At 34.1% G+C, this 288,358-nt stretch overlaps 2 protein-coding genes across 2 annotated transcripts in view; both read right to left on the bottom strand.

Annotated features, from left to right (window-relative positions):
- The window catches only part of LOC145296650 (periostin-like), an 89,874-nt gene extending 72,529 nt beyond the window's left edge, over positions 1–17,345 (bottom strand). The window contains exons 1-2 of the mRNA XM_080142583.1: positions 16,341–17,345; positions 5,591–5,750 (exon numbers count right to left, since the gene is read on the bottom strand). Coding sequence (XP_079998709.1) covers positions 5,591–5,750; positions 16,341–16,661 — 481 coding nt within the window. The 5' untranslated portion in view covers positions 16,662–17,345. The remainder of the gene's footprint in view (positions 1–5,590; positions 5,751–16,340) is intronic.
- Positions 17,346–49,753: 32,408 nt separating this feature from the next.
- Positions 49,754–278,966, bottom strand: LOC145296649 (intraflagellar transport protein 74 homolog). Its single transcript, XM_080142582.1, has 23 exons — positions 278,762–278,966; positions 260,709–260,764; positions 255,746–255,792; positions 212,175–212,220; positions 206,899–206,976; positions 193,041–193,089; positions 187,130–187,228; positions 183,676–183,736; positions 167,233–167,292; positions 155,264–155,325; positions 144,742–144,820; positions 142,571–142,693; positions 136,191–136,224; positions 117,445–117,595; positions 106,796–106,875; positions 101,190–101,243; positions 87,526–87,566; positions 84,520–84,576; positions 72,360–72,480; positions 68,518–68,681; positions 61,874–61,999; positions 56,809–56,869; positions 49,754–50,238 (listed from the first exon to the last, which is right to left on the bottom strand). Coding segments are annotated over exons 1-23 (1,770 nt in total). The 5' UTR covers positions 278,764–278,966; the 3' UTR covers positions 49,754–50,119.
- Between the last annotated feature and the right edge of the window lie 9,392 nt (positions 278,967–288,358).

The following is a 288,358-nucleotide window of genomic DNA, read 5'->3' as shown; positions in this document are numbered from 1 at the left end:
ATGCATTTGTGTATGTATGCATATATATGTGTGTATATGTGTGTATGAGTGCATATTTACGCACATGTATGTATATGTAGGTAAGTGTGTGTGTGTATATATGTATGTGCGTATGTGTATGTATGGATGTATGTATGTATGTATATGTGTGTATGTATTTGTAGGTGTGTATGTATGTATGTATATCTGTATGTATGAGTGCATATTTACATACGTGTACATATATGTAGGTAAGTGTGTGTGTATATGTATGTGCGTATGTGTACGCATGGATGTATCTATGTGTATGTATGTATATCTGTATGTATGCATGTGTGTCTGTATACGTATGTATGTGTATTCATGGTGTATGTACATACATGTGTATGACAAGACGTTGCAATCATCATCATATATAGGTGTATATATATATGTATATATGCATATATATATATGTGTGTATATATATATATAGCTCTATATATATATATATGTGTATATATAACTATATATATAGGACTATCCATTTATCTAGTGTTTCCTTTTCAGATTAAATATGTTTTTAACTCATTTCAAAGTGTTTTTTAACATATTTTATTAATTGTTTGCTCATATGTGTATATATATGTGTATACATGGGTGCATATATATATGTGTATATATGTGTATATATACATATATATATATATGCATATATGTATATATATATATATATATACATACATATACATATATATATATATATATATATATATATATATATAACTACTTCACCTGGTTTAAAAATATAGGAAACAAAGATAAATGTACGTTCATACAGTTTGACATCATAGACTTTTATCCCTTGATATCCAAAGAACTTTTTAACATTGCCCTAGAATTTGCCGAGGCATACACTGATATATCCTCGGAAGAAATCAACATCATTAAAAAATGTAGAAAATCAGTTCTAATAAATAACAATAACCAATGGATAAAAACTAAAATGACAAATATGTATATGTGTATTTGGCGATGGGTTCCAGGGATTCTGCAGAGGCATCAGATCTTGTGGGATTATTCATTCTATATACCCTCACAAGCATATTTGATACTACGGATATCGGCCTATATAGAGATGACGGACTAGCTATAATAAAAAAGCCAACAAATTCAAGGGAGATAACTTTAAGAAAATCATACACAAGGAAATGAAAAAATTAGGCCTAAAAGCAGACGTATCAGCTAACATGAAAATAGCAAACTTCCTGGACGTCACGTTAAACTTAGATAAAAACACATATGAACCATGCTTAAAAGATAACGCTTCTTCAATATATGTAAATCCTAAGTCCAATCACCCACCATCAATTATAAAACAGATTGCAAACTCGATCGTAAGTAGACCCAGTAATAACTCAAGCGATGAAAATGCATTTAACTGCTCAACCAATATCTATGAAACATCCCTAAAAATAGTGGATACAAAAATATCGATTTCAAATATAAGCAACAAAACACCAATAACAATAATAAAATTAAAAATAGAAGAAAAAGAACTATAATTTGGTATATGGCCCCATACAATCAAATGTTAAAAACAAAACTTGGCAAGAAATTTCTAGATCTTATTGAAAAACACTTTCCCGCAACCAACTCCTTACACAAAATTTTCAATAAAAATACCTAAAAGTTATCCTACAGCTGTTGCGAAATTTTAGAGATGATAATTAAAGCACATAATAACAAAATATTAAATAAAAACAATGTAAACAACAACAAAATAAACAATTAAAAAAGTAGACACCATGACAAAAATAAAACTAACACTAGCAGAAATAATAATAATAATAATAATAATAATAATAATAATAAACCAACCCCGGACAAGAACAACCATACTAGATATAAAAATACTAATAACGAACAAGATAAATGCAACTGTAGACACCGCACACTTTGCCCACTTCAAAATAAATGTCTAATCAAAAGCGTAGTTTACCAGGCCGCAATATTTGCGAAAGAAAACCCGAATAACAAGAAATATTACGTAGGTATGACTTCCTTAGATTTCAAAACTCGATATTATGACCACAAAAGTACATTCAACAATAAAAAACACTGTATGAAAACAACGCTAATAAATAAATACTGGGAACTCAAGGAAAGCGGACATTCGCCGGTAGTCGAATGGAAAATAATAAGACAAACTACCATGTGTAGAGACCTAGACGACCCATGTAGATTATGCCTTCATGAAAAATTTGCTATCCTGTACTTTAAAGAACCCCAACATCTATTAAACTGTAGAAGAGAAATAGCGAACAACTGTGTTCATAAGATAAAATTTACTCTAGGATAGCGACTCAAAATAGTTTTAAAACTAACAAAAACAACAGAAAATAAACAAATAAATCAAGTTATTAAGTTAGATCCATGTCCAAGGAAGCTGTATCTAAAATTTCAATTGTTTATACCCAAAATTGGTGGAGGAGTTTGATAGAGTTCTCAAAGGTCAAATCGTTGAACTTTGCCCCCTTAACAGCCAAATTTCTGGCCAAAGACTGTCAATTTTCAGTCTACATTGTGTAGGGAAATGTACACAGACAGACAGACAGACAGACAGACAGACACTTTAACTAAAGCGACATAGTCTGCTTGGTTTATTTCTTGTCCTCTCAATTTTTTGCCCTTTTTATTTACTTTTTATTTTTGTGTTCTCAAATTTGATTGGTTGAAAAAGGAGAAAGAAAGACAAAGAAAAGAGGGGAGTTTCTCTCTGATTAAACCATGATAAAATATTTTTATATTCTTGTCATAGTAGTGGTGGCGGTGGTAGTACTTATACTAACCCGCCACACACACACACACACACACACAAATATATATACACATATACACACAAACACACGCGCATGCATATATACACACATATCTATGCACGCATACACATATATATAATGAGAGGAAGAGAGAGTAAAATGAATGCGAATATAAAACAAATACATTACTTAAAGAAATCTAAGTGCAATACTAATACAATTCACTAATTTTATTTAAAACTAATTCTAAAAAGTGCGGCAAAAATGCGAAATATTTGACTATCAATAAGAGTTGAATCTTTCCTTTGTCATTGTGTTTATTAAAGTCATTTGCATGTGTTACAATCAATCGCGTCAGAATGAGACGTGAAGATTAAGCACGTCTAGTCCAAGGGAAGTAACTCTCGTTGACAAAAAAGGAATAAATACAAAAATACAGAAACAAAAATGCACTTTATTTTTGCAGTCACGGGTTTTCGTCGAATATAATCGACGACGATGATGATGACCCACCACCATTCGAAAATGTTTTGACAGAACCCCCACCCATAAAAAGAGGTACTTGCTAATAAGATAGTCGATAAACCGATATTTTTTTTTAAATATGTGGTTTTAAGCAAAAGCGACAGATATTACTTGCTATGTCGAATATAGTAATATATCCAAAAATTACAAAAATTTATAGTAGAAAATTATTTATAGCTAAAATTAATTGTTTATGGAAAATGGGGTAGGGGGTTGCATTTTCTTAACTGTAAACATCTTGAAGATTACAAATATAGGGGATATTCTTATCCCCGTTTTCGCTACTTTAATGGCTGACGTTTTGTTTTAGACAATAACGCTAGACTTTTTTTTTCCTTTTTTTAGCAGTTTGTTTTACTCGATGATTTTTCGTAAATTTGGAATATATTACTATTTTCGACATGACAATTAAGTACTGTTGTTTTTGCTTAAAACCACATATAAAAAAAAAAAAAAAAAATCAATTTGTCAATTATCCTAAAAAGCCCCCAAAAAGATTCTACCTGTTTAAGGCGAGTATGTGTGAAAAAAAAAAGTTAGTGGACAGAAAAGAAAAAAATAAAGAAAAGTTATTATTACGATTACCGTTTTAACTTCACTTCCGGTTGACCCTCTTTCATGTTAAGAATATTATTTTTTTTTATTCTTTTCCTAAATAATAATGTGATTATTTAGAAAAGCTCTTAATATGGGAAGACGGAGTGGGGGGTCCGTTCCCTATTCTGTCGAATGAAGGTGAAACAGTAATCGTAAATATCCCCCCCACCCACCCCCACCCAAATAACTATATTTTTACAATTTACAATCGAGTATCAGTTTCACATAAATCCGACACTTCTGGACCATTTTTACGTTTTACGACCAAAATCAAAAATTTACTTTGGAAGATAAATCATATGTGTGATGGGGATGAGGGTCAATTTTTCAGACGATGAGGTGCGGTTTTATAACCTTATCACTCTACCTTTGTTGCAGGGGAGGCTGATAGGTGAGGAGTCAATCAACGATAAAACTAAGAAAGTAGGCACAAGGCAAAGGCGTAACAGCAAAAGCAAAGAGAGATGACAAACACAGATGATAAATCGTAATGCAATGGAAATCGTGTATCATGATCGTTGCGGAGTGAGGACAGTTGAAGTATGATGACATGTCGCAGGTTGGAATGAGCCATACAAGATCTGATACTGGAACAGGGAGCTGGACGTTGACAGGCACTGCACCATGGAAACTGTATGTCGATGGGCACTGGAACAAGAAGGCAGACGTTGATGGGCACTGGAATAGGTAGTCAGACATTTACAGATACTGGAGGAAGGAGTCAAATGGCGACAGGCACTGGAGTTGATAGCTGGACGTTGACGGACACTGGAGCTGATAGCTGGAGGTTGACGGACACTAGAGCTGATAGCTGGACGTCAACGGGCACTAGAATAGGTAGTCAGACATTGACGGGCATTGGAGGAAGGAGGCAGACATCAACTGACACTGAGTTGGACATCGGAACAGAAACTGGAGTGGCTGACTGAGAGGAGAGGCTCAGAGGTCAAACAGCAGCAGAGAGTGAAAGTTGTATCGCATTCAAGTAGTTTGTGATTTGTCCTTAAAAGGATGGTCCAGATACTGCTGCTGGTTCTCTTGACTATTGGACAAGACAACTTGACAAGAGAGAATCTAAATCGAGATTGAGAGTTAGGAACTCAGCCAAGATATCAGCTTTTTATGAAAAGGCAAGCACATTATTGGTGCAGGTTAATTAAGCATACAAATTACTACAATTAATTCCTGGCTAGATTTCTTACAGTCAAAAATGTCTGGAATATTTATTAAAAGGCAATTTGTATCTTTGGTATCGAATAAGCAAGAGTCGTCATCATTTTTTTTAGAAGTGTGTCTTTCATGTGTGTCTCTAATGACAGGTATGTTTGTGATGTTGGTAAATAAATGGTGCACACCGCAACAACTACTTAAACTTCCATCTTAAATTTTAAACATTTTCTTGAATCAGAATTATATAATGGATTTTGAGCAAAATTAGAATAAGGATTCTAGATGTAAGATTTAGTAAGGATCGATAAAATTAATTCCACAAATGAAAGAATTTTGTACCACTTTTATGTCCCTTATGAAGATTAACATCATGATATAACAATACAAAACCTTATGTCTAGAATACTCGTTGGTACATAGCAATATACAAACATCTATAATGTTATAGAGATAGTGTCAGCCTGATCTCATTGGCAAAACTTAGCAATTACTTTGAAACTTGGTGACATCACACTTACCGATGTGGAAACGAATGATCATCATCATACTTGTCAAGTTGGAACACAAGTTTGGAGAAACGGCCATCATGGCTTTATTGGTCGGAGCAAAAACTGTAACATTGGAATTTGGATTCTTGAGAATACTGTCAAGATGAACTATTGATGCAAGTCTCAGAAACTGCAAATAAAAGAAAAAATAGAAATCACAAATAATGGAGATTTGATATCTGTTTATATGGATTCATAGCTATACTATTCTAGACTATTATACGAAAATAGTATAGGAGTGACGTAGTGTAGTATAGCCTGAAATAGTATTGGAATGAGGTAGTATAGTATAGTTTGAAATAGTATAGGGATGAGGTAGTGCAGTATCTGTTCTGCTATCATGAAACCATCCACCTAAGCATTACCTCCTTTTTTTTCAAGAGGATCTTCCCAGATATTACTTCTTGCTTGGAGGATAGTATAGCATCTATTTTTTATTGTTGTGAGATTATTTTTCTAGGCATTACCTCCTCTTTTTGATAGAGTAGGTGGAGAATGTAGTATATGTTCATTCACCATGATACTAAACTCCCAAGCATTCCCTACTTTTTGAGGGAGGGAAGGAATCTTCTCAGACATTACATCCTCCTTTGAAAGGGGGTTGGTATATGTTTGTCATAGCATCCTCCCAGACATTACTTCCTAGACGAATGTTCTGTTGTCATAAGATGATGGACTTGGCAGAGATTTTGCATTCCGTCTAGAACTGAACCACATCTTCATTTTTCATCAGCGAGAGGATTCTTCTTTAGGTGAGAGGAGGTCACCAAAGCCAGACTTGTATTACCTGTTAGGCACCAGATTGATGCACGTTGTTTTTCTTTGACTACAAGTCTCTCTATCCACATAACCAATGAGGAAGTCAAAAATAGAATAAGGCAAACCATTGGTCCTTATGAGGACCTTATCACAATCAGGAGGTGCAAACTAAAATGGTTCGGTCATGTAACAAGAGGTGAGAGGCTTGCCAAGACAGTGCTCCAGGGAACAGTCAGAGGAAGAAGAAAGAGAAGAAAGAAGAAGGGATGGGAAGACAACATGAATGGACAGGATCGAAGCTGAGCGAAGCAGTCAAATGTGTGGAGAACAGGGAAGGATGGAGAGAACTGCTTGACGGGTCATCTGGAGCGTCGTAACAGCACCCGTCACAGGGCATGTGAAGAAATGAAATCCTTTTAGTTTTGTGTGGATATTTTATTTTCCTTTTCTTTGGAGGTGCATATCGTCAATGGTTCGGCAAAGATGAGTTGGGGAGTCATCGTCATCAAACAGCAATTAAGCAAGATTTCTTGAATTTCAGTTTGTTCTTAAAACCCCTTAAGCTTAAGCCTTAAATCTTGGATATTTTCTAGAATCAAAATCCTTTAATTAGAATAAGGATTCTAGACATAAGTTTCAGTATCATTTTGATTTTAATTTTCGTATTGGGACATAAAAGTGGTGCAAAACTAAATTAATTTTAGTACTTCTGCAGTTTAGGGGCTGTGCTGAAATGACGTTTGATTTAGAAACTCATTCTTAACATGGGGAGGGGAGTGCTTTGTTAACTATTCTGTACTTTCACCTAATCTATATATCTATAAAAGTGAGAATTCCTGTGTGTGAGGAAACTTCTCAAACTAATATACTTAACAAATTTTTTATCTACAGACTTGAAATTTGGTATATAGGGTAATCAGACATGTGGAAAAATATTTAATCAGTTTTTATCCAGAAAAAAAATGGCTGCCAAAAGTTCAAAATTGAAAAATTGGTACTCATGGGTTATCAGATTTTTATCTGTTTATCAACTGTTTCACGACTGTGCATACGTGAATCGGTCACATTCTGTTAAGACTAAGTAGGTTTGAAAACAATTTTACAGAACGTATCAAGCTGGCCTAATGGCTATCGTACTTGACTCACTGTCTTTAGGTTTTGATCCGATTTCAGCTCGAGTATTTTTTTTTTTACTTACAAGAAGTGAACTGTTTAGAAAAAACATAATATTCACATGCACATGTCTCGGTTTCTTTCTGTTTTTTTTAAAATTATTTTTGTTACTTCATTTTTTTAAAGGAATTTACCGTTCCATTTAATACCCATGATTTTCCTGTTTATAACAAATAAGAAATCTGCCTTACGCCTGCCAGTAATTTAATAATAAACTAGCGAGACCCGTGGAAAACCCACAGGGAACTGATTCATGTGTAATATAACAATGTTGGCATTCTGTAGATGGAGATGCTCTGACATTATTGTAGCTTTTTTGTTAAAACTGCAAAAGTATTTACCTAAGCTAGTATGAACGCCCGTCAAATCCCGGTCGTAAAGTACGCTTAAATATATTTTAATTCTTGCAGATTTCGTATGTATTATTATAGAGTTAATGTTCTATCGATTTTAAAATATTATAAAGTTGCGATTTCAAACATAAAACAAATATATCCATATGACTTGAATGCATTAGCTTGAATCGAAACCGAAATAAAACCTGGGGGGGGGGAGAAATATCTATATATATAAAAATGTAATTTTTGGTTCGTTCAAAGTCTATAGAACCATATTTCTACATTACCAATTTAATTGAAATTTTCAGAAAATCTACTTTTAAAGTCAAAGAATGTTTAAATGTTATTAAAATAATTTAACATTGCGAATTATAAAAATATTAAATTATAAATGAAAATATTTTTCGTAACTGCGAGATTGTCCCCATTTCATTTCCGGTAGAAATGAGCCTTTCACTTATTGAGATAAGCATTATTTGTATTAATTTTTATGATACTCATGCAGAGAGTGATCCGTGCTGAAATGATAACGTTATTATTTAAAAAGCCATTCTTAACATGGGGAGGGGAGGGTGTTTTGTACCTATTCTGTACTTTAACCTTACAATTGAATAAAAAAAACATCTAGAAGTGTAAGCCATGTTGAGTTTCAGAACAGTTTCAGATGGTTCGCTGTTACACACAAGTCCTGGGAGGTGACTTGTTTGTAGTAGACAGTTCCACAGAACAAAATATTCTTACCGTGTCGAAACCTGGGAAAAGAACATGTGAAATTGCTCCAGAAAAGGTTTAATATTTATGAAGCAATTCTGGTTTCTGATTGGTTGGTAGCAGAACGTGAATTAATTTGATTCGTCAGTTCTTAGCAGCATCGTTTATAAATAGAATCGTCCGACTGTGTGGGATCATACCCCATTATAAGTCCAAAATATTGCAACATCCTCCCTATTTTTATAATGGGGAAGTCCCTTGTGTTTGTTCTGCTCAAAAATAAATATATATTTTTATATTCACTTAGACATAACAACAATTAGAAATCATTTGGATCTTAGAATTTTAGCATTTAAAAAGACGCCATTTTTAATTGTGTATAAATGTCAAAAAGGAAAATTACAAAGATTTTTTTTTCTTAAGCAAAAGTATTAGTTACGCATTAGTAGGTTAAAGTGTTAATACAAATAAAATGGATACAGTTTAACGTCTTGTTCAGGACTATTTTTTTTTTTTTTTTTTTTTAAAGCATTTTTTACGTCCATTTGGATGTTTAGGTCATATTGTGAAGCAACTTGCAGTAAAATTCTGATTGTCGTTAGGTTTGTGGTTGGTGAAAACGTAGAAAAGTATTCTTTACCGTAAATCTGAGAGCACTCCTTAGCAACAAATCTTACTTTGTACTGTTCTACGCCTGATGCACTCTTTTTTGTAAAGACCCATCTGGTAGAAATAACATGTTTATCTCTTGGGAGAGGCACTACCGTATAGGTATCATTTTCGGTTAAGGCATCTATTTCTTTTTTCATGGCAATTTTCCATTCATCACAATGTTCTGAATTAATTGCTTCGTTGAAGCTTTTTGGCGCATTTTCCATTGAATAGCAATAGTCGATTTGATAATCTTTTATATTGTCGACCACAAAAAAATTGGGTCGTCTTCTATTTCTTTTGGGATATCTTTCGACTCATCATCATCATCATGGACACTCTCGTCTCCGTCATTTTTATTGTTTTCGTTTGTTCTAATTATTTGAGGTAATATAATTTCATCCTCTTCATATGACGGGTTTTCGTCTATAAAATTAAACGTGTCTGTGAATTTTACACACCGAATTCTTTTTATTTTATTTTTTTCGGGGAAAAATATTAAATTGGCTGGACTGTTTTTATTGTATCCAAGAAATATACCTCTGTCGGCTTTAACATTCAATTTACTCTTTTTCTCTATATATGCGAAGCAAGTTGAACCAAATATATGCATTCTGCTTAAATTTGGTTTTTTACTGCAGAAAGATTCATATGGAGTTTCAGAGAGTGTTTTGTTAAAGCACCTGTTGCGTATATAAGCTGCCGCCATAAGTGCATACGTCCAGAGGTTTTTAGGGAGTTTTGATTCAATAAGTAGGCATCTTGCCATTTCAAAAAGTGTCCGCCACGCACGTTCAGCAGTCCCGTTTTGGTGTGGCGATCTAGGAACTGATGTTTCATGCCTGATATGATGGTTAATTAGTAAAAGTTCAAAGTCTTTATTGTTGAATTCCGTACCGTTGTCAGAGCGAATACACTTGATTTCACCGTAGGGGGCCATGTTGGCTAGATATTTCTTAGTTGCTAGCGAGGTATCAGATTTGTTCTTTAAAAAGTAAACCATTATTAAACCTGAATGGTCATCTACGAAATTCATCACATATCTATAATGTTCTCTGGCCATCGGTTCTACGGGACCGTTCAAGTCACAATGCACCATTGATAGGATTTTTTTGGCCTTTTTGTCTGGTATCTTGTTTTGATAGTTTGTCATTTTCCCTTGCGTACAGACGTCGCAGTTGAAGGTTTTTGATGTTTGTATTTGCATTCCATCAACTACAGTCGGCAACTTTTTGATATCAGGAATATTGCAGTGTCCAAGAATTTTATGCCATGTCTGTAGATCATGGCAGGCGGTTTTTGATGGGACTACGCTATTTAAATAATATAGTCTTCCATTTTCTTTAATGTCGAATACAGTTCCATTCGGGTATACCAGTTTTGATTCATTGGGGCTAAAGTTTATATTTGCACCTTGTTTTGTGGCAGCTTGTACAGAAAATATATTTTGTTTAAATTTTGGAATTAGAAGAGCGTTTTCTAGAATACAGAAACACCTTTATTGTTCTTTAGCGAGATTTTCGCATTGTCTCTTTTCAAAACGATATCATTGACTCAACTCCCGTCAGCTAGTTCTACAAAATGATTTTGTGGCTTAAAGTTGGGATCAAAATTGATAAAATCAGATTCCTTTGTAATCACATGTGCCGTGGCCCCACAATCGACAAGAAAATTATTATTGTTTGTTAAAGCATCAAATGTACATGAAAATAAAAATGTATGTTCGCTAACAGAGCTCTCTACATTTTTAATGTAGTCGCCATTTTGAGTCCTGTATCTACATTGGAAACTCTTGTGATTAGGTCGTCCACAATTATAGCAAATAATTTTTGTACTTTTCTTAGGAAAAAACTTGCTTTTGAAAAGTTGCGTTTTTTATTCCTGGCATGGGTATAATTCGATTTTGGTGTTTTTATGTGTGTATTTTTAAATTTCATGATATTTGTGGATTCGTTTTTTTCTGTGATCATTTTTTCAGTTTCTTCGTAACTTCTGAGTGCTACCTTGAATTGGCTAAAAGTCATGGGTTTTTCTTTCTGGATTATCACGGTGGTAAATGGCTTGAAATCACTCGGTAATCCCTTAAGGACCATGGAAATTAAAAGACTGTCACTTATAACTTCACCAGACATTTTAAAAGAATTTGCAGTTGTCTCGGCTCTTATAATATAATCAGTAATAGTTTCGGCTTCCATTCGTTTTAGAGAGGTCAGTTCAGTGTATAAAGAAATAATTTTGGGTTTTCCTTTCGATAAATAATGCTCTCTCAATATGTTTAATGCTTTGCAGCCGTCGTCCAGGGCTTCTCTCATTACCAGTGATAGACTTCGGTCATCTAAACACTGTATTAATTCCGCAAAGACAGTTGCGTTCTTTTCAATGAAGTCGGGGTCGTTTCTGTTTTCAGGTTGTGTTTGTAGTACTTTGTGTAGCTTTTGGATTCGTAGATAACCCAGAAATTTAACTTGCCACAATTCGAATTTTGATTCGGATCCATTGAAATAAAGATGCACACTGGGCACATAACCTCTAGAAGTGTAAGCCATTTTGAGTTTCAGATGGTTCGCTGTTACACACAAGTCCTGGGAGGTGACTTGTTTGTAGTAGACAGTTCCACAGAACAAAATATTCTTACCGTGTCGAAACCTGGGAAAAGAACATGTGAAATTGCTCCAGAAAAGGTTTAATATTTATGAAGCAATTCTGGTTTCTGATTGGTTGGTAGCAGAACGTGAATTAATTTGATTCGTCAGTTCTTAGCAGCATCGTTTATAAATAGAATCGTCCGACTGTGTGGGATCATACCCCATTATAAGCCTCTTATGATGGGATGTGTCTCCTCGCGGCTTCGGCTGCAGGGAGACAGGGTAGTACATGTCAAGTATTCGTCACTTGACACTCAGCCCAACAGGGGAGGGGCCGGGAACCGGCCAAGCACCTGTTGGACTGAGGTACACCGCCTGGGTAATACCTATGAGGTCCACCCTCCCAGGCCTTGCCACCGGGCTTTCCGGTGGTGCAAGTTTATTGCTTGCTGCCTGAGGCACCCCGACCGGGGAATGCCGACGGGGTTACTCAGGCAATTTTTAAAATGGCAGGAGTGCCCCTCCTTTAGGGGAGTCTGCGGGGTTCCCACTTTCCAGGCCTTGTGCCAAATATTGCCGATGTGGGCGGCAATTAAATAACTACCCCATTATAAGTCCAAAATATTGCAACAAAACATATCGTAAAACTTTAATTAACCGTGGAAATACGATTTAAAAAATAGCGCGGATCACTTTCTGGATTTTTTCCTTTTATTATTCTTAAAGAGTAAAACTTCTTATTCATGAAAAGAGTTAAGCCTACATAAATAAATAAATGTTTGTATACGTGACAAATTATCAATAAATGGTTTAGTTACTTTTTTTAAAAATTATTCATGAAAAGAGTTAACGTAAATAATCTTTGTAAAAGTAAGTGCGAAAGTTCCGTAGTTGTACTCCCATGCGTAATTTCTATACTTATAGGTTTTTGGAAATTTTTTTCACTGGATTATTATTGATTTGACACTAATTAAATAGATTATTAAAAAAAAAAAAAATTTAAAAAAGAAATCATTATTTCGACATTTGAAAGTGGTGCTCACTTTTTAGTTACAACGTTCTGATAAATCAGTCACCCATTTTGTAACCAATAAAAACGCGGTATATCAAAACCATAGAAAGTAAAAATAATATAAGTCTCTACCGCATTTGTAAGTCAGAAATATATTTGTTTCTCAAAGAAAAAAAAAATAGATTGAACATGACTTTTTTATTGTTTTTATGAAAATAAAGTTTCGAGTTTTAATTTTTTTTTTTTTTTTTACTTATTTAGTTAAAAGTCAGTTTGTGGGTGTTTTTTCGTTTTTTTTTTTAAATAATTTGTTTTTATGAAAGGTGAGGGTTTTTTGTTTTTTTTCAAAACTTTTTTTTTTTTTTTTTTAATTTTTTAAGTATTATAAATTTCACTAACATGCTGGAGAAATGTTGGTGCTAATGCAGAGAGTGATCCGCGCTATTTTTTAAATCGTATTTCCACGTTTAATTAAAGTTTTATATGTTTATTTTATTCAATTGTAAGGTTAAAGTACAGAATAGGTACAAAACATCCTCCCATCCCCATGTTAAGAATGGCTTTTAAAATAATGACATTATTATTTCAGCACGGATCACTCTCTGCATGAGTATCGAAATGTTTAATAATTTGGTATTTTTTGAGATTAGGTCCCCCTCCACAATTTTCCTTTAAATGACGACATTTATAGGTTTTTGAGTATGCTGAATACGGAAATTGCATTGAAATTTTTCGGAAATCAGTAGTTATCAAGATATAAAAAGTTATATTATGCATTGTATTCTTTGGCGGCCATCTTTTTACGTGCGCACACGCCATAAACAAATGCACGCGTGTAAAAAGACGCCTGCCAAAGATTACAAAGCATAATACAACTTTTTATATCTTGATAACAACTTATTTCTGCAAAATTTCAATGCGATTTTCGTATTCAGCATAGTCGAAAACCATTACAAGTCGTCATTTAAAAGAAAATTGAGGAGGTGGACCTAATCTAAAAATTTACCAATAATTTTCCATCCCGTACGCCTCCCGATACATTGCTTCGTCAACATGCGAGCATTTTATATCTCCCGAAGACACTTCCGTATTTAGAAAAAAAAAAAAAATGGGTGACCGATTTACCAGAATGTGGTAACTAAAAAGTGAGTACCCCTTTCAAATGTTGAAATAATTTTTTTTTTTTTTTCAATTTTTTTTCATAATCTGGTAAGTGTTCAATAAATAATAATCCAGCGAAAAAATTTCCAAAAACCTATCAGTATAGAAATTCGCATGGGGGTGATGGTTGTATAACTTCGCCATGTAAGTAAATAAATAAAAAATGTTACGTGCACATGCGTTAGCCTTGACTGGGGGGGGGGGTAAGGGAACGACTATTAAATAATTCTGCGGGTCGCCATGGAAATCAACGCCCAATGAGTACCAAAATAGTTTTCATGATATGAAGAAATTTTTTTCGAAAAGTGGGTGATCACTTTTCCATGTAAATTTAACTTAAAATGAGCACCCACTTTCTGGCCACCCGGGGAAGGGGCATTTATTTTCGTGTTTATTGGCTTAAAGGTTTTTTGACAAGGCAGTTTGGTACGCGAGTGCATATTTACCAGTTTTCGTTTATGCTCACGCGTAGCATAAACAAAGGCTACGTCTGTGAAATGGAAAATAGTCCCAGAGTTCAGGGGTTATTACCATGCAAAAGAAATCAAACAAAAAACTTTTTAGCCAAGAAACACACAGAAAAATAAAAAAAAACATAGTATCCATTTTTTTTCTAACTCACATTTTTGTATACCGAAAAAAAAAAAAAAAACATTTAGCGTTTCAACATTTTTGCTACGTTCGGCTTCATCCACTGATTGTTGGTGGAGTCCAAACCATGAATGATTGACAGAAACTCCTGAGGATCCAGATCAAATTTTGCGAGAGTACCATTTTTTTCATTTTTGCCTTCTTTTTCACTTTTTGGAGTGGATTGCTGTACTAAGAATATAAGAAACATGCATTTTTCTCTTTTTATTCAATTTTTACATTACACCAAATTGAGCCACTGCAACGCGTGGCAGGGTACAGCTAGTGTGTATATATATATATATATATAACTTGAGTTCCTACAGCCATAATCAAAACCAAAACTTATGAAGAATTCTTGATAAAATTATTTATAAAAAAAAAACAAGATTACTGGAGTGCCATCAGTTATAACCGAAACCAAAACTTATGAAGAATTCTTGGTAAAATTATTTATGACAAATGGAAGTATATAACAATTAAACGACCCGGATATAAGTGTGACACAGAAAAGAACACGCACGCTATCGTATTAATATATAGATATAATTATATAAAAAAAACTTAATTTGAAAATCTTACTTTAAAAAATAACACTGTCAGTAAACTGCAGAAGCACCTTAATTTTACTCGTCCTAGGACGGATATTTTAATTTTTATAGAAATCAATCAAAACTATATTTCATTATTTTGTCTAACATTAGCGACATGTTAAGTGTTTTTTTGTTTTGTTTCGTAGTGCAGGGATTTTTAAGATGGAGATTGATAATTTGTGTGAATTGGATTATTTCAAACTACTGTCCTCATCTCGGATGATGTAAAAATAAATAAATATACAATAAATAAATGTTACCAAAGGCAAAATAAATTACTTTCCTACCTACTTGAATAAATTATTTTTTGTTTTTAACTTATTTTAAAGCGTGTATTTACTTCGAAACAAAAGCAGTGTGGTGGACTCTGGACTGGTGGAGCTGGTTGAGTTGGAGCGAAAAAGATGGCGGTTTCTTTAAAACCATTTAGACCCTCGATAATCGCTCAAAAATCGAAATTTAAACAAAATATTAGTAAAGCATTACATTTTCGCATGATTGGTGACATTTAATATTTTGTTTTATTTTTTATTTTTGAGCGATTATCGAGAGTTCAAATGGCTTTGGAAGAAACTGCCATTTATTTTTTTTCATTCTTACTCAACAGACTGGACCAGGACCACTACTTGTATTTCGATGTGAATAAACGCTTTAAAATAGGTTAAAACAACAAACTTATCAATGTGTATAACTTAACAGCTCGAAAAACATACAGTATTTACCGATGTATTGGACAATTAAAAATGGCGCCGTACTCTCTGTTGAACACGGTAAGTTTTGGAAAATGAGTTAAAAATAAAAACGTATACAACATACTGTTAGAAACTCGCTCAATATATGTTACCATGACGTGACATATATTCGATGGGTTTTTAATAAACACACTAAAATTTATCCAGTTAAGTAGAAAAGTAACTTATCTTACCTTCGATAACATTTATTTGTTATATATTTGTTTTTGACATCTTTTTCGAATCTATGTGTCTAGTAATACAAACCCACTTATACTGCCTTTGGTAACAGTTATTTGTCGTGTATTTATTTGTTCACTCACTCCACTTTTTTCTTCTTTTTTGATTATTGTAAAGAATGGTAAACGAAACTTACCTCGGTCGCTCCAAGTTCTTTAATGACATCGTAGGCTGTGCGTTTCTTCTCTCGTGACCGGTACTCGATGATCGGCCGAAAACGGTGCCAAATGTTGTTTGGATGCGTTTGTAAACGAAATGGATGATTTTGTAAGAACCTGTTTTCGTAAACTGTCACAACTGGTTTTTGATGATTTGTGATAAGAGTTGAATTATCGAAAAGATCGTTATGATGAATATTCTTGTTAGGGGTCGAATGTCCGGCTACCCAGGACCCTTTATAAAATAATAACAATTGGAGGCTGACGATGACGATACATCGCAAAATTCTTGCCATCATTTACAATATATTTATGTAGTTGATAGTTTTTCAAATGTTAAGGGACAAGCGTTTGTTTCTTGTTCGGAGGAAAAAATAAAACGTAAATGTTAATTCAAAGAATAAATCCGAGTTCGTTTCGATATTTACTTTAAAGTTCTTCGACGTCTAAAAAAAAAAAAAGAAGGAAAAAAAAGGAGGAAAAAAAAAGCAAGAAAGTGTTATCTCATTTATCAACGAAATGAATTTGTGAAATAAAAACAGATAAGTTATTTACTTTCAGTTTTGACAAATTGCTATGGATGGCCAAAAGGGACATGAATTTTGGCTGCGATAACCTGCTGACAGTGATATCTGTAAAATCCAAATTTTTAAAAAGTTTTTTTTTGTTTGTTTTAAATCTAGAATTCAACCTAAAAACAAAAAGAAAAGCTGTATGATGTAAGCACCTGTCACGAAACGAAAAATTAATCTTCCAAAAAATCACATAAAATTGATCAAGTAGTTTGTTTTTTGTATATCGTAATTTTTTTAATTTATTTAATTTTTTTTTTTTTTTTACGATTTTAAACGATTAATATAATAGTATTTAAAATCCTGGTAGTTTAAATTGAGTTGTAACGGACCAAGACACACTGTTCTCGCTTTCTCATAAAATTTAATTTTCTTAGTAAAAAAAAAAAAAATTAAAAAAAAAATAAAAAAAAAACATACATAATTAATTTACGTAATTTTTGGAATATGATATTTCCGTTCCGTGACAGGTACACACACCAAAAAGATTTTTCTGAACTTTTGTTTTTTTAATTAAGTTGAATTCTGGATTTGTACCCCCACCCCTAATTTGTTTACTTTAAAGTTCTTCGCCGTCTTCAAAAAAAAAAAAAAAAAAAAAAAAAATATGTAGTAGAAATAATAAAAAAACAAAAGGTTATCTTATTTTTCGATGAACACCATATTTAATAAATGCAAGGAGACAACTCAATTTGAACTACTGAGATTTTAAAATCAGTTTCATTTGATTACTATAGATTAAGCTGTAAATTCCTATTTAGTCACCTAAACTTTTTCGTGTAACATGGGTTTAACTAGGTTCAATGACGTGCAGACTGCAAAGGTCTTGTAAAGCGCGCGGCGCCCAACTCTTTCATTGTATGCCTCAAAGACTCGAGTATTAGTCCTAGTGCTGAGAAATGTTATGAGAAAAGGAGAGTCGAATATGATTGGATACTTTCCCTAGTAGGATGAACCACTGATCTTTCAACCCCCCCCCTCTGCACGTCATGAATCTGACATGGCTATAAAAGTGGGTCAGTTAGTCGAAAACAATTTGGGTTCGGCCATCAAAATAGTTGATTATAATTTTTTTTCAACTTTTGTTTTTAGACTTGGTATTAATTACTTGTAAATATTATCGACTTTTTACACTGAAATACAATTTTATTTGATAATTATATTTACCTAACTTATAAAGTTATGTTGTCGAATTTTTAAAGTTAGACCTAAACGGCAATTAAGTTGGCAAATCAAATTGTACTTCTGACGAGCTACTTTTCATTTTGTATTGTGTTATTCAATGGCATGAAGAGATCTGATCCAACTCTTTGATTGTCGCAAAGACTCCAGTATGAGTCGGACTGTTTAGCCCATTTCAACCTGTCTGTTGACATGACTCATCACACATTGACAGACAACGAAACGAAGATTTCGGTGAGAGGAACTACCTCGAAAGTTTTAACCACCGGAATCAGCACTGACTGCCCTACCCAAAGATTTACACGTCCGCCGGTTACTCCAAAAATCGATAAGGTAGAAAATTATTTACCGTATTTCCAATATTGTTTAAAAAAAAAAAAAAATATGTCAATAGTGTCTCTGCTGATATATAACAACTAAAACTGAAAAATAACACCAGCCAGCACTATGTAAAAATAATTTAAAAAAAAAAAAATAGAGTAAATAAAATAACAAAAAATAAATGAAAAATTTATCAAAACGGCAGTCTAAAGTCTTAACAGACTTTTTGGTGCTTCTACAGAATTAGGACAAGATTTTGTTATCAGTAAATGGAGTTTTCAGATAAAAAAAAAAAACAATGGTTTCAACTGATTTATTTTGTCAATTCTAATAAGTTACAATGGCAGCTTCCAAATTATGTAGTTGAAATTACCTGAATATTATGAATTATTAAAGAAAACAACTGTAATCGTATTAGGTGAAAAATTGCCACCATTTTGTTTAAACCAAAACGGAAAATTATCTCCTTTTTTAACTCTGTGTCTTTCAATCGTTTTCATCAAATTCTATTTTTATTTTTTAAATAATTTTCTACCTTATCGATTTTTGTAATTTGGGATACAATCATCTTAAAAATACAAGGAATATGCAGATACCATTGTTTTCATGTGAAATTCAGTTTTACGATTTTTTAAATTTCATCCCAATAGTGTAGAAGAACCAACTTTTTGTTTTTTTTTTATGAAAAGCAAATATGATCTAGAAGCATATACTGCTCAACTGCTGTTCTCAAACAAATTCTGAGTTAAAAAAAAAATAATCTGAATTAGCTTAATTTCTCTGGAGTGTCCTGGTAATATTGTTATATATAAATCATGTTAAAAATGTAGAATGAACATTTTCTTCTTTTTTTTTAAGTGTGTAAGTATTAATAAAATAAATATGTTAGCATCCTGGGATTCCTTATTTTGATTGAAAATGTATAGTATGTAACAAAGAAAATCAAAAGGGTTGCATGAAAATGAAACAGTGTTCATGACATCATGGTATCACAATTTGTTTGGTGATATTTAGGGAGAGTGAAAACGCCTGAAATTTTGGAAATCTCAGTTGGAAGAAACAGCTTTCTTTAAAAAAAAAAAAAAATGTAAGAAATTTTAAAAGGAAAACAAAATGAATGCACATTTTCTGGAAACATCCATGAAAACTTGGCCTAAGTGGCTGACGAAACAGACTAGCATATGAAGCTTTTAGTTTTAAACCTATAATATCCGATTAAAAATCAACTTTATTATCAACTTTGTTCTCATCAGATCACCGACGTTAAGCAACGTTGAGCCTGTCCAGTACCAGATGGGTGACCATTTGGGAAGGCTAGGCGCTGTATGTACCTTTTGGGAATCACCCTCACCCTGTTAAAAAGAACTCCTCGCTACAAAAACATCTACAAAAGTTGTAGATGGCCTATGCCCCTCCAAGGGCTCAAGGGCTATGGATGGATGTTATGTGTGAAACAACACAGTATAAAACAACAAATGAAAAGTTTCATTTGTAAAATTAAATGCTATTTAGGTCTAACTTTGAAAATACGACAAAATTGCTAGTTTATAGTATTCCAGAACTAGCAAGAATATCCAATGTTATTTTGTTACACTTGTTAAGTTGTAACGTCCGTGGGGGGGGGGGGTCTCCCCTCCCCTCCTCTCAGCTGAATTTTGATTATTTTTCTTACTCCAGGAGCAATGCAGAGTATCTTTTCTTTTCACTATTCCACTTAACACTATAATAAAACAAATACTTATATATGGGCAACAGTTTTTTGTCTTCTCTCTATTCCTCTGAATAATATGAAACCGATATGTTTTAATGTGCATGGTTGCGGCACTCACCTTGGATTGGTTGGGCCAGCTCTTTCCAACAAGTTCACTGCGTCCCAAATACTTTCCAACAAGTTCACCGCGTCCCAAATACTTTCCAACAAGTTCACCGCGTCCCAAATACTTTCCAACAAGTTCACTGCGTCCCAAATACTTTCCAACAAGTTCACCGCGTCCCAAATACTTTCCAACAAGTTCACCGCGTCCCAAATACTTTCCAACAAGTTCACCGCGTCCCAAATACTTTCCAACAAGTTCACTGCGTCCCAAATACTGGCTGCCCAAGTACAGCAATCCAAAGTTGTTTCCATTATGAGTGCAAGCTATTTGTGTTTCCAGTGATGGACTCCATAATAATGTACTCCTGAGCTACAGTTACTGCTTTTCCATCTCTCATCTCCCATTCTAAGGAAATAGGTGTCTGATTATATCTATTCCCTGATAAGTTTCTTGTGAATGCTAAATAAATAGAAATTATTCCTACACGTACCTGCTTTATCAAGAGTATTGAGTACTTTTTGATTAAGTATATACCACTTAGCAAATGTAACTATATATTTACCTTTCTTCCCCTTTCAATGTAGAATTTCTTGTATAGTATATAACACTATAATGAAATACATTGGACCCGGGCAAATTCCGGTTACCTGTCTCTCTTGTTCCCATCTCTCACAATAATCTGATTTAGTGATGAGGACAATAGTCTGGAGAGAACTTTGTACTAACACCGAGAGAATTAGCATTTCTCAAATTCTTGAGGAATGATTTGGAAATTTCTTTCCAAATGTAATTTAAAAGTTATTCGAAATTGAGAACTTCTACTCCAGTTAATCCCGAAAGAATCGCTTTTTTTTCTTCTTTTTTAAAATTTTTTTTTATTAAATAGACAACACCAAAAAAAATATACCAGCTTTGTACATGTCTTGTGTAATTTTAAAATTCTCTTTCATATTATATTAGCATGGCTACACAGCATTGCTCGGGTGGAGAGAAGTGGTATACTAAAGCTATTGAAACCCCTCAGAAAAAAAAAAAATCAAAACCACTTTTATTTCAAAATGAGTACCCGTGCGAGCGCAAAAAAAAAAAAAAAAAAATAGCCAGGCTCAAACCTGTAATGTAAAAAAGGAAAAGGAGGTGAAAAAAGCTAACAGGTTAGCCATCTCGCACACGGCGATTTTGACGTCACGGGCCTTCGAATTAACATCTTTTAAACTGAGCATGAATGGCAAAAATGTTGACGCAAAAACTGACCCCGTTTTGCAAAAATGACTCGGTTGACAAAGAATTAATGGTTTTAGCCAGTTTTTGGATATTTGTCGTCTGAAAGAGACCAATTTTGTCGGTATTTGTTGTGTGTGTTGAAAGTTTTTGGCAAACACACACATTTTGCCCTTTATATAATAGACTAGCGGGGGAGGGGGTACCCAAAGTTGCCTGGGTGTGTCGAGATGGTGTAGTAAGGAACCCTGGAAAAAAAAAAATTGGTAGTAGCTTGGGGGTGGGGGTAAAAAACAACTGTAGGCAGCCTGGGTGGAGTGTTAAAAAAAAAAATTGGTAGTAGCTTGGGGGTGGGGGTAAAAAACAATTGTAGGCAGCCTGGGTGGAGTGTTAAAAAAGAAAGTGGTAGTAGGTAGGCAGGCTCGAACCCGTAGCGCGAAGGAGAAAAAAAAGTTTAAAAAAAAAAACATAACGTTTTAGCCGATGCGTCCATGACAAAACCGGAAGTCGCAAGCATTGGAATTAAGGCTAGTCAATCAAACGAAGACGATAACTTGCGAAAACGTCAACAAAAAATTCGCCCCCTCCTTGTAGAAAACTGGGTGAAGGAATTAATGCTTTTTCAATATTTGTTGTCAGATATGCTGAGCTTCAAAACGATACTGATCTCGTCGGGATCTGTCGTCTGTCGAAAGTTTTTGGTAGACACACACACACACACATATTTTGTCTTTTTTATATAATACTAGCGGGAATGCCTGGCGTTGCCCGGGTGTGTGTTGAGCAAAAAAAGAAAAAAGTGGTAGTAGGCAGGCAGGCTCGAACCCGTGACGCGAAGGTGGAAAAGAAGAAAGTAAAAGAACAGCTGAGATCTTACCGCTACGCTAAGACACGAGAGGAAGTGAAAAGCATTCAAATTTATACATGTCAATCTAAAAGTTGACTTGAAGTGAATAAGTTAAGAATCACGCAGATGCAGAAATGAAGGTTGGCTGCAGGCCAGTTTCTGCTGTATTTTGCTTCCCCACGATGTTGGGGAAAACCAAAATGAATGGTAATTGTTTGATGTAAAGGGTTTCCCCAACATTGATCAAAGCTAATTGCATTTCTAATTGCATTTCAACGTGTTAATTGGAAAATGCTTTTTTTATTCAAATTTTTTTTTTTTTTGCACTTTAAAAAAAAAATGAAATCGTATTTTATTGATTTTTCTTTTAAGCACAAAAGACACGATTGCATCAGATGTTGCCAACATTTTGCTTTTTTTTCTAACTTGTATAACATTTCAAAACTCCATAAATTAAAAACTTTTAACGTTGCATGCAAAGAATGAAAAGAAAAAAAGAAAAATTTTAAATAAAAATTTGGTGCTTCTGTATTATACAAACCAAAAAACTTATACAATTTCAAATACAATAAATGGTAACTATGTAATTGTCATGTAATTTTTCTTTAACCCTTATCCTTGAGTGGCCTCTTGGCCTTGATAAGTTGTGATGCCTATGTAAAAAAAAAAAAAAAAAAAAACCCAGACGCTTGAAACCGGATAAATACAAATTGGCAAAATCCGAATTTCAAAACCTACTCCACATGGGAATAATACGGCCCTCGAAAAGTGCTTGGTCATCACCACTCCACATGGTACAGAAAGCTGACAACACCACATGGCGCCCGTACGGAGATTTTAGACGCTTAAGCGCAAAAACAGTTTCAGATAGATATCCTATTCTCCATATCCATGACTTCGCCAATGGACTACAGAGCGCCACAATTTTCTCCAAACTGAACCTCGTAAAGGCATATTTTCAAATTCCAGTCGCAGAAGAAGACATTCATAAAACTGCACTGACCACACCATTTGGCCTTTACGAGTTTTTAAGGATGCCTCTCGGGCTGAGAAACGCCTATCAAACTTTCCAGCGTTTGAGTGACAAAGTTTTCAGAGGTCGGCCGTTCATATTCGCATATGTGGACAACATTTTAATCGCCAGAAGAAACCTCGAAGAACACCGGCTACACCTGGAACAAACTTTCGAAAGACTGTCACATTTCGGTCTTAAACTAAACACCAATAAATGTGTTTTTGGCTACCAGGAAGTTCAATTTCTCGGTCATTTAATTGACAAGAATGGAATCTCCCCTTTGCCTGCAAAAGTAAGTGCCATTTCAAATTTCCCTCTACCGACATCTGTCAGACAAGTATGCCGTTTTGTAGGCATAATTAACTATTACCGACGCTTTTTGCCTAAATGTTCCACGTTACTCGCACCTTTAACGGACTTGTTAAAAAACCGAACCAAAAACCAACAGTTAGTTTTAGAAGGACCTGCACTACAGGCCTTCGAACAATCGAAAACTGCTTTGGCAAACTTCACCAAACTTACGTATATCCAAGATAGCGATACAATGGAACTTACACTTACGACGGACGCAGCGGAAATAGCAGTAGGAGCTGTTAGTCATCAAATTTCTGACAAAAAAATGACCCTTATTTCATTTTTCTCTGCCAAGTTAAACAAATCGCAGACTAAATATAGCACTTTCTCGAGAGAGTTACTTGCAATTTACCTTGCAATTAAGCACTTTAAACATCTCCTCGAGGGCAGAAAATTTTCCATTTATACGGATCATAAACCCCTAACATTTGCTCTACACACACATGTCGACAAATATGGTCCACGAGAAATTCAACATCTGGACTATATAGCTCAATATTCTACCGATATATGGTACGTAAAAGGACAATAAAACGTTGTAGCCGACGCTTTATCTCGCGCAACAATTGCTTCTTTAAATTCCACTCCACTAAGTATGGAATTAATAGCACAAGAGCAATTAACCGATACCACGCTCCCAGCTATAATGGACAAAACTTCACTGAAGCTGAAAGAAATGCCGGTTTTGCTGAGGCCAACACTTCCTTTCTATTTCCCTTTCTACATGTGGATGGCTATTTCTCGTCCTCAACTTCATTTCTCTCTTTTCCACGCATGTAGTCGTCAACGCCTGAATGAACACGTTTTATACCTAAACCATTTAATTTTGACAGAAAATAAACGACATGTTTATTTTATCCAGCAATTGAGTTTTTGTTTCCTTCATTCCATTCATTTCATTATTTTCTTTTGTAGCGAGTTAGGATATTTATATCCTGGTCCGCAACAAGTCCTGGGAAATATAAGAAATGGAGATAATCTGGATACGATAGGATGCCCCCACCTCCCTCCCATTTTGATGCCTATCTTCTCTGCATGCCACTGGGTAAGATTTCGACATTAATCTGAAACAACTTAAAACTGTATTTTAGCAAAAATAATTTGAAAAGAAATAATTAAAAAAATTTTTTTTAGATAGTTTAGAAACAGTAATTTATAGATAGACATTATAAATTATGTTTTGTTTGTAGAAAAAAGTTCCAAAAACAGGAAATGGCATTTACTTATCTCCGTTCTTGACACTTCCCCAATTCCTAGCGCTTTTGTTTTTTTGGAGGAGAGTATTAAAAACAATTTAAAACATACTATTTAGAAAATATAATTACGAGATTAAATCCACTCTAATGCATTTTGAATTCTTTGTAAAAATTTTAGTTATTTTTTAATCTTTTGTTTATAATTGTCAAAAAAAAAAAAAATTCCTGTTTCTGAATTTTTGAGATGGGGATGGAAGATCATTTTATTTGGACTACTGTTCTCATCTTGAATGTCATTTTCATAACGTTTCAGTCGAGGTAACCTTCAACCTTCTTCAGGTGTATCTTGTTGAACTCTGGAATCTTTTTGGCGGACTCTGAAAATCTGCATTAAATAAAGGTTTCCATTCCAAATTCTAAAAAGATTTCTTAGTTCAACAAGTTAGATCTGAAGAAGGTTGAAGGTTACATCAACCAAAACAAATGCCCGTTTGAAATTTTAAAGGAATTTAGAAGTATTTAAACTGTCACATCACTTAACATGTATTGGGTCAAACTAATAAAATAACTTTTAGGCAAAATTCGACTTTATTCATCAGCATAGTCCTCTTCTTAGGTGATGCAACGATTCCAACACATTTTTTAAAAAAATCTTGTATCTTTTTCGTAGAAGTTGTATTTGACCTCAAAATACTCCTCAGTTTTTAATGTCACTTCATCATTGTGTTGGACAAAGGAAATTAAAGATCGTGCACACACAAATTCCAGGTTAGCAGAGAACAAAGAAAATACCATGTCGAACTTTGACACACATATTGACCTCTGATGGAACAAAGAAAGAATTTATCAATAAAAGCAAAAGGTTCATCGAAGAGTGAGAGACGGAGAGAGCCGATCATTATGTCATTATCTCGTCAACCCCAACATCACCTTCCACCCTTGCTTGATACGTCCAACAACCACTGTAGACAATAAAATAAAAAACAGTTTTGTTATGAAACTGTCTGTGTTTAATTGCCAAATGGCTGGAACAAACCAGTGTATATATTTATTTAGCAGCACGCACATCTTTGTAAAAGTGCAACAAAAATGCAACATACATACATGCACAACAAACAAATTGTTAGAGACAGATTATACAACAATTGGAGCCTAGTCTTTTTACCTGGAGCATTCTTATGAGATCTGCAAACAGTAATCACTAGCGTCAAGATCTGGAGAAGAAAGTACAGATGCAATACGAAGTGAAATTCATGTAGTTTTTCTATCATTTGTGTTAAACTTTTGACACAGCATCTTTGATGAAACAGCAGTTTTTTCTTCATCATTTGTAGTTATTTTTTTGGTGTTTTTTTCCTTTAAACTCACCAATAATCTATATATCTATAAAAGTAAGAATGTGTGTGTATGAAGATATTCTCAACCTATATACTCAACAAATTTTTTAATCTACAGACTTGAAATTTGGTATATAGGATATAGGATGTGTGGAAAACTTTAATTGGTTTTCATCTGGAAAAAAAGGATTCTAAGGGGTGAAAACTAGCAAATTGATATGTGGGGGTCATCAGAATTTTATCTGTTTGTCAACTGTTACACGACTGTGCATGCATGATTGAGAAACATAACAGCTTCTTTATGTTTAGAATAAGATTTTTTGAAAATACTTTGTGTCTCAAGCTGGTGTGATGGTTATCGTACTTGACTGAATGTGTTTAGGTTTTAATTTCAATCTCAGTTCGAGTATATTTTTTTTTTTTTACATAAAGGAAGTGAACTGTTCAGAAAAAAAAACAACCCATAATACTTGCATGCATACACGCCTTAGTTTCTGTAGTAAATAAGATATATTTATGCGTCTTATATTTTATTTACTACAGAAACTAATATTTATGCATCTTAGTTTCTGTAGTAAATAAAATATAATATAAATGTCGAACCCCTTGACTAAATCTGTCCCTATTAACCCCTAAAAGAATGAATATTATAAAAAAAATGTGCCTATATTTTGATTGCGACATTGATGAAAAAGAATATATCAATTATAATGGGTGTGTCTTGTGTAGTGTTTGACTTTTAGCTGGTCACACACAGACAACCTTCCTTTATATAATAGATTAGCAGGGCTATCCAGCATTGCCTGGAGTAAAATTTAAATATAACCTTTTTTTGCCTTTTTACTCCTCCCCTTCCTACTCTTCTTTTTTCTTTCATGCAACTTGTTCCTTTCTTTGGGCATACACACACAGGTAACATCAGTCGGTGTAAGGGAAATAACTTTGTGAAAAATAAAATCAGTTACTTCGTTTTACATAACATTAAATGATATTTTACATAATAACATTAAATGATATTATACATGGCTATTTGAATTCTCCCCACTAAATTAATGTTTTTTTCTAAATCTTAGATATTTTTCTAGGATTACACAAATTTAACATATATCAACTTTATAGGGGTTTGTTGAGTATTTTTTAAGTTTTAACGAAATATTCATACAGACAGACAGATGTTTCCCTTTTATATAATAGATAACAGATGGGAGATTTATTACAATATCTCACAATTTCAGATAAGTGTCTGATTGCTGCAAAATCTTTCTTGCCGCCAATGTCCTTGTGATAACATATTTGCAATAATCTGGCTTTGAGGGTTTCAATCTTTATTGATTTTCTTCTGCGATTGTTCTGAAATGCTGTTCTCGTTTTGGTGATGCAGACTTGCAAAATTTGAGCAAATTTCAACCGTTTTAAGATTTTGTTATGTTGACTCATCCACAGAATTAAAATATTTCAAAGTTCCTGCTTACACGAGGGCAGAGTTTGATGCAAAATTGGTTTTTAAGATGGGAGGACGGAGGAATGCAACTCATCAAAAATGAACATTCTGGATTCAAACAAAAATTTAAAAATTGACTCAGTCTAGGAAGACCTCTCCTAGACTGATGTGAGGAGAGAACAGATACTACATTTAGAAAGATTTTGTAGAAATATAAAAATAGTTACATTTACAATAAAGTAGGCACAAGACCATCCCAAAGGAGAAATGGATGTCGTTGGTCATCTGTGGTCATAAATAATACAAAAAAAAATGTCTACCCTACTCTTAACTAGAATCATCTCGTTTACCACATTTACATTAGAGGCTGTCCTACTTAAGATATCCCCAAATTTGTTGCAAATTTTATGCTCACACACACACACATATATATATATATATATATATATATATATAGAGAGAGAGAGAGAGAGAGAGAGAGAGAGAAATGAAAAAGGAACAAACCAAAAGTTGTTGGAAATTTAAAAAAATTATAGCGCTGTGAAGAGAGTAGGATTGTTTTTTTAACGTCATATAACCGTTAATATATTTAAAAAGATATATTCTTTTTAGGATAAATATGGCCGTTATAATTATTTGCACCATATAGTGTTGTATCGATTGGTTTCCTAGATGTAAATCCGATGAAACCTGTGTGATTATTAAAGAGTGCTCAATGTAGGACAGAGCTGGTATATAATTATTAACTAATATTTTATACATATTGTTTTTATTATCAATACACAGAGTTACTTTCGAGCCAAAAGAACATACATTTCAGTACCTGCTCTGATGTTATCCTCGGTCTGTGTATGAGAATTCCTTTGGGACTGAGACAATTTTCTTTCAGGACCGAGACTATTTCTATTCTCATTTAATTATTAACTTCCAAGGATGGAATACTGTTGCCATATCTGGGCAGGAGCTGCTAAAAACAGCCTATCCTGCCTTGACAGAGTACAAAATAGACTTCGTGGCTTAGTGGGGGATACCCTTTTCTCTACCCTGCAACCTCTCTCCCACAGAAGAGACGTTGCGAGCCTGTCCTTGTTTTATCGTTATTTCCATGGCAGATGCTCGTCTGAACTCCAATCTCTGGTCCCCCCCTCGCCAATCTTTCACGAAAAACACCCGTCTAGCTGAATCCACTGTGAAAAATTTCCCCCACTCTATATCTGTGCCTAAATCAAAACGCAGATTCCATGAACAAAGCTTCTTTCTTAGAACTGCACGCCTGTGGAACTCTGTTCCGTCTGCCTGCTTCCCTCCGGACTACAACTTGGATGTCTTCAAGTCCAATGTTAACAAATTCCTAATGAACCGCCCCCTTAAGTAAACATTTCAGCAAATCTCCTCACTAACGTAATGTACTTGCAATAACCCTTACCCCTGAGTGGCTTCCGGGCCTTGATAAGTGGTGATCACTGTGTAAAAAAAAAAAAAAAAAAACTAATATTAATTTTATTGATTTTTTATTATTATTATTATTCATTTATTTATCTATGTTCTGCCCATCTTTATTGAGAGAGAGACGGAATTTACTCACCATTAAAAAAGCTGACATTGTTTCTAACTCTGCCTTCTTCAGTAGTTTTATTAATATTATTATTCACTAGCAGGGGTACCCGGCGTTGCTCGAGTGTTTGTTTCCGGGACGGGGTGGGGGGAGTTTTAAAAAATGTTATGGTAGGTAAGTAGGAAGGATCAAACCCGGAGTCATGAGTAAAAGTAGGAAAATAAAGTGTGAAAAAAAAACAAAACAAAAAAAAACATCTGCAACGTTAACAGTTCGGCGACCAAGAAAAGTCCATTCCAGTTGTTTAGGAAAAAAAAAAAAAAAAAAAAAAAAAAAAACGACTACGGTAGGTCGGCGCGAACGTGAAAATATAATGTGAATTGTCCAGCACGCTAACCACTACGCCACAGAGCACTGCAGCTTAGTTTAGTGATTTTAAATAACTTCACATGAAAGAACTACGAAGCCAAACCGGTGTTCTCTTCTCAACTGTTCCTTGTGAACGATCCCCAAACGGTGTTAAGTGGTGGCAGGAGGAGGAGGAATTTATTAGAGAGAAAATATTTTACCACTTCCATTGATCTTAACCGATTTTGGCCGTGACTTCTCAGCAGAAAAAGTATAGAAATCTAAGATTATCGAGGAATTTGAGAAATAATAAGCCTATAACACACCTCAGATATTGTTCTGCCGTTTGTGCATATTATATTTGCATGAAATATCTTGATTTTTAATCCTATTAAGGTCAAAATCCGACAGGAAAAAATGAGTTCATTTTATTTATATAGAGAAGAGAAGAGAAGAGGAGAAGAGATAACTAATAACTACATTATTTTTACCGTTTTACAATTTCATTTCTATTCCATTATACATATTGAAATCAATTGCGTCTCATTTTTGCCGTTTGAATTAGACGCTTTTACGTTGCAACATTAAAAAATATTAAAAAACACAATCTTCTTCCACAAACGGCTAAAATAATTCACGTGAACTTTTTCGAACATGATTGCTAGGAATGAACACTGTCCATACTACAAATTTCCAGTTCTTTCCACGATTTTCTTTTTCTTTTTCATTTCGATACTTTTTTTTGTGACCAAGAGCGGAGGTCCGCTTGAAATATTAAAAATAACAATAAAAATATTAAATACAAAATGTAACATCGTTTTTCATGCATCAAAAAACCCTCATAATTTTTAAATCACTATCCTAGAAGCATATGTGGACTTTTAACATTATATATATATATATATAATGTTAAAAGTATGTATGTGTATATATATTATATATATATATATACACACACACACACACACAAGGATTTCATTGGAATGAAATGGAAAGTAGGAAAAAACAAAACAATTGATTAAGACCCTATCAACCCTTTCCTGATTTGTTCAGAATCAAAAACAAGTCAATCTCTAAGTAGGAATGGAATCCCAGTGGGATAAAAAGAAAACGAAGACTGGAGTTTGGAGAGTGGGTGGGGTTCTTTCAAGATTTGAAAGAAACTGAAGACAACGTAGCTAAGAACTAGAATTTGTAATAAACGATGTAGTTTAATAAAATATCCATTTTTCTCAAACACCAAATGAATCGCATACTCTTTACAGAGAGCTTCATCATATGATTGAGAACAGATTTCTGTCTGGGGATGGGTTTATGTTCCACGGTCCTCCTACAAACAACGGTTGATATTCGCAAATGGTTACTCATGTGGTACAGGCTGAGTTCCACAATGTTTAACTTGGTGATCCAATGAGAATCAGTATGTCAATGTAGTTATATTGTATTTACATACGAGTAAAAAAATATGGTAAAGGGCTGCCAGTTTCCAGCAATGAGAAATGGCAAACATTTAACAAATCCTTGGATTAATAATATAGCCATGGAAAATCCTGTACAAAACTCTGCATAGTTTAAAAAGTCCACCAAGATCAACTGAAATGATTTCGTTGACGACATATCAACCATCTACGAATGCTTTAATGCCAAATTACATTGTGAAATATAATTCTATATATAGATTACTATGTTTCTCTGTCTGTTTCATTTTCTTCTTTGAAACTATTGGGCAAATCTCGCTGAACTTTTCCTCTACATCCTGCCTCAGATTTATTACTAAAATCTATTCCGTTTACAAATTAAGGTTATTGTGACATGTACTATATGTGACCCTGGTCGAAATTCACACTAGCTAACTAAATTGGGTCATGTAACATTAAAAATGGCATTCTAAACAATAACATTATTTCAGCACAGTCTGTATTTTGCATAAGCCCGCATTACAGAAGAATTAAGATTCAAAAATTGTATTCATATCTTGGCCGCTTGTCATTCCTCTTGTACGCGTCCCCTTCATCATTCTCCCTAACAGAGGAAATAGTCATCCTGTAATTAAAACTTAACTTTTTTTTTTTTTAAAACTTTATTTTAATTCAATGCTCACCCCAAACAAGGCACGGTGCCACTTTGAAGTAGAGGCTACTATCAGGGAGATAATTTGCAAGGATATTATGAAGGGAGATGAGCAGCAAGATATCTGTTCACATTACACTTGAACTTCTGCATGTCAGTACAGTTGGGAAAGCAGAATCCCGGAAGGGAGTTCCAAAGTCTAGCAATTCTGAAGAAGAAACTATTGGAGTAGAAGGCTTTCTTACACAGAGGGATCTCTACTGTGCAGGAGTGGGTTTTAGTTGTTTGCCGGGGGTATTTACGTTGAGGGGGTACAAGTGCTTGTAGTTCGTCAGAACATTCACCATTAAAGTATTTGTAGAACAGGCAGAGAGATGCTACATTTCGTTGATGGAACAGAGGTTGAAATTTACATGACAGTTCCAAACCTATCAGGTTGGCAACTCTTTTTTGAACCCTGTCAAAGAGTGAGAGACTAGTAGCAGATGCACCAGCCCAAATGTGGCAACAGTACTCCATACATGGGCGAATGGTGGCCTTATAGAGGTATAGGATACTTTCAGGTGTAAATAGCTTTCTAGCACAGTAGAGAGAGCCCACTTCCTTCTCAGCCGCCTTGGCAATACTCTCAATGTATCTGTGCCAGCTCATATTCCCTGTGAATGTTAGGCCGAGAAGTTTAAAAGAAGTATTTTTAGGTAATGTGTTTTTGGCAATTGCTATTGGTGGCAGAGAAGGTTTCTTGTAATTATTGAAGGAAACCAGTTTAGTCTTGGCAGCATTGAATGTGACCATCCATTTTTGTCCCCATTCCACTACAGATTGAAGGTTTGTTCTAGCGTTTCTGCCATTTCCTTAGATATGTGTTCATTTGTTTTTCCCTCATATCTGTTATAGAACGTGGTGTCATCAGCAAATATACCCATCTCAGAGACAATTTTATCAGAAACGTCATTTATGAATATTAGGAATAATAAAGATTCAAGGATAGACCCCTGAGGTACTCCCGTATTTATATCATATTGTTTAGATGTATGACCATCGAGGACAACTTGGATTTTTCTCCTTAAGAAGGATTTAATTACATTATGTATAGTGTTGGGACGATTCGTAAGTTTTTTCCGATTTCAGGAGATTCCTGTGGAATTGTTGTTTTGAAATATACCATTATATAATCGAAAGTTTTTGTGTAGCAAAAAAAATTGGTACAGCGAAAAAGTGGAAATACAATTAAGGGAATTTCGAAAACGATTTGATTTTTTTCGTAAAATTTCTTTCATCGAAGATAAAAGTCAAAACAAATATTTTAACCATGAATTAAACATGCCCCATGAAATTAATAACAATCAATTTCAGGAGTTATTTTATATATTAAAAAATATAAAGAAAAAGGGCGGATGTATACGAATGCTACCCCTGTAGCGAAATACGCATCGGCTTCGATGTTGTATGTTGTTTGACTAAGGGAGAAGTTATTATTTTTATAAGGAAAGAATTTTTACGTTTGTGATCTAGTTTTTTTATTATTTATTTTGGCTTGAAATTTGCCCATGATTTTTGTTATGATTTTATCTGCTTTTTTTTTTTTTTTTTTTTTTTTTAGATATCTTTCTTTTTGCCAGAGTTTATATAATTATTAACAGGAAAATTGGTGAAAGTCAAAATGGAATCCACGCTATTTTTAAATATTATTTTCAAGTTTAATTAGTTTTGCAAAACCTGCGTTATTTTTTTTTAAAAATCCGCTTACTGGTGTTTGCACCAACAATATCGAAGTCTACTGGTCTTGTATTAAAAGAAGACTGAAATACATATCAGGATCAGTAGGAGAAATGAAATGGTCTCATGTCGATGAGGCCATGTATAGAGAGACTTATAACATGAAAAGTGAAAAAATATTAGATAATTTTGAAACATTTTTAGACCATGTTCATGAAAAATATGGTAATTAAAAAAAAAAATCCCAATAAACTTTAGGGGAAAAAACATGTTTTGAACAATTTTAATTTTTATTTTTGAATAAAAAATAATTATTAAAACAAAAACAGTTGTGTTCTCGTCGAGTAGTTTTTATTTTATTCAAGAAAAATAAAAAGGTACTCATGCACTTATTGAGCCGTGCTGAAATAATGACATTATTTAGAAAGCCATTCTTAACATGGGGACGGGAGGGTGTTGTGTACCTATTCTGTACTTTCACCTAACAATTTAATAAAAACAGGTATCATAAAACTTTAATTAAACTTGAAAGTACTATTTAATATTTGCACTAGCACCAAATAACATTTCACTGTGTTTCGATCTACGACATTCCATGAGAGGTACAACGAGGTGCATACTCGCTAAAGATTTTTGTTTATCTTTGTTTATCGCCACAAGTGCTAATTTGGACTTTCCCCAATTTTCCTTTAAAAAACAATTAGAAAGTCTTCAAACATTGGGAAGGCACTTAAACCATTAAAAAAATAACGGTAACATAAGTGCATAAGCACCAAATTTTTTTTTGTTTTGTTTTGCTTTCATTTTATTTGTTTGTTAAATTAAAAAAATAAATAAAAATAACAAAAGAATACAAAAACAAAAGAAAAGGGTATCGTAAAACTTTAATTAAACTTGAAAATAATATTTAAAAATAGCGCGGATTCCACTTTGACTTTCACCAATTTTCCTGTTAATAATTACATAAACTCCGGCAAAAAAAAATATCCATTCCCCCAAAACAAAAAACAAACAAAAAAACAAATAAAATCATAATAACAAACATCGGTGATGCTTAAATAAGTAGATCCCGCAGACGGCTCGTTCTGACATTCGGAAAATTTAGGTTAACAACTGGTGAGACTACCGAAAAGTAACCGTTTTGAATGAAGATGAATATAAACAATATTTTTAAAATTAATTTTTTAATTTTACTTCAAAATAAAATGTAAACATATATAAACAATATATTTTAGAAAATAATTTCTTAATTTTAAATAAAAATTGATTGTAAAGAATTAAAAAAAAAATTATTGAAAAATATTGCAAAGTGTTTACATAGCTGGTTCTTTGGGATAATAGGGGCGCCTAAAACCCCCCTCCGAAAACGAAAAAAGCTTTAGTGTTTTTACTATTTTAAAGCGCTTTTTTTTTTTTTTTTTTTTTTAAAGTTTGAAACACAAGTAATGGCTAGTTAACTTAGAACAACACGTGCACATTGTAAGAATTCTTCAGGGGTTAAATGTATTGTAATGCTTTCATGGTGGTCAAAAAACGTTTTCAGCTACCATATGACTTCCTATTTACTTGCCTCCCCACGAGGGCAGAGTTAGACACAAGGTTGGTTTTTAATGTAGAGAAGCATTTATTACTAAAAAACGAAATGGCGAAATATAAAAGCAAGTTAAACTAACAGTAAACAAAAAAAATTTTTTTTCATTAAAGAAAGAAAAAAATTCAAAGAAATTTCGAAACTCATAAAGATAAATAAAGATTACCTTTAAAGTAGTTAATAAAATTCTTGTACATCATATTAAATATGTTATGAAAAGTTTTATGACGTTTTTATCAAAAATATTTGATAGCATTAATCTCACTTCAAACAAACAGTTCAACTTTAAAATATAAGAGAATCGTAATGAAAGAATGGTAAATCTAAGGTATTTTTTAACAATGTGATTCCGATACCCCCCAAAATACACGATTCTTACAATTAACGATTCCGATTAATCGTCCCACAAAATTATTTTGTTTTTAGCTATGTATTCTCCCAATGATACCATATGATCTGATTTTCCTGAGAAAACTATTGTGCTATACCTTGTCAAAAGCCTTAGATATATCTAGGGCTACCGCTTTACCCTCCCCTGCTTTGTCCAGTGAATGGTATATACGTTCAGAAATTACAGTTAGAATATCTGTTGTAGAACAGGCTTGCCTAAATCCATATTGTTGGTCATTCAGAAGTTTAGCAGCTGTCAGGTGATGGACTAGAGCTTGATTAATTATGGCGAAAAGTGGAAGGAGGCTACTGGGGCGATAATTTAATGGGTCAGTTCTTTGGCCAGAATTCTTGAAAACTGATACCACACAAGCAGATTGGGTCTACATGCTTTCTAGGTGTCTAGGTTTTTTATGATAGCATGCACCTGAGAAGGGGTGATTTTCAGATCTTCTAGTGTGGTGTCTGTCCACAAAATCAGGGAGGAAGTGGTTTGCCAGGTCCAATGTGGAGTTTGAGGCAAACCTACTGGCAAGCATGTTAGCCTCCTTGGTTGTTGTGCAAACAACCTCATGATTGTTTGATAGTGGGGGAATTGTTGATTGCCCATTATTTACTACACTGTTGTAGATTTTCCAAAAGTTACGGGTTCCTAATTTCTGTGCTCGGATGCGTTTACTGGTGTCTTCAGTATATTCTCTTAGCTGTTGCTATTTCTTTCTTACAATTACTTCTAGCTTCTATAAACTTCTGTTTGAACTTGACTTATATTGGTTAAATCTGCGGTATGCATATTGCCTTTAAGCAATGGCAGCTGCACAAAAAAGATTATCTCATGAAAAAACTGATGAAAGGCGTTTATTCAATGTGATCTTTGTTCCAAATTACTAACTAGTTTTTGACAAGAGAGATTGAATTATATGTTGTCAGTCCATGTCTAAACACATTGTTTCCTTTTCAATAGACTTATTTTCCTACCACCCACTCATTTTGAGCCATGGGCAGTCAATCCAGGGAGCAGTGGTGAACACTGTAGAAGTGTGAACCAAAACTAGGAGGTGAGCTGAAGACGTGCTGACACACCAAAGTTGACATGAAACCCAACTTCAATCCACAACTCTACTGTGTTTGCTGCTGATCCCGGGACTGGCTGTCCATCATTATCTTGACCACTGTTGATCGTTGTGTGGGGTCTGTGTCCATCTGGGATGCTGTGTGTTTTATGCGACGAGCTGGTTTAACCCATTCTAGGTGAATGTTACCTCAAATCAAGTGAAGATTCATTTCTAGTATATTATCACTGCTTAAGCAATATTCAACTCAGGATCATCAGATTGACCTCTTAGGAGTTATCTATTTCCTGTTATTTTCAACAAACTAAATTAAATACTAGTGGATCTACTCATTCAATATTTAAAAGTAGGAGACAATATTGTTTTCCAATTCATTAATGAAAGTGTAGGTGCCATAAATCACCAAAAAAATCTCAAAAAAATTCTTTACTTCACATGAACGAATGACGATTCCTTCTTTAGCTTTTCTGATTTGATCACATAAAACTAATTGTATCAAAGCAGATGTCGATGGTTTCAGCAATAAACAAGTGTTTCATCGTTGTATTCAATTTCCTTCTCATACAAATAGCATTCACTAAAAGCATTCAAGCAATTCTATACAAGGTTTTGTTTGTCAGTATCTTATTTCTCTTTATTGTACTCTTTTTTTTTTCACCCCAAACGAGATGTATTGCTACTTGAATGTAAGAGGCTATTATTTGTGATTATGTCTACAAGGATTATGAGGAGCAGGGAGATGTTTGTTCACATTACATTTAAACTTCAGCATGTAAATACATTCAAAGAAGCAAGAAACAGAGAGAGAATTCCGTAGTCTAACAGTCCAAGGGAAGAAACTGTTAGAGTAGAAGGCCTTTTGGCATCTAAGGACCTCAATATTAAAGGCGTGGAATTTTGCTGCTTGTTGGGTTAGTTGAGTGTGTGTACATCAAGGGGCACAAGTGTTATGAGTTCATCAGAACATCCATTAAAATACTTGTAAAACAGGAACAGAGATGCAAAATTTCTGTGATGGGACAGAGGTTGAGGTTTTAATGATAGTGTGTAACTTATTAAATGTGAGACTCTTTTTATGGGGGAGGGGGAACTTTGTCTAAGGTGAGAAATTAATAGTAGATGCACCAGCTGTGGCAACAATTCTAAAGCAATGGTGGCTTTGTAGAGATATAGGATACTATCAGGTGTGAGTAACATTTTAGCACAATAAAGAAAGCACACCTTCTTTGCAGCAGCTTTGGCAATATCCTCAATTTATTTTTTTTCAATTAATGTTAATCTAAGGATTTTTAAAGATGAGCTCTCAGATAGGGTTATTAGTCACGACAACGAAAAGTTTTCTTATAATTGTTAAAGGAAAGCGGTTTAGTCTTAGTAGCATTAAATGTTATTTACATTCCCTAACGTTGCTTTGCATATGTGCGCATTCGTTTTCTAACGTTGCTTTGCATATGTGCGCATTCGTTTTCTAACGTTGCTTTGCATATGTGCGCATTCATTTCTAACGTTGCTTTGCATATGTGCGCATTCGTTTTCTAACGTTGCTTTGCATATGTGCGCATTCGTTTTCTAACGTTGCTTTGCATATGTGCACATTCGTTTTCTAACGTTGCTTTGCATATGTGCGCATTCGTTTTCTAACGTTGCTTTGCATATGTGCACATTCGATTTCTAACGTTGCTTTGCATATGTGCGCATTCGTTTTCTAACGTTGCTTTGCATATGTGCGCATTCTTTTTCTTACGTTGCTTCGCATATGTGCGCATTCGTTTTCTAACGTTGCTTCGCATATGTGCGCATTCGTTTTCTAACGTTGCTTCACATATGTGCGCATTCGTTTTCTAACGTTGCTTTGCATATGTGCGCATTCGTTTTCTAACGTTGCTTTGCATATGTGCGCATAGGTTTTCTAACGTTGCTTTGCATATGTGCGCATTCGTTTTCTAACGTTGCTTTGCATATGTGCGCATTCGTTTTCTAACGTTGCTTTGCATATGTGCGCATTCGTTTTCTAACGTTGCTTTGCATATGTGCACATTAATTTTCTAACGTTGCTTTGCATATGTGCGCATTCGTTTTCTAACGTTGCTTTGCATATGTGCGCATTCGTTTTCTAACGTTGCTTTGCATATGTGCGCATAGGTTTTCTAACGTTGCTTTGCATATGTGCACATTCGTTTTCTAACGTTGCTTTGCATATGTGCGCATTCGTTTTCTAACGTTGCTTTGCATATGTGCGCATAGGTTTTCTAACGTTGCTTTGCATATGTGCGCATTCGTTTTCTAACGTTGCTTTGCATATGTGCGCATTCGTTTTCTAACGTTGCTTTGCATATGTGCGCATTCGTTTTCTAACGTTGCTTTGCATATGTGCGCATTCGTTTTCTAACGTTGCTTTGCATATGTGCGCATTCGTTTTCTAACGTTGCTTTGCATATGTGCGCATTCGTTTTCTAACGTTGCTTTGCATATGTGCGCATTCGTTTTCTAACGTTGCTTTGCATATGTGCGCATTCGTTTTCTAACGTTGCTTTGCATATGTGCACATTCGTTTTCTAACGTTGCTTTGCATATGTGCGCATTCTTTTTCTAACGTTGCTTTGCATATGTGCGCATTCGTTTTCTAACGTTGCTTTGCATATGTGCACATTCGTTTTCTAACGTTGCTTTGCATATGTGCGCATTCGTTTTCTAACGTTGCTTTGCATATGTGCGCATTCGTTTTCTAACGTTGCTTTGCATATGTGCGCATTCGTTTTCTAACGTTGCTTTGCATATGTGCGCATTCGTTTTCTAACGTTGCTTTGCATATGTGCACATTCGTTTTCTAACATTGCTTTGCATATGTGCGCATAGGTTTTCTAACGTTGCTTTGCATATGTGCGCATTCGTTTTCTAACGTTGCTTTGCATATGTGCACATTCGTTTTCTAACGTTGCTTTGCATATGTGCGCATTCGTTTTCTAACGTTGCTTTGCATATGTGCACATTCGTTTTCTAACGTTGCTTTGCATATGTGCGCATTCGTTTTCTAACGTTGCTTTGCATATGTGCGCATTCGTTTTCTAACGTTGCTTTGCATATGTGCGCATTCGTTTTCTAACATTGCTTTGCATATGTGCGCATTCGTTTTCTAACATTGCTTTGCATATGTGCGCATTCGTTTTCTAACGTTGCTTTGCATATGTGCGCATTGGTTTTCTAACGTTGCTTTGCATATGTGCGCATTCGTTTTCTAACGTTGCTTTGCATATGTGCGCATTCGTTTTCTAACGTTGCTTTGCATATGTGCGCATTCGTTTTCTAACGTTGCTTTGCATATGTGCGCATTCGTTTTCTAACGTTGCTTTGCATATGTGCACATTCGTTTTCTAACGTTGCTTTGCATATGTGCGCATTCGTTTTCTAACGTTGCTTTGCATATGTGCGCATTCGTTTTCTAACATTGCTTTGCATATGTGCACATTCGTTTTCTAACGTTGCTTTGCATATGTGCGCATTCGTTTTCTAACGTTGCTTTGCATATGTGCGCATTCGTTTTCTAACGTTGCTTTGCATATGTGCGCATTCGTTTTCTAACGTTGCTTTGCATATGTGCGCATTCGTTTTCTAACGTTGCTTTGCATATGTGCGCATTCGTTTTCTAACGTTGCTTTGCATATGTGCGCATTCGTTTTCTAACGTTGCTTTGCATATGTGCGCATTCGTTTTCTAACATTGCTTTGCATATGTGCACATTCGTTTTCTAACATTGCTTTGCATATGTGCGCATTCGTTTTCTAACGTTGCTTTGCATATGTGCGCATTCGTTTTCTAACGTTGCTTTGCATATGTGCGCATTCGTTTTCTAACGTTGCTTTGCATATGTGCGCATTCGTTTTCTAACGTTGCTTTGCATATGTGCACATTCGTTTTCTAACGTTGCTTTGCATATGTGCACATTCGTTTTCTAACGTTGCTTTGCATATGTGCGCATTCGTTTTCTAACATTGCTTTGCATATGTGCACATTCGTTTTCTAACGTTGCTTTGCATATGTGCGCATTCGTTTTCTAACGTTGCTTTGCATATGTGCGCATTCGTTTTCTAACGTTGCTTTGCATATGTGCGCATTCGTTTTCTAACGTTGCTTTGCATATGTGCGCATTCGTTTTCTAACGTTGCTTTGCATATGTGCGCATTCGTTTTCTAACGTTGCTTTGCATATGTGCACATTCGTTTTCTAACATTGCTTTGCATATGTGCGCATTCGTTTTCTAACGTTGCTTTGCATATGTGCGCATTCGTTTTCTAACATTGCTTTGCATATGTGCACATTCGTTTTCTAACGTTGCTTTGCATATGTGCGCATTCGTTTTCTAACGTTGCTTTGCATATGTGCGCATTCGTTTTCTAACGTTGCTTTGCATATGTGCGCATTCGTTTTCTAACGTTGCTTTGCATATGTGCGCATTCGTTTTCTAACGTTGCTTTGCATATGTGCACATTCGTTTTCTAACATTGCTTTGGATATGTGCGCATAGGTTTTCTAACGTTGCTTTGCATATGTGCGCATTCGTTTTCTAACGTTGCTTTGCATATGTGCGCATTCATTTTCTAACGTTGCTTTGCATATGTGCACATTCATTTTCTAACGTTGCTTTGCATATGTGCGCATTCGTTTTCTAACGTTGCTTTGCATATGTGCGCATAGGTTTTCTAACGTTGCTTTGCATATGTGCGCATTCGTTTTCTAACGTTGCTTTGCATATGTGCGCATTCGTTTTCTAACGTTGCTTTGCATATGTGCGCATTCGTTTTCTAACGTTGCTTTGCATATGTGCACATTCGTTTTCTAACGTTGCTTTGCATATGTGCGCATTCGTTTTCTAACGTTGCTTTGCATATGTGCGCATTCGTTTTCTAACGTTGCTTTGCATATGTGCGCATAGGTTTTCTAACGTTGCTTTGCATATGTGCACATTCGTTTTCTAACGTTGCTTTGCATATGTGCGCATTCGTTTTCTAACGTTGCTTTGCATATGTGCGCATAGGTTTTCTAACGTTGCTTTGCATATGTGCGCATTCGTTTTCTAACGTTGCTTTGCATATGTGCGCATTCGTTTTCTAACGTTGCTTTGCATATGTGCGCATTCGTTTTCTAACGTTGCTTTGCATATGTGCGCATTCGTTTTCTAACGTTGCTTTGCATATGTGCGCATTCGTTTTCTAACGTTGCTTTGCATATGTGCGCATTCGTTTTCTAACGTTGCTTTGCATATGTGCGCATTCGTTTTCTAACGTTGCTTTGCATATGTGCGCATTCGTTTTCTAACGTTGCTTTGCATATGTGCGCATTCGTTTTCTAACGTTGCTTTGCATATGTGCACATTCGTTTTCTAACGTTGCTTTGCATATGTGCGCATTCGTTTTCTAACGTTGCTTTGCATATGTGCGCATTGGTTTTCTAACGTTGCTTTGCATATGTGCGCATTCGTTTTCTAACATTGCTTTGCATATGTGCGCATTCGTTTTCTAACATTGCTTTGCATATGTGCGCATTCGTTTTCTAACGTTGCTTTGCATATGTGCGCATTCGTTTTCTAACGTTGCTTTGCATATGTGCGCATTCGTTTTCTAACGTTGCTTTGCATATGTGCGCATTCGTTTTCTAACGTTGCTTTGCATATGTGCGCATTCGTTTTCTAACGTTGCTTTGCATATGTGCGCATTCGTTTTCTAACGTTGCTTTGCATATGTGCACATTCGTTTTCTAACGTTGCTTTGCATATGTGCGCATTCGTTTTCTAACATTGCTTTGCATATGTGCACATTCGTTTTCTAACGTTGCTTTGCATATGTGCGCATTCGTTTTCTAACGTTGCTTTGCATATGTGCGCATTCGTTTTCTAACGTTGCTTTGCATATGTGCACATTCGTTTTCTAACGTTGCTTTGCATATGTGCGCATTCGTTTTCTAACGTTGCTTTGCATATGTGCGCATTCGTTTTCTAACGTTGCTTTGCATATGTGCGCATTCGTTTTCTAACGTTGCTTTGCATATGTGCGCATTCGTTTTCTAACATTGCTTTGCATATGTGCACATTCGTTTTCTTGCATTGCTTTGCATATGTGCGCATTCGTTTTCTAACGTTGCTTTGCATATGTGCGCATTCGTTTTCTAACGTTGCTTTGCATATGTGCGCATTCGTTTTCTAACGTTGCTTTGCATATGTGCGCATTCGTTTTCTAACGTTGCTTTGCATATGTGCGCATTCGTTTTCTAACGTTGCTTTGCATATGTGCGCATTCGTTTTCTAACGTTGCTTTGCATATGTGCACATTCGTTTTCTAACGTTGCTTTGCATATGTGCGCATTCGTTTTCTAACGTTGCTTTGCATATGTGCGCATTCGTTTTCTAACGTTGCTTTGCATATGTGCGCATTCGTTTTCTAACGTTGCTTTGCATATGTGCGCATTCGTTTTCTAACGTTGCTTTGCATATGTGCACATTCGTTTTCTAACATTGCTTTGCATATGTGCGCATTCGTTTTCTAACGTTGCTTTGCATATGTGCGCATTCGTTTTCTAACATTTCTTTGCATATGTGCGCATTCGTTTTCTAACATTGCTTTGCATATGTGCGCATTCGTTTTCTAACGTTGCTTTGCATATGTGCGCATTCGTTTTCTAACGTTGCTTCACATATGTGCGCATTCGTTTTCTAACATTGCTTCGCATATGTGCGCATTCGTTTTCTAACGTTGCTTTGCATATGTGCGCATTCGTTTTCTAACGTTGCTTTGCATATGTGCGCATTCGTTTTCTAACGTTGCTTTGCATATGTGCGCATTCGTTTTCTAACGTTGCTTTGCATATGTGCACATTCGTTTTCTAACGTTGCTTTGCATATGTGCGCATTCATTTCTAACGTTGCTTTGCATATGTGCGCATTCGTTTCTAACGTTGCTTTGCATATGTGCGCATTCGTTTCTAACGTTGCTTTGCATATGTGCGCATTCGTTTCTAACGTTGCTTTGCATATGTGCACATTCGTTTTCTAACGTTGCTTTGCATATGTGCGCATTCGTTTTCTAACGTTGCTTTGCATATGTGCGCATTCGTTTTCTAACGTTGCTTTGCATATGTGCGCATTCGTTTTCTAACGCTGCTTTGCATATGTGCGCATTCGTTTTCTAACGCTGCTTTGCATATGTGCGCATTCGTTTTCTAACGCTGCTTTGCATATGTGCGCATTCGTTTTCTAACGTTGCTTTGCATATGTGCGCATTCGTTTTCTAACGTTGCTTTGCATATGTGCGCATTCGTTTTCTAACGTTGCTTTGCATATGTGCGCATTCGTTTTCTAACGTTGCTTTGCATATGTGCGCATTCGTTTTCTAACGTTGCTTTGCATATGTGCGCATTCGTTTTCTAACGTTGCTTTGCATATGTGCGCATTCGTTTTCTAACGTTGCTTTGCATATGTGCGCATTCGTTTTCTAACGTTGCTTTGCATATGTGCGCATTCGTTTTCTAACGTTGCTTTGCATATGTGCGCATTCGTTTTCTAACGTTGCTTTGCATATGTGCGCATTCGTTTTCTAACGTTGCTTTGCATATGTGCGCATTCGTTTTCTAACGTTGCTTTGCATATGTGCGCATTCGTTTTCTAACGTTGCTTTGCATATGTGCGCATTCGTTTTCTAACGTTGCTTTGCATATGTGCGCATTCGTTTTCTAACGTTGCTTTGCATATGTGCACATTTGTTTTCTAACGTTGCTTTGCATATGTGCACATTCGTTTTCTAACGTTGCTTTGCATATGTGCGCATTCGTTTTCTAACGTTGCTTTGCATATGTGCGCATTCGTTTTCTAACGTTGCTTTGCATATGTGCGCATTCGTTTTCTAACGTTGCTTTGCATATGTGCGCATTCGTTTTCTAACGTTGCTTTGCATATGTGCGCATTCGTTTTCTAACGTTGCTTTGCATATGTGCGCATTCGTTTTCTAACGTTGCTTTGCATATGTGCGCATTCGTTTTCTAACGTTGCTTTGCATATGTGCGCATTCGTTTTCTAACGTTGCTTTGCATATGTGCGCATTCGTTTCTAACGTTGCTTTGCATATGTGCGCATTCGTTTCTAACGTTGCTTTGCATATGTGCACATTCGTTTTCTAACGTTGCTTTGCATATGTGCGCATTCGTTTTCTAACGTTGCTTTGCATATGTGCACATTCGTTTTCTAACGTTGCTTTGCATATGTGCACATTCGTTTTCTAACGTTGCTTTGCATATGTGCACATTCGTTTTCTAACGTTGCTTTGCATATGTGCACATTCGTTTCTAACGTTGCTTTGCATATGTGCGCATTCGTTTTCTAACGTTGCTTTGCATATGTGCACATTCGTTTCTAACGTTGCTTTGCATATGTGCACATTCGTTTCTAACGTTGCTTTGCATATGTGCACATTCGTTTTCTAACGTTGCTTTGCATATGTGCGCATTCGTTTCTTACGTTGCTTTGCATATGTGCGCATTCGTTTCTAACGTTGCTTTGCATATGTGCACATTCGATTTCAAACGTTGCTTTGTATATGTGCGCATTCGTTTTCTAACGTTGCTTTGCATATGTGCACATTCGTTTCTAACGTTGCTTTGCATATGTGCACATTCGTTTCTAACGTTGCTTTGCATATGTGCGCATTCGTTTTCTAACGTTGCTTTGCATATGTGCGCATTCGTTGTCTAACGTTGCTTTGCATATGTGCGCATTCGTTTTCTAACGTTGCTTTGCATATGTGCGCATTCGTTTTCTAACGTTGCTTTGCATATGTGCGCATTCGTTTCTAACGTTGCTTTGCATATGTGCACATTCGATTTCTAACGTTGCTTTGTATATGTGCGCATTCGTTTCTAACGTTGCTTTGCATATGTGCACATTCGATTTCTAACGTTGCTTTGTATATGTGCGCATTCGTTTTCTAACGTTGCTTTGTATATGTGCGCATTCGTTTTCCTCTCATGTCTGTTATAGAGCATAGTGTCAGCGAATATGCTCATCAACGAGGCTGTTCAGGAATAATAAAAGGTTTAAGGATCAACCCGTGAGCTACGCCTGCATTAATTTCATATTGTTTCGATGTTTAAGTTTGAAATAGCATTGTTATCTGTGTCAGGCTTAAATTTGAAATGTCCATGCACCTCTATAAGCGGCTCTCTTTTTATCTGCTGGTCTGTTATTGCTAAATATGCAAACCGAACGGAGATCTATTTTCATTAAATGAACCAAACTTAATTATTTCTTTTGGAACCGAATCTTTATTTGTCTGTCAAAAACTTGTTTTATATTCATTTTTATTAGTTTCACTTGTCTAAGATTTTGTTTGGTTTTAGATATTCTAAGAATTAAAAAAAAAAAAATATTGGTGGTGGTGGGAGTGTCACTGCATATCAAGGCCTTAAGACAACTCAAGGGTTAATGAGTATTAGATAGATGATGAGACAATAGTGATGATCGGTAATGGTGGAACTTGGATAGGATTTGATTATTTAAGAGGAGGCTCAACAGGAACTTGTTCACATTAGACTTGAAAATGACCATGTTATAACCAGGTGGGAAGCAGCTCCACAGTATTGTGCTCTATAGATGGACAGTTCTATGAAAGAAACTTGACTCATGGAATTTCTTTATTTTTAGGCACAGATAGATAATAAGGAAAATAATTGACGGTTGTTGTAACTGAACAAGTGTTTGGTGTTAATATTCTACACAGTGGGGAAACCATAGATGAAGTTCAATGGAACACCTTCCATTAAAATAATGATAGAACAGAGACAGACTTGTTATGCCTCTTCTGTGAGAAAAAGGAAGTGTGGAGACAAGGGATTCACCCACTAGATTTCAAAGCCACTTTTGTACCTTGTCAAGACAGGAAAAAGTACTTTTAAAAACTCCTACTCAGATGTGGCAACAATACTCCATCTTAAAACATATTTGGCTCTTAACTAGGTAGAAAATTACATCTGGATTAAAATTCTTTTTGAAGCAGTAGAATGATCCAACAATTTTACCAGTGATATTAGAATCTGTTTTCATATTTTCATATCGTTATTTCCATGTAAGGTACTCGACTGAGCTCCAATCTTTAGTTGCTCCTTTTAACACATTCATAGCAAGAACTTGTCTTATCATCACCTCAAAATGACTTTCCTTTTCCCCTAGCATCAGGGTAAATTTGCAAGAGCTTCCCACGTTGAACACATACTTATCAGATTAGTCAGAGGTATTTACGTTGAGGAGGCATAAGTGCTACGAGTTCATCAGAGCATATTCCATTAGAGCACTTGTAAAACAGGGATGCAGCACTGCAGTGATGAGACAGGGGTTCGAGTTTGATTGATAGTGAGTAATCTATTAGCTTAGAGACTCTTTTTTGGACTCTATCCAAGAGGGAGAGATGAGCAGTAGATGCACCAGCCCAGATGTGGCAACAATACGCTATGCATGGCCAAATGGTAGTTTTGAAGAGATACAGGATACTGTCAGGTGTGAGTAGTTTTCTAGCATGGTAGAGGGAGCCCACCTTCTTTACATGAGTTTTGGTGATGTTTTCAATGCATTTCTAATGAAAGATAAACATCTAAATATGCAATGAAATTTAGTCCAAAAAACAAACAAAACAACAACAAATCGGTACAACAACACATCAATTAATCAAGTTCAAAATGAAACATTTCTATTAATCGGAATAACTGTAACAATTGATGCGTTTGGTTATCTCGCCCTCCCATGAAAAATGTGACAACGTTGGGAAAGTGGAATTTAAAAAGCCAACGCCCTAATAGAAGAGCACTCTGGACTGCAAAAATTTCTAGACAACTCCTTCAGCATTCCCTGATATGGGCGCTTCAGGCGATTAGCAATAAGATAACCCCTTCTCAAAGGGTAAAAAGGTAAATAGACACCCTAGAAGTACACAGAGCTATAGAGGCCATAAACCTCAGCCAAGAGCAACAATAGCATTGGAATTCCCTTCCTGCTACCTGCTTCCCTGACTGTACTGATACACAGAAGTTTAAATGTAATGTAAACAAACATCTTGTTAATCTTTCTTAGGCATAATACCAAATAGTAATCCCTTACGTTCAAGTGGCGATGGGCCTTGTTTGGGGTGAACGCGAGTAAAAACAAAAACCCTAGTGGCGGTGTACATTACAGGATATTTCATGAAATAATGTAGACATCCTGCATTTGATCCATGGATCATTCTTCCAAAAATGTTAAACAATTCACCAAATCCTTTTAGTTAGGATCAAAGGGTAGTATCCATTCTGAACTTACACATAACGTCTCCTGTCTTCAGTCAGTGAAAAAGAAATCCTAGGCTGAAACAAGTTTTATCTCAATCAAACGTGTCCCTACTTAAGTAGCTGATTCTTATTTCTACCTTAAGACCCCACTTTTTATGAAACAAACTCTTATGGGAAGGCAAATAAATAGAAATACAGAATTTCTACCTCATTTAGTAAAATGCTGCCCAACCACGCTATATACATGCAGGAAAATAGCAACACACGCTAATTAGCATTCGGTTGCAATTTGTGTTACATTCCAATCTTAACAATCAGTCCGTCAGAAACCATGCCATTTCAATGGCCTTTTAGCTATTGGGCTGAGGCATCCATTCTAGGTAAACCTATGTGGTGGCTTAGTGGGGGATGCCCTTTTCTCTACCCTGCAACCTCTCTCCCACAGAAGAGACGTTGCGAGCCTATCCTTGTTTTATCGTTATTTCCATGGCAGGTGCTCGTCTGAACTCCAATCTCTGGTCCCCGCTCGCCAATCTTTTACGAAAAACACCCGTCTAGCTGAATCCACTGTGAAAAATTTCCCCCACTCTTTATCTGTGCCTAAATCAAAATGTGGATTCCATGAATAAAGCTTCTTTCTTAGAACTGCACGCCTGTGGAACTGTTCCATCTGTCTGCTTCCCACCTGACTACAACTTGGATGTCTTCAAGTCCAACGTTAACAAATTCCTAATGAACCGTCCCCTTAAGTAAACACTTCATCAAATCTCCACACTAACGTACTGTACTTGCAATAACCCTTATCCCTGAGTGGCTTCCGGGCCTTGATAAGTGGTGACCACTGTGTAAAAAAAAAAAATCCTCCCAGGCCTTGACAACCGGATTTCAGGTGGAGCACGTTTATCACTTATTGTTTGAGGCACCCTTACTGGGAAAAATGTCAACAGAACTATTCAAGCATTTTTTTACATAGCCAGAGTGCTATTTCTTCAGGGGTGCTGGCTCAATTCTATCCACTTTCTGACCTTGTGTCACATCCTCCTGAAGTGGGAGGGAGATAAATTCTCAGGTGTTTGAAGATATAGTAAAAACCTTCATTAGAGAAGGAAAACTCTGTCGTGACTGTGGCTTCCAATAATGTAGACTTACTTTTGCTTCTACAGCGTTTTGTCGCTTAAAGTTTCGCAAACGAGTATTTTGGATTATTTGGATTATTGTTGTCTTGAATGTTATTTTCACAACATTTGATTGATTTAACCTCCGATCTTCTCCATGTGTATTTTGTCAAACTTGTGGATCTTTCTGTAAAACTCTGGAATCTACATGGAATTTCAAATAGAACCTTTTATTTAATCCATAAGGGCAAGATGCTTTCGTCAGCCATGACTGAGTAGAAATCCTAAGTAATTCACAATTGTGTCATCCTCATCAAAAATTGAAAAACAAGTTCAAGACTTACAAATTCATTCTAAAAGTCTCCGCAAGGACCTGTGGCATAGTAAATGAAATACTAGGCAAAATTCAGTTGTAAGTTTACACTCTTCGGGAGGTTAAAGGTTCAATCCTCATTGCAGGCGACAATACAAGATACACTTAAAGAAGGTCGGAAGATACATTGACCAAAATGTTGTGCAAAAAACAATTAAGATGAGAACAAGTCGGAAGAATCCAGAATAAAATGAATTATCAAAATCCCCATCTTAAGGAAAGTAGAAAGTGGATCTTGGGTTTACTTTTCGGCAATTGCATATCCTTCCTTATTTTGTCTTTTAATCGTCACATTCCATGAGCAATGTTTCAGACAAAGAGGAAATTGTTGTTTCTGAGCCGAAATCTCTGTGAGCGATGTTTCTGATAAAGGGGAGAGAATTGCTGTTTTTTTTTTTATTGGAATCTATCCATCCCAAACATTGGCTAGTTTTTGGCTTTGAAGTAATATTTTTTTTCTTTTTTAAGCTTCTTACATCAAGTGGCTTCATGTCTTGTCGAGAGCGGTTTTCTTTAATAAAAACAAAATATCTCAAAAATTCAGTAGCACAAACATGTATTTCTTGCAAACTTTTATTAGTTAAGCAACGTTAATTAGTGTTCATATGTTGTGGTTGCAGATGAATATATATTTATCATTTATGTGTGTGTTAGTATGGTACAGGTGAGGCCTCGTACATCCAAGTCAGTTGGGGTATTGATTTATATTCTATCTTCCTTTCTCATAATATTTCTAAGTACTAGGACTCACACACTTGAGTCTTTGGAGTATACAACTAAAGAGTTAGCCTCTGACAGCACTAAACTTATGCACGCTACCGGCGTGTGTATTTATGTGAATGTGCGATGAATGCATGTTCATAAGGAGTTGGATGATAATCTTCTTTTCTGATTACTTTGCAGGGTCTTGTCGTCATTGTGCAGCTTACAATGCAGATTGTGCAGCAAGTTTCAGTTGCAGTTGCAGGTTGTATGTGTCCACATGTTCAAACGCTTCTTTCTGCACGGATTTGTAGTCGCACTTGGCATTGTTTGAGCTGATAACTGATGAAACGATAAGGAAAATGAAAGTCAGATTTAAACTCATAAACAGTTAAAGAAATGAACATTCACTGATATTTATAGAATGATACACAAAACTATTTCGTGTTCGTACGTTATCGCCTTTCACACATTAAAAAATGTTCATATGCTCGTTTGATTCATTGGTCATTCTTTCAAATATCTAACCTCTCTCTCTCTCTCTCTATATATATATATATATAAAAATGGGTTTAGAGAATGTGGATAGATTATTTATATAAATGATTTATCAGTATATAAAAAAGCTCAACATATGGGGGTGGAGCATCACAAAAATACCAAAGTATAAAGAGTATTTATAAACACTCTTCCTATTGATGTTTTTCGTTATTGAACCAACAAATAAATTCATATATGCCTATATTTATTTTATCATGAATTTCATTTATATATATATATATATATATATATATATATATATATATAGTCATCCACATACATACTGTTTCGCTATATCACAGCTCTCAGTGCAGTTAGACGAGCACCTAGCTTGAACCAGTGATCAAATCTACAACCATCTAGTTGGTAGTCGGCAGTTCCACCTTCTGGCTCATAGAATCGTTGCCTGCAAATGATATCAATGTCTATTTATATGAACATTTGCTTGCTTCTTTTACAGTGCTCGATTTGTTTATATATATATATATATATATATATGGTTTTAAATAAAATGGTAGGCGGCAGTTTCTCGAGAGCTCTTTCGGCTATCATCTCTTCAGGAGCAAATCGATAGCAATCTAAATAATATTGTGGCGAAAATAAAGAGTTCTATAGGGGAACTTATTTAATGTGTCAACGTACGGGGGCATTAATTAAATTTATTTACATTTAAAAAACGATTAAAAATGTTGGCACAACGAGGGAGAAAAGAAAAAAAAAAAAAAAAAAAAAAAGCGGGAGAAAAAATTTCAAAGTTGCCCAAAGAGAAACAATGCGTTAGATGTTTCTTTTTGCCGGCACAAAGAAGGTTGACGCACCGCAATAGAGACAGCCTCCAAAATCTTTAAATGGTTTTTGGAGTCCGCTCTATGTAGCACCTCGAACCAATCTATTTTATATCTATCGGCACAGCACGGGTTGTCAACCAAATGCTGGCCAATAGCAGAGTCCAAGGCTGCAGAAGGAGGGAGACCTCCGAACCCCATCCTCCCTTGTCTGATCTTCGATGGAACATGCTGGTTTATACGAGTCAAAAGGTGCAAGGATGTTCGCCCAACATAACCAGCATATATATATATATATATATATATAAGCAAAAGCAAAATAGAAAAGATCATTTTAATTCCCACATGCTTAAACAAGGTCACCAACTAATCTGCTGAACTAAAAAAAAAAATGAGATGCTTCAAAACAATTTCAAACAAAAGAAAAAGATGCCGAACAAAGGAATTCGGCCAATGAAAATGGTTTATTAGCTAAAGTAAACATTACCTAGATATAAATGTAATTGCTAACAAAAATCTATGCACTTAACCTAATGATTCTTCTTCAATAATTCATTTAATGGTGCTCTTAGTTCGTGCATATTTGGGATATAAGAATTATAGTAGTTTGCTAGACCCAAGAATGACTGTAGTTTCACTACATTGTCTGGTCTAGGCATGTCTCTAATTGCTTCTGTCCTATTTGCATTAGGTCTTCTACCTTTCCAATCAATTATTTGTCCCAAATATTCAATCTCGTCCATACCAAAATTACATTTTTCGAGAGACACTTTAAATCCGTAGTCTTATATTTTCTTGAATACCTTCTGAATATGGTTTTTATCTTCAACATTTTTGCTTCTTATCAAAATGTCATCTAAATAAGCCATTGCAAAATCCAAGCCTGCTAGCATGGCATCCATAATTTGTTGGAATAAATTTGGTGTTACTTTCAACCCAAACGGCAATTGTTTTCGGGAAAATAATCCTTTATGAGTATTCATTGTCAGGTATTTAGAACAATCTTCGCGGACTTTGACCTGCAAATATGCTTCTGACAAGTCAATTTTTGTGAAAAATTTTCCTCCATTTAACTTAGAAAATATTTCCTAAGGGGTAGGGAGTGGATAGTTGTGATCCTTTAAGGAATCATTCAGTCCCGTCGAAAAATCTCCACATACCCTGATATTTTATTTTTATTTTTTACATAAAATGTGGGTGATGCCCATTCAGAGTAGTCCACTTTTTTTTATTAATCCGATTTCTTTGAGTCAATTCTTTCTCGATTGTTTCTAATGCTGAATATGGAACCTTCCTTTTGGGTTTAAACACCGGTTTTGCTTCATCTTTCAGTTCAAATTTCACTTCCGTTTTAGTGCAGCAACCCAGACCTTCAGAAAATATATTTTTAAAATCCTTCTTCAAATCCCCAACAAATCTTCCTGGCAGTTTGGGACTTTCAGATCCTGTCACATTTACTCTTTTGCAAAATGAGTTTATTGGTTTCTCCCATAAATTGAAAAGTATCATCAAATCTATACCAAATAGATTAGAATTTTTTCCAGGTATCATGTACATTTTAGTTTTTAACATCTTTTCATTCAGGGTCACATTAGTATAAAATTCACCCCAAAATTTTAATCTATTTCCAGACATTCCTCTGGCAATTTTCTTTGTGCTTTGCAGCTTTGGAGAACCAATTTTCTTCCATGTTGTTTCATCAATTAAGGATATGTCACTTCCAGTATCCAAAAGACAGTTTACTTTCCAGCCATTAATTCTAACTTCAATATATTTCCTTTTTTTACCATACATGGACTCTTTTTTAGAATCAATGGTCTTTATTTCAGGCTTACAGTATTTCTTCTTTTTGCATAATGTTGACTTGTGTCCTTTACGCCCGCACTTATAGCATATTTTGCTTTTGAAGTAGCACTCTTTTGTGAAGTGATTCTTTTCTCCACACATCTTACAGTATTTTTTTACATAGTGGTCACCTTGCTTTACCCTTTCTATTTTGTCAATATTTTTCTCTTCGATACTAGTATTATCCTGTTTTAAGTTTAACAGTTTCTGGCATTCCTCAGTAACTTTCTATAAGGTTATTTCTATGTCTTGTTTCATAATGGATAATATCCTAGAACGAATCTCTTTATCCTTCGAGGATGTTAACCCTTGCACAAATATCAAGCATTTAAACATGTCCTCTTTAAGGTCTTTCAACTTAAATAACTCGCATTGGGCATTTACTCTCACAGCATAGGCGATAAAGTCTTCATCTTGTTTCAAAATATTTAAACACCTATAATGAGTATAAAATAAGCTATTCCGTTCCCTGAAAATGTTCGATAAAATTTCTATAGTCTCTTTAAAAGAAATATCTTTGGATTTCCTTGGGAGTATAAAATTTGTATACTTGGTATTTTCATGGGAACCCAGTTTTTGCAACATTAAAATAATTTTTTTCTTCATCTTACCAGGCCTGACATCGTTTGGAAAAAATATGTTCGTATCTACGATAATATGCTAGAAACGTTAAGCCATTAGTTGGTTCATATAAAAATTCTGTCAGCGAATTTGCAATGCCTTTCGGAGTGAACCGACAATCCTTTTTTCTTCTTGTTTCATTAATATTGTTTTTAATACTTCATTTTGTTTTAACTGTTCTTTTTGTAAAAATTCCATCTGGCTTTGTTGAGCCGCCAGTGCTAATTGTATTGTTTTTGTAAACTCGGCTAATTGTTTCATGTTGAAGAATTTTTTTTTTTAAACACAGTAATAAAGCAAAAGGTTAACAGTACCTGCACAAAGCATTAAATAAATTCACTGAATAGTTTTTTTTTTTAACCAAAAAAAAATCCATTCTTTTGTAGACAAGGTTTTTGCAACACACATGAAATTGACACTGAACCAACAGCAAGCAAGCATTCTTTTCCGCCATATTTTTTTTTCTTATGAAACAAAAGAAATTTGAAATGGACAACTTTCAAAAATTGTTCTCTTCAATGCTTCGTAAAATGTCAATTTCTCTCTTTTTTTTTCAGTAGGACCGTAACAGACTGAATTAAAAAAATATATATATATATATAACTTACTTTTTGTGTGTGTCTTAGCTTTTTTTTTTTCAGTAGTTGAATTTTTCCGTGCAGTATTTTTTCTCTTCGTTTTCCAATATGTTTTTGGCTTAAAGTTTCCTTTTTGTGAATTTGAATCCTGTCGCCATTTGTTATATCCTTACTTTAAATAAGAATACAGCAATAAACACGGGGTTATGGGTGAAAGACAAAGAGGTTTATTTACAAGGGAATACAGGTGACATAAGAGTTACTCGACATCTTATTCTCTTCCTGTCTTTTTTCCTTCTCTGTCAGTCACGTGAGAGGGTCAATATATCTATAGTTCATTTCATATATGAAGGGATGTTAGGTTATTCCATTACATCACTTGCTTAATTGTGAATAAAGTTCTGTGCAGTTTTAGGAGGTCCACCCTACCAGGCTTTACTTTCTCTCTTTGAGAAGGAGTTACTTTGGTTAAGTTCACCTTCCGCATCCCTGTGTTTACAAAGCCATTTGATGGAAGTGATGTCAGACAAATTTTTAGCTACGGATGATCCAAACTGTATAGAATGTACCTTTTTTCGTTTTAGATGCAAATATAAAAATAGAAGTTTTATTCAGTCTTTATTTGAACTCAATGGACTGGGTCTTTTTTATCTTTTTATGAACTGTTTTTTCCTGAATAATATGTTTATGAACTGTTTTTTTTATCAAACAAAAATAGAACTTTTATAATGAAATATATATTATGAACTGTTTTCCAAACATCAGGTGTTCGTAATTTTCATAAATAATAAAGTATAAAAATACAACTTTTATAATAAAAATTAGGTAAACGTTGATATCAAAATTTTTTAATTAAAATTAGTTTTATTTAAAAAAACAAAAAACAAAAATGAGGTGTTTTTTTTTCAATTACATTACAAACTTTATCTGAACTTTTTAAGAAACTTTTACATACATAAAAAATAGACTGTATAGATCTTTTTTTTAAATAAAACTAACTTTAATTTAAAAATTTCGATATTGACGTTTACCTTACTTTTATCATAAAAGTTGTATTTTTATACTTTATTATTTATAAAAATTACCAACACCCCGATGTTTGGAAAACAGTCCATAATATATATTTCATTATAAAAGTTCTATTTTTGTTTGATAAAAAAAAAAAAACAATTCATAAACATATTATTCAGGAAAAAACAGTTCATAAATATTAAAAAAAAACAGTCTATTCAGTTCAAATAAAAACTGTTTGAATAAAACTTCTATTTTTATATTTGCATCTGAAAAAAAAAAACACAATTTTTATATTTGCATCTGAAAAAAAAAACAATTTTTATATTTGCATCTGAAAAAAAAAACAATTTTTATATTTACATCTGAAAAAAAAAAACAATTTTTATATTTGCATCTAAAGAAAAAAAACAATTTTTATATTTGCATCTGAAAAAAAAAACAATTTTTATATTTGCATCTGAAAAAAACAAACAATTTTTATATTTGCATCTGAAAAAAAAAAAACAATTTTTATATTTGCATCTGAAAAAAAAACAAACAATTTTTATATTTGCTTCTGAAAAAAAAAAAAAAAGTACATTCTATACAGTTGTGGTCATCAGTAGCTAAAAATTTGTCGGACGTCACTTCCGCCAAATGGCTTTGTAAACACAGGAATGTGGAAGGTGTACTTAACTGTTAGTTTATTGCTAATCACCTGGGGTGCCTTCATTGGGGAATGCTGACAGGCACTTTTTTGCGGATCAGAAAAGGAGGTGAAAAAAAAACTTTGATTTAAAAAAAAAACAAAAAACAAAGTTGACCTGACTCCCACTCAAGTTGGATAAAAAAAAAACCTGCACAGACAAAACTCGAATTGCTATAAAAAGGTTGCATAAAGTTTTGATTACATTTTACACATCATCAGTTATTTTGATTTCCTAACTACTCAATAAAATCCAACTAAATGACGTGACACTTAAATTAGCCACGTACATCAAAAATAGTAAATGAACAATTTAAGGTTGGTTTAACTCGTATTATTTGAGCAATTTTACTGGCAAGTTGTAAGCATGTCAATATTTGTTGATTGTGAATGTCTTGTGTTTTGCTAACCCTATCACGTACACAACAGTTTATGCTGATGATGGTGAAGACTGCATGCATAAATCTTAGATAATGGAAGCCTCATGGAGAGAATAATGGTTAAGCAAACTAAGAATGATTGATAGTTGGGGGGTTAGAAGGTGACCTCTTTGAATAAAAAGGACCAGGCTGATGGGAGCAAACGACTTACGAAAACTTCAGATGTTCAATCACTACTGTTTGTGTCACATCCTTTGCATGACATTTTTCAGGATTTCTTAGTTTTTCTGATTTCCATTTGTGATGCAAGTTACAACAAAATCTGAGAATATGCATTTCAAAATCCTAAATTTTTTGATGATTTGACATAGAATTGACAAAAAACAAATTCTTGTAATAGTTACTCTTGTCTTTGAAAAAGAGTTATTGAAAAATTGTTCAAACTTAATATTCAAAAAGGATACATCCTTTCATGTTGAGATTGATTTGTTCTAATTGCTGCCATTTCTTTTCATGAGTAACTAACTGGAAAAAAAAAGAAAAGACAAAAATTAATGGCATATAAACTTATCGCCATTAAAATATTTAATGGCATACATTTTTACCCTTAAAAAAAATGAGCATGCTTTGACTATTGCTAAAAAATAATACACCTCAACAGTTTTACATCTACTCAAGCACTGTAAGTCATTCTTTTAAATGTGGCTATACCATCAAAGTCTCCTGTTTTGTATACATCACCCCTTTACGCCCAAATTCAATCTTCCTCTGAAGTCATCAGATCCAGCCCTTTTTTTAAGACTCACATTGCAAATTCATTTTATCATTCTGATATCATTTATCTCCATGCAATACCTGTCGTCAACAGCCAGATTTCACTTCCATACATCACAGTAAAACAAAAAGTCTAACTTTAAAAGTGATTGCTTTAGATAATATTTCTGTTGATTTTCAAACCAATCTATCTCTGATCAGGTTTTTATTTATCCTTTTTTTCTCTGAATTTCATCCTTATCATTCCCATATTTTTTTGGCCGTATGTGAACTGAACCCACTACTTCAACTGATCTACATCTACCCAAGAACTAATTATATATATATATATATATATATATATATATATATATATATATATAGTAAGTTATAAAACATGTATGCCGATTAAGCTACACAGAATATTCCGTGTTTCATCCACGCTAGGATTCATCAGCTTAATCGCCATATATGTTTTATAACTTACTACCTAGCTCTACCTATGTATTGAGCACTGTTGAAGTAAATACTTAAAGTTTACGCATAAATTTATACTTTCGTATATTAATTTATATGATTAAATGAAGTAGTTATATATACACTAGCAGCCTGCTCGGCCTTGCCTGGCCGTAAAATACGCTTAAATATGATATTTTAATTAATGCAGATTTCGTATTTATTATCAAATTATATTCTATCGAATGAATAGTAATGATTTAAAAAACAAAGTCTTGTGCCACCACTGAGAATTGAAACCAAAATGTTTAGCTTACAATTTACTTTTTCCTTTGATGTTAATGCCTGAGCTATGAATACATGTTTGTTGCAAGGCTCAAATTTAGAACATGAATCATATTACGTTAGGCATGCATATTTGTAATGCCATTATTCGACCCTCACCTGACAAATTCCATTATAAAAAATTTTCACACTTTTACAAAGATTTTCCTCAGCTAAAACGCAAATATAAAGTTTTGCATGGGTTCGAATACCTTATATATTAAGTTTCATGTCTGTAGACCAAAAACTGACAGAGGAGTTTGGTAGACAAAATTTTTTAAACAAATTTATATACGCATACATAAACATATATAGAAAGAGGTTTGTGTTTACTATAACCTTTTTATGCAAATATTACGCAAGTATAAATCACGTAGAATATCTGCATGAATATAATTACACGTAATAGTTAACTAAAGATAATCATCCCATCAGAAAAATGAAAAAACTAATAGGGAATTAATTAAAATGATAGTTTAAAAGAATATGCGAATTAGCTAGATCCTTTGCAGATGAATGCAATTCCATAACCCATATATAACAAAGTTGTATTTTCTTTTTAAATAAATAGAAAAAAGTATTTTTTAGATAAATATCAATGCACAAAAACCCCCAAATTTATAGGAGTATAGATATAAATATTATTTCAACATTACCATACCAACAAATTTATAGGAGTATAGATATAAATATTATTTCAACATTACCATACCAACAAATTTATAGGAGTATAGATATAAATATTATTTCAACATTACCATACCAACAAATTTATAGGAGTATAGATATAAATATTATTTCAACATTACCATACCAACAAATTTATAGGAGTATAGATATAAATATTATTTCAACATTACCATACCAACAAATTTATAGGAGTATAGATATAAATATTATTTCAACATTACCATACCAACAAATTTATAGGAGTATAGATATAAATATTATTTCAACATTACCATACCAACAAATTTATAGGAGTATAGATATAAATATTATTTCAACATTACCATACCAACAAATTTATAGGAGTATAGATATAAATATTATTTCAACATTACCATACCAACAAATTTATAGGAGTATAGATATAAATATTATTTCAACATTACCATACCAACAAATTCATAGGAGTATAGATATAAATATTATTTCAACATTACCATACCAACAAATTTATAGGAGTATAGATATAAATATTATTTCAACATTACCATACCAACAAATTTATAGGAGTATAGATATAAATATTATTTCAACATTACCATACCAACAAATTTATAGGAGTATAGATATAAATATTATTTCAACATTACCATACCAACAAATTTATAGGAGTATAGATATAAATATTATTTCAACATTACCATACCAACAAATTCATAGGAGTATAGATATAAATATTATTTCAACATTACCATACCAACAAATTTATAGGAGTATAGATATAAATATTATTTCAACATTACCATACCAACAAATTTATAGGAGTATAGATATAAATATTATTTCAACATTACCATACCAACAAATTTATAGGAGTATAGATATAAATATTATTTCAACATTAACATACCAACAAATTTATAGGAGTATAGATATAAATATTATTTCAACATTACCATACCAACAAAGTCTCCTGTTCTGTACACCTCTCTACACTGTCTAGACTTTATTTTCCTCTGAGCTCATCAGATCTAAGCCTGCCTTTAAGACTCCTCCATGCAACACACGTCATCAACCGTCACTGGTTAGATTTCACTTCCATACATGGGAGGTAATAGTGGGTTAAACATGGACTGACGACGTGGGTGCCTCAACCTCAAATCCAATCCGTTTCACAAAAAAACCCCACTTTTTAGAAAGAATTCTTACTAGAAAAATATCGGGGGAAACCAAATCAACGGTGGTAACACTGTGCTGGTTAGTAATGGAAAAAGTTTGTTGAACCTTTTACATCTACCAATCAAACACTGTCATCCATTCTTTTAAATGTGACTATACCATCAAAGTCTCCTGTTCTGAATAGATCACCCTATAATGTCCAAATTTAATTTTCTTCTTGGGTCATCAGATCTAAGCCTTTTTTTAAGACTTATATTCTCATCATTCCATGCAACGCATGTCTTCAACCTTCACTGACTAAGTTTCACTTCCCTACATGGAAGGTGATGGTGGTTCAGTAGTTAACAACACAGACTAGGCATCTCAAATTCGAATCCAGTTTATTCCACAAAATCATTGTAGTCCATCCTGTAAGTACCTAATGTCTTTCTAGAAAGATTTCAGACTAAAAAAATATCAGGGAAACCAATACCAACAATAAAATCTTCAAATTCATATGATATGAAGATGACTTCTATACATCATCACGATGCATACATATGCCTCATAGACTTTTTCCTTGGTCAACAATGATAACGCTGTGCTGGTTAGTAATGGAAAAAGTTTCCTGAACTTTTGACATCAATTTCTAATTCTTTCAATGATGCTAACACCTGCTCCACCTGTGCTCTAATGACATCACAAAGAAACTTTTAAACAACATCAATAGCTTTACCTGTCACATACTTTCAGCATTAACTGTACATAAATTTAGTTTCAGTAGAATATCTAATCGTAGAAATTTTTATACCAAAAATATTTGATGAAAAAAAAAGTGTATGCTGAAATAAACATTTTTTTTTTTTACACAGTGATCACCACTTATCAAGACACGGAAGCCACTCAGGGATAAGGGTTATTGCAAGTACATTACGTTAGTGTGGAGATTTGATGAAGTGTTTACTTAAGGGGGCGGTTCATTAGGAATTTGTTAACGTTGGACTTGAAGACATCCAAGTTGTAGTCAGGTGGGAAGCAGGCAGACGGAACAGAGTTCCACAGGCATGCAGTTCTAAGAAAGAAGCTTTGTTCATGGAATCCACGTTTTTTCAAAATATGTAAACAGATTTACTTTTTTCATTAAATAGTCACTTTTTTCTTTATATATTATTCAAACACTACCGTGCTTGAATATATGGTTTAGAACTGCTTTAAAGTTTCACCGCTCACTCATTTTTCGACCAAATTTCAAACAATTATTACAGTTTCTCAGCTATATTGTAAAAAAAAGTTTTCAATTTTCGTTTAATAAAACAAAAGTTATGAATTTTCTGTTGTTCAAAATTGTAAAAATATATAAGGAGGTGAGCGACACTTTATGACTGGTTTCCATAGCAACCACATTGCTAAAGCGACTACTGTTGATACTAATTCACTGCTGTCTCGAAAAGAGAAGTAAGAAGTGAAACAGAGAGAATGAAAGCATGAAAGAGAGATAATTGGGGGGGGGGGGTATGCATACGTACCACATTGAGATATGACGGAATCATATTTTTATGAAGAAGAAAACTGCAAGTATTTTAATGGTAGATGCTCCGACAAAGTACAAGTCCTTGTACCCCCAGATGTAAATATCCCCAATAAACCCAACAAGCAGCAAAGTCCCACCCCTACACAGTAGAAATCCATAGATGTAAGAAATTCTACTCTAATAGTTTCTTCCCTAGAACTGCTAAACTTTCGAATTCCCTTACAGGTTCCTGTTTCCTCAACTGTACTGACATGCAGAAGTTCAAGTGTAATGTGGACAGACATCTTGCTGCTAAACTCCTTACATAGTATCCCTGCAACTTATGGCCTCGATAGTAGTCCCTTACATCAAAGTGGCACTGTGCCTTGTTTGGGGTGAAAATGGAATAACAAAAAACAAAACAAGAAAAAAACTGCAATCGTTCATTGCTGAAGAAAACTAATGTGAAGGATAAGACATGTTGAAACGTGATTTTAGTTTGGCTAATTTATGCGATTATTTAAAAAAATATTTCAGTAAAAAAATAATTTTAAAAAGTTGTAACATTAGCTGAATCAATGGATTTCCTGGAAATGAAATTGCAAAATAAGATTCTGCCGCAGAAAGTATGAATAAACTAAAGCAAAAAAAATGGCTACCTGAGCATTTGTATCATTTTCAGCCAATTCAGCTTTCAGCGATTCGTATTTGGAAGCCATATTATCAACAAAGTTCTTTAAGCAGTTTTTCTGTGTTAGCAAAACTTCTTTATCGTGAAGCAATTTCTGAAAAATAAAAAAATATATTGATAGACCAAATGATTTATGATTTATTGTTTCGAATAAAAAGTTATGATTTATTGTTTCGAATAAAAAGTTTGGAGAAGCAAAACATTTGTTTACTAACAGTTCAGCCTGGCTTTGCTCAGGCCTTACATACTCTTCATAACTTTATGTGCATATTAAAAAGTTTGACTCATGTCCAGGTAACCTACATCTAAAATTTCAAGTGTTTAGACCCAAAATTGGCGGAGGAGTTTGGTAGAATTTGCAAAGGTCAACTCTTTCAACTTTGACCTCTTGGCAGCCAAATTTTCAACCAAAAACTGATTAAAAAGTTTGATATAAGTCTGAATACCCTTTATGTAAAATTTAAAATGTTTAGACCCAAAATTGGCTGAATAATTTTCTAGAGACCGCAAAGGTAAAGTCTTTTGAACTTTGACCCCTTGGCAGCCAAATTCTCAATCAAAAAAGGATTAAAAAGCTTGTCCTATGTCTGAATACACTTTATGTAAAATTTCAAATGTTTAGAAAAAAAATTGGCTGAGTAATTTGGTAGAGACTGCAGAGGGCAAATTTTTAAAACTTTGACCCCAATTTTGACCCCTTAACATTTATTGTTTTAGGCTCAAATTAAATTAAAAAGTTTGATCCATGTCCAAGAAACCTACATCTAAAATTTCAAGTGTTTAAACCCAAATTTTCAAAGGTCAAATCGTTGAATTTTGATCCTTTGACAGACAAATTTCTGGCTGAAAACTGATTAAACAGAGTTTTCCAAATCTCAATACCCCTTATGTCAAATCTCTAGTTTCTAGACTGAAAATTGACAGAATAGTTTGGCAGAGAAATATACCCACACACACAATTTCATTTTCATAGATATATATTTTTTTTATATGAAGTGTGAAAAAATAAAACTTAGGAAGCCCTCAGATCACTACTGAAAGCACCAAATAAAATTAAGGATGCCTCCAGAGCACTACTAAAACTAAGTTTCTTTCCCATTTTCTTTATAGAGAAATAACCATAGTTCAAAAACAATCAATTAAATCCAGAGTTAGCCTCAATTTGAAAAAAAATGCTGACTCATTTCCTGGACTTGATAATTCTTGATAACATTAAAAAGCAGTTTTAAATCTTGATAACATTAAATGATAAAAATAAATATTTCACCTTGAAAAATTAACCTGTTTTTTCTTATGTTAGATATTATTTTTCCAGGGTTAAACTAATTAAAAAAATTTAATTCTGCAGGAAGGTTTTGTGTATTTTTGAACTTTTATTTGGACATCCACACACAGTTTTACATTATAATACATTCCAGACAAGAGAACCAGTCTTTTAGATGCTAAGTTTTAACTTAAGAAAGCAAAAATCAGGTTAAATGTCTCATGATTTGAATAAATTTTAAAAAATATTGGATCTGATAAATGAGTATTAGAAAACCTGATTATTTCTGGAGGAAACAAGATGAAGAAAAGAAATATTTCTGGAAAAAACAAAAACAAAAACAAAAAAAACCCAAAGAAAATGGAGAGGGGATGCTTAATATGACAATGGCACTGAGATAGATATGTTCTGATGAAGAGCAGGTGTGTATATGTGTGGTGACAGAACGGTGGGGAGTCAAGTACTTTTTGGTTCTAATTACATCTTTATGGTTCAGAGGTTCCTTTGTGATGAGTATAACTTTGTGATGAGTATAACTTTGTGATGAGTATAACTTTGTGATGAGTATAACTTTGTGATGAGTATAACTTTGTGATGAGTATAACTTTGTGATGAGTATAACTTTGTGATGAGTATAACTTTGTGATGAGTATAACTTTGTGATGAGTATAACTTTGTGATGAGTATAACTTTGTGATGAGTATAACTTTGTGATGAGTATAACTTTGTGATGAGTATAACTTTGTGATGAGTATAACTTTGTGATGAGTATAACTTTGTGATGAGTATAACTTTGTGATGAGTATAACTTTGTGATGAGTATAACTTTGTGATGAGTATAACTTTGAAGTTTAATTGAAGAACGAGACAAGAAGAGGAAGTCATGTGCAATGAAGTTATTGCAAAAGCAATTAGCCAAGGTCAATTCAGTTTTCTTTCTTTTTATTAAATGATATACTTTAGTAGCATAGAGTCACTAGCATACTACCCACAAAAAATCATGGGACTATTTTCATCATAGGATCATAATGCCTCAAATATACAATCTTATTAACCGTATGCATGTATGTGTGTGTGTGGTACAGAAGATTCAGAGGAACATGGGTAGCATTGGTTTCAAATCCAAACAAAGGGGACAAATATCTGATCGCCTAACTTGGACTCTCTTCAGCTTGTATGTCTATCTGTCTCCCTGCAAATGGCCATTTTCAGGGAGATAGATATAAACAGAGGCTGAAGAGTCCAACATGGGCAACCAAATATTTGTCCTCTTTGATTGGATTTGAAACCGATGGTAGCAATGTTCCTCTGATCTTCAATAACACAAATTTCCTTATTCTATGGAGTTTCAATGAATGGTTCATATCATCAGAAGAGAGGTAGTTAGCTAAATGTTATTCATAGGCAGTCTCTCTCTCTTTATATATATATATACACACATATATATATATATATATATATATAATGTGTGTGTATATTTTGGCAGCAAGTCATTATTCAAGCATGTCTGAACACAACAGAGTTATTTTTTCTGATTTTTCTGGATATCTTTTTCATTCGCCGAGTGGTCATTTTTATTTCAGCTGGCATATTATATAAAATGGCACAAAAATTGTTGTTTAGCTATATTCTACTAATATCATATAATCGGATGCACCATAGAAAGTGCTTGAGTAGAATATGGCTGAACAACAACTTTTGGGTGCCATTTTACAGGTGCCGACAATATTTTTCAGACACTTTGAAAAAAAGTTCTTCAAAGTGGTTACTAGTGCCAAAAACTTTTGAGATAGTACGTAGTTGAGGAATGAAAATCCACTACTAGTGTAATCATTTTTTTAGTTTGGCTTTTGATAATTTTATTTTTTTGTGATTTTTGCAAAAATTTGCGCAACACTATTTTTCGGACATGACAAAAAATCCTATTTCATTAAGAGCTATGTTCATGTATATGTTGCTGTGTGCAAATTTTCTGCTTGTAAACTTAGCTGTCATCATTAGAATCAATTATCTGTTCTATTCTACTGGCAAAGCAATTAAGTTTAAGGAGGTAAAATGCATTCAAAAGAAGTCTGTTTGGCATGGAAGAAGCGGAAAGATGGCCTTAGCATCAGAAGGATCGCCATAGATTTGAAGCTGCCGAAATCAATGGTCGAATACATGCCGAAGACAAACTCTGAGAAGAGAGGACGGAAAAGATCAATTGGCAAGAGGACTGAAAGGAGAATGAAGAGGACTGTGACAAAGCTTTTGACATCTCGAGAAAAAGTTACAGCAAAAAAAGTAAAGGAGAAATGTGAATTGGATGTAAACGTCTGAACAGTACAAAGAATGCTGCATATGATTGGTTTGAAGTATGCAAAGGCTAAGAAAAAAATTACACTAACAAAGAAACACAAAGGAGCAAGACTGGAGAGTGCTAAAAGGTGGTTAACAAAGCATGTTGACTTTAAGAAGGTCATATTTACTGATGAGAAGCGTTTTAAGTTTGATGGGCCCGATGGATGATGCACTTGGTCGAGATCTAAATTTAATGGAAAATGTTTGGGAAAAGCTTGTGCAACTTGTTTATGATGGACCTGAAATAACGAAAGAGGTTCAACTATGGGAACGAATACTAGATGCCAAAAAACAACTAATAGAAACACGTAGAGATGTTATTGTGCATATGTTTGATACTTATGAAGAGAGATTGATAAAAGTTATTGAGAAAAAAGATAATATTAAAAACTATTAAGAGTTTTTCAACGATGTCCGAGAAATAATGTCGCATGTGTTTTGTAAAAAAATGATGAAAATGAAATATTTTTCCTTACATAATCGATTGTCTTCCATTTTTATTACAGGTTTTGTCTTTATATGTTTATGCTATTCTATTGAAGGAATTTTGCCACTCTATGGTACTCGGAAAGTCGAATACTAAAGTGTCCGAAAAATATTGTCGGCCCCCTGTATACAACATGCCAGCTGAAATAAAAAAGAATGCTCGGCGAATAGAAAAGATATCCAGAAAATGGGAAAAAAGAATAACTGTCATATTCGATCAGACATGCTTGAATATATATATATATATATATATATATATATATATATATATATATATATTAGTAAGATGATTGATAATTTATAATTAAAATTAAAAATCGGTTTCATAAGGAGGAACACAATAAAGTCAATAAATTGTACAATCGTTTCGGAAACAATGTTTTTATTGAAATAGACATTAAGTCATGGACAATAATTTTAACATATAGTTTTTTGAAACAAAGTCTCTTCATCAGCAAAAATATTGGGTGGGTTTTTTTAAAGACACCAAAAATAAACCTAGCATTTTTTTACATAAGACAGATGTATCTGGAAAATATTTAAATATAAAGGAAAATATTTACTTTTTAGATGTATCTGGAAAATATTTACTTTTTTGATGTTGATAAACAAAGTAAGATAAATTGAGAATAAAAATTGGAATAAAATCATAAAGTTAAATTGGGTTTAAATGTAAGGTTAAAATAAGATGTTTTTAAGAAAATTTAACAAAGATATATATACCTTATAATGGTTTGCCTTTTAAAATTCATATGTATCATCGTCAAAGCATTCATTTGGATGGTAAATGTAGCTTATGAATGCTTGAAGATGTTGAAACGTACCAAATTTCAAAGGGAACGCCAATGGAATAATCCTATCGGTTTGAATTCATTAGTAACACCAAATTTTAAATTTAATAAGATATTTCAAAAACAAAGGGAGATAATCATATTTGGCTAGGAAAATGAATATTTTAATTTAACTGATCAAAGGGAGATAACCACTAATTATTTATGTTGCTTTTTTTAAAAAATAAAAGAATATTATTGGTAGTAATTAAAAAATAATATTTTTAATAGCAATTATAATATTTATTTATGGAACTTAATAAAAATAGTAACATATAAAAATTAAGGTTAAATAAATATTTAAATAAAATAGAAAATAATGGTAAAAATATTAGATAAACTACTAATAATAATCCAAACTATATTAATAAAGTTACTAATTTATAAATTGTAAATTTTAAGATAGATTAATAATAAGAAAATTTTAATGACTTATGGTGGTTTATATTTGTCAAATCTAAACCAATGTTTATGAATGCATTCAGAGAAAATTTCGTCTTTTAGGTTTAGGAGAATGGTTTATTTTTATTATATTTTTATTATATTTTAAAATGTTAAGGGCTTCATATCTACAAAGTGCACAGAATCTGTCCCCCGGCATATATGCTTTATATGATTCTATTATTTCCCATTTCAAATTGAAGGGAATATTTTTATCATTGAGTCGCCAAATATGTTTAGATAGAGTAGTTTAGTTTACCAGGGAGGGATTTTTAAAGGAGTGTTTGTGCGTTGAAATCCTATGTTTAATAAGTCCAGATGTGGAACCGAAGTAGATTACGTTTTGTTTAATATATTTGCTGTCAGGTAGATTAGGAGTGGCATTGGTATGTAATAGGTTTGTTTGTATTTGATTGGTGGATTGGTTAAAGGGGGTGCAGTTATTGAATAACTGTGTGGTCGAGTTATGGTTGTTATAGTTTCTATATTTGTATTTTGTATCTTACTAATTTTTTATTGTTAGAACTAATTATTTTTTGATGAAGGTTTGGCATAGTTGAGTAAGACTCTTTGATCGTGTTCTTATTAAAGATTTTATTGTATCTATGAGGGGCTTTAAAGTTTTTTTCTAATATTTTAAAGAATTCTCTGGCTATGTTTGTCTCCAAATTTTTAGAATATGGATGGTTGAACCATAGGATCTCCCTATGTCTGTTTTTACGCTTACGGACTTTGGTTTGTTGTTTATTTGTGTTAGTGGCTAATACTTGCGATTGCATTTTGATTATTTTTTGCCATACAGTTTTTGCTTTTATCATTTTTATTTAGGTTTTGAGTTGCGATTTGTATCCTGAGTTTTTAAGGGCCTCATTGTAATTTTTTTTTGTTTTAAAATTGACTGCTTTTTTTTTTTTTTTTTAATTCCCTAAAGAGGGATTAATTTCTTGAAGGGGCTTTATATTCTTTTAAAAATCAATATTCACAATTATATATAAAATTTGATGTGATTTTCTCTGGTTGGCATGAAAAAAAGAAAGAAAAAAAAGAAGAGTTGTAAAAAAAAAAAAAAATCCTAGGTCAGCAAGATGTGACACAAGGTCATTTTATTGTGGAGAATATCATTTCTCCCAAAAATGTACTCTAAAACGGTTAATATGCTATAAAAGAAAACAAGGCAAACATAATCCACATGATTCCAAGTCGAGAAAGAAAAAAACTTTGACAACAACAATAACAACTAAAATACAAAACCTCTTTTCTTTGTTCCGATCTCTGTTTGAGTCCTTGGATATCCCGATACTGCACAAGTTCCTCTTTCATTTTGTTTATCTTTGTTTCCAGTGTTTGGATATTCTGATGGACTTTAGTCTCTAACTGTTCCACTTTCTGAAGATCATCATGTAATTTCTTATTCTCTGAAAATTAATGCAGACACACTGTGATAGACTTGATTTTAGGAAATGTTTAAAATTCAAGGCTTATGCTTAAGAGCTCTAAAGAAATTGAAATTCAGGGAATCTTGCTTAATTGGTGTCCAATAACTATGGATTATGTTCAATGAATTATTTGGAATATTTTAATTTTCAAATGGGAATTTATATCCATATTATGCTTCAAATTCTTTAAAATACTTGAATGAAAAACTGGAATTTTTGGAAAATATATTAATGCTTAATATCTATAGTTATAATTAATGTTTAATATCTATTGATGGCGGCTTAATTTGGATGCATCGAAAACCAAGCTTCTCTCTTTCCACCATCAACGCTCTGGCCCACATTTGACCCCAATTGAAATGAATGACTTCTGTCTTGAGGAAGCACTATGCTTTTTTGACATGCTTCTGGGTTTGACCTTTATTCCTGATCTGAAACGGATACATCAAATCTGTTGTGAAGGTCGCCAGAAAAATGGTTGTATGATTCTACTGTTCCAGTAGATATCTCACTTCCAATGCAATCCTCTGCCTGTGTAAGAGCCAAGTACGTCCTAGGATGAAGTACATCTGGCCAGGAGCTGCTCGGAGCATCCTATCCAACCTTGATTGACTTCAAAAATGGCTTTGACATCCTAGTAGGTGATGCCCTTTTCTTTTCCCTGCAACGTCTTTCCCATAAAAGAGATGTTGTTAGCCTATTTCTGCCCTTTCATTATTTTCATGAAAAGTGCTTGGCTGAGCTCCAATTTATGATTCCCCTTTACCAAACTTTCACAAAAACACTCGTCTATTTACAACCACTATCAACAATTTCTCCCACTCTGTATATGGGCCTGAATCTAAGCATGGATTCCATGAAAAAAGATTCTTTCCTAGAACTGCCTGCCTATGGAACTCTGTTCTACTGGCCTGCTTTCTAGCTGACTACAATATGGTTGTCTTCAAGTCCAATGTAAACAAGTTCTTACCGAGCTATCCCCATAAATAATCAAATTATATCAAATTATCACCACTAACGATTACTACGCTCTTGTTCCAACAGTCATTATCCCGTATCCTCGAGTGGTCTTCTGGCCTTGATAAGTGGTGACTCATATATATATATATATATATATATATATATATATATATATATATATATATATACTAGCAGTGCAACCCGGCTTTGCTTGGGCTCTATGCACTGTTCATAACTTTATGTGAATATATATATATATATATATATATATATATATATATATATATAAACAAGTTTGACTCATGTCCAGGTTAATTTACATCTAAAATTTCAAGTGTTTAGACCCAAAATTGGCGGAGGAGTTTGGTAGAATCTGCAAAGATCAACTATTTCAACTTTGACTTCTTGGCAGCCAAATTTTTGCCCCAAAACGTATTAAAAGCTTGCTCCTTGTATGAATACCCTTTATGTAAAATTTAAAATGTTTAGACCCAAAATTGGCTGCATAATTTGGTAGACACTGCAAAGGTAAAATCTTTTGACCTTTGACCTCTTGGCAGCCAAATTTTCGGCAAAAAAATGATTAAAAAGCTTGCCGTATATCTTAATACATTTATGTAAAATTTAAAATGTTTAGACCAAAAATTGGCTGCATAGTTTGGTAGACACCGCAAAGGTAAAATCTTTTGACCTTTGACCTCTTGGCAGCCAAATTTTCGGCAAAAAAATGATTAAAAAGCTTGCCGTATATCTTAATACATTTATGTAAAATTTAAAATGTTTAGACCAAAAATTGGCTGAGTAATTTAGTAGAGACCGCAGAGGTCAAATTTGTAAAAACTTTGACCCCAATTTTGACCCCTTAACATTTATTGTTTTGGCTCAGATCAAATTAAAATGTTTGATCCATGTCCAAGTAACCAACATCTAAAATTTCAAGTGTTTAGACCTAAAATTGGTAGAGGAGTTTGGTAGAGTTTTGAAAGGTCAAATTGTTGAACTTTGACCCCTTGACAGCCAAATTTCTAGCCGAAAACCGATTAAAAAGATTTTCCCAAATCTCATTACCCCTTGTGTCAAATCTCGAGTCTGTAGACTGAATGTTGCATGAGTAGTTTGGTAGGAAAATATACACATACACAGAGACAATTTCACTTTATATATATATATATATATATATATATATATACACCCCTCACACTATTCACCTTTAAGTCTATCAATTGTTTAAAAATTCATAATTATTTTAGGAGTGAACCCTATACAAAAATATATATACATAAAGAGTATATGTGTATATAAAATTACTGATAGGTAATTTGAATGATGCCATGATATGGAAGTTGAATATGAATAACTTGTGAGCATTATTTTGATCATTAATTAAAAACATTGTTCATTTCTTTTAATTTTGCAAGTATACAGGGTGGAACGATAAAATTGCTGCCCTAGAAAAGGTGACATGATTCCATTTCCATTGAATGAATTTTGATGAAAACAGGTTTTCTTTTGTTGGGCCAGTTGTGTACAAATCCTAGGAGCGATAGGAGCCTTTCATCATGTCTGAAAGTGACACCATGTTCAACGAACGAGATTGGAGATGCGCCACTGTACAACTCATGTTCTCTACTGATCCAAGTTATGACAACAGGACCATTGCCAGCACCCTCAAAATGCAAATTTGAACGGTTCAACGCTTGAGGGCACAGTTCAACAAAGTTCCCGGCTATGGTTATAGCCTTTGGTGTGGTTTCAAATGAAAGCCACATCATACCACCGCACATCTTCGAAGTCGGCTTGAAAGTCAACACGAAACTGTACCTGGGTGTACTGAAGAGTGTGGTGATCAGCAGGTGTAATCAGATGGCAGCTAGCAGACCCTGGGTGTGGCAGCAGGACTCGGCGCCAGCCCACAAGTCCAAAGAGACCCAGGCTTGTTTTCAGAAGGAATACTACGACTTTGTACTTTTCTCTCACTGATCCCCTTCTACCCTGACGAGTAAGATTTTTTTTAGTGTTTTTTATGTACTAATTTTTTGAAGAATGAAAATATAAAAGAGTTGTTAGTGTGTATGTTCTGCTAGAGATAGAGAGGGTTGAGGAGAGGGAGAGGAAACGGGAGGGGGGGCGGAAGAGATAAAGGTTGAGAGATGTAGAGAGATGGAGGTTTTTAATATAAGTTACACTTTCTCCCGAGGCAATGCAGGGTAATCCTGCTAGTATTACATAAAACTCAAAATGTTGTTCGATGGTGCTAAGCTCTTTTTGATCATTCAACAGAGAAAACACTTTTTATGAGGAAAGGCTTCACTCAAAAATGTTATTAAGTATCTTAACAGGAAGGCACCCCCAAACTAATATATAGGAAAAGAAAATGCCAAAAACACGACTTATAATCTTACATACAAAGTATAATTGTGAGGTTTTCCAAAATCAGACTCAAACAGCATTTGAACTGACAAATCAAACTTGGCTACAATTTATATTTTACTGCTAACTGAAACATTTTTAAATAATCACCTAAAAATAAAAATCAGCAATCTTATTTTAAATTTAAGTATATGATAGGAGTTGCCTACCTTACATGCACACAAGTAAAAATAGAAAACTAAAATAATTTTATTGCATCCTTGGCAATGCCTGGTAGATAAAACTACTGAATCAATAATAAAAAAAAGCAGATTTTTTATTATTTACCGGAAGTTAAAGCTGATGACGTATTTTTTGATTTCTTCATTTCATCTTCTTTGAAATTTAAATCTTGCTTCATTGTCATAAACTCTTCCGATGATGGCATCTGTGTGGAATGACTCAAATTCTGTGGGAAAACAAAACAAAATAATCACGTACTAAAACTGTCGAGCAATAAATACTGAACAGACAAAACTCATTGTATCGTTGAATCTGATGTATTAGCTACAAAAAAATGCAAGATTTTTTTATTCTCTATTTTTTTATATTTTATGTCAAAAAGAAAAAAAAAAAAAAAAAAAGACTATCGCTTTTCTTTTACAGGAAATTATCATCACAAGTTGCAGGACAGCATCTCGATTGCAAATCGACAAGTTGTGGAACAAAAGCGAGGGGGGGGGGAGGTCAAATGTGGTGTTCATTTTGGACATTTAAGAAAAAGAACAAAAAAGATGTTTGCATAAATATTTTGGAAACTTTATAAAGAATGAGTAAAATTAATTCACAGTTTTGCACCAGTTACATGCCCCTTTTATGGAGATTAAAATCAAACGATATTGACATGAATTCTTATTTCAATTTTGATCCAAATTCATTGCATGATTTAAGTAAGTTTAAGGTTAGGGAATCTTGATTAATTGCTATTTTATAGCTATGGATCACACTCATTGCAAATTTTTAAACAGTCAAATGAAAGTCGTGCTCATATTATACTTGCAAAAAACCATTAAAAATACTCTTCAAAATTGAAATTTGAGGATATTTATTAACTGACTTGGACTTTTATTATTTCAGATTATCATAAATGATCTGGATACAATCGCGTCCGAGAAGGATATTTTTACAAGCAATGGATTTATTAGAAAATAACCTCTGTCGTAGAATTCAGCCAAAAAAGTGATCACATTTAATGCTACCAAGACAAAACTCCTTTGCTTTAACAAGTATAAAATTTTCAACCACCAATTGCCATAGCTGATAGTATCTTTCCTGAGAGCCCAACACCGAAATGCCTCAACCTGACATTCATAATCAACATGCATTGGAACAAATACATAGAAAATGCTGCCAAATCTGCTGCAAAGAAGATGGGCTCACTTTTTTGGGCTGGTAAACTTCTCACATCTGCCAGTATTTTATATCTCTATGAAGCCATCATTCACCTATGCATGGATTACTGTTACATCAGCGCTGGTGCACAAAACCACTAGTTTCCGCCTCTTGGACAGGGTACAAAAACAAGCTCTGTACTGTTTACTAAGTTTTCTTTTGTTTTTTGTTTTTTTAATTTATTATTGCATTTTTTGCCCAAACAAGGCACAGTGCCACTTTGATGAAGGGAGCTACTATCTGGGACATAATTTGCAGGGATACTATGTAGGGAGTTGAGCAGCAAGAAATCCGTTTATATTACACTTGAACTTCTGCATGTCAGTACAGTTGGGGAAGCAGGGACCCAGAAGGGAATTTCAAAGTCTAGCAGTCCTAGGGAAGAAACTAGAGTAGAAAGCTTTCTGGCATCTAGGGATCTCTACTGTGTAGGGGTGGGATTTTGTTGGTTGTTAGTTTTGTCAGAGGTATTTATGTTGAGGGGCTACAAGGGCTTGAAGTTCTTTGGAGCACCTATGATTAAAATACTTGTAAAATAGGCAGAAGGATGCGGCATTTTGTCGATGGGGCAGAAGTTGAAACCTAACTAACAATGCATGACCTATTAGGTTGGCAACTCTCTTTTGAACCATGTCTAAGAGTGAGAAACAAGTAGCAGATGCACCAGCCCAAATATGACAACAATACTCCATACATGGGTGAAAGGTGGCCTTGTAGAAGTACAGGATACTTTCAGGTGTAAGTAACTTTCTAGCATGGTAGAGAGAGCCCACCTTCTTTGCAGCAGCCTTGGCAATCCTCTCGATGTATTAGTTCCATTTCATGTTCCCCGTGAATGTTAAGCCAAACAGTTTGAATGAAGTACTTTCAGGTAACATATTATTAACCATGACAATCAGTGGTTGAGAAGGTTTCTTGCAATTATCGAAGGAAACGAGTTTAGTCTTGGCAGCATTGAATGTGACCATCCATTTATGTCCCCATTCCACTACAAACTGGAGGTCTTCATCTAAGTTTTCAGCATTTCCTTGGATATGTGTTCATTTGTTTTCACTTCGTGCCTGTTATAGAGTGTGGTATCATCAGCAAATATACCCATTGTGGAAATTATTTTATCAGGAAGGTCATTTATGAATATTAGGAACAATAAAGGGTCCCGAGATCGACCTTGAGGCACCACCACGGTCTTATTGTTGCTCTGTCCTAGTATTGCATCCCTATGCTTGTTTTACAAGTACATCCACAGAATGTGCTCGGATGAACTTCATGCACTTCTAATCCTTCTAGCTTCTTTTCTTGGATCACTTGCCTTCGGAATTCTCTTCCTGCTTCCCTGATTATACCAATATGTAGAAATTTAATGTAAACAACCATCTTGCTGCATAACTCCCCACTAAGGATGCTCCTTATAAATCCGATTCCTAATTTTCAGTAATCTCTTACGTTTCAGCAGCAATATGCCTTATTTGAGAGTGAATGAAACAATCATTTTTTTTGATGTCTGATCCAAATTGTTACAATTTCACAAAGATCAGAATATCTGAATTTTTACAACAGGCTTCCACACTCATTTTAATTGTATTTTGCATAAACATATTGCTAAATATACTGCACATTATTATACCTTTAACTAATCCAACAAGCAGCAAAATTCCACCCCTACACTGCAGAAATCCCCAGATACCAGAAAACCTTCTACTCAAATATTTTTTCCGTCGAACTGAAATTTGGAATTCCTTCCCAGGTCTCTGCTTTCCTGACTGTACTGACATGCAGAAGTTTAATTGTAATATGAGCAGACATCTCGCTGCTCAACTCCCTACATAGTAACTCTGTAAATTTTGCCCCAAATAGGAGCCCCTTATGTTCAAGTGACACTGTGTTGTTTGTGATGAAATAACAGTAAAAAAAAAATAGTTACTCTGCAAAGAGGAGATAACCCAACTTACTACTGATCTATCTTGACATACACAAACTGCCAACTTAATATAAATAGAGATTAATACTGTATTTAGTATATTATGAGAAATTTCCCACAAGAATTAAAGGCTAAGAAAGTGGGTCGTTCTAAACAGAAATCCACTTCTTCCAAAATCTTTTCTCAACTTAAAAAAAGTTTCTTATTAAAACTAACAAGATTACAAGTGCACGCAACACAACAGATAAAAGACAAACTCGACAGATGGTGATAACTTTTGTTTACAAAACGCATTTGATTAATATGTCAGCAAGATTTCTTTTTTTTTTTTTGTGTGTGAATCTTTCTATATCATACATATGTCTAATATAGAAAATTAAATCAGTCAAATTTTCAGTTAGACCTAAATAGTAATGCTTCTGGCAAATCGCTATTTGATTTGGACTATTCAGTCAATGATGTCATATATTATTCTCCGTTGTTTATTATTGAAAATTTACATTTCAATAGATCCCATTAATTAAATACCCAGCCTGGCATTTACATTGGTGGCATACAGATTAAGACATACACTATGCTTCTCCTTTTTTGTCCCTCAGTCCTCATTCATAAGTGATAAGTGGTGATCACTGTGTAAAAAAAAACAAAAAAACTACTAGAATCTGACAAATCGATATTGGATTCTGACCAGCCACTTCTTTGCTTTTGATCTTTGCACTAAAAATATAATTCGCTTTAATTTTCTTCCTAAAACTAATTATTCCAGCTAGGAAGATTGCTACAATGGAAACAAATTTTAATAATAACCTCAAAAGGTGTAATTGCATTATTTATTTCAAACTCAAATCATATAAAGGAAATAATTTCTATTTTAACTTTAAAATTAAAAAAAGGAATAACCTCCCTCACATAATCATTTTGTGATAACTTTTTTGTGTGTGTTTTTTTGCATATACATGATATACACATACCAGCGAATATTTTACTTTCTTTTTTATGAAAAAAAATGAAACAAAAAACAAGTAAAACACTCTTTAGTCTTGGTAGACAAACATTTAGAGATATTGTCTTGATAAAGCACTGGTCCTCATCACCTCTCAGAGTTTATACCAGGAAGAACATTAGGCCTATAAAAATCTTGCTTCAAATAAGGAAATGTCTTCCAAAAAAATTTGGTTGCATTATGTAGTTGCAAGTTTGCATGGAAGGTTTAGCAAGATTGTTGCCTTTCTTATGTTGTATCCAAGAAACATTGTTGGTAAATTTCTGTGGTTAAAACAATCAAGTGTTAACCGTTTTACACTTCCAAGTAACAATTTCCGGGTTAAATGCAACACACTGTCAAAATTCACTACTCAAAATACAACACCGCTGCCAAAAACTCTTTACTTCAGACCTCAATGCATGTTTGATTGCTTTGTTTTAAGAATAGATCCCCAATACTTTCTTTCTTTCTCTCTTCTTTTCTCTTTTTTTTTTTTTACTTTGATTCTGTCTCTATTTTTTCTTTTTTTATTTGGCTTCCATTCTCATCAAATGACTGATCTCAAATAAAACCAGGGGTCTCTTGTCGTCTGACAATGTATTTTAAGACTGATGCGGTAAATTTATTGTTGCGATATATGGTAATTTTGTTTACCTACATTGAATAAAATAATATCTTGCTCCTTTTTAATTGAGAATTATCAACAACCGCATTGAAATTCAATGATTTTTACTTTTTGATTTTTTTTAACCTTGAATATATTATATACACTACTATATAAAAGAAACTTTGTCTGTCCGTGTTCATTCCCTATGAACTCTGAAATGGCTGGTTGATTTTTATGAAATTTTACACAGATGTACTTTATGTATCTGATAGTGTTCTTAGATAAATTTTGTGTGGGAATGTCTTTGATAAGTATCAATAATCAAAAAAATCTGATGAAAAAAGGAACTGGCAATTTGACACACAAGCAGAAAGGCCTGGCGAACAAAATCAACAGTAGGTTCTTTGATATGACAGGAGCGTGTTTGAAATGAATGTTTCTGTTTAGAACATAATTGAACCATGATACTTGACCTTTGAATTTTAAACTTTTATTTAAGCTGTTATATATAAAAATGACTTTATAAAAACAGTAGATTCTCTACAGTGCAATTTAGATTACAATGTATTGTAGACTACGTCACTGGTGAAGCATGTGAAGCTTTCTCATGGTGCACCACGATGAGTCCCTAACTAGAGCAGACAATCGATTGCCTGCAGATTTTTTTTTTCTTATGATTATATCTGATTTTTGAAATTTTCTTAACTGTTTTTATACTTTGGTTCATCTATAATATAAATCTCACTTGTCTGTTTAAATGTATGTATGTATGTATGTATGTCTCAATAAAAACTTTCAACAGAAGTGACAGATTTTCACGAGATCGGTATCATTTTGAAGCTCAACCCTTTGGATGACAAATATAAAAAAAATTGACCAAAAACATTAATTCCTTCACCTGGCCATTTTTCTACACGGAGGGATCGCTTTTTTTGCCGATATTTTCAAAAGTCATCATGTCTTTTCGATTGTCTAACCTTAATATAAACCTACGTCACTTCCGGTTTGGCGATGAGCGCAACAGCTAACACGTCACTTTTTTTTACTTTCTTTTCCTCCTTCGTGGTACGGGTTCAAGCCTGCCTATATACTACTCCTTTTTTTTTTTTTTTTGCTTAATACACTCCTACAAACACCCAGTACCCAAGCTAGTCCCAAATAAGGCACATGTAATGAGTTATTATGAATTAGGATGGTCCTGTAGGTATGGACCCTAAGTGGAGAATTTTGTAGTGAGATGTTTGTTCACATTACATTTAAATTCTTGCATGTTGGTAGAGTTGTAAAAAAAAAAAAAGGAAGCAGGGAGGAAATTCCATTAATATTTGTCATTGCCTTCAACATTCTGTATTATTTACGAACATTTTATTTTATTTTGATGTGAATTATTTTTGCTTTCTGTTTGTACTGAATAGTTGGCTCATATCAGTGCCGATGTCGAAAGTCATCTGTTTATCTTTGGCGAAATATCAATGATGACATAGCACCGACCGATGATGGGCATCCACTTCCTCTCCCTCCTTATGAAAACAAAAGCCGCACATGATTGATGGTGTAACAATAATCACAAGGAATGCAAAGGAAATGCTGAGACTTGAGAAATTGGAAGTTTATTCCAAAGTTTAAAGTTCAGAGAGGATCAATTAAGGCGGAAATCCTTCCAAACATTTTGTGCCGCTTCCAATATTTAACATCCTCGTCACATGAATAATCAATTTATAGAAAAATACCCGTAAAAAAATTGTAGATTTATTTCATTTTAGAATTTGTTTTGAAGGTTTGTACCTTTACACTAAAAACAAAATGGCTGTCCACATGAGGTTTTGTCTTGGTTAACTTCATATTGAAAAGATTTTTTTTCACATTTTGAGAGAGCGAGCATTTGTCTCATCTTGCGTGTGTGCATAACTAGATAAGAGAGAGCGACACTTAACAAATTGTCATCCTTTCATATACATTTGCTATCGCTTTTGAGGAAAGGGCAATGAACTTTTTAAACCTAGCAGGAATATCCAGCATTGCCTGGGAATTAACACTGAATTACTGTATTGTAATCAAATCACCCCCCCCCCAACCAAAATCCACTCTGTAAAATAAGGCATTGCCAAATTAAGGATTTTAACAATAACAAGATGCCTCTCCAACTGCCAATATCCATGACAAATAAGACCCTATCTAAGAATTCTTCCTTCAAACTCCTCTGCCTAACATTCACAGGCAATATGAACTGGAACAAATACATTGAGGACATTGCGAAGGCTGCTGCAAGGAAGGTGGGTTCCCTTTATCAAGCTAGAAGACTACTCACACTTAAGAGTATCCTGTACTTCTACAAAGCCACCATTCACCCATGCATGGAGTACTGTTGCCACATTTGGGCTGATACATCTACCACTAGTCTCTCCCTCTTAGGGCAAAAAAGAGTCTTCAATCTAATCGATCCCACTTTTAAAAAAAAATTTTTTATTACATTTTCACCCCAAACAAGGCACATTGCCACTTTGGTGTAGGGGGCTACTATCAGGGGCAACAACTACTGGGGCACTATGTAGGGATTTGGGCATCAAGATGTCTGTTCACGTTGCACTTGAACTTCTGCACGTCAGTACAGTTGGGGAAGCAGGGACCTGGAATGGAATTCCAAAGTCTAGCGGTTCTGGGGAAGAAACTATTGGAGTAGAAAGATCTTTTACATCTAGGGATCTCTACAGTGTGGGGGTGGGATTTTGCAGCTTGTCGGGTCTGTCGAGGGTGTCTACGTTGTGGGGGCACAAGTACTTGCAGTTCGTTAGAGCATTCACCATTAAAATACTTGTAGAACAGGCAGAGGGATGCAACGTTTCGTCGATGGGACAGAGGCTGAAGCTTAGATGCCAGTTCAGGGCCTATCAGATTTGCGACTCTCTTTTGAACCTTATCAAGGAGCGAGAGACTAGTAGCCGATGCACCAGCCAAAATATGACAGCAATACTCCATACATGGGCGAATGGTTGCCTTATAGAGGTACAGGATACTTTCGGGTGTTAGTAGTTTTCTAGCACGGTAGAGAGAGCCGACCTTCCTCGCAGTGGCCCTGGCAATGCCCTCGATGTAATTGTTCCAACTCATGTTTCCTGTGAACGTTAGGCCAAGCAGCTTGAAAGACGTACTCTCAGATAAAGAGTCGTTGGCCATTGCTATAGGTGGCAGAGAAGGTTTCTTGTAATTATTGAATGAAACTAGTTTAGTCTTGGCGGCATTGAACGTGACCATCCATTTTTGTCCCCATTCCACTACAGATTGGAGGTCATCCTCTAGTGTTTCTGCCATTTCTTTAGATATGTGTTCATTTGTTTTCCTGTCGTGCCTGTTATAGAGTGTGGTGTCATCAGCATATGTACCCATCTCAGAGGAAATTTTGTCGGGGAGGTCATTTATGAATATCAGGAACAGTAGAGGTCCAAGGATAGACCCCTGGGGAACTCCCGCATTTATATCATATTGTTTAGATGTACGATCATCGAGGACAACCTGGATTTTTCTCTTATCTAAGAAGGATTTAATTATGTTAAGTATTCTACCAGTGATACCGTATGATCTAATTTTCCTGAGGAGACCCTCATGCCATACCCTGTCAACAGCCTTAGATATATCTAGAGCTACCGCTCTGCCCTCCCCCGCTTTGTCCAGTGAATGGTATATACGTTCAGAGATTACAGTTAGGATGTCTGCTGTGGAACGGGATTGTCTAAATCCATATTGTTGGTCAGTCAGAAGTTTAGCATCTGTAAGGTGATGGACTAGAGCATTGTTAATTAAAGACTCAAATATTTTGGCAAAAAGTGGGAGGAGGCTAATGGAGCGATAATTTAATGGGTCAGTTCTTTCGCCAGAATTCTTGAATACTTGTACCACAGAAGCAGTTTTCCAACAGACCGGAAAGCAAGATTCATTAAGGCATTTGTTGTAGAGTTTGGAGAGAACTGGAGCTACTTTGGCTGAACACTTTTTTAATAGCACAGCTGGGATGAGATCGGTTCCACATGCCTTTGAAGTGTCAACGTTTTTTATGATAGCATGCATCTGAGCAGAGGTGATTTTCAGATCGTCTAGCGTGGCGTCTGTCCGCATAGGAAATTGAGGTAGGGGGTGGTTGGAAGGGTCGAGAGTGGAGTTTGAGGCAAACCGGAATGGCAAGCATGTTAGCCTTTTCGGTTACTGAGCAAACAACCTCGTGATTGTTGGTTAGTGGGGGAATTGTTGATTGCCCATTATTTACTACACTGTTGTAGATTTTCCAGAAGTCATGAGTTCCTAATTTTTGTGCTTCGATGCGTTTTTCAGTGGTTTCCGTAAATTCTCTCTTAGCTGTCGCTATTTCTTTCTTAACGTTACTTCTAGCTTCTATGTACTTCTGTCTGTTTGAACTGGACTTATGTCGGTTAAATCTGCAGTATGCATGCTGCCTTTGAGCAATGGCAGTTGCGCAAGTCGAAGTAAACCATTGGGGAGAGTGGGGCTTGCTATAAAATTTCCTCATGGGAACATGCGCTTCGATTGCAGTTTTGAACCATTCAGTGGTCTCGTTTGCACACTGTTCAGCAGGAAGAGAAAAAATATTTCCCCATGGGGCATCTCTGATAAGATCTCTAATGGCTTCCCAGTCAGCCTTTTTATAATATCTCATTGTTTTGAGCACTGGCTCTTCAGTTTTAGCTCTAGAGTTTAGGGCGATTTCAACCATTATCACTGCATGATCAGCGTTCCCAAGTGGGCTGTCTGCATTCGTCATACAATCATCAGGAACTGTGGTCAAAAACAGATCTAAAAGTGATGCGTGTTGTTCTTCCTGGTCAGGGAAACAGGTTGGAAAAGTAACAATTTGTGATAGGCAGTGAGATATAGAGAAGCTATGAGTTGTACAGCCTGCTGCATCTGTGTAAGTAGAGAATCCAAGCCAGTTTTTGTGATGGACATTAAAGTCACCAAATACATGTACTTGTGCGCTAGTGTCAAGGGAGAGTGCTGTGTCTATGCTGTCAGATACTTTGTTTATTATGGTGCAGTCTTGGGTCGAGGGAGAGCGGTAGAGAAAGTAAAAGTAGCTAATGTTGTGTTGCATGATTAGTCTAAAGCACATAAAGGCTTGATCATCCGATTCTAGGTTTGTTTCTCTAGTCAAAGGAAGGGTATTACGAATGTAAACTCCAAGTCCATGCATGTGTCTGTCAGAGTTCTTATGGCAGAGTGGGAGATATCCAGGCATGTTAAAGTAGTTAGAGGGGATGGAGGAGTGTAGGTTAGTCTCACTTAGTGCTAAGATATCCGGGGTATTTGTTAGGAGAAATGCTTCAGCATCAGCTAAATTAGTTCTAAGCCCACGGATATTTGTGAATGCAAGCCTCAAGTGAGGAGGCAAGTTGGATTTGTTTGACCCTAAGCCTGGTTTAAGCTTATTTTTAGATTGTCAACTAAGCTCAAACCTCTGTCCCATTGCCACAATGTTGCATGTCTTTGCCTGTTTTATGAGTATTTTAATGGAATGTGCTCGGATGAACTCATTGCACTTGTGCCCCCTCGATGTACATATACCCGACAAACCCGCTTAGCAACAAAATCACACCCCTTCACTGTTGAGTGTTGAGGTCTCTAAATACCAGAAAGAATAGTTTCTTCCCTCAAACAGCTACACTTTGGAATTCTCTTCCTGCTTCCCTGACTGTACTTATATGCAGAAGTTTAAATGTAATGTAAACCAACATCTTGTTAATCTTTCCTAGGCATGGTCCCAAATAGTAACCCCTTACGACCAAGTTGCTGCGATATACCTTGTTATGGGTGAACGTGAGTGAAAAAAGAAAAGGATTTGGATTCTGATTCAGACATTTTTTGACTGATTTGGATCCTTTGCAGCGTTGAAGTGTCGACCAAAAATCTTCTCATGTGGTGATAACATTCTCCCTCAAATGGGCACTCTGGATTGCAACAAAAATTAAAATTGTCTTAATCTAGAAGGATTTCTTTTTCACTGACCGAGGACAGAATAAACTAATTGTAGCATCAGAATAGATACTACGGTTTGTTTCTTGCCAAACAAACATTTTAAATGCAGTTTATATAACTATTATATAAATATTCCTAATAAAAAAATAGTTTTTAGAGTTGTATGCCATTTAAAAATTAAAAAAAAAAATACAATCTATCATCATCATTGATTTAATCCTTGTTTTACATGCTGGCATGTATTGGATGACTTTGAAAAATTGACTATCTTTGGCCAGGTCTTTATTCCTCTTTCTCCCAAGTCTTATCAATTTTCTCCATGTTTTTTTTTTTTTTTCTTTTTCCATTGAACTGAACAACTCTCATACATTCTTTCATCGTGACCATACCATCAAAGTCTCCTGTTCCTGCATACATCACTCCTATACTATCCAGATTTAATCCTCCTCATAGATCATCAGATCTAAGCTTGCCTTGTGGACTCACATTACACATCCAATGTGTTGCAATATTTTTGATACAGAATGAGGATATGATTACAGAAAGTTGAAAGGTTCTGGTGATAGGAACTGACCAATTAAATGGAACCACGTTCCGCTAGTGACCAATCAGATATCAAAATTACTCCATGAAAATATTGATTTTCTTGTGTCCAACTCAAGAAAGAATTTGCTCTCTGTCCGCAAACTTTTACGATCCAACACTTGTGCAGATCATCTACCCAACGAAAAACCTATTCTTCGTCTTAGTTTTAAAATTCAAAGCTTCTCTGACTGATGACTGCCATTTTTGTTTGGAACAAGATTTTTTCTTTTCTTTTGAAACGAAAAATGGCTTTCAATTCAAGACAATGTATCATCCGCCTATCGTCACCATGCAACGAGACCTCAATTCTCAGCTCGGTTTCACTTTTTTTTTTTTTTTTAAATGTTTTTTACAAGAGTCACCACTTATCAAGGCCTGAAGACCACTTGAGGATAAGGATTAATGAATGTTAGATAGTTGGTAAGACAACACTGCAATGACCAGTAGTGGTGAAAATTGAATAGAATTTGATTAAGAGGGCAGCTCAACAAGAACTTGTTTACATTGGACTTGAAAACAACCATATTGTAGTCAGCAGGAAACATGCAGTCCCCTAGTACAAAGTTCCACAGGTGAACAATTCTAGGAAAGAAATTTTGTTCATGGAATTTGTGTTTATTTTTAGGCACAGATAGTGTGTAGGAAATTTTTGATAGTAGTTGTAGCTAGACGAGTGGTTGTTGTGAATGTTTTGTGGGGGGTGGGGACCGTAGATTGAAGCTCAGTTGAGCACTTGCCATGAAAATCATGATAGAGCAGAGATAGACTCACAACATCTCTTCTGTGAGAAAGAGATTCTAAGGAGAAGAAAAGGACCTTGGTATTAAATTTCCAAACGGGTTTTGAAACTCGTTATGGCAAGAACGGGTGACTTTGGCAGGAAACCAAAGTACAGAAGCTGAACATGGCAATATTAATTGTAAGAAGTAAAAAAAAAAAAAAAAAAAAAATAAAAACTTTTAAATGTTTTTGATCTTACCACACTGATTTTTTCAAGAAGTGCGACAATATTAGCTTCCGCTTGCTTCATGGATGTCTGCAAAAAATGAAACAAAAAAGCATGTTTTATAATATCAGAAAAGAAAATATAAAAATTGAATCATCCCGTTTTTGCTATCTCACGCATGACTCCGAAGATATTTTCAAATATATATTTATGGTGGTTGCTTTAGTTATTCTATTTTAATTTTCTTATTTTGTATTTGGGGATGGGGTATCCTAATGGATGCTAGATATTCACCTGCTATTGAAGACACTACAACCTTGAGATCATTTTAAGATTCTAACCATCTAAGTGCAATTGTTTGTATTTCTCTTGCACTTGGTTCACCGGGTATATTTGCCAGGTAGATTTTTAATAAATTCTTCTATGAGTTTGCTTGCTCCTATAATTACTGGAATGATGGAGATCTTCCTAAAATTCCGATTCCATTTCATGTCGTACATAAGACGTGTTTTGTTATCTTTTCCCTCTTAGGTCCATTTAAGCCAGCATCATTGGGGAAACTGACTTCAACTAGGATTGCTACTTTCTCTGTCTTGTCTCATATCACTTTGTCAAGTTTAACAGCTTTACTTCCTAGGTACATAGATGGTGTAGGACTTATTTCCAACTATTTATTCTGGTATATGTTCCCAGGACTGTCTACTACACTTGATATTAAACGTTTTACAGATGGTCTGGTGGAGATATTTACACATTGTGTCATGTTGTATAGCAGCCATCCCCAACAGAACGTTACAGCCGGATGTCAGATGGTTCACAATCTCTACCTCTATGTGACAGAACCTGCAATGTTTTCATTGCTGAGACCACTCGTCTTTTTAAAAGCATTTGTCATCAAACCTTGATCTTGGGTAGCAATCATTATCATCTCCTGATCATAGTGTGGCGATCCTTTTTGAGCCAGATTAGAGAGCCTTCCTTATCAATATAGTCCTGGGATAGTTTATTTTTATGGAAATCACTTGAGACAAAACATGAAGCAACTTGACGTAAGGAGCTAACAAGAATGAAAGATGATTATCACATGCTTATTGACTTAATTTTGAAATTTTAGCCTGTAGGTATGAGGAAAACAATGAGCAGGAAGAGAGTTCCACAACCTTGCAATTCTTGAAAGTAGCTATTGGAATAAGAAGTGATATTACAACGAGGTATTAAAACAGTGAATTGATGGAGACCATTGGACAGAGTTAAACGAGCTGGAGCAAAGGCAGCAGGAAATAAAGAGGATTCTAAAGAATCCGTGTCATAATATAGTATTTGTAGAAAAGATAAACTAACAACATCATGTAAGAATATAGTATTTGTAGAAAAGATAAACTAACAACATCATGTAAGAATATAGTATTTGTAGCAAAGATAAACTAACAACATCATGTAAGAATATAGTATTTGTAGCAAAGATAAACTAACAACATCATGTAAGAATATAGTATTTGTAGAAAAGATAAACTAACAACATCATGTAAGAATATAGTATTTGTAGAAAAGATAAACTAACAACATCATGTAAGAATATAGTATTTGTAGAAAAGATAAACTAACAACATCATGTAAGAATATAGTATTTGTAGCAAAGATAAACTAACAACATCATGTAAGAATATAGTATTTGTAGAAAAGATAAACTAACAACATAATGTAAGAATATAGTATTTGTAGAAAAGATAAACTAACAACATCATGTAAGAAGTTGCAGTGAAGAAGAAAGGGTGACGCCAATCAAATTACAAATGCAAATTTATTAAGAATCTTCAAATGGGAGACAGATTCACAAGCCAAAATATGACAACATTCCATACATGGTCTGATCGAAGATTTGTAGCGATAGAAAATATTTCATCCAGAAAACACTTGGCATATTCTTCCAATTTTCTGCAATGGAAGATTTTTGTATATTGAAGTCAATATGTTTAGAGTTGGTTTTGGACATTTTACAGTTTGGAGACAGTTTGCGACAAGTTGTGGCTTAGGCAAGATTAGGAGAGTTTTATCCACCACCAGTGATGATTTCGATAGACAATTAAAATGTGGACGCTAGTGTTTGGAGATTTGTTTTCTGCAATCGTCTCACACGCACCCACACTCACACATACACATACACAGAACACAACTGATTTAAACACGATGTGTTGGAGTTTGTGTTTTCTCTTGTGAATTTGCATTTTTTTATTTTATGTATAAACCAGTGTTTGTGTCTTTCTCAACGTGAGACAACAACATGACCAAAACAAAAAAAAAAAAAAAAAAAAAGGAACAGAAGATTAAAGAAAAGAAAACTATGTTAAACAACATCGAGGTTGGAGACTATCGAGGGGTACATGGCTTCACAAACTCAAGCAACACTGGTTCAGAAGACGTGCAGTTTAAGATTACATAATCATTACTTTGTTATAGACTTCCTTTTGCAAGCACCGTTAATGTCATGAGAGTAAGTAAGTGTCAGGAATAAATGGACTTACTCAAAGGCAATAAGTACAGTTACATACGGCAGCGATTTGTGGCAGTTATGGCGTGTACTTCAACAACACACTTTTGCTAATACATTTTTTTGTTAATCATACCAGTGTGTTTGTTGTACTTATCACCAGCTTGCAAGACCGCAACAGTTACAAAAGAGCATCCATTGTTGCGTGTTGATACTGAAAGAAGGTCTTTTATACGATGGGATGAAATTTTACGTAATACGGAATATTCTATTTAAGCCATAGATACCACTGATTGATACCATTGAATGGTATTACTTTGATAAGTAATACCATTCTGGGTTACAGTGAAACTGACAGTAATGGCAGCTGAGGAAGGGACGACTCTGCGATCCTAAAAGCAGACGGGATTTGGTTTAATACTGAGGACATCTTTGAATAGCTTGGCCATTAGAATTTTTCTGTTTTAGGACAAAAAAAAAAGTGTCATCGTATTTGAATATGTGTTGTACAAATATTCTCGATTACAAAGTAAAAACTATAAAATAATTACCTGTTCATTTTGACGGTTTTGGTCAAAATTCTCAATGAACTCTAAAAGGAAAAAAAACAAGTCATTCAATAGATATGGTCATAGGATTAATAAATCAGTTAAAAACTTGGAAAGTAAAATGAAATATTAAGTGAGGCTTAATCACAGTTAAAAATTGAATTAAAAAAGTAAAATATAAACTTCAAAATCATGAGACTAATAAATATATGCCGTTGAAAAACTTGAATTCAAACAAAAGATTAAATGACGTTTAAAACTTTGAATCGATAGTATTTATCTTCATTGCAAAAAATAACTGAATTCATTAATTTTGATGAAATACGAGATGCCGTCTGATCTTCTCTGAACATCCTTGGGACAAACTTCACACAAATCTTCCACATCTTCAGTTTCTCCCGAATAATTGTGTACAGTTCACAAATTTAAATGCCTGTATAAAAAAGTCTGGAAACTTATAAAATATGTGAATGATTTTGAAAAATAAATAAATAAAGATTTATAATCTTGATAAAACTTTTGCTTGTTTGTTTTTGTTCACTTTCTCAGTATCTGACATTTTGTTCACTTTCTCAGTATCTGACATTTTGTTCACTTTCTCAGTATCTGACATTTTGTTCACTTTCTCAGTATCTGACATTTTGTTCACTTTCTCAGTATCTGACATTTTGTTCACTTTCTCAGTATCTGACATTTTGTTCACTTTCTCAGTATCTGACATTTTGTTCACTTTCTCAGTATCTGACATTTTGTTCACTTTCTCAGTATCTGACATTTTGTTCACTTTCTCAGTATCTGACATTTTGTTCACTTTCTCAGTATCTGACATTTTGTTCACTTTCTCAGTATCTGACATTTTGTTCACTTTCTCAGTATCTGACATTTTGTTCACTTTCTCAGTATCTGACATTTTGTTCACTTTCTCAGTATCTGACATTTTGTTCACTTTCTCAGTATCTGACATTTTGTTCACTTTCTCAGTATCTGACATTTTGTTCACTTTCTCAGTATCTGACATTTTGTTCACTTTCTCAGTATCTGACATTTTGTTCACTTTCTCAGTATCTGACATTTTGTTCACTTTCTCAGTATCTGACATTTTGTTCACTTTCTCAGTATCTGACATTTTGTTCACTTTCTCAGTATCTGACATTTTGTTCACTTTCTCAGTATCTGACATTGCTATCAGCCTTCTTATGTATTTACATATTTGCTTACCAGCAATGCTTCAATCAAACTATCTTTCTCTTTTATCACTAAGTGTATGTTTTTCTTCCACCCAGGTAATGCCAGACATCCCTGCTAGATATTTATAAATGAAAGGTGGCATCAACAAAGATTTGCAGACAGTTGAAAAGTAACATTTGAGCAGAGTTTCACTGCAAACAAATGAAAACTGAAGAGCATCCATCAATACATTGTAATGGTTTGGCGGCTGACATGATTGAAATTTTGAATGCAACTGAATCTTAGATTTGCTAAACAGTTTTAGTTATTCGGTGTGTAACGACATACAGAGAACTGTATGAAAATAGGATTTCTTTGGTTTGTTGACAGTACTTCACTGAACAAAGTACCACAAAAGCAAACTGTCTACTTAGTCAACCTTTAACAATCAACAGATTATACTATATATTAACGAGAAAAAATATTTTTAAAAAGCATAATTATATTGAATTTATTTCCATTTTTTTTTTTGACAAATTCAAGGTAAGTGACAATAAAAAAAGTTGATTAAACATACACAATATGTGCTTTAATCTTCAGCTTTATAAATTACTAGGATTTCAGCCCGCCGTTGCACCGGGGTTTGGATGTGTAAGTTGAGCAAAAAAAAAAAAAGTGGTAGTAGGAAGGCAGGCTCGAACCCGTACCGCGAAGGAGGAAAAGTACGGGGAAAAAAACTGACGTGTTTGCTGTTATGACCACCACCAAACCGGAAGTGACTTATGTTTAAATTAAGGCAAGACAATCGAAAGGAGAGGATGACTTTCAAAAATATCGGTGAAAAAAGTGCCCCCCCCCCTGTAGAAAAGATCCCAGTTGAAGGTGAAGATATTAATGTTTTTAGCCAATTTTTTGATATTTGTTGTCTGAAAGGTTGAACTTCAAAACGATACTGATCTTGGTAAAATCCGTCGTCTCTGTCGAAAGTTTTAGGCAGACATGCAAACATACATACATACATTTATATATTGGTAACTAAAAATTTTCGACCCAAACTGATTAAAAAGCTTGCTCTATCTCTGAATACCCTTTATGTAATATTTCAAATGTTTAGACCAGAAATTGTCTGAGTAATTTGGTAAAGACTGCAGAGGTAATTTTTTTTTTTTAATTTTGACCCCTATTATGACCCCTTAAGATTTATTGTTTTGGGCTCAAATCAAGTTATTAAGTTAGATCCATGTCCAAGGAACCTATATCTAAAATTTCAATTGTTTATACCCCAAATTGTCGGAGGAGTTTAGTAGAGTTCTCAAAGGTCAAATTGTTGAACTTTGACCTCTTAACAGCCAAATTTCTGGCCGAAAACAGATCAAAAAGATTTTTCCAAATCTCAATATCCTGTATATCAACTTTTGAGTCTTAGTTATTGCGTAGGGAAATGTACACAAACACACAGACGCATTCACTTTTATAGATACATATAGATTTTGAAATTTTTATCAATTATAATATATTTTGTTGAGATTTTGTAAAATGAAACATCGAGGGACAATGTACAAAAGAACATTCCCCTCATATATTTTACAAAAACTGCATTTTAAATAGAAATTAATACAAAAGTGAATAAGCATAAAAATATTTGTGAAAATCTGATAATTTATAGTAAATTTGTTAAACACATTTATGAGGTGCCTTCAATATATATAAGCACTTATATATATATATGAGGTGCCTTCAATAAGTTTCCAGACTTTTTCATATAAGCACATATATATATATATGAGGTGCCTTCAATAAGTTTCCAGACTTTTTTATATAAGCACTTATATATATTTATGAGGTGCCTTCAATAAGTTTCCAGACTTTTTCATATAAGCACTTATATATATATATGAGGTGCCTTCAATAAGTTTCCAGACTTTTTCATATAAGCACATATATATATATATGAGGTGCCTTCAATAAGTTTCCAGACTTTTTTATATAAGCACTTATATATATTTATGAGGTGCCTTCAATAAGTTTCCAGACTTTTTCATATAAGCACTTATATATATATATGAGGTGCCTTCAATAAGTTTCCAGACTTTTTCATATAAGCACTTATATATATATATGAGGTGCCTTCAATAAGTTTCCAGACTTTTTCATATAAGCACTTATATATATATATGAGGTGCCTTCAATAAGTCTCCAGACTTTTTCATATAAGCACTTATATATATATGAGGTGCCTTCAATAAGTTTTCAGATTGTTTTCGTATGGGCACCCTTATTGATAGTACACACATGAAACTCTAGTCCCCTATGAAGTAATCTTCTCCGGCTGCAATACACTTTTACCGTTTCAACATTTCTGCTTGAAATTCCATCTAAATTCCAGAGTTCGACAGAAACATTCCTGAGCTCGACAAGATACACCTGAAGAAGGTCGGAGGTTACATCAACAGAAACGTTATGAAAATCAAGATGAGAACAGTAGTCCAATGAATCAAAATAATACAAATAATAAATCTGTTTTTTTTTTTAAGAAGAAATGATTTGCTGAAATTTTATCTCTCTTTGCTGGTGTAATATAAAATATTCCCCTGTAAAAATTATTCTTTTTTTATGAGAGAAAAATCTATTTTTAAGATCATATTTTTTTTATTTTCAATACTTATCGGATGAATTTCTGTACAAAACATATCTAAGAACACTGCCAGACATATAAATTAGCTTTGTGTGAAATTTGCAAACAAGACTTAGCCATTTCAGTGACTTTTATATAATAGTAGAGCTTGCGGACACACATTGGATTGTAAATAAAAAAACTTTTAAGGACACTAGTACACTTAAACCACAAGTATTTTTCCTTTCATTTTTCAGAAATATTAATGGAGAGACAATCCAAATTTGAAGGACTTTTTTTTTATTGAAAACTTTTTATTGGACATAAATGCACTCAAGTTTTATATTTATTTCTGAAACCATTTTATTTTCCAAATTAAAACAAAGACTCAAGTTAAAAAGAAAAACAAAACAAATTCATAAATATCAAAATATTCTAAAATAAATGTTAAAATTCTTGAAACTTTTAAAGAAATTTTCCGAAAATGAAAACAAGAAAATACCTCCAGGTAGTTAAAGTGAACTAGTGCTGAAAACCATCATGGCATAATTGACTCTAGTAGGTGTGTCAATCTCCACAGGTGTTGGTGTAGTTTTCTTGCAAAATCCTGTGTAAAACCTGGCTGATGACAAGACTGTCTCGGGTAGAATAATGAGCATTATGCTGGAGATGGTTGACTTCCAGGTCTATAACACTGACACCAGCTACAGTGACGTTGAAATCGATACATTTGGAAAATGAACTTAACCAACTTCCTAATAAAACTCAGTATTTACAGTTAGTAGATTTGGTAAAGTTTATACACAGTGGCTTAGAAAGAAAATGGCCATTGAGTTTGAGTTTTATGTAAAAACTGAAAAAATCTTACTCTATATATAAATTATAAAGATATTTGTTTGTAAGGAAAGTTTGTTTTGCTAAAAAGATGTTCTTTTTTGCATCAAATGATAAAATTTATATTTTGAGCATTTCCATCTCCAACCATCAATTGACTGTGATTAAAAGCTCAATGTGTGATAAATTACAGATTTTATAGCTTTAAAAATTGGTTAATAATCGATGCTTGGCAAATCAATTGAATCATTTCAAAATTTTCAGACAACTTCATAACAAGTTGGGATATTGTTATTTCTTTAGTTTGCATGAAATCATTGCCATAAACATCATTTTACAAAACTTGTTGGACGTATTCTAAGAACTCAGCAGCTATTTTCTTCCTAAGCTGCTGTGTCTACAGATTACCAAAGATTTTTAATTTTAAACTGGGATCTAGCGCATATTTAAACTGTCTGAAAACTTCTGGCAGATTTTGCATCCAAAATACGAGAGTGGTGATGTCATGAACAGAAGCACAAAAAAAAAAAAAATAGCATATGTAAAGGACGTAATTATATTATAAAGAATTTTATTTTCTTATGAAAGATGTTACAATGAGATTACTGATTAAAGAGACGTTGAAGTAACATTGAAATAGTTACAAACAATACATGAATTCTTAAGGAATAAAAAATTTGGGTTTGTATTACTGTACACATAGATTCGAAAAAATTGTCAAAAAACAAATATATAACAAATAAATGTTATCAAAGGCAAGATAAGTTACTTTTCTACCTAACTGGATAATTTTTTGGTGTTTTTATTTAATGCAACATGTTTATTCAGCTCGAAAACCATACAGTGTTTACCGATGTATTGGAAAATTTAAAATGGCACCAGACTCTCTGTTGAACACGTTTAGTTTGGGGAAAAGAGTTAAAATTAAAAAAACTATACAAAATGCTGTTAAAAACCCACCCAATATATGTCAGCCTATATCACGGTAACATATATTGAGCGAGTTTCTAACAGTATTTTGTCTATTTTTTTTATTTTTAACTGATTTTCCCAAACTTACCGTGTTCAGCAGAGAGTAAAGTGCCATTTAAAATTTTCCAATACATCAGTAAACACTGTATGTTTTTCGAGTTGAATAAATATGTTACAATAAATAAAAACACTAAAAAAACTGATCCAGTTAGGTAGAAAAGTAACTTATCTTGCCTTTGATAACACTTATTTGTTATATATTTGTTTTTTGACAATTTTTTTCGAATCTATGTGTACAGTAATACAAACCCAAAAATTCATTTCAAAGAGTAAATGTGAAGAAAAATTTAGCATTTCAAATGAAAGGAGAAAACTGAAAAATGTATAGATTATAAATAACCTCTTGTTTAATATTTGTATATTGTGTTTGTTTTCACGTAAAAAAGAAAATACTTTAATACAACAAATTTTTCTGGAACTGAAAGTGCAAACTCAAACTCACAAATCTTTAACATTGATCCAAATGAACAATACTTAGCAAAATACAGCTGGTATAATGACTTCAAAATATGAGGGGCCTTCAATAAGTTTCCAGACTTTTTTGTACAAGTATTTAAAATTGTTGTAAACTCTTGAAAATTCAGTATGTTATTGCTATACATCTTATGAAATGACTGACCAATTTTTATGATTTCAGGTTCAAATGAACAGCTACAACAGGAATTGGAATACACCCTACCAAAGCCTGATTGTAACTGCTGGTGAATTTAAAAAATGCAACCTGGACGTGAGGACACTTTAGAAGAATGATATGCAATAAAATTCTGCTTTAAACTGGGTGAAAAAATGCCACAGAAACGTATGGATTGCTTCAGACTGCTTTCAGATCATCGTGCCTGAATCGAGTATCAGTTTTTGAGTGGCACAAGAGATTCAAGGAATGCAGAGAGTTTGTGAGGGATGATGAGAGGAGTGAGAGGAATAAAGAAGACATAACACCAGAGTTGATCGGCCAAATAAAGAATTTCATGGATAAGAACCGTTGTGTATCTATAGAAATAATAAAGTGCACAGTTTGATGTCAGTGTGGGAACTGCACACATAAGAAAGTGCAGATGTGGAAGATTTGCACAAATGCACCAGTTCGCAACTCCATCCTTGTCACAGACTATTTGACCAAGATGGACATCAAGACAGTTCCTCACCCTCCCTATAGTCCGGACCTTGCTCCCTGTAACTTTTAGTTATTGCCTAAGCTCAAGGAAAACTTTAAAGGCTGTTGTTATGAGACAATTGAGGAGTTGCAAGAGGCTGTGATGAAGGTCATTGACATGCTCACACAAGTGGACTTCCAATCCATGGGGCATTCCAGAAGTTGTTGGAACAGTACAACAAGTGCATTGCAGTCGGAGGAGATTACTTCGAAGGAGACTAGAGTTACGTGTGTGTACTATCAATAAAAGTGCCCGGGTTTGTATCACTGTACACATAGATTCAAAATGGCGACCAACTCTTCCTCGGAGATGGTAAGTTTGGGAACAGGAGTTATAAATAAAAAACAGTCAAAATACTGTTAAAACCCGCCGAATATATGTCAGGTAACATATATTGAGCGAGTTTCTAACAGTATTTTGTCTGGTTTTTTATTTATAACTCATTTTCCCAAACTTACCGTCTCAAAGAGAGAGTCGGCTGCCATTTTGAATTTTCCGATACATCGGTAAACACTGTATGCTTTTCGAGCTGAATAAACATGTTGCATTAAATATAAACACTAAAAACATATCCAGTTAGGTAGAAAAGTAACTTATCTTGCCTTTGATAACATTTATTTGTTATATATTTGTTTTGTGACAACTTTTTCGAATCTATGTGTACAGTAAAACAAACCCAAGTGCCCATATCAAAAAGTCTGGCAAATTATTTAAGGCACCTTGTATTTATGTTATAGTAGTCTACATCCAAAATCGCAAGATTTTATTGGAAAAAAATAACATATTTTTATGTATGTGTGTGTGTGTGTGTGTATTGTTTACAAGTACAGACAATATATGTCTTTATATTTTTGGTCTGAACCTTTCAAGTTTTTAAGTCCAAAATATTACAAAAATTTAACAAATTACAAGCGTTATAAACAAAATCGGACATATCTCCCCCGATTTTTAGACAGAAACAACATACATAACAGAACTAAAACTAGATGTTTATGGGACAAAAGACCAACTCCCAAATGACTAGAAATGTTATCTGATTCTACACAAGTTCCTGTTGAAAAATAAAAATATTTTCTTTTTACTTTTCGACCATCCAAAATACTTCATGCCCAAATTTTCCCCAAGTCACCCCGAGCTACCTAGAAATCACCTCGGGTTATGAAAACATACGAGCAAAGGTCATGTTGCCTCAGTTCACAGAATTCCGTCATTAACTGATGCACTAACCAACCATCAGAATAGATGATCTAACAGTTCAGCAGCATTACCGACAGGAAAACACAATTAACATCTCGATATGAAGCTGCGAATAAAAGTATAAAAATTTAGTCTTTTTGTTAGTATTTGCATTGCGACCAGATGATTATAACACACACACCTTTTTAAAACATGTTCTAAAATTTCCATTATTGAACAAAACAATAACGATAAAAATCACCCTCTTAGAAGTTCTAATAGATACTAAACATATCAATGTGAAAAAAACAAAACAAAAAAACTCAATAAAATCTCTTGAATCTATTGCTACAAATGCAAACAATACAAATAATGAATGAAAACTGGATTTATTTTGGTCAGTTGATTTATTCATTTGAATTATCCAGCGTGAAAATTTAATTGGCATGTAACAAGGTTTGGTTTTTATGGGCGGCAAAAAAACAAAAACAAAAAACGACATCACTTTTTTTCAGAAAAGAAAAAAAAACAGTTCATGTTAAAAATTCAGACAAAAACGTAAGGAAAATATGTTGATGTTTTAGACTTTTTTTTTTTTTTTTTTTTTTTTTTACAAAAACTGATACATGTATTAAGTTTTTGTTGAATTAACAAATTGGAAAAAAAAATTGAAGTTGAAAAATGCATCAATTTCTTATCTATGAATTTCAGGATGAATGTTTTTATGAAATTACAATATATTTTTAATGTTTTATTTTATTAGCAATTGAAAAAGAATGTTTTTTTTATTTAACTTTACTTTTTTTTGCATATTTTTAGCACCAGTTTCAAGATAACCTGATAACACCATGGCCACTAGTATGAAAGCGACTCGATCCTTACATCGATCACTGACCTACCATCTTCGTCCGCCTTCTCTCTGTCTTCTTTGCTCAGCCCATTCCTCTCTCTGAACACACACCTAACTCGAGTTGGCATAAAAGAAATAACTGTGAAAAAAAAGTCAGAGTTACTTCCCTTGCACACTTACATCAACAAGACAGCAAACAGAAGAAAAAGTCCAAGTTCCATGTTGCAAGGAACAAACACTTTTCTCGACTGGCAACAGACATGAATAGAACAATGTATTGCACACGATTTGAAGGCATATACACCGGCACAAAATAACAGTTAAAAACCGCAAGAATTTTATTGTCAACCATATATATATATATATAATTGCATGGGATGATTGCATATTATCATGTGAAATGAATTTGTTGCATTATCTGTCTTGTCGATGTTTGAAATAGTCCAAGTGGAAATATACAAGTCATCTGCATCTTGGTCATCATGAGTGTCCGTCATGGGTAGTGTTTGAATCATCTTGGTCATCATGAGTGTCCGTCATGGGTAGTGTTTGAATCATCTTGGTCATCATGAGTGTCCGTCATGGGTAGTGTTTGAATCATCTTGGCCATCATGAGTGTCCGTCATGGGTAGTGTTTGAATCATCTTGGTCATCATGAGTGTCCGTCATGGGTAGTGTTTGAATCATCTTGGCCATCATGAGTGTCCGTCATGGGTAGTGTTTGAATCATCTTGGTCATCATGAGTGTCCGTCATGGGTAGTGTTTGAATCATCTTGGCCATCATGAGTGTCCGTCATGGGTAGTGTTTGAATCATCTTGGCCATCATGAGTGTCCGTCATGGGTAGTGTTTGAATCATCTTGGTCATCATGAGTGTCCGTCATGGGTAGTGTTTGAATCATCTTGGCCATCATGAGTGTCCGTCATGGGTAGTATTTGGAATCATCTTGGCCATCATGAGTGTCCGTCATGGGTAGTGTTTGAATCATCTTGGCCATCATGAGTGTCCGTCATGGGTAGTGTTTGAATCATCTTGGTCATCATGAGTGTCCGTCATGGGTAGTGTTTGAATCATCTTGGCCATCATGAGTGTCCGTCATGGGTAGTGTTTGAATCATCTTGGTCATCATGAGTGTCCGTCATGGGTAGTGTTTGAATCATCTTGGCCATCATGAGTGTCCGTCATGGGTAGTATTTGAATCATCTTGGCTCCCAAGAAAATATTTCCTATTCTTCCAGTTGATAATATAACATAAAATGGGCCGTTCACGCTCATGTTTACCATATCTAAGTAGCAATGTATAAACTGCAATGAAGGTGGGATCCCTCTATCAAGCTAGAAAATTTCTCACTATCATATATCAGTAAAAGCTGCCATCATTCGTGAATGCAGAGAGAACTTTTGGCCCATTTCAGCTGATGCATTTACCACTAGTCTCTACCTATTTGACAGCATCTAAAAAAGATGCAAGTTTCAACCTCTTTCCTATTGCCGTAATATTACAGCCTTGTGCCTGTTTTACTTTAATAGAATGTCCTCTGATCATCTCTTAGCACTTGTGTCCCCCCTCAACATAAGTATCCCAGACAAGCAGAAAAATATCACCCCCTTCATGCACTGGCAGTATTTAATAAATTGTTCATATAATTGTTTTTGAGTGCTGAATTTTTCTTTTTCTTACTGCGTTTTGGATTCTAACATTCTGATTCTTGGTTTTTTTTTTTGATCAAGAAAAATCGGATTTGTTAGTACTAACACAAACACGATAAATACTTAAAATGGTAATCTCTCTCTATATATAAACGTTTATGTACGTTTATATTAATAAAACGATTATCTCGATTTTTCCCCTGCATCTACAGTTTCAATATATCTTTCATACTCACCAATTAAAGCATTTCCTAAAACGTTTCAATAAACAATGTGTACATTTCATTACAGTTTAAAAATGATTACATTTATTCTAAACAAAATGTCTCAAGTATGTATTCTAATACAGAAAGTGGCAAATAGTTTTGCCTTCTATCTTTCAAGTCCTCTCATCCCACGCACGTCACTGTAACTTTATTAGCAGATATAATTATTTTCTCATGACCATTATTTTACTTCAACCTCCTACTATTCATAATATATCACGCCAGATTTTAAACATAAATAATAATTACTTATTAAGAAATGAAAGAACTTAAACTACATGTTAATAAAATAAATTCAACTCAAAGAAAATTGACATCTTCGATTTTATGATATTAAATTAACTTCATACAATACGGAGAAATAAAACTTTGACCCATCCTAACATTGTCAGATGAAGATATGCAATCTCATAATTGACTCCTGTTATCTACTATATTAATAAAAGTCGATTTTTCTCTGCATCCACAGTTTCAATATGAAACTAAACGCTTCCTAAATAAATCATTCACTCTCACAACATGGTGTTTCAGAAAACGATTTGTACATTCCTCCACCATTTAACAATTATTTATTCGGAGAAAAAAAATACCTCTATGAAGGGTAGCAAACAGTTTCACTTAACTATACATTAAGTCCTCTTGCATGACCGTGTTACTTCATATTTATTTGTATGTAGAGGATGGTTGGCTGTGTTGGAAAGGCAGGCTAAGTAAAAGTATCGATAACAAACACATATCAGACTACATCATACAATCAGTTCGTTCAGTACTATTGGGATTGTTCACATTTTTCTTATTTTGTTCAGGCTGTGGATGGGTCATCCTGCTGGATGCCAGATATTCACATGCTACCTTATACATGCCAACGATAAGATCTTATAAATATTCTAACCGTTCCTTTAAATGCAATTATTTGAATCTTTCTTTCACTTAGTTCACAGGGTAGATTTGCCAGCTAGTTTTCAAAATTCTTTTTCATGAGTTTGGTTGCTCGTATAATGTGTTTTTTTACAAGGGAGGCCACTCAAGAATAAAGGTTTATGAGTGTCAGGTGGTAGTTTAGTAATCGTTAATTGTGTAGATTGGGTAAAATTATAATTATTTAAGGGGACAGCACAACGGACTTGTTTACATTGGACTTGAAGACTGCCATATTGTAGATGGGCATTACATTACTGGAATGATGGAGATCTTAAGAATATTATTTCATGTCGTACAAAAGACGTTGCAATTTTGTTTTGTTTTTTTCTTAACTCTGTTTAATCCAGCATCATTTGGGACAAAAACTTCTAAGGTTGCTTCTTCCCCCTCCTCCTTGTCCGATATTTCTAGGTACATTCAACAACTATAATAAACTTTCATGTGATGCGAGTTATAAATTTTTATTTTTATAATTAAACATTTTTGTTGATTATTTTTTAAATTTTTAACAAGAATTGCATTTGTTAATTATCCATTCACTGCTATAGACTTTTCCATTATTCGTTTTCAAAAATACTGCTGCTACCAGATCAGGCTGTCTGAAGATACTGGACTCCTGACCTAAAATGCACCAAACATTGATGTTATTGTTTTCCGTCATTTTCCTTTGCAAAACTCAATCATGTTCTGCAAAACTAAGAAGAAAAACAATTTTCTTCTCTCATTTTTCTTTCTTTCCATCATTTTTTTCCCCAACCTGTGATGCTTAAGGAAGGGATCCTAGTTACTGAGCAGTTCATTACTAAGGAAAATGGATATGCGCACTGCAACACTCCACTTTGGTCCTTACCTGGTTAGATGGTGGTCGGAGAGGCTTGATCTGATCAATCACCCGATCATGTGAAGATCCACCATATAAAATCTGTGGCAATCTATTCGAACCCCCACTAATTCTTTCTTTCACTTTCTTTCTATTTCTCTCTCTTTCCCATTCATCCTCTCTTTCTCTTTGAAAATGTGTTAATCTCTCTTCAGTTCAGTTTTCTTATATTTATGTTTTTGCCGGGAATGTGTCATCCTACCGGATGCCAGATATTCACCTACTATTTCGTAAGGAACTCTTGCAAATTCGTGAGGTAGGGGATCAATTACTCTGTAAATTTAGTTGTAAGTTACACTCTTCTTGAGGTTGAAGGTTCAATACTAAGTGCAAGCGGCATTCAAAATACAGTTGTGAATTACTTAGGACTTCTATCCAGTTATGGCTGACAGAATGAGAGCATGCTACCCCCGTGGATTAAAAAGGGTTCCATATAAAATCTGCACCAATTATTCACAACAATTAATATTCCTATTTGAATCCCAAGTTATGACAACAGGACCATTGCCAGCACCCACAAAATGCAAATCCTGACAGTTCAACACTTGAGGGGGTTGCCCAGGATGATGAAAACAAAGTTTCCAGTCATTATTATGATCTTTGGTGTGGTTACAAGTGAATGCCACATCATGCCATCTCACATCTTTGAAGTTGGTTTGAAAGGCAACACCAAATGTTCTGAAGAATGTGGTGATCCCCTGGGGCAATCAACTGGCTGCTGGCACACCCTGGGTGTGGCAGCAGGACTCGGCGTTGGCCCACATGTCCAAAGAGACCCAGGCTTGGCTTCAGAAGGAGTGCTACGACTTTGTACCTTTCTCTCCCAATCTGAATCCATTATCATATATTGAGAACATCACTAACATGACCTCCCACAACACCAAAACTAGCCTGATCACTGCCATCTGCCGAGCTTCCATCGGATCTTATGGAAAAGGCATGCTCCCAAGCGGTGATTGAGACTGAAGGCGGCTACATTAAATAGATGTCAGCTCTACTACATAATCAAGTTATTTAAATTGATTTTTTTCAATAAAAGTTCTAAGTCTGAAGTGTTTTTTCTTTGGGGGGGGGGTGACACTTTTATTGTCAAACTGTGTAAATCCCGAAATAAAAACTCACCGTCAATGTCAACTTCTTTCTTCTTTAACTTCTGATACTTTTGGTAACCTTCACCTACAAGGAATACAGACAAAAGTAGCAATGAGAGTTTCAGAGAGAACAACAAGAATAAAAAAGTTATTTAAAAAACAAATCTCTCAGCAAATCAATAAAAAATGTATTTATACAAAAAAAGCTGTAATCATTATTTCAAATTGAACGCAGCGGAAGAGCATGTAAGGCGGTGCAGATAAACTATATTTAGATGGAATTAATCGCTGCGGATAATGACTGTAAAGTTGAAGTTTTTAAACTATTTTCGGATTAGTTTATTTTTATTACAAAAATGGATGATTAAGTTTTCTTGTTAAATATGGAAACAATAGAAGAGTAATACATTTGCTAATACCTGGTGCTGTATTCGACTTGAACCAGCCTCTGGCTTCTTTCAAAATAGAAAGTTTCTAGGGAACATCAAATCCACATGTGGTCACAGCTGAATGTATATTCCATTCAGGAAGATAAAATACATCACCTCGCATTTGTAAATGTGCACCCATCTCACACTGACCAAGATAACATTGCTTAACTTCAATAACTTAATGAGAACTCAAGACTGCTAGACTTTGGAATTCACTCCTCATTTCCTGCTTTCCTAAGTGTACTAATATGCAGAAGTTGAAATGTAATGATAAAAGACATCTCACAATTCCTGTTAGACTAAATCCCAAATACGTGCAAGTGGTAATACACCTGTAGAGATACATTAGTTTAGAAAACAAGTCTGTCAAATAGTTTTGCACATGACGAACACACAGACACAATTTGTAAAATCTCTGGCAGACAGGCATTGGCACTAGCTTCCGCTTAGATATCTTTTCCCTTTTTCCCTTTCTCCTGTGGCATGCAACAGTGATGGATGTGCGCCACACGTTCAGAGTTTGGTTTACACACACACAAACTGACTCGGAAATGAAACAAACTACAGCGTACTGATCCAGCGTTACAGAGGTAAGCTAAACTTTGCAGAATCATGGACGAATTATACAATTCATGAATAAATATTGTTTTTGTTTCAAATAAAGTCTACTGGTTGTACCTATATGAACTCAGTATCTCACTTCATTAATTTATGTTGTTTAAACATGTAATGCTATCGCAACACACCTTGTTTAGGATGAACAAGAGTAAAAAAAAAGTAAAAAGTTTGGCACTTCTGCATTACACGGATGGCGCCATTTTTTTTTTCGTGTGTTCCACTAAATTGTTGCCAGGTGGCACTTCTCAGTCAAAGAACAGGGATGATCCTTCAACAGGTGCCACAAAAAAAAAAAAAATTATATTTTGTTACAATTATAATTTTAATTTAATTCATGAAAAAAAAAAAAAAAATTCTTTTGCTTGAATTCGAAAAATGTTTTGTTTAAATTATTAAATTGTTTGGAGAAAAAAATCCAACTTTACTTTAATTCCAAAAATGTTTCCCGGGGAAAAAATAAATCCAATGTTGCTTTAATTCAAAAATTGTTTTATCAAAATTATATTTTCTTAATGCAAACTTTTCAATAAATGATTTTACAATTAAATATTGATACATTTTTATGCAAAAAATGATTTTACAATAAAATATTGATACATTTTTATACAATAAATGTTTTTACAATAAAATATTGATACATTTTTATACAATAAATGTTTTTACAATAAAATATTGATACATTTTTATACAATAAATATTTTCACAATTAAATATTGATACATTTTTATACAATAAATGATTTTGTTTTCAAATATTTTTGCGTTCAGAAAAAATATTTTGTTTGTTATTTATTTGCCATGTTATTTGACCAAGACGAAATTGAAGTTATCACCCTCTAACAATGGTGCCGTCCATATAATGCAGAAATGTCTAAAGATTATTTCTGAAAGTAAACATTTGAAGTCACTTCTGACAAATAAAATGAGACAAATAATTACAGAATTTCATAAAAATCCGATTCTTTTCAACCGTTTTTTCGATATATATTTTTTTCAATATATTTTTTTCGATATATATTTTTTTCAATATATATTTTTTTCGATATATATTTTTTTCGATATATATTTTTTTCGATATATATTTTTTTCGATATATTTTTTTCGATATATATTTTTTTCAATATATTTTTTTCGATATATATTTTTTTCAATATATATTTTTTTCAATATATTTTTTTCGATATATATTTTTTTTGATATATTTTTTTCGATATATATTTTTTTCAATATATTTTTTTCGATATATATTTTTTTCAATATATTTTTTTCGATATATATTTTTTTCAATATATTTTTTTCGATATATATTTTTTTCAATATATTTTTTTCGATATATATTTTTTTCGATATATTTTTTTCAATATATTTTTTTCGATATATATTTTTTTCAATATATTTTTTTCGATATATATTTTTTTCAATATATTTTTTTCGATATATATTTTTTTCAATATATTTTTTTCGATATATATTTTTTTCAATATATTTTTTTCGATATATATTTTTTTCAATATATTTTTTTCGATATATATTTTTTTCGATATATATTTTTTTCGATATATTTTTTTCGATATATATTTTTTTCAATATATTTTTTTCGATATACTTTTTTCAATATATTTTTTTCGATATATATTTTTTTCAATATATTTTTTTCGATATATATTTTTTTCAATATATTTTTTTCAATATAAAGAAAGTAAAGTGTCAACCACTCTCAATAATGTTAAGTGGTGCTTGTTCAGAATTCTCCCTTTATAATAATAAAAAAAACAACCAAGAAAAATCTGTATGATGTATGTACCTGTGATGAAACGAAAACGTCATATTCCAAAAATCACATAAACTGATCAAGTATTTTTTTTAACTAAGAAAATCAAATTTTATGAAGAAGCAAAGTATCTCACTCTTATATAAACAAGGGGAGATAACTCAATTTGAACTGTCGAGATTTTTTGTTTGTTTTCAACCTTGTAATGGCTACCATTTCCGATTAATCACTTAAAATTGTAAAAAAAAATAATTTATTATATAAAAAACATACTACTTGATCAATGTATGTGACTTTTGGAATATTATATTTTCGTTCCATGATGTGTATATACATCATAAAGATTTTTCTGTATTTTTGGTTTTTTAGAAGGATCTTTCGGTGAACATCTGTTAAAATCAAACATGTAAAGTTTTATGGATAATCGAAATGAAGAGAATTTTGAAATTTTTGGTTAAAAACTATTTGATATGTAATGATTACGGCTATGATAATAGAATATTCTTATCGTTGTTTTGACTCTCGAGTATATATCCGACACAATTAGACATGGTTAATCTAAACTACGAACTTTCAAAATCCGAGTCATTTGCAAAGTGACTACTCTGCCACTGAACAAGCATGCCACATGCACGAAAATGTATCACCTAACACGACCAAGCAAATCACCAGGGTTTGTGTTAGGTTGCAGCATTGTCACATTGTCGAAAATAACTATCATCATATGTTCTAATTGTCTGCAATAAAGTCCTTGGTAAAATTCAGTTGTAAGCTACACTTTTCTGGAGGTTGAAGGTTCAATCCTTAGCTTGGGTGACACTCAAAAATTACTTAGGACTTCTACCCAATCATGGCTGATGGAACAAGAGCATGCTACCCCCGTGGATTAAATAAAGGGTTCTTTTCGAAATTTCATGCAGATTTTTGAGAGAAAGATTCCCAAGTTTGACAAGATACACTTGAGCAAGGTTGGAGGTTATATTGATCGTAATGTTATGAAAATAACACTCAATAGTCAGAAGAATCCAAATAATGTGTCCGCATTGATTCTGGTGCTTATCCAATGGAGTATCTTCGTCAGCCAATAGAATCGGTTGAGTCGATTGATATGATAGATGCTTGGTTATTTCGTACAAACTGCTGATTACACCCGAAGCACTTAGCAAACGTCAATGCTTACTTAAAGCAAGCTGCTTCAATGATGGCAAAATGTTACTATAAATGATACTGGCTAGAAGCCAGTTTTGCAACACAGAAATTAGGCTCACAACATTGCACAAATTATCCTCTCCTCTCTCTGAATTATTTACATCACTCCATTCCACTTGTGACTTCATTTATCATTTACTTTTTTTGATTATTCTTTTTTTTACCCCAAACAAGGCATATTGCCACTTGGAACGTAAGGGGCAACTATTGGGATTATGTCTAAACAGCGGATTGTGGGGAGTTAAGTAGAAACTTCTGCAGGTTAGTACAATCAGGGAAGCAGGAAACAGGGAGGGAATTCCCAAGTCTAGTAGTTGGAGGAAAGAATATATTAGAGATCATGTTTACAGGGAACTTGAGCAGTGAAATGTCTGTACATGTTATAGTTCAACTCCTGCAGGTTAGTGCAGTCAGAGGAAACAAGAAACAAGGAGGGAATTCCAAAGTCTAACAATCTCAGGAGATAAACTATTAGAGTAGAAGTAGGGAGCTCAACAGTGAAAGGATGTCGGGTTATATTTACGGTATAACTGGACGACATTATCATTATTACATAAAAAAAATTTTTTTTTTGCAAATTAGTTCCCTGGTCAAATTATTCCTCGTAATATATAATAATCAATAGAAGATTGATTCTATAATAATACATACACCATCTGCATAAATTACAATATCATGTTGAAGCATAGATATTAAAAAATATCTACACAAAAAATCAGGAAAACTTAAGTAGAATTCAAATCAAACATAAAAATCAGTTTGATGTAATTTTGCTGATTCACCATTAATAAGAGTAGAAATCTTGTAAAAGAGGGGGAGATGAATCAGTCTGTCACTTAACCAAGTAATAATGAAATGGCGAATCGGCAAAATATGAAAATTTATCTATTTTATCTATATAATTATAAAACTCAAATGACCTTGTAACGATGTATGTAACCCACTTTCCGGTCTACGACATCCGCTTGCGCATGCGCACATGACCTGCGCACTGAAATATTAACGTTATTATTTCAAAATTATTATTTAACATGGGAAGAGTGGGGTTTAAAATAACTTAAATGTAATACAGAAATGAACAATGTAAAAAAAAAAAAAAAAAAAAAAAAAAAGCAGATATATCAAAATTTGAATTTGACTATAATAAGTATTATGGTATCTGTTCAGTGCAAAGTATGGCCAACCACTTATAATTCAGTAACTGTAAATTTTTTTTTTTCCAAAATAATCAACTATAATAAACAGAACGACTCATAGAAATCTATCTATATTCTTTTTTCATTTTAATATACTTTCATAAAAATGTTTGTAAAGTAAAAAAAAAAAACCCTATTTTCTTTACGTCACAAGTGTCACGCTCATACATGAATTCCATAGCTAATATAACATACTGACCCAACGGGTCACGGGTAGTCTAGTTCTTGATTAAAATTCTATTCAAAAACTTTTCATAAGTTTTTGTGAAGATACTTTTGCATGATACGTAAGTTTTTCGAACTTGCGTTTCGATTTTAACTTGTTTGCATAATCAGCAAGAGTCTGTTGAAACCAAGTAGACAATTCTTTTTTAATTATAAAAGACACAGAGACAAAGAACAGAAATACTTGCTTTGGCTTTCTTGTATATCACTCTCGATTTGCATTGCCTCATCCTTCATAATTTGGTACTCTTTTTGTAAGGATTGAATCCTAAAAAAATGTATCAATAAAGAAATTATTGTGGTATTAATATTTGAATAATTGTTGAGGAAGAACACGGTAACAGTTAAATATGTGTTAACAAAAATACATGAAAAAAGTAAATTGAGAAATATCTTTGCTCAACTGCTGGATTAGTTGGTGACAATCATACTGTGTGTCGGTCTCTGACTGATTTGGTCAACCATTCCTCATTACCGGGAAGTGACGTCATGGAATAGTTCATTATTCCAGGCAGTAGGTTTGTATAGAAATGAGACAATGAAATGGTTGTGTGATCACGTTGGGGTCACCAAAACATGGAGAAGGGATAACGAATGGGGTCTCATTTTAACATATAATAAACTTTATTTGTTATCTTTGTTAGTAGCGTGTACATGAAAAAGAGAGAGAGAGAAACGGGTTAGTAGGTTGAAGTGTTCTTGTGTAGAGATAGAATTAATATATTGCCGGATTGTTGAGGAGAGAACAGCTCAGTCCACACGTGTTTATAGCTAGTAGTCGCTGGGACAAAGGAAGCCGATTACAGGAGAAAGAAAGGGTAAAGTCTTCAGTGTGTTTGCATGTTGTCGTGGGTGAGTGTGAGTTGAATGTTCTTTAGCATGACAAAGAATGTTCGTTTGTGTACAGCACGTGGAAATAAATGTGAGTTTGAAGAGAGCCATAGCTAGTTCGTAGTACTCACGTTCAGCCTGAGGCGAAAGCCCCAGGCGAATGTCTGCTGCCCAGCAGGGTCAGGTTGAAAGAGGGTTAATGGTTCCAGATTTCACCTTTTATATACTCGGTCATGTGACTGAGAGCTGGCTTGTGATTGGGCAAGCCAGAGAGAAAATGGATTTCAAATCTCGAGTCGTGAGAATTAGAGAAGTACTTCTGCCTGTAATTGCAGAGAGTGTTGGCTTCTACAGTTTCATCTCCAACAGAAATAAAACTATTAATTATTACTAATCTTCATTTTGGATCTTTCTTTACGGAAATTGTTTCAGACAAGCCACTTGATGTAAGGAGCTAAAAAATACTTCAAGTTCAAAATCTAGCTAATGATAAGTGTTATATGGAATAAATTCTAAACTAGAAAACATCAATTCTTCCTCCTTTGTCAGAAACATCACTCATGGAATGTGAGGACTAAAGGACAAAATAAGGGAACCATTATTAACTCTATACTAGCCTGGGTGCTCGGCATTGCCCAGGTGTTTGGCGGTGTGTTTTGAGCAAAAAAAAAAAGTGGTAGGTTCAAACCTGTGACGCAAAGGCAGAAATGAAAGTGAAAGAAAATCTGACATCTTACTCCTACTTCATGACGCGACCGGAAGTTCGGAACGTTAAAATTAGGCAAAGTCAATCCAACTGTTACAATGGCTTGCAAAAATGGTTTGCAAAAAATCGACCTCTCCTTGTAGAAAACTGCCCAGTTGAGGGTGAAGGAATTATTGTTTTGAGCCAATTTTTCGATATTTGTTGCTGAGCTTCAAAATGATAAAATGATGTCGAAAGTTTTAGACATACATACATACATTTAAACAGACAGGTGAGATTTATATTATAGACTAGTCTGGGTGCCCGGCGTTGATGGAATACTGTTATCCTGCCTTGACAGAATTCAAAATAGACTTTGTACTTTAGTGAGGGATGCCCTTTTCTCTTCTCTGCAACCTCTTTCCCACAGATGAGATGTTGCGAGCCTGTCTCTGCTTTATCGTTATTTTCATGGCCGATGCTTGTCTGAGCTCTAATCTATGGTCCCCCCCTCGCCAAGTTTTCATGAAAAACATTGTCCAGCTGAAACCACTATCAATAATTTCCCTCACACTTTATCTGTGCCTAAACCTAAACATAGATTCCATGAACAAAGCTTCTTTTTTAGAACTTCACACCTGTAGAACTCTCTTCCGATTGCCTGCTTTCCAGCTGACAACAATTTGTCTTCAAGTCCAACATAAACAATTCTTGATGAACCATCCCCCTAAGTAATCCAATTACAAAATTTCCACTTCTAATGATTACTACGCTATCATCCCATTGACTACTGTATACCCATTAACCCTTATCCTTGAGTGGCTTCTGGGCCTTGATAAGTGATGATCCCTATGTAAAATTTTTTTTTTAAATAAATGAAATAAATTACAATAGTTTAAGACCGGCAAAAACTGATATTTGGATTATTCAAATTTTCTCGTTTGTTCACAATGTTTTGGTCAGTGTAACTTCTGAGCTTCAATTCAGGAATGTTTATGAAATTTTGAACGGAACCTTTTACTTAATCCACTGAGGTAGCATGCTCTCGTTTCATCAGCCATGACCGGGTAGAAGTCTTAAGTAATTCACAATGGTATTTTTAATCCTGTCAGGACTGAGAATTTAACCTTTTATACAGATTCCCAAGCTTGACAGAAAAATGTCCTTGAGTTAAATAAAATACACCTGAAGAAGACCGGAGATTATATCAGGCGAAACGTTGTGATAACGTTCAAGATGAGAACAGTAGTGAATCATCGAAATAATGCAAATTATCCTCATCTCAAAAATTCTGATATTAGCAGACGTGCTGTTGAGTCATCTGGAATAAAACTGATTCAACCATCAGATTTGTTTGGTGAGGAGGTTGGCGAGACACTCAGCAGGATAAAAAATAAAATCTGTCAAAGAAAATATGAGTTCTCTTCTAAAGTCAAAGATATTTTAGCATCGGAAGAAAAGTGTTGAGGTGGCATACTGATGACTTTTTCTGCCGTAAAAGTGATGTTATGCACATTGCTGCTGCTGATTATGTCAGTTATAATGGGAACTGAGGATTCGATAATGAAGGATATCCATACTTCTTACATGGATTTATGACCCAGAAAGAGAAATCATTTCCAGAAACTGATGATTGCCAATGAAAACATGAGGTAACAACTCGATTGTTTCTTAATAAAAACAGTGTAACAATCGGTAGTGGTAAAAATCGGATACAATATGATTATTTTAGAGAACGGCTCAACAAGAACTTGTTTACATTGGACTTGCAAACGACCATGTTGTAGTCAGTTGGAAAGAGTATTGGAAATTGTTGACAGTGATTGTTACTAGATGAGTGTTTGCTGTGAATGTTTGTCAGTGGGGGAAAGACCATAGATGAAAATGATAGAACAGAAATAGACTTGCAATGTTTGTGCAAAAGTGGTTGTAATTATGATCACAGAAAATGAACTTGCATGACAAATATGGTGACTCGTCTAGCTGAAACCACTATCAATAATTTCCCCCACTCTTTCTCTGTGCCTAAACCTAAACGTAGATTCCATGAACAAAGTTTCTTTCTTAGAACTATATGCCTCTGAAACTCTCTTCTGTTTACCTGCTTTCTATTTGACTACAATACGGTTGTCTTCATTCCAACATGAACAAATTCTTGAAGAGCCGTCCCCTTAAGTAATCCAATTTACCAAATTTCCACTAATAACGATTGCTACGATATTGTCCCATTGACTACTGTACACTCTTTAACCCTTATCTTTGAGTGGCCTCAGATAAGTGGTGATTCCTTTGTAAAAAAAAAAAAAACCTAAAAAAAGCCGTAGCACCATTTTTTTGATCATATACAGTTAATAAGTATAAATAATAATTATAGTAAGTAGTATAAGTAATAAATGATCATATACAGTTAATATGAAATGTGTTTGTGGAAGTTATTTTTTTAAAATATTATTAGATACGAAATTGGGAAAACAGCCAAATCTAAATTGATTATAGCAAAGATTTGACTGATTCTAATATTATTCATTAACGTGCCCAGCCCTAAGTTACAAATAATTATTTAATAATAGTTAATTTGAAAATATAGAAAACCAAATAATGTTATAACATTTTTTTTAAATGACTGGCCGCCCTGTGTTTCCCGGTCATACAATATGTTTAAACATATTTTAATTCATGCAGATTTCGTATTTATTATTATATTGGACCCAATATATAGTAATGATTTAAAAAGAAAAAAAATAAATAAATAATGCATGCACCACCACGAGAATCAAAACCAAAACGTTCAGCTTACAATTCACTTTTTCCTTTGACATTTTGCTTGAACTATGAAGACATGTTTGCTGCAAGGCTAAAAATTAAAACATGAACTGATAGCTATTACGTTATGCATGCAATATTTGTAATGCCGTCGTTCGACCTCCACCTGGCAAATTCCATTTTTTTAATTTTCACTTTTGCACCAATTTTCCCTGGCTAAAACCCAAATATAAAGTTTTGCATGGGTTCGAATACCCTATATATTAAGTTTCATGTCTGTAGACCAAAAACTGACAGGAGTTTGGTAGGAAAATTTTTTTAAACAACTATATATACACATACAAAAATATATAAAAAAGGTTTGTGTTTACTATAACGTTATTACGCAAATATAAATAATATAGAATATCTGCATGAATATAATTACACGTAATAGTTAACTTAAGATGATCATTCCATAAGAAAACCAAAAAAACTAATAGGGAATTAATTAAAATGATAGTTTAAAAGAATATGCAAATTAGCTAGATCTTTTGCAGCTGAATGCAATTCCATGACTCATATATAACGAAGTTGGATTGTTTGAATGAATAGAAAAAAAGGGGTTTTAATATGAATACCAATACACAAAAATAAAAAAAAATTTAGATTTTCAAATTAAACTTACAAAATGTTTTCAAAGATGTGACCAACTTTCTCTGATAAATATTTAATTATTATCTATATGTCACACACACACACACATATATATATATATATATATATTTATGTGTATATATAATTGTTTAAAAAATTTTGCCTACCAAAGTCCTGTCAGTTTTGGTCTACAGACATGAAACTTAATATATAGGGTATTCGAGCCCATACAAAACTTTATAGTTGGGTTTTAGCCAGGGAAAATTGGTGCAAAAGTGAATTCATTCAAACATGCCTTATACATATTAATTCAATATCTGGATAGATGCCAGGTACCTCCAGATTTCAACTGTCCATTTCTTACATTCAGTATGCCGTCATCTGTCTCAGAGTAGAGGATTTCGTTTGCTGTCATAAACACACTTTTTTCAAACACTATGGATAATAATCAAGGTAAGTTTATGAAATACAAAAATTCTCAGTGGTCATTTAACTATTGAACTTCAGAGTTTTTTCAAGTTTGAAGACAATCATTACCCTTTAAACAAACTAAAATCATTTTTTTTTAAATCATCTACATCATAATTCAGGTCATCAAGGTTTAAACAGTGGAATAAGATCATTGATGGCATGAAGTAGTTTCTGTTTTAAGGGAATCCTAAAGTTCCAACTGGTGCAAGGTCACCAAATGTCTTTTAGATATGTCGCCATGTTTGGATGTGCTTCCATGCTAACTAATTGTCCAAGGTTGTGTGAACAAAACTAGATTTTCCAACACGATAATGCAGCAATCCACAACATGCACAACTCAAACGAGTTCTTTTAACTCTTGACTCCCCACTTTTGTTCTCCAAATCTAAACCTTATAGAAAATTTTGGAAGAAGGCTGGTCAAAGAAGTGTATAAATTTGACACCAATGAAGATCTTTCTGAGACTGTGTTTTATGCTTGGCAAAAAAGTTAAGCAGAACTCCAGTAATTAATAAAAATGGAGAATATAATAGCAAGTTGGCAAGAAAGTTCTTGGCGTTTTTAACTTTTAAATTTAGATGAACGTATCTTGGCTCAAACAAATTTATTGATTGAAATAAGCACCATCAGAATCAAAAGACTTTTGCCAATGCAAAACAAGTGTATTTATGCCAGTAACGTAATAAAAACTTTGCATCCTGGTGATGATGAAGTCGTTGAAGGCATTTTTGATATCGCTTCGGTGTTTGAAGCATTTCTCATGCAGAAAGTTGTTGAGATGCTTGAAAAAGTGGTAGTCAGTAGATGAGAGGTCTGGAGAGTATGGTGGATGAGACAGAGTTTCATAGCCCGATGTGTTCAAATTCTGCAGGGTCAGTTTAGCAACATGTAGTCGTAAATTGATGTGGAGGAGAATTAGACCTTTTCTTGTTGACTAATACTGGGTGTTGTTGAAGTTTCTGATGCATTTCATTCATTTGTTGACAGTATTTTACCGGTGTTATCGTTTCGCCTGCATTCAAAAACTGTAATGGATGAGACTAGTTGCATACAACCAAACAGCCAGGAGGAACTTCTTTTGGTGCAACTCTGACTTTGGGATTTTAAACTTAATTCGAGCCATTATCAGTGCACAACCAGTAAGGCCATGAATATAAAATCAACAGTATGTTCTTCGATATGACAGAGGCATGTTAAAAATGAATTTTTCTGTTTAGAGCACAATTGAAGCATAATACTTGACTTTTGCATTTGAAACTTTAATTCAAGCCATTATATATGAAAATAAGTTTATAAAATCAACAGTAGGTTCTCTGCAGTGCAATGTAAACTGCAATGTGTTGTAGACAAAGTCACTGCGAAAGACACAAAACTTCCTCCTGGTGCATCGCGATTGATTTCGAACTCGAGCAGGCAATCAATCAATTTGATTGAAAAAATGCGCGATTTCACCAATTTCGATGACAATACGCGTGTAAAACATTTGTTGATCATAATTCAATCCTGGGCATTGACGGGTCACCCTGCTGATATATACATACACGCACGAATGAATACACATTGTGGTTTATTATAAAGTGGAAGATGAGAAAAATGTACCAACTTTGGCCACCATCTACGGATGCTGCCGTATGTCGTACTGGATTGAACCATCCCCCTAAGTGATAATTATTATTAATCCAATACATATGATTACTACGCTATAATCCTATTGACTACTGTACACCCATTAACCCTTATCCTCGAGTGGCATCCAGGCCTTGATAAGTGGTGACTCCTATGTTTAAAAAAAAAAAAAAAGAAAAAGCATCTTCATCATCATGAGTTAAGTATTGATCCAATCAGGAATTATTGAACTGATATTCCCAGAAACAACTTTAGTTGTTAAGAAATCTTGGATATGGTTTAATTGACTATCTAGTATATAAAGTATTCTGGATGTTTCCATAGCAACTGTAAATACTGGTTTGCCATAAACACGCTATTGATAAATTGCAGAATGCTACTTTCACAATTACAAGAAACCTTCGACAGCCATCACTAATAGCACCATAATTCAAACACTTTGGCTTAACATTCACAGGAAGCACGAATTGAAACAAATACATTGACGGCATTGCCAAAGCTGCTGCAAAGAAGGTGGGTTTCCCTTTACTGTACTAGAAAATTATTCACACCTGAGATTATCCTGTATTTCTACAAAGCCACCCTTCACCTATGCATGGAGTTTTGTTATCACAGCTGAACCAGTGCATCTAAAGAGTCACCTATTTAATAAGTTCCATACTATTAACCAAGCTCCAACCTCTGTCCCATCACTGCAATGTTGCATCTCAATGCCTGTTTTACAAATATATGAATGGAATATGCTTTCATGAACTCCTAGCAGCCGTACTCCCTTAATATAAATACCCTGACTAACCTGTCAAGCAGCAAAATTCCACCTCTTCTATGTTGAGGTTCCTAGATGCTGGAAAGACTTCTACTCTAATGGTCTTTCCTTGGACTGCTACACTTTGGAATTCCCTCCCTATTTCTTACTTCCCTGACTGTACTAATCTGCAGAAGTTTAAATGTAATGTGAACAAGCATCTCGATAATCAACTCTTGACATGATCCCAAATAGTAGCCCTTTACGTCCATGTGACAATAGGCCTTGTTTGAGAAGAAAAAGAGTATAAAAAAAAAAGATACTAAAGGCAGCTGGCAATCAATGTTGAACCCCCTACTACCTCCAAATTCCTCCTCCTTATCTTCTTTTCTTGCCTACTCTATTTTCCAACTATCAACTATTCAAGCTCCTTCCCTTTCCTCCAATCGTCTTTGATATGACACAAAACCGTAACCAATGCTGAGGTTTCAATTTGAATATTTTGAGAAATGTGGAGTCAACTCTTTATTACTAACTCTATTCCCACGTCCACTCTGGAATGATAGTCCCTGTATAGCAGCAACAGCTCGTAGTTTACGATTTTTAACCTGCGTTTGGTTTCTAAGCTTGCTTCTTATTGAGGCAAACATTCAACTTCCTTTCTGGCTTGACTAATCAGACGCCATCTCTCAGGCGAGGTGAGAATGTGGTAGAAGTTGATAAAAAGGGTTAACACACGGTCTACTTTCTGGACACAAGACAATAGTCAGCTGATTCATCCTGCAGCACTTCTTTCAACCCCAATCTTTTCTCTTGGGGCACAAACAAACCCCTCCCCTAAGCTGTCTAGCACTGAAGTGCAATAAAAAACACTGTAGACTAAACATGGCTATTATAGCCACATACACACATGAACTTACTATAGCTCACACATAAGTACATGGCCCTGATTTCAACCCTGATGTATGGTATACATTCTTCATATATTTTCTCACAAAGAGACGAACGGGCCATTTATTGTACACTTTTTCATCTCTTGTATTCATCCATTCTTATAGACTTGCTTCCTTTTAAATCATTTTTAAGTAATTAATAGGAATTCGTAGGCATTACAACAAATCTAATAGGTATGAAGTATTATTGTGATATATTCCTTTTGTTTCTTGAAATATTTTTCAAAATGATACTCATAAAATTTGATTTTCTTATTTAAAAATGAAACTATATCAATTTGCATGATTTTTGGAATATGCAAAAAATGTAGGAGCAGCCTTGTCAGCATTCCTTAGTAGAGGCACCTCAGGCAATTAGCAATAAACTCCTTCTCAAAGGGAGAAGGCAAACCCTGAAAAAGGTGCACGTCCCAGCACTACACAGAACCAATAACATACTGCAGTCATCAGGGAAAAGGGCTGGAATCTGTTGCCTTTGAGGTTGCAGGCAAATATAAATACTCTTATATAAAAGTCACTTTGTGTGTGTGTGTGCATGCGAGAGTTCCTCCCTTATAGGTTCTGAAACAGCTGAACTTATCTTTTGCAAATTTCACACAAAGATTATTTATATATCTGGCAGTGCTCTTAGATATGTTTTGTACAGAAATTCATCTGATAATTATCGAAAATCAAAAAATACGATCTTAAAAATAGCTTTTCTCTCTTATAGATAATAAAAAATAATTTTTACAGGGGAATATTTTACGTTACACCGACTAAGGGAGATAATAAAATCCTAGCAAATCATTTCTTCTTAAAAAAAAGATTTATTATAATCTGGAAATATAGTTTAGTGGTAGAGCATTCGACTACAGATCAAATGATCCCCTGTTCAAGCCCAGGCATACCTCACCATTTTATTTTAATTTTTCTTATTAATGAGTTTAATTTCTAATAAAAGAAAAGGTGCCATTTAAAATCGCCGCAAATCATTTCTTTGTTTGCATATTTTAAATCTAAACATTAATCAGAAGTGACTTTTCCAGGGCATTCATCGTCAAGCCCAAATATAAGCTGATGTGATATTGTAAACAAACACGGACAAAATTTGATGAACGACATTAGCATTATTATTAAAAAAATTCTTTTGCGAATTAGTCCATCAGTCAAAGTATTCCTTGTAATATATAATAATCAAGAGGTTTGATATCAACTACGAGCTGGTTTCATCTAAAGATAAAATGTTATTTCAAATTGAAGCATGACAAATCATGCATTCGGCAAAGCCTCTTTAAGGCCATTCGAGGATAAGGGTTAATTAGTGTTGGGTAGACAGTAAGACAACACCATGATAATCAATAGTGGTTGAACTTAGGTAAGATTTGATTATTTAAAAGGATGATTCAACAAGAATTTATTTACATTAGACTTGAAAACGACCATGTTGTAGTCAGCTATTAAACAACCCCACAGTAATGTGTTCCACAGACATGGGGTTCCAGGAAGTAAACTTTGTTTATGGAATGTACGTTTAGTTTTAGGCACAAATAGCGAATAAGGGAAATTATTAGCAGTTGTTGTAGTTAAATGAGTATTGAGTATTGGTTGTGAATGTTTTGCAGGGGGGATACCACAGATGAAGCTCAGTCGAGCACCTGCTATGAAAATAAGAATAGATCAGAGACAGACCTGCAATGTCTCTTCTGTAAGAAAGAGAAAGTAGGAAGGTAAAAAGGTGTCAATTTCAACAGTAAGCATGACAGAGCAATGGACGGACTGACATACACAGCCTCTTCCAGCACTGCGAAGACATATCCCAGAAAGAAAAAAATATTAGAGAGAGGGGAGAGTGCAAATAGATATACGTGACAGCTTGGCAAATCCCTTCTTTGCTTTATCGTTGGATAATATGACTTGTTATTTCCCCGACTGTTTAGTAGAGAATATAAATATAAAAGCCGAAAAAAGAAAGTGATCATATTGACAGAATTGATGGCATCGCGGTACACAAAGGGAGGAGGAGGGCAAAGAGGGAGAAAGGGAGAGACCTCAGAATCAAGTCAAGGGAAAATGATTGTATTGGCAACTCTTCTCAAATTTTTGCTAAGCCCCCCCCCCCCTCCCCCCCGTTTGATGTTGTCTTACTGGCGTTCGATGCTGGCAATTTCCTGATTATCCGACTTCAGCTGCTGTAGGAGGCGGTTCCTCTCTTCCTCAGGACTCTCTTTAGAATTCAAATCTTCAAGTAGACTGTTCTTCTGTGCCTCCAAGGCATGCATGCGTTTGTACAAATGGACTGAGAATTAGAAAGAAACAGAAAAGAAGATAATAATATTCAGCAGATTTTCTTTTTATTTTGCTTCTCTTGGCATCTCTTATTTGAATCAATATCATTATTATATAGATATATACATTCACGGAAAATTTCAAGTCAAAGAAGCAAAAGAATTTGCGATATTCACAGAAGATTGCATAATACAAATTTATTAATAAATCAGATCCTATAAATCCCCAGCATATTAAACACTGCAGATAAAAATAAGCTCAATAGTTAACTGTTATGTCAGGCAGAGCTTTTTAATGTTATAATAGATCACAAAATTTACAACTTAATATTTTAAATATTTTATCATGCTTCAAAAATGACCACTTAAAAATGTCATTCCATATGTACGCACATTTCCAAAATGTTTTTTTAATTTATTTTTTATTGCTTTTTCACCTCAAACAAGGCACAGTGCCACTTTGACGTAGGGGGCTACTATTTGGGATATAATTGCAGGGACAATATGTAGGGAGTTGAGCAGCAAGATATGTTTACATTACACTTAAACTTTTGCATGTTAGTACAGTCAGGAAAGCAGGAACCCGGATTCTGGAGAAGAAACTATAAGAGTAGAAGGCTTTCTGGCATCTGGGGATCTCTACTGTATAGGGGTGGGATTTTGCTGCTTGTCAGAGGTATTAACGTCAAGAGGGTATAAGGGTTTGTAGATCGTTGGAATATCTACCATTAAAATACTTGTAAAACAAGTAGAGGGATGCAACATTTTGTCGCTAGGAGAGAGGCTGAAGACTAGCTGACAGATCAGGACCTATTAGGTTGGCGACTCTTTTGAACTCTGTCCAGGAGCGAGAGACAAGTAGCAGATGCACCAGTTCAAATGTAACAACATTACTCCATACATGGGTGAATTGTGGCCTTGTAAAGATACAGGATACTTTCAGGTGTAAGTAACTTTCTAGCATGGTAGAGAGAGCCCACCTTCCTTGCAGCAGCCGCAGCAATGCCCTCGATGTATCTGTTCCAACTCATGTTTCCTGTGAAAATTAAGTCAGGGAGTTTGAACAGAATGCTTTCAGGTAATGTATTTTTAGCCATTGTTATTGCTAGTTTAGAAGGTTTCTTGTAATTATTAAAGGAAAAAAGTTTAGTCTTGGCAGCATTGAATGTCACCATCCATTTTTGTCGCCATTCAACTACAGATTGGAGGTATTCTAGGGTTTTCCACCACTGACTTAGATATATGCTCATTTGTTTTCTCTACGTGCCTGTTATAAAGCGTGATGTCATCAGAAAACATACCCATCTCAGAAACAATTTTATCAGGGAGGTCGTTTATGAATATCAGGAATAATAACGGTCCAAGCATTGATTTCTTAGAGTAAAACTGCAAACTTTTATGATTTTCTTCAACATATAAATTTTATTAATTGCAATTTAGATAGTTTCTAATCAATATATTTGCAATTAGTTCAAGAACAAAACACAGTCTGAATGAATGGACCACATTTTTTTTATGAGGATTGACAGAATAAATAAAATTAACATGAAAATCAAAAATATATTCCAAGATGAGATGCAAGAGCAATAATTACATAGTTTTAAATCCATTTATTATCGATAGTTTTTATAGCAAAGCTTAATTGCCTTACAAATAAAGAAAGCAAACTAATATTTGAATAAAAACATATTGCGCAAAGTTCATGTATATTCTTACTCACAGTCACCCTTGACAATGCATATCACAACTTGAATGTAACGGCTTATTATTTGGGACGATGCTTAGGGAAGATGAACTAGATGTTGATTTATGTTATATTTAAACTTTTGCATATCAGCAGTCAGGGAAGCATGTAGCAGAAAGGGAAGTCCAAAGTCTAGCCGTTTGAGGGAAGAAACTATTAGATTAGGAAGCTTTTGGTATTTAGGGACCTAAAGAGTGAAGGGGTGTGATTTTGCTGCTAAGCAGGTTTGTCAAGGATATGTACATTGAGGGGGGACAAGTGCAACAAGTTCATCAGAATACATTCTATTAAAATATTTGTAAAACATGCACAGAAATGCAACATTGTGACGATGGGACAGGGATTAGAGCTTAGTTGACAAAGTGGGATATATTAGATTAGAAACTCTTTTTTTTGGACCTTACCCAAGAGGGAGAGGCTAGTGGTAGATGCACCAACTCAGATGTGGCAACAATACTCCATGCATATGTGAATGGTGGCCTTGTAGAGGTACAGGATACTATCAGGTGTGAATAGTCTTCTAACAAGATAGAGGGAACCCACCTTCTTTGCAGCAACTTTTGCAATGTCTTTAATGTATTTGTTCCAGTTTATACTGATCGTGAATGTAAGGCCGAGAAGTTTGAAAGAAGAATTCTCAGGTAGAATGTTATATATCATGGATATCAGTGGTTGGAGAGGTGTCTTATAATTGTTGAAGGAGAGCAGCTTACTCTTACTAGCATTAAATGTTACCATCCTTTTGCAGCCTCATTCCAATATGGTCTGGAGGTCATTTTTTTTAACAATTTTGCCATTATCTTAGATTTATATAACACCCTACCCATGACTAGGGAATCTAAACTAGAATCAGATGACCAGGCCTTCATGTACTTAAAACTAACTTTACAATATAGTATTAGCTACTTATATTTTATTTATCACTCTCCCTTGACCCAGGACTATAATGTCTCTAACAGCATAGATGTAGCATTCTCCCTTGACACTAGCGCCCAAATACATGTATAACACCCACCACAATAACTGTCTTGGCTTTATTAACCACACAGACACAGCTAGTAGCATCATCTATAACTTTTCTATGTCCCATTCCTTGACACAAACAGTAACATTCTCAACCCGACTCCCAGATCGTCAGTCAGCAAGCTTCACTTCTGGATCTATTTTTGATAACAGTTCCTGAGAATTGTGTATCAAATGCCCAGTGCCCACTCGGAAATGCTGATCACTCTGTGATAATGATAGACACATATCCAAGGCAATGGCGAAAACCCAGGAGGATGACTTCCAGTCTGTAGTGGAATGGAGACAAAAATGGATGGTAACATTCAATGCAGCCAAAACTAAGCTCGTTTCCTTTAATAATGACAAGAAACCTTCTCAGCCACTAATAACTATGACTAAAGATACATTACCTGAAAGTACTTCATTCAAACTCCTCGGCCTAATGTTCACAGGAAACATGAGTTGGAACAGATACATCGAGAGCATTGCCACGGCTGCTGCAAAGAAGCTGGGCTCTCTCTACCGTGCTAGAAAGTTATTTACACCTGAAAGTATCCTGTACCTCTAGAAGACCACTATTCGCCCATCTATGGAGTATTGTTGTCACATTTGGGCTGGTGCATCTGCTCATTGTTTCTCACTCCTGGAGAGGGTTCAAAAGAAAGTCGTCAACCTGATAGATCATGAACTTCATAAAGATTAAAATAATATTAAACAAAACAAAATTTCATAAAGAATAAAATAATATTACTGTGATAAAATATGGTTTTATAACAATTTGGTGCAATAATTTAATGATCACACAATATGATTTAATGTAACTTTAAAAATATCATTTACAAATGTAGGTTGGTAAAAAAAAAAAGAAAATATAGGTTTAAAAAATTGAAAACAAAAAAGTGCAAAGATTGCTTGCTAATAGTAGATGTAGCTTTTCTAGAAAAGAAAAAACTATGCATGTTTGTTGAGATAAAACTCAGAACTTAAATATTTATATTTAGTATGACCTTGATTAGGTTCTGGTGAAAATAAAAAATTCTAAATATTTATTTGTTTGGGGGTCACCAGACACCAAATTAATGCATGAGAGGTCAAAATTACTTTTCTTTTTTACTCTTTTTCACTCCAAACAAGGCATATTTACACTTGGACGTGAGGGGCTACTAATTGGGATCTTGTCTACAGGAGATTGTGGGGAGTTTAGCAGTGAGCTGTCTGTACATGTTGCAGTTCAAATTTCGCATGTTAGTACAGAGGCAGCAAGAAATAAGGGGAGAATTCCAATGTCTAACAGTCTCGGGAGAGAAACTATTAGAATAGAAGGATTTTCAGCATCTAGGGATCTTGACAGTGAATGGATAGGATTTTGCTGCTTGCCAAGATAGTTGGAAGTACATTTAGGGGACAAAAGTCCGATGCTTTCATCATTAAAGTACTTGTAAAACCGGCACACGGATGCGACAATGAGACAAGGGTTGAAGCTTGACCAATAATGCAAGACTTAGTATTAGATCGTACACTCTTTTATGGACGCTATTTAAAAATGAGAGCCTAGTAGTAGATGCCCCAGTCCAGATGTGACAACAATAGTCTATGCGTGGGAAAATTATGGCTTTGTAAATATAGAGGATGTTTTGTTTTGTTTAATATTATTTTAATCTTTATTAAATTTTGTTTTGTTTAATATTATTTTAATCTTTATTAAATTTTGTTTTGTTTAATATTATTTTAATCTTTATTAAATTTTGTTTTGTTTAATATTATTTTAATCTTTATTAAATTTTGTTTTGTTTAATATTATTTTAATCTTCATTAAATTTTGTTTTGTTTAATATTATTTTAATCTTTATTAAATTTTGTTTTGTTTAATATTATTTTAATCTTTATTAAATTTTGTTTTGTTTAACATTATTTTAATCTTTATTAAATTTTGTTTTGTTTAACATTATTTTAATCTTCATTAAATTTTGTTTGTTTAATATTATTTTAATCTTTATTAAATTTTGTTTTGTTTAATATTATTTTAATCTTTATTAAATTTTGTTTTGTTTAATATTATTTCAATCTTTATTAAATTTTGTTTTGTTTAATATTATTTTAATCTTTATTAAATTTTGTTTTGTTTAATATTATTTCAATCTTTATTAAATTTTGTTTTGTTTAATATTATTTTAATCTTTATTAAATTTTGTTTTGTTTAATATTATTTTAATCTTTATTAAATTTTGTTTTGTTTAATATTATTTTAATCTTTATTAAATTTTGTTTTGTTTAATATTATTTTAATCTTTATTAAATTTTGTTTTGTTTAATATTATTTTAATCTTTATTAAATTTTGTTTTGTTTAATATTATTTTAATCTTCATTAAATTTTGTTTTGTTTAATATTATTTTAATCTTTATTAAATTTTGTTTTGTTTAATATTATTTTAATCTTTATTAAATTTTGTTTTGTTTAATATTATTTCAATCTTCATTAAATTTTGTTTTGTTTAATATTATTTTAATCTTAATTAAATTTTGTTTTGTTTAATATTATTTTAATCTTTATTAAATTTTGTTTTGTTTAATATTATTTTAATCTTTATTAAATTTTGTTATGTTTAATATTATTTTAATCTTTATTAAATTTTGTTTTGTTTAATATTATTTTAATCTTTATTAAATTTTGTTTTGTTTAACATTATTTTAATCTTTATTAAATTTTGTTTTGTTTAATATTATTTTAATCTTCATTAAATTTTGTTTGTTTAATATTATTTTAATCTTCATTAAATTTTGTTTGTTTAATATTTTAATCTTTATTAAATTTTGTTTTGTTTAATATTATTTTAATCTTTCTTAAATTATTTTTTGTTTAATTTTTTAATCTTTATAAAATTTTGTTTTGTTTAATATTATTTTAATCTTTATTAAATTTTGTTTTGTTTAATTTTTTAATCTTTATAAAATTTTGTTTTGTTTAATATTATTTTAATCTTTATTAAATTTTGTTTTGTTTAATATTATTTTAATTTTTATCAGATTTTGCTTCGTTTAATATTTTAATCTTTATAAAATTTTGTTTGTTTAATATAATATTTATCTTTATTAAATTTTGTTTAATATTATTTTAATCTTTATTAAATTTTGTTTAATATTATTTTAATCGTTATTAAATTTTGTTTGTTTAATATTATTTTAATCTTTATGAAATTTTGTTTGTTTAATATTATTTTAATATTTATGAAATTTTGTTTTGTTTAATATTATTTTAATCTTTATTAAATTTTGTTTTGTTTAACATTATTTTAATATTTATGAAATTTTGTTTTGTTTAATATTATTTTAATCTTCATTAAATTTTGTTTGTTTAATATTATTTTAATCTTCATTAAATTTTGTTTGTTTAATATTATTTTAATCTTCATTAAATGTTGTTTGTTTAATATTTTAATCTTTATTAAATTTTGTTTTGTTTAATATTTTAATCTTTATTAAATTTTGTTTTGTTAAATATTATTTTAATCTTTCTTAAATTTTGTTTTTGTTTAATTTTTTAATCTTTATAAAATTTTGTTTTGTTTAATATTATTTTAATCTTTATTAAATTTTGTTTTGTTTAATTTTTTAATCTTTATAAAATTTGTTTTGTTTAATATTATTTTAATCTTTATTAAATTTTGTTTTGTTTAATATTATTTTAATCTTTATTAAATTTTGTTTTGTTTAATATTATTTTAATTTTTATCAGATTTTGCTTCGGTTAATATTTTAATCTTTATGAAATTTTGTTTGTTTAATATAATATTTATCTTTATTAAATTTTGTTTAATATTATTTTAATCTTTATTAAATTTTGTTTAATATTATTTTAATCTTTATTAAATTTTGTTTAATATTATTTTAATCTTTATGAAATTTTGTTTGTTTAATATTATTTTAATCTTCATAAAATTTTGTGGAACTCTCTTCTGTTTGCCCGTTTTCCCGATGACTACAATTTGGTTATCTTCAAGTCCGACGTTAACAAATTCTTGATGGATCGTCCCCTTAAGTAATCTAATATACCAAATTTTCACTACTAACAATTACTTTGATATTAGCCCATAAACTACTGTACAGTCTTTATCTTAGAGTGGCCTGTCAGCCTTGATAATTGGTAACTCCTTTGTAAAAAAAAAACTCGAGAAAGTTTGTTGCCTTTAATATTGTTTTAATCTCAATAAAATATTTTGCTTGTTTAATATTATTTTAATCTGGATAAAATTTTGCATTGTTTAATATTGTTTTTTGTTTTGTTTAATATTGTTTTAATCTCAATAAAATGTTTTGTTTGTTTAATATATTTTTTAATCTATCTAATAAATTATATTTGTTTAGTATTATTTTAATCTCTAAAAAGTTTTTTTTTTTTAAAATCGCTATGAAATTTGGCATCGTTAATATTATTTTAATTTAAATCAAATTTTGTATTGTTTCATATTGTTTTAATCTTTATAAAATTTTGTGTTTGTTTAATATTGTTTTATCTTCTACGAAATTTTGTTTGTTTTATATTATTTTAATCTGTATACCATTTTGTATAATTTAATATTAATTTAATCTCTATAAATGTTTTTATTATGTAATATTGTTTTAATCTATAAATTTTTTTTTATTTAATATTATTTTAAACTCGATAAAATTTAGTTAAGTTTGGTATTTTAATCTATAAAATTTTGTTTGTTTAATATTATTTTAATCTGAATAAAATTTTGTTATGTTTAATATTTTTGAATCTCTAAAAAAATTTGTTTAATTCTGTTTTGATCACTAAAATTTTGCTTGTTGAATAATTTTGAATCTTTAATAAATAGTGTTTGTTTAATATTGTTTTAATCTTGATGAAATTTTGTTTTAATATAGTTTTAATCTATTAAATTTTCTTTGCTTGATATTATTTTAATATTTATAATTTTGTTTAGTCTAATATTTAAATCTTTATAAAATTTAATTTTCTTTAATTTTTTTAATCTCTATAAAAGTTTGTTTGTTTTATAGGTGTTAATTTTTATAGAATTTTCTTTGTTTGATATTGTTTTAATCCATATAACATTTTGTTTGTTTAATATTGTTTTAATCTCTATAAATCTTTTTTTAATATTTTAATATTAATAAAATTTGTTTTTAAAAATATTGTTTTAATCACTATAAAATTTTTTGTTGAATACTATTTTAATCTCTATAAAATTTTTTCTTTATTTAATATTATTTTGATATTTATAAAATTTGTTTTGTCTAATATTGTTTTAATCTCTGTAAAGTTTTCTGTTTGAATACTTGTTGTGGGGTACAAATCACCCCTATTTGAGAACTAAGTGGAATCAACCAGTCGTATAAATACCACTGGTTTCAGAGACTGGATGGAGACATTCATACCATGTTTAACCGCAACAAAGACTTTCCTCTCATACCACTTTAGTGACTCCTGTATTCTTTATGATAAATACATATATTTATACACTTTATACTACTTGTGGGTTTCTTTTGTTTGTGACTCCTAGCACGGGTCTACAACCACTGGCTGACAAGGATGATTCAAGAACTTTGCAGATCAAGCTACAACAATTGTTTACAACAATATTCGGGCAAGGACTCACTCTAAAAAAGACAGCCATTTGAAAACATTTGACAACCAAAAGGATTCAAGAACAAAGAACACACGCAAAAATTCAAAATAATTTTTTCCTACACTCGATGGAAATTCTCAACTTCAAAAGTATTTATTTTCAAAAGTTTGATGAAGAACGGGAAAAACTACTTGGCAAAGTTGGAAAAAAATAACATTATAGCGTAAAAATCTACGAACACGGAATAAAGAACACTTTGAAAAAGGACAACAATTCTTGCCGAAAAAAGTATTTAAGAAAGACGTTGTCAAAAGCCTTATCTTGCTCTTAGAAAAGCTACTAAAAGTGTAAACTATGAGTTGAAACAGAACTCATAAGACAATTGCGTGGAGAATTATTACTTATGAATTAATGAGACCAAGTTTTCAGTAAGTACAAAAAAAACTTTTTTTCTATTTCTATAAATACAAGTAATGCTGAACAAAAAACTTTGTCATTCTAAAAAGCATGTCTCGCTAATATGTCTTATGGTTAAAAGGCATTAGCGTTGGGGGAAAAAAAACCCCCAAAAAACTCATGTTAAAGTAAATGACAGTATATTTTATTTCATTGGCTAAAGAAAGTATTCGCACAAATTAAAAAAGACGTCCGATTTTAATCCGATTAAAGTAAACTTTTCACTGGTTCATGGGACTGCACGTCGAAGAAAAAGAAAACGATTTTGCTAAGCACGACAAATAAAGTGTTAATGAAAAAAGGACATTCTTTTTCGCACAGAAATCGAAAAGAATAGCCAATATTAAATAAATGCTATGAACTCTCTTTCACAGATAAGTAACGAATTCTTTTTTAAGGAAAAAAGAGGAAAAATGTGTAGGATCAACAAGGAATTGAAACCAGCACCTACACGTTACAAAAATTGAAAAATGACAAAGAAATCTGCTGCTTTCTGTATAAATGCAAATGCTGAATTGACATTTCTGAATTTTTGAGATGAGGATTGGTTATATGTATTATTATTCCTCGGACTACTGTTCTCATACGGAGTGTGATTTTCACAACGTTTCAGTCGATATAACCTCCGACCTTCTTCAGGTGTATCTTGTTGAACTCGGGAATGTTTCTGTCAAACTCGGGAATTTGGACAGAATTTCGAGCAGAACCCTTTATTTACTTCACAGGGATAGAGGTCCTAAGTAATTCGCAAATTTATATTTTGGTCGCCCACACTGAGGATTGAACCTTTAACCTTCAGGAGAATATCACTTTTACAATTGATTTTTCCCAGTATTCTAACCACTGCACCACGGGTCCTTGCACTCGAAATTCCGTCCAAATTCCCGAGTTCGATAGAAACATTCCAGAATTCAACAAGATACACCTTCATGCAAAAAAACAAAAATGGACGATTTTGCAAAACAGATTTTGGAAATGGTGAAATTCTAACAATGTCAACAATTAGAACTAGAAAAAAGGTTCCAAGAAGAGCAATTGGCAATACAGAAACAAAACGATGAAATGCAACTGGCAATAAAAAAAACAGATAGAAGAGAAATAGTTAAATTTAATGAAATAAAATGAAATAATGAAACAAGAAAGAGAAAAGAAAGAAATGAATGAACAAATATTGGAAAAGTAGTTAGATTTAATGACATACTTCGAAGAAAAACAGGAAAGAGAAAAAGAAATGAATGAACAAATATTAGAATTGAAAAAATTACATTTAGAGCAACAAAACCAGTCAGATAAAAAAATGGATTTGCTAATGCTAGTTTTAGTGAATAAGGACAGTGGAAAAGAAACCAGCACAGCTTTTTCCCAAAAAGCGATCTGGTCAGCTATTGATACATTTCACTATCCTCCTGAGGAAGACCTAATGTTTGAGGCATATTTCAGAAGATTTGAAGACCTTTTTAAGATTGATTGCAGTGCATGGACGGATCAAAAGAAGGTTCGTTTATTGCTACGGCAGTTGGGTACACCGAACATAACAAATTCTTGGACTATATTTTGCCAAGAAAAACCAACGAATTGTTGTTTGATGAGGCAGTCAAACTGTAAATGGAGATATACTGTCTAAAAAGAAGCCTTTTTCATAAAAAATGGAAATGCATGAATTTTACACGTAAGGAGTCAAGACTATACAACTTTTGCGTCTATAGTTAATAAGCACTGTGACGATTTCAAATTGTCGTCATTAACGGTGGACAATTTCAAATGCTTAACATTCATACAAGGTTTGCTAACCACAATTTTTAGCCAATTTTTCGATATTTGTCATCCGAAAGTTTGAGGTTTAAAACGATAGCGGTTTCGTCATGTTCTGACATGTCTGTCAAAAGTTTTAGGCAGACATACATATATACATTTAAACAAACAGGTGAGATTTATATTACAGACTAGTGGGGGGATACTGAGCGTTGCCCGGGTGTTTAGAGGGGTGGGTGGGTGGGGTAATCAAAGCATAAGAATAAGCAAAGTAAATATTTAAAAAAAAAATAATGTTAAAACTTAAAAAAACTAAAAAAAAAACACAAAAGAACTAACGTAAGGCAAATGAACGATGTTAAATGTAAAAATCAGAAAAATAAAAAAAGAAAACGCGAATGTGATGGAAAAAGAAAACAGAAAAACAAACGTTAAAACTTCTTTAAAAAAGCTGAAAAATAAAAACAAAAAAACACTGGCTTAAATAACCCTGTTTCAACATTAAAATTTAAAAATCGAAAAAAAGACATCTCACACCATGATTCGAACCCAAAACCTTTAGATAATGAGGCCGCGCTCTAATGAACTGATCTTAGATGACATTGAAAAAATTAGGTTGTTTTTTTTATATTTAAACTAAATTATGTTCCGACGTCATTTGCGCATGCGTAGAAGTGAACTTGTCATGAGAGGACGGTTTTTGCTGACCCCTCTCTGTAGAAAACTGATGATTTTAGGGTGAAGAATTAATGTTTTTGGCCAATTTTTCGATATTTGTCGGGCAAAGGTTGGAACTTTAAAATGCTACCAATCTTGTGAAAATCTGTGACCTGTGTTGAAAGTTTTTGCGAGACATACAAACACACATACATACATACAGACAAACACATTTTCGTTTTTATATATATACTAGCTAGGAGTACCCGGCGTTGCCCGGGTGTTTGGAGGTGTGTGTGTGTGGGGGGGGGTAAAAAAAAAAATAGTGCAACGTTAGCATCTCGCGGTGGGGCAATGGTTAACGGAAAAACGTTTGAATTTATTTAATTACTTGGATTCGGCAGGTGCCCGTTTTAATGAGTTAATGAGGTCAAATTTGACTGCGGGATTTTTATTTTCCCAAGATGTTATAGGAAAAAGACTAACCCACATGCGGCGAGCGACAAATGTTGAATATTTATCTTCCCGAAATCGAGCAAATTAAATAGACAGGCGAGCTTCATTGTTAACTGTGAGATATTATGATTTATATGTGATATAAAAAGTTTTAAAAAGTTGTGAAGCGAGTGACCGCTTCTCTGAAAGAAGCCTTTTGTAGACATACAGAAAAAGCGAACACACATACATACATTTTCGCTTTTATATTTATAGATAGATTGTTTTAATATCTATGAAATTTTGTTTTCTAATACATATGGACTTGCTGAATGTTTTCTCATGCAGAAGAAGTATTTTCAAAAAGAAACTAATGCAAAATAAAATACATTCCTCTCAATAACACAGAGGAATGAGGAATCCAAACAAAAAATAGGATACTTCAATCAAGTTGTGTTTTACTTCCAGACCCTTTACCAGTCCACAACAGTCAGATAATACTGCTTGTTTTTTCAGTAGCTTTTAGATTACACCCTGTCTGATTCAACTTAGTGAAAATTAAATGTTTCCAACCACAAAGACGGATGAAAGATTAAGAGTAAGAGATGGAGAAAAAAAAAATTTTTTTTCTTTTCATTTAAAGGAAATAATCGGATGAATTACAAAATAATCCATATATATAAAGGTAAGGGTAGGCTATAGAAACAAAATTTTTCAAATAAATGCCAAAAGTGGCTTATTACCTTCATTTATATGTAAATAGATGGGAACAAGTGATTTTGTTCAAAACTGGTCAAAATTGGAGGGTCGCTGGCCCCAAATGTGATTTGACTGCGTCGACGCGTGAAAATGGCCCAAATTTCGCCCCCGAACACACTTAATCATTTATTGAAAGCCACAGGGTGCATTTTTTGACTATAAATGCATTTGTATCATTAAATCTAACATTCCCATTGGCTATCCCACAAGTATCTCAGAGTCCAAAATGGGTCAAAATTAGCCAAAAATGGTCGGAAATCACGGATTTTCCAAAATGCACCTACCATGGGCCCAAAGACACCTCTACATGGCAGAAACTGTTGGGAAATGCTTGAAGCAGGCACTCTCCTAACTTTTGCACTGTTAATGAGGGGTATAAGGACCTTTAAAAGGGGCTAAATATGGCCGATTTAGCCAAAGAGAGTCAAAAAGTCCCTAAGAATCAACATAGGTTGTCAAAAAGGGGCTTAATTTGAGTTATAGATGGAAAATTACCAAATAAGGAAATGTTTTCTTTCTATAACAATGCAATGGCATCTTTAAATAGACACGATAACATTGCATTGCATTAATTGTGAATTTGATTGAACTTTGCTTTCTTTTTCAGTTAGTAAAATGCAATGAACATGGCTGGTATAGCAGGGCAGATTGACGAAGATTATAATTACGACGATTGGACTTATCTTCTGCTTGATTCTCTTCCAACTGAGGCTGAATGTGTTCAAGCTGTGCAACATCATGCTGCCAAATATGGTACCACGACACAGAAAAATCATATTCACCAGTTCTCCTTGCGATTACTACAATTGTGGCAGAAAGCCTTTGGAAGTGATGTTCGTTATGTTACAATACCTGGGATAAAACATAAACTTGATCGATCGCTAAAAATTTACGACAAAGATGTCTACAAAGCAAAGGGTTCCAGACGTGTGAATATGATTAAATGGAAACGAGAGCACCATGTCCTTCTCAATATACTTTCAAAAGATGTGAATCCTGATGAATTTGATGTACATGAACGAAGATTCTTTGTCGATCAAAAGTCTCTCTCTCGCAAATGGCTCATTGACACTTTCCACGTCGATATGGAACATGAACGGCTTCTGGCAGAGCAAGAACTACACAATCGTTTGGATTTGGACGATGATCAATTTGAAGTGGAGGATATAAGTGACCAATTGCCAGAGCATGATACCTCAAACAATTTGAACTACTCATTAAACAGATTGGGTACAATCCGTAGCACTGTCCCATGTACCGAGATCGCCACCCAAACACATGTCACTTACAATCTGCGAACTGGTGCACGGAATTTCCAGGAGTCAATCAAAATAGCTCTAGCAAATTCCTGTGCTGCAGCCAACATTTCACCTAATGCATTATATTGATATTTTACTGTTGAATGATTTTAAAGTAATGTGAAATGAAGCTGTGTCTTGAAATAACAAAATAATTCCTTTGCTAATTACTCATACCTTTTATCAAGTTATTCAATATATTGGTTACAAATCGAGAAATAGCGAATCGAGGGCTATTTTCATCAATTTTGGGGTAACTATGAGAACAATATGAATTCAGACTCTTCTTGGACAGCATTTTATTGACATTCAATGTTCAATTTACAATTAATTACTTTCTGAGAGGTTGATATAGTAAAGTTACGATGTTTCTAAAAAGTATCATTGATGAATGAACTAATGATTCATATGTTATGTACCGTAAAGCGTAATTTTGTCATTTTTGGATTGTTTTGACCCTTTTTACATCCCCCAAAGATCTCTAAATACCCTAAATACAAATGGATAAGATAACAGGATGGTTATTTCAGTCTTCCAACTGTAAAAAGCCATACAGGAGTGTTTATAGGAGCCCGATGAGATATAATACCTGCATTTGGGGGATTATCCGTGATTTTCGTTCATTTTTGGCTAATTTTTGACCCATTTTGGACCCTTAAGATACCTTGAAAAGCCCTATATAGGTGGGATAGCCAGTGAGAATGTTAGATTTAATGATATAGAGCCATTTCTGGTAAAAAATTGCACCCTGTGTGGCTTGGGAGGTGCATTTTGGAAAATCCGTGATTTCCAACAATTTTTGGCTAATTTTGGGGTAATTTTGACCCATTTTGGACTCTGAGATACCCTAAAAAGCCCTATACTTGTGGGATAGCCAATGGTAATGTTAGATTTAATGATACAAATGCATTTATAATAAAAAAATGCACCCTGTGGCTTTCAATAAATGATTAAGTGTGTTCGGGGGCGAAATTTGGGCCATTTTCACGCGTTGACGCGGTCAAATCACGTTTGGGGCCAGCGACCCTCCAATTTTGACCCGTTTTGAAAAATTCACTTGTTCCCATCTATTTACATATAAATGAAGGTAATAAGCCACTTTTGGCATTTATTTGAAAAATTTTGTTTCTATAGCCTACCCCTAATAAAAGGCAAAATGAATATCCAGCGAAGAGTTTTTTTCACCGGGATTCTCGAGGGGGGGTTACTATGTCTTAGAACTGTATATATGCCCCCTAGATAATAATATCTATGATTCACAAATGCGTCTAGATTTATTTACATCGACTTTTACAAAATTCTTGCTATTTTGGCCCCTCTCGTGTGTGTTCGGCTTTTTCGTATAAAAGCTAAATCTGAAGCGAAGGCAACTTACTCGGCTTCCATGCTGGGAATGTCCAAAAAGCAATCAGCTTTTGATCAATGTGGGGAAACCCCTTATACCAGACAATTGCTATTCATTGGGACACTTCCCTTTTTATAAGGAGCGCCCCTCCCCCCAACATCTTGGAGAAACAAAACCCCAAAATACTACCCCGCAGTGAAAGTTAACTGTGGTATTTCTTTTTGACGTCATTAAATTCAAATTCACGCACCTGTTAATTTGGGTAAACAAACCCCCAAAAAACTGCATTGCAGTAAGAGTTAACTGAGCGATTTCTATAGCGTGATATTTGACCTCATTTTTTAATCTATCTATATATCTATAAAAGTGAAAGTGTCCGTCTGTGTGTGTGTATGTGTCTGTCTGTGTACATTTCCCTACACAATAACTCTGTCAATTTTCAGTCTACTGACTCGAAATTTGATATACAGGGTACTGAGATTGGGTAATCCGTTTTCAGCCAGAAATTTGGCTGTTAAGGGGTCAAAGTTCAACGATTTGACCTTTGAGAACTCTACCAAACTCCTCTGACAATTTTGGGTATTAGCAATTGACATTTTAGATATAGGTTCCTTGGACATAGATCTAACTTAATAACTTGATTTAAGCCCAAAACAATAAATGTTAAGGGGTCATAATAGAGGTCAAAGTTAAAAAAATTGACCGATTTACCAAATTACTCAGACAATTTCTGGCCTAAACATTTGAAATTTTACATAAAGGGTATTCAGCAAGCTTTTTAATCGGTTTGGGTTGAAAATTTAAGCTACCAATATATAAATGTATGTATGTATGTTTGTATGTCTGTTTAAAACTTTCGACAGAGGCGACGAATTTTGACAAGATCAGTATCGTTTGGAAGCTCGAGCCTTCAGACAACAAATACCGAAAAATTAGCTAAAAACATTAATTTCTTTACCTTCAACCGGGCACTTTTCTACAGGGTGGGGTCGCTTTTTTTGACAATATTTTCAAAAGTCATTGCCTCCTTTCGATTGTCTAGCCTTAATTTAAACCTACGTCACTTCCGGTTTGGCAGTAGTCGTAACAGCAAAGACGTCACGTTTTTTTCCCATTCTTTTCCTCCTTCGCAGTACACGTTCGAGCCTGCCTTCCTACTACCACTTTTTTTTTTTTGGCTCAACACACACCTCACACACACAGGCACCCTTGCTAGTTCTTAAATAAATTCAAACGTTTTTCTGTTACTTGCTGGCCGAGTGGGTAAACATGTCAGCTTTTTTTCATACTTTGCTCCTGGTTTGATCCCACCTACCAAAACTATTTTTGTTGTTAAACCCTCTCCCCCAGCCCTCACCTCCACCAATACACACACGTACAAATACCCGGGCAACGCCAGGTACTTCCACTAGTTAAAAATAAATCTGTATCATTTGCATTATTCAAACTATTATTCTCATCTTGAGTGTTATTTTCACGTTTTGGTCGATGTAACCTCTGACCTTGGAGTATTTTGTCAAACTTAAGAATTTGCAGTTGAGCAGCAAAATATCTGTTCACATTAGATTTACACTTTTGCATGTTATTACAGTCAGAAAAGCAGGAAACAGGGAGGGAGTCTAGGAGTCTAAAAAAAGAATCTATAGAGTAGAAGTTTTTCCAGCATTTAGGGACCTCAAAAGTGAAAGGGTGAGATTTTGCTGCTTGTCAGGTTAATTGGGAGTATGAACATCGAGGAGGAACAATTGCTATGAGTTCATCAGAACACATTTCATTCAAATACTCGTAAAACAGGCACAAAGATGAAACATTCCAGTGATGGGACAGAGGTTAGAGCTTAGATGATAGTGCGAGACCTGTTAGATTTGAGATTGCAAAAATCAACAATAAAATGATGGTTGATAGGTTAAATAGTTATTGATTTACACACGTCAAATTAATGTACAAATAATTAAAAATGGAACTTGAATTGCAAACGGTATTGTCGTCATCATCATTGGTTTAATGCCAGTTTTACATCCTGGCATGCATCGGACAGTTTTAAGAAATTGACTCCGGACTCTCTTTGGCCAGGTGTTTACTTATCCACCTTTCTGTCATTTCTGCATTGAACCTGTTATCTCAACTATTGTACAACTATTAACCCAAGAATTCGCATCCATTCTTTCAATGCAATCATAAAATTTCCCTATACTTTATACTGATTTAATCTTTTTTTTTTTTTTTTACATTTTCACCCCAAATCTACCTTTGTTGTCTTCAAAAATCACATTATACATCTAGTGTATCATTCTCATATTGTTTCTCTCCATGCAACGCAGGTCTTCAACCATCACTAGCCAGATTTCACTTGAATACACATGCCTGAACTTATTCTATCCACTCTGAATTCTTGCCTTCACAGCTTCACCTCCTCCCCAAACGTATCACCAGAGTAAGAAACCTTCTTGACAACCTCAATAGCAAATATACTTTCACCACACCTTCATCTGAACTTATCAGATCTGTCTTTAAGACTCACACTACACATGAATTGTATAATTCTAATATCATTTATCTCCATGCAACACCTGTCCTCAACCCTCACTAGCCAGCTTTCACTTCCATACATCACAGTAAAAAAAAAAAAAAGAAACTTTAAAAATTGCTTTCGATAATATTTCTGTTTATAGAATCATCAGTTCTTGCAGACTGATTTGACCAAAACGGAACTGGTGAATCTGCTTAATATTACCATTTTTAGAATCCCTCATCAGACCCCCCCCCCCCCACACGCATACTTACATCGGATGAGGGCTAAAAATGAGCTGCTTACTTCCGAAATTATTTTTATCCAGAAATATGAAGGGATTTTATTTATATAGCATGTCAGTTAGTGATTGATTTTTTTGTGAGCGAGAAATTTATTTTATAAATCAGCAAAAACTAAAATGACTGAAATTAGCTTTTTTTGATGCAACCAAAACGAATGGTGATTTACATACACTAGTCAAAAATAATGCGAAATCAATGGTGGCTTTGTGGACTAGGTTTGAATACCCCAATCAGCGATAATTATCACTCCTTACACTGATGATTGCATAAGCATGAATTGTAGTTATAATAAATTGTTAATATTTGTTTTAAAATATACTGTATATAAAAATAAAAATATATATATACACATAAATATATATCTATATTTATGTATATATATCCATATATATATATATATCTATATTTATATATATATATCCATATATATATATATATTTATAAATATATATGTATATTTTTATTATTATAATTTCATGTATCGATTTTCAGTATTTACTTAAACAATCTTCAATATGTGAGTAGTACTAGATAGTAAGTCATGAAAACATAGAAGGCAATTGTCATATATATTTTCATAATTTACTATTACTACATATATGTGTGTGTGTATGTGTTAATTGATTAAATAGTAAAGTTAAAATGAACAAATTTTCAATAAAATAATCAAAAAATCGTTTTGAATCATGAAACCAATATTTTGTTACGATTTACACGGAATCGACAAATTTAAACAAAAGTTATCGTACCTGCTTTCTGCTTTGTAGGTGACATAAATAACTCCTGGCAAAAGAAAGAAAAGATTTCGTAATTTAATCAAATTTGTTCAGTCAAGAATTTCAATTAAAAAAACAGACTACTGGGACCTGTGCAAATTCCACAGTCATATCTGTTACTTTAAAATATTTCGATTCTACTTAAAACTGAATCACACTTATCAACATATTCTGGTTAATGTAGCTTTAGAATCTGGTTGTTGGGTTTCCTCTTCAAAATCCCATTGGAAGTTTGTAGCATTTGACCATTCTATGGACGTCGGGTGAAGAAAAACGTTTAACAATAAAATAACAAGCATAAGCAGGATATTATTGTGCCACCTTCATTCAAACTGAAATACACTTATCTAAGTACTTTGGTTAATGTAGTTTCAGAATATATCTGGTTGTTGGGTTTTCTCTCCAAAATCCTTGTATGAGCTTGTAGCATATTTCCATTCTATAAACGCCCTGTCCAAACACAAACACCACAATATTATTGCAGCCCCTTTATTCAAACTGAAACATACATACTCTTGTTAATGTCATTTCACAATATATCTGGTTATAGGATGGAAGAACTGAGGAGGGAGAACACTAGCCAAATCTCCATTGGATGAGTGCAAAGAGTACTGAAGAGACTGTCACCCAAATTTCAGTGAAGACCAATCTAGTGGGGCCTCTCGATGCCATACTAGTGGGTAATTGTTACGGCTTTACCTTATCATGGCTACAAAAAAAAAAATCCTCTCTTTTTCTCTCTTACTTTTCCTCTCTGTCCTGCTCAAACCAAGTCTGTCGACCTGTTCCACAAATCCCAATCCTCACCATGAAATATCTCCAGAAAAAAAACACGAATAAACCTAGAACCCCATCCTCCAATGTAGACCCCTACTACCATGTCTCCTTCTCCAACCTCAGGGGTCTATGTTCCAACCTTCCAGAGGTTGAAACTCAATTACAGGAGACAAAACCAGACATATTCTTCCTAAGCGAAACTGGCATAAGGCCGACCACTTCCCTTGACGAGTTTATAATTAAAAGATACTCTAACTTAACATCTAAATCTGACCCCAAAGATCGCCATGGACATGGAATATGTGCCTACATTAAAGATGGCTTTCCATGTGGTAGGGATATCTCCAGAGAAGACCTTAATTTACCTTATATGTGCTTCCGGGTTGCACTTGCTTACACCACTGCATTTATATTTGCTCTCTATCGCCCCCAGAACAATGGAGTTACTATCTTTAAGAGCATATCTGAGAAAATTGACCACATCCTGTCTGCTCACCCTTCAGCTAACATTCACATTTGTGGTGACTTCAATGTCCAAAATGTGGAGTGGCTGATCCACTCTAACAAGACAGATGATGAGGGGAGGTTCTGTCATGATTTTGCCATTGCCTATGACCTCACCCAGATTGTTCGCAAACCCACCCGAGTGCCCGATACTTCCAGTCAGTATGCTAGCTTTCTAGACCTTTTTCTCACAACTTCCGCTGAGCTATGTTCAAGTTCCGTTCTGTCACCTCTGGGATCTTCCGACCATTCAGTTGTATCAGTTAAGATAAAAACAAAATGCAATAAGTCTTCAGATGTACCTCTCCACTGTACTGTATATCAATACTCTATGGCTGACTGGGATAGCTTCCGTACACTTATATCTGATCTATCTCTCCATTCCATGTTTAAAAAGGATGTGTCCTTCATAGTATCAGATCTGACTTAATGGCTCATTGTAGGCATAGACCGATTCATACCATCTAAAAAATTCCAACAAAAACCTAACAGCCAGCCATGGTTCTTCCCAGAATGTGCTGCTGCCACCGCGCACAGAAATCACTTTTTCCATAGCTACCAATGTAATAGATGCACTTAGATTAAAGCTGCAAAAGAGTAATAAAAAATGCAAGAGAGCTATATGTTCAGTCTGTTAAATCCGAAGTAGCTGAGCAGCGGGTTGGTTTCCACCAGTTTTGGCAAATAGCAAATAGGATCCTGAACAGAAGCATGCATTCTATCCCAACCATCATCAATGAACCTGAAGTCATCTCGTCAGCATCAAACAAGGCCAGACTATTTGCCAAGAACTTTGCAGCTAATTCTACCCTATGCGACGAAGGCCATCAACTCCTCATATTTCCTCCTATAACAGACAACACACTCTGCAACATACAAATATCTGTGCATGAGGTCGCTAAGCTAATCAAGAACCTTGATTCCAGTAAAGCGACTGGCCCTGACGGCATTCCAATCATTGTGCTGAAAAAGCATCAACCAGAACTTGCCCCCATACTTACAAAAGTCTTTAAGGGTTGCCTTAAAGAGAAGTGCTTCCCAACACCCTGGAAAACCTCATCAGTATGCCCTGTATTTAAGAATTCAGGTGATAAGTCATCTCCCTTTCAGTATAGACTAATAAGTCTCCTCTGTCATGAGTAAGCTGCTGGAATCCATATTAAATAGAGAAGCAGTCAACCACCTCAGCAGAAATAACCTTCTTAGTGACATGCAATATGGTTTCCGTTCTGCCAGATCTACCGCAGACGTGCTAACTGTTATATCTCATAGGATTGGCGAATCTCTTGACAAAGGCTTCCTCTAGGGCAATTGCTCTTGACATATCAAAAGCCTTCGATAAGATATGACATAAGGACCTACTTCATAAGATTTCCAGCTACGGTATAACTGGAAATGTTTTCTCAATCATTAAATCATTTCTCTCAAATAGGCTCATAAGAGTAGTGGTCGATGGACAAAAATCAGAGGCCTGCAGTATTAATGCTGGAGTCCCTCAGGGGTCCATCCTGGGCCCAACTATCTTCCTGATCTACATCAATGATCTCCCAACACATACTTAAATCATTCGTTGACATCTATGCTGATGACAACCATCTACGGCAACATATCAAAGGCTGTAAATGACAAAGTTCTCTCTGATTCTCTCTCCTCTGATCTTGAGCGCGTGGTTCAGTGGGGGAAGACGTGGCTGGTTACCTTTAATGCATCTAAAACCAAACTCCTATCTTTACATCATCAACGCTCTGATCCCCATCTGGCATCAATTGAAATGGGTGGCTCTCATCTAAGGGAGGCCCCATGTTTTGATAAGCTTCTGGGCTTGACCTTTACTCCTGACCTGAAATGAAACACACATATCAAGTCATTTGCTAAGGTCGCTGGAAAAATGGTAGGATCCTTCTACCGATCCAAAAGATATCTCACCCCTGATGCAATTCTCTATCTATATAAAAGCCAAGTGCGTCCAAGGATGGAGTACTGCTGCCACATCTGGGCAGGAGCTGCTAAGAACAGCCTATCCTGCCTTGATAGAGTACAAAATAGGCTTCGTGGCTTAGTGGGTGATGCCCTTTTCTCTTCCCTGCAACCTCTCTCCCACAGATAAACACGATAAACACCCGTCTAGCTGAAACCAGTCAAAAATTTTCCCCACTTTATCTGTGCCAAAATCAAAACGTAGATTCCATGAACAAAGCTTCTTTCTTAGAAGTGCACGCCTGTGGAACTCTGTTCCGTCTGCCTGTTTCCCACCTGACTACAACCTAGATGTCTTCAAGTCCAACATAAACAAATTCCTGATGAACCGCCCCCTTAAGTAAGACACTTTATCAAATCTCCAATACTAACGTACTGTACACGCAATAACCCTTATTCCTGAGTGGCTTCCAGGCCTCGATAAGAGGTAACTACTTTGTAAAAAAAAAAACAAAAAACAAAAAAAAACATCAATGCCAGAGAAAACTCAATAATAAACAACTGTTGCAATAATGCAAAGTCATTTGCAAAGGTTATCGAAAGAGAGGGTACTGAAAATCTAAGGAGACGTGCTACCTAGACTCCAGGGAACATCAATGATTATTATCAATGAATAATTTGGTTATGGGTATTTATCTCCAAAATCCTTGTATGAGTTTGTGGCATGTTTCGATTCTATGGACGTCGAGTGAAGAAAACCATTTAAAAGTAAAATAAGCATAAGAAGGAAAACAGGTGAATCGTGTCAGTAAAAAAACATTTCATTCAACTGTTATTTCTTTCTTTTATTATCACAGCTACACATCTTCATGTTCTTCTTTGCATCTTTTTAAAGCAGCAGACAACCGAGTGTTGACTGAGGACACCACCTTATGAAAACCTTCTTTGACAAGTGGTACTTAAGGATGAACATCAAAAAGACAATTTCCTAAGTTTTCCAACAATTTCCAACAACCATGAGGCCAAACGAACAGGTTAAAACTGGTGAAGCAGCCCTCCTCCCCATCAATTCCCCAAGTACCTAGGATAGAACACTGTCCTATCAGATGCACATTAGGGGACGTGCGAATAAAATTGTTAAAAGAAACAACCTCCTTAAGAAAGTAGCCGGAACACGATGGGGAGCTTCCCAAAGAATCTTTAGAACAACAGCAGAATACTGCGCCCCAGCATGGTCTCAGAACCAACACACAAGATCAATTGACAAAAACTTTGAGAAACCATGTGTATTACCTCAGAACGTCTGAAGTTAACCCCAACACAATGGCTACCAGTAGCAAGCTCAATCACACCATGCCACATAAGGAGGGAATAGGCAACTTAAAAATGGATTCAAAACGTCGAGGAGGACACCAGGGATTTACCAATCCATCAAATTTAAAAAAATATCCCAGATAACCCCCAAACTCAAATTGCCAAAGGCCTTCTACAACTCAAAAAATTCGACCCAGTTGTGACATGAAAGGAGGAATGGAGAAACAATGCTCCAAAAAGAAGGGACAACTTTACGTCTCCCAGACAGAAGGAAGCAGTGGATAACCGCAAACTGGATCAGAACAAGACACTGCAGAACTGCAGTAATCAAACACAGGTGGAGACAAATAGACTCCCTAAACTACCTAAAGTGCAAGAAAGAGGGAGAGACTAGTGATAGATGCAGCAGCCCAGATGTGGCAACGATACTCCATACATGGGCGGGTGGTGGTCTTATAGCGGTACAGGATACTCTCAGGTGTGAATAGTTTTCTAGCACAATAGAGGAAGCCCACCCTCCTTGTAGAAACCTTTGCAATGTCTTCTATGTATTTATTCAAATTCATATTTCCTGTGAAGGTTAGGGTGAGAAGTTTGAAGGAAGAATTCTTAGGTAGTGAGTTGTCATGGTTATTGGTGGTTGGAGATGCTTCTTGTAATTGTTAAAGGAGAGCAGTTTAGTTTTATTCACATTAAATGTCACCATCCATTTACGTCCCCATTCAACTACGGTTTGGAATCATTTTCTCAGGATTCAGGCATTGTTTCTGCTGTGATTTCCTTAGAAATACTGTGTCATTAAGCCAAATCTTACAATGAAACCAGATTTTAAATAATTCTTTTATATAAAAACTTTCTATTATATGAAAAAGAATGGAAAATGAATTAAAGACAATAATGAAGAAGTAGAAAAGAAAAAAAAATAAACATGATAATAATGTTCTGCTCGTCATCAAACACTTCTTGATAAACACTGGAGTTTCAGCGGATTTACATCTAAGAAACTACAGCAATAGAATCATTATATTCTATTTTTTACTCAAATATTAAAACATATCTTTCACAGATAGTCTTTTTTTTTTTTGTTGCAATAATGTTTTTGTGTAAAAAAAACATCTGAAGATTATATTGAAAGTAATCATTTAAAAAAGAGGAAAATATTTTTTCCAAACATAAATATACGAGGGTGTTTCAAAAGTAATGCTTCCTATTTTTTTATTCCGCCCTAATGGATTAGAGAGGATTGCAAATTGCACCGTTATGATGACTAAATTTATGCATTTATGACTTGAAAAATTTTTATCTCACTATTGCAGATATTGACGGTGTGAGAAAGCAACCCCTGTCATGGACGTGAGTCAGAAGCAGAGATGCATAATTGAATTGTTGGCACAAGTGAATGATGGTGATTATGTAGAAAAATAAATTCTGGCGTAAAAAAAGGTCACTCGTTTTATTGGTACCACTCCCATCTTCGTAGCTCTTCAACAATTTGGGTTTTAAAAAATATGAGGCTTTACTTTTGGAATGACCCTCGTTCGACAAAGTGCGCTCTACATACTCATGCACAGCTATCGTTCATTGCTGGCAAAAGTGCATTGAGAATGCTGGTGACTATGTAGAAAAATAAATTCTAAAGTACAAAAGGTCACTAGTTTTAATGGTACCACTCTCATCTTCATAGCTTCTAAACATTTTGAAATAAAAAAAATAGGCTTTATTTTTAGAATGACCCTTGCAAAATAATTTTTTTTTTTTCAAACATAAATAAAATAAAATGTATAAAGTTAGTAAGACATGTATATAAAAACATTTCATTCAGTTTTTGTTTTCTGACATACCTCTTCAAGGTTTTGAATTTTGACATTGATGGCATCAATTCTTTGTTGGTTTTTCTCCATTATGTCAAGGAAATGTTCGTTCTTATCTTTTAATTTGAAGTAAGTTTTTTTCATTTCTGGTTCCTGCAAACACAACAATAGAATCGTTATTTTCGTACCGTTCCATTAGGCATGTCCTATTTCCTGATCAACAGTGAATGTCTCCAAAGCAACTGCCACCCCTCCCTCACAGTTTGTTAAAACTTCTGTTTTACTCTTTCCAAATAATATTTACAAAACATTAGCCTTTCATTAAACCATGCTGAAACGTCGGTTCTCATTGGATCACTAAAGTTAAGCAACATTGAAGCTGGTTAGTAATTAGATGAGTGACAATTTATTAGTGAAAGTTGCAGTAAAGTCACTTTCTTTAATAACATTGAGAACAATATGAATCTATCCTCCTACTATGTGAAATAGTAAGGTAAACTACTCTTAAGTCTGTGTAAGGCAACTAATCTAGGAGAAGGAAAACTTCTGAAATAACACCTCTTTTCCTGCTTATCTTGGCAGTACTTCTGATCTTTAATTTCTCCGTTTAGCCAGATTTAAGCAATGTTAGGGCAAAGACAAACATAAAGAAACAAAAAGAAAAATGGTCAATAATCATAAAATCACCATAGCAAACGATATTTATTTCTGAGAAATAAAGTGCTCAGAAATGTGTTTATAAGTGCATGCGGGGTGATATGTATTTATGACAAGAATCCAATTAATGGGGAATATTTCAGTAGGTCTTTCAATAAATTATTATCCACCTTTCTAGGACTTTTTGTTGAGTGTTTTAAACATGGCAACAAAAGTCATATTAATGTAGCAGAAAAGACTGAGACTAGCAATATCACGTCAGTGAGAGAGAGGTTATAGTGAAGAAGAAAGAGGGAGACTAACTAAATTGCAGATATGTTTCTGAACCTTATCAGATGAGACAGAGATTCACCAACCCAAATATGACAACAATTGTATGATAGTAGATTTGTAAGGATAAAAAATATCATTAATCTTAATAACTGATAATAAAATTGAAAGAAAAAAGATTTCCTTGATTTTTAATATAAAAACAAAAATATTACCTTCTTCATTGTTAGTGATAGTATTATCTTATAAAATGTGAACATAATTGTACATGTGTAACGTACAAAATCAGCAGCAGCCGTAGAATAGCTGACTAGCAAAAATATTAGCAGCAGCAGCCGTTTTAGTGATATGCAGATTAGCAAGTGTGCATGAGCTTGTGTCATAAGAAAAGGAAATAAAAAATACACTATGAGTGCTGGCGGGGAGAGAGACTTTTAAAAAAAAGCACATATTATATGGCAGAACATTGTAAAACGTGTGCGAAAAGGCTTTTGAAAGATAATGCAATGCGTTATTTTGGAAGAACAACAAATAGATGCATTTCATTTGCATCTTTAAAAAAATGCAGAGCCAGATTTTTATTTCTTCCCTTTTTTATGCTTGTTCCTTTGCGAAAATCTCAGACAACGTGTGGATCCGAGAGGTTTGATATGTAATAACACGTTTAAAGTGTAACAGTCATTTTACACATGCTTCTGGTGCATTTCAAGGATTAGAAATGTGATTAAATGCATTAAAAATTGGTACAAACCTGATTTTGTGTAGCATGTAGTGTTCAGTGGCAGGTAGACAAAAACAAAAAGTGAAAACCATGCCTAATTACTGCTGACAATCTTGTAAAGTAACAAGATTTTCTGTTACCACATATGCAAATGAGATGCTGCTGCTTTGAATAGATGGCCTGTTTTATAACAACTGGGTCGAATTTGGACTAGTGAACTTTGACAGCAGTGTGTCAAATTTAGTGTAGTGAACTTTAAAAACAGTGTATCAAATTTACCCATCAAAATTTAGTTAACAGTACAGAATAGTTAACAATTGATCACAACCACAAGAAGAGGACTCACTTAAGTTTAAGGTAGCAATAATTTGTCTTATTCTTATTGATTAGTTTTGTCTTGAATATTTGTCCAATTATTTCAAGTAATTAATAGAAATTAAATTGCAAAGTGACAGTGAGAGGAAGAAGGAAGTTTCAAATAAACTTAATAAAAATCTATATATACATATGCTATATAATAAACAAAATTGTTGGAAACAATAAAACAACTGACCATATCATTGATCAAACTGTCAGCCAATTCTTTCTCTTGTTCAAGTTCCCGTTCAAGTAATTTGATTTGGTTTTCTTTTCTGAAAAGAACAAAAAAAATGTTTCACTTTAAAAATGGAAGTGCAGAATAAGAAAAAAACTGATTGACCATGAAGTCCACAATCTGATATGAACATTAATATTGGAAAATCTCAAATGGGTCATAATCACAGCATGGAACCTTGTATGTGAAGACACATTCATTTTCAATAACATAAAAATATTTCAGTTTTAAACAGAGGTCGAGAATCGTAGCTGTAATTCTTATAACAGACTCCATAGAAGAAGTCAAATATTTTTTCAATTGACTTACAAACTTTGAAATTTTGAAAACTAAAAAAGAATATTACATAAGAGTAAATGTTTAACAAATGTCAATTTTGAACAAGCTGACCATGCAGAATTCCCCTACAAGTGAGAAAAATTTACTTTTACCACGACTAATGTTTGTGCAAAATAAAAAAAAAAATCCAAGGCACAGTTATTGAGAAACGTGTGAAAAAAATGAATGGATGAACAATTTGGGGGCAATTTTACTCCTATAATTGCCCCTAAAGGGGCAACAAGAGTTATTCCGGAAAATCTGTTCTGGCAAAAATTTACTTTCACCATGATTAATGTTTGCACAAAATATTTGAAAAATCCAAGTGTGGCATTGAGAAAAGTGTAAACAAACGGACAAACAGAAATGAATTACTAGGCCCAATCCCTTCTTTATGGAGGGACCAATAAGAATGTTTTTGTATTCACAACTATTTGGGCCATTTGATTATTATAAAAATTTTATTTTAACAATCAGTTTAAGTTATAGGACAATCTCCAATAGTTTACGCATAACAAATTATCAAGTCAGGAGAGAATCATTCAATATTAATGAAATTTTCAATATTTATTCATCAAATTATATTTTTCTGGTGTTTAACTACTAATATTCACCATGTTAATGATGATGATGATGCTTCACTTGTTGCTGTTTTTGATTAAATTGAAGTTCTTTACTTTTGAGACTTTTGCAAGAAATACGAGATGAAAGTGAACCCAGGAAAATACTAAATATGTTCCCCTTCTAGAGATAATATCCTAATAGACAGCAAAATAGTTAAAAAATGAAGATTTTGTGTTTCTGGATTCAGTTATTACAGGATTCCCATCTGACATTAGCAGAAATATAAGAATAATAACTTTCGCATTTGGATGTTAAAACAACAAAAAAAAAGGACATGGGACAAAAAAAAAAACGAACATTTTTGAAGTCAAGACTTTATAATGAATAAGTAAAACGGAGACTATACAGACAAGACATGAGAGAAAACTCAATGTCTTTGAAATTAAACCTTTCAAAATTATCCTTGATGTAAATTGGTCAGATAGACTAAAGAAATGCAAATATATGAAAAAAAAAACAACCGAGCATGTGGGGGTCATCCTTTATGAGTGAAAAATTTACTTTTACCATGACTAATGTTTGGTGCAAAATTTCAAAAGAATCCAAGATGTGGTTATTAAGAAAAGTGCAAACAAATGAACAGATGAACGATTTGGGGGAGAATTTTACATCGATAATGCCCCCTAGGGTGGCAACCAGAGTTATCCCGGAAAATCCGTTCTGGCAAAAATTTATTTTCACCATGACTAATGTTTGTGCAAAATTTCAAAAACATCCATGATGTGGTTATCGAGAAAATTGTGAATGGACAAATACGAGTGAATTATTAGGTGCAATCGCTTCTTTGTCGGGGAACCAAAAAGACTTACTATGAAGGTTGTAGATCAGTAAGAGTTTGGAAGAAAAACACATTTTGGTAGTTAATGGAAACAAAATCTATTGAATAGAAAAACAAAACAAAAAATAAAGAGAATGAGTATATATCAGGCTGACTACGAAGTGCAGGACATGTTCATTAATATCGAGATATTCTTTTTAGGTTTTATAATAAGTGGAAGAGTTCATTGTTATCCGTAAGGTGGACAGCACAACAATTAACAGATTTATCAACATTATTTGAAAAAAAAGATTAACATGGTTTCTGGCTACCATAGTCCAGCTATATAAAGCCGCATCAAAAAGATTGGCCATGCAGTTAAGGGGTTGAGACGGATATGCTTCACATGACAGCTGAGAAATTGATGCAAGAGCATGAGAAGTCATGGGATTTTGTTTACAAGCATGAGGTGAAGCTCTCTGGAGCATGCACATAAGTCAATTTACATATTTTATAAAGAATACAAGTTTTTAAATGCATAACATAGCGATTTTCAAAATAGTTAATGTTTTGCTATTTATTGAGTTTAGGCTCAATCCATGTGTACCGATGATGTTTTATGTTGTTGTTAAAAGTTACTTCTTTTTTTTTTTTTTTTTTATTCAATTTTCACCCCAAACAAGGCACAGTGCCACTTTGAAGCAGGGGGCTACTATTAGGGACTTAATTAGCGGGGTTATTATGAAGGGAGAAGAGTAGAAAGATGTTTGTTAACATTACACTTGAACTTCTGCATATCATTGCAGTTGGGAAAGCAGAATCCCGGAAGGGAGTTCCAAAGACCCGCAGTTCTGGGGAAGAAACTATTGGAGTAAAAGGCTTTCTTGCACCTAGGGAGCTCTACTGTAAAGGGATGAGACTTAGTAGCTTGTTGGGTTTGTCGGGGGTAGTTACGTTGGGGAGGTACAAGTGTTTGCAGTTCGTCAGAGCATTCACCATTAAAGTATTTGTAGAACAGGCAGAGGGATGCAACATCTCGTCGATGGGACAGAGGTTGAAGCCTAGATGACAGTTCAGGACCTATCAGGTTGGCGACTCTCTTTTGAACCCTGTCCAGGAGCGAGAGACAAGCAGCAGATGCACCAGCCCAGATGTGACAGCAGTACTCCATACATGGGCGAATGGTTGCCTTATAGAGGTATAGGATACTGTCAGGCGTAAGTAGTTTTCTAGCACGGTAGAGGGAGCCAACCTTCCTTGCAGCAGCCTTGGCAATGCTCTCAATGTATCTATTCCAGTTCATATTCCCTGTAAACGTTAGACCGAGGAGTTTAAAAGAAGTACTTTCAGGCAATGTGTCCTTGGCCATTGCTATTGGTGGTAGAGAAGGTTTCTTGTAGTTATTGAAGGAAACAAGCTTAGTCTTAGCAGCATTGAGTGTGACCAACCATTTTTGTCCCCATTCCACTATGGATTGGAGGTCATCCTCTAGTGTTTCTGCCATTTCCTTGGATATGTGTTCATTTGTTTTCCCCTCATATCTGTTATAGAGAGTGGTGTCATCGGCAAATATACCCATCTCCGAAACAATTTTATCAGGGAGGTCGTTTATGAATATCAGGAATAATAGAGGTCCAAGGATAGACCCCTGAGGTACTCCCGCATTTATGTCATATTGTTTGGATGTACGTCCGTCGAGGATAACTTTGATTTTTCTATTACTTAAGAAGGATTTAATTACATTATGAATTCTTCCAGTGATTCCATATGATCTAATTTTCCTTAGAAGACCATCGTGCCATACCCTGTCAAAAGCCTTAGATATATCAAGGGCCACCGCTCTACCCTCCCCTGTTTTATCCAATGAACGGTATATACGTTCAGAAACTACAGTTAAGATATCTGCTGTTGAACGGGCTTGCCTATATAAATTAAAAGTTAAAGAAGGAAACCTCCAGAGCTCTGCTTAAATCATCTCTTCTAGCGCTTCAATCTGGAACACCTACCCTTGGTCAAGAGGCTAGAATTACTACACATAGTGACTCCCTGAAATATTCTTCATGAAATCAAATATAATACGGTAAGGCATTTCAGGTTCAGGCGTATGTTATCGCCATTTTATGAAAATTTTAAAAAATGAAACCATCCTATCAGCAAAGCTAGTGATAATTAATTTGATGTCAATTTCAAATGTTTGCAGATCAGAATGTTTCTTCTCAAGGCACAATGATCAATTTGTATGATTTTAATGATGAGAAGAAAAATATTTTTTAGTTTTTACTAGAAATATAAAATATTTTTTTGCTACAAATGTTTCAAAGAATCATGTTATTTTGTAAAAATGAAATATTGAAATAACTGTGAATGAAAATTAAGATTTTTTTCTTTTTTCATGGAAAGTATCAAAGATGTTTTTTCTGTTTTCATGGAAAGTATCAAAGATGTTTTTTCTTTTTTCATGGAAAGTATCAAAGAAGATTTTTCTTTTTTCATGGAAAGTATCAAAGAAGTTTTTTTTTTCTTTTCTTTTGTAAGAAAATATTTCAATGAAATACTTTTATTTTTATAATAAAAAATTTTTTTTCTCAAGAATAGTATTTTTTTTTTGTCTTTTTCCGGCATCTTACTGTAAATTGCTGGAACATGACAATCTAACCTTGAGTCAGATTCTTTTTTTTTTCCCCAAAGGAGTCACTACTTATCAAGGCCTGGAGACCACTCGAGGATAACGGTTAATGGGTGTACACTAGTCAATGGAACAATATCCTAGTAATGGAAAATAGTATAAATTTGGTCAATTGGATTACTTAAGGGGACGACTCATAAAGAACTTATTCAGGTTGGACTTGAAGATGATCAAATTGTAGTCAGCTGAAAAGCAGGGAAATGGAAGAGAGTTCTACAAGCATGCAGTTCTAAAAAAAAAAAAAAAAAAAAAAAAAAAATGTTGTTCATGGAATCTACGTTTAGGTTCAGGCACAGAAAAGGAGCGGGGAAAATTATTGATAGTGGTTTCAGGTAGACGAGTGTTTTTTGTGAAAGTTTGGCAAAAGGGGACCATAGATTGAATCTATGGATCAGTACCCATTTCTCTTCATTGCATTACATGTCCTCAGCTCTCAATGGCTAGCTTTCACTTCCTTATATCAAAAAACACCATGGAATTTCCATAGGTCTCACTAATAACATTAACAGCAGCAGCCAACCAAGCAATAGGAAAGACAGAGATTTAGGATGAATGCCGTTCAATCTTATCATTATTAATAAAATCTGAGGATTTTACCTTGAAAGTAGCAGTGCGAGTTAGAGCCAATTACTAAGAGGAATTTTATGAGAGATGGAGGAGGAGGAGACCAAATAAAAGAATTATTAGTGTGAAACATATAAAGGAATTTAATCTCTTAATTTAAAGAAATTCTAGGGGAAAAGTCAAGTCTGAAATTTAAATAAAACAAAGAAAGAAATGGTAGTTCATAAAAATTCCAAAATTTATGAGTTTATTGCAAAAGATTTAATATAAAAGTAACTTAGTCTGAAAGAATCTTTGGAAATTGAAAATTGTCAAAAAATATATATCACGTTATTCAGATATATATATATATATATATATATATATATATATCTTGTAAAAATGATTTCATTATTTTTGAGTCATCAAATCAAAAGCTGCCACTCTTATATTGCGATAATCAATATTTTCAGACATTTTAGACATTTTCACTCAACTATGAAATGGCTATTGCATTAGTTTTAATCTTCAGAGTTTCTACTTATAAAGCAACAAATTTTCTAAGTAATTTTACATAAAATGGTCAACCCAGAGCAGATATTCCCAAAATATTCTGCCAGAGTTCATCTTATGACAATGTTCTGCCCAGAGTGGAAATTCCAAAAATGGTCAGCTCAGCATGAATACACTCTGACTGGTTTTCCCATAATGATCAACCCAAGTTGGATATTCCCAAAATTGGTTTAGCTAGAATAGATATAATGAACCACCCAGAGAGGATGGACTGACATGCATGGATATTCACAAAATGGTTCATCTAATATACCAAAAATCATTGCTCCAGAGTGGATACCCCCAAATGGTCTTCCCAGAGTGAAAATAGTCAGTCTATAGGAGATATTTCCAAAATGATCCAAGCAGAGTAGACATTTCAGAAAATGGATTGTCTTGAGTGGATATTCCAAAATCGTTCACCCAAAGCAAATATTCCAAAAATTGTTTGCCAGAATATACTGAAATCCATCGCTCTAGAGTGGATATTCCCCAAATTGTCAACTCAGATTGTATACATCCAAAACGGTCTACCCAGAGTGGATATTTCAAATATGGTCCATCCAGAATGTATTAGATGTTAAAGGCGTAGTAGCGGACACGATAGGGTGACTGTTTACCTCACTGCGATTACTTTCGGCCAGAAGCTGCGTCCTCGACTGCTGCCAGTCATTGCGGGTTCGCTCCACTGGACATGAGCATTGGAGGTTCAGGGGGTGTCTATCTGATGCACAACAGATACTGCACCTAAACTGCACAAACAAGTTTGGAGCCAAAGTGGAAGGTCCTGTGGTGATGGAGTGAGACTATGCCAACACTGAGGGATAAAGCGTTGAGGCTCCAACTAGTCATCGTCAAGACTGACGGATTGCATGATGATGATGATTAAATATTAGCAGGGCAACACTGAAAGATGTGCTAGTCGATGATTATTATGATTATTATAATAGTTGTAAAACTAGAATCTCATCATAAATAAATATTTACAGATAAAATAATAAGATAATGTTTTAATAGAAAAGAATGTTAGAACATAAACAATAATTAAAAATCTTTTAGTCAAGAATCAGGAGTGAAAGACAGCCAGAGTTAAGAGAGGGAGAAAGATGGTCCATGGATAGTGATAGCTCTCATTAGAAGGGATCAGAATGCGTTAGTCTAGGACCAGCGGTGCTACTTCTAATAGGGAAACATGGTAAATAAAATTACTGAAAAGACAACCAGAGATTTGTTGATTCACTTGGATGGATTTTATTTGCAGCTTTTTCTGAGGATGTGCCAAACAAGATCAGGAATGCAACAGATATGTTTCTCCGATTGGTCTGATGTTAAAACCCCAGATACTGTTATTTGTCCCTTTTCTGTTGTAAATGTTACATGTCCGTTGTTAAACTGTATCTGTTAATATATCAACATATAAGTATTATACGCGCATCATATCAACAAACAATAGAAAAAATTATATGAACAACACACGCATATACACACGTCATATAGATGACTGTGGCACATACATACACATGTATACACACATTCATTAGAAGCAGATTTTATACCCTTGACGATGCAGAAGTTGAAATACACATACATTATATATATCCACTTCCATGTTATACAAAACGAATATTCCCAAAATGTCCACCCAGAGTAGATTACTCCAATAAAAATTCAGCCAAAGTAGATTAATATTAAATTAGAGCAAATATTTCAAAAATGGTCTGCCCACAGCGATTATTTCACAAAATGGTCTGCCCACAGCGATTATTTCACAAAATGGTCTGCCCACAGCGATTATTTCACAAAATGGTCTGCCCACAGCGATTATTTCACAAAATGGTCTGCCCACAGCGATTATTTCACAAAATGGTCTGCCCACAGCGATTATTTCACAAAATGGTCTGCCCACAGCGATTATTTCACAAAATGGTCTGCCAACAGCGATTATTTCACAAAATGGTCTGCCCACAGCGAATATTTCAATATGGGCCTGCCCACAGCGAATATTTCAATATGGGTCTGCCCACAGCGAATATTTCAATATGGGTCTGCCCACAGCGAATATTTCAATATGGGTCTGCCCACAGCGAATATTTCAATATGGGTCTGCCCACAGCGATTATTTCAATATGGGTCTGCCCACAGCGATTATTTCAATATGGGTCTGCCCACAGCGAATATTTCAATAATTGTCTGCCCAGAGCGAATATTTCAATAATCGTCTGCCCAGAGCGAATATTCTGAAAATCGTCCATCCAGAGCGGATATTTAAAAAATGGTCCACCCAGAGTAGATATTTAAAAAATAGTCCACCCAAAGCGGATATTTAAAAAATAGTCCACCCAAAGCGGATATTCCAAAAATGACCTACCAAGAGCAAATATTTAAAAAATGGTCAGTCAGAATGGATATAACTGAAAGTGTCCGTATCGTTTTGCACATTACATTGTTTGCCTGTGTTTTTGACAGGTGCTGTTTAACTCTCGTGTTGTCAGTGAAGAGACAAAAGTGTCGCTACATGAAGGAAAGAGAGCGGCAGAAAAAAAAATGTGTGTATATATATATATATGATGATTTGATGATAATTGCAACATCTTGTCAGACGAGTGCCACTCCCTCAGACACTTTAAAGTTCATGAGCCCAAAAATGATTTCCATCGCCACAGGACCATTTTAATAGACAAATGCCTGAGGGAGTATTTATACACAGATGATGTTACAGAGTCTTAGCTTTGTACAACAGCTAAGCCTCTCTCTCTCTCGGTTCAAAATGTTGAGATTCAGTAACAAGCAAGAGCAAGATAGCCAGCAACAAGTTAAACTGCAGACCATCTTAATGTGGGTACTGGTCTCCCGCTTTATGGTTTTTTAAATCAAAGATTTGCTTCTCCTAGAAAGGTTGCCTTCACCACAGCTTACGAGAGCCCTCTCCACCCCAACACACAGACATACACACAAACACACACGGTGCTAGTTGGCCGTTGACCCCAAAAAAGGGTTCATTTGCCCTTTGGAAGGTCTTGTTTTAATCCTTCAGGGAGACTAGCCACCCTCCTCACCACACAAGTCTAGTGGGGGGAACCAGTTTAGTCGCTGGTGACCCAACCAGGAGGCAGGTAGTACTGGGTTACATGGTACCAGTAGCATATGACATGACCTGACATATATATATATATATGTATACATACATGCATATATATATATATTTGTTTTCACAAGTGACGGCATGGTCCTTAACAAATTCATCCATGCATTGTGAACACCACCGCTGAATTGTATTTTCAGTGTGTGGGAAATTGACTGGTCATTTTCCGGTGTGTGGTTGGTTATGTGCTGCCACAGCATTTGTAAAACGAAGAGCAAATATGATGACGACTGGATGTGATGATGAAGTGCGAGACTATTCTTGCATGGATGATCGAAGACATTTGTTTGAGAGCAGCCCAGGACGATCCAGTCAAAGGTGACTGGTATGTCTGTGGAGAAGATGTTACAGTGTGGGTGGATGCTAGTTTCATTGTTACAGGAGTGGTTGTGGAAAGCAATGGTTCCATAGCAGAGGACACAAGCTGGCTCCGAGCAGTGCATGAAGACAAATACATAAATTTAGCTGAGCTTGATGGTGTGATGCAAGGTTTCAATCTTGCATCACAGTAGAAAGCCAACGGACTTTCCTGTGTATATTGGTGGATAACTGACACCTTGTCCTGACAGATGAGAGTGCACACCAAAACAGCCTCGGAAATGTTAATTAGGTGTCGCCTCTCCATGCTCAGAGATTTGGCCTCGGAATATGCACTAACAATCCATATAGGGCTCGTTAAGTCTCACGATAACAGAGCTGACCAACTTACTCGAGTACTACAGTGGTGGTTAAATGGGATCCGTAAAGCAACAGAACCCAGAGAACTTGTGTGTGCTGTGGTCGCTGAACATAAACACGTGTCTCAGCCAATTCATCGTTCTAGTGGACATCCCGGTGTGAAAAAAACAAGCCGATAAGTGATTTTTAGGTTTTGAAATACACTTCTTTGATAATGTGTCTTGCGTTATCAAAGAAGTGTATTTTAAAATCCGCCAATCACTTATCGGCTTGTTCTTTTCATAGCCGTTGGGCGAAACTAAATCGTCACTTTGGGGTAAGATGGATGTAGTTCATTAGTGGACTTGATTTGTAATCTAAAAGTCCCGGGTTTGCTTTTCACCATAGGTAGGCCTTACTCCTACACTTGAGCACTTCCGCACATGCTTGGCACAGAAAGAAGAACTACTGCTGCTACTTATGTTACGTGCTGTCGGGACAAGGAGAAAACAAGGACTGCTACTACTGATATTACAAATTCATTGTTCAAACTCCTCGCTTATCATTCATAGGCAAGATAAATTGTGACAAATACATTAAGGACGTTGTTAAAGATTCTGCAAAGAAGGTGGGCTCCTTCTACCCTACTAGAAAATTACTCACATCTGGAAGTATCCAATACCTCTGCAATGCCACGATTTGCCCATGCATAGAGTATTATTACCACATCTGAGCTGGTGTATTACCACTCTCTAAGTCAAGATTAAAAACAGTCTCAAATCTTAGACTACTAGACTTTGAAATTTCCTCCTTCGTTTCCTGCTTCTCTAACTATACTATAAAATGTGAACAAACGTCTTGTTGCTCAACTCCCTACAGTTTCCTGTTAGACACGATCCCAAATACACTTACATCCAAGTGGCAATATGTTTTTTTTTGGAGTAAAAAAGAGTAAAAGAAACTAAATAAAAATAAAAGAACGTTGTCACTGTTGTTGGTGAAAAGAATTAGACTAAATAAAAAAACACCTTAAAGTCTCAGGTTCAATCCTGGGTTTTGGCATCAGAACCAAATGCATGTATATTATGTTGAAATGAAATAATTGTAAATTATGAAACTATAAACCAAAAGTTTAAAAAACAAATCCTGATTGGTATAGATCGATTACAAGAGATGAAAAAAGAAAAAAGAAAAAACTTACTCATTTTTTATCTCAAATATTCTTTCCATGTTTTTGATTTCCTTAGCATTTTGAGCTTTCAGCTGGAAAATAAAATAAGCCAAACAAAGAATAACATGAAACATCCAAAATTGATCTTTTTTCAATTATTTGGTCTTTTCATTTTGAATACTACTTGCACAACGTTTCAAATGTTGCAACTTCCAACCTTCTTTAAATGCATCTTTCGAACTTGGAATCTTTATATCAAATTCTAGAATGTGTTTGGAATTTCTTTAATCTTTAAATCGGTTTAATATTATGTTTGGAATTTTATTATTCTTAGGATCATTTGAACTACTTAGGATCATTTGAACTACTGCTCTCAACTTGGATGTTATTTTCACAGCGTTTTGACTGATGTAATCTCCAACTTCTTTCATGTATATCTTGTTAAACTCATGAATCTTTTTGTCAAACTTGGAAATCTCTAGGGAATTTCAAACAGAATCTTTTATTTAATCTGTGGGGGTAGTTTGCTTTTGTAGATTAAATAAAGAGTTTGACAAGATACATCTGTAGTTTGAATGACATAATACAAATCGGTTAGATCACCATCATAGTGCGATGGTGGTCTACCTTATTTCTAACTAAATGGAATCTTCCAGACAATATGTCGAGATAATCCTACAACAAAAGATGGAGAAATCTGAATGCAATCTTTCTGGTAATATATCATCATACTGTTTTATTTATTATTGACTTATCAAAGCCACAATGCTAGTGACAAGGAACTCAAACTTAATTGGACACAACATAACCCAGACTTATATCGCATACAACATTTGCTGCAAAAAATTGAACGTATGTCAGATACAACATAAGCATTACTACTGCTAGCAATATTAAATTTTAAAAAAAGACTTCGTGCACTTGAAAATATAGTTAATTACAACAGTAACAGCAAAAAATTAAAAGCCATATTGAATTTTTATCATAAAAGGTGAACTGCAAAAAAGAAATTCTTCAATATCAGAAAAATAGGATAAAAAAAAGTTTTGTACTTGAAGTGTATAAAAAAATTTAAGTTCCCCTCCTCCCCCAAAAAACGAGATTTGTTGACATTTTTTCACTTTTTTATTAAAATCTAGAGGTGTACCGATTAATCGGAAAATAATCGGTAATCAACTATTTTGCTGATTAATTGGTAATCGGTAAATTTACCGATTAATCGGCCGATTACTATTTACTTTCCTATGAAATTTAAATCATTTCATCACTGCCAAGTGACTCATCAAATAGCTTTGACACATTCACATAGTAACTGCTAATTTAGCTTAACATGTAATTAAGTGTCTGCCCGTTATTATGGCTTTTTGCTTTTATTAACTGAAATTGCAAAATGCAAAGTACAATTTTCAGTTCTTAAGTGAATATACTTAAATTAGATAAAGAAAAAGAAATTACAGACTACGAAGTACAGATTGTAATTCCTTAAAGGAATAACTATAAGCTGAAGTTTTACTGCTGCTCTATTTCCTCTTCTATTCTTGCTGCCTGCCTCCTCTGCTCTCATAGTCTCCTCAGTATTTAAACTTGAATACTTTTAAGTTGTAATGTAGAAACATTAGTTCCTCCATTCTCAGGACACAACTTGTTCCTCGTAGGTTCATACACATTACCATTTGTACTATAGAGCCTCTCACTCTCCACAGATGAAGGTGGTGCACTTAAATATTTTGAAGCCAGTTTACTCAGCAGTTTCCCGTGTCTACTTCCACCACTGAAATGGATCATCATTTCTTGTGAGTAGTTGTAAAGCTACATAATGATCAAACTCTTTTGTGAACTTAAGCATAAGGAATTTACTCCTTTTGAGTTTAGATTGTGATTTTGTATTTCTGTTGTAGTCTTCAGATTTTACCTGCTCTAAGTTCTGATTCGTTACTGTAGGCTTATTCAAAGTTAATTCATCAAACAGGCTTGAAAGAGATACAGTTTTACTTTCACTTTGATCTTCTTGACCCTCAACAGAGTTTGAAGAAATGTATCCTGCTGATTCTGCTTCGTTATCATTAGTAGAAAGATGTAGAAGCCAATTCTTAATACTGTTTTCCATGTCATTCTTTTGAAATTTGAATCTTGGATCTACGAAATTAGACACACAAGTTATCATTTTGATTGGATGAAAATCTTGTTTCCATTGATTCATTGAATTGTTCAACAGTTTTAAGGATTCCACTAAAGTCAGAAATATCAGAATTAGATTGAACAGCTTTTGAAAGAAATAACCTCAAAGCTAAAATTGTAGATATTATTATCGATATGGTTGAAGTTCTGTGACTTGCTTCTTTGGTGATTTCTTCAAATGGACTCAATAACTGGACAATTTCTTGAACAAGTCCCCATTGATAAGTTGTTATGGTAGAAATCTTATAGCATCCCAAATTCTTGTTTTCTGGGCATTCAACATAAAGCAGAACGGTCCACACAAACCAGATATAAATCATTTGTAAACAAACACAGCGTTAACTTGAACAAAGCCAATACAAAAATAAAATGTTAAAACAAAAAAAAAACAATAGTACTTATGCAGAGAACATTTTGGAAATCCATTTCTTAACATGTGGAAGAGAGGGTGTTTTTCTAACTAGTCTGTACTTTCACCTAACAATTTAATAAACAATACAAAACAAGGGATTTGTGCCACAAGCATTGAAAAAGAAGAACTGAAGGTTTTTTTCTGTATGTGTTTGACTGAGGAAGGGGTTGAGGGAACCACCTCAAATGGACGAATGTGATCAGTGCCAAGCAAAGAATTCAATAGAATTGCAAAGAAATGCCAATTGTATAAAGAACTCTTTCGTTGGTAACCAGCAGTTCTTACTTTTATTAAAGTTAAATTGATGTTTGACGTGTACGTTTACTTAATTACATCGCCATGATAAACAAAGTGAAAAACACTATAAAATTATTATATTTTCTTGAAGATACTATTTAAGAAGTGAATGGTATAGTATTCTATAATATGTATTGATTAGGCATCCAATATTCCAGATTTGTATATCTAAACAGTTTTTGTGATGCGTGATTTTGAAATTAGTACATGTTTGACATTGTGTACTTTATTTCCACCACCAAAATTGAACATATCAGCATTTTTATCGACTTATAATGAAGTAGCTGCAATGGTTTGAAAAAAAAAATAGGCATAATAATCATTATACATAGAATTATATTGAATGTTCATATTTACTGTCATTTAATTCAGTTTTATTTGATGATACTTTAAAAATGGTCCATCAGTGCAATTTATTCTATTATAAATGATGCAATGTTCACTTTTCGCACCTCAAAAATGAAGGTCGAAATTTAATTAAAAATAATTGTACTTTTACTTCTTATTATCTTATATTTGGGGCAATGAAAACATCTTTTGTGACATTTTTACTGTTTTTTCATGCAAATCTTTTAAAACTTATATTTGAATCATGGATATAGGAAAGTAGACAAGTTTTTAAATAGGATGAAAATCTTGTTCCATTTTATAACCTGAATTGTTCAACAATGGCAAGACGGATTCCACTAAAGTCAGAAATACTAGAATTAAATTGGACAACTTTTGACAGAAATAACCTCAGAACTAAAATTGTACGTATCATTGATATGGTTGATGTTTCTTTGGTGATTTCTTCAACTGGAGTCAGGAACTGAATATTTTTTCAAACAAGTCCCGTTGGTAAGTTATTAAGGTAGGAATCTTATTATCAGCACACATTACAAGAGTATTTCAATGTTCTTAATTTATTTTCAGCATATAACATGTTGAATTCCACCATGTGGTCAAATCTTGAATGAGTTTGTTTTTCAAAACTAAGCTGATCCTGTATTTCAGTTAATTTGCTAATAGAAACCAATTCAAGTGAGAGACTGTATTTCTGTTAGATGTAATGGTTGTCTTCACAGACCGAGTTCAATGTAGGAAAGTTATTCTAAATCGCATACCCTGACACTAGCAACCATGTTGTAGCTGTCTAAATGTCTGTAATTCATGAAATGCTGTTAATTTCAGCAAGGACGATTGAATTCTTGTTTTACTTTTGTGAATATACCAAAAATTATTTTATCGTGAAATACTTTTTAATGGAATGCTGTAATTTGAACAAAGTTTTGCAATAAGCCTATTAAATCCAATGTGACATGTTACAAAATATGGTTGAATATCAACAGCATTTCTCTTATCAGATAATGGATCTCTTATGACCTCAAGTTATTAATATCCCAAACTTTCTTTTTGGCCAATATTGATTCTATAGTAGTTTGGTGTTTCGCTTGAGGCTCGTAGTTATTCCTACTTGTTCTTGGAATGTCTATTCCTGAATATTCATTGTGTTTCCTTTTATCTGCAACTTTTACTTCTTATGAACGAACCTTTCTAAGACGGTTCAACATATTCGTCATTGTAAAAGTTTTTGCTGATTTGCCATCCTTTGCTGTGATGGTTTGACATAATTTGCAAGCAGCTGTGTTCTTATTCTTGGGATTGACATCAAAATAATTCCTACAAAAACTGGTTGCTATAATGGTTGAAGGTTATTTTCAATATTTAGTTTATTTTTTACATATTTAAATTACTTATGTCTGGTATCTAATTAATAATTTATCTCAATAAAATATGCATTATCTAAACCAAAAAAATAAAAATATGTAATGGTTGCAAGAGCCTGAAAAAGAGTAACAAGAGTATGACTGATGAAGAATGCTTTATTTTCAATTCACACATCGTCGCAATTTACTGTACAATTCCTCAACATAAAAACTGAAAGATGAAATAATAATTTTCTTCGACAAATAATTTAAAGTAAAAAAAATAATTTTAATTTGATATGAAGAGAAAGGACGGAAAATTTGCAAATGCTTATTTGTCTCAAATTCAGTGCAGTTGTAAAAGTCGACATGTATACAGCGCGTCATGACTCTTATTATTTATTAATTTTTTTTTTTTTTAGTTCATTCTATTTTATATATATCAAGGGGATGTAATTTTTTTTAGACTTTTCTTTATTAGTGGAAATAGATTACAACTCTGAGTTTACCTAAACACGGTGCATTAGTTCCCAGTTTGTGGCAGTAACTGTTGTGATACTGGAACTTGTATGGATGCCTTTGCTAAGGCGACAATTTATTTACTTTCTCTTTTTTCTATCCACTTTTCCACCGTCTCATGTATTTCTTTAAGGCACCGTTATGATTTCTTCCGCCATCTCCTTTTATACACTCCATAGTTCTCCCCAAAGATTTCCTGTACCCATAACTCATCCTCTTTTACTTTTTTTACAAGGTAGTCACCACTTATCAAGGCTCGGAAGCCACTCGGGGATAAGGGTTATTGTGTGTACAGTAAGTTAGTGTTGGAGATTTGATAAAGTGTCTTACTTAAGGAGGCGATTTATCAGGAATTTGTTTACATTGGACTTGAAGACATCCAGGTTTTAGTCAGGTGGGAAACAGGCAACCGGAACAGAGTTCCACAGGCATGCACTTCTAAGAAAGAAGCTTTGTTCATGGAATCTACGTTTTGATTTTGGCACAGATAAAGAGTGGGGAAAATTAGTGACAGTGGTTTCAGCTAGGCGGGTGTTTTTCGTGAAAGATTGGCGAGGGGGGACCAGAGATTGGAGCTCAGATGAGCACATGCCATGGAAATAATGATAAAACAAAGACAGGCTCGCAACATCTCTCCTACTAGGCCATGAAGCGTATTTTGTACTCTGTCAAGGCAGGATAGGCTGTTTTTAGCAGCTCCTACTCAGATGTGGCAGCAGTACTCCATTCTTGGACGTACTTGACTTTTATACAGGTAGAGAATTGCATCAGGGGTGAGATATCTTCTGGAGCGGTAGAAGGATCCTACCATTTTTCCAGTAACCTTGGCAACTGACTTGATGTACGTGTTCCATTTCAGGTCAGGAGTAAAGGTCAAGCTCAGAAGCTTATCAAAACATGGAGCTTCCCTTAGACGAGAGCCACACATTTCAATTGATGCCAGATGGGGATCAGAGCGTTGATGATGTAAAGATAGGAGCTTGGTTTTAGATGCATAAAAAGTAACCAGTCACATCTTCCCCCACTGTACCATGCGCTCAAGATTAGAGGAGAAAGAATCTGAGAGAACTTTGTCATTTATGGCCTTAGATGTGTTGCCATAGATGGTTGTGTCATCAGCATAGATGTCAACGAATGATTTAAGTATGTGTTTTAGGAGATCATTGATGTAGATCAGGAAGAGAGTTGGACCTAGGATGGACCCCAGAGGGACTCCAGCATTAATATTGAGGGCCTCTGATTTTTGCCCATCAACTACTACTCTTATGAGCCTATTGGAGAGAAATGATTTAATGATCGAGAAAACATTTCCAGTTATACTGTAGCTGGAAATATTGTGAAGTAGGCCTTTATGCCATACTTTATCGAAGGCCTTTGATATGTCAAAAGCAATTGCCCTAGAGAGGAAGCCTTTATTCGCTAATCCTATGAGATATAACAGTTAGCACATCTGCTGTAAATCTAGGAGAACGGAAACCATATTGCATGTCACTAAGATGGTTGTTTCTGCTGAGGTGGTTGACTACTTCTCTATTTAATATGGATTCTAGCAGCTTACTCATGACACACAGGAAACTTATTGGTCTGTACTGAGAGAGAGAGATGACTTATCATCTGAATTCTTAAATACAGGGCATACTGATGAGGTTTTCCAGGGTGTTGGGAAGCACTTTTCTTAAAGGCAACGCTTAAAGAGTTTTGTAAGTATGGGGGCAAGTTCTGGTTGGAGCTTTTTCAGCACAATGATTGGAATGGCATCAGGGCCAGTCACTTTACTATTTGATAATATGCTTTAGACAATGTCTTTGATGAATTTTCACTGGCAATCAAAATAGGGAGTCAACTTGTCTTCATTTACAATATAATTAATATTAGTATCATTTATGACAACAAAATTTGCTGATAAATCAGCATTAGAAAATCTATTAATCGGCTGATTAACTGGTAATCAACCAATTATCAAAGGCAGGTTAATTAGCAATCGGCCAATTTGATAATTGATACATCCCTATTGGAAACGTAAATAAGTTTGAACAATCTTACTTTTTTTCTCAATAAAAAGTGAAAAATTTGTCTTCCAGTGGAAAAACTTGTAAAAACTTATGTATTTCAAGTGACAAAAATGGATTAAAAAGTGTCCTGCTTGATATCTTTAAACACCAACTACATCAAGAATTTTTACTAAAAAGAAATTTCAAGAAAACAAATAGACATCTTTAAACACCAACTACATCAAGAATTTCTACTAAAAAAGAAATTTCAAGAAAACAAATAGACATCTTTAAACACCAACTACATCAAGAATTTCTACTAAAAAAGAAATTTCAAGAAAACAAATAGACATCTTTAAACACCAACTACATCAAGAATTTCTACTAAAAAAGAAATTTCAAGAAAACAAATAGACATCTTTAAACACCAACTACATCAAGAATTTCTACTAAAAAAGAAATTTCAAGAAAACAAATAGACATCTTTAAACACCAACTACATCAAGAATTTCTACTAAAAAAGAAATTTCAAGAAAACAAATAGACATCTTTAAACACCAACTACATCAAGAATTTCTACTAAAAAAGAAATTTCAAGAAAACAAATAGACATCTTTAAACACCAACTACATCAAGAATTTCTACTAAAAAAGAAATTTCAAGAAAACAAATAGACATCTTTAAACACCAACTACATCAAGAATTTCTACTAAAAAAGAAATTTCAAGAAAACAAATAGACATCTTTAAACACCAACTACATCAAGAATTTCTACTAAAAAAGAAATTTCAAGAAAACAAATAGACATCTTTAAACACCAACTACATCAAGAATTTCTACTAAAAAAGAAATTTCAAGAAAACAAATAGACATCTTTAAACACCAACTACATCAAGAATTTCTACTAAAAAAGAAATTTCAAGAAAACAAATAGACATCTTTAAACACCAACTACATCAAGAATTTCTACTAAAAAAGAAATTTCAAGAAAACAAATAGACATCTTTAAACACCAACTACATCAAGAATTTCTACTAAAAAAGAAATTTCAAGAAAACAAATAGACATCTTTAAACACCAACTACATCAAGAATTTCTACTAAAAAAGAAATTTCAAGAAAACAAATAGACATCTTTAAACACCAACTACATCAAGAATTTCTACTAAAAAAGAAATTTCAAGAAAACAAATAGACATCTTTAAACACCAACTACATCAAGAATTTCTACTAAAAAAGAAATTTCAAGAAAACAAATAGACATCTTTAAACACCAACTACATCAAGAATTTCTACTAAAAAAGAAATTTCAAGAAAACAAATAGACATCTTTAAACACCAACTACATCAAGAATTTCTACTAAAAAAGAAATTTCAAGAAAACAAATAGACATCTTTAAACACCAACTACATCAAGAATTTCTACTAAAAAAGAAATTTCAAGAAAACAAATAGACATCTTTAAACACCAACTACATCAAGAATTTCTACTAAAAAAGAAATTTCAAGAAAACAAATAGACATCTTTAAACACCAACTACATCAAGAATTTCTACTAAAAAAGAAATTTCAAGAAAACAAATAGACATCTTTAAACACCAACTACATCAAGAATTTCTACTAAAAAAGAAATTTCAAGAAAACAAATAGACATCTTTAAACACCAACTACATCAAGAATTTTTACTAAAAAAGAAATTTCAAGAAAACAAATAGACATCTTTAAACACCAACTACATCAAGAATTTTTACTAAAAAAGAAATTTCAAGAAAACAAATAGACATCTTTAAACACCAACTACATCAAGAATTTCTACTAAAAAAGAAATTTCAAGAAAACAAATAGACATCTTTAAACACCAACTACATCAAGAATTTCTACTAAAAAAGAAATTTCAAGAAAACAAATAGACATCTTTAAACACCAACTACATCAAGAATTATTACTAAAAAGAAATTTCAAGAAAACAAATAGACATCTTTAAACACCAACTACATCAAGAATTTCTACTAAAAAAGAAATTTCAAGAAAACAAATAGACATCTTTAAACACCAACTACATCAAGAATTTTTACTAAAAAAGAAATTTCAAGAAAACAAATAGACATCTTTAAACACCAACTACATCAAGAATTTCTACTAAAAAAGAAATTTCAAGAAAACAAATAGACATCTTTAAACACCAACTACATCAAGAATTTCTACTAAAAAAGAAATTTCAAGAAAACAAATAGACATCTTTAAACACCAACTACATCAAGAATTTCTACTAAAAAAGAAATTTCAAGAAAACAAATAGACATCTTTAAACACCAACTACATCAAGAATTTCTACTAAAAAAGAAATTTCAAGAAAACAAATAGACATCTTTAAACACCAACTACATCAAGAATTTCTACTAAAAAAGAAATTTCAAGAAAACAAATAGACATCTTTAAACACCAACTACATCAAGAATTTTTACTAAAAAGAAATTTCAAGAAAACAAATAGACATCTTTAAACACCAACTACATCAAGAATTTCTACTAAAAAAGAAATTTCAAGAAAACAAATAGACATCTTTAAACACCAACTACATCAAGAATTTCTACTAAAAAAGAAATTTCAAGAAAACAAATAGACATCTTTAAACACCAACTACATCAAGAATTTTTACTAAAAAGAAATTTCAAGAAAACAAATAGACATCTTTAAACACCAACTACATCAAGAATTTCTACTAAAAAAGAAATTTCAAGAAAACAAATAGACATCTTTAAACACCAACTACATCAAGAATTTCTACTAAAAAAGAAATTTCAAGAAAACAAATAGGACAAATGGAATATCAGAAAAAAAATGAAAATAGAAAAGTTCCATCTAGGAGAAAAAAATTATCGAAAAGGAGAAATTTCAAGAAAAACAATTGGAGCAAATGAAAAAACTTTACAGAAATGTTTCTTCATACTAAACAGAAAAAATATACAAATTACTGTTTAGGGATCAAAAAGTTGAAGATGAAAATGCACTATCACTAAAATTTTAATTATGATTTTGTAAATGAAATTATATTTTCTTTGTATTTTATATTAATAAAGTTCTTTAAAATACAGCCTGTCTGAATTGAACAAATTTTAAAAAGGTTTGTTTGTTATAAAGTTGTGTATGGTTGAATATATGAAATTCATCAATTATAAATAGTCACAACAAAGCATTCGTTTTCAATTTGCTGAAGATTAAACAACTAAATTTTTTAATCTTAAAACATCTTTCACAAAACGTGAAAATGTATGAATCTCACAAGAAAAGACGAAAACTTTTGCTCACAGAGTTAAACACTGCAATGATTTCAAACTACATTTTATTTGTGAATGAACAAACTCCAAAACATAACTCTTTATATATATATATATATATATATATATATATATATATATATATATATATATATATAATTTCAAATTTAATTTTCTACTGAAATATAAATATTAAAAAAAAGTTCCTTTAAATAATTCAATAGTGAAATGCTACAGCCATAAATACTTTTAATGTTTTATTCTTCATTGGAAACAGAAACTCATTATGTTCATCCATAAAAAGTTTTTTTTATTAACTACTAGTAGATCACCTGACATTGCCCGGTCGTAAAATACGCTATAATATGATATTTTGATTAATTCAAATTTCGTATTTATTATTATATTATATTGGACCCAATATATAGTAATGATTTAAAAGTTAAAAATAAAATGACTCCTGCACCACCACTAAGAACTGAAACCAAAACGTTTTGCTTACGATTTACTTTTTCCTTTGACGTTAATGCCAGAGCTATGAGGACATGTTTGCTGCAAGGCTAAAAATTAGCACATGAACCAATGTTATAACAAATATATATACACATACATAAATATACATAGAAAGAGATTTGTATTTACTATAACCTTTTTACACAAATATTATGCAAGTATAAATCCTGTAGAATATCTGCATGAATATAATTACACGTAATAGTTTATTAAGATGATCATCCCATGAGAAAACCGAAAAAAATAATAGGGAATTAATTAAAATGAATGTTTAAAAGAATATGCAAATTAGCTAGATCTTTTGCAAATGAATGCAATTCCACAGCCCATATATAACAAAGTTGTATTTTCTTTTTAAATAAATAGAAAAAGGGGTTTTAATATGAATATCAATACACACACACACAAAAATTTTTTTATAGGAGTATAGATATAAGCAAACAATTGTTTTGGCCCATACTGATATATATATATATTGTTGCAATATATTTTGATATAAGAAAATTGGAAGGTTCTATTTATAGACACTAATGATAGGAACTGACTAATCAAATGAATCCACGCCATGCTAGCAACCAAACAGAAACTGGAATCACTCAATAAAACATATTGGATATTTTAGAATTCTCACACATAATTTTTCGTTTCCACATGAGAAGGAATCTTACTTTTCGCCTGCAAACTTTTACAGTTCAAGACTTATACAGATTAGCTACCCATTGGAAACTTTTCTAAAATTAAACACAGCTTTCAATAAGAAAAAGAAAAATCACCCCCACCTGGGGATAAACAGTTCATTTATAATTAGAAAGCTCATTTTTTACATGGGTCATGATGTCCTAGCATCACATGCTGCACACACAAACTACAGAATCCTTTTTAACAGTATATGTAAATATAGTAAATAGAGACTCCATTTTGTTTTTTGCAAGCACACTGGTATACATTTTTAATAAATTCAGATTTTATCAAAATATCTGAAAGCTCCCAATAGAGCCTACACAATTTATTCTTCATACCTCAAATCATGAAAGGAATATAATTTTAAAACCTATTTACAGTACCAAGTTACGGATAATAATTAATAAACAAACATGGATTGAAAAATAAAAACTTATATTTACATCATTGAAGTCATTTTCCACATCTCTGATATCTTCATCTGTTGTGAGTTTGTCCACAAGCTGAAAAAACAAATAAATCAATAAACATAAGGGTTTTTGTCTAGAATTCCCCCATAAAGAAAAACAAAAATAATGTATGTACCCATGACGAAACGAAAAATATCATATTCCAAAAATCATGTAAATTGATCAAGTTTTATTTATATAAAAAAATCAAATTTTTTAAGTATCTGAGGAGTGACTATCTCTATGCCATTTTGAAAATATCTCAACAAAATGAGGATAACTTCAGAATAATCCATACTTACTAGATTTATGCTATGCTTACGAATTCCAATTAACGGCTTAAAAATGATTTTATTTATAAAAATAAAACTATTGATCGATTTACATAATTTTTAGAATATATTTTCATACAGATTTTTTTACAAACATTTTTGATCAATAATTGCTGCTTATATTATTCAGCATTCAAATTGGTACACATTAGGGATCCAATCAATAGTTAACTAGTGTGAATTTTGACAAGGACCACAATTAGTGCATGCAAAGATAACTTTAGTCTGCAAACTGAATTCTTTTAAGAGATAGGCAACATAAAACTGGAGCCGAGAGCAGAGCTCAAATGCATTGGACAAAATGGACTCTAACAATGAGAATGATGTCATGTTTTCAAGGAGCTAAACAAGGTTTTCAGATTAGTCTCTCTGTGGAACCTGTGTGAATGAACCATAATCAATGATGCAGAAAACTGATAATCTCAATGTTGCTGAGGTTTCTGTAAATGCACATCACTCATTTCATTAGTGTGGCAAAAGTAATGCAAGACGTGACTTACACAAGTGACGGCACTTCTATCCTGTCGGATGACGAAATCAAGAAAGAAAAGATAAACTTTCATCTATAGACGGTTTATTGATATAAACTTGGCATTAATTTGCATATGAGGACAATGACTGCTGTGAAAAAGGAGTGAAGGGAAGAGCACAAGGCAGTCCTTTTTTTTTGGAGAGAGAGAGAGAGAGAGAGAGAGAGAGAGAGAGAGAGAGAGAGAGAGAGAGAGAGAGAGAGGTTGGTGAAGATTACAACTGAAGTCCAGAGTTGGCAAGACGGAGTTTGGACGAATATCTATCTATTATTATTATTATTATTTTGAAATCTCAGTTTCATTCAGTTAAGTTTAAAAAGTAAATAATTATTATAACATTAGTTTCTCTCTCCTTAGTATATTCACTCCAAATAAAACCTTGAAGAAACTTAGCAAACGTCTCCTTGTGTTACTTTCTCAATAAAACACAGTAAAAAGAAATAGCAATGAAGAGAATAAAAAGATCAAATATAAACACTGTGCTCGCATGTATATGCATAAAAACGTTTTATTTGGTTTGTTGATTACGCATTCATGAAAATATTACAAAATCTAATTAAATCCGTTTGACAAAAAAATATCAATAATACGCCATGTAGAAGATATTTACGTGCACATACAATCCAGATGTTTGTCCAAAGCTGTTTTAAACCTGGATATGGTATTCAATGTCACAAACTACTAGATTGTTCCATGAAGCAAAAAAATAACTGCGAGTGCTGCCTTTCTTCTTATGCGACAAACGTGATGGCAGTACATCTTTTACAGCTGCAACTTAGTGCCAGGGTGAAAAACTATTCAAAAGGTAGATTCAAATTCCTGCATGCCAGAATCAAGTCTCCTTTTATCCTTTACTGATTAAGTGAAAACAGATTTAGTCTTTAAAATTACCTTTTATAGGTAAGCATGAAGAGTCCTGTCACAATTCTGCTTGACAACTCCACATGTATGACATCCTTTTGTTAGAATTTGGAAATTAAACTATGCAATTAAAAAACGAAAAATACACATCTACTTATTTAAACATTGTAAATCAACTTAGTCTCAACAAAATGACTTCATCAGGCACAGAATCTGTGTTTTTTTTTTCTTTCTAAGAAATCTGTATGATGCACATGTGATGAAATGAAAATATCATATTCCAAAAATTACATACAATGATCAACTATTGTTATAAAGAAAATCATTTTAAAGTGATTTATGTCAATTCATAATTACAAATTATTGTTCAGTTACTTCCCTTGTTTTTTTATATTTTAGATTTTTTTTTCAAAATTTTGGATGCTCATAAAATTAATCCAATCACCTGTAGAGTGACCTCTCTTAGACAATTCCCTTTACCCTAAAATGGATATTACACGATACTAATACAGCAGTCATTAACACTTCTACATACACACTTTAAGTGTAATATGCAAAAATTTGTCATTTATATATATTAAAAAAAATAACTACAATAATTCCAAACAATACTTACCCCGGAAATTGACACTGATTTGCAGAAATAAAGAATAAAAAAAAAAAAACAGACAAAGGAAAGCCAAAGAGTTGTATACATTTCTTTCTATTTTCTTCCCTGAAGAAAAGAAACTACTCTTGAAAATGATAAAAAAAAAGTTCTTGCAGAATTTTTAATTTTGATTTCAAATAAGTTTTCATCATAACACCTTTACTTTATATATCATTTTAAATATAGTATATATCATTTTAAATATATTATATATCATTTTAAATATATTATATATCATTTAAAAGATATTATATATCATTTTAAAGATATTATATATCATTTTAAAGATATTATATATCATTTTAAAGATATTATATATCATTTTAAAGATATTATATATCATTTTAAATATATTATATATCATTTTAAAGATATATATCATTTTAAAGATATTATATATCATTTTAAAGATATTATATATCATTTGAAAGATATTATATATCATTTGAAAGATATTATATATCATTTGAAAGATATTATATATCATTTTAAAGATATTATATATCATTTGAAAGATATTATATATCATTTTAAATATATTATATATCATTTTAAATATATTATATATCATTTTAAACATATTATATATCATTTTAAACATATTATATATAATTTTAAAGATATTATATATCATTTAAAAGATATTATATATCATTTTAAAGATATTATATATCATTTTAAAGATATTATATATCATTTTAAAGATATTATATATCATTTTAAAGATATTATATATCATTTTAAAGACAGTTTTTTGCTCTATCGAATCGTTTCAAAACAATTATGTTTTATTTTCAGAATGTTGAATACAAGATGGAAAAAAAAGAAAATTCACACAATTTTCTTATTTCAATTCAAGCTAGGACGAAAGTCTGCTGAAAAAGCTTGCGTTATCAATGAAGTGTTTGGGCCAGGAACCACTAATTAACGCGCAGCACAATGGTGGTTTAAGAAATTTTGTGGTGGTGACGAGAGTCTTGAAGATCCTGAGCATAGTGACCAACCATCAGATGTTGGCAATGATCAATTAAGAGCCTTAGTTTAAGTCAATCAACACACAACTTTGAGAAGTTGCTTCAGAATTTGACGTAATATATACAATTTCCAACTACTTGAGATTGGAAAGACAAAAAAACTTAGTAAATGGGTGCCTCACGAATTTAACGGCAACCAAAACAAACGCTGTTATGAAGTATCATTTTCCCTGCCTTTATGCAACAAGAACGACCTGTTTGATGCTCAGCTCAGTGGTTAGACACAGACGAAACTCCACGACACTTCTCAAAGTCAGAGTTGCACCAAAATGGCATGCTGATTATTTAGTGGTCTCATCCATTACAATTTTTTTGAATCCATGCGAAACCATTGCAGCGTAGAAGTACTGTCAACAAATGCATCAGAAACTTCGACAACAACACCCAGTATTAGTCAACATAAAAGGCCCAATTCTCCACAACAATTCTGACCTTGCACAAGTTGAATGAATTGGGCTATGAAACTGTGCCTCATCCGCCATACTCTCCAGACTTCTCACCTACTGACTACCACTTTTTCAAGCATCTCAACAACTTTCTGCATGAGAAATGCTTCAAAACCCTAAGTAATATCAAAAACGCCTTCAGCAACTTCATCACCACCAGAACGCCAGATTTTTATGTTATTAACAAAAATACACTTGTTTTACGTGTGTTGATTCTGATGATGCTTATTTTGATCAATAAAGTCTTTTTTTGAGTCAAAATATGTTCACCTGAATTTAAAAGTTAAAAACCGCAAGAATTTGCTGATCAACCTGATAGGAGCATCTTACGAGACATCATACAGATTTTTCTTTATTTTTGTTTCTTAATATAGGCGGACCTTTGGACAAGAACCAAAGAAAGTTTTCAATGTAAAAATACTGGTATTATTTGGATGAATACAAATTACCAAACCTCATCTCAAACATTCAGAAACGTAAAAGAACTCGTTTTGAAATGTGTTTAAAGTTCAGGGTTACAATTTGAAAATGATGTATTGATTTTGCTCATTTTCATTCATGGGCCACAGTGTTATTTGTCAAATTCATATCTCACAACTATTAAGGTAATCAAGATGCATTGAACTGCAGCTTAGATTTGAAAGTTATTTTTTATTCAGTGAAAATCATGATGATGCAGCTCACATTCTTCCGATATTCCAGTAGTTTTCCAGACATCCAGAATTTGTAGCTCTAAAACATACGCAGACGACACAGAAACAGCAATTTAGTGAATTTTACATAAAATATAAAATACTTCATAGTGTTCTGAAATCAAGGGATATCCAAAAAGTATTAAACGAAACACATGTAAAACTTTGTATGAAACATGCATGTTTTAATACAAGATATTACATAATCTGAACTCCCTGTATCAACCTAAGGTGCATAATTTTAGATTAAATAATCTACCATCAAGCAGGACCTTAATTCCTGATATCAACCTGGGGTGTATAATTTAAGATATTTAATCTACAATCAAGCAAAACCTTAATTCTTGATATCAGTTTCTGATGTTTAATTCAAGATATTTAATCTATTATCAAACAGGACCTTAATTCCTGATATCAGTCTAGGGTGTATAATTTTAGATATTTAATTTACGATCAAGCAAGACTTGAATTCCTCATATCAGCCTGGGATGTATAATTTTAGATTAAGTAATCAATCTGCCAGTAAGCCGGCCCTTCCTATCATTAGGCGTGATGTGTATAATATTAGGTTGAATAATAAATCCACAATTGGATTGGGTGTATAATAAGATCTTTTCAACGTTGGCATCAGATCGAAATAATAGACGATGACTCTTAAAGAATATTAAAAAAAGAAACGCTTCCGTTCACTGATAATTTGTATTCATTGAGGCAGAAAACCATTTCACTTGTCGTTTCAATGAGGAATTTTAAGTCTTTAATCTATTTTCCACATACGAAACGAACATAGAAAAAAAGAAAAAAAAAGGCACTTAACAGAATTTCATAGTGATTTGTATTTTTAGAACAAATGATATTAAAAGACAAAAATAGATTCAGTACAAGGTCGGTTTACAGATGTACGTGCATACAGTGATAGCCTCTCTTTTGGCAAATAAGCGGGGATTTTTTTTATGGATTTTAAAATTAAAAAAACTTTTCCTATACACTACTATTGCATGAGAGAATAAATTATATATATATATATATATATATATATATATATATATATATATATATATATATATATATATAAGAAACTAGCAGAATATCATCTCAGAATGAGTAAAATTAATTTCCTGAGCAGAACAGTTTTTCAATTTTTTTTCTTTTCCAAGCGAGTCACTGTTCATCAAGGTCCAAAGGCTGCTCAAGAATAAGGGTTAATGAGTGTCAGTTGATCAGCGAGACAACATCATAATGGTGGAAATTGGATAGAATTCAATTAAAAGGGCAGATCAACAAGAAGTTTACATTGGACTTGAAAATAACCAAGTTGTAATCAGCTGGAAAGCAGTCTTGCGGTGTTGTAGTTTTTGGAAAGAAACTTTGTTCATTGAATTTGCATTTTGTTTTCTGCACAAACTGAGAGTAAGGGAAATTGTTGAGAGTGGTTGTAGCTAGATGAGTGTTTGTTATGAATGTTTTGCAGGGGAAGGTATAGACTGAAGCTCAGTCGAGCACCTGCAATTCAAGTGTGATCACCCTTCAGAGATTTTCTAGGTACCAAGGACAGAATAAACAAAAAAAAAAAAAAATTTAAAAGGTACCTGTGCATGACGTTGAATTGAGCTTGCACAGCATGCAATCTATTTTTGAGTGAGGTATGGAGGATTCTATAACACATTGAATGAGATGATTGATCCATACCAGACTTTCAGGTTTTTAGTCCAAGTTTACCTTCTTTTAGAGAGATTGCCTTTACACAGTCCGGAAGCCCATTAGCTCTGAACTGATGACAGTAACAGTCTGATTATGGGGATGATCAGGGAGAACTATTTTCTTTGTTAGAGTTTTCCTTCTCTTAGATGAATTGCCTTTACTGTGGCTAAGAAACCTCATATATATATATATATATATATATAACCACACACAGACATGCCAATAGATACCCATAGAAACAGTTTATTGCAATAAACATAAAATTTATAGAACAAGATAAAAAAATAAATGGTCACAAATTTAATAATATTTGGTTGACATTCCTTTTGCTGTTTTTAATGCTAAGACCCTTCTAGGCATGACACCGATTAGTTGACGAATATTATCTAAAGGAATTTCCGACTAAAAAAAGTTTAGGCTTAGAAAATGGCTGCCTTTTCTTATTGCAAAGCTTCTGATTTCATATGCCTAAAAGGTTTTTAATTTGGTTCGTATCGGACTGATTTGGCCATGATAGTTTATTAATACTATTTTGGCTCAACCAATGTTGTGTCGCACTTACAGAGTTCCATCTTCTATAAATAGGGAGTTAACTTGGTTCATTTTACCACTTGAGAATATTGGTAGGAGTCCTTCATGTAATATCGAAACATATTTAGCAGAATTGATGTTTCTTTCACACTTCACCAGGTCTGAGCAATAATCAGCACTCCAAATTGCACCCTATATCATAACCGAGAAACCCCGCATTTCAATGTTGGCTGCAGTCTTTTTACGTCAAACTCATACTGAGGGAGCCTCCATACCTATACCCTTCCACTGTTGGAAAATAATGCAAATCGTAACTTATCAGAGAAAATGACATAAGTTCAAAAGGTCACAAGTCTCTTCACCATCTCATGAGCCCAATCTTTTCTGCACTTGACATTGGCGATTCTTTATCGCAGCTCTACCATAGTAGCCCAGCTGGTGTGGGACTGACACCAGCTTGTGTTGCAATGTCAGAGGTTTTGCATCGACGATCCTCTTTCACATTTCTTTTCACAAGAACAAGGTTCTTTCAGAGGGCCTGAGGTTTGTGTGATCACTATTAACAGTAGAAAAGGGTATTGAAAGATTTCCTGCTATTTTGCATTGATTAAGATCAACTTCATGTTGACCCAGGATTCTTCCTTGCAGAAATTCTGATAGGTCTGATGCTCCTTTGGTTCGTGACATGCTTCAATGTTGTTAGATGTAATTTTAATGAGATACTTTAAATTATTTCAGCACTATTCTTATCCGTAAATATAAATAAGCATTTATTAATCTTAGAAAAAATATTTATCTTAGTGTCTATTCTTTTCTGTAATGTCTGTGTGTATATATATATATATATATATATATATATATAGTGTGTAATATATATATATATATATATATATATATATATATATCTAGTGTGTATATATATATGTGTATATATATATATCTAGTGTGTATATATATATGTGTATATATATATATATATATCTAGTGTGTGTATATATATATATATATATATATATATATATATATATATATATACACAGTGATGATCATATTTATTGGCACGGTAAAATGAAAGTTAAATTTTGTCTAATAAATTCTAAAAAAGGGATTAAATTAAAGAAAATAACAAAGTATATTATGTATTTTTAACTGGCCTTTCCGATGCAGCAATCGGATTTTAGAAAAAATAAATAACAAAGGAACAACAAACATAATTGCAAAAAACCCTTGTTCAAAATTATTGGCACGGCTTTGTTTTTCTTTTAGTATCAGTATAATATCAATCAATTTCCGGTTTACGTGCTTTCTGAACTTTTTTATAGCCATATTATGCTTGTTTAACGCTAATTCAGTGAATAATTTTTTTCAGATAATTTTTAGATAGCGATTTATTTAAACTATTATAAGTGACTAAATTATAATTTTCAATCGCCATGGTTAAAACTAAGGAACACAGCGAAGACATCAGGAAGCTTGTTGTAGCATGCCATACCAATGGGGAGGGCTATGATAAGATTTCAAAGAAGCTAAACCTTCCCAATTCAACTGTCAGAGCCATAATAAACAAGTTCAAATCGCAAGGCCACGTTATGAGTTTAGAGGGTAGAGGGAGAAAAAGGATTCTTTCCCCAAGAGATGAACGGAAAATTGTTCGACAAGTAAAACAAAACCCAAGGATCTCTGTTGGGGAGATTGTTGATGAACAGAGCACCTCTGGAGTGAATGTATCTCGACATACAGTTGGTAGAGTTTTGAAGAGAGCTGGTTTAAAAGCATGTCGTCCGAGAAAGACTCCCTTATTGAAGCCTATGCACCTGAAAGCAAGGCTAGCCTTTGCAAAACGTCATATTGATAAAGATGTTGCATTCTGGAAACGTGTTCTATGGACTGACGAAACGAAAATAGAGTTATTTGGCCATAATAAAGTGTCTTATATTTACAGAAAATCTGGCGAAGCTTTCCTGCCTAAGAACACCATACCCACAGTGAAGCACGGTGGAGGCAGTTTGATGTTTTGGGGATCCTTTGCTGCCTCTGGACCAGGGCGACTTGTTAAGGTCACAGGTAGCATAAAAAAGGAAGATTATGCTAAAATATTGGATGAAAACCTGAAAGACTCTGCTAAAGAGCTCTCACTTGGTCGTCGTTGGTGGTTCATGCAAGATAATGACCCAAAGCATTCGGCTAAACTGACTAAGAAATGGCTTGAGGACAATCATATTAATGTTTTGGAGTGGCCATCACAAAGCCCAGACCTTAATCCAATTGAAAATTTATGGAGAACATTAAAATTGAGGGTAATGCAAAGGAAGCCTAAGCATCTTATTCAATTGGAGGATTATTGTCAGGAAGAGTGGGCTAAAATTACTACTGAAGAGTGCAACAATTTGGTTGTAAACTATGAAAAGCGACTGAGGAAGGTAATCAAGGCCAAAGGCTATACAATTGATTATTAAATAAATCGTGCCAATAATTTTGAACAAGGGTTTTTTGCAATTATGTTTGTTGTTCCTTTGTTATTTATTTTTTCTAAAATCCGATTGCTGCATCGGAAAGGCCAGTTAAAAATACATAATATACTTTGTTATTTTCTTTAATTTAATCCCTTTTTTAGAATTTATTAGACAAAATTTAACTTTTATTTTACCGTGCCAATAAATATGATCATCACTATATATATCTAGTGTGTATATATATATCTAGTGTGTATATATATATCTAGTGTGTATATATATATATATATATCTAGTGTGTGTATATATATATATATATCTAGTGTGTGTATATATATATATCTAGTGTGTATATATATATATATATATATATCTAGTGTGTATATATATATATATATATCTAGTGTGTGTGTATATATATATATATATATATATCTAGTGTGTATATATATATATATCTAGTGTGTGTATATATATATATATATATATATATCTAGTGTGTATATATATATATATATATATATATCTAGTGTGTATATATATATATATATATATATATATATCTAGTGTGTATATATATATATATATATCTAGTGTATATATATATATATATATATATCTAGTGTATATATATATATATATATATATCTAGTGTATATATATATATATATATATATATATATATATATATATATATCTAGTGTGTATATATATATATATATATATATCTAGTGTATATATATATATATATATATATATATATATATATATATATATCTAGTGTGTATATATATATATATATATATCTAGTGTATATATATATATATATATATATATATATATATATCTAGTGTGTATATATATATATATATATATCTAGTGTATATATATATATATATATATATATATATATATCTAGTGTGTATATATATATATATATATATATCTAGTGTATATATATATATATATATATATATCTAGTGTGTATATATATATATATATATCTAGTGTATATATATATATATATATATATATATATATATATATATCTAGTGTGTGTGTATATATATATATATATCTAGTGTGTGTGTGTATATATATATATATATATATATATATATCTATATCTAGTGTGTGTGTGTATATATATATATATATATATATATATATATCTATATCTAGTGTGTATATATATATATATATATATATATCTAGTGTGTATATATATATATATCTAGTGTGTGTATATATATATATATATCTAGTGTGTGTATATATATATATAGTGTCTATATATATATATATATATATATATCTAGTGTCTATATATATATATATATATATATATATCTAGTGTCTATATATATATATATATATATATATCTAGTGTCTATATATATATATATATATATCTAGTGTGTATATATATATATATATATATATATATCTAGTGTGTATATATATATATATATATATATCTAGTGTGTATATATATATATATATATATATATATATATATATATATCTAGTGTGTATATATATATATATATATATATATATATATCTAGTGTGTATATATATATATATATATATATATATATATATCTAGTGTGTGTATATATATATATATCTAGTGTGTGTATATATATATATATATATCTAGTGTTTGTGTGTATATATATATATGTATATATATATATATATATATATATATATATACATACACACACTAGCTGGCAGCCCGACCTTACTCAGTCGTACAATACGCTTAAACATGATATTTTAATTTATGCAGATTGCATATGTATTATTATAGAATCAATTCTCTATTGATGATTATATATTACGAGGAATAATTTTCCCGGTGGACTAATTTGCAATAAAAAAAAAAAAAAAATGCTAATGTCATTCATCAAATTCCCTTTGTGTTTGTTACACAATATCACATCTGCTGATATTTGGGATTGATGATGAATGCCCTGGAAAAGTCACTTCTGATTAAAGTTTAGTTTTAAAATATGTGAATGAAAAAATGATTTGCAGTAATCATAAATGGTAATTCTTCTTTTATTATAAATTGAACACACACAAAGTGAGTTTTATATCATAGTATATATATATATATATATATATATATATATATATAACAAACTAGGAATTACAATGATACAAACCACATCACAAACAATGAAACAAACATTAAAAACAACAAAACATCTCCAAAACAAAACAATTTCCAATGCAAGCAAATATGCTATTTCTTGCCAAAATTGCCATCATATATATGTTGGTGAAATCCAACGTAGATTAGAGAAAATGCTCAATGCACATAAAATATAAAAAATAGCAATTCTCTGAATGCATTATTCTCTCATCCATTGCAGCATAATCATACTTTTGATTTCAAACAAGCAAAAATAGTTAAATTCGTTTCAAATAAACCATGATGGAGATTTCTTGAGTCAGCGCTTATCGCAAATTCAAGCCCAATTAAAACAACGTGGAGGTTTCTATAATGTATCGCCATTAATAAGTAAACTGCTATTAAAAGAACATAATTTAATTTTAGACATGTTAAACCTCTCACACCATAGAAAAAACACTTATATTAATTAATACATATAATCTCAATAAAATACAATAATTTCGTTTCAGATTCTCATCCATATTTGAACTATAACAGACACATTTGTTACAAATGAAAAGTGAATTGCATCATATCTTTTTAAATATATTAACGGCTATATGAGGTTATAAAAAATTAAAAATAGTCCTACTCTTTCATAATGCTATGCCACTACTTTTTCCTTTTCTGAAATGGAGCAAGGGCATATATTTCATTACATCAAAAATAATGTTGGTGATGTTCTTCAACGTATGACCAAATGAAGTATTCCAGCGGGTTCAGGTTGGGGGAGGAGGGGGGGCAGTGAGAGAAGAATACAAAGTCGTAGCACTCCTTCTGAAGGAAAGCCTGGGTCTCTTTGGACTTGGGACCAATGCAGAGTCCTGCTGCCACACCCAGGATCTGCCAGCAGCCACCTGATTGCATCAGAGAATCACCACACTCTTCAGCACATTCAACCCTAACCCTAACCACACTCTTCAGCACATTCAACCCTCACCCTAACCACACTCTTCAGCACATTCAACCCTAACCCTAACCACACTCTTCAGCACATTCAACCCTAACCCTAACCACACTCTTCAGCACATTCAACCCTAACCCTAACCACACTCTTCAGCACATTCAACCCTAACCCTAACCACACTCTTCAGCACATTCAACCCTAACCCTAACCACACTCTTCAGCACATTCAACCCTAACCCTAACCACACTCTTCAGCACATTCAACCCTAACCCTAACCACACTCTTCAGCACATTCAACCCTAACCCTAACCACACTCTTCAGCACATTCAACCCTAACCCTAACCACACTCTTCAGCACATTCAACCCTAACCCTAACCACACTCTTCAGCACATTCAGGTACATTTTGGTGTTGATTTTCTAGCTGACTTTGAAGATGCGAGATAGCATGATTTGGCCCTCACTTGAAACCAGACCATAAACATGGCCAGAAACTTTGTTTGCATCACCCTGGGCACATCCTTGTTATTTGTAGCAATCCAGTGATGCATTTTTAGAGTGCTGGCAATGGTCCTGTTGTCATAACTTGGATTAGTAGAGAGCATGAGTTGTACAGCAGCATATCTCCGATCTCACTCGTTGAACACTGTGTCACTTTCAGACATGGTAGAAGACTCCTATCGCTCTTGGGATTTGTGCAACACTGGTTAACTAGTAGATGATTTGCAACAGAATAAGAAAACTGGGTTTCATCAAAAGAAAATGGAATCATGTCGTTTTTTTCTAAGGTGACAGTTTTATCATTCCACCCCATGTTATATACACATATTTTTATTATTATAAAAAATTTAGATGGTCATGAAAAAGGACATGCTGATGTTTTGGACAAACAGTTGGTTAAAACCAGAAGTTGCTTTCCACAGAAAAAACAGTCCTCAAGTCCTGAGGACTGGTTTCTTCTGTGAAAAGCAACTTTTTATTAAATTGCCTGATGAAGACTTCTGGTTTTAACCAACCATTTGTTTATATTAATAAAAATCTTGCTCTTTTTTTTCTTGAGCACTCTTAAAAACTTTGTTAAATTTATTGGTTATCACTCTTTAACCTGGTATATATATATATCAACTGAGAGGTAAAAGTGGTAAAAACAGGATAAAAAGTGCTCAATACGTCAGTAGAGCTGGATATGTTTTTATTTTACTACCTTAAGTGTTAACTTAGTCCATTACGATTGCTTCAGCAAACATTTTTCTGTTTGCCTCATCAGATTGTACAAAGCTAGAGTGATAGGAAAAGAAAAAGTGTTTTTTTAGGCTTAGTTCGTAGATTTTGGGTTGGAAATATATGAAAAAGTAAGAATATATAAACAGGAAGACTAGAAAGGAAAAAATATGAAAGAGAGGGGGTAACATGAAGGAGAGGGGAGGAAAGAAAGGAAGCATACATGTGGGTGTTGGAGACTGGTCAGTTGGGTTAAAAGATAGCTGGTGTGGGGTTAAGTTTTGAAGGTGGGTTAACCGTGTGGTTGTTGGGGGAGTATTTCTTCCAACTGCATTGTTAAGACACAGCCAGTTAAATGTATTTTTAACATACATCCTACTTAATTAATATGAACTCCCTGGGAATTTGGGGTATTTAATTTATAATATGGTGGTTGGTCAAATCGAGGGCTGGATAGTTGCATTTAGTGTACTTTCTATTGTTTATTTGCAGCAATTACATGCTTTAGGTAAGATTTAGAATTAAAAGTTAGAGAAACGTAGAGTTATTAATTGGAAGAAATAGGAGAGTTTGGGGGTTTCAAGTGGTGATTTTTTTGTGTGGTGTGAGGGAGGTTGAGAAAAAAAGGGGGGTAGTGTGTTAAAAGGTATGCAGGCAAGGGCTAAGGAGGGTATGGTGATGTTTGTGAACGCTAATCAAGCTAGGTACTTTCAAGGTTTAAACAGTGTATCCACTTTCTTTTAAGGCTGTCTCATAAAAGGGCTTGTATTTATTAAATATTTCAGGTTTTGATAAGTTAGTGCTGATTCTTTTTTTAATAGATTTGGGGATGTGGTTAATGATACACTCATACTATACTATACTAAACTGAAACCACCCAACAAGCACAATAAAAAACACAGACCTAGAAAAATTATGTGGTTCACACTCCCACCCTAAATATAATGACCAAAACTAAACTGTGAAAAAAATTCTTCAAATTAATTAAAACCCACTTCCCCCCAAACAACATCTTACACAAAATTTTCAATAAATGCACCATAAAACTCAGTTATAGTTGTAGTGACAACCTAGAAAGAATTATTAAAAAAACGTGACAGAATACTTTACGACAACAACAATGACCACAATTATAAAAATAACACAAAAAATTGCAACTGCCTAAATAAATTAAGCTGTCCACTCAAACATCAATGCCTACAAACAGAAGTACTATACAAGGCTACTATCGCCCCTCTGGAAAACCCTCATGACAAAAAGTACTCCACCAGACTAGCTGGAACTTCATTTAAAGCCCATAAATGCTCCTTTAATAACCCTAACGACCCCCAACAAAATCTCACTGACTATCCACTACTAAAACCTGATTAAAAATTATCTCAAATCTACCATTAACTGGGAGATTCTTAAAAAAAATCTAGCACCTGTAAATCTTTAAACTCCCTCTGTTTCTTCTGTCTCTATGAAAAATTTGTTATTATTAATTTCAAAGATAGAGATAAATTATTAAATATGAGAAATGAAATGGCAATTATCTGCAGACACTACAAACCCTCAGCAACTTCACACCCTACTAAAGTCTCTCCAATATAACCTCTTAACCTAATTATCAATTTAATAACTACACATTCTAACACTATCACTACACCTAATCTAGCCACCTACAACCATCAATCATCCCACTTCTAATCGTCCCCCCCTCACCTCCGGATAACTCCATATTGTTGTGGTGGAACCACCCTCCAAATGAACTAATTCCAGAGCAACCCTGACATACCCAGTGAATTACCAACACTTTCCATTTGTAACCTTTCTGCTGTTTTGATGTAATACATGTTTTAAACTGTTATCCGTTGTTCTGTTCTTCCCGTGGCTATTTGCGAGCCATAACACATATCTAATTATCCATTTTGTCTCATCACCAAACACCCCTATTTATAACCACCCATATTACTTAACCCTAACTAAACAGCACAAAACCTCATAATGCTACCATAACCCCTTAGTCTTAATTATTTGGATACCCCACTTTCCTTATACTCTTAACTCTACTCTACACTTATTAACTGAGAAACATCAAACCCAGTACCTGTAAATATTTAACCCCTATTCTCCATATCCACTAAATAATTCCTTACCAATAACTGCAAAACCTGAGAAAAATAATCAAATGCTCTTAGTGTAACACCAACTATTTAAAAATATTACCTCCTCAGCAACAAAAACATCCATCTAAAATACCCCACCTCCACTCAACTAATCACGCACTCTAACACTACTACCTGACCCATTACAGGTCACGACTAATTAATTACAACCACCACCCAACACATCACTATCCACCCTGCTTTCCCCCATCTTTCGCATCTGTATAATGCTTATTTTGCTTTGTGCTTATCCATCCCGTATTATAAGCAAACACCCCCAATCACCTGCACAGCTCTGCAACCTCCACCAAATTCCACACCATTCATAGTGTCATTCTAAACTGCTTAAACCTTGAAAGTACCTAGCTTTCACACGCATACATTCTCACTTTTATAGATATATAGATAGATAAATAGAAAGTGGAAGTCAAAAAGAAACAGTTTTATTTAACATTGATAATATTCACAGGATAAAATGTAATGTAAACCAGCATCTTGTTAATCTTTCCTAGGCATGGTCCCAAATAGTAGCTCCTTATGTCCAAGCGATGATATGCCTTGTTCGAGTAAATGTGAGCAAAAAAAGAAAAAATATTCATAGAATGAAATCTGTAAAATCTTGTAAATTATTGATGCTTTTTTTTTTACATTTTTATTTATATATTTTTTTTTCTATTTATAATTTTGAATGAAAAATTATGAGCACAAATCGTCTGCATTATAAAGAAAACCGGAAAATATTCTTACCGTATTATAATCACCAAGTTCGCCTTGTAAATCTCGGATTTCAGCAGCCAAAGCTTCTGCTCTGAAAGAAAGAAAACCCTTTTAGATTTAAGAACCTAATTGCAAGTTATTTTAATTGCACTGAAAATAGTTTGAAAAAAAAAAAAAAAAAAAATCAATAGTTCATACATTGTTATAAAAACATTTGATTCCAAATCATTTTGTTTTTTTAGACAAGTGTTTCATCACCTTTGCCAAGGAGGTTATATTTTCAATTAGGTTTAGAATTATGTTTGTTTGTGTTAATGCTACAGTCCACATCACTTGACCAATTATCAAACTAGTTCAAAGTATTTGTCACGATTGAACTTAAAATTCAGGAATATCTCCATCAAAAATCAACACTTTTGGTGATGATTTATAATCTTTATTCCAATTTGAATTAAAATCCATTACATGATTTTGATCCTAGAAACTAACTTAAATTTAAGTCTTAAGCTTAAAGGGTCTTCAGAAGGAATTGAAATTCTATGAATCTTTCTTAATGTCTAATGACTATGAATCAAAATTGACGCAAACCTGAAGCATTTTTATTTTCAAATGGAAGATTCTTCCTATATTCTGTTTTCGAAAAATCTTTCAAAATACACAAGAGAAAAATTTGGAGAATATTTAACTGATGCCTAAAACTAAATATAGCCCACCCTAACGCCTACCAGGTATATTCCAAAATTCATACCCTTTTGTCCTGTTCAGGTGTTACTAACCCAACACTTATCTCCAATTACGTATTTGTCTTTGCGATCTGTTTAGTCATTTGAAAACTTCAAAAAATCTGACAAAACAATATTCAAAAGGAGAGTTCCATTTTACATAAACAAAATGAAAAATTAATTTATACTAAAAGAAATTCTTTTAAACAATCATAACATTTCCGTCTCCCCCTCCTCCTCCTATTTGGTTTAATGTTCATTGTTGAACAGATTTTAGAAAGTGAACTTCCAAACTAATCACTAGTCAGATTTCTTTGCAAGTTAGTTCCTTTTTTTTATGAAAATTACTCCAGACACAATATGAAACCACTTGATATAAGTTAAAAAAAAACGCTTTAAGGTAAAATCCTAGCCACGAGAAATGTTATACAGATAGATTCTGAACCCGAAAACAGCAATTCTTCCTCTTTTGTGAGAAACGTTGCTGAATGTGAGAACTAAAGAACAAAATAAGGAAAGTGAGACTTATAAGGTTGTTGAAAGTACCAAAGTCATTTTCTACTTTTCAAAATTGAGGCAAGATTTTTATAGGCTGGATGCCTTTCAAGACACCAACCCAATATGGTGCTACATTTAAATTCTTCTAGAAACAATAATAGCCTTCTCAAACTAAACAATCCTAGAGTTGCATAGGTCTGTTATAATAATTCCAAGCATTCAGTGGTGCGGCTCCATTTGGGTGTTGGGGGGAATGTGGAGTTGCTCTTTAGTTACCATTGCTCTTAGATCCACTTTGACCTGGAGTGATAATACCTGTTGAGGCATCTTGTGCTGCCAGATCAGCAGGCTGTCTGAAGATACTAGCTTCCTGACCAAAAATGCACCAAACATCACAGGCTACTGGAGACCACCTGTGACTGTATATTCCCTTCACACTTCCTTCTTTGGTGGAAGCTAGTTCAACCTGTCTCGTGTGAATGCTGTACACCCAGAATCATTCATCTGTTTCCAACCGATATATCAAGCTGCATCATAGCTCCCTTTGCTCACTTTATTTTAGTCATGTGAGCTCAATCCTCAAAAACAAAAATTCCTGTCTTTCCTCAATAGAAGTTAGCCTTTTCTTCTATTATAGAAATCTCAGTCGTCTGTATGTGTGTTTGTAAGCCCACTAAAAATTTTTGTCATCCGCATCATACAGGTATGAACATGGTATTGTTAGAAAGAGCGATCTCTTGGACACAAAATATCAAAAAATAGGAAAAACCTCGTAAATTGATTTGTGTAGAAATATTGTTTTATTTGAATGGGGGTCAGATAAAAGCCTTGCTTTCGTTGCTGTTTGCAAACCGTGCATTTGCTAATGATCGTTTAGTTCTTTTGTTTTAAAAAGCTAAATTTGCAAGGTGATAACATCTGTGTCCTCGTGAGCCCTTCGGTATTGCATTCGTTTACTGACTTGAGTTATGTGAGTTCGCATGCACAGCATTTAAAAAATATTTTTATTTGCTTACAAAATTTTGCTTTCGGTTTTGCGTCTGACTGATGGCACCCAAGTCCTGTTTTTTTTTTTTTTACTTTTTTAACCGTATTTTATGATCCCACTAGTACTTTTATAAACTTTGGTAATAATTCACTGATCAAAGTATATGCTGTTCCAGAAGTCTTGGACAAATTTGAAGATTTTATATCATATATTAAATGAAAGTGACATGATTTTTAAGGATAAATTTATCAAGTTTAACTTTAATATTAATGATTATATATATATATATATATATATATATATATATATATATATTGGCATGCTTTTTATATCCTTAATAGTTATTGAGATATTTAATGTCCAAATGTGTTCACGACTTGTGGAACTCCCTTTATATCTTATTAATTAAATACTATTTTAAAAATTCTACTAAAAAAAGTAATTTAAAAGAAAAAAAAAACACTCGTAGTATCAATACACACGCATACATTTAAATGTTTTCATGTGTATTGCTACTCATAGTATCAATGCCGGCTGTTCCCAGAGTTCTATTCTCAGCCCAACTATTTATCTGCATTAATGATCTTCCAAATCACATTTATGCAGATGAAACTTATCTATGACAAAACTTCAAAGGCTAGCAATGACCAAGATCTGATTTTGTCTCTTCTGACCTTGAGCACATGGTGCAATGGGGAAAATGGTTAATCGTAATGCATTCAAAACCAACCTCTTTTCATCACCACCACTCTGATCCTCAATTGGCTACAATTGATATGACTTTCGTTTTGAGGAAATACCTCCCTTGACAAGCTTCTGGAACTGATCATCACTTCTGATCTGAAAAGAATGTCATCAAATGTGTTGCCTAGGCCACTAGAAAAATGGCTGGATCATTCCACTGCTCCAGAAAGTATCTCACCTCTAATGCAATTCTCTACCTATACAAGAACCAAATGCGTCCAATGATGGTATACCATTGCCACATCTGAGGAGGAGCTGCTCAGAGCACCCTTTTCTGCTTTGACAAGATTTAAAACCAACTTCAGAATCTAGTGGGTGATGGCCTTTTCTTTCTCACAGAAGAGACATAATGAGCCTCTGTTTGATCTTTATTTTCATGGCAGGTGCTTCACTCTATGGTCTCTCCCTGTAAAAAATGGCAAACACTCACCTAGCTATAACCACTGTTAGCAATTTCTTTGTGTTTGCGTGTTTGATATGGTTGCCTCGTAAAATATTTGTTATATATGGCTAAGAAAAAACAAAATCAAACCTTTTTTCATAGGACAGAAATCGTGAATTTTCTTCATTCAAACTTTCAACTTCTTTTTTCAACCTCGCAATCTCTGCAGTCAATTCATTGTTTTTTGCCCTAAAACAAAACCAGAAAAAACAAATTTTATTGTTAAAATGATCTTATTTTCATTGAATAAAAAATACATTTGAAACATTCGATTTACACATTTAAAAGATATATTTATAATTTCTGTGACTGGAATTTAGATAATGCATTAGATTTGTGGATTTGAAAGATATGTAGTGGAATCATAAAGCGATTCCAACAAATGGTAAATGCTTAATGATGAATGCTAAAAAGCAAATCATTTGAATAAGTTACTTTCTTTCTTTCTCCTTTTGGTTTGCATTCGCTTTCTTTGTCAATTTCAAAAGCAAGTTAGTTTTTACAGGAATGTGTTAACTGAAATTTTTTTTAACCCATAAAAATAATCTTAAACTCAAAAAGTAACAATCTTGTGTCAGATTAACAAGTCGATGCAAACTGAGAAATTCTTATAAAAAAACAGTGAATTGGTCAACGTGTTCAGAGTTCTTTTGGGTGACACCTGCGATATGCCTCATCTCTCAGCCTTGAACACCCATCCTAGAAGTCTGGAATGCCCCATGCTGAAATTTTCATTAAGTCTGCTGCTATATCTCCAGTGAAAGCTACCTAGAAACTAAGTCCACACACACAAAACTGAATTCTGAAAAAAACTTTTTGATGTTTTTCTGTTTTATCCAAGAATTTTAAAACTTCAGTCTTTCAAAGTATATTTTACATTTCCGTAAAATTGTTGATTATACACACATATATAATATATTAATTCATGCTTTCTCGTTTTATTCTCCAAATGCTGTTATCGAATTAGCTCTTGCTAACTGATCCATTCATGTTTTTATCCATTTTTTTTATTTGCCAATTTAATCATGTTTCTATTAATTATTAGCGCTGTTCTTGGCAATGTCCAAACACATTACTATCACCAAAATACATTATCTCCAGCCGGGAGTGGCACTATAGGTATATTATAAATTTCCGTGACAGAAACATGTATGTAGGTAATTTCTTCCGATTTTAGTTGGGTATGAGAATCAGGTCATAAATTATTTTGTGACGGAGGAATACACGATTGAGCCAAATTATTTTTTCTTCACTAATGTCAAAAAATGTTTGATCAACACATAAATGGCTGCAGTCTGTTTGATAAAAAATATTATTTCTTAAATTGTTATAAACATGATTAACAACTATAAAAACAAAATGATTTTGTTTTATTTTTAAATATCCAAATTATTTATTAAATATCCAAATTATTTATTAAATATCCAAATTATTAATTAAATATCCAAATTCTATATTAAATATCCAAATTCTATATTAAATATCCAAATTCTATATTAAATATCAAAAATCTATATAAAATATCAAAAATCTATATAAAATATCAAACTTCTACATTAAATATCAAACTTCTACATTAAATATCAAACTGGGCAGGAGCTGCTAAAAATAGCCTATCTTGCCTTGACAGAGTACAAAATAGACTTCGTGGCTTAGTGGGGGATGCCCTTTTCTCTACCCTGCAACCTCTCTCCCACAGAAGAGACTTTGCGAGCCTATCCTTGTTTTATCGTTATTTCCATGGCAGGTGCTCGACTGAACTCCAATCTCTGGTCCCCCCTCGCCAATCTTTCACGAAAAACACCCGTCTAGCTGAATCCACTGTGAAAAATTTCCCCCACTCTTAATTTGTGCCTAAATCAAAACGTGGATTCCATGAACAAAGCTTCTTTCTTAGAACTGCACGCCTGTGGAACTCTGTTCCATCTGCCTGCTTCCCACCTGACTACAACTTGGATGTCTTCAAGTCCAACGTTAACAAATTCCTAATGAACCACCCCCTTAAGTAAACACTTCATCAAATCTCCACACTAACGTACTGTACTTGCAATAACTCTTATCCCTGAGTGGCTTCCGGGCCTTGATAAAAAAAAAAAATCAAATTTCTATATTAAATATCAAAATTCTATATTACATATCAAACTTCTATATTAAATATCAAAATTCTATATTAATATCAAAATTCTATATAAAATAATATTTAAAATTCTTGGATAAAACGGAAAAACATCAATAATAATAATGATAAAACCAGGTTCTTGTCCAGAATTCTCCCTATATTAAAAAACATAAGAAAAATTTGTATGATTTATGTAACCGCGATAAAACAAAAATATCATATTCTAAAATTCATGTTAATTAATCAAGCAGTTTTATTTTCATAAAGAAAATCATTTTTAAGTTTTTTATGAAAATTCAAAGACATTACAACATAAATTTTGCAAGTTTAAAGTATTGTTGAACTATCTCTTTGATAAAAATAATTGTTTTTAAAATGGTGGACAAGATAGTTGCTCTTCGGTTACAAAAGATTTGAAGGGTTTGTATTACTATACACATAGATTCAAAAAAGTTGTCAAAAAACAAATATATAACAAATAGATAACAAAACAAAAGATAAGTTACTTTTCTACCTAACTGGATACGTTTTTAGTGTTTTTATTTAATGTAACATGTTTATTCAGCTCGAAAAACACTGATGTACTGGAAAATTTTAAACTCAATATTTTACCATGACATGGGCTGACATATATTCGGTGGGTTTCTAACAGTATTTTGTATAGTTTCTTATTTTTAACTCATTTTCGCAAACTTACCATGTTCAAGAGAGAGTTGGGCGTCATTTTAAATTTTCCAATACATCGGTAAGCACTGTATGTTTTTCAAGCTGAATAAACACATTAAATAGAAATACTAAAAAAGTATTCAGTTAAGTAGAAAAGTAACTTATCGATCTCTTGATAACATTTATTTGTTATATGTTTGTTTTTGACCACTTTTTTGAATCTGTGTGTATAGTAATACAAACCCAATTTGAATTTCTTATTTAAAAATAAAATTACTTGATCAATTCCTGTAATGTTTGGAATATGATATTTTCATTTCACCATGGGTATGTACATCATTTTTCTTTATTTTTGATTATAATATAGGGGAAATTCTGAACAAGAACCTAAACAACCTTGTTAAAATTCAACTTCTTCGCTAACATAGTTGGCATCAACCTAACCCAAGATTGAATGATGATCAACAGATGTTTCACACTCCCATATTTTTTATTTGTCATCGAAATCAGTGAAATCGCCCATTTTTAATCAAATCGATTAATTGCCTGCTTTAGTCAGGGGCCCATAATGGTGCACTGGGAGGAAGCTTGACATGCCTCCCCGAGTGACTTAGTCCACAATACATTGTAGTCTACATTGCACTGTAGAGAACCAACCATTGATTTTATAAAATTATTTTTTATATTAAACTAGCAAGGGGTACCCGGCGTTGCCCAGGTGTTTGGAGGTGTGTGTGGAAACACTGGGGGTGGGGAGGGTTAAAAAAAAAAAGTAAGTATGAGGATCGAACCCGAACCGTTGAGGCAAAGTTGTAAATTAAAGTGTGAAAAAAAAAATGTGCAACATTAACCATTGCCCCACCACGAGATGCTAACGGAAACACATTTGAATTTATTTAATTACTTGGATTTAATAGGTGCCTGTTTTAATGAGTTAATGAGGTCAAGTTTGACTGCAGGATAGTATTCATTTACTGCGGAACGCTTTTTTTAAATTTTTATTTTCCCAAGATCTTATAGGAAAAAGACTAACCCACATGCGGCGAGCGACAGATGTTGAATATTTATCCTCCTGAAATCGAGCAAATTAAATAGACAGGCGAGCTTCGTTGTTAATGGTGAGATATTACGATTTATATGTGATACAAAAAGTTTTAAAAAGTTGTGAAGCAAGCAACCGCTTCTGAAAGAAGCCTTTTGTAGACATACAGAAAAAGCGAACACACATACATTTTCCCTTTTATATTTATAGATGGCTTGAATTAAAGTTTAAAATGTAGAAGTCAAGTATCATGCTTAAATTGTGCTCTAAACAAAAAAATATTTTTTATTTTGAATGCGCCCCTGTCATATCAAAGAACCTACTGTTGATTTTATGTGTCGGGCTTTCAACTCGCATGGTAATAAAACTTTTCAGATGCACTTGTGATGTTAGGCTGTGTAAGGTGTTAACTTTGGTCAAAATCTCCTTTTCCTTCATCAGAATATTTTGATTATCGATACTTTCAAAGACATTTCTATACAAAACCTATCTAAAAACACTGCCAGACACATAAAATACCTTTGTGTGAAATTTCATAAAAATTGGTCCAGCCGTTTTAGAGTCCATAAAGAACGAACTCACACAAACAAAGTTCCTTACGAAGACATGAGAATCACTATATTACCGTCGATGCAATAGCAGAGATATACCAAGCACTGATCCACACAATATTGCTGGACATCTGTGAGACCAGATCATACTTGCTGAAGATACTGGCTTCCTGACCTAAACTGCACCAAGCATTAATGTTATTGTTTCTTTTTATCATTTCTCTTTGCAAAATGCAATCATGTTCTGTAAAGTAAAAAACAAAGACAACAATTTTCCTCTACAAAAAAAATAAAACCAATAACTTGAATAAATATTTGAAGATATAAACTTTTACCATAATGACCGAATTTAGCATTACAAAACACAAAAAGGATTGATATGCCATACAACATCGAAACCAAATTGAACAAAAATCTTCACATGTTTTGCCATTCAATACATTTAGACATCCGTCTGTGTCTCTGAACAAATTGGAAACTGCAGCATCTGATGCAACACCATCAATATTAGAGAGACTCTTTGAAAAAGGAGACTTTGCTGGTTTGGTCACATTCTTCGACACCCCGAGGAGGAATTCATAAACATGTCTGCAAGACGTGCAAGGGTAGCCAACTGGAAACATAGATTGAAACATTAAAGACAGGCATTATGGTTGACCTTTGAGTTTTTAATGTTTGCTTTTGGAACTGAGACTGGTTCAAGTCTGCAGAGGTCTCAGCTAAAGAGAGGCAGCCAACAACTCTCAGCTAACCTGACAAGCAGCAAAATCCCACCCCTTCACTGTTGATGTCTCTAGATGCAGGAAAGCTTTCTACTCTAATAATTCTTGCCTTTAGACTACTAAACTTTGGAATTCCATGCCAGTTTCCTGCTTCCTTGACTGTACCAACATACAGAAATTTAAATGTAATGTGGACAGACATTTTGCTGCTCAACACCCCACAGTCTCCTGTTAGACACTACAGTAAAAAGTAGTCCCTCACCAGGGCTCTGTGGATAAAATTTATCTTTAGTTGACTTCTGACAACTAAATATTTTCATTTACTAGCCAAATAGAGAAGTTACTAGCGAGGCGTACATGATTTTTGGAATATGACATCTTCGTTCAGTAGTGAGTACATACATCGTAAAGATTTTTTTGTATTTTTTTTTTTAAAGTGTAATTCTAAATATGCACTGCATTTTATGTTGAGATTTGAACATATAAACATTAAAGTTTCTTCAGGTGTTTTTTTAAACAGCCTTCGTTTAAAAAAAAATTATTGTTCTATTAAACTTTTATCTAAATAATTTGACTTTGCTCGTTTTATCAACAAAAACAAACGTTGAAAAGATATTTTTCACTCAGTAATAACGTTTGGAAGATTGTTGGTGAAAAAAGAAAAATATAATCACCAAAAGATAAGTGTTTTATTATTTCTAGTCACCACTTGGAAAAAAATCACTCACAAATGCGACTGTTTCACTTGCAACATAAAGCCTTACTCACAGTTCAAGTGGCAATATACCTTGCAGTGAAAAAGAGTTAAAAATTGAGAATTTTAATAAAATTCAGATCATGCAGAACAAAGATGACAAAAAAAAAGAAAAGAAAAGCAAACAAGGCCAGAAGTGCTGCTTACCTGATCACACCAAGATAGTAGGTCTCATCTTGAACTTGTCTCTGGGGTCCTGTTAAAAAAAAGATTTAGAGGTAAGCTACTTGCGATAATATTGGTTGTCCTGGCAGCAGTAAAGTTTTTACCTGGGCAGCAGCCAAACCAATTGTATGTACAACGATCGACAGTTTGAGAAATTCTAATTTGCTGCTTCAGGTGAGCCAGACACAATGTCAGATGGAACGCATCAAACAAAGACGAAATAATAGCAAAGAAAAGTGAGTCATTGTGAACCGTTTAAAAAGGAATGTTGATAGAAGATTAATCTGATATATAAGCGTTTCTTGGTTGATGTACAAGTTATTTTGAACAAAAACAAGAATATTGTTTTTTTATGGAAGTCACTCCAGACAAAACATGAAACCACTTGATGCAAGAAACTAACAAAAAACAAAAATGATTACCATAAAGACAGAAAATGCCTATTAATCTTAGTCTTCAAAAAACCATGATTACAAGTAGGAGGAAAACAGTCAGTAAGAAGAATATTCCATGAACTTGCAGTTCTTTGAAAGAAGTAACTGGAATAGAAAGATGTATTATAACAAGGTATCTGAACAGCTAATTCATTTGGTCATGCGTCGTGAACATCACCAACATGACCTCCTACAACACCAAAGACAGCCTAATCGTCGACACCCCACAGACGCTTGTGGAAAAGGCATACTCCTAGTTCCGGACCTGTATTGAGGTGGTGACTGAGGCTAAAGGTGGCTACATTGAATAGATGTCAGCTCTACTACATAATCAAGTTATCTGAATTGATTTTTTCAATAAAAGTTTTAAAATAAAGCTGTAGTGTTGTTTTCTTTAGGGTGACACATCGTTCTACCCTGTAGGTGGTCTGCAACAGAAAAACAAAACTGGTTTTCATCAAATGGAAATGGAATCATATCATCTTTTCTAGGATGACAATTTTATTGTTTCACCCTGTATAATCATTTCATAGCCATTAAGCAAGATTCTCTGAATTTCATTTTCTTCTTAAGACCACTTCAGCTTATGCCTGAAATTTGAAATATTTTCTAGACTCCAAATCATGTAATAAACTTTAATCAAAATTGCAATAACGTTCAGCGTCTCATATCTTCATTTGATTCTTTGTAAAAGGGGATAAAAGTGGTGCAAACCTGTTCAGGAAATTAATTTTACCTGTCATGGGACGGGTATTATTCTAGTATATATGCAATACTATTTCAAGTCATAGGAAAGAACTTGAATGCCTACTAGACATTGTCCTCGAGTATCTAAGGTCTCGCTAGACAAAAGTTTGTCAGGTGAATCCGGCATAAAGATACTTTTCCCTATAAGTAAATCGTGATTAAACATTCAAAATCACATCATATTTTGTATTTGAAGCTGACTACAATATCGTTGTCTTCAAGTCTAACGTAAATAAGTTCTTGATGAGCCGTTCCATATAAGATACCAAATTTAACAAATTTTCATTACTAATGATTATTATATTGTCCAATTTCTACTGTACACTCTTTAACCCTTATCCTTGAGTAGCCTCTTGGCCTTGATAATGTGTTGATACCTATGAAAAAAAAAAAAAAAAAGAAAAAGTCCAATGTGAACAAGTTCTAATTGAATCGTCCCCCTAAGTAATCCAAGTTACAAAATTCCCACTGTTTACTATGCTAAAATCACAATGACTAATGTATACCTATTAACCCTTATCCTCGAGTGGCCTCTGGGCCTTGATAAGTGGTGACTCCCATGTAAAAAAAAAAAAAAAAAAAAAAAAAAGAAGCTTTGTATTTGTGTGATTTTTGATGCCGTAAGTGTTCCATGTCTTAGCTGATTTGGCCATGTATAACGTGCCACCTCCTGCATCAATTCAATAAGATGCATGGATGCCCTGGGCACAAGAGTGTGTGGAAGACCAAGTAAAACCTGGTTTTAATGCATATGAAATTGCTTGCAACATAACTGGTATCAACCTTATGGATTGGATTACATGGAAAGCAAGCGAAAAACTTGGTCTGGTGCTTCTCACCTCGGTATCCAGGATACTTGCATCACCTTAAATACCAAGACTGGATAATAGTGATGCTGATGCATATATAGGTTATCCATTTGTGAACACCTTATAAGTTCCTATGCCTCTAATTTTAGTGTTGACTTATTCTCCATTCTCACTAAGTTGCATTCTCCTTACTAGCCAAAGAGTCTGGAAACCATTTTAAGTCTTTGCAACATTCTCTTTGTAAGCAAAGAAGAAATCTTCAACTTCATGTGCTTTCTATTTGATACCTTTATTTCTCACTCACTATAACCTCAATAGCATCATCATTTTTTTTCTCTTAATCGTAATTCTCATCCTGATTCTTGTTTTTTTTATTTTTATTTGTCATACTTAAAAATAAATTTGGTCTTTATCTATATACTAGCAGGCTGCTTGGCGTTGCCAGGTTGTAAAATATGCATAAATATGTTTTAATTAATGCAGGTTTCTTATAATATTATAAACAGAAATGTGATAGGTAAATGTAGTGTTAAATTCCTTTAAAAAATTAAGTAAAAAAAAAAAAACGGAAAGAAACTGAGATGTGCGAGTTTTATGTTTTCCTAAACAGTTCACTCCTTTTAAGTAAAAAAAAAAAAAATACTCGAACACCCAAAGACAGTGAGCAAAGTACGATACCCACTAGACCAGCTTGACACATTCTGCTTATTCTTAACATAAGAAGTTGTCATGTTTCACAACTGTGCATGCGCAGTTATGAAACAGTTGACAAACAGATAAAAATCTGATGACTCCCAAGTACTAATTTTGATCCATTACTAGCCCCTTTTATTCGGATGAAAACCGATTTAAATTTTTTACATGTCTGAATACCCTATATACCAAATTTCAAGTTTGTAGATCAAATATTTGTTGAGTATATATAGGTTAAGAAATGTACTCACACACATTCTCATTTTTATAGAAATATAGATAATTATTTATATATATGTCTAAAATAGATTTGGGTATTTTATAAAAAGTATACTAAAATAAAACAAAAAGTGCAGTTTAAATTCCTAGGGATACTAAGTTCAACATATCACAGCACAGACTTAACACTTGCATAAATTGACTTACTGCTAGAAAATTCACAATTACAAAAAGAAATTAAACTATATAACAGTGAAAAAAAAACAACAATAAAAAACCTTAACTTTAATTGTTAAATAGAAAACGAGAATCATCAGCTGTTTACCATGTAGCTGTTTCAGAGATTTCAAGAAACCTGAACAGCTGTTAAATCTGTAGTTAAATTTATGGCATATACATATATTCTCGTGATTGAAAAGTGTTTCCAATTTTCCATTTTATCCATCACGCACACACACACGCAATTACAATAACTAACACACACATAACTACAATAACACACACACACAATTACAATAACTAACACACACACACAACTACAATAACACACACACACACACACACAATTACAATAACTAACACACACAACTACAATAACACACACACACAACTACAATAACACACACACACACACACACACACAACTACACTAACACACAGAGAAAATACATCTGAGGGATAAAATGACACATCAACAGCATGTGACAAAAAAAAAAAAAAGAAGGTGAGTCATATTCATTTGATATTATTCAGATTTGATTAGTTTGAGGTCACACCAACTAATAATATACATTGTTTATGTTGCGATAATTTCACCTGCTTTTGTAAACAGTCTCCAGTTGGGCTTGTCTTTCTTTCCTCTTTGGAGATTTGTTTTTGCTGGCATGCTCGCCCGGTAAAATATCTCTTTTATCACAACAAAGTCAGTGGTGCACTTCAAGCAGAAAGTGGGAGACACAATAAAAATAGAAACTAAAATAAGATTTGCTTTTTTGTTGTTTTAATAATTTTGTTTATCAACTTTGTGAAAAAGATGCAAAGATGAGAATTTGTAACGAAAGTATTGAAAACAAAAGAGAGAGAGAGAGAGAGAGAGAGAGAAAGATCATTGTCATATTTGGGCTGGTGCATCTGCTACTAGTCTCTCGCTCCTAGACAAGGTTCAAAAGAGAGTCACCAATCTGATAGGTCCTGAACTGTCATCTAAACTTCAGCCTCCGTCTCATCGACGAAATGTTGCATCCCTCTGCCCGTTCTACAAGTACTTTAACAGTGCTTGCTCTGACAAACTGTAAGCACTTGTACCCCCTCGATGTAAATACCCCCGACAAACAGCTAAATCCTATCTCTTCACAGTATAGATCCATAGATGTAAAAGAGCCTTCTACTCCAGTAGTTTCTTCCCCAGAACCGCTAGACTTTGGAATTCCCTTCCGGGTCTCTGCTTCCCCACCTGTACTGACATGCAGAAGTTCAAGTGTAATGTGAATCGACATCTTGCTGCCCAACTCCCTACATAGTACCCCTGTAGCTTATGTCCCTGATAGTAGCCCCCTACATCAAAGTGGCAACGTGCCTTGTTTGGGGTGAAAATGTAATAAAAAAAAATATATATACATACATATCAGTTTAACATATGTTTTATATGCTGGCATGTGTTGGACGACTTTTAGAAATTAACTTCCGAACCAACTTTACTCTGGCCAAGTCCTTATTTATCCTTCTTTCATTTTTATCACTTCCTTCCATGATTTCCTTGGCGTTCATCTGTGAATCAACCCTGACAATTCAACTGTTCTACACCCATTAATCCAAGAACTCTCCTAATCCTTTCAATGTGACCATACCATCAAAGACTCCAGTACTGCACACATCTGATACTATCCAGATTTGTGTGGTGTTAGGAAGTAGAATAAAAAAAAAAAGAAAAGTTGATCTACAGAAAAAAGGATAATAAATGTTTATATATTTAGAATTGATTTACTGACAGTTGTAGGAATGGAGTGAGTTTTGTGATAGTTGACAACATTTAGGAATGGTTTATGGATAGTCTTGAGTTTGGGACAGTTAGGAACAGTTTTCAGTTTGGGACAGTTGGCAGCGCAGATGTCCTCCAAGAGAGACTGGAATCAAAGCCAAGCAAAAGTAAATTGGGCCAACAAGAAAATCACGAGGGATTAATGCGAACAGACAGTCAGTGAGGAACAACATTTGAGGTTGCTTTTTCGACACTATGTGACGATATCACATACACGCAAATGTTTATTGGAAATTAGATTTCTTTAAGATTTATCACAAGTTTTAGGGCAGTATGAAAGTTTCAAGGTTGTTTAAAAAGATCACATGAATGTGCTTACTATATTCACATGGTTAAACATTTAGAACCTTTTATGTAAAGGTGATATTATGGACACCCCCTCTAAAAAAAACAAAAAAACATTGATCAGCAGAACAAAGATGTAGGAAACTTGTAGAAAGACGATGGGAGGAAATGCTTCATCAAAGCACACAAAAGCAATCTAAAATAGGATTGCTAATCAAAATGTGGCAGTGACTGCGACAAAAGATCGTGTTAAAGATGAAATAACCAAGGCCCAGACATGAATGTGTTATGAGATAAAACTTTATTATAGCAAGCGCTAACACGTGCGACTGGTCTCAAAGGGAAAATCTAACTGACTAGTCGCATCCGGGGTTTTACCCTTGGCGGCCCTCTCCTCATATAAGGGGAGATAATCACTCTTTCCTGGGGCAGGATAAATGGGATGGGATGTTAACACTTCCCCACTTTCTTTTCTTGTGCTGATGAAAGTTTTCAGGAGACATCATCAAAGGGTTATCTGCAGGGAAAGGGAAAGAAAAAGAAGAATTTAACAAAATTATGTGACACTGTGTTTTAAGGATTAGAGAGATTGTTCCTTGGGTTCAGATGTGAATCCTAGAATTTTAAAAGAGGGGACTCCCTTTTTTGTTAAGCCATCAGCAATTTGTTTGTCAGTGGGTATCCAGGTTATCTCTGCAATTTCTCCTCTGTCAACCATTTCTCTAAGGATGGCCATTTCAATTCTTAGTCTTTTATCGAGGATTTGTGTGGTAGAATGCACTGCATCATACAAACAGGAATTGTCTGTTTTGCATGTTATCTTGATGTTTGTAGTGTGATCTTCCATTTGCAGCAAATCCAGTATCAATTTTCTGTAATAATGGCAGGCTTCAGTAAGATCAACCATGGCCAGAGTCTCCGCAGCAAGCGTGCTTTTGACTATTCTTTTGATGTGTTTAGATTGCCAAGCTATTGGCATGTATTGGTTATTACTACCAACCAGAAAAATAATGTAGCCACCTTGTGATCCACCGTCAGTTAGGTTAGCAAAGGATGCATCACTGTATGCTATAATTTGAAGCAATTTAGGGTTTCCAAGATTGGGAATATGGATTTGGGATTTCTCCTTTTTTGCCTTTTTGATAGTCCTATTTATTTGTTTTATACATTCCACATTTTCTTGTTTTAATATGGAACTCAATGCACTGACATCAAAACTGAGGTCAGGTCTAGTTTGAGTAGCTAGCCAGTTGAGTTGACCGATTAGCTGTCTGGCCTCGGAGATCTCAGTGGATGTCAGCTTGTCTTCCAGCCTTCTTCCATTCTGCAGCGGAATGTGTCTGAGTTTCTTTGTGTATTCATCTTGTCCAATATTGATGTTACTATTGGATTTTTTTATTTCTAATCCAATATATTGAAACTTGGCAACTTCTTCAGATTTCACTTTGAAAAGTTTACGAAGTTCATTAATGACTTTGTTCTCAAAGGTTTCTGAACCAGCAAAGCAGAAATCATCGACATGAGTGGCAATTATGCCTTGAAGCTTGTTTTTGAAATGCCAAGTGAAAATGTGACACTTACGTCACCCGCGCGTCGTCCAGTGGTGGAATGACCCCGGTTGTCGGTTCTGATGTTTCCTCAGCGATGATATCACGGCCGGTTTCCTAAAACAGACTTGTCATGCAAAAACAATTGAAGGGACCAAGTCAATAAGCGTTTCTTTTTGTTTAAACTTCTTTGTATTCAATCAGGGTACAATCGCAGTTAGCTGTTTAGTTAGGGACTGGCCACTTGTTAACTGCGAGGTTTTCTCTTCTCTCTCTCCGACAGACAACTCAATTATCTACGTGACAGGGTCAATCGATGGGGGAATCTACGTTCGTCGGACCCAAGGAAGCAAGGCTCTCTCTCTTACTCTGACTCTGTGTCTGACTCTGACTCTCAATCTCTCAAGGCTCGCTGCTTATATTGTGGGGGCGTGGACTGGGTCTCTTCCCGTTTCAGGTCGTTGGCCAATCAGAATTAAGGGATCACTGTCCATCAAGTCTTCGCCAGGCGGCCTATACCCAAAAAAGGAGCTGTCTTTTCTTTCTCTGTTGGCATTCGGGTGTTCTCTAATGGAACTTGACAGGCCGTAAAAACAGAGGTGCCCAACTTAATTATTTTTGAGAGGACATAAAAACAGCTGAATCCGATTCCACAAAGGCCACGCGTCTTTTCAATAGGGTCACTTGTCGCCCCGCTGTTCGGCGACTGTTTGCTTTGTAGATCGGAATTTCATTGGTATCCTCGCCACCCACGGGCTGTCATGGCCAATTTAACGTCATCACGTTCTTCCACCATAAGCTACGATCTTATCTTTTTTCTCTTCCTTTCGTCGTTTACAGCTGCCTGTTTTCCCTTTCTTTTTCCACGGGTTCACCGCTACTCTTGGCTTTTTGGTCAGGATCAAAGTGCAGCATCTGTTCTTCGGATGCCGCACTTCCATTTCTTGTTCTCTTTCGGTGGAGGAGAAATCCTTCACGACTGGGACAATTCTTATTTTTGTACCCTTGAGCTTCTCTCAAAAATAGCCTGGTCATATTTTGATGGTGTGGCCCCTAGCTTTACTAGTTTCTCTCTAAGTGTTAGGTACCAGGATTGAGATGCATCTGTTAGACCATAAACACATTTGGATAATTTCCAGATGTAACCAGGGGATACATTGGCTTCTTTGGGAGGAAGAAGGTAGACGGGTCGATCTAATTGCTTGCTTTGTAAAAAGGCAGTTTTGATGTCCATGGATTTGCATACCCAACCACTTGCTGATATAACTCCTAAGACTGATCGTAAACTTTCTTTTGAACATGTTGGGGAGACATTTCTAACATTGCAGGCATCTTTATCTTGAAAGCCTTTCGCAACAAGTCTGGCCTTAAAGGTTTGTTTTCCATTCAACTCCTTGTTGGTGTAGACCCATCTTGTGCATATTTTTGGTTGGCCCTGATCTAATACTTGTGTGTAGACTTTGTGTTTAACCCAACTTTGGAGTTCTCTCTTTTTGGCCTTATCATATTGGTCATTAGAGGAGTCAGTCATTAGATTTACCTCCGTGGCTTCATTAGTGAGGGGTTGGTCATCTTTGTTTGTCTCCCATTCCAAGACCCCATTCTCAAAATCTAGCCAGAATGGGTCACCTTCCTCCATAGCAACGTTCATTAAATATTTATTTTTGCCAGTGGCTTTACCAGCTCTACAGATCACATTCAATTTTCTCCATTCTTGGTCTTCATCATTGGTGAATTTGCATATTATAGTTTGGCCTGGTTTAGGCAGTTGTACAGATTTGGTGGCCACTTTGGGTAACGTGTCACATTCATTGGCCTCATTCTGCTCAGGGTCATCAATTTCACTGCCCTCATCTATTGGCACATAACCACTTGTGGTGGCATTGTTGTGCCTCTGAGGTTTTGTTCGTACACTGGTGTCTTGGTGTTCAGAGGTGTTGTGGTATGTGTCAGGATATGGAATTAAGCGTGAAGGATGCACTCTAACGTATGTGGCTCCATGTTTGACTAGTACTTGTTTATGTTCCCAGCCTATGACAGCACCGGGACCAAGCCATCGATCAGATTCATTTCTTTTAAAAAGGACAAGGTCACCATTCTTGTATTGATCAATTACACTGGTTCTCACCTGATGACGGAGAGCTCGTCTCAATTTTTCAGAGGCTTCACACTATGAAACCTTTTCTTGCAGCATGCATGGCATTGAGGTTGTCAGCAACAATTTGACTAGTACTCACACCTTCTAGTGCAGGAAGTTGATCATTCAGGAGAGAAGGCAGGTTGGGATTTTTTCCAAAAACCAGTTGGTTAGGGCTATAGCCGTGTGAATTGTGAAGTGCATTCTTGGCATTGACTGCCCATGAGAGCGCAACATCAAAGTTACACCGAGCATCTTCTAAAGTCTTCTTGACCATTTCTCCCAGAACACCATTGTGCCTTTCATTCAATCCATTACTCCAAGGGGATTGTGCAGCAGTGGTACGGACTACGATATTCAAGTTTTGAGCCATGTCTCGGAAGAATTGATTGTCAAATTCCCGGCCATTATCAGTAAGAAAAGCTGCTGGAGCACCAAAATATGCAATCCAGCGTTTGAAGATGGCAGTGAGTATATCAGAGCTCTCCTTACTTGTAAGCCTAACAGCGACACTATATCTGGTTGCATGGTCCATCAAGTGTAGTACTTTATGTCCATTAATTTCCTTTATGTCCATGGCTACAGTTTGGTTAAAATGAGTTCCTAAGGGAAATCCTACAACAGGTCGAGGTGCAGGTTTTTTATACCTGAGGCAGGTCTGACAAGCAAGAGGAAGCTTCCTCAGTATATCCATAAATTCAGCATCTTTTAAACCAGAGCTTTTGACAAGATTACACAATTTTTGTGCACTGGGATGGCTGAATTGTCGATGTAATTTGGTAGCAATTTTTAATTTCTCGACTTTGCTCTTTTTATTAATTTTGTTTAAAAATAAAATATATCGTAACTTACCCCGGTCTGGTGGAGGTGTAGATATAGGGATGTGGTAGTGGCCAGAAGTGGTGCACAGCAACCTTATTTTTTTTCTAAACATTTCCGCTGTGTCATCATTAAAGTTTAGGGTTGTCTGGGCTCTTTTCATGGCCATCTTGCTTAGTAGCAAAGGGATATCAGCATCAACAACATCACTCATTATTTTAATGTTCATCTTTGCAATGACACATGGCAAAGTTACCTTTTGTAGAGATTTTATTTTCATACCATCTCCAAATTTAAAGTATTTTGTGCCCTCATCATAAAGAATGTCTTTTTTTGAGTCCTCGGACAAGGTTTCAAGAAAACAGTCCAACCATTTCTTTCCACATACCGTCGCTGACGCACCAGAGTCCAAAATAGCACAATTTATGGTTTCTCCGAAAAGCGAGTTCTCCGACTCCCGTCGATAAAGCAACACTATATTAGCGATGTCTTCACAACTGCCGGAAATATCGTTTTTATGTTCATTTAATAATACCATATTTTCTCTTGAATGGTGATTATTTTGGAAATAAGGACACTTTTTGGCTTAGTGAAATTTGCATCCACAGACGTAACAAACGGGAGTCTGACTATTCGAAAAATTTCGATTTGGGTAGCGGTTATAATTGTGTGGCCGGCCTCTGCCATTATTTGTGCTGCTACTACGCGTGAAGTGAGGGGGAGAGGCAGGCTTATACGCATGACGTCGTCTCGTGTATAGTATTTCACTGTTGTCCTGTGTCTGTGTGTCTGCCTCACTAAAAACGACGTTGTCAGTTTCATTTTTTATGGAAATGTTTTGTGGTCTAGCCGTGGTTAAGTTTTCACATGAAATTTTTTTTAATTGTTGAGCCATATCTTTTAGAGTGAGGTTGTTTATTGTCGTGCGTATTAATCTCTCGTTTTCGGGGTTGAGATTGGCAGACTTTAACGCGCGATAGGCAAATACGGGTTCTGGTAAAATTATTTTAAATTCCCTGAGTTTCGCTACGTGCCTGTCGAACTGGATTAAGTAGTCATTTATGGAAGCGTTAGGTTCACGCTGATAACTTTCAAAGTTCTCGTAGGATATGAAAGCAGACTGGTTTTTATCCTGAAGAAAAAGTGTATCCAGCTTTTCGACGAGATTGTCCATTCCTTCTTCGGCATTCAGTAATGAAATGTCCATTTCTAGTACAGCAGCGCGAGACTGTCCGGTGAGCGAAAGAAATACAGCGGGAGCTTGTTTTGAAGGCGGAATGTTCGTTGCTATCTTCCATAGTTCAATTTCTCGTTTCCATGAATCGTAAAATTCCGGGTTTAGTCGTGGTGGTTCAAATATTCTGGAACTCATTATGTTTTTTTTTTGTTTTTTGTTTTTTATCTTCGTACACTCTGCTACCAGATGTTAAAGATGAAATAACCAAGACCCAGACATGAATGTGTTATGAGATAAAACTTTATTATAGCAAGCGCTAACACGTGCGACTGGTCTCAAAGGGAAAATCTAACTGACTAGTTGCATCCGGGGTTTTACCCTTGGCGGCCCTCTCCTCATATAAGGGGAGATAATCACTCTTTCCTGGGGCAGGATAAATGGGATGGGATGTTAACAGATCGGACAATAGATGTTAATATATTTAGAGTTGATTTATGGACAGTTGTAGGAGTGGAATGAATTTTGTGATAGTTTACGACAATTAGGAATGGTTTACAGACAGTCTTGAGTTTGTGACAGTTGATGACAGTTTCCAGCTTGGACCAGATCGAAACAATTTTAGGAAACTGAGATGAGCTGATGTTAAGAGAGGACAAAGAGGCCTCTACAGAAGACTACACACTCTTATGGCAGTCGCCAATGCGAGACATGATGACATGGCCAGAAGAGAAGATGAAAAAGAAGACTGCGGAAATAGTGCTGGAGGCTGGCAACTCAATTAAGGATCAATGATTCAGAAAAGCAGATTTTCTTTTGTTAAAATCAATATAATGCTATGGATAAGAAGTGTCAATCAGAGGTTAAAAAAAAAAAAAAAAATAGCTCCGCTCCTGACATGAGAAGTTCTTCTTCTGAAGCACACACTGAGTTCAGTGAAGCAGACTCAACCATCTGAACAGGAAAGAGATGATCAAAAGTCATTATGCATATATGGGGGCTACAAAACTGATCCAATTATCTATGAATGCGGAGAGTAGAACCATATGATGCAACACTGCCTTGCCTGACCCTTACTACCCAATCAGTGCTATTAGAAATGACTTATAGTGTACAACAATAATACAAAAGTGGGTTGGTTCATTGATGTTTGATGACATATCAACCACTGTGGGTTATTCAATGCCAAATTATTTATTGAATTAGTTATTTTTAAAGTAAGTTAATTTATTGAATCATTTGTAAAAAAGTGTGAAACAATCAAATGGCTACCTGCTTCGATGTATGCAAAGGAGAAGACATAAGAATTAATGTTGGAAAGAATAATGAGAAGACTCGGAAACAGTGAAATGAATAATATATAGAACAGAAAATACAAAAACGATGTCAGTTGATTGCGAACTCAACTCAACCAAAGGATAAAGTAAAGTTACGACTGTCTCTTTCTGAGTCTTGGGTTCAGACTGCTGAAAGGCAAAACCTGGTTACCGGAAGTGATGTCAGGAATAGTCCATTGTCAGAGTCTGTTGGCGTGGCACCCCTATAATTGGTTATAGATATTTATAAATGAGAAGAAAATAAAATAATTTTGAAAAAAAAAACACTAAGGAAATTAAATCCTAATTAAAAAATTCAATATGAAATAAAAAGGAAATTATATTAAACCAAAATGAATTCCATTCAATGCAAAAGATGAAAGGTAAAAAAAAAAAAAAAAATAACTAGTTAAAATATCAAACAAAATGGGTTAATAACATTGCTCTTGCTTTAGCTAAAAATGTGAAAAATGAATTTGATTATTATTTTGCAAATTCAAATTGCATTTTAGTAATCTATATATCTACGAAAGTGAGAATGTGTGTATGTGAGTGTGTGTGAGGACACTTCTCAACCTTTATATTCAACAAATCTTTTATCTACAGACTTCAAATTTGATATATAGGGTATTCAGACATGTTGAAAACTTTTTAATCAGTTTTCATCTGGAAAAACGGGCTGCTAAAGAATCAAAATGGAAAAATTGGTAGTGTGGGGGGGGGCTGTCGGATTTTTATTCGTTTGCTAACTGTTCCACGAATGCGCATGCATGAATGGCTCACATGGCAGATTCTTTATGTTAAAAATAAGTAGGTTTGAAAACACTTTTTAAAGTTGTGTCAAACTAGCCTAGCATTTATAGTACTTGACTCACTGTTTTAGGTTTTGGTTTCAATCTCAGCCAGAGTATTTTTTTTTTTCACTTACAGGGAGTAAACTGTTTAGAAAAAAACATATTACTCGCATGCACATGTCTCAGTTTATGTATGAATTAAAATATTATATTTATACATATTTTACAACTGGGCAATGCCGAGCGGCTTGCTAGTTATTGAAATAAAAGTTTGCATATATTTTAGTAAACAAAATAGGTTAATAAAATCATTTATTTATTATTATTAGCAACCCCATGCTGCCCGGGATTGAATGGTAATCAATGTAAAACAGGCATTAATCAACAGATGTTTCACATTCCAATATTTTTATTGTGATCGAAATCAGTGAACTACTGTTCTCATCTTGAGTGCCATTTCACAACATTTCGGTCAATGTAATCTCCGACTTTCTTCAAATGTATCTTGTTGAACTTGGGAATGTTTCTGTCAAACACAAGAATTTAGATGGAATTTCGAACAGAACCATTTATTTATTTCATGGGCATAGCATGCTCTTGTTCTGTCAGCCATGACTGGATAGAAGTCCTAAGTAATTTGCAATTGTATTTTTCGGTCGTCCACACTACAATCAAAGTTTAAGGCATTCATTTTTTTTATTGTAATGGAAAGTCAGCATGGTGGCAAGGTGTAAATATCAAGTATTTAAACCTTGTCACCATGTTGACTTCTTTTCCATCATTTGTTGATTAAAACTATAATCTAAAATAAAGGTAAGAAACAAATACCTCTGACTCCAGTCTTCACGGTCACAAGGCCTTGTTGAGTGGTTGGACGATCAACTATAGTCAACTGGGAATTCAATGCTAAAATAATAAATGCAAAGAGACATGCATAAAATACATATGCTAAAAATATATATGCTAAAAATATATATGCTAAAAATATATATGCTAAAAATACATATGCTAAAAATATATATGCTAAAAATATATATGCTAAAAATACATATGCTAAAAATACATATGCTAAAAATATATATGCATAAAATACATATGCTAAAAATATATATGCATAAAATACATATGCATAAAATACATATGCTAAAAATACATATGCTAAAAATATATATGCTAAAAATATATATGCTAAAAATACATATGCTAAAAATACATATGCTAAAAATACATATGCTAAAAATACATATGCTAAAAATACATATGCTAAAAATATATATGCTGAAAATATATATGCTAAAAATATATATGCTAAAAATACATATGCTAAAAATACATATGCTAAAAATACATATGCTAAAAATATATATGCTAAAAATATATATGCTAAAAATATATATGCTAAAAATATATATGCTAAAAATACATATGCTAAAAATATATATGCTAAAAATACATATGCTAAAAATATATATGCTAAAAATACATATGCTAAAAATATATATGCTAAAAATACATATGCTAAAAATATATATGCTAAAAATACATATGCTAAAAATATATATGCTGAAAATATATATGCTAAAAATATATATGCTAAAAATACATATGCTAAAAATACATATGCTAAAAATATATATGCTAAAAATATATATGCTAAAAATATATATGCTAAAAATATATATGCTAAAAATACATATGCTAAATATACATATGCTAAAAATATATATGCATAAAATACATATGCTAAAAATATATATGCATAAAATACATATGCATAAAATACATATGCTAAAAATACATATGCTAAAAATATATATGCTAAAAATATATATGCTAAAAATACATATGCTAAAAATACATATGCTAAAAATATATATGCTAAAAATACATATGCTAAAAATACATATGCTAAAAATACATATGCTAAAAATACATATGCTAAAAATACATATGCTAAAAATACATATGCTAAAAATATATATGCTAAAAATACATATGCTAAAAATATATATGCTAAAAATATATATGCTAAAAATACATATGCTAAAAATACATATGCTAAAAATACATATGCTAAAAATACATATGCTAAAAATATATATGCTGAAAATACATATGCTAAAAATATATATGCTAAAAATATATATGCTAAAAATATATATGCTGAAAATATATATGCTAAAAATATATGCTAAAAATATATATGCTAAAAATATATATGCTAAAAATATATATGCTAAAAATACATATGCTAAAAATACATATGCTAAAAATACATATGCTAAAAATACATATGCTAAAAATACATATGCTAAAAATACATATGCTAAAAATATATATGCTAAAAATACATATGCTAAAAATATATATGCTAAAAATACATATGCTAAAAATATATATGCTAAAAATACATATGCTAAAAATATATATGCTAAAAATACATATGCTAAAAATACATATGCTAAAAATACATATGCTAAAAATACATATGCTAAAAATACATATGCTAAAAATACATATGCTAAAAATATATATGCTAAAAATACATATGCTAAAAATATATATGCTAAAAATATATATGCTAAAAATACATATGCTAAAAATATATATGCTAAAAATATATATGCTAAAAATACATATGCTAAAAATACATATGCTAAAAATACATATGCATAAAATACATATGCTAAAAATATATATGCTAAAAATATATATGCTAAAAATACATATGCTAAAAGTACATATGCTAAAAATACATATGCTAAAAGTACATATGCTAAAAATACATATGCTAAAAATACATATGCATAAAATACATATGCTAAAAATACATATGCTAAAAATATATATGCTAAAAATACATATGCTAAAAGTACATATGCTAAAAGTACATATGCTAAAAATACATATGCTAAAAATACATATGCTAAAAATATATATGCTAAAAATATATATGCTAAAAATATATATGCTAAAAATATATATGCTAAAAATACATATGCTAAAAATACATATGCTAAAAATACATATGCTAAAAATACATATGCTAAAAATACATATGCTAAAAATACATATGCTAAAAATACATATGCTAAAAATACATATGCTAAAAATATATATGCTGAAAATACATATGCTAAAAATGCATATGCTAAAAATGCATATGCTAAAAATACATATGCTAAAAATACATATGCTAAAAATACATATGCTAAAAATATATATGCTAAAAATATATATGCTAAAAATGCATATGCTAAAAATGCATATGCTAAAAATATATATGCTAAAAATATATATGCTAAAAATACATATGCTAAAAATACATATGCTAAAAATACATATGCTAAAAATATATATGCTAAAAATACATATGCTAAAAATATATATGCTAAAAATACATATGCTAAAAATGCATATGCTAAAAATGCATATGCTAAAAATATATATGCTAAAAATATATATGCTAAAAATACATATGCTAAAAATACATATGCTAAAAATACATATGCTAAAAATACATATGCTAAAAATATATATGCTAAAAATACATATGCTAAAAATGCATATGCTAAAAATACATATGCTAAAAATACATATGCTAAAAATACATATGCTAAAAATATATATGCTAAAAATACATATGCTAAAAATACATATGCTAAAAATATATATGCTAAAAATATATATGCTAAAAATACATATGCTAAAAATACATATGCTAAAAATATATATGCTAAAAATATATATGCTAAAAATATATATGCTAAAAATACATATGCTAAAAATACATATGCTAAAAATACATATGCTAAAAATACATATGCTAAAAATATATATGCTAAAAATACATATGCTAAAAATATATATGCTAAAAATATATATGCTAAAAATACATATGCTAAAAATATATATGCTAAAAATACATATGCTAAAAATACATATGCTAAAAAAATATATGCTAAAAAAATATATGCTAAAAATATATATGCTAAAAATATATATGCTAAAAATATATATGCTAAAAATATATATGCTAAAAATATATATGCTAAAAATACATATGCTAAAAATACATATGCTAAAAATACATATGCTAAAAATACATATGCTAAAAATACATATGCTAAAAAATATATGCTAAAAATACATATGCTAAAAATACATATGCTAAAAATACATATGCTAAAAATATATATGCTAAAAATATATATGCTAAAAATATATATGCTAAAAATACATATGCTAAAAATACATATGCTAAAAATACATATGCTAAAAATATATATGCTAAAAATACATATGCTAAAAATATATATGCTAAAAATACATATGCTAAAAATACATATGCTAAAAATATATATGCTAAAAATACATATGCTAAAAATATATTTTAAAAATATACATAAAAATATGTACATTGAAAGAGAAATATGCAAAATATATACAAATATAAAAACAAAAAAAGCAAATGCATAAAAATATACATAAAATATAAATACATTAAAAAAATCAAATACATAAAATAAATAAGAAAATGAATACATTAAAATAAAGACAAACACAAAAATAAAAAGACAAATATATAAAAAAGATAAATATATAAAAAAGACAAATATATATAAAAAAGACAAATATATGTAAAAAAGACAAATATATGTAAAAAATACAAATATATGTAAAAAATACAAATATATGTAAAAAAGACAAATATATGTAAAAAATACAAATATATGTAAAAAATACAAATATATGTAAAAAATACAAATATATGTAAAAAATACAAATATATATAAAAAATACAAATATATATAAAAAAAAGACAAATATATATAAAAAATACAAATATATATAAAAAATACAAATATATATAAAAAATACAAATATATATAAAAAAAGACAAATATATGTAAAAAAGACAAATATATAAAAATATCTATAAAAGTGAAAGTGTCTGTCTGTGTGCGTGTATGTGTACATTTCCCTACGCAATAACTCTGTCAATTTTTAGCTTACAGACTCAAAATTTGATATACAGGGTACTGAGATTTGGGAAAATCGATGTGATTGGTTGTCGGGCAGAAATTTTGCGATTAAGGGGTCAAAGTTCAACGATTTGACTTTTGAGAACCCTACCAACCAAACTCCTCCTACAATTTTGGGTCTAAACACTTGAAATTTTAGATATAGATTCCTTGGACATGGATCTAACTTAACTTGATTTGAGCCCAAAACAATCAATTTTAGGGGGTCATAATAGGGGTCAAAGTTAAAAAAATTGACAGTTTTTTTTGTTTTCTTTTGCTCAGCATACACCTCAAAACACCCGGGCAACGCCAGGCACCCATACTAGTATATAAAAAAAGACAAATATATAAAAAAAGACAAAAAATGACAAATACATAAAATAAATAAAAAAACATAAAAATAAAGAAAAATATATAAAAATAAAGAAAAATATATAAAAATAAAGAAAAATATATAAAAATAAATAAAAATAAAGATAAATATATAAAAATAAAGAAAAATATATAAAAATAAAGATAAATATATAAAAATAAAGAAAAATATATAAAAATAAAGACAAATATATAAAAATAAAGATAAATATATAAAAATAAAGAAAAATATATAAAAATAAAGAAAAATATATAATTATTCATGAAACAATAAAAGATAAAGCTTTTTTTCTTTTAATAAAAAATCATTTCTGATAATATAAAATAAGATCGAAATGTAATTTGATAAGGGAAGATTATTTCAACATTTTATTCACTAAAGTTTTCAACTTGAAGTTTTTTTGTGAAAAACACTTTTAAACTCTAAGTGAATCAGTTATGTGGCCATTCACTACACAGGCCTTCATTGTCTGTCCAATGTGTCAGTTTTAAGCACACATACAGAGCATGGGAAATTGTTGACAGTAGTTGTAGGTAGATGAGTGTTTATTGTGAATGATTTTCCACATATTTATATTACAAACTATTTTTTTTCCGAATTTTGATTCCATGATTAATCATGAGCATTCAATTATTTCAAAAAGTACATTTCACTAATTTTTGCAATAACGATCATTTTTTTAAATAATTAGCAAATTTACTTACCACCAACTCCAACTGTCCGGCCGCCAGGATAAGCAGTCCCAGGATTCTAGACAAAAAATTTAATTAGAATTTTTAAGTTAATACAATGCAGAATTTTTCTGGAAAAATATTTATTTCAAAATTAAAAACAAGCAATTTTGGTGATCTTCGTCAAACATGGAATACGTCTGAGTTTATTTATTTGTTTGCGGACTATTATCCTCACCTTTTATACTTGTTGTTTAATGACGTTTCGGCCAACTACTCCTCTGGCCTTCGTCATTAGACAAATATTGAATTCATTTGAAATAATAATAATAAAAACGAAAATCTAACAATCTGAAAGCCCCCACCCTCACTGCCATTAAAAAAAGAAAGAAAAAATTGCAGTGACATTAACACCCACCCATTTCAGTACTAATCAGGTTTAACATTGCTTAATTCCAGTGATCAAATTGGAACAGGTGTGTCAACGATATTATGTCATATATTAACATTGGTTGGTAAAACAGAAAATAGTCATGAACGATCTGAGAGAATGGAAAGACCAAGGAAGGAAAGCACCATCTAGACATCCATTGGAAGTCCTGAGGAGGTTTATTGGCATCAGATTCCAAAAAATATCAAGAACTGTTGCAAGAACTCAAAGTGATCTTCAATGTTTATCAAGTAGAGAGCACCAGAAATTTGAGGAGACTTGTCACAATCCAGAGAACACTACAGTGTTTTTTTACCAGCAAACAATCTAATGATAATGATCTGTGTGAGAACTAGTAAGAAATAATCAAAAGAACATTGCATTCATGCACAAGATGGAAAAGTTAATGTTCATATAAATTTATGCTAATATATTTAATAGTTTCACAAATGCAGGTATCTTGTTAAAAAACATAAGACTATCACATAAATAACAGTTGTTTGTGTGAGTGTGTCCAACTAAAAGTGAGAATCTACACAAGGCACACACACAAATAGAACTCAAACAGAATGTGGACACATTCCTTTTGTAATTTTTTGCATTTTTTTAGTCAACAGGAACAAAATTATTCGAGAGAGGGGAATCGACATTTAAAGCATTCTTTTCATAGATGTTTGTTGTGAAATGGTATTGTAATGGGGAGAGAAGTGGGAGGGGGTCATAGAGAAAGAGATGGGAGGAGGAAGAAAAGAAAAGCAGGGATAGAGAGGGATGTTGAGAGGGGTCATAAAGAGAGAGAAAAGGACAAGAGAAGGAAAGGAGAAGGATAAAAGGGATAAAGTGAGAAGAGAGTCATGGCGAAAGAAAGGGATAGGAGAAGGTGAGGAGGGGGAAGGAAGAAAGGGGAACAGAAAGAGATCATAAAGAGAAGGGTAGGGGAAAGAAGAAAAGGGATAGAGAGTAGTGATGGGACGATTCCAATATTTTTCCCAGTTCCGATACAACTACCGATTCTGTTCTAAATTTCTGATTCTAATTCCATTTAAATTTCTAAATATAAAGTTGTTTTTGTTGGATGATGAGGGAGGAGGGCAGGCGGATCCTAGCAAAAAACTCTAAAATGTGCAAATAGTTTTGCAAACATAAGAATACACTTACTAAAGAGTAAAGTTTAAAATCAATAAATATTTATCATTTCATCATTAATACAAACCATAAAAAATTAAAGTTTTAAACAAAAACTAAGAAATAAAAACAATAAAAAGGATCGTTTTGAGCATCGGAAAAGAGGTACAACATTTTTCGATTCCAATTCCCACAAAAATTTTGATTTTTTTATTCTAGATTTTGTATTCTATTAAACGTCCCAACAATAATAGAGAGGGTGTCTGAAGATACTGCCTTCCTAACCTAAAATACACCAAACATTGATGTTCTTATTTTTCTCCTTTTCCTTTGCAAATACATTCTGCAATGCCAAAAAACAACTAAACATTATGAATATTTGATGATATAACTTGAAGCATAAAAAACTTTTACCAAAATGACTCGATTCGGCATTAAAAGAGCTAATATGCTGTAAAACCAAACAATTTAAAACATGTCTCTTATCCTCTTTGCAAGTATCTCTAAGCTCTCAGTTTATTCATCCCTTATATCTGCCCCTGTCACATCTTAGCTACTATTATTCCTCGGTTCCCTCGGGTCCAGAGTGGTAGTACATTTTTAGGATCCCATCTATGGGTTAAATAGAAACTTTGTGTAGGATTTTTTGAATCCCAAAGAAACCCGTTTTCATGGAAATTAGAGAGAGGACCTTGCAATGCTCTCTATCCCACAAGTGATTGATCTTCGCTGGTAGAATCGTGAGTGGTTACCCATCTTATATGATATTGCCCTAGACTGTCATGCATGAGCTGCTGCAGTTTGAGATGTGATACACACGAGGGAAGCAAAAAAACAAGTCATGCCACCATAAGTTATGAACTTATGAGCAGATTGTTAAGAGCAGATAGAAAAGTGAAAGATCTGTTTGGGGAGGTTCAACACTCATTTCAAAACTGCACAACATATTAATGTTTATATAAAGTTGTATATATATATATATATATATATATAAAACCATTGCGTTGATAGTAGGCAGTTTTACCCATCGGTCCATGGTGCTCACAAATGACCTCAACAAATGTCCATTTAAATAAACACTAACCCTAACCGCTTTTACCGTGCATGAGCTGCTTATTTATTTACAAACAAACAACGAGCATTGCTTTATAGCCAAATAAGTAGCAGGTGAGATACATTTATGACATTGCTCTAGCCAAAGAGGGGGGGGGCTTAAAATATAGTCATCCACATACAGTACTGTCATGTTGTATCAAAACTCATCAGTGCAGCTAGACTAGCACTTTTCCCTAGCCGGAGATTGATCCTACAACCATCGCATTGATAGTCGGTAGTTCTGCTCATCGGCCCATGGGATCAGTGCTCACAAATGACCTCAACAAACATCCATTTAAATAAACATTGCTTTTAAATTGCTCGAGCTGCTTGTTTATTTACGAACGCAGAGAGAGAGAGAGAGAGAGAGAGAGGATTCAGTCCTAAACTAATTAACTGATTATACAAAGCTGTTAGGCATAAGAGCGTGTAGTGTGGGCTATATTTAATTCATGAAAAGAGTGTGAAAAGGGAGTGGAAGCCCTTTTGTAAAAGCTGCAGATACTTTTGGTTTTTGTAAAATTTTAACAATACCAATCAGACATCACCCAATATTCTCTAAATTTCTTAAAGAGGGTTTAGGGAACATGAGCACATTCTTCCATTTGAAAATTCAAATATTTCAGATTTGCAATAAATCTGATCCACAGTGATTAGTAGGGCTGGGACAGCAGCATATTCTTTTCATTGTTTTGACTCAAGTGTGTTTCTGTTGATGTCTTATGCTTTTTTTTTTTTTTTTTTTTACATAGGCATCACCACTTATCAAGGCCAAGAGGCCACGTGAGGATAAGGGTCAAAGAGTGTACAGTAGAAATTGGACAATATAGTAATCCTTTTATATAGAGTGATGTGGTTCTCGGTGATTAACTGTGTCGGATATATACTTGAGAGTCACAACAATGAAAAGAATATGCTGTTGTCACAGCTCTAGTAATTAGACACCAAGGGTCTCTGAACTTTGTTTTTATTTTTTTCATAAGATTACACTTAAGCTGTAAATCTTATATTTTAGATATTGTATAAAATCAAATCATGCAGTGGATTTTGATTAAAATTAAAATTAGAATAAGGATTCTAGACCTAAGTTTTAGTGCCATTATATTTTGATAGAAAGACACATAAAATTCAGTTTGTTAAAAGCAGACAGAAAAGTGAAAAATCTGTTCCTGCACAATAATCTCTATTTATAACAAGTTGGGAGATATTTGTACTAAAGTAGGTCGTCCGGCATAAAATATGCATAAATATTATATTTACATTAATTCAAATTTCCTATTTATTATTATAGAGCCGATTCTCTATCAATAATTATATTGTACATAATATATAACAGTTATTAAAAAAAATAAAAATGATTTGTGTGCCATCAGCTAGAATCGAAACCAAAACATAGCTCTCCAGCCTTATGACCTAAATCCATATGTATACAAAAACTGCAAAAAATATAATGTTAAACTATAATTTTTAATTAGAACAGGCACAGAAAAAAACAGGTATAATTGACATACGCCAGGCCAAGGTCAATATTTTTAAAAATCTTGACCACTTAGCAGTAATTGTTTGCTGGCTAAAAACCAAATCAAAAGTATACTACAAATCCAACTACCCTATATATCAAATTTCAAAACTGTACACCAAATATTCTGAGGAGTTTAGTGGAGATTTTTCACACTGACAAGGTTATTTATCTTCTATCTATATAAATAAAATGAACTCATTTTTTCCCCGTGGGATTTTGACCTTAATAGGATTAAAAATCAAGATATTTCATGCAAATACATTATGCACAAACGGCAGAACAATATCTGAGGTTTGTTATAGGCTTATTAGTTCTCAAATTCCTCGATAATCTTAGATTTCTATACTTTTTCTGCTGAGAAGTCACGGCCAAAATCGGTTAAGATCAATGGAAGTGGTAAAATATTTTCTCTCTTAAAAATTCCTCCTCCCCCTGCCACCACTTAACACCGTTTGGAGATCGTTCACAAGGAACAGTTGAGAAGAGAACACCGGTTTGGCTTCGTAGTTCTATCATGTTAAGTTATTTAAAATCACAAAACTAAGCTGCAGAGCTCTGTGGCGTAGTGGTTAGCGTGCTGGACAATTCACATTATATTTTCACGTTCGCGCCGACCTACCATAGTGGTTTTTTTTTGTTTTGTTTTTTTCCTAAACAACTGGAATGGACTTTTCTTGGTGGCCGAACTGTTAACGTTGCAGATGTTTTTTTTGTTTTTTTTTTCACACTTTATTTTTCTACTTTTACTCATGACTCCGGGTTTGATCCTTCCTACTTACCTACCATAACATTTTTTAAAACTCCTCCTCCCCCCTCGTCCCGGAAACAAACACTCGGGTAACGCCGGGTACCCCCGCTAGTATAAAAATATTTCCATGTCCTAAAATGTTTTCATCTTAAATTCTACACAATTATACAGAATGTAGAAACTATGCATAAATAGAATGCAACGTAATAATGAAATGAAACTAATCATCTAATAAGAAACAATAAAAAATAATTAATTAATTAATGTTTTTCAAAGGAATATGCAAATTAGTTAACTTTCATGTAGTCGCTTGCATAGCCATGACAGTATATTAAAAAGTTTGTTTTAATAATTATTAAATAAAAAGAGTAAGGCTTTGCCAGAGCCAGACCCCCCCCCCCAAAAAAAACTCAACTTCATAGGTGTGTGTGTGTGTATATATATATACACACACACCTTAGTTTAGGAATGAATCTTGTGTGTGTGTGTATATATATATATATATATATATATATATATATATATATACACACACAAGATTCACTCCTAAACTAATTAACTGATTAAACAAAGCTGCTAAGCATAAGAGTGGGTAGTGTGGGCTATATTTAATTTATGAAAAGAGCGTAAAAAGGGTGTGGAAGCATTTTGTAAAAAGTGCAGATAGTTTTGATTTTTGTAAAATTTTAACAATACCAATCACACATCATCCAATATTCTCTAAATTTCTTAAAATAGTTTTAGACAATATGGGTTCAGCCTTCCATTTGAAAATTCAAATATTTCAGATTTGCATTAAATCTGATCCGCAGTCATTAAACACCAAGGTTTTTTAAATTTTGTTCTTTTTTCATAAGCTTACATTTTAGATATTTTATAGAATCACAATCATGCAATAGATTTTGATTAAAATTGGAATAAGGATTCTAGACCTAACGATTAGTGGCATTATATCTTGATTTCAATCTTTGTAAGGAGACATAAAATGGAGTCAAAACTATGCTGTTTGAGGAAGTGAACACTTTCCATAAAAAGTAACAGAAAAATTAGGTTTTAGCAGTATTCATACTAATATTCATAGAAAATTTTATTAAAAGAAAACACAAATTTTTAGGTTATTCAAAGTACCCCCCCACCCACCCCAACTTCATTTTAAGGACAAAATGTTTTATATCCATAGTCGAAACTCAGTTACCACTTTTACAAATCAATAAGGCAGAATAAGAATAAGAAGCAGCTTATCCTGCCTTGACTGAGATCAAAAAAGACTTCATAGCCCTTTTCGCTTCCCTGTGACCTCTTTCCCACAGAAGAGACGTTGCAAGCCTGTTTCTGTTTTATTGTTATTTTCATGGCAAGTGCTCGTTTGAGCTCCAATCTATGGTCCCCTCTGGCCTGACTTTTACGAAAAACACTCGTCTAGCTGAAATGACTATCAAACATTTCCCTCACTCTTTATCTGTACCTAACCCTAAACATAGATTCCATGAACAAAGATCTTTTTTAGAAGTACACACCCGTGGAACTGTTCTGTTTTTCCGCTTTCCAACTGACTACAACATGGTTGTCTTCAAGTCCATCGTGAACAAATTCTTGATGAGCCATCCCCTTAAGTAATCCAATTTACCAAATTTCCACTACTATCGATGGCTACGACATGTTCCCTTTGACTACTGTACACTCACTAACCCTTATCCTCAAGTGGCCTCTGGGCCTTGATTAGTGGTGACTCCTTTGTAAAAAAGAAAGAAACAGGGAGAATAGAAAGTTGAGTTTACTTTCAGAAGCTTCATAAATCTTACTTCCCTTATTGTCCTTTAGTCCTCACATTCCATGAGCGATGTTTAAGTGCTGTTTTCCAAGTCAGAATATATCCGTATAACACTTATTGTTGGATAGTTTTTCACTTTGAAGTAACATTTTTTTACCTCCTTACATCAAGTGGTTTCAGGCCATCTATAATGCTCACTTTTCAGTTGCATAAAGTTTACACTAAAATCTTCCCACTTTGGTGTTTAGCTTCACTAGAGATTATTTCTTTATTGTTTATTAATTTACTCTTCACAAGGTGATGGCTGAACCTTTCTATTATTTTTACTTGCAAGTCACCACTTATCAAGGCCTGAGAGCCACTCAAAGATAAGGTTAATGAATGTAATAATCGGTAATGGTGTAAATTGGGTTGAATTTGATTATTCATGGGAATGGCCCAACAAGAACTTGTTTACATTGGATTTGAAGGCTACCATGTTGTATTCAACCGGGAAGCAGGTCAGCAGAACAGTGTTCCACAGGTGGGCAGTTCTGAAAAAAAAGCTTTGCTCATAGAATCTGTGTTTAGATTTAGGCACAAGTACGGAGTGGGGAATTCACATATAGTGTTTGTAGCTAGTCGATACTTGAGATTATTTAACTGATTTTTTTATTTGTTCCAATAAATAAATATGCATCAATTCTTTTTCTTCTTCCTCATCTTCATAATAATGGTAAGAACTTCCAAAATAACTTATCTCTGGCCAGGTCTTTATCCCTCAGGTTCATTTTTATTACTTCTTCCCGGTTTCCTTAGTTTTCCCCTGTTAATTGGATCTGCTACTACAATCGTCCTCCATCTACTAACCAAATAAAGCTCATCCATCCTTTCAATGTGACCAAACTATCAAAGTCTACTCTTCTGCACACATCTCATTATGCTGTCCAGATTTGATCTTCCTCTACAGTCATCAGATCTCTTTCTGTCTTGAAGACTCACATTACATATCAATCGTATAATTCTCCGCTCATTTCTCACCATGCAATGCATGTTAGCAAATCTCACTTCCACGCATTATATCATGACGAATACAAATGTCAAATGCATCAAAATCTGCTATTCAAACCTAATTTAATTTTCTATCGTCATCAGCTCTACACTCATCTTTAAGATTCACATTTTGTAGCATTCATGTATCATTTCTCACCATGCAATGTATATCCTCAACCTTCACTGGCAAGATTTTGCTTCCATACATCAGTGTACTTTGTAAACATGCCTGATAGATGCTTCCCTTGGTCAACAGTGGCAATGCTCTGCTGGTTAGTAATGGTAGAAGTTACCTGAACTTATTCCATCTGCTCTGAATTCTTGCAATCACACTAGCACACTTGTACTGGAATGGTAGCATCAAGATAGCAACACTTGTGAACAATTTCAAAAATTCCACCACCCAGAAATACTTAGAGTTCTCATCCATCCTGATTTCTTGCACACAAACTGATTAGCATCTCTTAACCTATTTTTTATTCCGTTGCACTTATTGTGTACCTAATACTTACATGTACGACAAAACGCTGAGTTTCACTCGACTCCCAAAACAGAGGAACTTTTTTTTTCTGGTGGTTCTCGAACACTTCAAACATTGATTATCACTTTGATTTTGGTAACATTTGCTAGACATTATTCGGCCATGCATGGAGTATTGTTGCCACAGTCCTGCTTCCCCGATGGTATTAACGTGCAGAAATTTAAATGTAATGTGAACAAACATCTTGCTGCTTAACCCCCACTGTCCTCTCTTAGACATGATTCCAATTAGTAGCCTCTTACGTCTAAATAGCAATGTACCCTGTTTGGTGTGAAAGAGTAAAAAAAAAAATATATACATAAAAAGTACCATTCCTCCAAGTTCTTAACATATGGACCATCCATTGTTTTACAGGCAAGTGCTAAATTATCATTATACAGAGGAGAGAGTGAGGAGTGGGAAGAGTAAAATGATCATATTATAATATCATAATAGGATATCATAATATGATATATTATAATATCATAATATGATATATTATAATATCATAATATATCATATAATATCATAATATATCATATGATATAATAATATCATAATGTGATATCATATTATAATATCATAATATGATATCATATTATGATATTATTTAACTGTGTAATAGAATGCAGATAAATGCAAGAAAATTGAAGCAATAAAAAAATGTGACAACCAAATGTTTCTGTAAACTCATCCTCTGAACGATACATCTTCCAGTTTTGTTGTTTAACCACAGATGACGTTTATTCTGTTGATATTTCGATGGAAGTTGGTCCACATCAATTCTCAGGCTACTTCGATCTCCTGCCATATAATAAATTGTGATGATGAACAATGCCACAAACAATTTGTTTTTTTGCAGACAGTGTAAACGAAATTGAAGTGAGAGTCTTCTAATTGCACCCGCAAACAAAGGAAAGACTAAAAGAAAATGACGATAGGAGAAAAGTAAGAATGCAGACAGATATGGATGGGGTGGGGGAAAGAAAACTCGGAGGAAGAGGAGGAGGATGAGGAGGAGAAAGAGATGTGTGAGGTGGGGAAATGGGTGACGGAAGACACCAGAAAAGAGACGTAGGTAAAACGAAAACAAAAACGGAAGGGAAAAGAGTGCTGGAAAATTGCCATTTCACAAATCATTATTGATGAGACCTTGATTAGTGACGCAACGGAAGTATAGAGAAAGATTGGCTTAGTTTGAAAAGAGCTAATATTTGTACAAATCAAAAATTCAGAAACATTTTTCTTAACTATAATTTTCTCTATATTTATTCAGTATTATAAATTTTCAACATGAAAGAAAAAATTTAAAAGGATTTGTAAAAAGATAAACAAATATCAGTTTATCAGTTCTATTCAATATACAAGTTTATTTTGAAACACAAATAGTGACTAGACCACCTGTGATCTGTTTGATTTTATTTGTTATGAAGGTAGTTGAATATACGAACGAGAAAATAAATAGATGGAAACATTCTATAGAGATCAATAAAAAAAAAAACAATTTAGTTAACAATTTTATGACAGAAGGAAATAATTATAACAGTGAGAGATTAATGATCTGTAGCTATTGTTAGTAGAAGCCGTTTTGATTTTCACTACCACCTGTTATAACCATGTGATCTGCCAAGGGCAGATAAATCTACTAAAGATGATAATTGGGATGGGGATATAGAGGACTTATCTCCCTTTAAACAGAAATATAATAGGCGGATTTTTTATTTATCTATTTTTTTTTACAAAGGAGTCATCACTTATCAAAATGCATAAGCCACTCAAGGATAAGAGTTAATGAGTGTACAGTAGTCAATAGGACAATATCGTAATCGTTAGTAGTGGAAATTTGGTAAATTAGATTACTTAAGAGAATGGCCCATCAAAAATTTGTTCACATTGGACTTATTGTAGTCAGTTGGAAAGCAGGAAAATGGAAGAGAGTTCCACAGGTGTGTAGTTCTAAGAAAGAGACTTTGTTCATGGAATCTACATTTAGGTTTAGGCACAGATAAAGAGTGGGGAAAATCATTCATAGTGGTTTCAACTAAACAAGTGTTTTTCGTGAAATTGGAGCTCAGCCATGAAAATAATGAAAAACCAGAGACAGGCTTGCAACGTCTCTTCTGTTGGAAAGAGGTTGCAGGGAAGAGAAAAGGGCATCCCCCACTAGGCTACAAAGTCTATTTTGAACTCTGTCAAGGCAGGATAAGCTGCTTCTAGCAGCTCCTGCCCAGATGTGGCAACAGTATTCCATTCTTGGCTCTTATACATGTAGAGAATTGCATCAGCAGTGAGATATCTACTGGAGCGATAGAAGGATCCAACCATTTCCCCAGCAGCCCTGGCAACGGATTTGATGTATGCGTTCCATCTCAGATCAGGAGTAAAGGTCAGACCTAGAAATTTGTCAAAACATGGAGCCTTCCCAAGACGAGAGCCATTCATTTCGATTAATGCTAGACGGAGATCAGAGCGTTGATGATGGAAAGATAGCAGCTTGGTCTTAGATGCATTAAAATTAACCAGCCACCTCTTTCCCCATTGTACCACTTAATCAAGATCAAAGGAGAGAGAGTCAAAGAGAATTTAGTCATTTACTGCGTTTGAAGTGTTGCCATAGATGGTAGTGTCATCAGCATAAATTTCTACAAATGATCTTAGGATGTGATTTGGAAAATCATTAATGTAAATCAGAAAGAGAGTTGGGCCCAGGATGGACCTCTAAGGGACTCCAGCATTAATACTGTGAGATTATGATTTTTTCCCATCAACCACTACTTTTATGAACCTATCAGAGAGAAATGATTTAATAACTGAAAAGACATTTCCAGCTATACCGTAGCTGGAGATTTTGTGGAGTAGACCATTATGCCACACCCTATCAAAGGCCTTTGATACGTCAAGGACAATTGCCCTAGAAAGGAAGCCTCCATCGAGAGATTTGTTAATCCTATGAGATATAACTGTTAGCACATCTGCTATAGATCTAGTAGAACGGAAGTCATATTGTATGTCACTGAGGAGGTTATTTTTGCTGAGGTGTTTTTTTTTTTTTTTTTTACAAGGTGGTCACCACTTATCAAGGCCCGGAAGCCACTCAGGGATAAGGGTAATTGCATGTACAGTACGTTAGTGTGGAGATTTAACAAAGTGTCTACTTAAGGGGGTGGTTCATCAGGAATTTGTTTACGTTGGACTTGAAGACATTCAGGTTGTAGTCAGGTGGGAAGCAGGCAGACGGAACAGAGTTCCACAGGCATGCAGTTCTACGAAAGAAGCTTTGTTCATGGAATCTACGTTTTGATTTAGGCACAGATAAAGAGTGGGGAAAATTTTTGACAGTGGTTTCAGCTAGACGGGTGTTTTTCGTAAAAGATTGGCGAGGGGGGACCAGAGATTGAAGCTCAGACGAGCACCTGCCATGGAAATAATGATAAAACAAAGATAGGCTCGCAACATCTCTTCTGTGGGAGAGAGGTTGCAGGGAAGAGAAAAGGGCATCCCCCACTAAGCCACAAAGTCTATATTTCTCTATTTAACACAGATTCTAACAACTTACTCATGACACACAGAAGACGGATTGGTCCTTATTGAGAGGGAGAGGAGCAATCACGTGAATTTTTAAATACAGGACATATGGATGAGGCTTTTTAATGTGTTGGGAAGCAATTCTCCTTAAGACAATGCTTAAATAGCTTTGTAAGTAAGGGAGCAAGTTCTGATTGAAGATTTTTGAGTCTTATAATAGGAATGCAGTCAGGACTAGTTGCTTTACTGGAATTGAGATTTTTCATTAGCTTGGCAACATCACGTACAGATATTTGTATGTCATATAGCGTGCTAATCTTTATATATTTCTCCTTTTTGCTTTTGTTGTCATAGAAGTTATCTGATAATTCCCAATAACAAGAAAAATGAAAGAGACATGTCATGAACGCGACATGTCATGAACGCGACATGTCATGAACGCGACATGTCATGAACGCGACATGTCATGAACGCGACATGTTATGAGCGCGACATGTTATGAGCGCGACATGTCATGAACGCGACATGTCATGAACGCGACATGTTATGAACGCGACATGTCATGAACGCGACATGTCATGAACGCGACATGTTATGAACGTGACATGTCATGAACGCGACATGTCATGAACGCGACATGTCATGAAAGTGTTTCTCCAGAACTAACTGGATTCGAACTTCGCAGATTTTCAGTCTATGTTGTTAACTAGGAAATAATTCAAGATTCAGGAAAAGATAGTTTATTCTTGTAGGACGATGATGAGCATTTTTTATCCAGATCAGAACAAGAGTTGTTGATTTTGATGTTGTTGCTGGGTATTATCTATTTACTTCAGCCCAGCTTTGCTCGGGCCCTATATACTGTTCATAACTTGTCCTACGTGTGAATACACTTTATGTAACATTTCAAATGTTTAGACCAAAATTCATCTGAGTAATTTCGTAGAGACCGCAGAGGTCAATTTTGTAAAAATTTTGATCCCATAACATTTATTTTTGGGGGCTCAAATCAAATGATAAAATTTGATCGATATCTAAGTAACCTACATTTAAAATTTCAAGTGTTTAGACCCAAAATTGGCGGAGGAGTTTGGTAGAGTTTTCAATGATCAAATCGTTGAACTCTGACCCCTTTACAGTCAAATTTCTGACCGAAAACCGATTAAAAAGATTTTCCCAAACCTGAATACTCCTTATGTCAAATCTCGAGTCTCTAGACCGAAAATTGACAGAGTTATTTGGTAGGGAAATGTACACAGACACACAGCCAGACATTTTCACTTTTATAGATATAATAGCATTTCAGCCCGGCATTGCCCAGGTGTTTGGAGGTGTATGTTGAGCAAAAAAAAAAAAAAAAAGCGGTCAATTTTTATTTTAACTTTGACCCCTATTATGACCCCTTAAAATTTGCTTTGGGCTCAAATCAAGTTATTAAGTTAGATCCATGTCCAAGGAACCTATATCTAAAATTTCAAGTGTTTAGACCCAAAATTGGCGGAAGAGTTTGGTAAAGTTCTCAAAGGTCAAATCGTCGAACTTTGACCCCTTAACAGCCAAATTTCTGGCCGAAACCGGATTACAAAGATTTTCCCAAATCTCAGTACCCTGTATATCAAATTTCGAGTCTCTAAACTTAAAATTGACAGGGTTATTGCGTAAGGAAATGTACACACACACACACACACACACACACACGTTCACTTTTGTAGATATATGGATAGATTATTGTTGGCATTTGTTTCCCCAATAGCTTTCTAGTTCAAATTATTTCTAGAAAGACATTGGCACTAAGAAGATGGACCATGTGAAGGTTGCTAACATCCCTAAGTGAATTAATTTGTTAATTTCAAAATCTTACTAAGTCCACTAATCATTTGTGTGTGTTTGTCAATATTGCCGACATTCTTATCAACACAATGATTGTCGTGAGATTGCCAAAGTTAAACAACATTGAGCCTGATGCGTGATCATTTAGGAATAGCAGGTGATGTATGTAGGAGGAAGTCGACACCTGCAAAAACATCATCTTCCTTGATTGGAATATACAAACGACAGGGGACCGGTCATAAATTTCATATTCCTTTGACACTTCCTTCTTTGGAGGAAGCCTGTCCAACTTATTTGGGGTGGGTGCCCCCTGCATCCATATAGAAGTGGAAGTGTTTGTGATGGAAAGAACTGGATTTGAACTTTGCACACACACACACAGACTGTCAGCCTTATTAATTCGTTTTCCACCCTTCTTTTATTTTTACACAATCGGTCAGCATGATGCTTCAAGTGTATTGGAAATAATCATTAGTTTTCTGGTTGGTCCAGTTAAATTAATTGCTTATGGAAATTGTTCCAGACAAAGCATGAAACCAATAAATATAAGGAGCTAACAAGAGTGAACCAATACTTTACATGATAAAATACTTCTTAGACAAGAGAAAAATCCAGGCTGTCCTTGATAGGCATATGTAAAAACAACATAAGGTAAATGTGTGTGTGACACAAGGGTCGATCCTTGGACCTTTATTACTTCTGATATTTATAAATGACCTCTGTTAAAATTGAATCTGAGATAGATAGATATACATACATACATCTATGTATGTACATACATATATCTATCTCAGATTCAATTTTAACAGAGGTCATTTATAAATATCAGAAGTAATAAAGGTCCAAGGATCGACCCTTGTGTCACTCTCTCATATACCTCATGTTGTTTTAACATATGCCTATCAAGAACAGCCTGGATTATGACTATCAAGGACAGCCTAGACGTATGTATGTACGTATGCTGCTGGATGAATGCAAAGAGGACTGGGATCTTTAGAAAACTTATTGCCACCCAAATTCCAATGAAGAACAATGGTCATTGCCAGTCGCAAGCAAAAGTTTTCAAGAGAGGTGATAGGTATTGGAAATCTAAGGAGACTTGTCATCCAGACTCCAGGGAACACCACCAGTTGTTTTCTGAATCTCTGATGATGGCCTGTGTGAGAACTCCTAGGGAGTACAAATAATCAATACTCATGATATTTTTGAATTTGCTAAGTCAAAGATAAAACGAAATAATTTTTCCGCCTCTTTTTTTTCTTTTTTTTTTCATCTGTGTTTGTATGTCCAGCAGCTAAAAGTCCCAAACTATTAATCAAAGATCCACAAAGTTTATATTTTCTTAATTGGTGTTGCCCCATGTATATAGCATTTAAGAATAATTATTCATTCTTTGTGTGTCAAACCAGATTTCTTCTTTTTTGGGGGGAAGGCATCAGTTTCTAGCCATTTCTAACATTATATATCTATAAAAGTGAGAATATTTGTGTGTGAGGACACTTCTCAACCTATATACTCAATGGATTTTGGATCTACAGACTTGAAATTTGGTATTATAGTATATTCAGACATGTGTAAAACTTAAATCAGTTTTCATCTGGAAAAGCAGGCTGCTAAGGGGTCAAAATTGTGGAGGTCGTCAAATTTTTATCTGTTTGCTAACTGTGCCACAAATGTGCATGCGTGAATGGTCCACATGACAAATTCATTATGTTAAAATAAGTAGGTTTGTAAAAAACACTTTTTAAAGGTCGTGTCATGCCAGCCTAATGGTTATCGTATTTGACTCCCTGTCTTTAGGTTTGGGTTTTGATATCAGCCAGAGTATTTTCTTTTTTTTTTTTACTTACAAGAAGTGAACTATTTAGAAAAAAACATAATACTCGCATGCACATGTCTCAGTTTCTGTATGAATTAAAATATTATATTTATGCATATTTTATGACCGAGTAACCCCAGGCGGCATGCTAGTCTATTATATAAAAGAAAGGTGAAAGAGGGGTGAGGTATAGAAGGATGTGGGAAAACGGAAGGAGAGAAAAATAGGGAAACAGATTTAGAGAGGTAAAGGGATAAAAGTTTTAATGTAAAGATGTTACAGACATTTTTAAACCTTTTCTATTTTTTATGACTCCAGGCAACGCTGGGTAACCCTGCTAGTTTGAACCTAAATATCAATAATTCTTTTTATATTCACTGTTTCACAGTCTTGACTTTCTGAAAATGCCGCTTCCTTTTTTTCAAGCTGTACTTTCAGTTTTTCAGACTTGATTTCTTGAACACAACTAAGTGGTTCACTTGCCACTAGCGAGCAGTCTTGGCAGCAGATTGTGAAATCTAATAAAGTAGGATGGATCAATCGACGGATTGGATAACCTCAAAGAAATTTCAAAAGACGATTCAGAATATATGTTATTAAAAAAGACGGAAAGAAAGTGGATTTCTTTCGCTATCAAATCGATAAATAGTTGAATGAAACGAACGCGTTTATTCATCCATTTTATGGCATATTAACACTTCCGTGGATTATTTAATAATGAAACAGAAAATATATTTTAAATGTTTTCTTTCTTTTTACAAAAAAGTTACCCCTAATTAAGGTCGGAAGGCCACTTGAGGATAAGCGTCAGAAGATCGGTGACATAATATTTAGTGATAGGAATTGGGTAGAATCTGATTTTTATAAATTCGCTGCGGATAGTCCTTCAAGAAATCCATTCTGATATCTCTCTAAACTTTTTAATGAATCTTACTTCCCTGACTGCTGGAAAACTGCTTGCAATGGTACCAATTTACAAAACTCTGGCGAAAGAACTGACCCATTGAATTATTGCCCCATTAGTCTCCTCCCTCTTTTTGCCAAACTATTGGAGTTCATAATTAACCAAGCTCTAGTCCATCACCTTACACTTACTAAACTTCTGTCTGACCAACAATATGGATTTAAGCAAGCCCATTCTACAGCAGATATCCTAACTGTAATCTCTGAATGTATATACCATGCACTAGAAAAGGCAGGATAGGGAAGGGCAGTTGCCATCGAGGCTTTTGACAGAGTATGGCACAATGGTCTTCTCATGAAAATCAGATTCTATGGTATTACTTAACATAATTACATCCTTCTTTAATCAGAGAATAATTCAGGTTGTCCTCGATAGTCGTACATCAAAACAATATAATATTAATGCAGGAGTACCCCAGGGGTTGATCCTTAGACTTTTATTATTCCTGATATTCATAAATGACATCCCTGATAAAATTGTTTCTGGGATGGGTATATTTGCTGATGACACCACGCTCTATAACATGCACAAGGGGAAAACAAATGGACACATATCAAAGGCAATGGCAGAAACACTATAGGAAGACCTCCAATCTGTCATGGAATGGGGACAAAATGGATGGTAACGTTTAAATTCTGCTAAGACTAAGTACGTTTCCTTTAATAATTACAAAAAACCTCCTCAACCACCAATAGCTATAGCTAATGTGTTATATCCCGTTTTGACGGTATATAATAACATGACAAAATACGCCGAGTGGAATGCGTAACAAAAGGTTTATTCGTACTTCGAAATAATACACAATACAAAATGGCTGCTCGCCTTGAAGTTGATATACGCGTAAATAAAGGTAAAGGAAAAAGGTAACTTAACGTGTGTGAGCGGAACGCTCGTCCTGGGAGCTTGGTTAATCCTGACTACACTTGGAGAGTGTAAGCCGCGAGACGGTCGGGCTAATGCGTACCACTGGACTGCCTCCAAGACAATACAAGACGCTCTTTTATACACCGTTTCGTATCCGGTGCTATCCGTAATTATGTCCCTTATAACACCTCCCCCTGAAGCTGAAATCTTCCCGATTTTAGCTTTAATATCGCTTCCGTTTAGGATCAGGACTTAAACGCCTGACGACTTTCCTTTTACGTGTGCTCTTCCTTTTGGTCAGAGTTTCCTTTGGTAAAGAATTCTGTCCAGCCCGTGCGGTATGTTCAGGGGATACATTCATGGGTCCATGTATACCCACCGGTTTTGGAATGTCAAATGTGTTGCACAACGTTTCCATTGGAATTTCCTATGTATTTTCCGAAATTCTGGAACGGATTTGATTAACATGTCTTTTACAGACAAAACTGGGACCTTGAATAGTATAGACCATGTTCCCTATTCTTTTCTTAACAATACCGTCCACCCAATGATTTTTTCCATTCTGAAAATTTTTAAAATAAACTTTATCTCCTGGGGAATAGCACTTTACCTTAAAGTTTTCTTTTCTGGTAACTTTCTTTTTATCCGGTAGAAGTCTATCGAAAATGGATCTAATTTTTCTGGCGAACATAAGTTCTGCAGGGGATGAATTTACATCATTGTTTGGATTTAGGGTTACTCTGTAGATCGCTAGAAATGCTTGTATTGTCCGCTCATCTGTGTCAATGTTCATGTTTTTCCTTAATGCCCGCTTAAACGTGTCCACAAATTTTTCTGCCAACCCATTCAACCTAGGATGGTAAATAGGCGTCGTGATTTGCTGTATATCCAGTGAGTTGCAGAATTCTCTAAATTCGTAACCTGTGAATGCTGTACCATTGTCACTCACTATGGTCTTTGGTACACCAAACCGGCTGAAAATTTCGTCAAGTGCACTTACAGTGTTCCTTGCTGTTGGATGTCTGATCTTGAATATCTCCGGCCATTTGGAGAAAGAGTCCACTACAATTAAGTAAAAAAAACCTTTTAGGGGTCCGGCATAATCAATATGCAGTCGTGACCAGGGCAAGTCCGTCTTTGCCCACGGGATCGTTTTTACAGGCGGATCTCGGGCTGCTAACTGACATCCTTTGCACGCTTTGACACAGTTTTCCACCTCTTTATCAATACCAGGCCAATACACGTAACCTCTAATTAGGGATTTCATCCTTGAAATGCCAGGATGACCTGTGTGAAATTCCTTTAGCATTCTTTTTCATAATACCTGTGGAATTACGATTCTATCGGCATACATAAGCACATCTTCGCAAATGGAAAAAGGTGTAATTTCTCTTGCCATCTTATTTCTTTCCGTCCGTCCTACTTGATTTTTCATTTTCTTTATAAAAACGTCTTTTGCAGCTTCTCTTTTAATCTCTTCTAGAGTTACCGGGAGTTCACGGATCATACTGCACATTGAATTTGAGCATTCGCTTTCATCTTTAAGAGCTGCAATTACCGTCTCTTCGAAACTTTTATTTCTTTTTGGAATCAACCTTGACAGTGCATCCGCGTGTCCTAACTTTTTTGATGACACATGCTCCATCTTAAACTGATAGTTTAAGAGAGTTACAACCCATCGCTGTAGTCGATTTGCGGTATGCGTAGGGATGCCTTTCTTCGATCCAAATATCGTGATTAGCGGTTTATGATCCGTCTGTAATATGAAGTTTCGTCCATGGAGAAAACGGTTAAACATTTTGACTCCAAATATTATTGAGAGAGCCTCCTTTTCAATCTGGCTGTAGTTTTTCTCAGCTGCAATCAAAGTTCTTGACGCGTGAGTGATTGCTTTTGTTGTTCCATCCTCATACTTGTGGAGTAATGCAGCACCAACTCCGTAATCACTGGCGTCCGTTGCTAGTACAATCTCCTTCTCTGGATCGAAATGTGCTAATGCCAGATCTGATAGTAAACATTTCTTAATTTTCTGGAAAGCAGATTCACATTTGCTTGTCCAATTCCATCTACTGCCTTTTTTTAGTAGCTCGTTAAGAGGAGCTCTCAAATTATGTACATTAGGGATGTATATCGCATAGTATTGTACCAATCCCAGAAATGACTGTAGTTTTGATACTGAGTCTGGGGCAGGCATCTTATCAATTGCTTCGATCCGTTGTGGATCTGGCCTTCGTCCATCTTCGTCAATTATTTGACCCAGGTATTTGATCCTTTTCATGAAGAAATCGCATTTCTCCGGACTCAATCTGAAACCAAACCCCTCTATTCTCTTAAGTACTTCTCTGACGTCCTTCTTGTGCTCTTGCAAATTACTGCTCTTTATCAAGATATCGTCAAGGTATGCCATCGCAAATTCCAACCCTGTGAGCATCGTATCCATTATCTGTTGAAACAAAGCAGGAGCGACCTTTAAGCCAGAAGGAAGCCTCTTTAGCTTGAATATACCCTTATGCGTATTAATGCATAGGTACTTTGAGCATTCATCATTGACCTTGATTTGCAAGTACGCGTCTGAGAGGTCTATCTTGGAAAAAATTTTTCCTCCGTTTAGTTTGGAGAATAGATCTTCTGCCGACGGAAGGGGATAATTGTGGTCCTTTAAACAGTCATTCAGGCCTGTTGAGAAGTCCGCACAGACCCTGATTTTGTTATTTTTTTTCTTCACATATACCGTCAGGCTGGCCCAATCCGTATGGTCAACTTTTTCAATAACCTCTAACTGTTGAAGTCTTTCCAACTCCTTCTCGATTGCGTCCATCGATGAAAACGGTACATTTCTTTTGGGTTTGAACACTGGGGTGGCACCTTTCTTCACTTCAAATTTGGCTTCTACTTTCACACAATGTCCAAGTCCTTCAGCAAAAACCCTTGGAAATTCTGCTTTTATATCGTCCAGAAAGTCTTCCACTTGGTTTGCTTTCTCTGTGTTCAACCTATTACAAAAAGAATTAACTGGTCGCTCCCATAAGTTAAACAGGACAAACCAATCCTCTCCAAACAGACTTGTGTTCCTTCCTGGAACCACGTACACTTTGGACGTGCGTGTCTGACCATCAAATGTCACGTTGCACCTCAGTTCTCCTTTAAATCCCAACTTTTTGCCGCACACACTCCTCGCCATCTTGCTGGTTTCCATTAGTTCGGGTCGACCGATCCTTCTCCAGATATCTTCATCTATGATGCTGATGTCCGAACCACTATCCAGGAGTAATGTTACAGGATGTCCACTTATGTGAACACTGACATACTTACGCCTTTCGCAACTTTTCTCTTTCCTTGTGCGAAGCGCATTCACTTTGTCAGTCTTTCGTTTTTTCTTCTGGTCACAGTATATTCCCTTGTGGCCTTTGAACCCACATTCGTAACATATCTTATTCCTGAACCAGCAGGTCTTTTTGGTGTGTCTCGTACTTCCGCAACATTCACAATTTTGGTACTTGTGCATTCTAGGGGTCCTTTGTTCTTGGGTCTTGTACGTTCTAGAGGTCCTTTGCCTTTTTACATGTTGTACCTTGTAAACGCTTTTTTCTTCAATGCGGGTGTTGTCTCTCTTAATATTAATGAGACGTTGACATTCCTCGGTAACTTTTTGTAAAGTTATATTTGGGTCCGACTCCATAATTGTCAGGATCCGGGATCTGATATCTTTGTCCCTTGGTTCTGTGAGTCCCTGTACAAAGATTAAACATTTAAATAAATCCGCAGAAATTTAATTTAATTTAAATGATTCACATAAGCAATTTACAATACACGCATACTCTAAATAGTCTTCAGATTCCGATTTCTGTAAATTTAAACATTTATATCGAGAGTGGAAAAGGCTATCTCTTTTATCAAATATTCTAGATAAAGTATTGATTGTCTCTTCAAAGGTCACTTCCTCCGGTTTTTTGGGTAAAATTAAGTTAGCATACTTAGTGTTTTTGTCAGTACCCAGTTTTTGGAGCAACAGCGTGACTTTTTCTTCGTCGGTCCAATCCGAACACCTCTTTGTAAAAACTGTTTCATACCTTCTATAGTATGCTGGAAATGTAACGCCAGTATCGGGAGAGTAGTGAAATTCCGACAAAGAATTTGAAATACCCTCTGCAGAAAAATTCGTTTTTTTCTCAGTTGTCGAGGTTTGAATTAATTTTTCCAAATTCTTTTGTTGAGTCGACATTTGGCGTTGAAGTATTTTTGTTTGTTCTTGTTGTGCCTCTAAAGTTTTTTGTGTCATTTCTTGCTGTTGTTGTAATTGTTGTTGCAGCTGTTGTTGTTGCACTAAGAATTGTTGTGTCATTTTTGACTGTTCCTGAACGCTAAGAGTTAGCACTTTCGTCAACTCAGCCAATTGTTCCATATTTAAAAAAAAAAATGTCTTTCTAAAATTTACAACAATGATTCCACAAAATTTCGTAAGTATACGTTTTTCGCCAATTAGCAACAAGTCTTGCAAGAATAAATGTTTCCACACAGTTCATACAATTTAGCAATAGTAATTCTGCCTCAACGTCTTTTTACACAATAATACTTTTCAAATTTACACAACGAATAATGCCCAAAAATGAGCAAACTGTTTTTCAACAAAAATACGGTTGCACGAAAGAAAAAAAAAATTAAATTATAACAATAGTCTGTTTAATTTAGAGAAAAAAAAAATCGTAAAAGTTCTTTCTCTTCTTCCGAAAAACGTAATCCAAAGGTGCCGGGTTCGAATTCCGCCTGCGTTCCTCACATATTTTTTTCTTCAAAAATGTAAATAAAGTTCACTTTACCTTGTCAATATCTTTCAAGTACAATTTTATTACCTTTCCGTGAATTCATATCGGAGAAATCCGTACTTTATGTAAGACAATTTCGAATAGTTCTTTGGCGTACGTGTTCAGTAACGAAATCCTTGTAAATTTGAATAGTACACAGTCCTATTAATACGGTAATTTATCCCTGTTAAGAGATAAGAATCATCCTTGTCGCCAACTGTTATATCCCGTTTTGACGGTATATAATAACATGACAAAATACGCCGAGTGGAATGCGTAACAAAAGGTTTATTCGTACTTCGAAATAATACACAATACAAAATGGCTGCTCGCCTTGAAGTTGATATACGCGTAAATAAAGGTAAAGGAAAAAGGTAACTTAACGTGTGTGAGCGGAACGCTCGTCCTGGGAGCTTGGTTAATCCTGACTACACTTGGAGAGTGTAAGCCGCGAGACGGTCGGGCTAATGCGTACCACTGGACTGCCTCTAAGACAATACAAGACGCTCTTTTATACACAGTTTCGTATCCGGTGCTATCCGTAATTATGTCCCTTATAACATAATGATACACTACCTGAAAGTACTTCGTTCAAACTTCAGCTTAACGTTCACAGGGAACATGAGTTGGAGCAGATACATTGAGAGCATTACCGCAGCTGCTGCGAGGAAGGTAGGTGTCCTCCACCATGCTAGAAAGTTACTTACTTGTAGAGGTAAAGTATCCTGTACCTTTACAAGGCCACCATTCGCCCATGTATGGAGTACTGCTGTCACATTTGAGCTGGTGCATCTGCTACTAGTCTCTTGCTCCTGAACAAGGTTCAAAAGAGAGTCACCAACCTAATAGGTCCTGAACTGTCAGCTAAGTTTCAACCTCTATCCCATTGCATCCCTCGGCCCGTGTTACAAGTATTATAATGGTAGACTCTCTGATGAAGTACAAGCCCTTGTACTCCCTTGACGTAAATACTCTCAACAAACCCTGCAATCAGCAAAATCCCACCTCTACACAGCAGCCTTCTACTCTAATAGTTTCTCCCCAGAACTGCTAGACTTTGGATTTCCCTTCTGAGTTTCTGCTTCCCCGACTGTACTGACATGCAGAAGTTCAAGTGTAATGTAAACAGGCATCTTGCTGCTCAACTCCCTAGTATCTTTGCAATTATGTCCCAGATAGTCTCTACAAGTAAGTAACTTTCTAGCATGGTGGAAGACACCTACCTTCCTCGCAGCAGCTGCGGTAATGCTCTTAATGTATCTGTTCCAACTCATGTTCCCTGTGAACGTTAAGCTGAAGTTTGAACGAAGTACTTTTAGGTAGTGTATCATTAGCTATAGCTATTGGTGGTTGAGGAGGTTTCTTGTAATTAGATAGTAGCCTCCTACACTAAAGTCGCACTGTGCCTTGTTTGGAGTGAAAATGTAATAAAAAAAAATATATCTAAGATATTGCCGTGTTTTATTTTAAGTATTGGTGATGAGAATTAAACTGAAAGATGATGGGCACAGCTGATATTAGAGTTTTTTTTAAGAGAAAAATGAGTTGGAGAGAAAGAAAGAAAGAAAGAGGGAAAAGAGAATTAAAGAGAAACATGGTTTAAGATAGAGAAAGAAAAGAAAAAGGAAAAATGCTAGAGAAGGAAAAGGGTAACCTTCAAATGATAGAGGAGGAAATAATGATCACAAAGAGATGGCGGTTGAAATTACGGTTCAATAAAAAAAACAAAAAAACATTGTTTTCAGAGATAAGGATTTTGCTGGCTGGTATTGAAGAGTATGCATCGCCTTGGGCTTCCGCCCTAAGGACAGAAACATTCCCAAAAGAGCAAGGTTGAAAAGCTATTGCTCTTGACAAAGAGGCTGTCTAAACAAACCTTAGTTAAAAACATCCTACATTACAAAGCCATTATGAAGCCAAAGAATTAACTTTCTTTTGCATAAAGTTTACCCTGATTATCTTTTGAATAATTATTCTCGTTTATAAAAAAATGATCTCTGAGCTATTATTAAATTGCTTTGATTTGAAAACCCTATTAATTACAGCACTGATACCATAACCAACATAGATTACACTGAAAAAAGTTATATATCAGCGACACCAGAGCATCTACAGAAAGAAACACGACATTGAACCAACGAACGGCCAACAGGAGTCCAAAAGTTATTGGCATATAGACTTCAGGTCATGTGCATTTTGTGTGCCCTGAGTATCACAGCAATAGTTCCAGTGACGAGTGACTGTCTGGTTGCATTTTTGAAGGGTCCACCACTAGACAGAGTTAAAAGTGTAGCCACCGGAACTTAAGGTTAGTGCACATTTTTTTGCCTGTGTATATGAGAGACTACCTACATATATATTACATTAAATACACCTCCAAAGTGCATTTACAAATAAAGTCTGCATAAAATCGATTTTTTTTTTTTTTTGGGGTGCGGGGGATATTTAAAAAGGTACTTGTGCAGTTTACAGATCATGTTGAAACAATATTATTTAGAAAGCTATTTTTAATATGGAGACTTTTTAACTATTCTTCACTTTGACTTAACAATTTCAAAGAAAAAACAAAAATAACTAACAAGTGCATAAACAAAAACTTAACAAAATTTAATAATCAAAAGTTACAATTTGCCAATTGCTGCGATTTCGTTGGCAAAGTGTTTCGGCACCTTTTAGCAGTTTACGTAAACTGCCCAGAAATATGCCGATGATAATGCGGTCCCTATTCTGTAGAAGACCTTTTTTTTGTCTTAATTTGGTAAACAATTTTTGTCTATGCCATTGACCTCTGCCACCTTGCCTAAACTGTATGCGGTCTTTCATTCAATCCTGGGAATAATCTATTTCACATATGCACTAAGTGTGACTCTGGTCAAAATTCACACTAATTAACTGTCACTGACGTAGCATCCTTAATATGTAACACTTGATATCCACACTGGCTGGAGTGTTCATCATCTGATTTCGAACACGGCTGTACAGAATGGATTTTACTTCCAAATAAAATTACTTTGAATTTGAACACAAGTAACAACATTTGATTTTGAAAAGTTACAATGATACTTGGTTTCTCCAGTGAGTGGCTTGTGATCAGGATAAAATGTGATCAGGATAAAATGTGATGCTATGGATGATTACCTTAAATTGTTATGAAGTGATATACAGAAAAATAGAAAAAAACTATAACAGAAAGAAGAAATAAATAATTAACAGATCGAAAGTGATGTTAATAGAAATACAATGACGGAATGTGGTTCACCAAGGCACACAAAGGATATCTGACATAGGATAGTTAATCAAAGTGTTGCTATGATTTCACATAAACAGTCAATATATTTAGAATTAGTTTATTGACAGTTTTGGAGTGGACAATGGTTTATAGATGACGACAACTAACAACAGTTGGTTGCTTGAATATTAGGCAGTTTTAGCAGATACATAAAGGAACTGGTCATCCAACGTTTTATTTTCATGCTTGCAGAACAATAACGAGAAGAGAAAGAAGAGAGCCACAGCACCCAGCAGCATTGGGGTTGTCGATTGCTGCTGATGGGAGAGCACATAGCTTCACAAAATATTGCTTCCAACTGAACACAAACTGTTCATCAACTTGGGGTCCAAAGATTCATCTGTCCTGAGATGAACAGAAATCAGAAATCTCCAATTTTTCTGTTTAACTCAGATGGATGACACTATAAATCCATTTAATAATCATCAGCTGCTAATCTATGGGCATAAAAACCGAGCAAGGTGTCAATAATCAAGAGTAGGCATAAATTCTGTGGGACTTAAAGTGGTTCAATCTATTATTTCATTATAAACGAAATAAACAGCAAATATGAAGAACACTTGATTGGTTGATATGAAGAAACAGAAAAATTGGCTGGAAATGTGGCGATGTAGTGGAAAAATAATTTATATTGAATGTTAACGAGAATCCAATGCTGATACACGCATCAATTTGAATATTAGTGAGAATCTATGAAGATGCTGATATATAGTGCTCCTGTTTATGTATGATGATATAATATGCAAAAGGATGATCCAGTCACATGTACTCAAATTGAGTTGAATTAATTAGATAAGTTTTAACGCTTAATGGAATGAAATAAGCATTGGAAAACATTTTGTCCGAATCAGTAAATGAATTTCGAGAAAAGAATTCCAACTTATACCAAAGGAGAAGATAGATTTGTATGAAGAAGAACAAATGACGATCAAAAAACACACACACAAAAAAAAAACTTGGTCGGCATGAAAGAAAAACAATTTAAAAACTTAAAAATAAAAAAAAGAATAGGAGATTAAAAAAAAGAATAGGAGATTAAAAAAAAGAATAGGAGATTAAAAAAAAGAATAGGAGATTAAAAAAAAGAATAGGAGATTAAAAAAAAAGAATAGGAGATTAAAAAAAAAGAATAGGAGATTAAAAAAAAAAGAATAGGAGATTAAAAAAAAAAGAATAGGAGATTAAAAAAAAGAATAGGAGATTAAAAAAAAAGAATAGGAGATTAAAAAAAAGAATAGGAGATTAAAAAAAAGAATAGGAGATTAAAAAAAAAGAATAGGAGATTAAAAAAAAGAATAGGAGATTAAAAAAAAAGAATAGGAGATAAAAAAAAGAATGAGAGATAAAAAAAGAATGAGTCAAAACCAAGAAAAAAGAAACAATTGAACCGATCAGCATTGAAAGCAGTGATAAAAGTCCCTTGCATTTTACTGCTAATATTTCTAGACTAAAACTAAAAGCTTCAGAATGCAATGAAATGAGAATGAAGAAAAACAGGATAAAATAGTAATTCTATTCCTTCATTCTCATTGCATATTTAAATGTCTTTAAACAAGTTTTTTGCTATATTTGCATTTGTATAATTCTGGCCTTCCTCTTCTGATGAGAAGCATTTTGCTTCAAAATGCCATGAAAATATACTTTAATATTCTACTGACATTCACCCTAGGTGGGTTGAACTGGCTTCCTCCAAAGGAGAAAGTGTCTAGAGAATATCAAATTCATAAGCTATCCCCAATCACATGTATATCCCAGTTAGAGGAAATGACAATGTTATGCTTTTGCGGCTCTTGCAGAAAGGTGTTGATGTCCTCCTACAGACAGTGCTTGGTATTGTTGACTTGAAAAAAAAAAGTATCTATTACATTTTCACCCCAAACAAGGCAGGGCCTACTATTTGGGACATAAGTTGCAAGGTAGGGAGTTGAGCAGTAAGATGTCTGTTTACATTACACTTGAACTTCTGCATGTCAGTACAGTTGGGGAAGCAGGAACCTGGAAGGGAATTCCAAAGTCTAGCAGTCCTAGAGACGAAACTATTAGAGTAGAAGGCTAGGGATCTCTACTCTGTAGGGCTGGGACTTTGCTGCTTGTCGGGTATTTACGCTGCGGGAGTACAAGGGCTTATAGTTCGTCAGAGCAATTACCATTAATAATAGTCTGATTCTACCATGAAGAACAATGCATTTCTTAAGCTGAATGGTTTTGGACGTGCTGCTTTACTTTTATGCAATCTCAGAATGTGAGCATTTGCAGCTTTTCTATGCAGCCCGTTGCTGACTAGGATGGACATTGCTTAACTTTGGTGATCTAACGAGACGTGGTGTGTCAACATGATTATGCCATATTTTATTGTCTAATATATAAAAGCAAATATGTCTGTCTGTCTCCATATTTTCAAACTATCTCCTCCAAAAAGGAAAAAGTCGCAGAGTGGGACTAGGGGCCTCGAATGATTGGATATTTGATGGACTATTCTTTTATGGATTTTTGGCCGGGTAAAATAGTTTTAAGGGGTCAAAAATAGACCAAAAATGAAAAAAAAATCGTTATACATTTTGTACATTTATCTTAGTTTATTCTTAATCAGTTCATATGCGTGTTACGTTGGTACAGTGGTAACGTCAACAGCTTTGAATGCTATAGTTTCGGTTTTGATTCTAACGGATTGGCACCCAAATACTTTAAAAAAATCTTTGAAATCACGACTCTATAATATAAATATAATATAAATATAATATAAAATATAATATAAATATAATATAAAATATAATATAAATATAATCTGGACAAATTAAAATATATTTAAATGTATTTTACGCCCGGACAAAGCCGGGCATCCCTCGCTAGTACATAGGTAAACGTGCAATAGTTACTGAAACATATTTTATATTACATAGGTAAACGTGTAATAGTTATTGAAACATATTTTATATTACATTATAGGTAAACGTGTAATAGTTATTGAAGCAGGGGAAAATACAAGACAGAATCACATTAGAATTTAATAGCATCTTCCTTGCAGGAATTTGCTCTTCTTCAACTCTCTCTCTTGTGCCTGTATTACGATGGAAAATCTGAGAGACTCTCCTCCTTCCAACCGTTCAAATGTGTTGTGGGGTGTAGTGCTGCAAATGAGACAGGATTGTTCGAAAAATAAAATGTTAAGGAGATGGAAGACTTGCAAGTGATCAAGATGAACGAAATAGAAAAGCAGAAGAGACTAAGCAGCAAGTTTAAAGCAAATACTCACAACATTGCGTGAAAGTAAAGTAGCAGGTACGAAACGCCCTACCATTCAGCTTTAAAAAAAAATAACGCATTGTTCTTCGTGGTAGAATCGGACTAATATTAGTGTCTCGACACCTTACTCAAAAGAAAAGAAAAAACAAACTAATATTGATTTTATTCTTACTGACAAAGAGATGAGGTGGGTCTTTGGAGGGATGGTACATTTGGTGCTAAGTAATAAGACAAGACTTCACTATAAACAGAAAACGAAATGGCTCCCCCCCCCCCGTCTCTCTTTTCCTACCTAATATTTTTATGTTTGAATCAAAAGAAGGCAAAAAAGAAAGAGGAAATATTTGAATATTCGTCTCTTGCAAGCAATTCGAAAAGGATGAATGGAAACTTCTTAAATTTTGTTTGCTGCTAATATTACTACTACTACTGAAGTTTATATACGTATTTTTAATAATGCTGTACGATTAAAATATAAGTAAAATAAACAGATGAAAAATAGTTTTCTTTTGTTTTTACCTTTTCTATAGTAGGCTAAACATAAGGTTAGTTGTGGTTTTGAAAAGTCAACGCACTAGGATAAGCACATTCTGGACTTTCCCTGGTATGGGCACGTCAGACGATTTTTGTAATGGAAATTGCTCTAGACAATGCTTGAAGCCACTTGGTGTAAAGTGCTAAAAATCTATATAAAAGGTAAGAATGTGTGTGTGTATGAGTGAAAGGACCGTTCTCAACCTATATACTCAATGAATTTTTGATCTACAGACTTGAAATTTGGTATATAGGGTATTCAAACATGTGGAAAACTTTTTAATCAGTTTACATCAGGCAAAAAAAAAAAGGCCGCAAAGGGGTCAAAATTGGTATAAGTGGGTCATCATTTATCTATTTGCTGTTTCATGAATGTGCATGCGTAAATCGTTCTCATTACAGATTCCTTACGTTAAGAATAAATAGGTTTGAAAACACCTTTTAAAGATTATGTCAAGCTGGCCTAATGGTTATCATCTTGACTCACTGTGTTTAGGTTTTGGTTTCGATCTCAGCTCAAGTATTTTTTTTACTTACAAGAAGTGAACTGTTTAGAAAAAACATAATACTTGCATGCACATGTATGACAATATATATCAATCCGTGGTGGGTTTACTTGGTCAAGAAATATTCTGGTCACAGCATGAATATGACAATATAAGGGACCTGTGGCAGGTTAACTTGGTCAAGAAGCATCCTGGTCACGGCACCAGATGCGGTCCTAATTTTGCCATGATACTGGAGTGGTTGTGGTTTCATGACTACCACATAAGGTTTTGACCCTTCAAACCTTCCTTCATGCCCCATGTTGTGATGTTGTGTCAGAATAGTTTCACAAAAGAAGACCTGATGTGATTCGGTTAAAAGAATGTTCAATGCTTGTAGTTGGGGTTACCAAACGGATAAAGCAACTTCAAAAAGAAAAGCCGATCAACAACAATAACAAGATTAGTGTTACAATAATATGTGAAAAAAAAAACTTGGTTAAAATAAAGTTGAATACCAGAGATACGGGGAGAATATGGTTGACTGGTGGAAAGTCTTTGATAGTCAAAAAAGATACGGGGGCGGTAGAGTTGTCGGCAAGACACTTGGTTTTTGGTCAATGGAAAACAAACCAACTCGATTTCTCATTTTGGTGTTCCTTTTTATGAACCCGATTTTTAACTTTACACCATTGTCTAACGGAATGCTTAATTTGACCAAGAAAAATGTGAGAGGATATCGGTCAATGTTGAAACAATAGACAAAGAAAATATTAAACATTCCAATCAGATCATCCAAAGAAGCTTTTGCAGTTTAAATTTCTAAGGATGATAACTTAATTCAACATATAACAGACTGGAAAATTCATAAATAAAAAAAGCACATTCTATGATATAACAATGAAACATAAACAAGGAACCTTAACTTAAATTATGAAATAGAATATAGGAATTATCAGCTGTTTACCATATAACAATTTTGAAGATTTAAAAACAAAACAGTTATTAAATTCATGACTCAAGTGGATCTGATCCAAATATCACTTCCCCAATAACTGAACATAGACACAATTCAGTGTGCGTGTGTATAAAATTTTAAAATAAGAACTCAGTTCTTATTGTCAAGCACTTTAAGTTGAAATGAAATGTTGGCCACTTAAGCCCACATGCGCAGATCATGATGTTAAAATAATAAGATCACTTTCGACTGTCTTGAATGACATTTACGTTTTATATAAATATTAATTTCAACTATATTTCTCGCCACACTTAACATTGGCTGAGCAGTTTGTTTCTTGCTAATGGAGTCAAAAATGGCTTCGTGGCTGGGTTTGAATCTCCCAACCGACAGTAATCATGATTCCCTGCACTGATGATTCCCGAAAGGATGAAACACTGTAGATATTAAAAATAATAATAGTAATTATTTATATATTACTGTGCAGCTAAAATTTTGGTACTGACCTTTGTTATGATGAAGTGCAGTGAACTAAGTATTATGGTATCCATTTTATGAACATTTAGGGATTACTAAGTATGAGTATTAATTAGAAAAAAATGAGCACAACTTCAACCATCAGTTTGGCATAAAGCACTTAATCCCAACCCGTTTTTAATGGGTTAATAAGTATAATAGCACCATTAAAACGTTACTATTGAAAACTATTGTGTGACATGTTAGCATATAAAATTATATAGATACATAACAAAAACTTAAGCACCTTTGGTAGCAGATTTATGCAAATAGAAAAGAGAGAGGAAACAATATAAACCTAAAAGCTAGTGGTGGAACGATTCAAACATTTTTTCGATTCTGACACGATTATTGATTCTGTTCTAAATTCCTGATTCCGACACGATTACCGATTTTGTTCTAAATTCCTGATCCTGATAAAAGTACAGATTCTAATTCGCTTAAAATTTCTAAATATTAAATTAGGGATTTGATGCTTTTTAAAATATTCAAATGACTAATGACCAATAAAAGAACCAAATTAAACTCTGTGAATCGATGCCAAATGTATAAATGAAATTTATAACCCTTCTGCAGCCCTTAGTCTTATGTTATAAATAAACAATTTTTAATTTAAAAAAAAAAAAAAAAAAAAAAAAAAAAAGTTTTCATTTTTTTTTATGTTAAGGAAAAAATTTAAAAGAATCGTTTTTGGTATTGAAATAAGATTCAAATTTTTAGGATTCTGATACCTCAAAAAGTACTAATTCTTCTGATTCCTGAGTAATTGTCCTAGCACTACTAAAAACCCAATAGGTAGCATTTTCACCATGAGGCATCGCAGATTGAAAGTATAGTCGTTTAACACAACTTTACAAACATCAAAGTCTTTCTTTACTGGCTCTATTTGTACACATACCAAGCAAATCTCTTGTGTATCATTAATGATTTCTATTGTCAGACATCTTAAAGTCAACGTTGGGTAGTAAGGGTTAGAGTTTTTAGAAACCCTTATCACTCATTTTATATACTCATTCATTATTTTATGGGCACATGTTTGACTAGAAAGATATAAAATGTTTCCTCCTGCTGTGTTACTCATACCAGATTTTTAACTTAAGGTAGCATTCATAACTATTAATACCTTGCAAAAGGCGAATGTGTGTAGCACAGAAATGACAGGAAGTAATGTAAGAAAAAAAGTATACTCACAGTTGACATGATGTAGACGTTTTATTTACAAAGAAGCAACACACGCACACAATGATACAAATTACATCAATCAGTCTTAGTCCACTATTACTTGAGTTTGTGTGTCACAACTATCACAGACAGAAGAAGCATATTTCCATTTTCATTTACTTGAATCTAACATTAATCTTGTTTGTATCTGCCAGCATCTGTCTTGTCTTGTTCTTGAATCTCCACACAAAAACACACATAACACACGTAAAAAAAAAGAAAAGAAGTAACTCTGAAACAGAAATAGATTTTAGCTCCTCTTGATTGCAGTTCTATCGCTCTAAGCCAGACAATACGAGGGAATCTCATTTTGATGTACAACATTGTCAACAGAAATTAAAAATATGATGATAAATACTATGGTTTAATGTAATATTTTCATCCTATGAAAGAACTTTGCAGCTAATTCTACCCTAAGCGACGAAGGCCATCAACTTCCCATATTTCCTCCTATAACACAGAACAAGCTAGGTAACATACAAATATCTGTGCATGAGGTCGCCAAGCTAATCAAGAACCTAGATTCCAGTAAAGCAACTGGCCCTGATGGCATCCCAATTATAGTGTTAAAAAAGCTTCAACCAGAACTTGCTCCCATACTTACAAAACTATTTAAGCGCTGCCTTAAAGAGAAGTGCTTTCCGACTCCCTGGAAGACCTCATCAGTTTGCCCTGTATTTAAGAATTCAGGTGATAAGTCATCTCCCTCTCAGTACAGACCAATAAGTCTCCTGTGTGTTATGAGTAAGTTGCTGGAATCCATATTAAATAGAGAAATAGTCAACCACCTCAGCAGGAATAACCTTCTTAGTGACACACAATATGGTTTCCGCTCTGCAAGATCTACCGCAGATGTGCTGATGGTTATATCCCACAGGATTAGTGAATCTCTTGACAAAGGCTTCCTTTCTAGGGCAATTGCTCTTGACATATCAAAGGCCTTCGACAAGGTATGGCATAAGGGTCTACTTCACAAGATTTCCAGCTACGGTATAACTGGATATGTTTTCTCAATCATTAAATCATTTCTCTCTGATAGGCTCATAAGAGTAGTGGTAGATGGACAAAAATCGGAGGCCTGCAATATAAATGCTGGAGTCCCTCAGGGGTCAATCCTGGGCTCAACTCTCTTCCTGATCTACATCAATGACCTCCCTAAACACATACTTAAATCATTCGTTGACATCTATGCTGATGACACGACCATCTACGGCAACACATCAAAGGCTGTAAATGACAAAGTTCTCTGATTCTCTCTCCTCTGATCTCGAGCGCGTGGTTCAGTGGGGGAAGATGTGGCTGGTTACCTTTAATGCATCCAAAACCAAACTCCTATCCTTACATCATCAACGCTCTGATCCCCATCTGGCATCAATTGTGATGGATGGCTCTCGTCTGAGTGAGGCCCCGTGTTTTGACAAACTTCTTCTGTTGCCATATCTGGGCAGGAGCTGCTAAAAACAGCCTATCCTGCCTTGACAGAGTACAAAATAGACTTCGTGGCTTAGTGGGGGATGCCCTTTTCTCTACCCTGCAGCCTCTCTCCCACAGAAGAGACGTTGCGAGCCTATCCTTGTTTTATCGTTATTTCCATGGCAGGTGCTCGTCTGAACTCCAATCTCTCGTCCCCCCTTGCCAATCTTTCACTAAAAACACCCGTCTAGCTGAATCCACTGTGAAAAATTTCCCCCACTCTATATCTGTGCCTAAATCAAAACGCGGATTCCATGAACAAAGCTTCTTTCTTAGAACTGCACACCTGTGGAACTCTGTTCCGTCTGCCTGCTTCCCTCCGGACTACAACTTGGATGTCTTCAAGTCCAATGTTAACAAATTCCTAATGAACCGCCCCCTTAATTAAACACTTCATCAAATCTCCACACTAACGTAATGTACTTGCAATAACCCTTATCCCTGAGTGGCTTCCGGGCCTTGATAAGTGGTGATCACTGTATAAAAAAAAAAAATATTTGTTTTGAATTTAAGTTTTGATGTGTATGCAGATAAAGGATTGTGCTATCATAAGAATTTTCCGGCTGGTTTACATGATATGCCAAAAGATGATGGGTCAATGAAATTCCAACAGCCAAAACCATTGAAGAAAGCATTTATTTGCTATCATTTTTATATTAGGAAAAAAATCTTCATTTGAAAAAAAAAAAAAAAAAAAAAAAAAAAAATCTCCATTTATAAAAAAATCTTTATTTGGAAAAAAAAAATCTTCATCTGAAAATTTTAAAAAATATTCATTTGAAAAAAAAAAAAAATACAAAATCTTTATTTGGAAAAAAAATCTTTATTTGAAAAAAAAAATATTTTCATTTGAAAAAAAAAAATCTTTATTTGAAAAAAAAAAAAGTCTTTATTTAAAAAAAATTTTCATCTGAAAAAAAAAAAATCTTCATTTGAAAAAAATAAAAAAACAGAAATAAAAAAATCATAAAAAAATTATTTGCTATTGGTTGTTTGTTAATCAAAGAAAAAAGGTTATTCATGAAACTTGTCTTACAATTAGTTTTTTTTTTCTGAGATTTTAATTTTCTAAATGTTTTGTAAAAATTGCTCAATAATTATTCATTGTACTTTTTTTAACAGCAAAAATAATATTGTTTTTATTTTTTCAATTAATTTTTCATTAAATTATTCCCATAAAAGAAAGAACATATTTCACTGAAAAAATTGACCAACTTTTAAATGTAAAAAAAGAAAACGAGACAAAACTTTTGCCTGGCACCTTCTGGCGTTTTACGTAAACTGCCTGAAAAATTCCAACAATAGCAGAGTCCTTATTCAGCATAATTACCCAATTTTTAACTGGATGCATCTTTACCAGGGTTGGATGGCCTTGTTTTTATTCTAAATGCATAGTTATATGAACGGTCTGAAGGGGAAGTCTGCACGGAACGTGGCTTTTAAGTGGGTGTCCCCTATTGAATCATTTGACTTATTATTTCAAAATGTCAAGATCTGAAGAATGCATTCAAAGAGTTCTGTCTTTGCAATCTCATAACTCTCTCGACTTAATTATGCCAACTAGCAGCTGCCGCAAATCAATATTCGAACATAAATATGGTAGATCAGCAGACTTAGAAATGAAAAGTTACACTACAGAAATAAATAGACACATTCTTGTATTAATTACAAGCAGGCCACCAGGCATTGCCCGGTCGTAAAATCTGCATAAATATTATATATTTAATTCATACAGATTTCTTATTATAAAGCCAATTCTATATCCATTATCATATAGTGGTAATTTCAAAACTAAAATAAAAGAATGACTTGTATACCATCAGCTAGAATCGAAACCAAAACATATAGCTCTCCAGCTATATCCATTAGCATATGACATAAATCCATACATATACAAAAACTAAAAATATAGTGTTGTTTAACCTATAACTTTTAATTCGCGCAGGCGCAGAAAAAAAAAGAAGAATGATAACGTCAACTTATGCCAAGCCAAAGCCAATTTTTTTTTTTTTTCAATTTTGACTCATTAACAGTTATTTTACTAAAAACCAAATCGAAAGTGTGCTGCAGGTCTACATACTTAATGTATCATATTTCAACTTTGTTGACCAAATATTCAGAAAGGCATTTGGGAGAGACTTTTTGCACACACACTAACAAAGTCATTATATATATATATATATATATATATATATATTTCTGGGTGCAAGAAGTTTTCATCATAAATTCTACGCAATTATGCAGAATGTAGAAACTGTATAAAAAGAATTCAACGTAATAGTGAAATGATATCAATTATTTTTTAAGAAACCATAAAAATAAATAATTAATGTTTGTTTTTTAAATATACAAAGTAGTTTACCTTCATGTAGTCGCTCACATATCCATGACTGAGTATATAAGTTGTTTTATATAATTTTTTAAATAGAAAAAGTAGGCTTTTAATATTAATGTCAGAGAGAGAAAAACACAGCTTTATAGGTATAGAGGTTGTATAATAACGTTGAAAAACTGGTTCTCGTTAGATCACTAAAGGTAAGCAATATAGAGCCTGGCTAATACCATTCGGGAATGCTAGACACTGTATGTCATCTTTCCATGACTGCAATATACATGCAGTTATTGACCGCTTTGGAATTTCCTGTTCCTTATAAACTTCCTCTTTTGGAAGCTGGAATAGCTCGCAAAGGGCTAATACCACACTGGGTATTACCAGTTTTTTTTTTTTTTTTTTTTATTAAAAGAATGATGATGTGCTAGGTGCTCTGCTGAACTTCAATCTATGCCTGCCTCCGGCAGAAAATATTCACAACAAACACCCGTTTAGCTACAACTGTCAATTTTCCTTTACTCGATGTGCATAAAACTAAATGAAAATTCCATGAACAAAGTTTCTTTCCTAGAAGTATACATCCTTATTGTTTCTTTTTATTTTTACTCCTTTTCACCACAAACAAAGCATACTGCCACTCATGCATAAGGACTACTATTTAGGATCATGTGTAACAGGGGACTGTGACGAGTAGAGCAGCAAGATATCTGTTCACATTGCATTTAAATTTCTGCATGTTAGTACAGTCAAAGTACAGGGAAGCAGGGAACAGGGAGAGAATTTCAAAGTCTAGCACTTTGAGGGGAAAAAAAACTATTAGAACAAAAGACTTTGTGGCATTGAAGAGGTGGGATTATGCTGTTGTCGGGTTAGTCAAGAGTATTTATTTTGAGGAGACACAAGTGCTATGAGTTCATCAGAGCACTTTCCATTAAAGTATTGTGGCGATGGTACAGAGGTTGGAGATTGACTGATAGTGTGGAACCTATTAGATTGGAAACTTTTTTGGACCCTGTCTAAGAGGGGGAGACTAGTGGTAGATACATCAGCTCACAACTTTGCGATGTCCTTGCGTTGATTTTTACTTTATAGCAGACTATTATCCTTATCTTTCCTTCATTGTTTCACGACGTTTTGACCAACTATTCCTCTGGCCTTCGTCAAATGGTAACTGTGACAGGATAGGAACTCTGAATCTCCCGACTGCATCCACTGCAATTCCTGTCTTCCGTAGTTGTTGTCGTTTCACCACATTTTGGCAAACAATTATGGAAGGCAGTAATTGCATTGGATGCAGTCAGGAGATTCAGAGTTCCTATCCCGTTGCGGTTACCACCTTACGAAGGCCAGAGGAATAGTTGGTCAAAATATTGTGAAACAACCAAGAAAAGATGAGGATAATAGTCCGCAATAAAATAAAAATTAATAATACTCATTTCAATAATGAATTCCAATTAAATAATATATGTCCTTGTGTTGACTTTGCTTGACGTACCAGCTCCATGCTCAAGAAGTGTTCCAAATCTTGTTTGTTCTCTGGGAGGTCAATAAACTGTCTCCAGTTGACAGATATGTCCCTGTTATCCACTTTGTTATCTACAAGCACGTCCTAGTTATCCACTTTGCGATGTATGTGCTGGCTTTTCCTGTCTGTGAAATCCAAGTGGTATTCTTGATGATATGTGCTTCATACCGATCAAATACAACACTGACTCTGGAGTACAACTGACTGAAGTGACTGAAGACTGAGGTAGTTAGCAAGTTATCCAAAATTGTAGGTATTTGCAGGCTTTCCAATTGCTCGAACAAGTGCCTTCCCATCGATGATCACACAAGTTTTCAAGTTTGTTATTGGCAGTTGTTTCTCTACAGTTGTGCTTTTCTGGAGAATGTTGCCCAAAGTTGCTTTATTTGTGGATCGTATTATTCCAGAGGTGGCTGTAAGTGAAAGTGGAACTGGCGAAAATTCATAGTTAAGGATTTTCTTCAGGTTAACGTCATGTCCAGCTTCTTTGGACACGACCAAGCATTGGAAGAGGTTTTGGTCTACTTTGATCGTCTTTTGCTTGAGAGCCAGATTTTTGCTCTGGACTTATATTTTTCAGGGTTGGGCTTTTCGACTGTTGGAGCTTTTCATGAAGTCCAACATCTTTCTTGAGACGTGAAGCCACAAAATCCCACAATTTCTCTTGTCCTTGTGCATGTGCTGTCAGAAAAGATTCTGTAATTTGAGGAGAAGCTACATCTTGAGTAGCCAGACTAACACTTGGAGTTTGGTGTTGAAAAATGCCATATCTCTTCAATTTATTGACAATTTTCTGAACATCATCATTGTCCTGTTCTATTCTTGGAATCCAGCTACTTTCACATATGAAAGACTCCATCTGCAGTGTGCATCGTCTCATTGACAATTCTGCTTCGTTCATTGAATGTGAGACACCACTCATCTTTTGCTCCTTCTGATTTTGTTATTCTCACAAAGCCACCTGCAACTTTGCCGACTTTGTTGATGTGCTTCAAGGCTTGATCCGTAGACAGCTGATTTAATGTGTTGTTTGTCATCTTGACCACAAAATTTCCATTCATGAACTCTTGGTGGATGTCAGGATGGCTGGTTTCTAGGATCATGCAATCAGCAAGGTACACTGCTCCCCAGTAGGTTTAATTGACATGGTCATATTGAGTAAATCCGGGTAACATTTTAGCAAAGGACGATTCATGCATGTTCCAGTTCCTGTTCTCTGTGCATGCCGAAACTGCAGTAAGATGAAAACCATCTTGATTTACATCACCCAAAATCTGGACGTCGGTGGTTGTGTTTCTTGGGAGTCCTCCAACAATCTGATGATTCTGGACTAAACAAGTGCATCCTCCAGTGCATTGACGTTGTTGCTAGTCACATCTAGTTCGTCATGTGCCTCCAAAGATTCTATGATATGGACTGATAATGTATGGAGGACATCTTTGTCTATTTGGTGGTCCTTTGCCCATTCGATGAATGTTGGTCAGAGGATTTTCCAAACAGCTTCAAATGTGAGCTTGTCTGCTTGAATGGCTCTGTTGTATGATTTGGCCTGCATGTTGTTCTGAGCCATGCTCTGACCAAAGACGGCACTTTTGGTCCATACTTCAAAGAGACCAGAGTCTGCAAAGTGTTTTCCAATGACACACATGAAGTTCTTGGCAATGCGAAAACCCCCAAATCGCAAGAATATTGTTTTGCATTCATCACTGTTCGCCCACTGTATTTCCTTGGCTTTGCGTTGGTCCACAGTGATGGCAAATTGACCAAGATTTATAATGCAAGCAATTCTCAAACATCGCATCATAACTGCCCACAGCGGGTTTTCTTTGTGAGCTGGGGCATTGAGTAGAGGCAAATATCTGATAGTGCAGAGCTCATGTTTGTCTTGAGTTGTGAGTTGGTTGAACCCTATCCACACAGAAACATCATCACTGTTCGATCCATGGATATGAGAAAGAAACCAAGCCATATCTTGAGCAGAAGCTTCGTCGCACACCTGGTTATCTGGGGTAAACATCGATTCGTTTAATGTGGCTGTGAATTTTGGGTCCTCGCAAAATGCTGACACCTAACATTCCTTACTCCCATGAATTTTTTAAATTTTGCCTCCAGTCTAAATAGAAAAAACAAAATAACCATGTGCAGAGAATTTTATTCTTAATGGTTACACGAAACATGAATTCTCGACATTCGTATGCAAATCAAATGATCATGAACTAAACCATTTAAAGAACATCTAATTTCATTTGTAGAAAGCAAGCTGTGCATATGTACCACATTGAGGCATTACTGATTATTTGAGTCAACGCAAAAAACAAAACAAAAAGGAGACAAAGAATAAAACTTTAATTGTCCATTGTTGAAGAAATTCTACAGCTTCATAAAAAAAAAACAATCCATGGTCCCTCCTTGCCAAACTTTCACAAAAAACACTCGACTAGCTACAATCACTATCAACAATTTTTCCCCACTATTTATCTGTGCCTAAATGTAAATTCAGATTTCATGAACAAAACTTCTTTCTTAGAACTGCCCATCTGTGGAACACTGTACATATAACGTAACGATTACTACATTAACACTTTACATTCAAACCCTTATCCTGGAGTAGTCTTCAGGCCTAGATAAACGATAACTCCCTCGTAAAAAAAACATACAGACTTTAATTTTTCTTTATTCTTGGTTCTATCTATATGCCAAGTAGCAATACGCATGAAAAAATTGAAATAGCTTACAATATTTCAATAAAGGCATATACAGAAAGATCTTTCATGTTTGAATATTTTCCCCTCTTTAAGACCACATGCATTTTGTCACATTTTTTGCACTACTTTTTCAGTAAAAATGTTATATCTTTGTTAAAACACAAGGTTAAGCAATGAAATTTGCCATATAAGTGTATTTTTGTGCAAGGAATCTGAATATGCCACTGAAAATCTCCGGAAATTCATGGTTTCCAAATAACCTGCAGCAAATGCACATAAATATGCTGCAATTCCTTAAAAATGCCAGGAAAGAAGTCAGAGAACTCAAAGTTGAATTGTAATGCATTTTATGTACAAAAAAATTGGAATCGAAATCCAGGACTGTTTAATAATGAATATATTGCAATATTTCTTTGGCATTATTGTAACTTATCATCGTCCTTTACCCCCTCCCCCATCTGACCATCTCTCCAAAATATGATTCTACCTTTTTAGGCAATTACGTGTGAACATCATGAAAAACTTTAATGAAAGATAAACAAACATTTTAGAATTTAATGTAAAATTATTCTTTTTCGGACATTCTAGCAATTTAGAGCAGTTAACCATTTTTTCTATAGGAGATAAATCCTGTTTTTTTTTTAAAAGATGAGTATGATTTTAAGAGGGTCTTTGTGCAATTATGGGAGGATGTGGAGGCTTGCCACTGTGACTTTGGATTAGGGCTAAGGGAAATTATGCATGAACATCCTGAAAACTTGACAGAAACAAAACAAAAGCAATTTTAGAATTTAGAATGGGAGTTAGTTTCATATAAATTTAATGTAAAATAATTCACCATGTTGAGGCCATTCTATCATTTTAGGGCAGTTAAGCATTTCATCTTTTATGGGAGATAAATCATATGCATTTTTAAGGAAAGATCTACTTCTTTTTTTTAGATGCTTATATGAAAATGTTATGGCTTGGATTTTGAACATCAAATTACTTTTAAAAATGCAAACTTAGGGAAATGAGGGTGTGAAACTGAACAAGAATTAAGACAAACAGACAAAAACAATGTTTTTATCTAAAACAAGTGATGCCACTAACAGAAAACGTGACGTTTCAGAAAAGTATAAAATATTTTTTGCCCGCCTATTTAATTAAAAAAAAAAAAAAAAATGCTTAAACTGAAAAATCGTTCACAAATTTTAAATGAATTTGATTTTTATTTTTAGTTACATTTCATTTCCTTTTTTTCTACCGAATGACACATTTCATTTTTCAACTTTACAGTTTAAAAGTGTTTTTTTTTTTATTTCTTAATTTCACTAGAAACTGAGCACCCTCAGAAATATTTAAATATTGATTGTTTTTTTTGCAACTTTTAAAAATAATTTGGTAGATTAGTGTCCATTCAATAATAATCCACTGAAAAAATTGTAAAAAAAGACGAAAATGACAAAATATATATTGGGGAAGATGTATTGCTCGTACACGTGAAACAAAAAAAATAATTTCACATTTTCAGTTGTTCAAAGCAAAACACTGTTCAATTCACTATCAAAAACTAATGCAATGGATAAAAGTGCACACAAGTCATACATTTAGAAAGCTCATGTTTTAAACCATAAAATATTTTTGAAAACTTTGACCAGAAAAATTGCAAATTGGGATTGCTTTAACAATTATATATTCTGATAACTGAATAGCTTTAACAGTAAGAACATTTTTTATATTAATATTTTCAATTATCAAAAAAAATTGTTCTAGAATAAAAATCAACAAAAAAAAAAAAAAACGTCTGTTTACAGCCGTGCTGCTTCTAATGCTATTACTAACACTACAAAACAGTTTTGTATTGAAACTCAAAAATACAAACGATTTTTTCCAGGTATCATGATTTTAAATTGCTAGCTACCACAAGAGAAAACAACATAATTATATTTTTAATGGATAAAAACAGTAAAAAGATTGTTTTATTTACTAGTGGGTGTCTGGAGAAATTTTTTTTTCAAAATCTTCAATAGTTGTCATGTTGAAATCTTTTTTTAACACAGTAAAAAAAAAAAAACGTGTTAAAAAAAAAATTTCAGACACACCAAACTATTAAAAGTGACGTCTTTTCTGGAATGGTTTCCAAATTTCATGACAAAATTCTTAATAGAAATGCAGTACAAGCACTGACAAATCAGGGGCGGTCTTTAAAACCTCACTGAAAATGCCGTTTTTAAAAAAAATTTTTTTTACACAGTGGTCACCACTTATCAAGGCCCGGAAGCCACTCAGGGATAAGATTTATTGTAATTTTATGATGTTAACATTTTTATCACTTTATTTGCTTAAAACTCCAAAAAAAATATATAATGTATATTATTATTTATTAATTCATTTGAAATTATATTTCTGAACAAAATGGTGGTATTTTAAGGGCTTAAACTGCTTTGGTTTTTAAAATGGGATGATTTTAACAAAACCCCATTGAAATCTGTGATTATTCAAAGCGTTATCATTTATGTGTATTGCTATGCCAAGCCTAGAACTTATTGAACGAAGAGTAGGGTACAGAAGATAAGGCTGAAAAGTACAGTAGCTACAAACTGTGAATTATAACAGACTAGCGGAGGTGCACGGCATTGCCTGGGTGTTTGGAGAAAAACAAGTGTTAGTAAGCAGACAGGTAGGCTTGAACCCGTGACACAAAGACAGAAAAGAAAGTGAAAGAAAAGCTGAGATCTTACCGCTACGCTATGAGACGAGAGGAAGTGAAAAGTGTTCAAATTTAACAATTAAAAAGTTGACTTACAGAAATAAGTACACACAGGCGCAGAAATGAACGTTGGCTGCAAGCCAGTTTCTGCCGTATTTGCTTCTCACGATGTTGGGGAAATCAGCTCCCCCCAAAAAGGGGGAGCTCTTAAATGAATAGTAATTGTCTGATATGAAAGGTTTTCCCAACATTGATCGAAGCTGATTGGCTTCAAGACGTGCCACGAAGGCCAGGCGAGTTAGGGTTAGCTTTGATTAGTTTCGCTTTATTTATATGAAAAAAAAAAAACGAACAAACATGCGAAAGGATGGAATAGAGGGAATTTTAATAAAGTCGATGAAAATAAATGTAGAGACAACGTCCGTTTGCAAATCGTAGATATTATGATCTAGGGAGTATATAAAAAGTACTAAAAAAATAGTAACCCCCTCTCTCTCTATATATATATATATGTATAGATAGCTAAAAATGTGAATAAAGCAGTAACAAAAACAACAACAATAAAAAAAAAAAACTTGTCTTACCATGGCTGTGGTGAGTCTTGTAGCAGTCCCTGGTTGCCGTCCTGAAGCTAAAATATAATTGAATAATAAAGAAAATAATTAATGAAAGTTAATTCCATTGAAAAAGCTTCAGATATATATATATATATTTTTGGATTCAACAAAAATGTGACAAATTTTAATTTGGACCTTATTCTCTTAAGAATGATAAAAAGCAACCATTTTTTTTTATTTCAAACTTCCACAAGTCAACATTTTACGTTACTCTTTAATATGATATGCATTTTAGTTTAAACATTTTGCAAAGATAATAAATTTTTAAAGATGGATTGTTTTAATGTCATGGAAAGTTTCTTATATGGTCTTCAAATGGATTTATAGTAAAGTTAACTGTTCGTCATCATCAGATTCGGTTTAAAGTTTTGGATGTTAACGTCTTGGACGACTTTACTAAATTATCTTTTTAACCTATCTTTGACCAAATCTTTATTCATACTTCTTTTTCTTAAGGCCATCCTTATTACTTCTTTCCTTCCATGTTTTCCTTGGCCTTCCCCAATTAACTGAACCTGATACTTCAACTGTTCTACATCTAAGTTTCAAAGTTTAATACATAATACACTGTATATCCTCATAAAAAAAATGTTGCAATATTAAAACTATTGATATTATATTCTCTTTGTTACACTTTTCTCAGAAAAAAACTAGGCCGATTATGATGTCCGTTTGATGCAGTTAGGGATAAATAAGGATTAGTATTTAATGCAAAAATAAGCAGAAATTTAACCATATTCAACCATCAGTTTGGCATAAAGCACTCATTCTAAGACAATGAGCTATAGCTTCTTCCCATTAAATAAGTCTATACAAAATTATGATTATAAAAATGATGACGAGTTTCAAATTGGAATTTTAATTTTGACCACATGTTTGCATCGTGAATTTTTGTTATGAATTACTTTTTTATTTTTAATTACTTTTTCACCTCAAATATGGCATAGTGCCACTTGGATGTAAGGGGCTACTATTCGGGACAAAATTTGCAGATATACTATGTTGGGAGTTGAGCAGCAAAGTGTCTGTACATATTACACTTGAACTTATGGACCCGGGAGAGAATTCCAAATTCTAACAGTTTGAGGAGAAGGAAGCTAATGGAACGATAATTTAGTGAGTTATTTCACCAGGAGTAGTGCTTGATTAATTAAGGACTCAAAAAGGCAAAGAGAAGAAGGAAGCTAATGGAACGATAATTTAGTGAGTTAGTTCACCAGGAGTAGTGCTTGATTAATTAAGGACTCAAAAAGGCAAAGAGAAGAAGGAAGCTAATGGAACGATAATTTAGTGAGTTATTTCACCAGGAGTAGTGCTTGATTAATTAAGGACTCAAAAAGGCAAAGAGAAGAAGGAAGCTAATGGAACGATAATTTAGTGAGTTATTTCACCAGGAGTAGTGCTTGATTAATTAAGGACTCAAAAAGGCAAAGAGAAGAAGGAAGCTAATGGAACGATAATTTAGTGAGTTAGTTCACCAGGAGTAGTGCTTGATTAATTAAGGACTCAAAAAGGCAAAGAGAAGAAGGAAGCTAATGGAACGATAATTTAGTGAGTTAGTTCACCAGGAGTAGTGCTTGATTAATTAAGGACTCAAAAAGGCAAAGAGAAGAAGGAAGCTAATGGAACGATAATTTAGTGAGTTAGTTCACCAGAATTCTTGTAAAATGATACAATAGAAGCAAATTTTTAGGAGTCACGAAAACAAGATACAGTAAATCATTTGTTGTAGCGTTTGGAGAGAACAGGCAATCTCAGCAGAGCACTTTTTAAATAGTACAGCTGGGATGAGATCAGGTCCACATGCATTTGAGGCATCTAATTTTTTAAATCATGAACTTGAGAAGAGGTGATTTTCAGATCATCGAGTGTTGTTTCTGTCTGCAAAGGAAAATCAGGGAGGGAGGGAATGGTTTGCTAGGTCCAAAGTAGTGTTGGAGGCAAATCGGCAGACTAGAAGGTTAGCCTTCTCGATTGCCATGAACACAACCCCAGGGTTTTTGGATAGTGGGAAATTGTTGATTGTCCATTATTTATTACACTGTTATAAATTTTCCAAAAGTTTGAGTTCCCAATTTTTGAGACTCAATTTGTTTTCAAGTAGTTTTGATAAATATTCTGTTAACTGCAGCTATTTTGCTCTTACAATTATTTTTAGTTTCTATTTATTTATCTATTTTTACTGGACTTATGTCAGATAAATCTGTGGTATGCATGCTGCCTTTGAGCAATGGCAGCTATGCAAATAGGAGAGTAGGGGTTTGCTATAGAACTTTTGTGTGGGAACATGTGATTCAATTGCTGCTTTGAACCATTCAATTCTGTAGAAAAGATATTTTGTTTGACATCGCTTGTGATAAGGCGATATAATAAACTAGATAAATCGCTGCAGTTCACCAAAATTACTTGTTTGGATTTTAGAGCAAAACTTTTAAAGTTTGAAAATATAAGTGTAAAGAAGAAACCAATAATGAAAAATATTTTTGACAAAAGAAAATTAATGAAAACGTTAAGAAACAAAAGCATGCATACTTTAGAAATGTTAAGATTCTATTTTTTTTTTTTTTATGATTTCATATAAACAGCCCAAAATATATCAAACTACATAACAAAAAATATTTAAAAAAAACCCAACTATTTTCTACAGTGGAAAACGCGTTTTGAATTATGTTGCTTCATGTCTTCCATTTCCTTATTAGGAAATAAATTTTCATTGAATTTTTTCTATTTAAACAACTTTTGAAATTATTTTGGTTTATTTACTATTGTGAAGGCAATAACATTCATGGAGAAAAAAGGGGAGATAAGAAATCTAAGAGTAATGAAGTAGTCTCCTAGTCGAACATATCCAAGGAAATGGCAGAAACACTAGAGGATGACCTCCAATCCGTTGTGGAATGGGGACAAAAATAGTTGGTCACATTCAATGCTGCTAAGACTAAGCTTGTTTCCTTCAATAACTACAAGAAACCTTCTCTACCACCAATAGCAATGGCCAAGAACACATTACCTGAAAGTACTTCTTTTAAACTCCTCGGCCTAACGTTTACAGGGAATATGAACTGGAATAGATACACTGAGAGCATTGCCAAGGCTGCTGCAAGGAAGGTTGGCTCCCTCTACCATGCTAGAAAACTACTTACGCCTGACAGTATCCTATACCTCTATAAGGCAACTATTCGCCCATGTATGGAGTACTGTTGTCACATCTGGGCTGGTGCATCTGCTGCTTGTCTCTCGCTCCTGGACAGGGTTCAAAAGAGAGTTGCCAACCTGATAGGTCCTGAATTATCATCTAGGCTTCAGCCTCTGTCCCATCGACGAGATGTTGCATCCCTCTGCCTGTTCTACAAATACTTTAATGGTGAATGCTCTGACGAACTGCAAACACTTGTACTTCCCCCGACATAACTACCCCCGACAAACCCGACAAGCTACCAAGTCTCATTCATCCCTTTACAGTAGAGATCCCTAGGTGCAAGAAAGCCTTTTACTCCAATAGTTTCTTCCCCAGAACTGCGGGTCTTTGGAACTCCCTTCCGGGATTCTGCTTTCTCAACTGCAATGATATGCAGAAGTTCAAGTGTAATGTTAACAAACATCTTTCTACTCATCTCCCTTCATAATGACCCCACTAATTAAGTCCCTGATAGTAGCCCCCCTGCTTCAAAGTGGCACTGTGCCTTGTTTGGGGTGAAAATTGAATAAAAAAATTAAAAAAAACAAAAAAAAAAACAAGAAAAGTGAGAGTTGTGTTTGTTGGATTTGGTGAAGAAAAAGAGGAGTCTATATAATAACAACAGAGACAGAATCTGAACATTTAAGAGTTTGAGAAACATTCAACATGACAATAACAACCATGACACCTGTTCCTTCGAAAGATGACACCACACAAAGTTACATTTCATATAACATTTTAGTCACACACCGTGTTAACATTTCAAAGATTACAACGCTTCAACTTCACATTTTGGATCTTGACTTCACCGGCTTCCACAATGTCTTCTTGTCTGATTTCTTCAACTGACCTTCCTTCAACTGACTAGCGTGCAGGTAACTATTTCTTTGTGATCATGTCATTTGCACATCCACAAAGAATTATATCAGCCTACATGTGTATCATGTATCTAGGTATTACTATTATTAATGCACATTCCTTTTTCTGAAAATATTTATTTTTATTCATCAAAAATTCCTTCTTGTTATTATTTATAGAATCTAATCAAGTTAAATTCCTAAAACGTCAGTTAAACATATTTGTCCTTGAATTGCATTATTCTCTTTAAAACAAATTGACACGATAATAATAATAATTTTCTTGCTCAGATAATTTGGCGATGCCCCAGGAGTGCTAATATGCAACAGTGTTGACCTTTTATATCTTTCTTCTTGAAAGAGGTGATCTGTGTGTTTCTATCACTGTTTCTGTTTTGGATTTAAGGATTGTTGAATTCCAGAATTATTTTAATGATGAATCTTGCATCCTATATGTTTTTTGCTTTGTTTGTTGTATGGATGGTTGAACAAACTTCCTCCGAAGGAAGGAGTGTCAAGGGATTATTAAATTCACAAGTGGTTTCGAGTCATATAGCATGCAAGATTAACATAAATTGAGGCATGAAAAGAGGATTTTTCACATCATAGAAAGCAGAAAAGTTACGTTGGCATGAGAAGGTCAATGAAAACAAATGATAAGAATAGATTTCAAAGAAAAGAGGAAAAAATAAAGACTTAGTGAGAAATAGTTTAGTTTGAAAATGAATTTCTGAAAGTCATCCGATGACAATCTGTAAAATTTTAAACGGAATATGATAACAAAAACAGTTGCTGATCAGTTATTTTAAGAGGCTGCTCTCATTTTTTCATCTTTAGTTTTGCATTAAAGAAAATTCTGATACAAGTTTAACAAAAGTCCAAATAAAATACTCACATGTTCCTACAGGACGAAATCCTGTCTTCAGACGCCCGGTCTTTGGTGGCAAACTCCTGCAAATATAATAGAATGTATATGAATAAAAAAAATAATCTATATATCTATAAAAGTGAAATTGTGTGTGTGTGTGTGTGTGTGTACATTTCCCTACCAGAGTACTCTGTCAATTTTCAGTCTACAGACTCGAGATTTGACGTAAGAGATATTGAGATTTGGGAAAATCTGTTTAATTGGTTTTCAGCCAAAAATTTGTCAAAGGGTCAAAATTCAACGATCTGACCTTTGAAAACTCTACAAAACTCCTCTGCCAATTTTGGGTCTAAACACTTGAAATTTTAGATGTAGGTTACTTGGACATGGATCAAACTTTTTAATTTCATTTGAGCCCAAAACAATAAATATTAAGGGGTCAAAATTGGGGTTAAAGTTTAAAAAAAATTGACTCTCAGCCAATTTTTGGTTTAAACATTTGAAATTTTACATAAAGTGTATTCAGACATAGAGCAAGCTTTTGAATTGGTTTTTGGCCGAAAATTAGGCTGCCAAGGCATTTAAGTTCAAAAGATTTTACCTTTGCAGTCTCTAGCAAACTATTCAGCTAATTTTGGGTCTAAACATTATTTTTGCAAAGTCTAGTTAATATAAAAATGATGACGTACAGCTGATGTTATCCTTTTTTTTGTTCCTTAAATCATTAATTTTTTAAATAATAATTTTTTTTCTTGAATAATTAATTAATTTTTTAAATAATATTTTTTTTCCTTAAATAATTAATTAATTTTTTAAATAATAATTTTTTTTTTTCCTTAAATAATTAACATAAATTATCACCGTCATATGCAAATTAGATAATCTTGTGTTGCATAAGAGCAAGTCTTTTGAAGAAAGGATGAGTTTGGTTGTTAAATGAGAGTTACACAAACACTTTGTTAAAGCACAATGGATTATTTACTTGAATCAACACAAAAAAGGATGAAGAAGAAAACTGCAGTTGTTCATTGCTGAACAAAAACTACATATTCATTCACATAAAATACATCTGAAGAAGGTTGGAAGTTATATCAACCGAAACGTTGTGAAAATGACATTCAAGATGAGAACAGTAGTCTGAAAAATCCAAATAATATGAACAATCAAGCCTCATCCAAAAAGTTCAGAAATGCATTTATCTTCATTGAAAGAAAAAAAAAAAAAAACAAGCTGAGCATGCGGGGTCATCCATGTTATTTTTCATGACAATCAATAGTTGAAAAGCTTATTTGTAGTTAAAAGAAAGAAGCTTAGTTTTTGTAGTAAGTTGTAAGAAAGAAAAAAACAATGAAGAGAAATAAAAGAGTGAACATCCAGAAAATTTGAAAACTAATTCTTTTAGTAACAGCAGACTTGCTGGCACTTTGAAACAAACCTGAGGAAGGCAGGTCTTAACACAAAGAAAAAGAAAGACAATCGCAAATGTAATAAATGCTAATTATGAAAAGACAAAATGTAACAATCAAATACAAATGAAATGCACCATTGCTGCATTTCACCATGCTAATATTGTCTGCCATGGAACTCAAGCAAGTATTAATAAAATTTTACTACTTTTCTTATTGATTTTATTTCCCCTTCTTCCCTGTCGACCAGATCCGATGTTCATTCAGTATTACTCTTTTGTTCAGGTTTGAGGCTGGTGCTCTTCAAATTCTTATTGACACAGTTGGTCCATCTTTACCATTGGCGGGCTTGCTGTTGTTTGTTATTGTGTCAGCATTCACTGCAGGTCGATTAAGCCAGCTCCTCCAGCTGAATTCTCTACATCTCGTATAAATGCCATCAAGGCATGTCAGTTTGAAGCTGCGATTGATATCATGTCCAGCCATTTGTGGTTCTAGCGGCGTACTCCATAGAGGCGAGAACACAGGATCAAATCGGCACCATGCTGAGCCAGGTTTTCAGCTGGCTACCACATTGTTTTTCCCAACCCTAGGTCGATGGTGGCATGGATGAGGTCAGCTGGTTGCTGGCGCAGAGGGTGACCAAGCCATCGGAGATATCTCGATGGTTTGGTTACACTCTGCACAAGCAACTAGATGCCTTGAAGACAGAAGACAGGGATGGTGATGCTCTCAATTTTTCTAGGCCACACATTATGATCCATGTGCTGAAGGTTACCAAACCCATGCAGCCTGCTCTACCAAAGAACCTCAATACTGGCTAAACCCAGTCTAGACCTCAACAAACGTATGGAGTCTCTGTCAGAGAGTTTTGAATCACAAATCTCGTGGATCATGGCATAGTCATAATGGGTTAATCTGGCTATATCTTCAGATATAACAGACCATGTCTCACGAGCATAGAAAAGAAAACTCCTTATAAAGGAATAGTAGAAGTAATCTCTGTTGTGCACGGAGATGCCAATACACGTAGGGATGGAGAGGAGTTTTTGAACTTTTGTCAAGCTGACCTATCCTAGCAGTTGTGGCATCATAACAGCCCCACTCCCCAGTGATATCACTGAAGTAACAGAATGAGCTAACAATTTCAAGTTGCTCTTCGTCTAACGCCACATGGATAAGCCAGTGGTTTTTGTGGGTATCAAACCCAGGCAATGTCTGCATCTAAAGTTAGGATCACGTATGAGTTGATCCTTCCTGCCAGCACACGCTTTACATACTCCCTGTTTACATGATGTGCATTGCATGCAGTTACAACCGACATGTTTATCGCACACGTTACACGGATGTTGTCTCTATTTGATGGGATTCGTAGCATCATGCCGACTGCTGAGGATTTTTGTCTCTCCCATATTCACACGGAAACCTTGATTGCCCTTTTCCAGGCTACCAGACTCGTCATAAGCTTGTTAACAGTTTCAACATTTGAAACCTGCACTTCTACAATCAGTTTTGACAGTCAATTCACGTTTAACGAAAATTGTCTGCCTTGGGACCCAATCTGTAATAGTCTTTTCCCCACAAACTGCTAGGCCTTTAAATTTCCTTCCTCTCTCCTGCTTCTCTGACTGTATTAATTTTCAGAAATTTAAATGTAATGTAAACAGCCATCTTGCTGCCTAACTTACAACATACTGTCCCTTACACCAAAATGGCAATGTGCCTTGTTTGGGTGAATAAAAAAAAAGCCACCAATAAAAGTTTACTGTCCTTCAACGTTTGAAACATATATGACTTACAATCAGTTAGGACAGTCGATTCACCTTTAACCTCAAATATGTTGGATCATTTTTGGTAACGAGTGCATACTTGGCACGATAAAACCGTCAACATGAGAATGTTCAATTGTATTCAAATTTAGAAACTTCCAGATTGTCCCCGTGTGCCAGAAAGTGCATGATTTACTGGATGTGATGCCATGCAATGCAGCAAATGCTGCACTTTCAATGCACTGTCAGGATAATTTTCTTTGGTGCCGATACCAGCTTCAGTCTGCACAAAAAATGCACAATTGTGCAAAGATTTGGCACTGATATCAGAGTTTACTTTGCGGACAGAGTGAAAAACTGACATCAACAATGCTTTCATTTTGCCAACACATCTTACAATTTATTTTAGAAAATAAGCTTTATTTGATAATCGATTTTAACTTGATTTGGTAACCAAAAAAATCCAATATATAAGTATTATTTACAGAGTGGGACTGATGGGCTCAGCATGATTGATTGAGCACATTTGCAGTAGATGCAGTGGTTGGATGAAGAGCAGTGAAAGGATCAAGTTAAACGTGAGGAAGTTTTCATGTTTTGCTATGGGCAGCTCTCTGGGCCCGACATTAGTTATCATTTTTGCTGGCTTCCAGGAGCATATGAGATGCCTTCAATAAATTTCCAGACTTTTTGTACAGGCATTTAAAATTATCATAGACTCTTGAAAATTCAGTATTTTATTACTTTACATCTTATGAGATGACTGACAAATTTTTATTATTTCAGATTCAAATGAATAGCAAGAATTATAATACATCCTACTAAAGTCCGATTGTCATGGTGAATTTCAAAAATGAAATCTGGATATGAGGACATTTTAGAAAAACAGTATGCAATAAAATTCTGTTTTAAACTTGGAAAAAAATGCCACAGAAATATATAGAATACTTTAGACTGCTTTTGGACCATCTTGCATCAAAACAGTCTCTCATCCTCCCTATAGTCCAAACCTTGTTCCTGTGACTTTTGGTTATTTCCTAAGCTCAAGGAAAACCTTTAGAGGCTGTCATTAGGAGACAATTGAGAAGATGAAAGAGGCTGTGATAAGGATCATTGAACATGCTGACAGAAGAGAACTTCTATGGGGCATTCCAGAAGTTGTTGGAAGGGTACAACAAGTGCATTACAGCCGGAGGAGATTACTTCAAAGGAGAAAAGAGTTTCGTGTGTGTACTACCAATAAAAGTGCCCACATGAAAAACGTCTGGAATCTTATTGAAGGCACCTTAGAAGTGTTTCTCTACACATTCCAGTCCACCATGTTATTTTCAATATGTAGACAACATTTTTGTAATTTTGCTGTTTTAAGGTTTTCTTGCTATTAAATAACATACATCAGTTTCCATCAGTTTCAGAAAAAAAAAAAAAAAAATTAAATACACTTATGAAATAATATAAAAAAAATGTCTACTGATTCAAATTGACATAGTCATGCTAACAATACTGCAAGCCTGCTTCCCAATGACTACAATATGGACGTATTCAAGTCCAATGTAAACAAATTTTTGTTGAGCTATCCTCTTAAATAAAATCCTTTTAATGTTATCAATCATCATAGTGTCATCACGTTGTTCCCCTGACATGCTCATTAATCCTTATCCTTGAGTTGCTTCTAAGTCTTGATAAACGGTGATTCATTGATTAGAAAAAAGAAAAAAAAATAGATCATTTAACATTAAATTTATATGCAAAACTTATTCTGCACTTTAATTCTGCTTTCTCGATTGTTTGCTTTATTCCACCAAGTTTTTCAGAGTGGTCATACGTAATCACCAAAAAAAAGTAGAATATCGGGGGCAGACTAGAAAGGGTTTAGCTGAGGATGCTTATCTACAAATATACCACTTCTTAATTGAAAAAAAAAATCATAAATTTTAAGTTAAAGCACTGAGTAACAAAATATGGTGTTTCTACAAAATTTGAACCTGATTATAACAAACCAAAGTTTGCTGAACTAAACCCAAAACCTAAGTTTGGGTTAGTTTGAGGTTCGAGTCAACAATTTAAAATAAATAAAAATAACACTTCGGTTCACATTTTATAGAAATACCATAAACAATTAAGATTTTTTAAATTAAGTTTTTACCTAACCGGTGTGTTTTTACTTTTGTGTTTCACTGTTTTTTATTGTAGTAGTAATTCTTCTAATGCACTCACCTCCAAAAGACAGAAAGTCTGTTCTGTTTGTTGTCAACACACAGGGGCTGGGAGAGGAAGAAGAAGAAGAAGAAGAAGCGGTAGACGTGGTTGGTTTAAGAGAGTGAGACTAACCACGAGAATTCCCGAAATTTGAGAGAAATAAAAGACCGAATTCGAATGGATAGGCGACTGTGCTTTTGCTCAAGCAAAGAAAATGGTGAGAGGAGAGAAAAGTCCCTCCCTAAAGAAAGTTCATGCTTAAGGTGAGAAAAAAAAGTGAGGCTGTAGGATGTAGCAGATTTCATTTATTTTTTTGGCTTACAAATGCATTGCAAAGAATTTGATATTCGTCTTATCCATGGATTTCATGGCATCTCACCTGATCACAGTGTCTGAATGCTTGGAACAGGTGGAACTAATGTGTGAAATGTTGAGTGTGTTTTACCACTCAGGTTAAGAGGTGGTGCACTGTCTGTATACCGGAGATTAACCCATGACCAAAGGGCGGATTTGAAGCAAGTAAAACAAGCCCTCCCTCTGGCTTTTGCGCCGGACTCTTTTGTTGCATATGACAAGTTTGTCTCCTGTCACTGGGGAAACTGTCGATGAATACCTGGGTGACCTGCAGGATCTTGCACGGTTAATAGAAGAAAACCCCTCTGATCGATGGCTCAATTGCGCTTTCATGTCAGGACTCCCCAGTTATTTTAGGCAACAGTTGCTGGGATGTTCCAGAATGGAACGGATGACCCTGGAGCAGATTCTTGTGATTCTTGTGTCTCTTATGACGGAGGAAGCAGAAGTGGAGGAACCCATCGCTGCAGCAATCAGGAGACGCAAAATTTTTCCTCATGTACCTGTAGACCAAGCCTCTACCCCTGACCAGCAGGATGCAGTTATAGTGCGGTGCCACAAGTGTGGAGATCCCAATCACTTTGCCAGAGACTGCCGGCAGCCCGGGGGCAAAACAGGCAGGGTGCTTCCAGGGATATACTGTTATCGATGCAAGAAGCAAGGACATGTGGCATCAAGGTGTCCGGGAAATAAGGCAAGGAGCGAGAGGCCAACACCACTCTCTCCACATAAACTAAAAGAGGTGCTCCCCGTGATAAAGATTGACGGGCTAGATAGGATAGTGCTTGCGGATTCTGGCTGCTCATCATCGGTTGTGAGTGGGTAGTTATATCAACCTAAAGTACGGAAGAATACAGCAATTCTGACAGCAGAACGGAAGTGTCTGTTAAGCCATGGTGTTGGCAGCATAACATTAACATTAGCTAACAGGAATCCTCTGAGGACTGACGTACTGGTGGTGGACAGCAAATCATTGGGGTTTGACCTCCTTCTAGGGATGGACATCATAAAGAAATTTGGCAGCGTGCATATTGATAAGGGAGGCAAGGCACATTTTGTTGGGACAGCATTTGCTTTGGGTGCGACCATTCAGCTGGAACAACCTGACTTTTGTGTGGAATTCAATCAACACACCAAAACTTGGATCGTGTAATGGAAGTGGTCTGGTGATCAGCCACCACAAAAATTATACCATAGAGTGCAAAGTATAACATCCCTGCAAAAGCCCGCAGAGATTATGATGCTGAACTGCAGGCCTGGATTAATAATGGATGGTTGGTTCCATACCCAGAGAAGGAATTAGGGTCCCCAAAGAGCCTGATCCCACAAATGGTGGTACATTCAGCAGAACCAACAAAAGGTGAGGCTGGTGCTCGAATATCAGGAGTTGAATAAACATGTAGACCCATTTACAGTCTGTGCAGACATATGCACCGAAAAATTGAGAATGGCGGCAGGTGGGATCAAATGTATTGGTGTTGGACCTTCGCAAAGCATACCTTCAAGTAAGTATGCACAAATCACTGTGGCCATACCAAACAGTAATAATCAAAGGACAGAGGTATTGCCTGACCCGCATGGGGTTCGGACTCAATGTGGCACCATTCATCATGCAAACCATTGCTGATGCTATCCTGATAAAGGACAAGCGCATACAGCAGGCAACATCCGCTTATATTGACGATGTATATGTGGACAAAAATGTTGTGCATGCAGCACATATGAAGGAGCATTTTAGCAACTTCGGACTTCCCAGCAAAGAACCAGAGAAACTGCCGGATGATGCGTCAGTACTTGGTTTGTAGGTTTGGAAAGAGGATAATGTGCCGCGTTGGAGAAGAGGGAACAAGATTCCAGACATACCTCATGTCATCATGGACAAAATATATTTTCACTTTGTGGCAAATTGGTTGGACACCTTCCTGTGGGTGGTTGGCTTCGTGTCGCTGTGACATTTATCGAAAGGAGAGCATCTGATGTCACTACAGGGTCGGACGACAAAATAAATGACGCCCCTCTCACCACCATAATCAAGGAGGTTCTCACCAGGCTCCAAAAAGAAGATCCGGCGCAAGGCAAATGGTGCATCAAAGTCAAAGCTCTTGACATCTGGGTCGCTACCGGTGCGTCATTCATATATAATGAGACTGTGATAGAGGATGCAGGGTACAGACTAAAGCTACGAGTGAGATGCTCATCTGATGGTGTCTTGATACAATAATGAAGCTGGTGAAGGAATATGCACTGTTGATGGATGTAGTCTTGGTCAAATCTAGCCAAGATGGACCAATTGACGAGAGTGCCTCAACGGTGGCTTGATGTGATTAAGAGGAACACTGAACCTGTGCAACCTGTCTGCACTGGGTCTGTGAACTCGGTCAGGTTGGACTAGATAAAAATTGTTCACCAACAAAGCGGTCATTCTGGTGTGAAGCGGACACTCTACTTTATCAAGCAAATTAACCTTGGGGTTTCCAAGGCTGCTGTGAGAACCGTAATCAAAGAATGCGAAGCGTGTCAGTTGATCGATCCGTCACCCATGCACTGGTCAAAGGGGACTTTAAATGATGACCAAACATAGCATAGGATAGCGATGGATATCACTTATTACAATGGGACCCATTTTTTGACACTGATTGACTGTGGCCCTGCTCGGTTTGCTGTTGTTGACGCATCGCTCAGCAGGATGCAAAATGTATAATCAATTAACTAAAGACTCTTTTCTATGAACGAGGTCCGCTGTTGGAGTTTAACGGATAATGCCACTGCCTTTCGGAGCAGCTTGCTTAAAGCCTTCATGGATGAATGGAGAATCAGATTTCGATTTCATTCTGCATATGTTACCTCTGGTAACGGCATCATTGAGTGATGTTATAGAAGTGCCCAAAGGATTGCAGCCAGAAACCGGTGTACCATACTGGAGGCAGTATATTGGTACAATGTTACACCAAAGGATGACGACTTGTCTCCTGCGACAGCACCTGCCAATATGGTCCATCGATACTGCATATGGCTTAAAGCAATTGACGGAATAACGGCACCGATAGACAATCAACAGCAAACTGTCTACAAAATGGATGACCGAGTGTGGGTAAGGGCTCCACACAGACGATGTACTACAAAATATGGAGTGGGACGTGTGACTGCAAATACCAGTATGCTAAATATATCGATCGATGGAATGCCATGCTAGGTAAGAGACCTACGACCTATAGTAGGACCGGGCCTAGCAATGTCCTGCTCTGACACACCTTCGGACAGGGGTAGTGAGAGATTCGTAACCATCAATGAGACGCTGGGTGAACGGACACCCAGTGTGGGTTTAGATGATAACTTAATTGATGACATTCCAGATGAAAGCACAATAAGTGTCGGAACTATTCCTGGCAAAGACACAATGATTGTTCTGCCACGAAGAAGCACAAGGCACAAAAGACCACCCCCTGAGTGTTTCATGTGTGATCATAGGATCAGGGGGGAGTGTAGTAGAAATTCTTCTAATGCACTCACCTCCAAAAGACAGAAAGTCTGTTCTGTTTGTTGTCAACACACGGGGGCTGGGAGAAGAAGAGGAAGAAGAAGAAGAAGTTTGCTCTGTTTGTTGTCAACACACAGGGGCTGGGAGAGGAAGAAAAAGAAGCGATAGACGTGGTTGGTTTTATAGGAAAGAGAGTGAGACTAACCGTGAGAATTCCCGAGATTTGAGAGGAATAAAAGACCGAATTCAGACGGATAGGCGACTGTGCTTTTGCTCAAGCAGAGAAAATGGTGAGAGGAGAGAAAAGTCCCTTCCTAAAGAAAGTTCAGGCTCGAAGTGAGAAAAAAAAGTGAGGCTGAAGGACCCAGCAGATTTCATTTACTTTTTTTTCAAATAATTTTTTAATAGGATTTTGAAATTCAAAGTTTTTTTCGTTTATTTTTTTATAGAAATTGCTCCAAATAAGTCATGAGGAGCTAAAACAACAACAAAACACCGCACTCCCAAAAGCATTTCAAAGTTAGAAACCAGTTAATGATAAATGTAATAGATTCTAACCCAGAAGACAACAATTTTCCTGCTTTTGTCAGAAATATCGCTCTTGGAATGTGAGGACTAAAGGACAAAAAAGAAGCAAGAGTTACCTTATATCCTATTCTTATATTCTATTAAAGTGAGAATGTGTGAGAGGACACTTCTCAACCTATATACTCAACAAATTTCTAATCTACAGACTTGAAATTTGATATACAGGTTATTCAGACATGTGGTAAACTTTTTAATTGGGTTTCAGCCAGAAAGAAGGGCTTCTAAGGGGTCAAATTGAAAAATTGGTACGTGAGAGTCGTCAAATTTTTCTGTTTGCTAACTGTTTTATGATTGCGCATGCATGAATGGTTCAAATTACAAATTCTTATGTAAAGTTGGTTTGAAAATACATTTTTAAAGAGCTTGTCATGCTGGCCGAATGGGTAATTGTACTTAACTCACTGTCTAGGTTTTCGTTTCGATCTCAACTCGAGTAATTTTTTTTACAGTAAATGTTTATTTCAACTATAACACAACACTAACAACAACAACATTCTAGTTTGGGTTTCTAGGGGTTATCAAGGCCACTGAAAATGAATCTGGCATTTAAATCCGTCATAAATTCACCTTCTGTATGGTATTAACCCCTGTACCCTGGGACTATTTTGCGCCATTTCAACGCTTTTGTTAATGTTTTTCTTACATGATGTGTTCACGCATGCACATGTGTAGTAAAGTGACTTGTCACATTGCGGAAGAATCTTTAGCAGAGATTTGAAATAAGAGAGTTAAAAAAAAATAGTAGTTCATTTTTTTGTGTTGTTACATAGTTTTAACGCTTTTTAATCAATCTAAAAGATTAGGTTTTCACAAGCGGTTTACAAAGACATTTTTTATGTTTTTCGTTCTTTTTTGGAGGGGGGGGTATTCAATTATTGAAGGCGCAAAGATTTTTTATAGGTGCTTCTGCAGTTTAATTAACTGTTTTTCTGTAAGTTATGCGTCAACATTAACCGAACAGAAGAACTGTTTTATATTTCACACAAATTTTGCTTACATTGGGTGGGTGGGGGGTGGATGTTATGGCGCCACGGCACTAGTGCATTTTAGCTTAAGAGAACATTTTTATGTTTTCATTTTTAAAGAACTCCACTTGGAACAGGGGGAGACAATTCAAGATCTTAGTTTTTCATAGTTCTCCAAAATTGAAAGTTTTGCGTACCTTTTTGTAATTACAAAAATCGATAAGGTAAAAATTATTTATTAAAGATAATGAAAAATAGAATTTGATAAAAACAATTGTAAAACACAGGAGAGTTCAACTGGGAGGTAATTTTCTGTTTGAATTAAAATGCTTGTGCAGCTGCCATTTATCAAAGGCAGCATGCGTTCCGAAGATTCAACCGACATAAGTCCAGCTCAAATAAACAGAAGTTTATAGAAGCTAGAAATAATTGTAAGAGAGTGATAGAGACAGCTAAGACAGATTACTCTGAAACCACCAGAAAATGCATCGAAGCACAGAAATTAGGAACCTGGGATTTTTGGAAAATCTACAACAGCGTAGTAAATAATGGACAGGCAACTATTCCTCCACTATCAAACAATCATGAAGTTGCTTGCACGGCAACTGACAAGGCTAATCTGCTTGCCAGTCGGTTTGCCGCAAACTCCACACTGAACTCGGTACACCACTCACTCCCTGATTTTCCTCTGCGAACAGATGCCACACTAGACGATTTGAAAATCACCCCTTCTCAGGTACATCTATTATAAAAAACCTAGACACCTCAAAAGCATGTGGACCAGATCTCATCTCGGCTGTGCTATTAAAAAAATGCTCTGCCGAGGTTGCTCCAGTTCTGTCCAAACTTTACAATAAATGCCTTAACGAATCTTGTTTTCCCGACTGCTGAAAAACTGCCTCTGTGGTATCAGTCTTCAAGAATTCTGGTGAAAGAACTGACCCACTAAATTATCGTCCCATTAGCTTCCTCCCGCTTTTCGCCAAAATATTTGAGTCCTTAGTTAATGAAGCCCTAGTCCAGCACCTAACAGCTGCTAAACTCCTGACTGACAAACAATATGGATTCAGGCAAGCCCGTTCAACAGCAGATATCTTAACTGTAGTTTCTGAACGTATATACCGTTCATTGGATAAAACAGGGGAGGGTAGAGCGGTGGCCCTTGATATATCTAAGGCTTTTGACAGGGTATGGCACGATGGTCTTCTAAGGAAAATTAGATCATATGGAATCACTGGAAGAATTCATAATGTAATTACATCCTTCTTAAGTAATAGAAAAATCAAAGTTGTCCTCGACGGTCGTACATCCAAACAATATAACATAAATGCGGGAGTACCTCAGGGGTCTATCCTTGGACCTCTATTATTCCTGATATTCATAAACGACCTCCCTGATAAAATTGTTTCGGAGATGGGTATATTTGCCGATGACACCACTCTCTATAACAGATATGAGGGGAAAACAAATGAACACATATCCAAGGAAATGGCAGAAACTCTAGAGGATGACCTCCAATCCGTAGTGGAATGGGGACAAAAATGGTTGGTCACATTCAATGCTGCTAAGACTAAGCTTGTTTGCTTCAATAACTACAAGAAACCTTCTCTACCACCAATAGCAATGGCCAAGAACACATTGTCTGAAAGTACTTCTTTTAAACTCCTCGGCCTAACGTTTACAGGGAATATGAACTGGAATAGATACATTGAGAGCATTGCCAAGGCTGCTGCAAAAAAGGTTGGCTCCCTCTACCGTGCTAGAAAATTACTTACGCCTGACAGTATCCTATACTTCTATAAGGCAACCATTCGCCCATGTATGGAGTACTGTTGTCACATCTGGGCTGGTGCATCTGCTGCTTGTCTCTCGCTCCTGGACAGGGTTCAAAAGAGAGTTGCCAACCTGATAGGTCCTGAATTATCATCTAGGCTTCAGCCTCTGTCCCATCGACGAGATGTTGCATCCCTCTGCCTGTTCTACAAATACTTTAATGGTGAATGCTCTGACGAACTGCAAACACTTGTACCTCCCCGACGTAACGACCCAGACAAACCCAACAAGCTACCAAGTCTCATCCCTTTACAGTAGAGATCCCTAGGTGCAAGAAAGCCTTTTACTCCAATAGTTTCTTCCCCAGAACTGCGGGTCTTTGGAACTCCCTTCCGGAATTCTGCTTTCCCAACTGCAATGATATGCAGAAGTTCAAGTGTAATGTTAACAAACATCTTTCTACTCATCTCCCTTCATAATGACCCCGCTAATTAAGTCCCTGATAGTAGCCCCCTGCTTCAAAGTGGCACTGTGCCTTGTTTGGGGTGAAAATTGATTAAAAAAAAACAAAAAAAACAAAAAAAACAAAGATGGCAGCAACTTTTCACCTGCTAACATGATTAAAATTATTTTTTTAAACAATTCAGTAATATTCAGGTAATTTCGACTGCATAATTTGGAAGCTACCGTTGTAATTTATTAGAATTAAAAAAAAAAAAATCAGTTGAAACGATTGTTTTTTATCTGAAAACTCCATTTATTGACTACAAAATCTCGTCTCAATGATGTAGAAGTACCCAACTAATCAGAAATCACAACAGGCTCATCATTAAACTTCAACATAAATTTTATTCAAGTAAAATATCCAAATTGCAAAAGATGTGTCATTTTTAACTTCCTGCCGAAACAGAGTTGGTAACACCCGCAAGGGTAGTAGTTCATGGTTTATCTTCGCATTTGCAGGATCCAAGACTCCCCGCTGTGCGAAGAATATTTGCAACAAGTTGATAAGTGATGAATGCTGTGAGTCTGGTAGTCATCATGGAGTTCGCTGTAAATAACCGTCCGAATGGTGGACAAAGGGCAGGTCAAAATGGAGACCTTAAATTTGTCTCGGAGAGACTTGTATAAGTACTGAAGAAAGTCAATCGTAGAGCACAACAGTGTGCGAAGAATACAATATTTCGGCCAACATAAAACATAAAGGCATTGGTGTTTGCAAATGATAACATTTCGCCCCATGTTAGGGCATTAATACGTCTCAATGAGACAAAGGGGTTTGAGGCTACATATGGCCTCGAGTGAGTTTTCTTACGTCCATTCAACCTGTGAAAACTGGTGTCACCTGAAACATAAAATAGCACTGAGGGTATGCCTCGGCAGTTAATAACAACAATCAATCTAATAGGTCCAAACAAAATCGTGGGTGGTCAAACCAACCAATGACAAATCTGCTTATTTCTGCAGAATTTCTTACATTACTGAACAATTTCCATAAGAACATTCTGAAACGTATGAAAGTTGTAATTTTATGAAAATGTGTAAAAAAAAAAAAAAAAAAATTTTCTTTTTCAAAATTAAACCTTTGTAATAAATAAAAATAAGTATTAGAATTTATAAATTATGTTTTGAATAGTCATTATTGGAAAACTTGGTACATTTTTACATTAGGTCCACCTCTACAATTTTTAACATGGGAGACTGAGGGTATTTATTATGAAAGCCGTTCTTAACATGAAGAGGTTGGGGATGTATATTCCGAAATTATTTCTTAATTTCTTTAAAGAAAATTGTGAAGGTGAATCTAATGCAAAAATTTACCTAGATTTGTTTATGGCGCATGCTTACAAACATGGCTGCCAGTGAATTACAGTGCATAATAAAGTTCTTTATATCTCGAAAACTACTTGTCTCTACCAATTTAAATTACAAGAAAATATGGCGACCAAAAATATAGTTCCATGTATGAGCGTAAAAAAGGTCAAATTTAGCCTTAAAAAGGCCAATCTGTCAAATTTTAGAAAGACCACATTTTAAAAGCAATATGGCGGCCTCAGCTGTTATACATGTAGTGTAATAAAAATGATGAAAAATTAATAAAAATGAAAATTTTTCTGATTTTATTTCAGCCTTTGGGTCTATTTATGTGTTTTATATAAAAATACAGTTTTTATAATTTTTTGTCTGTCAAATAATTTACACAACTAAACTACACATTTACCAAGATTTTCTTATTCAGCATAGTCGAAAACCTTTAAAAGTCATCACTTTAAAGAAAATTGTGGAAGTGGACTTAAGTGGACGAATGTAAAAAAATATCGAAAATTTTTAGCCTTTCTTGAATTGTCTCCCCCTGTATAGCCAACAAAACAAAAAAGTATATGTAACAAATGTTATTAAAGGCAAGATAAGTTACTCTTCCACTTACCTGGATAAGTTAGCTTTGCTTTGATTTATTTTAAAGCATTTATTTATTTTTTTTATATGGAGTTCACCACTTATCAAGGCCCAATGGCCACTCGGGGATAAAGGTTATTGTGTGTACAGTATCCAATGGGATAGTGTAGCAATAGTATTGGAGAATTGATAAGGTGTCATTACTTAGGGGGGCAGTTCATCAGGAATTTGTTTGTGTTGGACTTAAAGACATCCAAATTGAAGTCGGGAGGGATACAGTCAAGCGGAACAGAGTTCCACAGGCGTGCAGTTCTAAGAAAGAAGCTTTGTTCATGGAATCTACGTTTTGATTTAGGCACAGATAAGGAGTGGGGAAAATTATTGACGGTGATTTCAGCTAGTCGGGTGTTTTTTGAAAAAGATTGGTGAGAGGGGACCAGAGAATGGAGCTCAGACGAACACTTGCCATGGAAATAACGATAGAACAAAGAAAGGCTCGCTACGTCTCTTCTGTGAGAAAGAGGTTGCAGGGAAGAGAAAAGGGCATCCCCACCAAGCCACAAAGTCTATTTTGTACTCTGTCAAGGCAGGATAGGCTGTTTGTGGCAGCAGTATTCCATCTTTGGACATACTTGGCTTTTATATAGATAGAGAATTACATCATTAGTGAGATATCTTCTGGAGCAGTAGAAGGATACCACCATTTTCCCAGCGACCTTGGCCACAGACTTGATGTATGTGTTACATTTAAGATCAAGAGTAAAGGTCAAACCCAGAAGCTTATCAAAACATGGGGCCCCTCCCTAGATGAGAGCCAGCCATTTCAATTGATGCCAGATGGGGATCAGAGCGTTTATGATGTAGAGATAGGAGTTTGGTCTTAGATGCATTAAAGGTAACCAGCCACCTCTTTCCCCACTATACCACGCGCTCAAGATCAGAGGAGAGAGAATCAGAGAGAACATCATCATTTACGGCCTTTGATGTGTTGCCATAGATGGTCGTGTCATCATCATAGATGTCAACGAAAGATTTTAGTATGTGTTTTGGGTGATCATTGATGTAGATCAGGAAGAGAGTTGGGCCCAGTATGGACCCCTGAGGGACTCCAGCATTAATACTGTGGGTTTCTGGTTTCTGCCCATCAACCACTACTCTGATGAGCCTATCAGAGAGAAATGATTTAATGATCAAGAAAACATTTCCAGTTATACCGTAGCTGGAAATCTTTTAAAGTGGGTTGTTTATTTTCTTTATGGAATATACTTCCAAAATAAACTATCAAAGTTGTTTAAAACATAATAGAAATATTATTTTTTTAAAAAGTGTTTACAAAGTGCCGGCGCGTCTTCATGCAGCCATTTTTTTACGTAATGAAATCAATTGAATTTTGCAAGTTAAATATTTTTCAATTTTTAAACTTTAAAAATCTATCAAAATTTTTCTATTGGTTCAAATTTTACGATATTTTCAGGGTGAATGTGAAATTTTATGCTCTTTCCAATAAACCAAATATAATATTGTGGACAAACGTTTTTGTTTTTTTTAAGTCACCCCCACTCCAATTTTGAAATGTCTATTAAACTTTTAATAATTAATTTATGTATCAAAGTTTTATATATCACAAATTGAAGATAAAAGATCAATAAATAATATATTGTAATTTAAAAAAAAAAAAAGAAAAAAAAAAGAATAGTTTCTTGGAAATTTACCTGTTAAGTCGAAAGTGTAAAACCATTTTTTTTTTTTAAAACCACGTTGAATTTTTTTTTTTTTTTCAAGTGGAAGCTTATGTTATGCTTAGAATGTCAAGTAAATATGGGATGCTTACAACAATTTTTTCTATTTCATAAAATATTTTCTTTTTTTAGATAAAAAAAAATTTAGTCGATAAAGAAGTATTAAAATTAATCAACCAAAAACTCATGTATTTCATTAAGAGAATAAAAAAAAAAATTAAAACATCGGTCAACTATTTTTTTGTTTAACAATAAAAACTTATAAGTGAATAATTTCCGTTTTTTAAGTACGGAGGACCGAAATACTAAATTTGGTTTACAGTACGCATTAAAAAGACATAAATTATGTCCCTTCAAGGCGCCGGAATATAAAGGCGAATAAAATCAGACTTGTCGCCCTTTATTTGAACAGTTTTAAAAAAATGAGTTCGCGTTTGTTTGTAATCCTTGTTTAAAAACGTATTTTATTTAAAAAGGACATGGAATATAAGTATAAATATGGATAAATTCTTAACAATGAACATTTGAACTACTCATCGAATACTAGTTTTTATAGGTAATTGATTTTTGGAATTTGTATATATTTTTTATAATCGAAGGAAGTAAAATTTTGTTATTTTTAAAAAATCTTTTTTTAAGGAAAACCTATTAAAAAAAAAACATATTGCATAATTTGCTATTAAGCCTGCTATTTTTAAAAAAAAATTTTGGTCTTTGCTCCTTTAATTAAAAAAAATTAGGGTTTGAATTACATTGTGTTATCATAAACACTTGTTTACCTTTGAGGTTCACATAATGGCCACTAGATGTCATTTTTCTTTCGAAGGGGTCGATAACTCGTCTCTGTTGCTAATATGTTACTGTCATGCAGAAGTGCCTATAAATGCTGAAAATGGTGCTAGTGCAGTGATCATCCGTGATCCGCTTTTTTAAAAATCGTATTTCCAAGTTTAATTAAATTTTAATGATATGTTTTTTTATTCAATTGTAAAGTTGAAGTATAGAATAGGTACAAAACACCCTCCCCATGTTAAGAATGGCTTTTTAAATAATAACGTTATTATTTACGTCCGGATCACTCTCTGCACTACTACCCTTAAAATAAGCTACCATTTGCTTTTTTGACAACTTTTCGTTTTGTTAGCTATACTGAAAAAAGATCCGGTGGGTTTATACGGCAATAATAGATGTAAAAACCTGTAAAATAGGAAATTACTTCCAAGGCGCCACTTTTAGGAGTAAAATTTCCCCCGCATTAAAAATCGATCCTGTGTATCCACGAACTTTGCCCCTTTTTTTTTTTTTTTACGAAGACGACGACTTTGTCCTCGCGAGGAGGCAAGCAAATACGGTGAAAAAAAAGAAAAATAATTTGTTTGCAAATTAAAACAAGTAAAATAAAAACAACGTACATATCTGTTGCTTTAGTTGTGAGACTCTACACAAAATAAAGTTGCTGTTTTATGATGTAAATACGACCGGTATTTGCTGTTCGTTTAAACTTAAATCCAAGTTTGTTGCGAAAAAAAAAGTTTATGTGTCGCCATGGCATTCGCGCGCATGGCAACATAGGAAGGCGGAAGTTGCTGCTTATTATGGGACGGAACACGGATTATTATGGGATGGAACGTTGCTAAGGCGTTGTTAAGGACGCCTTACTCTCTCTTTCTCTCTCTCTCTCTCTCTCTCTCTCTCCCGCTTCATCTTTTCTTTCTCTCTCTCTCTCTCTCTCTCCCGCTTCCTCTTTTCTTTCTTTCTCTGTCTCGCTTCCTCTCTCTCCTTCTTTCTCTTTCTCTCTATCTCCTTCTTTCTCTCTCTCAGTGTAATCTTTTGCTTCCCGTTGCTTATGTCCCTGCAAAACGCTGTATTTTTTATTCTTCTTCGCCATCCTTTAAAAAAAGTCGGTGCTTACTGCTTCTTCTATATAATAATAATGTATTGAATTTAAAGTAAAACAAATGGTGCCTACATAATTGCTATGTTGCAACTAGTAACATATCCCAAAATTATGGAAAACGATAGGGTAGAAAAATAATTATTAATACAAAACAGTTTTCGATAAAATTTAGATGAGGAATAAAATTTGTCCGACATTTTGAAATTACGTTCATTAGATGCCGTAAGTAATAAAACTTAATTATCTCCCCTGTCAACTTACCTACTTACCTCTCTTTTTTGTCTTTTTTTCAGTGATTTCGCTTCACAAATTTATTTTTTCATTGATAATTATTTTTCTACTTGATCGTTTTTCGTAATTTTTGGATATGTTACTATTTGAGACCTGATAATTATGTAGGTACCATTTGTGTCACTTGAAATTCAAAATTTGTTCATTATTATAATATTATAGGAACTCCAGGTATCTAGGGTTATGGAGAGTCCCTAATTTGTAAGAGTGGGAGTCAGTGTTCACCAATTTATAATCGGGATCTATCAATTTTTAGGACCAAAGTTGCAGGTGCAGGAATCTCTTGAAGTCGAAAATAGTAGGGTATCCACAGGACTGTTAAAGGTAAATTTAACGAGATCACCGATTAATAGAAGGTATCACCAGATCACATCCTCACATACATAAAAATAAAAATAAAGAAATAACTCCAGAAAATAACGACACTTGACAAAGAACTCAAAATCACTGTATTAATATGAAATAAAGAACATTTATTTACATGTTAGGAATATTAGTTCAAATCGTTCCGCCATATTCATTATGCAGGATTAAATGAGGATGAATAGCATGGAGTTTAAAATTACTGATTTTTTCTGTGTCCAGAGTGTCAAACGTGGCTTGAAATTAATGCCATTATTTTCTGAGAGAAAAACAGTCATTAAAGCATGTAAGTGAAATGCGTGTGTGTGTGTGTGTGTGTGTGTGGTGTGTGTGTGTGTGTGTGGTGTGGTGTGTGTGTGTGTGTGCGCGTGTGTGTGTGTGTGTGTGTGCGTGTGTGTGTGTGTGTGTGTGTGGTGTGTGTGTGTGTGTGTGTGTGTGTGTGTGTGCGTGTGTGTCCATAAGATACAGTTGTTCGAAATAACATTGTTTAAAAGAAGAATTAAATTCTCATTCAATGTGGTACTTTTCCATGATTAGAACTAAGGTTCATGTGCATGATGCGCAAATTCAAGACAGGGGATTTCAGTGCCTCCCAGTGGCGGAATTTCATCGACATCCAGTCTGGGAGAAGACAAGAGAGAAACTAGAATAAACTGATTTGATTTTGTGGCATTCTCAGCAAATAGAGAAATAGAGAAATAGTCAACCACCTCAGCAGAAATAACCTTCTTAGTGACACACAATATGGTTTCCGTTCTGCAAGATCTACCGCAGATGTGCTAATGGTTATATCTCACAGGATTAGTGAATCTCTTGACAAAGGCTTCCTTTCTAGGGTAATTGCTCTTGACATATAAAAGGCCTTCGAAAAGGTATGGCATAAGGGTCTACTTCACAAGATTTCCAGCTATGGTATAACTGGAAATGTTTTCTCAATCATTAAATCATTTCTCTTCGATAGGCTCATAAGAGTAGTGGTCGATGGACAAAAATCAGAGGCCTGCAGTATTAATGCTGGAGTCTCTCAAGGGTCAATCCTGGGCCCAACTCTCTTTCTGATCTACATCAATGATCACCCTAAACACATACTTAAATCATTCGTTGACATCTATGTTGATGACACGACCATCTATGGCAACACATCAAAGGCTGTAAATGACAAAGTTCTCTCTGATTCTCTCTCCTCTGATCTCGAGCGCGTGGTTCAGTGGGGGAAGACGTGGCTGGTTACCTTTAATGCATCTAAAACCAAACTCCTATCTTTACATCATTAACGCTCTGATCCCCATCTGGCATCAATTGAAATGGATGGCTCTCGTCTAGGAGAAGCCCCATGTTTTGACAAGCTTCTGGGTTTGTCCTTTACTCCTGATCTGAAATGGATCACGTACATCAAGTCTGTTGCCAAGGTCGCTGGAAAGATGGTGGGATCTTTCTACCGCTCCAGAAGATATCTCACTAATGATGCAATTCTCTATCTATATAAAAGCCAAGTACGTCCAAGAATGAAATACTGCTGCCATATCTGGGCAGGAACTGCTAAAAACAGCCTATCCTACTTTGACAGAGTAAAAATAGACTTCGTGGCTTAGTGGGGGATACACTTTTCTCTACCCTGCAACCTCTCTCCCACAGAAGAGACTTTGTGAGCCTATCCTTGTTTTATCAATATTTCCAAGGCAGGTGCTCGTCTGAACTCCAATCTCTGGTCCCTCCTCGCCAATCCTTCACGAAAAACACCCGTCTAGCTGGATCTACTGTGAAAAATTTCCCCCACTCTTTATCTGTGGTTAAATCAAAACGTAGATTCCATGAACAAAGCTTCTTTCTTTGAACTGCACACCCGTGGAACTCTGTTCCATCTGTCTGCTTCCCACCTGACTACAACTTGGATGTCTTCAAGTCCAACATTAACAAATTCCTAATGAACCGCCCTCTTAAGTAAACACTTCATTAAATCTCCACATTAACGTACTGTCCTTGCAATAACCCTTATCCCTGAGTGGCTTCCGGGCCTTGATAAGTGGTGACCACCATGTAAAAAAAAAAAGAAAAAAAAAGCTGTTTTACATCTAAATAGATAGTCTGGCGTATCTGATGAACACGGGCAGCAGTGATGTTTACTTGTAGAACTGCATCCTTGACTGTTTGAATTTTGGTGGTTAAATCCTTATATAGAGGTGTTCTCGAAAGTTCCAGTTAGTTTGCTGCATCTCTAAGTGAGGAAATGTAACATAGTTCCTTTGTTTCATGTGTGCAGGTGGTCATATAATGACTTTGTGTGCTTGTGTGTTCTTCATACGTGTGCGTGTTGAAAATGGTGATTGCTATGAAATCTTCCTGCCAAGGATTTGTTCCGGCCGTATGTACCAGTCACTACACTACAATATAGAAGTTGCTATAAATCTTTTTAGATTCTCAGCTAGAATTTCTACTATATTAAAAAACAAAAATAATGTCCGTACTCATGACAAAACACAAATATCATAGTTCAAAAATCACATAAATTCAGCAAGTTTTATTTTTATACAGAAAATCATATTTAAGTGATTAGAGAAATTCGTAGACATTGCAACATAACTCTAGCAAAAGATGAATTTTATTTAAGTTATCTTCCTTTGTTTTTTCTCATTTTTCGAAATGGCCATCGCAGCAGTTACTCCTGGAATCCTCATACAATTTGATTTTCTTATTTAAAAAAAACCCTACTTGAATCAAGTTACATGAGTTTTGGAATATGATATTTCCATTTTGATACAGTTACATACATCATACAGATTTTTCTTTATTTTTGTTTTTTAATATCGGGAAAATTCTAGACAAGAACCATTTTTTATTTTAAATATTTTTGACAAAACCTAAACATATTCCAAAAATCATGTAAATTGATCCAGTAGTTTTAATTTTAAACATTAATTAAATTTTATGAATATCTTAAGAGTGACTATTTTGCCAGCCATTTTGATAACAATCTTAAGAAATAAGGGTGATAACTCAACAATAAGTCAAACTTGCAAAATTTATGAGGTGCCTTCACTAAGTTTCCAGACTGGGCACTTTTATTGATAGTGCACAAATGAAACTTTAGTCCCCTTCAAAGTAATCTTCTCCAGCTGCAATGTACTTGTGACGTTCCAACAACTTCTGGAATGCCCCATGGAAGTCTTCCTATGTGAGTGTGTCAATGACCTTTGCCACAGTCTCTTTTATCTCCTCAATTGTCTCATAACGACAGCCTCTAAAGTTTTCCTTGAGCTTAGGGAATAGCCAAAAGTCACAGAGAGCAAGGTCTGGGTGATAGGGCGGGTGAGGAACTGTCTTGGTGCCCATTTTGGTCAAGACAAGGATGGAGTTGTGGACTGGTGCATTGTCTTTGTGGAAATGCCACTGACCAGATCTAAAGAATGTTAACCTCTTCTGATGGAATCTCTTCTTGAATTCCCTTAAAGCCTCAACATAGTATTCCTTGTTGACTGTCTGTCCAATGAGAACCCAGTACATGTAGATCATGCCTGCATTGTCAAAAAAGCGATCATCATAAGTTTCTGGGTGGATTTGCTCTGTCGTGTCTTCTTGGGTCTGGGAAGCTGGCATGCTTCCACTGGGAACTGTCTCTTAGACTCTGGTTTATAACAGTAGATCCAGTTTTCATCAGAGATCACTAGGAAATCAAAAACTGCAGGATCTGAATGGATGATCATCTCGACCATCTCCCTGCTTTCATGACAACGTTTTCTTTTTGATCTTCATTGAGCACTCTTAGGACAAATCTCCCGCATCTTCAGTTCCTTGTGAATAATTGTGTGTACAGTTCCCACACTGACATCAAACTGTGCACTGGGATTTGATCTATTGTTAGGGATTGATGCGATAAAAACATTGGGACCTACAAATGCAGTCTGGATTGGCATTGGGAAAGTTTCCATGTGTGTGGCTATCTCTACCAGTGAACCAGACTTTACTGTTACACTTGACCATCAGAAGCATGGATCATGGCACAGAAATGGGCAGATAACCGGTCATCTGAAGGACTGCATAATGGAGTGCCAGAATATTGAGTGGCTGCAGAACTTCATCAAGATTATGAACAAGAACTCCGGGCATAAATGGACAATGGTTGGCTTGTGCCATACTCGGAAGACAGACTCTGACCTCTCAGGGGATTAATTCCATTGATGGCCATGATGCAACATAATAAGGCAAAGGTGCGGCCAGTAATGAACTACTGCAAACTTAACAATCATGTAGTTGCATTTTTGGCGAATGGAGATGTTTGCGCTGCTAAGATGCATGAGTGGCGCCAAAAAGGGACAAATGTGTCATTGCTTGACTTTCAGAGAGTACGAATTTACCAGGCATACCAGACAGTAGAGGTTGCTGGAAATAGATGCTGTCTAGCACATCTGAGGTTTGGCTTGAACATGCCTCCCCCTCATTATGAAGGCTATTGTTAGCAAGGTGCTATTGCAGGAGGAAGCTGTGGACTTCGTGACATTGGCTTACATCGATGATATCTTTGTTGACAAAGATGTTGTGCCTGCATCTCAAGTCCAGGAACATTTACCTTGATTCGGGCTAGAATGCAAAGACCCGGAAGGGCTTCAAGACGGCACATGTGTGCTGGGACTGGCTGTCTTAAGAGAGCACAGTGTCCTGCGCTGGAAACGAGGGAACAAAATCTCAAAAATTCCCAATGTCATAACACGACGGACTGTATTTTCCTTGTGTGGAAAGTTCATAGGACACCTCTCAGTCTGTGCGTGGCTGCATGTGGCATGTGGAGTAATAAAGAGAAGAGCCTGTTCAATCAAAAATGGCTGGAATGACAAGGTGACAGACTTTCTACTCTGGCATATGATGTGTTAGACTATGAATGCAGTAAAGGGAATGATCCAGCTTGTCGGGACTTAATGTGTGGATAACCGGGAACTGAACGTATGGGTCAATGCTGGTGTGTTAGCAACTGGAGTGGCATAAGAAAGAGATGGAACTGTGGTGGTGGATGCTTGTTGGTTACGACCTGAGAAGGATGCACAGCATATTAATCTGGCTGAATTTAATGCCGTGTTGAGAAAAATTAACTTGTTGCTTTAGTGGCAGACCAAAATGTTGCCCATGAAGACTGACTCTGCGCATGTGTACACAACTGGGTCTCAGCGGGAAAGCACGAGTTCACAATAATGCTGCCAGTAAGATGCTCATAAGAAGACGACTAAATCCTCTCAAAGAATTGGTGAAGGAATATGGGTTCTCAGTTGACGTGACATCACGTGTGCATCAGTTCACAACATGGCTGATCAATTGATGTGTGTAAAGCAATGATGGTTCAATACCATGAAGAAGGATGTGGGACACGAGCGACTGATTGGTGCAGTGCATGTTGCTGAGCTGGAGGCAACCCAGATCATGGCCATTCCCAGAAACTATGGACGTTCAGGAGTGCGATGCACCACTTATTTTGCCCGAAGAGTTTGCCCTGCAATAAACAGCACTCAGATTGAGAGTACGAATGTGCATTGAAAGTCAATCTATAGATCCAACACCAGTTCACTGGGCAAAAGCAAAGCTCGGGGTGAGCAGTGATTGGCAACAGTTAAGAATGGACATTACATACTATGGTGCTGATCATTTCCAAACTATCAGGGATTGTGGGCTGTTACAGTTTTCAGTGTGGAGGCAATTAGCATGGCAGGACTCGACAACTATAATTTGCAAACTAGAAATGTCCCTTTTAGAACATGGCCCACCCACAAACTACTGACATGTAACAACAAAGCCTTCTTCAGCAAAGAATTCAGGATGTTTGCAGATGAATTAGGTGTAAGATTTTGCTGTGCATATGCCCCAGTTGGGAATGGCATAGTAGATCGATGCGATCGCACTGTGAAATGGATCACAGCTAGAATGCATTGCTCCATACCAGCTGCCAGTTTTGTACATTTTCCGTAAATTCATTGTTTAAATTTGTGATTAATGTCTCCATTTCTGCTGGAATTAATTCTGCTTTTCTGCAGAATGTAGATATTAGCAGGTCCCATGAATTAAATTCATGCATCCAGTCTGACCCAAGTAGGTTTCGTCTTTCCCAATAATGTGACTTTCATTAAAAATTCACCTTTGTAATTAATTAGCATACCGTAAATGGCCTTTGCTGTTTTGCATGGGTTTATTTAATTTCTTCCAGGTATTTAAACATATCTGACTTCACAAGTTAATAATAATATTAAAAAAACACTATATACGATTTTCCCCACTCTCTGTCTGTGCCTAAAGCTTAATGCAGATTCCATGAACAAAGCTTTTTTTCCCCAAACTTCCCGCCTGTGGGACACTGTTTTGCTGACCTGCTTCTCAGATGAATACAACATGGTAGCCTTCAAATCCAATGTAAACAAGTTCTTGTTGAGTCGTCTCCATAAATAATCAAATTCTACCATTAACATATGCAACACTACCACCTTACATTCATTAACCCTTATCCTTGAGTGGACTTTGGGCCTTGATAAGTGAAGTTAAAAATAAAATAATAATGACTGAATTTTGAATGGAAAAAGTGTGCACTGCTAGTTATAAGAAAGGGAAAACTGGAGGCAGTGAATCACTCAACCAATCGGAGATGAAGACACTAGGTGATCATGAGAACTACAAATATTTGGGAGTTCTGGAAACACACCTCATCAAATCAACAGAAATGAACGAAAAAATTGGAAAAGAATATCAAAGTAGAACAAGAGAACTCTTAGAAATAAAATCATAAGACATAGAAACTCCTAGAAACTAAGTCATATACTAAAATACTTAATAAAAATTATTAAAAAATAAGCAATATCATTAGTAAAATACTCTGAACCAACAAAAAACTGGCAAAAAGAACTGAGGAAATTATGAGCATACACAATGCACTACACCCAAACAATGATGCTGATGGAAAAGGAAAAATGGAGGAAGAAGACTGTTTTGTATAGAAGACTGCATAAATGACAAAAAAAAAAAAAAAAAGGATTAGAAAAATGCGTAATCCAAAACAGTGAAAGAATAATTACTGCAGCAAAAGAAAAACAAAAACGAACAAGACAGAAAACAGAGAAGCAAGGGATAAGATGAGAAAAGAAAAATTGGAAGAGAAACAGCTACATGGACGATTCATAAGAATAACAAAAGATGAGACTCACAAAAATACTTGGATATGGCTATGAAAAGGAAATGTCAACAGAGAAACTAAATCGCTAATAACAGCTGCACAAGATAACGCAATTAGAACAAACTATATCAAAACAAAGATCGACAAGACACAATATAAATGATAAATGAATGCAGCAACCTAGCCCAAAAAGAATATAAAAAAGACGCAATCAAGTGGGCAAGGCAGTACACTGGGAATTATGCAGATAATCACATTTTGAACACCCAGGCAAATGGTACAAATACAAATTGGCAGCAATACTTGAGAACAGCAATCACAAAATTCTATGAGACGTGGACGTACAAACATAAACCCATCAAAGCGAGAAGACCAGATGTCATAATAGTTAACAAGAAGGAAAAGTCTTACCAAATTGTAGATTTTTCCATTCCAGCAAACCACAGAGTGAATATCAAGAAAACAGAGAAGCAAAGTTAATACACAGAACTAGCTAGAGTACCAGTAGACTGCCTCAGACACTGCAATTCTTCCTGGCTGCAATGATTTTGACGGCTTTGTGGTTTTGTTTGATGATTCTGTTCCCACTCAGCAAATCGGTACATCAAAACTGCAGATGTACATCCCAACTATCCACAAATTTCTTGAATCCCTCACTAGTAAACGCAGCACCATTGTCGGTCAATATCTCGATTGGTGGGCCTCGGTCAAGGAAGACACTCTCTAACTGTCAGATGATGGCGGTCACATCTTGCTGATGCAGTGGTTGCCATGCTGCAAACATAGATGAACCACAATCGATAAACATAAAAAATTCTCACCATTGTGGTAGGTTATATACATCGGCAGTCTATTTCAGTTGTCTTTTGCATTCAGTTTCTCCCTTATCCAGCGAACAGGTTCTGAATCAATTGACTGGCAGGTTTTGCAGGCTTTTATAACAAATTTCACATTCTCTTTGAACACTAGCAGATTGATTAATCTGGCAAAATACAGAATCTGCTTCACATCCGGATGTCCGCTTTGACAATGGACATTGGCACCCTGGTCTTGGTCTAGTCGTCCTCCAACTACTATGCAGCTTTTAGCAGATCCAGTCACTTGCATGGTACTCTGGTGAGGCGATCTGCACGGTTCTGACAAAACTATATGCATGTCACATCGATGGTCAATTCATACTCTATTACCAGTGATTACAGGGTTCCTAACCGTCGCCTGACCAGCATTTCACCAGTAATACTTGTATTCACATGTGCCTTCCCAGTTAGGGTATCATAAATCCACCAGTGTACGCACATCGAATCAGTGACAAAGTGT

This window comes from Euprymna scolopes, chromosome 17 (genome assembly GCF_053919585.1).
Source record: "Euprymna scolopes isolate OS-2025 chromosome 17, ASM5391958v1, whole genome shotgun sequence".
NCBI classification, from domain to species: Eukaryota; Metazoa; Mollusca; class Cephalopoda; order Sepiida; family Sepiolidae; genus Euprymna; species Euprymna scolopes.
The sequence above is the reverse complement of the archived record's forward strand: the minus strand, read 5'-3'. Positions and strand labels throughout refer to the sequence as shown.

Coding starts and splice junctions, on each gene's coding strand:
- LOC145296649 (XM_080142582.1), bottom strand. Junction 183,737..187,129: donor TTTCTGTCCTATGAAAAAAG/GTTTGATTTTGT, acceptor TCTTTCTTTCAG/AGCAGAAGCTTTGGCTGCTG. Junction 62,000..68,517: donor GATCGGAACAAAGAAAAGAG/GTTTTGTATTTT, acceptor TTTATTTTTCAG/AAATTGCTTCACGATAAAGA.